The sequence below is a fragment of the Uloborus diversus genome, chromosome 10 (assembly GCF_026930045.1).
Source record: "Uloborus diversus isolate 005 chromosome 10, Udiv.v.3.1, whole genome shotgun sequence".
Taxonomy (NCBI): domain Eukaryota; kingdom Metazoa; phylum Arthropoda; class Arachnida; order Araneae; family Uloboridae; genus Uloborus; species Uloborus diversus.
In genome coordinates, this window is record NC_072740.1 from 92,241,900 (window position 1) to 92,530,257 (window position 288,358).

General features: G+C 31.1%; 1 protein-coding gene and 1 long non-coding RNA gene across 4 annotated transcripts; one reads left to right on the plus strand and one right to left on the minus strand.

Annotated features, from left to right (window-relative positions):
• Positions 1 to 4,393: 4,393 nt before the first annotated feature.
• Positions 4,394 to 167,816, minus strand: LOC129231379 (NGFI-A-binding protein 1-like). 3 transcript variants are annotated; one of them, XM_054865678.1, is made up of 11 exons: positions 167,289 to 167,816; positions 110,155 to 110,256; positions 85,570 to 85,707; positions 76,272 to 76,762; positions 66,109 to 66,279; positions 53,758 to 53,877; positions 36,079 to 36,212; positions 11,777 to 11,894; positions 10,427 to 10,632; positions 9,866 to 9,942; positions 4,394 to 9,111 (listed from the first exon to the last, which is right to left on the minus strand). In XM_054865678.1, the coding sequence occupies exons 1-11, from the start codon at positions 167,419 to 167,421 to the stop codon at positions 8,228 to 8,230; spliced, it is 2,574 nt and encodes an 857-aa protein (XP_054721653.1). In that variant the 5' UTR covers positions 167,422 to 167,816; the 3' UTR covers positions 4,394 to 8,227. The 3 variants fall into 3 exon arrangements, with proteins under 3 accessions (XP_054721653.1, XP_054721652.1, XP_054721651.1); XM_054865677.1 differs by lacking the exon at positions 66,109 to 66,279 and having other exon boundaries at positions 11,777 to 11,912; positions 85,555 to 85,707; XM_054865676.1 differs by lacking the exon at positions 66,109 to 66,279 and having other exon boundaries at positions 11,777 to 11,912; positions 36,079 to 36,224; positions 85,555 to 85,707.
• LOC129231380 (uncharacterized) lies at positions 121,602 to 211,945 on the plus strand. Its single transcript, XR_008581247.1, has 3 exons — positions 121,602 to 121,665; positions 209,771 to 209,921; positions 211,784 to 211,945. It is a non-coding gene; the product is annotated as an uncharacterized LOC129231380 (long non-coding RNA).
• The last annotated feature ends 76,413 nt before the right edge of the window (positions 211,946 to 288,358 follow it).

Consider the following 288,358-nt stretch of genomic DNA (forward strand, 5'->3'; position numbering starts at 1 on the left):
CGGTCAGGTGTAGTCCGGGGGGGGGGGGGAGAGCTTTTTTACTTTGATTCAAAAATAAATTTATAACTTAAAAAATTATTTTAAAATTACATAAAATTTTCTGAAAAAATGTAATGTCACAATGCAGTTTAAAATTAGAGAAATATTTCTGACTTCAGTGTTAGATAACTTTGAATGTGAAAATAGCTGACCCATTTTACCCCACCTTACCCTATTCAATTTCTTATATCTCACCCCATCTCCCTTGCTGAATGAAATTTTACTTGTTTCATTTAATGGGCCTACAAGTGTAATATCCTTTTTTTTTTTTTTTTGTCTCTTATGTTGAGTTGCTATGTATAAGGAATACTTAAATCTCTGCAAAATGTGATCACTTTGTTGATGATAAAAATAAAAAAATCACTAAATTTGAAATGTTGCCTATTTAAGCTACACTTACCCAGGTTCAAAATAAAATGAGTGAACTTTTCTTGTATTTGCACTGTATTCAATTTTGTTTATTTTATACTTCCATTAAAATATGAATTATACTATAATTTTAAAAATTCATTCATTGTTGATTGTCGACTTTTCATAGGTTTATTTATTAATTCCTCGTAATCACAATGTTTTTTAAAGTTATCGGAGACGTCTTGTACAAAGTGTTTCATCCCTTTCAATGTTTTCCTCATTTGAACGGGTGTGACATTTTTATGCATGTATTTGCCCTTTGTTCCTGGAGTTTTAAACATTGGCTTTTAATTGGAACATATTTGAAAAAAAAAGAAGCCATAATGTGCCATAATAGAAAATATCAACTTTCTAAAAACATTTTTTGAACTTGAAAAATCATGATTTGTGCATGTTGTGGACGTAAATGTAGTTCCTTTAATTAGAATTTAAAGCCAAAATTTAAAATTCCAGGAATAAAGTTCAAATAAATGCATAAAAATGTCTTTTTTGTGCAAATGGATTGAGCACATTTAAGCATTTGTTCAACAAATGTTGAGACATTCTTTATCCTACTCATTTAGCCCACTCACATTATCAGCAGTCTGTTTTCCTACAACAATGGGGCAAACGCCTATGTTAATATGGAAACAGGTACCGTGGTATTTTGATTAATCTCTATCCATGATTTTGACTCCTGAGATACTCCTACCTTATCTGAAGGGTTTTCTGGGCAAATATTTTGCAAAATCTTAGTTTCAGATCGTTTCAACAGAAGCCAGATTCTAGATTCAAAACCTAGTTGCATTAGATAGTGTGATGATCACATTAAGTGATAAATTTGCCATACAAATGAATCGAGAAAAGCGAGACTAAGTATACAACTAAGTGAAGACTACTGTAAAACAAACCTGTAAAAATTCTAGCAGAAAACAAGTTGGTATATTTCTATTATATTTCTTTTTGACATTTACCTCTCGTTAATGAGATATTCATTCTAACAAAAAATCACCCGAATAAAAAAAATAACAAAACTGTTGCACAATGTAGATCATCCATTGCTGTACAATAATATAGAAATGTTCTTCTAAAAGAACATTCCATTAGACCCTGAGACATATCCAAAGGCATTTTTGTCATTACCGATTTAAAAATGGTCAGTATAGCTTTAGATTTCGGACTTTTTTGATCCTCTATCCTGTCCATCCTCTCTGGTCCTCTATATTTTCCATTCGGGTGTCAACCATCTAAGTAACTTCATAGGTTCTCAGCGTCAAATTTGAGTAGGCAGCTTTTTCAAATTTTTAAAAACAAAATACCAATATTTTATTTTCTATGCCAACATCATTAATATAAAATGATTTGCTTTTATCCATCTTATGAAAATAAAATATTTTTCTCGTACATATAATAATAAATTAGTTGAAAAGGCTCTGAAGGGAAATGAGGGGCATATTTTAGATCTGCCTTATGAGCAGAGCATAATTGTACTTCGTTCTGAATGGAGTTCTGGGGCAATCTATTACGCCTCTGCTTTACAGGCCCGGATCTATGAATTTTATGCCCCCGTGCAACCAAATCTCTAGGTCTCTTCTCCAGAGGCCAGCAGTGTATTTTGGTAAAGCGCATTTGTATTTCTAAAAATAAATGTAACTTCTAAAGAGAAACACAATGCTTTATCGTCCAAGATGTTCTAGTAGTCTTTTTAGCTTTAGTTTTCTTCAAAAACATTAATATCAGCAGTCAATGCTGTGAAAAACAACACTACCCGACAAGCAAACTTCATAGCTAAACCTAGGCACTGCTTGTCTGACTCTCCACTCCACAACACACTTTATGAATAGTCTTTTACAATCAGCGTTGCAAACATATTTGCACCTAAAAGCTTCGATGGTTGGAAGATATTTCGTTTATAAGGGACTATACACTTATTTTGTACATTCTGAGGTGGTACCGCACACAATGAAATGAAATTAACTGTTGTGTACATGCGCTCTTTCGAGCAGGTGTGATAGCAGAACCCGATTTCCTATTAGGCTTATGAGTTCTGGTTTAAGGGGTCGCACAAATTATAAGAAAATGCGGTTTCAAATTGTTTTTTGTGATATGTAAAATCAAAAGCAATATAAAAGGTTTCTAACCAATGTGGCTCTTAATGTCAAAACAGCCAATTTATTGCTTATTTTGTTTAAGTTACGCAGTGTACCTCCTAACCTTTAGCAACTATAGTCCGTTTGTCGACTGTACTGTTCAAGCCCTTTCCCTACAGATGTGTCTGGCACTCTGTCCTAAAATTTCTATACCAGGTTCTGTCTGTGATTAAATATAGTGGATTTCGATCCATCAATGTAAGGCATTGCTCGATACTATGTAGAGCATAAAGTTATCAATATAGATTTTTTTATTTTCTTGTTGTGAACAATTTTAATTTCCAGATACCCTTTGAAACTTTTGAATAAAGTAGTACATACTTTCAACAAGAGTAATTTTACCAAAAAAAACTCAAAATAAAACACTGCTGAGTTGTTGTCAAAACGTAGTAGAAAGACCTTTAAAATAGTTGAAAATTAGTATAAGCTATTTATGCATCTATATTTGTACTAGACCTAATACACATGCCAAGCAATCATCTATTGTTTGGCTCTGACAACTTGAATTCGGAAGGACAGAGGATTAGACGATCAAGTTAAAATGGGAAATCTTATGCTTTGGCAATGATTTACATCGAGCGTTATTAGCCTGAATGAATGCAAGAATTACTCCTTATTTCTACCTAAGCAAAAAGGAACTCTCTCAAGGTTCATCATCTTGCTTTCCAGCCTACTAAACTAACAACCATCAGCACTGCAGAAGAAATGCTTGTAAATTCAAAACAAGACAAGGATGTTCAAAAAAAAAGTATTTAACTTCAAAACCCAATGGAAAGAAGTTTTAAGCACAAATAGCAGTTTTGTAGTAAGTGACTGGCTGTGAGTTCTAAAATTTTTAAGTTTATGAAATTTCCAGTGAACAAAAATAATTCGTGAGTAATAATTTGGCATTATTATTAGCCATGAGGATCGAAAACTTAATATTGCGGCTTTAGAAAACATGTCTTTTACAGCTTTAATAAATATCCATAATGCCTTCTGTATGTTTTTCACCTCTCAAAACACTTCAAAGGTTAAGTTCGCAGAGCGATTTTCTTTATCCTTGTGTTACCCGATTGATATTATAGTAAAGAAAACGAATTCGTAATCTTAGGGAAAAAGGATGTCTGCTATTATTTAAATGCAGTTATTTTATTGTAGACAATCGAAAACTGACATCAATGGAAGCAGGAACACATTTGAACAATATACACATTTATATGTCAATGCAATAACGTTATATACTGCTATTTTACACATTTGTTTAAACAAATAATTATTAGGAATATATGCTCCCACATAATTTCAATTCTGTTTCTTCAAGTTTGTTGAAAAATCACAGAAATCAGAATCTCTATTGTCATACATGCCAACATTATTTTGCACTGGTTGTCATGGCTCGATTCACAATTCCTGTTGATGCCGGGAAAGAAAAAAAAGACCCTGCATCAGGACAATTAAAAATCGACAAATAAAATAAATATGACGAGGACAGTTATTACTACTAAGCTATTCTAAATTATCTCCAACAAATGTAAAATCTTTTTATTCAATCTATTTTAATTCAATTAATTTATCTATTAATTTCGCAAATATGACGCTTCATTCAATATATATATTTTCAACACTTCCAAATCATTATATATATAAATTTATTTGTAAAAATGATTGAATTTTACCAGTAATTTAGAAAAATTCCTCTGGAAACAATGTTTGACTCATTGTGCTGATAATTTTGGTAAGTATTGTTTTAAAAAAATAAGTTTTGAGTATTGAACGAAGGCTTTGTTCTAAGTGATAAATAACAATTCTGAAAAAACAATGAAAAGCTTGCAGAGAAGGGGAATTGAATTTTATTCAGATATGACAGCCAAAACAGGAACACTCTTGACAAAAATACACCTCAATCGCATTTCATTTGCTTTGACAACAGCAGTTTCCATCAAAATTATAGACTAGGCTTGGAAACCTTGAAAAATGAAGAGTTTTTATAATTAGCTTAAAAATCCACATACATTTTGATTTATGATTTGTTTTCAGTTGCACACAGCTAACAACAGTTCTCAACAGAAATTATATGAATGAATAGATTAATCAGTCTTGTGTTATGTACAAAAATTATGTTCACAAAAAGAAAATCTTAATTTTACATTCAATGATGATTTCTTGAACAAGACTGCAACTAATTCATTCTTTATCTTATATTAATTAAAAGTTACTGTTGAGAACTGCTGCAGTAATTATTCTAAGTATCACAACATATAAATTCAACCTCACAAATGAAAGATATATTACAAAATGCTAGACAATCTCACAATCTTACTATATATCAGGACAAATATATTAAAACGGCTCTTCATTTCTCAGCTGAAGTCAAAGCACATTTAATTAATTATAAATAACTTTAAAATGGCAACAGAAAAGAAAACAAAGTGATGACTATAAATTGTTAAAGAAAATATATAAGGAAGGAAATATAAATTCAAAGTTGACTATGGTAAAAAGTCTTCATGGGGAGAAAAGATTGACTTTAATCGTCTAAGTCAAAGATTCAGTTTGGTACACTTCAGAATGTAATTTTGGACATTTTACCTTCACTGACATCATAAAATGGGAGCTGAAATCTATGTAACAACAATATTGGATAATACATTCTTACTTGGAAGAGCGAATAATTTATTATGTCATAAAATGTTAATAACATATATATACAAAAACGTTAAAAACCATTTAATTATTGCAAATTGGTTTATGAGTAACTCAACTGTTCCATATGAAAGCACTGTAAAGATAAATATATAACTATAACATCAATTATTTCTCTAATTTAAACATAAAACTAAACCATTAACAATAGTTTTATCACTTTTTAATTTAAAAGAAGCATACTAAGTAATAAATCATTAAGTAATCATATAAACATCTTGGTGGCAAGCATTTACCAAAACTTTGAAAAAAAAAAAAAACTTCTAAAATTTTGGTAAATGTATTGCATATGTGATCTGTAAAAAATGAAAGAAAAACGTATCAAATCTATAACCAAGCTCTGATAATGTTTTATGCACGACGCCACCATTTTGTTACATAAATCATCAAAATTTTACAATTTTCACAAACATTATATGTAATTTAAAAGATTCAACTACATAAATTCAAATATAACTTGACTTGAGAAACGGTAACATAATCATGTAAATAATTCAACAAATTTAAAACCCAATTTCACCTAATTTTATTGCACAAGTAAATGAGGTTTTAGCCCTGCACCTTGAAGAGATAAATTAAAGGAAGACACAGGCTAAAAATTTAACAGATAGTAAATTAAACATGATTAATGCAATTTTCATAACTTTTTAAACTTAACAACAGAATAATGATTTGTGCAGCTATATATACCAATTTTATTGCAAATTTGGGGCAAAAAAAAAACGAAAAAAAAAAACATAGTGGATTTTTAAAAACGTATTTTCAACATTTTTCATGCAAAAAGCATATTGTAATAAAATTAGTCAACATTCAATTATGTTGGTTACATTTATTTACTCTTAGATTAAATACTTATATATTGACATATTTACAAACAAAAATTAAAATGTACGAATCCTGTTTCAAGCAGGAAAATCAAAGCCACATCTAAGGCAATTCTAAATTTTGGAAAAATTATATAAATTGATATACAGGATCTAAAAGAATGCACACCAATATAGCCTTGAACATTTTTAATTGATATACAATAAACTCAACACTATCACACTACTCACGTTCTATTCGCCTAAGATTTGTTGTAGTGCGAGCAGTGCTAGTGTTATCAATATTGCATTTAGAGTGATTACTCATTACATGCCTTGTATTGAAAAAATAATTTAAAAAAAGTATTTCAAACAATTATCTTATTGCATTCATGATTAATATCATTAGTGCTTGTAGCCCATTCAATGAGAAAGTCTCATTCGCCAGTTGAAATTTTAATCAGCTAATAATGTATATTATCAGCTGATGTTCAAGGCTATAAGCACTATGTATTTAAGAATTTTTGATATTTTGCACAGAATAATGGATTGTTTAGCAAATAAACAAAACAAAAATCAAGATGTTCTGATAACCTACAGCAAGCAACAAGTTGTGAAAAAAACCACACTGATGTATCCACTCTTATGCACTCCAGCGCTTTTGTGACCAAACTCAGATTAGGGTTTGTGCATTTTGTTTATTTTAAAGGTTATAGAATAGATTTATCTTTTATTCTTCAATTGAAGACTAGGCTATCAGCGCATGGAGTTTAAAGAATGCTGAACAAGGTTGTATGCGATTGAGACTTTGGTTGCTATCTGTGCATAACATTTAAGGGTGTAAACACTATCACATTTTATCACATCACACAATTCTTAATTTAGAAAACTAAGATGGAACGTCACCTTCTCAAATACAATTTTGGCATCATATCACTAAATGCACTGATTGTTGTTGTCTGTCAACTCAGATGGATTTCATTGTTCCCATTCCATTCCTCTTGTGTAATACAAGTTCAGGTTTTGCTTCATGTCCGTTTGGAAACTTTTAATGTGTAAGAAAATGTTCACGGGCATGACACAGAAATGATCGCAATCACAGATATCTGAATCAAGATGATACAGCAGATCTCTGTAGAACACCAATATTTGATTTCCCCTATATATAGCTATATATTTATATCATCTTTTTTGTACAAAGATGAAAAAGAGAACAGAAAACTTTGAAATTTTTCTGCTGTGCTCATAATTGGCATTGGGAGTGGTTTTACGGAGAATGTTTCCACTTCATGAGCAGGAGATTATTTCAAGTGATTTACAAAGATTAAGCTCATTCTGCACTTCATTCTGTACACACACATCCCTAAAATCATGTCTTTCAAGTTTCATGCCACCGGCCTGAAGCTTTGGTTTTGAAAACCACTGAATAAGAGGAGAGTTTTGTAGGGAAAATGTATTTATCTCCTGCTGAGCACCACATCAGGAGGTTCTTTGAAAGTGAAAGATCCATCGGAATTTTAACGTCTGCCATTTACTGAAATCAGGACAGACGAACACTGCTCTGGTCTCGGCGGACTAGGCGCGAGTGGAGGTCTATGACTTCCAGAAAGCAACATGCATACATGAAATTAACGGCACATTGCAAATAGCACTGACCAGGTCAGCATCAAAATTGCTAAAACGTATATTCATGGATTGAAGAACAAATAAATCACAGACATTATTCTGCCAAGTTTAATTTTTCAATCAGTATAGTTTGGCTCTAGTCCATGAATGGAAGGACTGTAATAACAGGTTATTGCACACAAAATTCATTTTTATACTGCACCAATGGAATGGATTAAATCTTCATCTCTGTAAGAGTCTCTCTATGCAACAATATTTTAAATTTGAATCTTCTGTTAAATGATGCCGTCAACTAGTAACAACTACTCTTCAAAATGTAAATAGCAATAAGTCATTTTCGCCTCTTCTGGCATGAAGCATATTAAATAACTGTCTAATTTATTTAAGGAATTAAAGTAACAAATCTAAACTTATGAAATGTAAATAATATATGAAACAGAAAAATCAATTCAAAGTAAATTAAATTCTAACGTAAAAAATTATCTACACGAGAGACATTAGCAGATTGGTTGTAGCATTTTAATACTGAAGGCCTCAGTCTATTTTATAAGCATTATTTGGAGAAGAGGGCTCTTGTTTGATCCCTTTTTGAGAAAAGGCAAGAAGGGCATTGAGACTGTTAGAAGCTCCTTTCCCCATGGGTTCAGGAGAAGAAGTGATATCAACAACCGGTGAATTGCTGCCTCCACTTCCATGTTGCTGATGGTGAAGTTGATGGTGATGATGATGGCTGAGGCCATTCGTTCCATTCGTCATGGGCATAGCAAATCCGTCAACAGAATGAGATGAGGCACTGATTGGGATGTTAGTACTATTGTTATTATGGGATTCAGAAGAGCAAGCTGGACCATTCATAGCAGAGGATGACATGGTACGTCCATTTTGAGCAGATGGTGATGTTGCAGTAACATTTCCTCCATTATTACTGTTAGTGTTGTTAGTAGTAGAAGGTGAAGGAGTAGATGCTGGAGGTGGATGGCTCATAGGAGTAGGAGCTCTTGAGCCACCTCCAGTGGCAGATGCTGTTGATATTGAATAGTCTCTATCAAGTCGAGGAGGTCTTCCTCTAGGACGACTTCCAGTCTCGGGTTTGGAGTTGTTGGAAATGGGTGTAGGGCCATTGGTAGCTGTACTATTGTTATTTCTTGGTGGGCTGACATTTGGAGGGGCCAGTGCAGATATTTCACTTTCTTCTTTGATTTGGTTAGCAAGTTCTTTAACAACGCGTAGACCTTCATCCATCAATGTTTCTTGCACGAGTTGTTTTGTTATCTGTGCACTGGTCTTTTTTACCATTTTCATGGTTCCAAATACATCTGTAGTATGGACAGATTGATTTGAGTCTTGGGATGGTGAATCATGAGCATCATGACTTAAAGTAGGAGAAGATGCATTGCTATATGCTGAAAACTGCGAATCTATAAAAAAGAAAGGAAAATGAATGTACAACACCTAGATTTAGATAGAAATCATTTATTTTAAGTAAAATATATAAGCAGACTGATGTTTTTTATTTTCTAGTCATACATTTCATGCATTCCTGACATGCAAATAAATTTATTATTTGCAGGAATGCTAAATTACTTAAATTGCATATCGCTAAAAATTTTATGACTACTTTTTTTTTCTTTAATTTCTTTTTTTCAATTTCTATTTAAAAAAAAGCATTATTCTTCGATTTTTCCATATTTAAGGAAACTATCTTATATATTTAAGCTTTTTTTCTAAATAAATTTATGTGAAAGGGTATAATCATTCAAAAAAATCTCACAAAGTATATATGCAAATTGCACTTTTAAAGATCACACCCTCTCCCTCCAAAACCAAATTTCAGGGAAAATAAAAGCAAAAGAGCAGGCGTTTTCTTCCCCCCCCCCTCTGCATCGGTGACATAGCCAAGGGGCTAGAGGGTCATAACATCCCATGAATCAATACAATTATGTACACAATGCACACATGGGTTTATGCACGTGCAATGCCTAAAATTAAGTAAGAAAATACTTTTATCGCTGTAAAATTTTGGGCAATGAAGTTTGAATGTAAAAATCTAAAGTTGAATAGGTAAAACTTGGAGCTGAAAAAATAAAAATATATTAGTTGTGATTCAAATAATTCAGTAAAAATAAATCATTGATGAAAAATATAATGGATATGTAATTGATATTGACTTACCAGTATCATCGTTATCAATTTTATCAGGATCTGAACAAGAAGATAACCTCCCACAGCCTTTTCCGCCAAGATAATATCTGTTAATTACATGAAATGCGATATAAGATACAAATATATATATATATATATATATATATATATATATATATATATATAGATGTACACAGCGTAATGATGTAAAACAGTATGATAAAAAATTTATAACTCTATTCACACACATAGATGATATTCATTTCTTTTTTATTAGAGTCATTTAAAAAAAATCATTTCAGTCGAGGATAATATCTTGATAATAGAGCAATTAAAATTTAAGTTAAAATTTTCCAATTAAATATTTAGAACAAAAGAAGAATGTAATAACTTTAAACTAGCATAAGGAAAATTTTTAGCATTAAATTTTGAAATCGAGAACCGATTTATCGGTATTAGTACTTAAAAACTAATTATAACATTAAGTATAAAGTCAAATTTTAAAAGTCAAGTACATTTCAGATTCCCGAGAAAAAATTTTAAGGTAAAAATGATCAACATGTTTGTATTTAAGGAATACAAGGAACAAACCTTTCTATCCTTCTTAACTGTTTATTTATTTCACTCTGATCATTTATCAGTTGCATCTGCTGCGTAGAAATTTGCTCCAATTGAGATTGCAAATGTGTTACAGCAGCAAAGTTTTGAACTTCCCTCGCCTGCTGAAGGCGTGTTTTCAATTCTTCCTGCTGGCTCCCAAGCAGTTTCAATTGCTCTGATATCTTTTCCAGTCTCTCCTGCAAAAAAAAAAAAAAGTTTTTTTTTACTATTATGCAGTACACATTTTTTTTAAAAAAAAGGCTCACTTCAATTTCCAAAAGTGTTTCCTTAGAAAATCAAACTATTGTAACGTTGTACTTAGAGGGTGAGATCGATTGAGATCAAAATTTGACCTCAGTTCAGAGAATAGTCTGACTAGTATGCAGAATCAAAATTCGTCGTCGTTGGATATATCATTTCCAATTTGCCTTCGTTTAAGATGGTAGTCTGGTTTGTGTCAAATTTCAAGTAGACTTTATAATTGAGTTAATCTTTAAAAGTTTTCCTTTTTTACAGACTAATTTGTGCAAATTCCACAGCACATAGAACATGCCAGCTTTAAGGCAAGGAACATTGAATGAGATTTTTTTAAACAAAACTGCAAGAATTATTTTAACTTCAATATGAGAAAATAAAACTTACGGTTTACAACGATTTTATTAAGTCATCGAGTTAGCCTGACTAAGGTCTGAATGTTAGAGAAATTTCCATTTTTTTTAAAAAGCAAAATGTCTAAAATGGCTTACTGTTTATAAATATGCGCCAAGGCATGAATAAAATTAACACATTTTTGCACTAGGGCAATAATGTTTCTGCAATTATTTTGGTTTTTTATTTTTAGTACTGGGAACCAGACGGTCGAGTGGTCTCACTTAAATGACACACTTGGTGCAGTAGAGATGGTGGATTCAATTGCTTATTGTCTCTTGCTCTTTCTTTATAAAATTAATTAATTTCTTTCTTTATAAATTCAATATGATTCAATCTGATTTCATCTGTGATATAAATATTGATCTGTGATATAAATGAGTTGTGCAATCTGAGCAATGTAATTTTTTGTGGAACTGGTTACATATGTGATAAATAATAATCAACGTTGGCATTAACACTTGACTTTACAGTGCTAATATTAACCCCTAAGAGTCTCACCGGTTTCATTTACGAAAGTAAATTTAAAACAAAACATATGAATACATAAAAAAATGAAGCAGTTTTAATAAATGAATGATATGAAACTAATACTTAATGTACAAACCCAATTGAACAAAAATCCATTTTCAAGAAAGTTGGAGTCGTCTCTATATGAATGATAAGAATAGTAAGTAATGCAAGGCATCTTACCTGTCTTTTCTTTCGCTCTTCTTCAATTTGAGTAGTATCTCCGGCTTGACCAGGACTTGCATCTAAACGAAGCCTTTTACACGTTTCTTCGTCAAACGTTTTGTTATACATTTGAGACCTGCAATTATTGTTCATACTACCCTTATTATTGCAGCAATGGATACAAATTAATCCAAATGAAAAATTACTAACTAACATATTTGGATATAGTACGAAAAATCGGGTTAAAATGCATTACAATCAAACCCGAATGATAAGTCTGATAAAAGACATAAAAATCTATAGTTTTTTTTTTCAAACCAGCACTCTTTTCAAGTAGCTATATTCAATTTTTGTTTTCCGAGCAGAACCTAAAACTGTTCATAACCAATGACTTAAAAATAAGAAAAAAAATCCCCCTCTAAGTTATCCCCCCCCCCTTTTTTTCTATTGTCGTCAGATTGGTATGAAATAAAAAATGGTACATTTCTTCATGGATATGATGGATTATTAAACTGTGCTCTGTTTTTTCAACCTGTTCTGATCATAAAAGAGTTGACTATATATCGCATAGCGTTAAAAAAATTGCATTGACTCTTTATAAAGTCACCAGGACAGATAAGAACTCAAGACAACCAAACTTCGAGTCATGAAAATAATGCCCACACCACTCTTATTACAGGCATTTTAAAAAGCTAATGGTAAAAATATAATAATGTAAAAAAAAAAAATCATTCATACTTAGATGAACTTGAATTCGTAAATTTCATATTATTTATGAAAGCAAAATTAATTAATATACACTGTGCATAGAAACAATTTTCACTGGGTATTTGTCTCAGATGATCAGATTTTCTAAGAAATTTCAATATCAAAAGATCACGTAGTTAAAAAAAAAAGAACAAGACGTTTGTGTGCAACTTTGAGATGATTTTCGAGAATACGAAGCTTTCTGATTGAATTGCATTCACATTAATTTGGAACTACTAAAAAAATCATTCTGACATAAGCCGAATATCAAAAAGAATGAAACTTCAAATTGCTTTGTTGGACAATCGCGACGGTAAAAATGTAAAAAATGAAAATCCAATGCAATACGCGGGCTTGGAATTAGTTGCGAAGTCTTTTCATTAACCTGCATTTACGTCAATTTGAGACTACGAAAGTTGTTTTAATTAAGTGAGAAATCAACATTAATGCTAGTCAAAGTACCGAGTTATTAGAACATCTATTCTAATAAAAACAATATGAAATAAATAATTATTGCAAGGTGGTTGAAAAATGACTAGAGCCGAGATTTTATATAATTATATCCATCCATTAGGGGGGGGGGGGGCATCTAAAAAAAATCGAAACAAGTAGAAAATCCGAGATAAATTCGAGACATCGAAAGCCGACTCTATTTTTCACAGGACTGGTCCGACTACAACGCGCGTAGCTTCTCGGCTTAACTACTATTCGTACAAGGAAGCCACTTTTACAGATTAATTCCATGCAAATAGGAGATGAAATTAACCGTAGCAATTACTAAAATGCCAATTGATATTTTCAATCGGTTTCAATCTGTAACGAAATGTTCACATTTAAATACATATTTTAAAATTAATTACCATCGCTGGAAAGATAGTTGTTGAACTAGAGACGAAAATGCATAATTTATTAGCAAGAGTTGTTTTAATCGAATGCGTCTGAATATAAAATCTAATGCGAGATTGTACTCTGCATGGCAAGGTACAAATTTTCAATATTTAAATAAATTTAAAGGCGGTTGGTATGGATAAAAATCATTGGCATAAGAAATTACATTCGCCATTTATCTGATTTAAATTTTTAAATTGCTTCAATTCCGATGTTAAACAAAAAAAAAAAAGCAGTTTTCGTACCAGAGACTATGACGGCTACAATTTAAATGTAAACTAGACTAATGACGAAACGTAGGCCAACGTTTCGTGGCCAAAGTTACTTTATTCCGATATGAAAAATGCGCTTAGATCTTACATGCAAGCATTTTCTCCGCAACATGACAGCAAAAAATTGCATTTGGTAGTGGACCTGTTTCTAATTAGTCACTTTAACTGAAAACATCCAAAATTATAAAATTGATAATTAATTATTCGTAATATGCTAAGATCTCACATTTAAGCCTGTTTTGCGGATTTGTATCACTTGGAATGGAGAAAGAGTGAAGTTTAAAATTAGGACCCCCAGATTCAATTATTTTTGTTAAAAACATACAAGATTATGTTGACAAATCCCGTGATCACATGAAACTTGAAGAATCAGAAGTTACTAAAATTAACTTTAAAACAAAAACTTTACGCAAAAAAACTCTTAAAAAACTAGTTGTATTTAATTCGTTCCGAGTCATTAGATTTATAGATTTAAATATATCCTTAACGAAAAAAGTGAAATCTCGTTACAACGAACTTCACGGGACCGCGAGTTTTATTCGTTGTAATGGTAGTTAAATCGGGTTTGAAAATTTATTTTACTGAAACGGTTGTTTCGTTGTTAACGGGTTTTCGTCTACGTATTTTCGATTTGCTATACACTAATGATTTTGAGAACTAATGGGTCTGGCTTTTAAAATTTTCAAATCAAATTCCGATCAAAACGTAGTTACGATTTAATGGCTTTATTTGTGGATTACATAACATAATAAATTCATGATAAATAATCTTATTTTTTCAACATACAGTAAACTCCCGATTATCCGCGGAGCGGAATAGGGTGGCACGGTAACCGCGGATTAGCGAAAACCGCGGATAATCCAAATAATAGGTAAAAACGTTACTACTATATACAATTGCTAAAAAACATGAATAACACTCACACTTACATTTAAATTATAGCTAAAAGCATTGCTATATTCCAGCTACTAACATGGACTGTAAAAAATATGCATATGTGAAAGCTAAAAACGAACAATAACACAATCAAAAGTCTTAAAAGCATTTAATGACTGTTAAAAAAATAGTGAAAAGACTCGCGGATAAACCGACCGCCGATAACCGAGACTTTACTGTAGTTTTTTTTTTTTTTTTACTAATAATAAAGCTGAAAGTCTCTCTGTCTGTCAGGATCTCTGTGACGCGCATTGCGCCTAGACCGTTCGGCCGATTTTCATGAAATTTGGCACAAAGTTAGTTTGTAGCATGGGGGTGTGCACCTCGAAGCGATTTTTTGAAAATTCGATGTGGTTCTTTTTCTATTCCAATTTTAAGAACAAAATTATCATAAGATGGACGAGTAAATTACGAAATTATCATAACGGGGAACCGTAACATGGGCACAAGCCAATTGGCGAGAAAATTCACCATACATTATTTGTAAATATACAGGCGAACCAAAATACCTTTTAATTTTCTATTACGGGCAAAGCCGTACGGGTACCACTAGTATTAAATACATCCAGTGGTTTTTCAGCGCGAGATAATATTATTCAGCTCCAAATTATATCTGTGTTCAACACCGTCTTTTAATAAAACGTTTGTTTAGTTATTAATGCTTCATATATTTTTATTACTATTACTTTTATTGAGTGTTTCATATATTTATGTTTACAGTTTTCGATAGACTGTGAAACTTAACAAGTACTATGTTTATTATTAGCAGATAAGCAGTTAGATTGTTAAAGACAAATGTCTAAAGAAAGTTGGAAATTAATACTTCAATAACCTTTTTTTAATGAATCGCTTAATTTTTTATGCACAAACGTGAGAAATTGCTGCAGTGTAATAAGATCTATGAATATTTCAAGGCAACTCTGAAAACGTACTAGTGTTTTTGCAATTACATGAAAAAGAACGAAATATATAATTCATCTATTGACAGATTTTTAACGCTTCAATATATACACTTTCGTTTCTAGCAAAAACAACGCGATTATAAAGGATTCTGGTTTTATTTCACTATTTTCAACTTTCACGTAAACTGCATGTTTTTTTAAACACAAATATAAAAATGATTAATTACGTTATTTATGCGCTTCATGTCAATGAAAATGTTGACTATTTCGATGCAATTCTGGAAATGCATCGAGTGTTTTGCACCATGGAAACACTACGATTTTCAATATCATCCAAAGCTCCGCCCTAGCCACCTACACACTACAGCTTCATTAGTCACGTTTCGAGCACACCTTCATTTATTGATTTTGCGGTTGAGCGCGAAATTTAGTTCCGCAGCAAATATTTATTTCATGGACACAAACGTCAAAATCGCATTTATTTGTCTCACTACTCGTTACTAGATTGTTCTGAGTACATTAAATTACTAATAGGATACGCTACCTACACTTTAGGAAAAAGAGCTTCTCAATGCGTAAAAATGTACTTCTGAAGTCCAAACAAAACTATAACTGAAGTAAACGAATACTAAGTACAATTTTTAGAGAAAATTTCGTATCAATACTTGTTTATCGGACATTTATTAAAAAATTGGTAGTTTTTTGATCAACAGATTTCAGATTTACTCATTGCACTCTTTGAGAATTAAGTTGCTTCTTCATGCCATTTTATAGTTAAATTTTTCGTACCTTTTTAGCAACTAAAAGTTGTAAAAAAGATTTTTTTAGCAAGTATTTATTTCATAGGCAGATGTAAAAAACCTCAATTATTTGCTTCACTACTCTTTGGTTGATTATTTTGAATATATTAAATGACATACGACATTCTACCTATAGACGACAGCATAGACAACAAAGCTTTTCAATGCATAAAAAATGTGCTACTGAAGTCCAAACAAAAACATAACTGAAGTAAACGAATATTAAGTACAATTTTTGAAAAACAATGTCGTCTGCATATTTGTTGATTGAAATTTTTTTTAGTATTTTTCGTAGCTTTTTGATCAACAGATTTACTCATTGCACTCTTTGAGAACAAAATTGCTTCTTCGTGCCATTTTAGTAGTTAAATTTTTCGTACCTTTTTAAGCAACTAAAAATTTGACAAAATACTTTTTAGAAAATATAGTGAAATCCCGGCACAATGAACTTGAAGGGACCGCAAATTGTATTAGTTATAACGGAAATTTCGCTGTAATGGAATATAAGCAATGTAATGGCTGTTAAATTGGGATTGCTTATTTATTTCGTTGAAACGGACATTTCGTTGAATTGGTATTCGCTGTAATGGGATACCATTGTATTTATTTTATGGGCACAAATGTCAAAATCTCAACTTTTTATTTCACATTTCACTACTCGTTACTAGATTGTTTTGCGCATATTAAGTAACTAATACAGGGTTGGCAAGTTTTTGACAGTCGGAGGTTTTATCCGGTTTTAATCACGGTTTTTACCGTAATGTCAAAAACCACTTTTTGACATGGTTTTTGACAAAATTGTCAAAAACCTCAATTTCTGTGCAAAACTTGCCTATGCTTGATTTTGATTACGAAAATACATTAAAAAATTTATTAAAGTTTTATAGTTTTTGATTTCAGACACTATAATACATTTTCGGAGTTTTAGAATTCTAAAATGATGTGCAGGTAACAATTCCAAGCATATTTTAATTCAACAGGTAGCTCGTCTGCAGAAAAAAAGAGAAATAAATGAAAGAGTTATTATAACTATAGAATAGGAAGTAATTATAAATAGCTAAAATTAAACTTAATGACTATTAATTCCTTTAATTTTCCAACGCTGTAAGAAGATTGCTCATTTATTTAGTATACTTTCAAACTAACAGACTTAATAAAATAGATATCTTTATTTAACTGTCACTTATTTGCGGTAGAAAAATACCAGTTTTGTAGCCCTTTGCATACCAAGTTTACTTCCAAGTTTAGAATGGATCAATCCAAAACTAGAGAAGATTCTCTCAATAAATGCTGAACAACATGGGCTTGAATGTTAACGCACCATGAGTTGTACAAATTTGACAGAAATATTGGGTGTTCTTAGACCTTTCCAACGTTATTGTTGCAGAGACATTCTGAACCGAGAACTAATTTCCTGGATATGATGCAGATTCAGCTTAAAAAGCTCTCATTTTTTGCTTTAAGAGTAGTTTTTATTACATAGCTATCTATATAATTTTTCTGGAGACGAACTCTCTTAAAACCTGCACTTTTAGATGGAAAACATTCATTTTCTTCAACAAAAGAGATATTTTTTTCACTTCTAGATCCACAAAAGGAAAAAAAAATCATTAAAAATATTTAGCTGACTTATAATTAATAATTGCCTGCTAATCGATTTAGTTTTGCTTCGACTCAAAAGGATATTACATAAGTAATTACATAGAAAGAGAGATATTTTGATAGATAAAATTACTTGTTTAACAACTAATTACTTGTTAACAACAACTTGTTTTTAACAACTAATTGTTAGTTATTAAAAATTTAAACAGAACCACTTTAAAAACTAGATTTCACTTTTAATGTTTAACTATTTTACGGCATACAAATTAATTTTAAGGAATTAATTTTATTTTAATGAAATTTTTTAATTTAATTTTTATTTTACTAAAATGATAAAAAAAAATAATTGTGATGAAATCATGTTTGAGGATGAGGAATCTCATATGTTTATGAAAACTGTCAATTCATCTGTATTTGAGTTTTCGACAGGTTTTTGATGTCAAAAACCCAGCCCTGAACTAATAGAATACTCTATCTTGACCAAAGGAAAGTTTCAATGCCTCAAAAATGTGCTTCTGAAGTCCAAACATAAATAGTACTTTAAACGAATACTAAGTGCAATTTTCAGAGAAAATTTCGTGTGAATACTTGTTTATCGAACATTTTGAAAAAGTTTGCAACGTTTCAGTTAAGATTTACTCACTGCAGTCTTAAGAACCAAACTTCTTCGTCATGTTACTTTAGTAAGTAAATTTTTCGTACCTTTTTAGCAAGTTAAATGTGTAGAAAACACTTTTAAGGATTGTAATTTCTCGCAACTGCTTCATGAAACTAAGATTTTTTTGTATAACTTTGAAAGTAATTCATTGCTGTTTGTATCCGAAATGAAATGCTTCTTGACCGCTTTTTGGACTAAAACTAGGGATGACATGTGTTGTAGAACCTTTTTTTTTTTCGTCCACTTGATTTAGCCATTTCCTGTTAAGAAACTAAACTCATATTTAGTAATTTCTTTGAAAGAAAAGAAAAAATCGTCACTACCGCGTTTTAATAAGTATGTTCAGCAGTTACTTTTTTTTTTTTTTTTTTGCACTTCTTTTACGAAACTGTCACAATCCTTTTATGAGATTTTTTATCAATTAAGTTTATCATATTTTCTTTTAAGAAACTAAATTTCTTCACCACCTCTTTTGGTAAATATTTACTGTTCCTAATATTCTTCCAAGAAACTGAGTTTCGTCAACCTTTTTAAACATGCTCTTCTGTTATAAAATTTTGAGCCTTTTTAAAAATTTAAGTTTTTCCACATTCTATTGGACAGTTGTTTTTATCATTGAAATGTCACATCTTTTTTTAAAAAATTGTGTCAATAGTCCTAGGAGGAATAAATCTTTTTATCAATTACATTTGTTCAGATCCTTTTAACACACCAAGTTTAGACACCAGTGGTGCAGTGAAGGGGGGGGGACCCCTCCCCCCCGAGTCATTGGTTTCTAATTGGTCATGTAAATTCTAATACAGTATTTTGTGCATATGAAAGGGCTGTTTTGATCAAAAAAAAAATAATAAATAAACCCCTTCAGGAAGTATTTTTGATCAAAAAACTACCTCCTGAAGGTATTTTTGATCCAAAAAAAAAAAAACCCTCCAGGAGATATTTATCATCCAAAAAAAAAAAAAAACCCTCCAGGGGATATTTTTGATTAATAGAAGGTATTTCTGGCTGCTATAGCGTTCGACACCATCCTTTTCAGCAATTATTTTTTTATACAAAGATTTTCATAAAAAAGACAATTTTGCAATACTCTCACTTTGGAACTACGTTTTTTAGTAGATATATTTTAAAAAGTAATTTTTATCTCCATATTTTTGTGTCCATTTTAAAAGACTAATTTTACTTGCTTAGAAAGCCCCCTTTTTATCAATTCGTTTTTGTAACTAAACTTAATCACTGCAACCTGTTAATTCTACATTTCATCTTCCGAACATTTTTTAAAAAGTAAAATTTTTTTATAGTTATTTAGTAAAAAACTATAAAATGCTGTATAAAAATTTTGAAAGCTACTAAGGGAAAAAAGCGTGTTCAATGTTACTGAGTAGTTAACACCGAAGACCTTTAAGTATAGTGTCAACATTAAATATGTTCAGTGTTACTAAGTAGTTAACACCGAAGACCTTTCAAGTAGTGTCAACATTAAATATGTTGACCTCAATTGACAAGAAACAATGTCATTCTCTACCTCTAATCTTTTCACCCGATTAAAGACTGTCAATTATTCGTTTTACATTAAGTTTCTTTGAGTTTCACGGTCTCCACAAAAATAAATTCATGCACTACTCATATTTCTGACCACATTGAAGTCTTCAAAACCTCTAACATTTATAGAAACGAAAAGAGAAGCATAAGTCCAAACAAGTTTGTCAACTCAGATATGGGAGAATGGTAAGGATAAATGTGAAATTAGGGTATTATAGTTAAGTTCAAGTGTTTGGTATATACATAACACTGTAAGAATCAGAATGGTTGGAAATATAGACGAAGCTATTCTCTTTTTCCCATTTGTTACTTTAGTGCTTGAGTTTTTTCTCTTTCATGGAAAGCTTATAAGTTTCTCAGTGTAACGGACATTTTTTGTGTAATGACATGGGATTCTGTTGAGAAAACTAAAAAAGCCAAAAAAAAAAAAAAAAAAAATTATGTCTCTGAGCAGGGTCCAATAAATCCCAGGTATCAGGTCACTCGGGAGACTAAAAAAATGCATCGGCGACTAGTTCTTTGAGATCAAGAATCTCTCAGAAGCAGTATTATAATGATTTTTCCTATTAACACCGAGAAAGGATTTGTCGGTCGTCTAAAATTTTTTCCTGGTTCCTTTACGTTTTTGGCGGTCTCTGTCTATGAGAAACTATATCATAAAAAGTCGCGACACTGACAATACAACTATTTAGTTAGAAATTTAAAACGGGATGATCAGTTTAAAGTCTGAAGAAAATGTAAACATTCAAGTAGTTCTTTGTTATGGTGTTCATTAAAGTCTTATTTATCATATTTATATGCTACTGAAAATTAAATGAGTTCACTTGCTGCGTCTAGGCAGTTGAAAGTCAATGAAAGGGACTAATTGGATGCATATCTTAGGTACCGCTCCTTCAAAATCAAGTTGAAACGACTTGGAATGATTTAAAGTCATAAGAAAACTTCGTAGCACTGAGATTGTGTGATGCGGTTCCTTGGCCTCACTTTCTATAGTTTAGTGCAATAGTGTGATTATATAAACAAGCAAAATCGACGAAAACAAAGTAAATTTCAAAAAAAAAAAAAAAAAAAAATATTAATTTGAATTTTTGGCATCTTGAATTCAAATTATGTTTTTCGCAATCACGATTGTCTGTGTGTATGAATGCGTGTGTGTGTTTGTGTAGGCGCATGTGTGTGGGTGCGCGTGTATGTGTGCATGTAGGCATGTGTGTTTGTGTCTGTGTGCAGGCATGAGTGTGTGTATGTGTATAAGAGTGTGTGTTTGTGTCTGTGCGCAGGCATGAATGTGTGTATGCGTGTGTGTAGGATATGACGCAACCTTGAGACGGTTTTCGCAAGAGGAGCAGCATCGTTAGGCCGGTCGAAGCGACGGTGGTGCTGGCAGAGGGTGCTGGTGGGAAAATAAAATCATGGGAATCAAAACAGTCAAATGAGAACAATAAGCAATCGTGATTGCTCAAAAAAAAAAAAAAGAAGATTGGTCAAAAGCTCCTAACAGCGAAACTTTACCGGCTCTTAATAGATTCGCGAAACAAATTCATGTGCCTAAAAATAATTATACGAGACATTTGTTTTTTTCCTAAAATTTCTTACGTTTCACTGGAAAAGTTTTTAGACTCTATTGACTTAAAATAAACTTCCTGTCTGAGTCGGTTTTTGCTTAAATACTTTCTTCTACGCTTACAACAAACTTGCAAATTTGGTTTCCATTTAAGAAATTAATCGACTGCGCGTTCCAAGCTGGAAACCAAACGTCACTATATTAGGGGAACTGTGACGTGGGAAGGTAAAGGGCAGTCAGTATCTGCAAATTTTTAACTTCAAAACTTTCTTTTGCATTTTAGTAATCTATTGTACTTCAGCTTTTGTGTACAAGCTTGATTTTTTTTTTTTTTTTTTTTTTTTTTTTTTTTGTTTCAGCGGAAAATAAAGCACGAAAAAGATGTCTAATTCATCTCATATCATTTCTCAATAGCATTGAGTTCAAAGCGCGTTTCTTCAAATATCTCAAAAAATTATTTCTGCAGTTACTGCCCTTTACTTATCTAAAGTAGTGATTCTCAACTTATGGTCCGCGACAAAATTTTCAAGTGGTCCGCGAACAGCAAGTGAATCTTTTTCATTTTTATGGTTGTAATTAAATTTAATAAAGACAAATCCTTGGATTCATCCTAATATAATCGCCGTGAAAATATTATTTCTAACATATGCGGTCTGCTTAAGAATCGGAAGGGTACCATGTGATCATCAGTGGAGAAAAGAATGAATTATTGCTCTAAATTGGTTCTGGGAAATCGAAACATGAAACAGCTGTTATAAATGAGGCGGTGAGAAGCAAAGGGATGTAAGTGGGTTTTTCAAAGTTTTGAGTAAAACGCGTTCAAAGTTCAGACCCTAGGTAGGTTTTAACTATATTTTTTTCCAAATCATGCTATACAGCCGCGCCTACCAGGGCTACTAGTATTATCGCTTGCCCCAAGACAAAGGAGAAGTTCACCTACCACTTGTACAGGTTATCTCCAAATTTTTAATTTTGGCACTTACGTCTCTTTGCTTCTCATTGCTTCATATAAAATTTAGCACAGGACAGTGGCGCAGCGAAGGGGGGGGGGGATTTGATGACATATCGATCTAATTTCTTCCAGATTTAGGTTAAGAAACTATACGGCAAAAAAAAAAGAGCACGATTTATGTTCTTTTTAAAAAAAATTAAAAATATAAAAACAGAAAATCCTCCCCCCCCCCTTTTTTTTTTTCTTTTTACACTTCTTAATCCATTGTTTGAAGAAAGAATTGCATTTAAATACACACAGCTCAATAATTTCACGGATGGAATTCTAGCTTTTCGCTCTTACTGAAACATCCTTTTTTTTTGGGTGTGGGGAGAGTTGTGAAGGCACACACATTTTATTTCAAAAAACACTTGAAAGTAGTATGTTGTTTGAATAAGAGATTCAAGAAAAGATAATGTCTGCAAAATAAATTGAAAAAAAAAGCAGCTGTGAGATTCGAGTAATTAGCAGTTTAATTTCTTTCAAAAATAAAAAAAAAGTCCAGAAGACAACACAGCTCGTTTATTTTTGTCAAATTTCAATAAAATAAAAAATATGATACTCATTTTCCTGGTTGGGATCAAGAGCTTTTTTCCCCCCAATTTTAGATCATTATCCTGCAAAACGTTTTAAACGGAAAACAAATAATGTTAATTTTGTTGTTTGCCCCGTAAAATGTAAAACGGAAAATAAATAAATTAATTGCCAAAACTGCTCCTTCTACACTGAAAAAAATGTCTTAAATGTTTTTCTCCATACTTGCGATTTAAAAACTTGAATAATAATGAAAAATCGAATACGTACTTATTTACAATAAACACATTCGTATCTCACAAATTTTGATAGTATGATTCAAAAAATGACTCGTATTTTGAGTAACTTAAAAATTTATAAATATTATCTACAGTGCGAATTAATTCGTTTAAATCATTGCCAACTCTTCACAGCTCAGAAAAGAAAAAGATTACAATAATTTTCAGTGTATTAAAAAGTTTTTCAAAGTGACAAAACGTTATATACATACGTAGAACAAAACAGTAAGGTTCAGCAATCAAGAAAAAAGAAAGAAAAGAAACATTGAACCTAAGTTGTTTTGAAATAAATTTTCAAAGCGATTTTTCTAATACAAATTGAAATTCTCTCTTAACACATTTATTGACTTTAGTTTCTGTCTTCAACTAAGACTTCAAAACTTATCAGTAATTGTTATTGAAAACTTTTGTAACCGTGATCGTTTTTACGTTATACTTTCAATTGCGTTTTCTAACTTCTTGTATAACTTCTGAACGTATATATTTTTTCAGTATTTCAAGTCCAGTTCTTTAAATAATTTCGATAACGTAGACGAAAATACTTTTCGGATTGTATTTATATTTAGCAACCGTTTAACATATCTTTGCACATTGTACTTATACAAAGATAAAAATGATTTCTCAAAATAAAACAGCAAGTAAAATATAATTATCTTGCAGGCCAAAAAAATGAAATGCTTATTTTATTAAAATAACCTTCTGAAAATGAACGAACTGCATTCACTTCTCGACTTTTTTCCGGAAGAAATAAGCAGTTTCGTAATTTACTAAAATGGGTTTTCTTTCGCAATAAAGAAATGGAATAGACTTTTTCTTTTTCGAGTAAAAACATCATCAAATTGCAAGGAAACAGTCGCACAAAAATATCAATTTAGAAACCAGCGGGCGCCACAACCAGTTACGTAACGCGAAAAACAAAAGAGAAGCCGGATCATAAATTAAATTTCCGTGATTAAAAAACGCCGCTGAGACTCCGTAAAAACAACTGTAAATCATAGCTTTTATTTCTGGTGAATAATTACTTAGCAGTTTTTGCTGGCAGGAAAACATGTCAATCATCCTCGCTTTTATTATGACAAAAGTCGCCTTTGGAGCAGTTTTTGTCCTCGATATTATGAGGAACACCAACATTATAAAATATCACCAATGGTTCGTTTTAATTAATTTAATGGAAGCTCGCGTTTTTGGTCGGTTCGAGTTAATAATTCAAGAAAAATAGTTTTTTCATTAACTTTTTTTTTTGGCAACAGCTGCGTGGAATAGCTTTGTATGGTTTCCTATTTTGCAACAACTGTTCACGAAATTGATTAGGTGCTTCATTTCTTGGAATGTTTGCGCAAAATATGGGGTTTAAAATAATTTTGAGAAATTAAGTGAAAAGCTTAAATTGTTTGTGCGCCATAAATTTATATGCTTGCATACAATTAATTTAAAAATTAATGAAGAAAAACTCATTTAAATATTTTAAGAAGTTATCAGCTATCGTGTTTCATATTGAGACTGATTTCGACAGACTGTTTATAAGTATAGTGAAATTTCTAATTCAGTTTAAAACGTAATAAAATAGGTTAAGAAATGATATTTGAGAAAGTTTGTCGACTGTTTCTCAGTTGAGGACGAAAAAAATCTATTTTATTTTTTAAAGAAAGTGATTTTAAGCTTCAGCGAACGCAGATCTGTGCCGCATTTCCTGGGATATAATACACATCTAGCGTGTACTTGTATTTTGCAGATTATTTTTGGAATTTTTAATTTGCGTCGCAGACTTCTGAAAGAAATTCTACTGCCGGGTCTACAGTCAGAGACATTTTAAATGCCTCTACAAGTGTATGGCACCCATTGAAAATTGGAAATATGCCTTAAAAATTCGGTCAAACGTGTATTTTCACGAATGTAGTTTAAACAAAAATTAATTGTCGTAAAAATTCGGGGGGTGGGGGAGGCAATTGCAATTTTTAAAATATTACATTTGAATCTTTTTACATTTGTTGAAAATCAAAATGACAAACATTCAAAAATGATAAAGATCAAAACAGAAAAGATCATATTTCTTATTTTTTCGCATTTTTTACAGCATTTGAACAGCATATTACGGTTTTCAGTTTCTTATTCCCCTCTTTCAAAACTGATTCTATTTCTCTAAAAATACCACAGAGTATTTTCACGCCTCGAGAAAAATCCTACACTGTTAAAAATTTTCCGGAAAATTTACGGTAATTGTTACTGGCATCCATGTTGCCAGTAACTATTACCGTAAAAATCAAATGTTACTGTAAAATTTTACGGTTTCCTCGGTAGGCCACAGCAACCAGTTGGCGCTGGGATCGCTTATTTCTCCGGTATAAATTACCGTAAAAATCAGCGATGCGTCGGCGATGCAATTTTACAGTAACAATTACCAGAAAATCTTCCTGAATTTTTAACAGTGTAGCTATATCTCTGCCAACTATATACTTTGTAAAAATAGCGTATCTATAGCAATTTTCAATGAACTTAAGTTTCAATGAGCAGTTTGATTAAACGTGGCAAAATACTGGAGGTATATTGGGGCCTCCACGATACATATTCATTTACACAGCCTAACTTTATGTCTATACGAACACTAACCATCATTGCCGAATCCAGAAATTGGCCAAGGTGGGGGGGCAGTTGATTTTTTAGTTTACCTTTACTTCGTATCTATTTTACACGTGCTTGGGGGGGGGGGCACTGGGCACTACATCATTTTTATCCTGACACAACAAAAACATAAGAGATTTATCCAAGCTGTTACCCAAGCCTATTCCTATTCTTTTCATTGAAAACATTATTCTAAAATTGCGTTTTAGAATTTCAATTCTGCGTCATTCTGGGACAATGTTTTGAAACTCTCTCTCCCCTAACATGATCAAGGGTTGTCTAAAATTGCCCTTTTTGGAACTTCAGTTTCAAAAAATAACCGGAATAATGCACTGAACCCATTTTTTTTCATTAACACTACCTGAAATGTCAACAATCGCTTCATTCAGACTTAAATTTTGAAGAATGTGCGGGGGAAACGTCTTTAAAATCGTCCTCCTAATGTCACCAAAGATCGTCTAAAGTAGCACTTTTAAAACTTCAGTTCCAAAAAAGTGCCGGGAGGAAGATTCGAACCCCATTCCTTTCTTTAATATCGTCAAAAATAGCCTGCACTTGTGTTTTAGAACCTCAATTAGGAAAAATTGTCGATGCAAGTTTCTCAAGGGAGGGCGATTGCCCCCATCGCTCCTCACTTGTATCCGCGCTTGCTAACCATATTGCACATCTTAGCGAACGTCTACCATAAAAACCCATATATCTCTATTTAAGAAAAACTGACTATCATAAAGAGCTTTTCTTGGTTAAATTACAGAAACAGATCAGAGTCATGAGCAGTTTTTATCCAGTCTCCTTTATAGGTCCCTACTGAAACCTGTCTGACCTCGATACCGGTATAGGCAGCGGCATAATATTTCAAGTATCTTGCGGCCGGCACTAAGCTTGTAAGATATGAATCTTTGAGCAGACATCTGATAGAGAGAACACAAGGTGTTTGAATGTCAAATGACAATCCGTCGTGCGGCCAAATTACAATGGAGCTGAAACGCTACTGATCGCTTTTTTTGCCAGAAATTTTGGGTATTGCTTAAACAAACGTACTTAAACATATAAAAATCAATGATCGTCCCTGAACTCCGCCAAGGGGAATGCGAAAACCTATCACGTGATTCCAAAAGTGAATACTATCTCCACCGATACATTTAATTGGCGATATAAACCCATTGACAACGACAAAAACCTTCTTTTTGGTGCCAAAATATTGCTCTGGACGGGTTAGTCAGATTACCTACAGGAATAAAGTAAGACAAAACAACGTAAGTAGAAGCACAAATTTGTAAATTACAGCAGACACGTGTTTCGGCGTTACAGGGAACGCCTTTTTCATGCAAAAAAATAATGAGCTTATGGATGAAAAGACATCCGACAAAAGCCAATTTACAAATTTGTGCTTCTACTTACGTTGTTTTGTCTTACTTTACTGTTCAGCACAAAGGTATTTATTTATCTTACCTACAGGAATGTTTATTAATATGCATTTAAAACTATTTCCGAACTATTAAAATATTATCCACTCTCTTAGTTTAAAATAAAAAGATAATACTTTATTATATTCATAATACAACAATTTTTATTTTAAAATTTGTATCAATTCATCTAACTCGAACTTCGGCGTTATCATGTTGTCATACTTAATATAATCGTCAAGCGCAAATTTATACACGTATTAATAGTACATCATTGACTGTTGAAAAACAAACTTCACTAATATGTAGAAAATAGCGAGAAAAATGCACCAGAACAAAGTTGATTCAAAATCACAATCAGGTTAATATTACAATGCTACTTCAAGAAACTTTTTTTATTTTTTAAATTTTACAACTTTTGGTTAACTGTTTGACGTACTAAATGAAAGGGAGGGAAAATAATATTTTGTCTAAGCTAAAAAGATCTATTACTGTTTTGTATCTAATTACAGTATGTAATACTGAAATGTTCTGAAAGCAGTACAGAATTCAAAACTTTCTGTGTCAGCTACACTTAGGACTTAAGTTGAATTAAAACCAAAATTTTCGGGTTGCTGAGTAAGAATACTGAAGCTAGTACTATTAATCGATTACTTCATTAAAAGAATTCGTCAGTAGGAAAATAAATAAGAAGCTAATGTCAAACCTAACTAAAACAAAATACCTATATTTACCTTAAAGTAATGACAAATAGTATGGAGACGAAAGCTAAGTAATGGAACACTTTTAATGCTAAACGTTTCAAAATAAAAAGTAAAATATGATTTTTCAGCTAAAACATCTTGTTTTTTGCGCCAATTCATCAAGTTTTTTGTCTCCTTGTATGATGGGGTAATAGAATATTTTACCTTTTTTTCAAGTAAACCAGTTTTTTTTTTTTTTTTTCTCAATCTGCGTTTTTTACTCAATGAATTAGAATGATATGAAGGTTTTTCTGTTCGCAATTTTCTACAATTTCACTTCCTTTTTTATACGCCCATTTTGCTTCTATTCTGAGGCTATGAAAAAGATTTCTACACCAGCAGCATTCGACTTAGAGCCTATATACCATATCTAAGTGTCAAAAGTCCAATGAGATAGCATCCAATTTAGGATCAAAACCGAAAAAAATCATTAACGCAAGGAGGCAAAACACACATGTATTTCCACACGGTGTTTTTATGTTATTTTTACTCACGATTTTGGAGCAAAACGTTTCCAAACCGCATAATAAGGAAACAGTCAGTTAAACAAATTTCATTACTAAAATTACCAACCTCACTATTAAAGCGTCAGCACTAAGTAGCTGCATTAAATGAAATATTTTTGTTACATAAATTTTGTTCTTAGAAACAGTGCAAATGGCACCAGCGTTCTCGCGGTTAGACCCGTGCTGTACAATAGGTTTTATTTTATTTTTTCATTTGTGGATACGAAGTTCCCAGGTTTCGGTCAGTCAGAATTCGGTAAACCAATAATATATTTTACAGTTGAAAATAATAATATTTTTTTTTTTTTTTAGCATTGAACGAACTAACTTACAGAAAAAAAATGTGAGCGGCAGTGAAGGAAAGACTAGAAATATATATCAAAAATAAATATATTTTTTGTTCATAAGCATAAAAGAAAACTGGAAAAATCATTTTAAATCACTTTAATAATTGCAATGTCATTTTCTTTGGCTTTAAAAAAGAAGAAAAAAAAAATTAATGCCATCGTAGTTATTGCAAGGAAAGAAAAGTCATAAATGCATTCAATTTCAGAACGTACCATTATTAAAATTCTTCTTCCTCCATAATTTGAAATTACATACATTATTTTCTAATTTAGATACTTCATCCTTCCATTTTGATATAATTGTCCACGAAAAATAATAATTTTTATTTTCCGTGTAATGATAAAGTCAAATTCTATTGCTAAAGAAATTGGCTATTTTTCTACGGACGCCAAGTCACGCAACTGTTTGGCAGCACTTGAAAATTGCTGTATAAACATTCAAATTAGGTATATATTTTTGCTTTACTGTTTAATACTTAGCAAACAAATTGCATTTCACTCTATTTATGATCTTTTTTCTTTTCTTTATTTTTTATTCATTTATTTTTTCTTTTTTGCAGTCGCAAGAAATAAGAGGACTGTTTTTGTGCTTCAGTTTTTATCTTCATCATTTGTAAGAAATGAGTGAATCATTTTTCAAGCTAAAATGCTATTATGTTTCTTCAAATAGAAAACGGGGGGGGGGGGGATGTTTCGTGGCAATTACTTTTTTTTTTTTTTTGCATCATTCTGAAGTTTAACAATAGCGTTTCATTTATTCAGAATCAAAGGCTATTATTTATGTATGTATTCATTTTAAAACATTGCACGCTACAGTAAAAAGTCCAAATACAGTGGCAATTAAAATAAAAGCAGAAACAATTAAAATAAATTTTCCTTTAAAAAGTTAAAACACCTAAACTTAAAAAATGAATGGCATACTGAAAATATCTAAATCGCGACAATAATTGTTAAAAAGTTTGTAAAATTTTAATAATGCTTTTCAAAAAGATATGAGTGAAGTAGGTACGAAGAAATAGTATTTTTGTATCACTATAAAGTTAAATTTTACTTTGGGAACAGATACAGTCATGATTTACCTTTTTACCGAGCCGTGTATAAAACCCGGTTTTATGTAGGTTTTTTTTTTTTTTTTTTTTTGAATAACCAAAAATGAATTGATTATTTTTCAAAATCTTTAAAATGATGCCTTAGTTTTGAAAATTGATAGAATTTAGAAAACTTCTGGCGACATCCCCCCCCCCTCCAAAAAAAAAGACAAACTGGTTTTAAATCCTGCATCCAATACATTCATGGATTTGGATCAGAATTCAGCTGAAGAAATATGTCATTCAAAAACTATTTTCTAGCCTATGGGAGAATCGATCTCATGATGTTCACGTTATTAGCTGGACTTACGTACTAACTGAGGTAATGGGCTCTCAGGGTGCCGTATACGTTAAAGCGACTAGCAATAAATCTACAAATAAAATTGGAAATCTATGCTTTTATTTTGTTAAATTATTTTTTAAAGTTATACTGCGATTTACCATGCTAAAATTAATGTCTTGTATTCCGGGTTTTAACAACATAGCAGTAGCTTAGAATCCTGCAATGAGTTTAAATTACATATTCATGGAAAATTGGATCACAATTCTGCTGAATAAAAGAACGTTATTCTTCGGGTCAAGGTGATTCGAACTCACGACCTTTGCATTGTTAGCACGACAATCTAACCAACTGCGCCAATGAATTTCAACTTCACGATCCTATGCATTGAAGTATGCGCAATAAAAAGCAGAATAAAACGGTTTTAAAAAATTAATTTTATCTCTATTTTTCACCATCTTTAAAATGATGCTTTACTTATGAAATTTAAAGAAGTATTTAAAAAATTATAGCGTAGTCACAAAAGAACAGCTTTAAAAAAACAATATATACAATTATTGTGTAAAAAAAGGCCTCTTCATCTATAAGCTCACTTTTTTGCATTGAAAAGGGGGTTCCTAGTAACCCAGAAAAACGTGTCACTAATTGTTTGCAATTTTGTCTAATTCATACGCTGTTTTATAATATTTTACACATGTGCAATGTCTGTTTAAATTAGTTAGCAGTTAAAAAATTCTAAGCACAGCCGAAAAATTCAGCTTTCTACTGAAATGTTTCAGTTTTTTGCAATAAGTTTTTTTTTTTTAATGTGTGCGAAAGCCGTATCTTATCAACATAAAAAACGTGATGTGTGTTAGAAAAGTTATTGAAGGTGTTGCTTGCTTTATCTACGTAATATTTTGCACATTAACTTTTTGTAAGCTTACGAAAAACGTATTTGTAGCCCTAATAAAACGATATTGAAAGGGAAAGAAAAATAAACGAAATTTCAAAACATTTTTGTCAATGAACTTAGAAGCCTTATCTTCAGTTATACGTTTACTCGCGTAAAAAAGATTGTTAACACAGATTCTTACGCACGTAAAGCTTTACATAAATTTCCCGTTGAAGATGTTTCCTGCTAATCATAAAAAAAAATCCATTGAGCTATTCTATTGACATTTAAAAGTTCATACATTTTTTTTTCTTTCTCGGTTCTGAATAAGAAACATTTTACGATTGTAAATGAAAACTCGGAAAGTTGGATATTACCTTAAAAATAGGTATAACGTATGAGATTTGAGCAGATCTACACGAATTTATTAATTAGGAATATAAATAAATAAATTATACTAAAAGAATTTCAAATTTTTCCGTTTTTGTACATTATGTATAAAAAATGTCAATACAATTTTTCATGTTTATCTATGTCAGAAGGTTCACAGAAATGTTCTTACTCTACCTAGAAATTAGGCGCTTGTTTTAATGAGAACACTAATAGGCAAAAACATATTGTAAAAAACACGGACATTCTACAGTCTCTAGATCCAAATATTTTCAATTAGTAAAACATGCTCTCCATAAATTGTAGTTTAGTGTATTGTTTTGTAAATAAAAGACATATTGTATTGAATAAATTACTCAGCGTATCGAAAACTAATTATAAAAAAAGAAATTCAATCGAATTACCCTCATCTATAAAAGAAGGTTTTCTTTTTTTCTTTTGTTAACTTAATTAAAAAATTTAAGAATTTCTAAGACATGACGTCAGAACATCAAGCAAGATTTAATTTACCGATACCTAAGAAATTTCTAGATTTAAAATAATTACATGTATAATAATCAAAAATATTCCGAATAAATAGTGAGCATGTGATGTAATATAATTATGTATTCGTGTAAATACATCAGAAACAAACTATACTGTGAAAATTACTCAGCTTATAAAAAATGTATCAAAATACTGTTGGTACATCTTTCTAAGCAATATTTTTATTGACATTTTGCTTATTTATGAAGGAAAATGAATGAGACAAGGTTTTTAGAAAAATATATTGCACTGTCTTTCCAGTCCTGATCATAATCACATGTTATTTTACCCATCTTTGCTTATGCATTTATATTTGATATGAAAACCATGCGCGATTTTTGGGCATAAAATAGGATAATTAGTGATAATAAAATAATTTAATATTTTACCATCATTATAAAAATGAGCTGATAAATACCGAAAATAAAGCAACTCACTTCTTCTATTTGCATAATGAAGACAGCTAAAACTTTCATTACATTTTATGGGTTTATAAAAAATAATTTTAAATTGGAAAACTTTCTAAAGTTGTTCCCGGATACAAAAAAGTTTCATGTCTCAAAACTTCCATTTTACGTTTAAAGTATGCAAAGAAGCAAAAATGCAAAGAAGGAGAATGAACCGAAATTTACTACGTTTTGCAAATTGAAATCATAAATGTCCAAAAAGCGCCGACTTAAGAAAACTTACAACTTCTTTATGTTTTGCAGTAAGAAAACTTATTTTTGTTCGCTGTTGTATTAAAGAATTTAGTACCACGCTGGTAGAAAAAAATAATTACAACTAGTTTCTCCGAAAAAGAAAATATAATGCCGATGTAATCTTTGCGATAAGGTTCTTTCTTGATAAGTTGGGTCGAAGAAATTATTGTTATCGCATCAAAAATTCACTTCTTTACTCATATTCAACATTTAATGACCTGTGAATTAGCTTTAAAACTAATTTTTGGGCCCGACGCAGATAAAACTACAACAACGTGGAAATATTTTATCCCTTTTTAAAAGTAATGAATGAAGTTTTTTAATGGAACTGAAAAAGTTTCTTTACTCGAGATGAAATATTGCTAGCATAAATAAAACTTTGTAGGGGGAGGGGGAAACACATTAAAAAGTGTAAAGAGTGCTTTTGTAAAAAAAGTACTGTACGAAATAAAGTGAAACAACAAAATTCGATATTTAATGTGAATTGATTACACAGTTTTGTTAATCAACTTGATTACAATTAGCAAACTAGAAAGAAAAAGTTTGAGCTAACAAATTAAGTGCAGTCATTTAAGGTAACTTTGCGCCACTCTTTTTTTTTTTTTTAATTTTATTTCACTTTAAAAAAAAATTGCTGCACTCTACTGGGAAGAATATGAAATATAATTTTTCTACTATTTTTTTAACCATAAAAAAGTTGCAAATATTGCAAACAACTCATTGTTTCACTCAATAATTGTGCTGTAAGCTGTTTTGAAGTTGCTAAAATTGCTCTTTTTACATTGCAATATTCTATGCAATATTATAAACGATAAAAATCTCGTGATTTGAAAAGGACAAAAAGAGGGACGGAGGGGGGGGGGAAGCAGTTAGAAACTTTATTTTTCTGCTTCAGTGATGCCCTAACTTTATTAAAATAATTAATTTTGCATCCTATTTCTGCCGTTGTTCAAAGTTGCCCTAAATGGCAGGATATCATTCAACCAAGCTATAATAATTCACTTGTATTTGTTGGTATAAAACGGGAGAAAAAAATGTTAAATAATTCAATAGTTATCCAAAATGAAAAAGCAATTACATTATTAAGTGCATTTAAAGTGAATTATTAAAGCTTGGTTGAAAGTTGTCTTGCCATTTAGGGTAACGTTGGCTCAAAGTTATCCTAAATGGCAGGATAACTTTCACCCAAGCTGCAATAATTCACTTTAAATATACTTTTTGATTTCGGATAATCATACAATTCTTTACGAGTTTTTTTTTTTTTTTTTTTTTTTTTTTTTAGAGGAGAAAAAAAGTATTGCTTAAAATCAAATATTACTATGAAAAATAAAATCATTTCAGTTCTTTCTTTGAAATGAAAATAAAAATAAAATGGTTAGAACTTCGGTTTTTTCCCTTTCGTTGCCAAACATAAAAGAATATTAAAACTTAGCAAAGAAAATGAATCTTTCCCACCTCATTCAATATTTGTATGAAAAATAAAATCATTCCGCTTTGAATTCACTTTATTATAATTTAATCAAACTTGCGTCAAGGTTAAATTTTTGGGAAATAGCATTTCAATTTTTATTTTTATGACTTTTCTTTTCTATTTTTGGAGAAGCAAAACACTTAAAATATATTCAAAATGCTTGTGTACCAGATGTTCGGATTGTAAGTGAATTTATTGCTTAGAAAGGAAATAAAACTTATTTTTTCATTACTTTTTTTCTGAGCAATAAATACGTATACTAAAATTCGAGTGTATTGGTACTACCAAAATTAATGTATAGCATGCATTTTCAGTGAACAGATTTGAGAAACAAATATTAACACGTCAAACGAATAAAAAATATACCAATTTTTTAAAAATAAATATTATGGCTAGTCTGTTCATGCCAAGGTAAGATAATATTTTTTGCTACTTGATAGTAAATAATATACGTTTCACTGCTTTTTGTTTTTCATATATTATTAATCAGAGATCAGAGTTTGTGTATTGTTAGCTGAAATTGCGATTCACTTCAACTAAATATAGTAAAAATCAATGTCTTAAACAAATTACATAGCCCCCGGATTAAACAATGTAGATATAAGTCGACTCTCAATACAACGATTTTCCATTTATATCGAATTTCTTGAGAAGTGCCAAACTGACGTGAATACAATTCAATGGAAAAGTTACCAGCAAAGTTTATGCAGTTTATTCTAAATTCACACGGCAATTGTTCAACATTATTCCAGATCACTGTTTATTATATTTTAAGACTTTCTATAAAAGTTATTGCCCTAAATCAAATGTATACTATTAAATTGTTTACTGCACATTATTATATATTAATCATCCATGTTTTTGTTGTACACTCGTGATTATTTCAATGTATCAACTGAAATTCACCAGAATTCAAATGACCTTTCTGTATATTTAGTTGATTTAAAGCTACCTTAAAATAAGAACAGTATAAAAATGAGTTTCTGCATCTTGAACTTTGGTTACCTGGACTAGTTTTCTCGATACCAAGGACTCCCCTATACCGGCAACGCCTGAAATCCGACCGTAAATACAACTCTATATATCATAGTAACACTAGCAAACAACGTGATCAAGCACAAATTAGCAAACTGATTACAGACACGTGTTTCGTGGTTTCAATGAACCCCCCTTTCAATGCCAGCGTGATTTTTTTTGATAAAAAGTCATCCGAGAAAAGCAATTTCTGGTGAACTTTTCTCCGATGACTTTTCATCCTAAAGTTTGCAAAAAAGGGTTATTTGAAACCCCCAAAACACGTGTCTGCAATCAGTTAGCTATTTTTTGCTTAATTACGTTGTTTACTATGGTTACTTTGTTGCATAAAGGTATATTCATTTGAAATTCTATAGCATGTTTGCGCCTGCATTCTGTAACATGCCAATGAAATTTCATAGAATGCATCTTGTATTGAGCTCGTATGTGAATAAAAACACTTCTAAGAATCACACCGAAAATAATTAAAAACCCCCATAAAAATCAGTTTTGAACCAAGTTAAAGAAATCAAGATTATTAACTTGAAAATTAAGTACGTTTAAGAAATCCAGCAAAAAAAGAGCAACTCATGCAAATTTTGCTCAAATCTCATTATTTTTATATATACATTGATAAAGATTTACCTGGAATGGCCTTTCGAGTACTGGTATCCGCTGTCACGCACTACTTGTCTTGCCAAAGGGAATAACTCATCTCTACGAGTAAGCAGAGCAGGAATGTGCTTGCAGATCTGAGCTGCCGCTTCGTTCACCGACACCTGGAACCATTCCTTTGGCATTATTGTACACTACTTTCAACAAAAATCTTTCCATTAGATACATAACTAGAGATTAGTGATACTCAACTGAAAAAAATAATGCAAAACTTTATATTGAGCTTAACCCGGCAGTTAGGTAATTTGCCGTTAAGACACACCACAGCACACTCTAAATAGAGTCGCAGAAGTTATGTTATAGCAATTTCAGTTCACAACATGCTATTCAGTCTGCTGCTTTTTCACACTTACAAAAATTTGCATTGAAAAGTTGGTAAATAAATGAATTTTTAATTCAGACATGCTGGATATCATGTCTTAATGTTTTGGCACTGAAGAAAACGTAATATTAAATTTAGTATCGTCACAATTTATGAACGTGACTACGTAATTATGTCCGATGAGCGAAACAAGAAACAATCTGTGAAAGAACCTACAAGATTATTTGTCTCATTCCTTTCAGTTTTAAAAAGTAGGCGAAATTAAAGGATCTAAGTATTTTTAAACGACGAAAAATTTCAATCAAATGGATTTTTAGACGCCAGTAGAAGAGAGAGAGACATTGGGATTTCTCCTATTGAAATAACGAAATAAATGTTTTGTACTGAAGAAAACTAACAGTAAATTTAGTTTCATCACAATTTATGAACGTGACTACCAGTGGCGCAGCGAAAGGGAGGGGGGTAAAAACACCCCTCAGAAGCAATGGTTTCAACAAAAATACGAATTCTATCACAGTAGTTTATGCATATGAAAAGACCGTTTTGAACAAAAAAAAAAAAAAAAAAAAACCTTTCCAGAAAGTATTTTTGATCAAAAAACCCCCTCAAGAAGGTATTTCTGGCTGTGCTAGTGGTGACTACGTATGTCCGATAGACGAAACAAGAAACAATCTACGAAAGAAACTACAAGATTATTCAACCCATTCTTTCAGTTTTAAAAATTAAGCTAAATCAAATGATCAAAGTATTTTTAGACGAAACAAAACTTCCATCAAATGGACTTTTAGACACCAGTAGAAATGAGTGAGGGATTATGATTCTTCGCATTGAAATAATGAAGATTGTGGCGCAGTATGATTGGATAGCAAGAACCCATTGACAATATGTCATTGGCAATATGTTAGCTAAAATTCCAAGATTTATAACAAGTGAATATACCACTATCACTTTAATATGCAAATAACCATATTTCAGACTATTTGCGCCAATAAACAATAGCAAATAAACAAACAACACGAAACCCGCCGAACTAGCAATTACTTATTCCACCTAAATATTTAAAACTTAAAGATATATGAATAATAAATTTCAAAATGCTTTACACTTTAAAAAGCAGGAAACAAAACCCCCAGAAAATGCAAAACGTCAGAAGATCAAGACCATAGTCAAAAGCTTAAGAAAATATTACTTCTTTAAGAATCGAGGGAAAATGATTCCTGCTTGAATGGTAGAAATAATTTAAGAAGGGAGAAAGAAAAGACTGTGTTGAATGGAAAGGCAGATGAAAAATGTGATCATATATGAGAAGAAAGGCAAGCTAAGTGGTAAGAACTATGCAAAATATGAGGAGGCTTAGGATCAAAGAAGTTGAATGAGAGAGAAATTTGAAAGAAAAGCTTAGCTTTTTCACACGAAATTGTTTTTACATTTCTGCTGCATGCAATCAAAGAGCTGTATGATGCATATTTCAAGAAACAAAGTTCATATTTTTATGGACTTTATTTGCGTGGGAGTTCACGGGAGCTCAACTCTTCACTTCTTTGCAATTTTATGTGAATTTTCACACATAGCACAGCACTTAAGCAATTTTTACTATTCATTTATTTTGGTGGTTAAATATTTCACTTTTATAAGTTTATTGTCTTTATTATGATTCTTTTATTGCAAAAACATCAGAGATTAAAAATTGAAAGTAAAAAAGTGAAAAAAAAAAAATAATGCGCCAAAATAGCTTCAGGTATGAATAGTTACTAGGGGACTTCGACCCGTGCTCGCTTCGCTAACCAATCCCATTCCCCACCTGCGGTGGCTCAGTGCCGTCTGTGGCGGTTAGCAATTGACAATTTAAATGCTTTTTCCCTGGATGCCCTGTAGACTTTTTATTAATTCAAAATCTCTGGCCACTTAACGTTTAAAGGGGTAAAACAGGGCGGAATGGCTCTCCCTGGATGTCCTGTATCAAATGGTACCAATATTAACCTCGTAAACATTAACAGTCTGGAGGAGATAGGGTTAGAGACACACAGACAGACGCGAACGGGGAATATACTTGATTTTTTCCCCCTTTAACAACGGCATCGAACCTGATGGTTAATAGTTTTAAAATACTCAATATCAACAACGAATTACATCGCAAGTTCAAATATAATATAGACAATTGTTTCGGTGTTACAAGCGTCAGTGAATAATGTTGTGAAGTTTGGAATGTAAGTCATACGACGAAAGATGGATACTAGTATATTGAAAAAAAACTTGAATTGGAAGTATAAACTTTTTTCTTCAACATTCTCAGCGGCGGGGGGAAATATTTCTTTAATCATTTGTTTATGTGTCTACGGATTTTCAAACATTAGTCATCACAGGGCTCCATATTTAGCTCAATCGATGAGTCAAATCAAAAACTGATTGAAGAATTTCATCCCGAAAAGCTTATGACTTTTTTGTTTAGTTTTGAAGGTGGATAAAATATTTTAGCTTTGCTCACAGGTTTCTATAGAATTCCCACTAAAATTTAAACAGACATGCTCACAGGTTTCTATAAAATTCCCACTAAAATTTAAACAGACAAGAATATTTCTCAACGTTTTTTCGCTTTTTTTTTTAATACAGTGTGATAAAGGACACACAGTAAAAAACTTTTTTAAACATAAGAAATCCGAGCTTAAGTTCCAGTTTTAGTTCAGACATTCAATACCTTTCCGCATCAGCTATGCTTTAATGAAAATATTAACTTTTTAAAAAATATACCGATTTTATTTTTTAAAACTCACCAGTTGGAATTTTCTAACAATTACTTAAATTCACATCTTTTCAACACATATTTATTACTGGGTTCTTGTAAAATAAGCAATTAAATTTCCCAGCTACCTTCGACGCTGATTTAAAAAAAGCAACGACTTTTAACTCAAACTGAAAGAAAATTAATTCTAAAAGAAAATCGTAACATCTCGTTTTAATTAAAGTTTATTGTACATAGAAAATAACTGAATATTTATCGCGAAAAAATTTCGAGTAAAGAGTGAAATTTTATATTTAAATCTAAAGCTTACGATCAAAAAAAATTTCACGAACTAATTCATGAAAATCAACAACAAAAAGGATTTGTTCTAGCGTCCTGAATCATGTCTTTTGAGAGAATGGGGATTTGATACAAAAAGCTATTAAAATAAAACTTCAGAAAAGAAATATATGCAAGAATATTCACATCCATAATTTAAATAAGTCGAGAATTTCGGAGAGTTTAAACATAAATTATTCAAGCAAGGAGTAGCTATCAAAAGCGAAAGAGGGGAAAAAATACTCGAGTTTTTTTTTTTTTTTCTCCCTTGTTAAGTTTGCATTTCGTAATGTTTAAAAGAGGGAAATTCATTTGGCTTTTTTTTTTTTTCTTAATCAATTCACCCTCTCTGCATAACATTAAGCTCTGGGTATTTAAAAGCAGGAAGATTATTAACATATGCACCCCATAAGCACAGAAGACACGCCCTACCTGCTCCCCCGCTGTTGACGTCATCGAGGGGTCAGCCGGTATCCCCGATATCATAAGCCACTGGGTCAGTGGGTTTTAGGGGGTTGAAAAACAAGGGGTTAAAAATAGGGGAATCGCGTAGCGAAACGTTACTCACGGATACGTGTTAGTCAGCTGATATTTGACAGTCGATGTTGACTGGAAATTGTATTGTTTTGCTATTTAAGCTTTGAAAAAATTCTGATTTAAAATAAATTAAATCTTCTGTTCTTTACAACCTCATAAAATTAGTTTTCTAATAGTTAGGGAGGAAAAAAAATGCGATACTTGTTAGAAACTTATAATCTTTTACAACGGGATATATATTTTTTTGAGTGGAAAATGATTTTTTTTTCTTAACTTGAAATTTTATTGCTTAAAATTGCTCATAAAAACTATAATATAACAGATTAAAAAAAAAAAAAAAAAACATAAAACCGGAGCGGCATGCATTTTCCTAAAATAAAAGAAATGTGCTCCTCTCTCTTCCTGTGAGTTTAAACAATGTTTTCTTTCCGAAATTCTCCAATTCAGGAAATACAGGAAATAATAACAATAAAATTAAATAATTTCATTAGCAAAATAATAGAAGAAATATGATTTTGGTTTTGCCTTGCAAATTAAAGCTTTTGGCTGTACGAAAAAACTGAACATAATTTAAGAAAGAATTAGAGCTTTGAAATACCTTTCACAATGATAACATCGAGTAACAATATGAAACAAATCATTTCTAAATCAATTTAACTACTAAAGTAAATATTAATATTTTTTATTACTCTTTTTTGACTTCCTGCACTCATAAAGACTTCAATAAACCCCTCGAAATGGGTGTCAGTATTAATAAGCTTATATGAAAAATTCTAGTAGTAACGACTAGTTTATCTAATGAGGGGAATGGGAGATAAAATATAAAAAAGTAACAAAAAAAAAAAGAAAAAAAACGAGGGAAGAAAGAGACATAGACAGATAGATGACGCTGAAAATGATTTACAACGACATGGTAAATAAACTTGAAAATACAGGACATTCTGAATAGTATGAAGATTATTTTCAGGCAGACAGGAAGGAGGGGAGGCTTAAGACAGAAAAAGGTCTCATGGAAATTCTGCTCAGTGCTGCAGAGTGTGGTTTGGAGAAACGTTTTATTTATTTATCTTTTCTATCTTATAACTGCCACGAACCTTTCTTTGGCGACATTTTTTTTTCCTTTATTTAGTTTTGCCACTTCCTGTATTTAACTCATTAGGTTTGGAAACTCGTTTTAATAAGAAAGATACTTAAATGTCGAAAGTGGGATAAATAATTAATTTGGGAAATATTGATTATTTTCGATACTTAATTATTTAACCAATTATTATTTTATTATGTACGAATGTATTTATAATTGAATTCAATTTTTAATATCGACATTAAAAAACAAATTTCAAACAAAAATAACCCTGACATAAATTTTATCAAGACCAATCATGTAAATTTTAAGCATTTCTAGAGCGAAGTTAAACTTGAGATGTGCCGAATGATTTTTGAATAGCACGCTTGAATGCCGATTCAAAAGATTTGAGAGAGCAAAAGCTAAGTAATAAATTAAAAAACAGAACTGGCGACAGTGAGGTATATTTGATCGTGAAAGGATTGCCTAAACACGAAATTTAACAAAAGTACAAACGAAGATGCAATACAAAATTTTAAGGCGTTTCTTTTTCTTTTTTTTTTAATCGCCTGTCAAAGAACATTGTTTTGGAAACAATGTTTTTGAAACAACCAGAAATGATTTCCTAGATTAGATTTGTTTACTAACATTTCTCGAATTTATTAAAGACAGACTTAATCTTTTAAGGACCACCCATCCAATAAGTTTAAAAGTTATTTTATAAGTTAATGAATACAAATAATTAATTAATGATATTTTTTCCATGTTTTTGAGAGAAGAGTATCTCAAAAAATTTAATTATTGTTTGAAAAATATACTAATTTCATTCTGAAAATATCGCAAACGTTTTTACCCCACCATCACATCTATAGATTCATACTGACATGCCTCTACTTTAATTAAAGATTAATTTTCAATTAAAAATTAATTTTCAATTAAAGATTAATTTTCAATTAAATATTAAATTCAGTTAATGTAATTTATTAGCCAATTTTGAGTTGAGTAATAAACTAGTCAAATTTCAGAAAATTGTTGTTGCTCGGCATCTTCAATGGGACCACCATGACCCCTCTTAAGCCGTTGACAATATTATACTCCCACATTGCGTTCAAAACCTTAATGAATAAAATGAAAACAATTTCAGAAATATTTTCAATTATTAATTATTTTTTAAAGTAAATCTTTGAAATACTTCTGTTTATTGCTTATGAAAGTACTTAGTAACGTTTATGCTCTATTATGAGTTTTATTAATGTCCGATTTGGTGCTTTTATTGACACCCAAGCAGTTTAAGAAATTTTTCGTATCCAAAACCGTAGGTTCTTTTATAGGGGGGGGGTCAGCATGACCCCTCCCCCTCAAATGGTATTTTGTTTCCGCCCCTGTATAAACACATAATCCCATCCATTTGAACAAAATCTACTGAATAAATTTTTATAAACTTGATATACATCCTATTTACTTCATTATATCATTAGTTGTATGCATAAAATAATGTCACTACTAATTCGCAAAGCCCAGTTCTTATAATAGGGTTAAAATTTTGCAACTGACACTTCAAGAAGTGCGAATGTGTTCTGCAGCATTTATGGAAGCCTTTTCCCCATCAACTATGATTTTACAGACAAAATCAATTAGCAATATTCTTTGTCATCTCCATAGTGTAAAATGTAACATGTTAGGTCATACGAGTAGTTGTTCACAGCATGTCTATTAATAAGAAGTGCAGTGTTGTTGCATTTGGCTTGAAACATTAAGTTGTTTCATGATGCGACGGAAAAATTCAAGTAACCTCTGGTAACTCTCCATATGATATGAATTTCGTTGAAAACACTTCCTATAATTCTATTTAACTTTTTAAAGGTGTGCAGAAATGACACTGGAGTTTTAAAACAGTAATTTATGATCTATGTTACTTTTACAGAACGTAATGGCAAAGCTGTAGCCAGTGGGGGAAAGAAAACGGCAGAAATATTTCTTTTAAAATATTGTTTGTTTCTCCCACCCTTTTTTGCATTGAAATTGCATGATTTCCATACGTTGAAATGGATAGCGTCCATGGTAGTTTACTCAATGAAATGATGACATTCTGGGAAACGAGGGCGTAATTTATTTCGTGAAAATATTAATGGTAAAAACCGAAGAAAGCCTTCCTGGAAATAATTCCTGGTCACAGCTTTGCTTGATGGCACATCCAACTTTTTCGGTAGCTATATCAATTATCGAAACAACATGGCTGCGCCTGAATCCCAGTATGAAATTTGCAGGACATTTACAAAGGTTCAATGACCTTTCAATGATGCTCAAAAACAATCTAAGAATACAATCTCAAATCATTACTTTTCTATGATTAAAGTTTCTCTGAAACGCAAACTGGAACTTTCGTTAGTAACTCATAAAATTGCACTGAAACAATGCAAAATGTGTCATTAAGGTTTCTCTGCAACGCAAATAGGAGATTCCATTAAATTTCATAAATCTGCATAGAAATGAAACAACACAAACGATTGTGCGTGTGTGTGTGTAATGTGTATTCCAGGACCTGTGATTAAACTATCGGTTTTTTTATTATTATTTTATTTATTTTTTAAAAATAAATAATAAGCTTTTTCAGAATTTCTTAGGTTTCAAGATTCGGAAGTCAAAAACCCTGCGTTCACACAGGTTGGCTTTCAATGAACACAAAAAAAATATTAATTAAAAAATGAAAGCGTTTTCTCAAAAAACTGAAAAATACTCTCCGAGTGATTAATACTCAACTAAAAATAATTTTACAATAAGCTATATACATTACTCTCATCCGACTGTAAACTTTTCACAAAACTGAAATGAGTGTGAATGTATCAAATTAATGTGTCCAGGTATAAACTTTATGTGTTAACATTCATTTCTTACATTCCTCAGCATCTTTTTGACCAAGTTTCATGCCAGTTATTAATTAGGAAACCAAGAACTACTGTTTTCGTCGATTTGGTAAAATTTCAAAAAATGAGAAGTTAAAATACCAGAGCTGTCGTTTTTTTTCGCTAGAACTTTACATATCGCAAACAAAATGTTTTTAACTCTGCATTTTCTTCAAATAACACAAGATTTTGTGTAATTTAGTTCCGATGCAAATTCATTTATTTATATCCATAAAAATAAAAACATTTTTATTTAAAGCACACTTTTTTGATGCATTTTTAAATCCGACATCAATTTAAAACAAAACAAAAAATAATAAATAGATGAATAAATAAAATTGTCCAAAGATCTCTCTTCCAAAATCGGCTTTATTGAACAGTAACAGTTGAGAGTATAAATCGTCGCCAATAATAAATATTCGTCCAACGATCATTCATTCTCGGATAAAAACTTCGGTAATAATCAGCTAATACTTAAAGCAACTAAAAAGGGAAAATCGATTTAAGACTTCGGCAACGTCAGAAACTGTTAAAATCCGAGAAAGCAGACACTTATTTAACAAGAAAGAGAGCCTGTCAGTCTTAATAAAGTGGCGAAATCAAGTGGCCAAGAAAAGAACCAGAAGACTTTTTGCTACATTCACTTACCATGTAGCGGCGCATGGTTAGTTAAGCTGGTTAGTCTGTAATATTAATATGGTAAATGTTTTGTTTTCCAGTTACAAATTTCGGACATAAGGTAGAAAGAAAGTAACAACTTGTGTAAATAGTTTTAAAATAGGAAAAGTAGAATACGAAATGCTTAATCTTATCAAAACATACGATAAAATATCTACCAATGAAAAACTAACGAACTTGATTTAAGTAACTTTAAGCAATTTATAGTTTCATACATACTTTTTTAACATACCGTTGTTTCATATTTCTCTTGAGAGTCATTTTGAGCAATTTATTATTTCATACAGATTTTTTAACATGCCGTTGTTTCATATTTCTCTTCAAAGTAATTTTAAGCAATTTATAGTTTAATACCACCGAGTTTCTTAATATACCATTGCTTCATAGTTCTCTTGAACGTAATTTTAAGCAATTTATAGCTTTAATACTGATTATTTTAACACATTATTGCTTCATAACTCTCTTGACAGACTTTATTTCCTGAAAATGAATTTCCGGAACAAAATGAATGATATAAATTTATTCAATTGAAGCTTATTTGCAGTGTAGAACCTTTTTGATAGAGTTGGTTTTAACACGAATCATGTAAATCCTCTTTAAAGGGGGGGGGGAATCATGTAGTTATTACGTATAAAGTACTTAAATCGAGTTAATTTGCAGTCTTCTAATGCTGGTAAGAACATAGTGCATTAAGAACGTGGTTCCAAGATTCTCGAAACAGCTGTTTTATTGTACTTTGACCCATTTTCTATTGCATTGCTGATAATATGATTATGTGTATATTTTACTTATTCATATTTCATCTCATTGCTTTAACCAATGTTTCTAATGTTTTTTAATTTTTGAACTACGAACTTTTACGAAAAACGCAGTTTTAATTTGCTGATTGTGAAGTTTCAGATTATTTATGTGTTAGAGAATTTAGAGTTAAAAATGAAAAAGATTTCAAGATTCTCGAAACATCTCTAGTATTGTGTTGACTAATTTTTCAATTGAATTGTTGATATCATGAGACTTTGAACTTATTTAAGCATATTTAACCTCACTGCTGTAACCAATGTTTATAGTTATGTTTTAATCTTTGAACTACGAATTTTGTTTTACGAATAACGCGGATATTATTTAGATAGTACCGTTTTAGACTACTAGAAAGTTTAGAGCTAAAACTGAAGAAAAAAACTATTATTATTCCAAAAAATGAAATGATAAAATGATTGTAGCTAATTTGCATTGAACAGGAAGTAAAGATACAAGCGAGTAACCGCGAAAAACAAAGCAGGGCTGCTTAGGTGCGTTTTGTGGTAAATCAGGCGCAAGGTTAAGACCATACGCATACGCATTGTAAACAGGAAAGAGAAGTTCCTTTTTCAGTAGACAGACAATAGAAAAGTCTAACATTTTTTGCCTCTTATACAAAAACTGATACTTGATTTGGAGGGACAACAAAGCTTCTTGAAAACCATGACGCACTTCATTAGCAATTCTAAGCAGTGTAAAAACTAGTTTTCTTATTCACTTAAACACACCTCGGCATGCCAAAGTATGCTTCCAGATTCAAATTTCCAGCGACATGCATGTTATTAGCAGATATTAAGCTTTTCAAACAATCCCTACTAATTTTTCCACATTCTTTGCGCTGAATTAGTGCTTAACTTATAATGGCATGCTTCAGAGTGTTGACATAAAGCGGGAAACAGTAGATTTCAAGACCATAAACTTGTTGAATGTATGCGTCATAAAATACGTTTAAGTGTCAGCTCACACTTCCTTTTATAATCAGAAAGGAAACTCAATGGAAAAACCATTCAAAGTCATGGATTTGTATCTGACCTCCAGGCAAAAAGCTAACCATTAATTAATGCTTTCCTCAGGAAAGATAGCAAAATTCTTTTGTGAGTCTTCAATTATATTCTAAACTAGTTAACTTATGAAGACATTAAAGCGAAATGTGTCAAATTATGTAACATAAGTTTTCCTTTCAAGATCATTTCGATTTATTTACATATAGTCAAATCGGCTCTCACTTCCTTTTACAATCAGAAAAGAAACTCAAAGGAAAAAATCACACAAAATCAAAGAATTGCATCTGACCTACAGGCAAAACGCTAACCACTAATGAATACAGTAGAACCTTATTAATTCGGACTAACAGGGGATCCGGTTCGTCCGAATTACAGAACGGATTTAACAAAATAACCGATAAATTGAGAGAAGGTACATAAAGTACTGCTCACAGTAAAAATTGTATTTTGAAATTAAAAAAAATGCAATATAAGAGAAAACTACAAAAATACATTTCTGCGCTAACTTGCCTTTTATTTATACAGTATGTAAATCTAAATGGCTGTCCGGATTAAGCGAAGTCCGGTTTAATAGGATACGGATTAATGATGATTTATTGCACTTTCTTTACGATGAATAACAAAATTCTTTTTCGAGTCTTCGATTAGATTCAAAAACTAGTTAATTTATTATGAAATTAAAGCGAGATGTGTCAAATGAAGTAATATAAAGTAAGCGTTAAGAATGGTTTAATTTATTTATGTACAGTTTATGTCTTTCTATGTATTTATCTATAAAAATATACATAATTTCATGTGACTTTTTGTTAAGTATTTTCAGCAAGAAGTATAATGAAATAGTTTTGATACAAAACTGAGCGTATCAATAACGAAAATTTATATAAAAGATACTTTAAAGAAAAACAAAAAGATTTTCGTCCGAAAATAGAAAATATAAATATTTTAAATTTCTTAATACTTTTAAACAGGTTTTTTCTTTTATGATAGTTTGATGTTAATCATTCAAAATTCATAATTTTCCAAAAATCCTAATTGCGCCAATGAAATAAATGAAAATTAAAAATAGAGATTTGCAACAGTTAGTTTATAGTTGCTTTGGACATATAAATGTAAAATTTTCATTTACCTTACAAAGTTACCTTCCAAATGAAATAACTTTAAATATTTCAAACTCATGCTTTAAAAACAAGAAAAAAAAAACAGTAATCATTTAAGGAAAAAAACATTTTAAATTGAAAATCGTTTACATCACATACTAGAAACTAAGAACTTTGGAAGAAATATGTGTGGAAGATTTTTTTAAGCTAAAATTTAAACACACATGTTATGTGTAATATGTACTATTGTTTATGGAGTTGTCACAAACTATAGAATAAGTAAGAAGAATTAACCAAAAGGTGCAAAGAATATTGTTCCCAGATTAAGTACGGATGAACCATGTTTTGCTAAAATCAATTTATTCTATGATCTAGGTAAAACTTTTAATAAAATTTCATAAGGTTTAAAACTTAAATACGTTTTTTAAATTCTTTGACTAATTCATTTCAAACATTAAGAGATAAGTGCTGAAGTCATAAACGACCATTTAAACAGAAAAAATGCGTACTCAACTTTATGGATTAAACACCAACTAGAACCTAACTGGAATGGGAGAGAAGATTTAGTTGAATAATGGATTCATTCATATTCCATCAAATATGAATAGAACTTATGTTCTCATTGCACTCAACTGTAATAACTGCATTTTGCAGAGGTAAATCTGTTTCAAAATGTATTACGAAAAAACGTTCAAACCAAAATTGAAGCAAAAAAAGTCGTGTAGTATGGTCTATGGACTAAAAACGAATTAAGTGCGACAGAACAATAAAGACATAAGAATACCGTCCCCATAGAACATGCGGAGGTATTCAGGGGCGGATACAGACTATCATTTTAGTGGGAATATTTCTAAAACTGCTTGGGTGTCCAAAAAGAAAAAAACACCAAATTGGCCAGGAATAAGTCGCCTAATACGGCAAAAACGTCTCTAATTAATTTCATAAGCAATGAAAAATAGTATTCCAAATAATTACTTTTAAAAATGTGTTTGAACAGAAAGTAGGCTTATAATACTGTCGACGGTTTGGGAGGGGTCATGACCCCATGACTCTCCGCTTGTGTCCGCTCCTGGAAGAACTATGATTCACTAAAATACTTGAACTGTAAGATGTAAAGGTAAACCTGATACAATAAAACGATATAAAATACAAAACGTAACAAGAGTGTTTTGAATTCCTTTGATCAATCCATTTCAAAGATAAAGATGTAAATGCCAAAAATATTTTTTCCTCAACTATCAGCTCATGCAAAAAGAACTAAGCAAATACAATTACTCGAATAAAAATTACAGTTAGATTAAATGCAAAAAAAGCAAATTCAATCTCTACTCTGAGGTTTTGATTTCACAAGAGATTGCGATTGTTAATTATCAGAACTAAAGCAATATTTGGCCTATTGCAGCTTGGCAATACACCAAGGATATCTTGTTTAGCCAAGTTAAGAAAAAGTCATTCCAACATTGCCTTTAGAATGAGTGAAAATCCAAAAGTACAAAAGAAGCTTTTGACTTAATTAATTAATAGCTCTAATACACTCAATTATAACTAAGAAATGAAAACTCTGGGGATTTTTTTCATCCAGCTTCTTCGGAAACCAACACAAAAATTAAAATAAATGAGACGCCTTTGTACGGTCTCGAGGGACAAAAATAATTTCTTGCACATTTTCCTCGAAGTGTCATATTTGCGCTTAGAGGCAAAATTCTTTAAATGCTTAATATTTTATCTTTTATGAGCGTTTTTTTCAGCGCAAAACACATTCAGACTTAACTCAAATCAGTATTTATTCGTCTTTAAGGGTGTGAATACATAAAATTAAAGTTTTAACCATAACATTTATTTTCAAGAAAGCGCTGTTTAAAAAGCGTTATATCAAAGAGATTATTTTTATGCATACGGATAAAGATTTGTTTTTTCTTCCAAGATGTGGCAATACATTTTAAAGACAAATTAGTAGTTTGATGTTAAATTTTAAATAATGTACTTAAAATAAAATCTCAAGTTCTTTTTAGAAGTAGGTGAAGGTTTCAACGCAACATTGGTTTGGTCTTTTCAAGAAATGATTTATATTATAATTTATTCATTTTTTTAAAAAAAGAAACAGCTTAAGAGAAGTTATTTCTTAAATATTCATATATTTTTATTTTTTTTAGAATATAACTTGCGTTATCATTTTTTCTGGAAAATCGTAGGATGTTAATGTTTATACTTCATAAAAATACCTTATTCAGAAAGCTAGAGTAATTTTTTAACAAGCAGTGGAATTCTTTTCAAAAAAATAATCATGATGTGTTTAAAATTCATTTAACCATAAATTAGTCTTTCATGAAGCGTAAAATAAGATTTATAAAGTAAACGTCATTAATAAACCGGAAGACAAAAAATAAAAGGTTGAATAAAGGGCTACATATAAAATGAGTTTTTCTGGGGCAGTTGGGGACATATCAATTATTGGAAAATATGAAAGTTGAAAATCCTTTTCATTAATGATCATGTGTAGATATAATGTATATAATGTTCAATGAAAAATAATGCCATTATTTTAGGCAAGATAGGTGGAAAAGAACTTTTTTTTAATCATTGGAAAACTTAAATCCAATAAATGTTAATGTATAAATTTGAAGTTGCTTTATATAATAATGTGAAAATCATACACTAAAGAAATATTTTTAAGAAACGGAATTTTGTACAAAAAAATTAGTCCCTGTGCATTACTTTAAAAAATCAATTTTTTTAAAACAGAAGTTTATTTCGGAGATTGGTATTCTTTTTGAAAAACAGGAATTCATTTTATAATTTACGATACTTTTACACTTCGTTTTAGGCCGTGTGAAATCTTGAAAACGCATTTTTTCTTCTGACAAATGTATACTTCTTACATATATGTTCTTATATAAATTTGTTTAATGTGCATTAACGACGAAGTTCCTCTTTTTGATAAAAACTATAAATGTTTTGAAAAGATCCCCCCCCCCTCCTCTCACTTTGCAAAAGGTCTGTACAGCTGTCGCGTAGAGATATATTATGAGTATATACAAATGACATGTGTGTGATTTTTTAGGGCAAAATTACTAACATAAAATCGACAATCTAAATTTTCATTTCGAAAAAAAAAAAAAAATCTAGGAAAAAAGGATGTTTTTGAAAAGATACACAGCTTAAAATACGCAGTTGGAATCAAAAACTAGCGACGTATAAATAAACTAAATCTTAAAATAAAACAAGAACCATGCTTGAAAAAGCCAAAATTATATCAAACAGTTCTAAATGGGGAACTAAAATCAAGTTTCAAAACCTATAATTCAAAAAATATTTTTTCTATAAGTAGTTTAAATGGGAAAAATTCTTCACAATAGAAAAAAAGCAATTTTTTTGCCTGGGGGAGAAAAAAGAGCCCACCTTTAAAAGTAGTATAAGAAGTGTTGAAAATTTGTGAGTTGATGATGATATTCCAATATTGATGCTAAAAACAATGCACATTCGGTAAAAGATTATAAGACAAAATTTTACAAAAATAAATAAAAAGTTTTTTAAGCAAAGTGCCCAAAAGCAAATTTTATAAGTTTCAGTTCCATAAAAAAATGAAACTGAAACAAATCCAAATTTGAAGAATAAAACAAGGCGAGGTTTTCAGTTGTCGGAAAGAAATAATTTCAGCAACTGCAGTTCAGGAAAACGCAGTTAAGAAAACAAGCGAAGACCTCTTCGTTGAAACAGGAAAAGGAATTAAATGCCTTGCATAGCATCCTTTATTTGAAATGGGGAAGGATTAAGAAAAATGCTTAAAAAATATTTTTAAAGACCAATAAGGCTGCCAGAGAAAAGGAAAGAAGAAAGAAAATGAGTGAGCAGCGAATTAATGGGAGCAGACAAAGGGAAGAGAAAAAAGGGTTGCAAAAGTAAAAGAAAAAAAAAACATGATCGGTAACGAGTATGCTTCTTTCGCCAGCCACGAGATGGCGCTACTATGAAAGATGAGCTGTAATTCAAACAAGCGTGACCGCCTTTAGCGTTTTAGTGCGTTTTTTCGCCAATCGGCGCTTTTTCTTTGCTTTGCTTTCATGCTCCGGTGATATTGATTGTGAAGAGCAAAGAGAAAAAAAATATAAAAACACTGTGCGCACTGCCTTTCCGAACCCATTTTCGTTTTCTTATGGCGTCAGGTATGATATTGATCTGCGTTGCATATTACGGAACATAAATTGCGCGTTTCAGAAAATGGGTTCTTTTTGTAGATAAAAATTGGAAAATAGTTTGCCTGTTATGTACCCAACGTAAAATAACGTTTTCGTAGATATTTTTGCACGAGATTATTATCGATTTTTCTCTGTTTGTTTTTACATTTCTTAGCCTTTTCTCTATTTACGGTTATCGTGTTTCCGTTTTTTCTAATCTAATAATAATTACAACACAATCACTTATTTTGTCAATTACTTTACTACTTAAGCGGAACAACAGTTTATAAGAGCAAAATTAATAATCAAATTGTTTTTCACTTAATGTTGTATTACACAGGTAAGTGAATTTTTAACTTTCCGTTTGTGTTTTTTAAAACACTTTTTTTTTTTTAAGTTTTTTTGATGCTTCATAGTGAACTTTAATGACAGACATCAAATTAAAGGAGAATAAAATATACGAAGAAGAAAAATATTTACAGAATCAAATTCTAACAGAAAATATTTTTTTTTTTTAACTTGCGAATGGAGGAAAAAAAAAGATAAATCAACCAATTTAAATATATAAAGAAATATAATAAATTCAATTTTCTTCCTAATTGTGAGTGAAAACAACTTATACTTTTACTTTCGATATATCTTATTAGTTTTAAATGTAAGCGTTATTTGAATTTACTTAATGGAAGTAATGAAAATTAGCCAAATGAATAGATAACTGATTATATCTTTCAGATATTTATTTATTCCCAAAACTGTCAGTTTATTTTATTATTATTATTTTTTTTTTTTTTTTTTGACTTTACGATCTCAAAAGTTAGTTTTCCTTTTCATCTTACTTTGCATCTGTTTATATTTGGATAAGTTTTTTAATTACGTTAAACCGAACACTAAAACAAGCGCCAAATGCCATTTGCATAAATGACTTGTCCATGTAAACAACAAAATGAAAAAAAAGACGTTAAAAAGTTGTTGATGCAAGAAAAATGCAAAATCTAGGCAAGTGTAGACGAAATTAAAATAGACTGCAAACATTACCTGAAGTCCGTAGGCAATAACTAGAAAAAAGATATCTTGATTTTTTTTTTTTTTTTTTTTTTGAAAATGTTCAATTATGAACAGAATATTTGACAAAAACCTTAATAGTGTTCAACCAGCAGACTGAATGCACATATTGATCATCAACATTAACACAAGCAACATCAAAAAAAATCCAATCTCACTTTCAAAACTGAAAAATGAAATATTTATAATAATTATAAAAAGCACACTTCAAGAAAAAAAAAATTGTTAATATTTTCAAAACAAACTGCTCAATTCACAAACATAAAAATGCAGTTAAAGCAAATCTTACCTTATCGCAAAATATTTCATATTTTAGTACCAAATGCTTACCAATGTCTACAAAGATAGACTCATGAAATTAAAAAGTCTTACCTCAAGTGATTTCGTTGATAACCAGTCGTTCTGAGAGGCTATACTTTCGATATAAATACACACTCACATTCATACAAAAATACTTATATTAGACATAATAAATAAAACTTTATTAGGAACCATCATATATAAATTCACACAAAAACATCCAAGATTTAAAAAAAAATAATAATAAAATCTCAACAGCCGATAAAAATATGTCCGGAAGCACAAATCACAAAACCAGATTTCCAAACTATTTAGAGTCATGCAGTTGAAATGCGGCAGTCCGATATATTGTTCAATAGTTAGCTTTGGAAGCAGTATAGTTCACTAAATCTCTTAGCACAATCTCAGTCCAATAACGGCAAATAATAAGCAAAATAAACTGTTCATTATCTTGGCTGCAATAGGAAAAGCAATCACTGAATCTTGCACTGACAAGCAATATTTACAATCTTAATTTGAGATTAAATATCTATTCGATTTAAAACAAAAAAGCGAAAAAAAAAGATTGTAAGCACTTTAGTATTTTAAAAGCTCATTAGGGACTAGGTAACTGCGTTTTTAGCAATTTGAGCACAATATCATAATGTTATACCTCGTGCAAAGTTAGTGGCTTCTCTGCTTTCCTTTTGCAGTCAAACCTTCCATAAATAGCTGCATATTTCCGAATTTCATCCATGCGCCGAGGATCATCTTCGGCCATGTTCATCACATACTGAAAGAAAGAAAAAAGAAAAAGAAGCCATGAGAATAAGTTACTGAACTTTTGAATGGTTACTGAAAACAACATTTCAATAGTCATTTAGGATAACGTTGGACCATAACTTAGCACAAATTCCGTTTTTTTTTTTTTTTTTTTTTTTGACTTGGATTAAAAAAAAAATAATTAACCCAGCTGTGTTGCACTTTAATGGCAAGGTTATAAAAGAAATTTTCTACTCTTTATTTCACAAAAAAAAAAAAAGAAAAGAAAAAAGTAGGCAATAGTGTACACAGCTAAGTGCATCATTCATTATTCGGAATTAAGTTTTGAAGCTGTTCAAATCGCTCTTCTACACTGAAACTACTTCTCTATGCAAACTGAACAATGACAGAGATCTTGGGATGTTGCGAAGTAAAAAGGAAGAGTTTTTAAGCATGAAGAAATTATATTTTTGTGCCTTGAAGTTGCACTATTTTTTTTTAATTTACTTATTTATTTATTTTTATTTATTTATTTATTTATTTATTTATTTTCTGTATCAGGCCCAGTGTTGCACTCTCCTGGCAAGATTTTGAAATAAGTTTTCGACTCTTTATTTCACAAAAAAGTAAGCAATACTGCAACATTGTACACAACTCAGTGCATCATTCAATAATTCTGAAGTTCTTGTTTAGAAGCTATTTTTGAAGCTGTTCAAATTGCTTTTAATACTGTAGTAATATTCAATGCAATATTTAAAAATGTCAGAGATCTCGTGATGCTGTGAAGTATAAACGAAGCGTTTTTAAGCATTCAGAAATTTTATTTTTCTGTTTAAAGTTGCACTACTTTTAATTAAAATAATTTATTTTTCATCCCATTTTAGACGTGGCTCAAAGCCACTCTACACGGCAGGTTAACTTCGAACCAGGCAAATGTTCATTTTAAACTAATTTAAATAATTATTATTTTTTAATTTTGAATAACTATGCAATACTTCAAGAGTTTTTCTTCCATTTTATACCAACAAACATACAATAAAAACAAAATCATTAAAACGTGAGTAGGGCAGTTTAAAATCGAGAAATCGTGGCCCAAAGTTACCCTGAATGACTAGTGGTGTTATAAAAATAATAATGATAATAACAACAAAAACAAATCACACAATATGAGAAAAAGATCACTCAGAAAAAATCACTAAGAATTTATCTATAAGTGACAATTCAAAATGAAGCAACCTGAGCAATTTCGTTCCTTACTAAAGAAATTATGATGTTGCAGATTGGCAATCAGGATAGCCAAAATTCATTGCAACAATATTATTATAACTAGAGATCTTTTTATTGAGCACGAAATACAATGTTGAAGATTTTGTAAATTAAGTATTGCTGGTAAATTTGGCTATTAATTTAGAGGACTTACTAGAATCAGTTTTCAAAAAATATACTAAATTGAAAAAAAAAAAAAAGAAACTTTCAGCAAAATTGCATTATACATATTATTTCACAGAAATTGGGAGACTCAAGAACTTTATTGTGGATTTAAAACATCACATTTACTTTCATTTTTGCTAGTTATGTCTTTAAAAAAAACCCGCTTTCAACCATCTTGCACAACATACTAATTACTACACATCACTGAAAACTCAATAATTACTCTCGAATAGTTATTAAAGTCAATTTATTACTATTGGTTACAAAAAACAAAGTGCTTGTCAAAAATTATCACGACTTAAAAAAAAAACTTTACAATGCTTTCCATGACTAAAACTTTTGATGCGAAACAAACATTTTCAATCAAATTCCATAGAAGAAAACAATGAAATGTCAAACATTTCAACTGTTAGTATAGAATGATTATGAGAAAAACATTCTTATTAGTGATTGCTTTGAAGACGTTCAGCTAAAGATTTAAAAAATGTGAAACCACGAATTGCTAAACTTCAATCTCAATAATATTACAATAATTTTCTCAATAATGATAAGATTAATCAGGATCGAGCTCCTCCAATCGATTTAAAAACATATCTTCAGCATAAGATGAGAAATATTCAATCGTGAATCTAGAATGGTTTTAGGAAAGTTTTTGTAATTAGAAACATTTTTATCTACTACAGGAAGGATCAGCCCACTTTGTAAGCATTAATTATCCAAAATCTTGCAAATAATTAAAAAGAAAATCTCGCAAAGAAAAGAAAAAAAGAAGAATTAAGGAGGCAGAGAAAACAGTAGAAAAAATGCATGGGCAAATATACCCTTGTTTGATTTGTTTTTAATAATAAAATATCCTTGTTTTTTGACTAACATTGATAGTTTCAACTTATCAATATTTTAAGATTTTAAAGTGAATGCTCTGAAAGTTTTATTGAGATTAAAACAAATAAGTATATAATTTACCACTCTGTTTCAGATTAATTGATTGTAATGTTAATAAAAGAGTTGAGTTTAAAAAAAAAAGAAAGAAGTAGAAAGAAAGAACGAACGAAAGCTACAAAATGTGTTTAAATCCAAGCAAATCGTATTATCATCTCACACAACATTACAAGGGCAATTCTTATGAATACCTCACTATTCATTAGACATCGAGTTACAACCCAATGATTACTTGAGGATCAATTAAATGTGCGTGGGAGCAGATCAACTTATATGTCTAACTCATACCACTGTTTTTGTAATATCTGGTATTTATAAGACGTTCTCTGTACGTTTGCCAAAATATATATAAAAGTACATATATTTCTAAGTTTATTTTTTCACGGAAATAGCGTTTTAAATAAATACCTTAATACTTGTTTGCAAAATTATTTATTTAATTACTCTATTATTTATTCAAAATAAATACTCTTATATGTATTTAGTAACGAAGGTTTCTGCATTCGTTTCATGCAAATTGTGAAGGAAGAGAGGGGGAGATCGTTAATTGTGAATGTGATTATGCTTATTCATTATTTGAGTATCTATCGCAAAATTAGCAGTCGAATCGGTAATTAATTCAATTTGTATAGTTAGTAATAGTGGAAAAACGAAAATAACGCCTAGAGTATTAGAAAGAGATCTTTCTATATAAAATAAATTTTGTAGTTGCACATGAATTCGTGCCACTAAGAGTTTTTCTAAGATTTTTAGCAGCCAAAATAATTCCTAGCATAAAAACTTCTAGGATGAACTCTTCCCTTGCTGTCAAAAGTTATTTCTTCGGGTGGGGCAGAGGGCAGAACTAAAAGAGATTAAATCCATTCCAATAAGACAGCGCTGCTACTTCTTCAATTCAAGTTCTCGAAATTCGCATTATCAAAACCGCATTCTTGTCGAAATAATACAAAGATTAAAGACGTCAAGTCGTTCAGTTCATCTCAAAACGTCTTCCCGAATTCTAGCTTTCAAAAGTTCCTCATATCCAAAACTTAGGTGACTGACCGTACTTTTCCACTTCCCAAGTATAGAAACGAAGGTGCACACAAAAAACTTCTTTCGCAAAGCAAAGGGGGTTTGCGCAAGGTACAGGTGTGATAAAAAGGCGACGAACTCGGGGGACAAGTGTTCTTCTTTCAACCCCTTCCACAGAAAAAAAAACCTGAAAAAAAAACTGAAAGTTGAATAAACTCTTTCTTTTGAGCTCCTATTTCTTACATGGTATTGTTGCGAAAGGGTAACGCACTCCTTTTCCCTTTCTTTTGCGCCAAAGGAGCCTCTAAGATTTTAAAAGCCTTTGTGTGTGCTCCTACCCTTTTTTCTATAAATTAAAAAACCTTCTACCGTGGAAGGGGTACAAGAGCCCCGCAACTTCAACTTCTTTACCTTTAACAGGTTGGACGATTGTTTAGATCGTTGAACTGCTGTCTCAAGTTCAAGAAACTTCACTACCATTGAAGATTCAAGATAGAAGACCCCACTGTGTACACAAAATACGATGTTTATGCAATCATAGAGGAGGTAAAATAAGCCACAAATTATAATAGAAGTTTATTTCCATTGTAGTCGAAATGCACGTTTACATCTTTAATGTTCATAACGTTCCGAGATGAAAGAAGTTAATGAATTTGAAAAACAAAATTTATAAAAGTTTGTTTTTAACAACTAAGAATATTTCAATGATTACATACAACGAAAAGAAAGAGTATGTTTTTGAACTGTAGCACATCATAAGGGCACTGTTGTTTTGGAAAGCATAACAATGGCCAGTTGAAGCTTTCGTGCTCTTCAAATTAGAGCCGCTGTGAAAACAAGTTTTTTTTTTTTAGTTTATTTACGACTCCTAAAGGCTGAGAGATTCCAATATTGTTTGGGCAAATTATGGAAGAAAGGCATTGAAACGTTCACTCCACTACTCTGCAATCGATTTAGTTATACAAATCTTCAAAAACTGATGATAATTTTCAAAACGTAATTCCATAAAAGTTGGAATTCAAAAAAAGAAGGGAACGCATAGAGGAATACAAAAATTTAAGAGGTTTTATGTTAGTGTTGCATTTACAGTAAACTATTATTCAAAACACAAAAATCATTACAGAAATCAAACTTAGTAATTATGTATGTATGTTTGAATTTTGAAAAGCTATAGAGAAAAATAGTTCCTTATATAAAAACAAACAGCTGACGAGGTTAGGTACTAGGAACAAAAAGAAATATACAAGTTCAAGAGGAAGAATTTTTTCTTCAAAACGAAAATGATGACTTATTCCCCCAATATTTTTTCTCCAGAAGATCTCGGAAGTAAATAACAAATGCATTTTTAATCCTTCACAGGTAAAAGAAGATACATTTTTCCTTGTTTAAAAACCAACAGTGACACGTTTTTTATTTAACCAACGAGTACTAAATATTTTACCAAGAAGTTTGCCAACATAAAAGCAATTCGAAACACATAACTTAGGCCAAATTATCAGAAGATAGGCTATTATTTCATGTTGTTAATGTTTTAATTATTTATTTATTTTTTTAATATAAAATGTTAGTATTTATAAAATTTCGAAAACCTGATTAGAAACCAAAAAAAATCTATACGAAGTAAAATGGGATATGAATAACTCTAGAGTTCATAGTAAATGCGGATGACATGTGGGGCAGTGAGAAGCAAAGCGATGTAAGTGGACATTTTCAAGTTTCGAGTAAAACGCGTTTAAAGATAACATCCTAGGTAGGCTTTCATTGAATTTTTTTTACTAAATCATGCTGTACAGAAGCACTTACCAGGGCTACTAGTACTGTCTCTTGCCCCGAGACACAGAGGAGATATTTCCCTATTATTTGCACTGGTTATCTCAGAATTTTTAAATTTGCCCCTTACATACCTTTGATTCTCACTGCCTCAAGTTTTAAATTTGAAAAGATTATTTAAAATTACTTTCTCTACATCGCCACTTGGAATTTTTAAATTATTTCTCAGGTAAATTTTACGGAGTCATTCGCTGCATAATGACACAGTGTATCATCCCATCTAGTCAACAGGCAGAAGGTTATTATTATTATTATTATTATTACAACTTAAAAATGGGAATATTAAGATGTAGTTTTTGAGGTAACTTAGCGATGTGAGAGTTATAATACACGAACTTTCGTAATTATTCTGATGATAGGTTGAGTAAAAATCTTACCACTCAAAATGCAAAACAGGCTTTTTTTTTCTTTTTCCTTTTTCTTTCTTTCTTTCTTTTTTTTTTTTTTTACGAATTTTAATGGTAAACTGGAAGGGAGGAAAATAAAAAACAAAGTTACAAATTAAAACTTCGATGAATAATAGAAATAAAAAGTAACTGCAACGTGGAAAACTTCACCACTCACACATCAAAAAAAAGTTAAAAAGGTTTTTAAAAAATATTTCACTTTTACTTAAAAACGTGGTGCTGATTAGATTTTGAAAAGATTTTCTTCGTCCACGAATATGGACCACACCGGTTGTACACAAAGTATAAGGCTATGTCCTAAAGTCAGATGGCGCTGCACGGACACATGAGTGATGAAGTTCTAAAAAACACGTACTTGGGAGCAGCTATTGTAAAATGAAGATTAAAAGCTATGAAGTTCTCTTCTTTTTGGCTTCATTTTCTTTTCTTTCTACAAGGGCTTTTTTAAATTCCCCAACTTGACGAGCTTTTCCCTATCTGATGCAGTCCCCCATTTCTGGCGGCTATTACCAAAGAAGAAAGGGGGAAAAAAGTAACGTGGAAGATGTAGCCAACCGTGATGTACAGCAAAGGGGTGTGGGGTGGATAAATGCAAATCGATATGCAAATGAGTACTCACTTATTATAAGCAGGCCTAAAATAGCCTCGGGCTAACGGTCACAAGCGGGAAGGTTTTGTTGAAGATAAAAAGAGTCCTCTGTGGGAGTGAAAAAATATATGGGCATTACTATTTAACATCAGAAAAGTCTTCTGCTGATTACTTTTCCGTCTATGAGTGCTTTCATAACTCCACAATCTCTTTTCATGTCAGTAAGGATAATCTCCAGCAACAAACAGAACCAACCAACTAGTTACAAGCGAAATGTAAAACAAATTCAAGCTAAGCTTCGATAATCTTTCAAAAGTGCTACACCAATGAATGTCCAGTCTCAGGAAGCGAGAAGTCCTACCTCTTATTTGCATGGAATATAATTGAAGAGAATGTATAGAAACCAGCTGTTACACAATACCACTTGTTTGTTAGGGCTGAAAGCAATACCTGCAGTTATGTTGTATAGGAAATTATGAATTCCAAACAGCGTTACTTCAAGCTCTGATTCGAACAAGATATCAAAGTTTATCCACAACGATTTCTTTGACATTCTCATAACAATAGGTCATTATTTGTATTTAACATTTAATTTTCAATGCAGAATCAGATTTTAGGCTAACAGTACATAAAAAGTGGCAATTGTTGATCCTTCATTAACGTTTGACTGAGAAAATATAAATCAGTAGCTATAGCTCAAATTTTTGCCAAGAGAAAACAATCGACGTTAAAAAAAGTCAAATCAGCCCCTGTCACCCCAATTGAGCAAACTTTATCTTCGATTTTTCAAAAGTAATTATATATATAAAAAAATTCCGACACTGAAAAAATTTATTCGTCTAATAAACTATAAATTAACAAAACTATGCAATATTTCAAGTTGAAAACTAAAGTCATACGCGCCACAGTTCGACTTGTCAATTTTAATAACTGAATAGTTAAAGAAATTAGCAAGATTCTAAAGCTTCTATTGCCACAGTGAATATTGCAGACATTACTAAATGTCAGAAGAAAAATATTGACAGTTAAAGAGTTAAGAGAGAGTTTCAACCTATCAATGTTACCACAATTAGTTTCAATAACTTTTAGTAACTGTCAAAAGAAGAAATATTTGTACTTTATTTAGGCAAGAATGCAGAACTGGATACTTGTGAAGCAAGTGACAGGTTGAAATTATCTCTCTGTTATCAAACACTAAAAAAAATGTAATTGACAGTATCGAATCAATACTCTTAAATGAATACTCTTTTAGAATTGCTCGGCATTAATCATCATTTTAGTTTATGTAATTAGTGCAGTCTGTTGATAAGTTTTCAGTTTTCCTAAAATTTAGTTCAACTATCGCTAAAATTAAAATGGTTACAGAAGATATCTAGCAAAGCTTGAAGTAAGATCTCATCCGCATATGAATATTATTCGATTTAGAATTATGAAGAAAATTTTCTTTGGATCGGAAACTTTTATGAAGAAAACCACTGACGAATATAGTCAGCTCTTGGAATCAAGAACATCTTGATTCATTTGTCCAAATATAAATAAGAAGACATTCGGCCTTCTATTAAGTCTAGCCCTTACGTTTTTTTAGCAGTGTGAGTCGTATGTTTTTTCACTTTGGATTACAAGTTATTGAGAGAATTACTTACTCAATTCTAACCAAATAAAATCACGAACATTTCCTAATCATTTATGCTGATCTGAAAGTCACAACTTTTATATTTCATTAACTATTAGAAGACCAAGTACATAATTAAAATGTATTAAAATTTGCTATGATTAACTGTAACGAATTTTGACATTGCACACTTTTCCAGGAGGAAAAACTAGATATCTGTTTCTATAAATTAAAATTTCTACAAATGTAAATTCTATAAATCAAAATTCCTGTAACTTAAAAAGATCTTTTTCCTACAAAAGATATCTTTTCCTTCGATGAATATAGAAATTCTATTGTACACAAATTTAAATTGTTATGTATTGTTGCACTTTAACATAAAGGTAACCACATTTAAAAGAATACATAACATAGTTGCCGCGACGGGGAAAAAAAAGGCGTCAAACAGATCGTCAAACTCCATTAATTCAATAGATTTAATCAGAAACCATGACGGGACAATATAAGAAAACTTATCAGATAGAATGCAAAACACTAAACTCCCCGTGGAATCTTAAAGCCCGATATGGTAGATAAAACCAAAAGGGCCTTTCAACGTAGAGAAAACTTTTTTAAGGTATTTCTACTAAATTTCTAGTCTCAAATTAACACATGCTTAGCACTTAAAAAAATTAATAATCTTGCAACACTAGCTTTATTATGTTATAAACGCTTTAGCATGATAACAATGCCACTCTAGAGACTATAAAATTTCGACTAGAGGAGTTTAAATTGTACGAAAATAATGAATATTTATGAACAGTGTTTTCTTCTATAAATAAAATAACAGAGCATTTTTTAATAATAATCACTTTGGAAGGCAAAAGCGAGAGCATAAAATACAGAACTACGACATAAAAATTGTTAAAAACCCGTAGTAAAATAATTAACTACTCCTGTAAAGAGTTCAGAATAGCCATGCTTAAATAATTATAAAACTAAATGCTTCGTATTTTTTGAGCGCATTGTAAAATGAATAAGTTGTAAAACACTAAATCATACATTAAATGCAAGGATTTACATAGAAATGACCCGCAATTTGCATTTACGTAAAATTACAAATTAACTCTTCCTCCTTTTATTCAATTCCATTCTTCCGCCATTTCGTGAAATAAGTAACAAATATCAAAGCAATTTGCATCCGGCTTTAGGTCTCTAAATTCCTAAGAGAACACACGTCGAGATTCGAAAAACCGTTAGCTGAAGAAATTGTTACAATCGTATGGGCGAATTTTTCCTTAGATACTTTATGTTCTCGATTGAAGAAACTTAGAAGACATAAAAATCACTTACTGTCAAACAAAGGGGCTTCACGTATAATTAATACTAATGACATAGATGAAACAACAAAATTAATGTAAATAACTAGTGAATTGTCTTTTTCGAAATCGACAAACCTTGGAGATTTTTTTTCTCATTCATAACGACTGATATTTGATAGCATTAAAGAAAAATGTCATTAGTGCAGATAAAATAAAAAAGCGTTTTTAGCAACCGTGTCTGACAATTAATGGAAATGGTGTTAAACAGAAATGCTGTTATTAAAGGAAAGGGAAGTTAAGGGGAGTGAAGAATTGAGCGTATGCTAATGATAAAACCTCTCAAAATCCTATATAAGTAGGAAACGATTCCAATGAGCTTAGAAGTTTGACGCAATTTTCATCTTATACAGAAAAACGTAACTTTCGATAGATGTAAAAAAACATATTCCTGTCTTCAAATCAGTGCATTTATATATTGCTGTATTTAGGGGAGGGGGAGAGAACGCAATTTCCCGAAGTATCTGGTTTTCTATTGTAAAATTAAGACAATTTAATACAAAATGGTTTCAAAGCACTTTTTAATAAAAAGGTTTGCTTATTAAATTAAAGCTGGCATAATTAATCTGAACTGACCATGTGTGGTCTAACAAACATCCGTCAACCATAACACCAGCCATCTATCGTAAAAAAAGGGAGTCTTCCAACTTTTTTTTCCCCCACTATAGCACTGAATTAGAGAGAAGTTCACTTGAAATAAAAATCAAAAGGAATGCATCTTAATCCTGGAAAAAACACTTCGAAGCGCATCAAGATATAATCCAATGCATCGTAGCTCTAACCAAAGTTTCGTACACGTGGACCTCCTCATCTGGCCAGCATGTGACGGACCACCCACACACAAACTGCTTTTCAAAATTCAGCAACTCGTTTTTCCAACAACAATGAACGCTAAGCAGACGAACTAAAATTACGTTGGTTTAATGAGGATAGTTGGTTCTCAGAAACTCACTTCAAATGGCCTTTCGGTGATTACATCCAACAATAAAAATATAAAATCTTAGGAGCCAGGAAATCATTTTAGGTGCCAGACAAATTATTTTTCAAAGATTTGGGAAAATTCAGTGTAACATGGCTTCTTAAAGATTCTTGTCCTGAAAGAACTAGTCGCCATGGTCTTTGGCTTTTTAGTCGCCCAGTATTTGTCGGAATAAATGATTATGTAATAACACGCTCTTTAGAATCTACTTCCAAGTGAAATTCATTTAAGTCCTCCAAACTTAATAAATGTAATATCACATTCAAATGAATGAACGCTCAGAGTTTTAAACACGTACTTTCAATGCGGATGGATGATTTAGGGACGTAAAATCGCATAATGATCTTGAAAAATGTTAAATATTAAATCAACAAATCGTACTTTATTAAATTTGTTAATAAAAACGTCTTTAGTTAAAGTAAAATTTTGAATGAAGAAAAATCAAATTTACGCTTTATAACTGAAAATAACAGGTTTTAAAAAATAAGAAAGGAAGAATAAGTAAAACAGTGGACGCCGGTTAATTGAATCAACCGCTTTAATGAATCAAATCGTCAAAAACGGAACAAAAATCCAGCTTTATAGAATTAGCCGCTTTATTGGATAAGCGGCTTTATGTAATCAAAACAGTTTAGAATAAACGTGATTCTTTTTAGCGGAGGCCGCTGTAGCAGTTTTAAGAGGGAAACAAAGAGAGAGAGTTAAAAAAAATCCCCACTACACATAACTAACATTAAAAAATAAATGAGATACGAATACCAGAGAAATGATATTAGAGAGTATGGTAACTCTAAAATGTCGAAAGTTAACCTCTCTAAAGAAGATGAGAACAATAAAGAGGAGGATGAAATCTCATATCTCGTAGTTTTCCTTTTCTTTATTTTTAGATGTTAGGGCTCTTGTGCACAGAAACTAAAGATTATGTCTTGCAATTATCGTGGATAACAAGGTATGTCCTGAGACAACTAAGTATGATATGAATACCAAAAAAATGATATTACAGAGTACAGTAATAATAAAATCGAAAGTTAACCTCAGCAAAGTGGCCGCGAGGCCAGTAAAATGGAGGATCAAATCCCATATCTCGCAGAGTTTTTTTTTTTAATGTTTTTTTTCGTTTACGAACACTTGTTATTTAGATGCTTGGGCCTTTTTCATACAGAAACTACAGTTTATATACCACTAAAGACAACTGACATTTTAAAATAAAAACTATTTGCATTGCAAAGCAATGACGAGTATGGTGACGATAAAATCGGAAGTTAACCACTCCAAAAGGGTAGAGGCCAAAAAAAAAAAAAAAAAATTAGCATCAAACCCAATACCTCGGAAATATTTTTTTTTAATTTATTTTCACTACTACCTGTTATTTAGATGCTTGAAGAATGCTACAGAAACTAAAGGTAATGTTTCGCAGTAAAGCTGGACAATAAACGATGTCCCACAACAGACAACTAACATCTAAAAATAAATACGACGTGAAAACCAAAGAAATGGTATTAGAAAGCATGGTAACGATGAAATCGAAAGTAAACCTCTCCAAAGGGGCAGTGACTAACAAAATGTCGGATCAAACCAAAAAAAAAAAAAGGGAAATATTTTTAAAATTAATTTTTACTAATACTTGTTAGTTAGATGCTTCGGTTGTTGTATACAGAAACTGTAGGTTATATTCTGCACTAACGATGGACAACAAACGATTTTCCACTACAGACATCTAATATTTAAAAATAAATACGACATGAAAACTAAAGAAATGATATTAGAGAGTATGCTAACGATAAAATCGAAAGTTAACCTGTCCAAAAGGGCAGAGGCCAAAAAGGTGTAGGATCAAACCAAAAACCTTGGAAATATTTTTTAAATTCATTTTCACTAATAATTGTTAGTTAGATGCTTGGGCTCTTGATACAAAAACTAGAGGCTATGTTTTGCACTAACGATGCACAAAAAAAGATTTCCCACTACAGACAACTAACAATTAAAAATAAATACGACATGAAAACCAAAGAAATGATATTAGAGAGTATGGTAACGATAAAATCGAAAGTTAACCTCTCCAAAGGGGCCGAGGCCAATAAAATGGAGAATCAAATCCCATACCTCTAATTCTTTACTAATCCTCTTCTTGTTATTTAGATGTTTGGGGTCAAACTGCATCAGAAGCGACGGGAGCATGCTTTCCGTAGTCTCAGACAGTCTCTGGATTTGGCTTTCAACCAGAACAGGCGTCAGAGCCAAGAGGGAATCACTGGTAGGAAAATCTCCGCAGCCCTTTAAGGGACAAAAAACAACTTTTAGGCATCCAATTGATGCGTTCAAAAGCAGAAAATCTGCTAAATTCCATTAATCAACAGCACATTGACTCAATAGTTCTTTGAAAGTTTGGGCCTAACGGGAACTAGCTTTGGTGTGTTGTTAAGACACACCAAACTCGACCTAACCTCAGTTTTTAAAATCAAGAAAAAAGTTTCTCGAATACTTACTAAAATTCTTATCGTTGCTCTATGAATCTTAACGTCAGAGCAAAGGAACTAAAAAGACAAAGTGCTGCGCAAGAAAAGTACAGAGAAAATATGCAATAGCATACAGAGAAAATATGCAATAGCATACAGAAATAATATGCAATAGCATACAGAAAAAATATGCAATAGCATACAGACAAAATATGCAATAGCATACAGAAAAATATGCAATAGCATACACTTAATTTATAAGCGACAATATGATTTCTGACTGCACAGAAAAAATATGCATAGCATACATATAATTTATTTGCGACATTATGATTTATGATAGCATGTATGACCATTTTCAAAGTTAAATTTCAAACAAGCTATAGCTTTGGTCAAAAGGTAAAATGTTAAATAACTGTCATGACAGTGAAATTAGTTAATTTAAATTAAACGACATGAACGCATAATCTGTTGTTTTGCACCAGTTTACAGTTAGAATATAGGAAAAGAATAATTTAATTATTTATTTATAAGTTCTTAAAATAGATATTTAAATCATTATGTAAGAAATATATCATTTATATCGATTCACATCAACAATTGTGATTCAAAATATCAAAATGCATGATTCTTTAATCAAGTACGCATTATACTACTGGATCATGTATGAAGAATTGTAATATTGCAAAACAAATTACAAAAGTTTAGGACACAAAACAATTTGAATAAAACAATCAAGCAGAATAAAATTATTTACAAAGAGCTATAGGGGGAAAAAATAAAAGTACCCAAAGAATTTAAAATGAGAAAGAATTTGAAAGTGAATAGAGAAAAATCAAACTTGAACTGTGTGAAAAGTAGATTATAGAGCATGCAAGATCATAGAATGCAAATTTAAACAATTATAGAAAAGATATCAGAGAAAAAATAATACTGAAAAAGGATTAGGAACCATGAGTACAACTGTCATTTGCAAAAACCAAAGTTTAATTTCGACTGATATAGAGGAATTCAATAGAAATATAATATTCTATTTCTCACAAAACTTCAAGTTATTACCTTAATTTAATCTTAGTTTATTCTTAGATTCTTATTCTTATTCTCTTTCTTATTCTAAGATATAATGTAACTTTATAAGAACGACAAAAGTGGAATGTGGTGAAAAGAATTTAGCTACTGTGTGTGGCAACGTAACCATGATAGCTATTATGTCATCGTAGAAGTTTGATACCCACACAAATGAAGGTGTTGGTAATTTTATCCATTTAAATACTTTCGCTAGGCATTATCGGAACGTAAGAACGGATTCATAAAATTTCAAGAGAAATAACTCAATAAGAAAGTTAAGTCACAAAACGAAATCATACATATTTTTTAATCGTAAAGCAGTTGTTTCTATACAAGCTCTAAAGCATGATTCCAAATTATTACTTAAGATTGACAACAGCTGAGGAGATATAAACGACTAATAATCCGAACGATATATTCGAAGGAGCAAAACTATTCCAATGTTATATTTTCAATAATTCTGCAACGAAATAGTCTTCACTAGTAACAAAGTCGCTTATGAACAACTAAATCCACGAAACATGAATGGAAGAATGCCATTCAATTATTTTAAGCAGTCATTTTAACTATATTTTCTATCGTAATTAAATGCAGGGCTTAGTTTGTAACAAATGAATTGCAAGAATCTTAGTCTTTAAACTCAAATTTTATCTATTAACAGCCCGAATTCCGTCTAATATGTACAATTTCACACAAAATTCAAAAGAGGTATGGAGTTGAGCTGCCATGAAAATTACGCATTGGGTAGATGACAAGGATATTAACCCTATAGTCTTCAAACCTTATTTTTATCTCTCAATAATAGCCTGAATGTCGTCTATTGTGTAACATGTCACATAAAATTCAAAATAAGTACAGAAGCTGAGCTCCGATGCAAATTAAGCCTTGGGTAGATGACAAGAAGATTAACCCTATAGTCTTGAAACCTTATTTTTACCCACCAATAGCCTGAATTTCGTCTTATACATAATGTGTCATATAAAAGTCAAAATAGGAGTTGAATTCCATTGCAAATAACGTCCTGGTTAGATGACAAGAATATTAAAATTATAGTCTTCAAACGTTGTTTTTATCTATCAACAGTCTGGATTTAGTCTAACATGTCACATAAAATTCAAAAGAAGCACAGGAGCTGAGCTCCAATGCAAACTACGCCCTGGTTCAATGACAAGAATTATTATTTGAGTCAAAACGATTCGCATTCAAGAAATAAGCAAACTACAGCGGATACAATTTTCGGAGAAACCTGAATCAATCTCTCTTGAACTGCTTTGCATTTTTCTAAAAGTTAGTGAAGCCAAGAGAGTACCGGAATAATAAACATGGGATTTTTTTTTTTTTTTTTTTTTGTGCCAAATAAGAATCTCTCCTGGCTCAATTTGTCTCCAAGTCTTCGAGATCAGCCACAAAATGGTGGCTAAAACCAGTTAAAAAAAATTTAGCACAACACTAATTAAAAGATTGGATTACTTGGATGTTTGACTGCAGGAGCTTTGACTAAGAGTTGCAATTTTTAACAAAGGTTCGCAACTATCCAATGCTTAGAAACCACTGTACAGTGCTAAGAGTTGCCATGTTGCGCAAAAGAAGATAAGTATTTGTTGATATATTTTTCATAACAGGATGGCAATAAATTGACAAAAGCACTAGGAAAAATTCAGACTCAATATCTTATACGAGCATAGATTTTATCGACAATCTATATCATACAAAGGAAAGTGCATTTCTAATGCATCTGTGCATCAGAATTTCAGATCCATGAGGCTCAGAGTTTTAAAATCAGTCAACGTACGTTTTGGTGACTTGAAGAAGTTTAGTTGACTAGTTACTGATACATGACGTTCAGAATTTTAATAAAGTCAACATACATTTTGGTGACTTCAAGCTTTGATACGTAAATTCATAATTTTGAAGGATTTTCCTGGTGAGAAACTTATGAGTTCATTAGTAACATGCGAATGAGGGTGGTGAAAATTACTGTTTATTAAGTTATTTTCCCTAGTTAAACTCATATGTATGCAAAACGTAATCGAATCAATTCGATAAGTAATTGAACGAGTCGTAGAACCTGCCAATAAGTAACTGAAAATGTCGAACAGCGTACTGATAACTGAAATAGTTGAAAGACTAGTAAACAACTGAAATGTATGTTCGTCACAACTGATAAATCTAAATAATTTTTCTTCGGAAAAAGACATTTCAGAATGCAACAGCGAGACATTTTTTCCTACAGTAAAATATGGAAAATTAAACAATTTCCATAAAATTAATCCTAACATGTTAAAATAACATTTTTAAAGTTACGTAACTTCAATAAATCAAACAGCTGCTGAGCTGAAATAACTGAGACACTTAACAAGCGAAAGATGACTAAGCCATCCATGTAACTTGTAGCGAGAGGCAGAAAGTTAGAAAAGATAACTAATTAAGATTAGTAAACATTTGAAATGTAAAAGTATGTACATTAATCACAATTAATAAATGTAACTAATATTTCCATCAGAAAAAAGGCAGTTCAGAATGCAACAGAAAGTTATTTTTCTCGACAGTAAAATATGGAAAAATAGACAATGTCCATGAAATTAATCTTATCAGAAAATAGTACATTTTTTAATCCAAAGATGAATTAAGTTACGTAACTTCAATAATCAAACAGATGCTGAGTTACTTTACAAGCGAAAGACGGCTAAGTCCCGAATAAAACTTGTAGCGAGACGCAGAAAGTTGGAAATGATAACTAAGTTTATACAGATGACACTTAATAGAACCCGGAAGTAGAGTCTGTGTGTGTGCGTATGTGCGCTTTTCTGTAAGTACCCAATTCATAACGCGTCAGACTATTCCAGGCAGAGAGGGAAACGATACTAGGCAATCGTCTCCCCTCGTGAAATTGGAGTCGAACCCCCCATTCCTCCCCGGAGAATCGGGAGGCGGAGCAACTGAAACTATTTTTAGCTCATCCCCGAATCGCGGCTCCTGATTGGCCGCTGGCGGAGGAGAGGCATTAGGTAAAGGCGTGGTTAGAGAAAGACTCCAGGATTACACCAGTGCAAATACCGCCTTTATAAAAAATGAGCAGGAAAGTTTTTAATTATGTAGCCGGAATATGTTATGCACGAAAGGTTTTTTTCGCAAAAAAGGGCAGGAAAAATGTATTAATCATGCAAATTATGCTGTTTGGGGAAATTCATCTGCGCCGTTAGAACAGATTCAGCTTTTAAAAAATAAAAAAATAAAAAGGTAACCGCATGATGAACAATTCTTTCATTAATGAATTTTAAGTATTTTACATCAAACAATGTTTCAACCTGTACCATTTTTTACAAAAATATTTTAATGAAGATTTATGTGCGTACCTTTTTACTTATTTATGCTTTAAAATAAAATTGAACTGCAATGTTTAAAAAGGAAAAAAAAACAAGTTTCACATGTAAGATGACAAAAGTTATTAAACCTCTACAGTAAAATTATTCATAAAATTAATTTAAAAACTCCATGTAAAAAATGATATCGTAATTAGCAATTAAAAAAAATATACTAGAACTCAATATTATGTACTTAGGACTAAAAAATCCCCGACAGAAAACTCTTCCTTGTTGATTTATATAATTTCCTTGTTATACTCCTTGTTGATAAAAATATAACTTCTACAAAATTTGATGCAAACAAAATAATACCACCAAAACCCCCAGATTTCTCTTTTTCACTATCGTAAAGGTGTTTAATCAATTAAGCATCTAATGTTCAATTAAATACCTAGCTCAAAATTAATTATTTGCAATTAAAAAAATAATAATAATTAATAAATAAAATAAAAATAACTTGTAAAGTAATACATAAATATCCACTTCGCGATTCAACAAGCAGAACGAGAGAAGTTGCTTGTTCCAACATTAGTACCATTACTAACAAAACCAAGCTTATTTTACAATCACAATTTAGTTCCTTATGAAATAGAACCAATCAGACAACGAAAGTCTAAACCTCATTCTTCAGAATCATGAATTTTAGATGAAACACTTCCATATTTTACTAATATTCAAATAAAAAATGAAAAGAAAAAAAAATACTTGAAAGGGGTGAGGATCAGGACACTTGATAAAAAGGAGTGAGTGGGATTTTGTCCCAGGTGCTACTGTAGTGAAGAGTAAAAATACTTTTTTTCTGGATCACGTCAACAAAAATTTAAAACATCACTTTTGTAAAAAAAAAAAAAAAAAAAAAAAGTATTAAAAAAACAGCACCGAAATATCATTGAGTTTTCAAACTTCACTACGCAAAAATAGACTGTTTGGAGAGTAAAACATCTTTTTCATGACCTGTGCATTTTCCTTCAATTATTGTAAAACGGTCGGCCTTAAAACACTGAACTTTTCCTGAACTCCATAACTTTGGTTCGAGTGAGTCCACATTTCCACTAACCTTGCAAAAAAAAAAAAAAAAAAACCACGAAAGGTCACAGATCTGTGCCCAAAAAAAAAAAAAAAAAAGCAATATTTAAGTGAAAAATGCAGCAAAACAATCGAAGGCAATATAAAAACAAGTGAGCCCTTAACCGAACGAAGCCCAGCTCCTGGTGACACACTCCTTCCTCTTCTCCAAGCTTATTTTTCAATGCTCTAAATTGTGATTGTAAAATAAGCTTGCTTTTGTTAGTAATGGTACTAATGTTGGAATAAGCACTTCTCTCGTTCTAGTGAAATGGCGAAGTGGATATTTATATATTATTTTACAAGATATTTTTATTTTATTTATTATTTATTATTATTATTGGGTAGCAAATAATTAATTTTTAAAAAGGTATTTTAATTGAACATTACATGCTTGTTTTGGCCAGACCTAGACTAAACCGTATAACGCTACTTAAGCTACACACCTAATGCTGATTCGTTAACTTTGAATACGCGGGGGAAAATCAATTTACTGAATTTGTATAATTATTGTTAACAGTGAGCGAATTTTATCATAAACATCTGCTTCGTTCTGGGTGTAAAATCAGATAACCTGACTTAATACACATATAAGTCTTATCAACGTATTTTTCCAGTCACCTAAAAACTGGAAAAATAAGTGATGGAACTAACAAGATTAGTTGGTTCTTGAGAGTGGAAACGGAAAAAGAAACCAGCTAAAATATTGATTTCAGTATCAGCTTCAGCTACATTCACAAACAATAACTCCACGTGGTCGTAATCCACCCTGACTTCTAAGATAATGAACTGATGTTGCCTTCCTCTGATTTGTTTAAAGAGTGTTCATATACTTCAGTCAACGGAGATGATTGGTAGAAAAAATATCTATTTTGTAAAAATGAATCATTTCGTTTTGGAATAGTTGGTTCTTGGGAGTGGCGATTGAAAAAGAAATCAGCTAAAAATATTTATTTCAGAGACAGCTTCGTTACATTCAAAAACTGTTACTCCACGTGGTTGTAATCCACCAATGAACTAACGCTGCCTTTCACCGATTCGTTTATAACCGTGCTTAATTAGTATCTTTAGTCAACAAAAAATATTAATGGAAGAAAATCCTTTCAAAAAAATAAATAATGAATTCGTTTTTTGCTATACGTTGTTGCAAATTATATTACCTGGTCAGAAATTGCCTTAATTATTTCAGAAACTTCATGCATTCATTAAAAAAAGCCTAAAACTTTTTTTAAGAAAAAAATTCGTTTTCGACTCTGGTGTGTAATTTTTAAACAATTTTTCAGCTATAAAATCAATTAAGGGTCATTTCAGGAAAGCGGTCGCAAAACGATTGTGGGAAGAAAACTCAAAGGTAACCCATTTGATTTCAAAACTGGAGTGCAATGTATTTCTAAGGAGGAAAAGGACGTTAAATTACTCCATTTGGTTACGAAACAGGTGAGCAAAAAAGCACTTGTACTTAATAAGTTGTCTGACTCCAGCTCAGAAAGGCACTTTAGATTTGAATTGAAAAGTTAAAATAATAATAATCATAATAATGGTAATAATAATGAAGATGTAATTAGAACCAAAAAAATGGCATTCCTTGATCTAGAGTATGGATTAAAATAAAGTAAAGAACTAAATCTGGATATATTTAATTGAAGGAAATTTATTTCTTAAACTTCTAGATGGGAATGAAATTTTTGATGAAATAATATAAGAGTATAACAAAAGCAACACAAGGGGAACAAATGCATTTGAACATGGAAGAAATCAATCAGGAATGAGAACCGTAGTACGTACTATGATTCAAGTTGCATTCTGTATGAGCGACAGATAACTTATAAGCCCGGAATATGAAATTGAAACAAACCAGAAAAAGAATAAAAACTCTTTATATCAAGTAACGCGACGTTTATAAATTTCTCATTTAATACGTCATTTATAGTTATGTAATCGACTGTCATAAAAAAAACCTTATTCATTTGTAACCATAGCAACGACAAAGTACTTCGTTTATATAAAGGAAATTTCTGATATACGTCGGTCTCCCCTCTTTCAAAAATTTCCAAATTTTCTTCCTCGCTCATTTTTTTTTTTATTACCCCTCCGATAATATGAGAAAACTATTCCTAAAAAGTAGGTTATAGATGCAGGACGTGGGAGGGTGCTGAGCGGACGATAGGTTGGTCAATCAAGGTCATTTGATAAGAGTCATTAAACTTATATAATAATGGGCTGATCAATAAGGTCACTCGATAAGAGTCATTAGACTAATGCGATAATGGGTCGGTCCATCAAGGTCATTTGACACGAGTCATTAAAATGATGTTATAACAGGAAATAATTTTTCAAGTAATGTCTTAGGGCTTCCAATTTTCCTAGACTGTAGTGTTTATTCCTTAAAAACCAGAATATCTCAGAAACGCCAAGCACTGACAGATACAATTGAAATTTTAAAAGAATTTGCAAGAGTACAGGATTAACAAAAGCAGAATTTTTCGAAGTTTAAAATCACCCCCCCCCCTCCCCCGTTTCGACTCCAAAATCCATCGCTCATGTCAAGTGGGGAAAATAGGGATCAGCTGAGGAAAAATCAAGTTTTGGGGGGAACATTTCAAACGTTAGGCTATAACCTTCGTTTTTAGTAATTTATTTATAGTTTTGGAAGTTCATTGCACTCTTCGATATCTAGCACATAGATCGACACAAAAAGTTTGGAAATCAAGGAAAAATTGAACACATTGGAAGTATTTTCTCAGAAGAAAAAGTGGCTTTTTACAAAAAAACACATTTATTTTTTTTCCCTTAATCGTTAGCCAAAAAGTTTTATTTATGTTAATAAATAATTATGTTAAATTTTGGACTGGTGTAATGAATATTCTAAAAAAAAAAGATTGTTCGCCAACCTTAAAAGGGTATAACCGGTGCCTTACTGCATTCATATTTTATTTCAACGTTTAAAAAGGTAAAATTAACTGTAAAGAGGATAAAAAAAACATTCCTCAGATACTCAAACGGCAAGTAAAGAGCTTGCTTCTATTTAAATAATACAATATATTCGATAGTATATTTGATGCTTTGTTTACACATAAGTTTGAACTGAACCAAGAGCCGAATTAGAAAATAATGCTTTCTTTTTTAAATCGAAAAATAAAACTTTAAAAATGACTAAAAGTGTTCTAAAATCTATACTACTGGGAAATTGACGACAATTATCATGGAGAAGTTATAAAATCAAAAATCAAGCTGTTTCACTTGAGCATTGGAAAATTTCACAAGTTGCAATGCTATTCATTTTCAAATGATCTAGAATACATTGAAACAAAACGAAGGTTACCCCCCCCCCCCACCCTTTTCGTTAATGTTTTGACAAACATTTTGAAATGCAAACAATGCAAAGTGAATGTCAGCCAGCTTTTGAGGTAATCATGTCTTCAGGCGACTTTCCTGCTCATCTCTCTTTGCAAGAAACTTCCAAATGATGATCATCATCTGAAGATTTTCAGATGATGATCTTCCAAAGAACACTTCATATCTATCATTCTATCTATATACAGTAACACCTCTCCGAAAGAACACACCTCATAAAGACCGTATCTATTTTAGGTCAAGAATTTCTAGCAGTAGATTCAATGTTAATTTTCCCTGGATTGAAGGGCCACACATTTCATCTCTCTTTCCCTGAAAAGCCACTCTTTAGGAAAAAGGGATTTCAGGCTGGGTTTTTTCCCGGGGAAATTTCTACATTATCTTATTTCTGCAAGAGAAAAGGGCAGAAATGGCTGCTTTCTATTTCAAATCAAAAGATACTAGTTGAAATAGTCAGATGGATAGAAAATTCGTTAGATATGGTGCAAAAATAAATAATTTGAAGTGATCAAAGAAAAACTCGAAATCGGAAACTCTTAAAATCGAAGCAAACTTGAAGCATTGTTTTAATGGACATAAAATAGCATGCTTAAGTAATTCAAAATAAGTATTATAAGTATTTTGTGTTAGGTATTGCAAAATATTTACTTTGCATATTACGTCTGTTCAGAGACTATCTCTCTGATGGACCTTTTTTTTTTTTGGTGGTTTAATGGGTAATCCCCGTAGAGAAGTTTCACTGCAACGATAGATGGATAGATGCCTCTACAAATCCTACTGTATTTATCAACGTTACTGTTTTAAATCGGTTCGTCCTGTCTAAAAAATCAAATTCTCGAAAAACAATGGAGCAGGATCGACTGCTTAGAGGTCACAAATCGACAAATAATACGAGTTTATACATAAAAATACTTGAAACATATTTTAGGCTCGAAATTATGACTGGAATGGTACTTACAGGTGGCAAGGACTGTGAATACATCTGCTGTAATTGACTATGGGTGGGCGGAGGAGGCTGTTGAGATTGCTGTTGTTGCTGTTGCTGCTGCTGCTGTTGTTGCTGCTGCTGCAACTGCTGAGAGCTCTGCTGCGAAGTTTGTGGCGGAGCATGTGACTGATGGTGCTGCTGTTGTTGGTGTTGTTGATGAAGGTGCTGTTGATGTTGTTGCTGATGCTGTTGTTGCTGGTGATGGAGATGTTGCATCTGGGCAGGAGTCTCTTTGGCTCCCCCACTACCACTTTGCGCTCCGTGCCCAGGAGAAGGGGACGAGTGAGCATTGTTGGTGAGCATAGGTGGGATGGGCGGGCTTGGCCTCATGGGCATTGGGGGCTGAGCCTGGGTCATGTTGCCTTGAAGGCCCGCCCGGGACACTGCGCCCCCCATGCTCGCCATGTGATGGTTTGGGTGACTCGGGGGAAGAGCAGGGACAAGGGGCGTTTGGAACATAGCTGAAGAAGAAGAAAATGCAAGGTAAGGCACAATGTAAATGATAACGTTCATTTCACATCAATATCCTCAGATTTTGCATAAACACAGTTTAAAAACTAGTAAAAAACATTATTTAAACTGAATTTTAAGAGAACATAACAAAATATACTACACATAATTTGAAAACGAATTATCCTAAAAAAAGAACCAACGCACAAACAAAAGACGATATTCATTTCGTATTGACCTATTGTTAAGAACTTAAATCAAGTCTTTTTAATAATATTTATAAACAGAAATTTTTAAATTTCAACAGCAATTTTAAGTTCAAGGGCAACTTAAAATTTTAAATATGCATTCACAGAGGGGGAGGGGGGATCACACCATAGAATCAAACTATGTATGTGTTTTTCAGTGTATTTTTTTCCCATACTTTTATTAATTTCATTATTTTCATCTCATTTTAAATTTTAAACTTAGTATAAACGAAATTTCAAAGTCATTTGTGAACTTTAAAGTAAAAGTGCATTGTAATAACTTTCGTGCATTGCTGATTGTTAGGCATCGAACTCTCGAAAATGTGTCTTTTTTCCCCAACGTTGAAAATTCTGCTCTGTAAAGCCAGACATTTGGTTCTACTCCTATTAACAATTAGTAAAATTTAGTAAATGAAGAACTGAATAGTGAACTCCTCTGATATCATGCTTTAATCAGCCATTAGAAAAGGAAATTGCTATTTTCCGAATTCTAAGGATTATACATAAGATTGATTTTAATATGAAAGACAATTTTAACTATATAGACCTTCTAACAATAATTTAAAACAATTGAGGGAGTGTGAAGATCTCTATCTTTTAAAACAAAAAATCGATTCATAACCTGCAAACATGCTAACATTCGTTGATTTTACAAAAGTGGTTAAAAAATTATTATGCAAACTCCTTAAAATATATATATATATATATATATATATATATAAGATTATGACTGCCTTCAAAAAATAACGTGACCATTATTATTCAGTAGCTAACTGCTGTTTTGAAAATAAGGACACCGCTTTTTATGGTGCAATTTCTTTAACATATGAGATCACTTTTTACTAAGTACCTGCTTTCAATTGAATGATATGAAAACATTTTATTGGCTATTTCATTGAAGAACAAAGCTGAAATCAATGACAACAGAAATAAGAACAATATTTTTAAAGCCAAAAGTGGTCAGTCACAAAAAAAAAGTTCATGCATGTACCACTTTTCACAAGTTTCCATCTAAAGAAACGTGCATTCAAGCAAAACAACTTATAATAACTAGTGACCTATCTCATAATATCGAATATGATTATTTTAGACATGTTTTTAAACTAGAATTTATTTTTAAATTACCGACAAGTAACCGACCTTTTCAACCCAAAACATTCCCGAATGCATTCAAAAAATTGCTCATTATAATGCAGCCTAAAGAAGCCGCTATGTAAATATGAAGCTAAGTTTTATTTTCATTGCTAATTTGTTTATCCTCTTTGCATCTGTGTAAAGGCCTATATTCTAAACGAAAACCTGACTTGTAACACAATAGAATGCGCATAATGCAGAATGCCCATAATAGAAGCACACATAATTTAAGTGAAAAAATTCTAACTGCAGAATTTAACAATTACTACTAAAAAAAACAAATCTCAAAGCTAGTTTTCCTGATCGCGGCAAAAAAAAAAAAAAATGTTTTTTGTTCATTACAGAGAAGCAAAGACATATTTTTAATCCATTTCTTTCAACTTTGCCGCTTTAAAATCACCCTACAAACGGGCATAATAAGTTTTTCTGTAACTACCAAAACACTTTTCCTCTAGGCCTAGCGATTAGTTTTTGTTTACTGCTCCAGCATCCATTTTAAGTTTAGCTGGAAGAACTGGCTCAGCTGGCTTAGAAGATCGGGGGTCGTAATTTTAAAATTAGCTGCACGTTTGAAAAAATGGCAGCGGCAGAGAAAATTAATAGTCTTGAAAATTTAACATTTGTTGTTTGTACTTTTTAAATGTAAACTCACGTGCAAATAGTCAAAATAGTAAAGAACGTGACCGATAAAACTATTTAAATCCAGTGAAATAAGCAAATAAATAAAGTAAAATAAACTTTTTTTACTCCAGTCGACATACTAGCACTATAATTTACAGCACTACAATAGTGACTGATATTTGCTAATATCACAAAATTTGAGGTATTACGACATGAAATGCCGTCTGTTAGGAATGTAAGACGACCAAAAGTTTCACTTGTTATGAAAATAGGTTTACAAGATTTGTTGACAAGAAACGGGCAATTTTATGTTTAATAGAAACAAACGGAGTTTTCTTGCAATGAAATTGTGAACCAGTTTAGTGGCTGAATAGGATTGCATTTCTAAGTTGATTTTTCATTCGTGCAGCAGTTAGGAGCTTTCACATGTACAAAGTGAATATTTATGTTTTTTGAGCTTAGGCATATGTCCTAACAGGAAACTCAAATACTATCAAATAGACAACTTCGTCAGCTCAAACGAACTTACTTCATGTTCGAATTTTCGAACACAGATGTACAAATGTAAATAAGTTTTAAATTCAAAGATAGAACAGGAACGTGCTTGCAAACGGGCGTGAGTTAAACTCCACAATACGACACTTATTTTAATTTTAAAGCAGAAGGCATCTGCTATTTTTTCTCTCTCCATTTGTACAGAATACTTTGTTCAAACAAACGAAAAAAAAAGAATACCAATACATTAGTATTATGCTTTTATTGCAGTACTTTACTAAGCAGTATATGATTAGTGTTCCATAAAATATAACTATGAGTTCCCTGATCTATTTTATTTTGAATATAAATCAAAATATATCATTTTAAGGCCCTGCAATAAACAGTAATGTTGTTTCCCTTTTACTTTTCGGGCAATAAAAATAGTAATAATAATAATAATAAATTAAATAATTTCATTTGAGAGAAACCAAAATTTACATACACAACATACCTTCATAGACAAGTTTAGCAAAATAACTAATTGACCAATACATCTAAAATGTACTTAAGAAAATAAAAACCATACGACAGAAAAAAAATTTTAAAAGAAAGAATTGTGACAAAAATATGACACCAATTTGTTCGGATCATTTAGAAAATAAAGTAGTGAGTTTTTCAAGTGATCAACAGATCAAAGCAAAATAAATTGAAGATATTTTGTCTAATTGTCTTAAAGCTCAAATAATAATTATTACAACAATAATCATAAGTAAAAATTTGAGCAGCATTTAGGGAAATATTATGACCAGCAGAGCATGGTCATTAACTTTAGTTTTAATTATGGTGCTCTAGAAACTCAAAAAAAAAAAAAAAAATGTACTTTCAAGTGATGTAATTTAAAGTACAGCATGTTTATCGCCGAAGTGATAAAATTTCAGATAAAATCCTAACTGAAAAATAAATTTCCAATGTTGCAAATTATTACTTTCATCAACTCTGGGGAAGATGTATATAAGTACTTCTCGATGATAACAAACGATATTCAAGATATTAGATATAAAATTTAAATAAATGTGAGTGAAGTATTTAATGCATTGACTTGAGAAGATCCCTATGCTGTAAAACGTGACTAATAATACAAATGTGAAAGTACACTTGCAATATGAAAGAACAATCAAATCTAGTGCTTGAAGAAATTAGCATTTGCCATGCTGTTGATGCTGACTTTTTTTTTTTGTGTGTGTGTGTAGGAAACCTTTTTTTAGGAGAAGTAATTATTTATCGATGACGATGACAACAGAAGGTCATTTAGATAATTAGATGTAAAATTTGAATACATGTAAGTGAAGTATTTGATGTATTGAACTGTGAGGATCACACAATGCATAAATACTTCACTTACATTTATTACACAAAGTATATTGTTAGTCACTATGCTATAAAACGTTCTTCATAATATAAATCGGAAAGTACACTTATAAATATCAATTAGAGCTAGTTATACGTTGAAAATAATAGAAGTACATATCATTTGCCTTGCTGTTGATGTTAACACTTTTTACTTCTTATTTTTTATGTAGGAAACCCTTTTCACAAAGAGTTATTATTACTAGACGATAACAGAAGGTAATCTAGATAATTAGATGAAAAATTTGAATAAATGTAAGCGAAGTATTTTCCACATTGAACTGTGAAGACCTATGTGCTGTAAAACGTGTCTTAATATAAATGTGATGGTCCTACGGTTGATGCTGACATTCATCCCCCCCCCCCCTGGATGTAGGAGGCTTCTTTTAGGATACAAGAGGATTAATGTATTTTTTAACTCAACAAATTATTATTCTCATCGAATTTGGGAAGGAGTTAATTATTTCTTAATGATAATAGATGGTAATCCAGATAATTAAATTTAAAATTCTAATAAATGTCAATGAATTATTTGATGCATGGAACTGTGACGATCCATATGCTGTAAAACGTGCCTAATAATATAAATGTGAAAGTATACTTGTAACATGAAAGATTAATTAGTACTAGTTATACATTAAGATAAAGTCTATCGTCTCTCAACATTGGCATTACAGATGATGCTGACTCCTTTTACACATCTCTCTCTCTCTTTTATGTAGGACACTTAAGAGGAATAATTATTTCTCGATCATAACGCAAGGTAGTCTGGATAATTAGCTTTAAAATTTTAATAAGTGTTTTATGGAAATATTTGATGCATTAAACTGTGAAGATCCGTGTAAACGTGCCTAATAATATAAATGTGAAAGTATACTCTGAAATGAAGAACCAACTGGTACTAGTTATACATCAAAACATTCTTCCCATCATTGGCCTTGCGCTTGATACTGACTCTTTTTACATCTCTCTCACTCGTTCTTTTTTTTTTCTTTCTTTCTGTTTTATTTTTATTCATTAAACTTTCGTTTGGAGTAATTATTTCTCGATGATAAGATAAGACAGAAGGTAATCTAGACATTTAGATGTAGCTTAAAATAAATGTAAGTGAAGTATGTATTAGATCCATTCAACTGTGAAGATCTCTATGCTGTAAAACGTGCCTAATGATACAAAGGTGAAAGTATACTAGTAAAATGAAATATCAACTGGTGATATCTTCCATTTCTCAACATCGGCCTTGAGGTTGATGTTACCTCTCTCTCTCTCTCTCTCTCTCTTTTTTTTTTTTTAATGTAGGAAGCTTTCCTTCAGGATGCAGGAAAATCTCAATTTCTTTTTCGTTTTGACTGAGATAACTGCACTGTGAATCATATCAAATTTTCCGCCAAAATTATTTTGGATGGATCAAAACCATTCGCGTCCTCATTTTGACAGGAGAGCTTCATTCCCTTTCCCGACGGAGCGAGAAAAGCTCATGGCTCCGCCTCCTACCCAATGGCATTCCTCTCTCACATGGATTACATCATGAGTGACTGCCGCCGACTCCGCCTCTCAATTTCACAATGGGCGCCCCACAAGCGCGAGCTTTGCTTACAAACATTGGACACGTGACAGTTCCCATGTGTATCATTTGAAAACAAAACACTCACCGACTCGGAATGGCATGTTCTGCGCTTGAAGCACAAACTGCTTAAAATCATTTCAAATTCGGGAAAAAATCCCAGTAAAAATACATAAATTTTGAGGAACATATGCAAACAAAAATTTCAAACCATTTAGTGATAAAAATAACTTAATATAGTGATAACAATAAAAGTCTCACCAAAAAAAAAAAAAAAAGATTGATTTTGCGTCTAGTCAAAACTAGTAGCTAGCTTGGACATCAGACTTCCCATCGAAAACAAATTATAAGACCTGAACAACTAACTAAACAATGATAATGTGCAGGGCAGAGTACCAATAGACTGGCAAGTTAAGGTCGAATTTTGATCAGATTGTATTAATACCTTAATATTGTCTATTTTCTACTGCCTTATACATTTTCCTTTATTGTTCAAAGTATAGTTACTTATTATTTGCCCCAACTTTAAAGTATTTTAATTTTCAATTTTAGATGATGCTAAAATATATTACTTTATGCAGCAAAGCACATAACTAACTTCGAATTGCCTGAATGATAATAAAACGAGTAAAAAATAATGCCTTATGCTACGCTTTGTTACTTACAATAAATTACAGTAGAATAAAACATTTTACTTGTTCAAATTTTAAACACTTGCTCAGTCAAATACCAATATAAAGTCTCTCAAAAACGGTACATTCTTTAAAAATTTGTTCATTATTTTTGATATTGTGTCAAATTAGGTAATAGTAAGAAAGTAAGGTTTTAATACACTAACAGTTTTTCATATAGCCCCCTTTTCCCTTCCTAGTTATATCATGAAAATCCAACATCCAAAATCTAGTTTTACGTGTAGGACGAAATTCTTTGCACATAAAAAATATTAAATAGTTAAAACTAAATGTTGGCTTAGTTATTAAAAGTCATAGCTAAAGAGTTCATGGTAACTAATAATTATGTGGTCTTCAACAATGTTAGTGTGTTTCTGTTTCGTTTTGAGAGGAAACAAATCTACTCACATCTATTACAAGATAAATGAAATAATATTTCTAAAAATTTAACCAAGTTTTTTTTTTAAGAAAAGGGGGCATAGCTGACTGCTGAACCTAAATGATATGAGAGCACTAAGTGGTCAAAACTATGCATTAGCATGTTTTCTTCTATAAGAGAACGAATTTAATCAACATTTATCTTTAATCTTTCGAGATTTTTCTAAACTATGTGGTTTACAACACTGCACTAATATATTTTGTTCACTGAGAACAAAACTACAATAATTACAACAGTATTTTTAACTATAATAAAATAATAACCACAATAATTACAACAGCAATTTTAACTACAATAATTAATAAAAACTACAATAATTAATAATAACTATAATAATTGATAACTACAATAATTACAACAGTAATTTTAACTACAGTAGTTACTAATAACTACAATAATTACAACAGTAATTTTAACAACAGTAATGAATAATAACTACAATAATTTTAAGACATCGCTGTAAAAGTTAGTTTTATACTTCAAATAAATCCCAGATATATTTAAATTCTTGTTAGAAATTCAATGGTTGAAAAATTTTATAGTTAAAAATAAATTTTAAAGATTTATTACAAGAACTAGCCGCCTGCGGCGACCAGCTGGTCCGCCTTTTTACGCAATTCGCTTTTATTGCGCCAGGGTTGCCGCCTTCGGCGGCTGCTTAGACAATTTAGCGACGGTATTAATCAATGTTTTTCTCTATATAACAATATTATCATTCGCCTTTTTACGCCAATGTTGACTTCTTCGACAGCTGCTTAAAAAAAATTGTCGATGGTATTAATCAATCTTTTTCTCTATACATCAATATTAACATTCGCCTTTTTACGCCAAGGTTGCCGCCATCGGCGGCTGCTTAAAAATTTTTTGTGTTGAATAAAGTATTTTCTAGATCTATCTCCCGTTATGTCCTTTGGAATATTTTTCAGGGAAGGGGAGGGGAGGTACAAAAGGCATACTCTTCATGCAAATTTTGTCGGAAAATAACAAAAAGCATTTCCACTTTTATGTGAAAGCATTGTTTTTTCAAAGTCGTGGGGGGTGGGGGCTATTGATCCCCCGTTGAAGTTCCTCTATTTCTTACTGTCCTTCTACTGTATCCACCTTTATATTTGTCCACCTTTCTTTCTCTCTATCTATCTATCTATACGATCCAAGCATATCTACCTCTGATAGTAATTAACAATCCTTTATATGTAAAAAAAAAAAAACGTTTTTTGCCCACTTAATATCATCTCTCTATCTACCAAACATAACACCAATCCCTACAAAAATCATGCAAAAAAAAAAAAAAAACGCGAGCTTCATTTATTTACTTAAAATTACACGCAAAAAAAAGCTCTATATTCCCTGTAGTGTCCAAAAAGCAGCGCTTGCAAAAGTTAAAAAAAAATCACCGCTTTTATTGAATTAAAATGCGCAAAAATATTTGACCAAAAATAAATATAGCAAACAGTCCAGAAAAAAAAAAGTTGGAAAAATCAAGATCTGAGAAACCTCTGAACGTTAAAAAAAAAAAGTGAAGAGAAAGCAAACGATTTCAGTTAGGTCACGTGATGAGGAAGTGCGGAACTCAGCCGGCAATGCTTACAGGTCGCGTCGTGTTCTGCATTTAAAAAATTGTAAAAAAAAAACTTTTGCGTATTTTTAAAAACTTTTTTCTTCTGAAGGGGGCGGAATGTTTTTACTATTACCAACTAAAATTTTGGAATTGAGGGCTCAATACTTTTTGCAGGATGCGTTTAGAAAACAATTAAACCCTGAAAAAAATGCAAAATAAAGGTTTTTTCAAAAATTCACAAAAAATACAAAAAGTGCTCTATCTTCAAAATTTTATTGTTCATCATATTTAAAATTAAATTTCTGACACTATAGTACAAAAAATATTTGTCTGGCGCGATTGGTTCGGGGTCTGTGAGGTTAAAAATACTAAAAAGTGCTAAAAATCACATAAAACATTAAATAACTTTTTTTCTAATTAAAATATCAAAAATCGAAGCCCGAGGTGCACAACTTCAGCAAAAACTACACCTGTATACCAAATTTCATCTTTCTAGGCCTTACCGTTTTCCCGGGATGCGCGCCACAAACACACACACACACACACACAAACATCTTATTTTATTATTACAAGAATGAGTGAAACCTGGTACATTCTAATGTATGATTTAAAGTAAAAAGAGATTTCATCAAGTAAAATATTAAAATGATTAAAAAAGTAAGAATGTTTCAGTGATAGACTTACTAGTTAATGACTTACTTGGATTGCTAACCCATTCTTGTAAAGCTTTCTGAAGTCTCCGCACATGCAGCGGTTTACTGGCCATTCCAACTAAAGCCATTATTTCTAAGAATTCTTCTTCACCGGCTTCACACAATTGTTGAACATCATCGCCTCCTGGAAAAAATAAAGTGCATAATTATTTTGTTTCAAACGTATTCCTAAAGATATGCTACAATACGAAGTTTTAAATTGGATTTTTTTTTCTATCAAGTTTTATCTTATCAAATTCTAATCACAAGCATATTATGTATTGCTTAATTTCTTTCACGAAGTTCAGGAGCCCTGAATACTGTACAATTTATTTTCGTATAAGTATTCTTGTTTTCTTCTACTGTGTTAAAATTCACATAAAACTGAAAAGTACAACAGCTGAGTTCCCTTGAGCTCCCACTCAAATAAAACCTCGAAGAAAAAAATTGCAATAAAATGAGGTCGTAGATTTTGGAAATAAACTACTGAATACTGGTAGGGTTAACGTTTTCATCAGCAATGGATGAACAAGCGGTCATGAATCACCACCGACAAACTATTGGAAAATTAAAATCAAACACGTCTAATGTGTGTTATGGCAACCTAAGTTGTTAGTAACTTTGAAACGAAAATTGAAAGGTTAAGTGGAAAATGGGGCTATGTGACATTTATTTAGTCTGAGATGATCATGTAGATAGTGATTTTATAGAAGTGTAACAATAAATTTGACACTTCCATGAGATAACGTTATCAACATAACTATCTCAAGATTTAAATGTTACACATCCATAAAAATAGTATCATCTACATGATAATCTCAAAATAGAACAGATGTCCCCTATCTTCTTTTCCACTCAAACTTCAAATAGCACCATCTGCATGAACATCTCAAACTATAAACAAATGTCACACATAGCCCCTTATTCCACTCAATCCTTCAAACACCACCATGATAATCTTAAAATGTAAACAAATGTCACAGAGAACACCTTCTTCCACTCACCTCTTCAACTGTCCCAACGTGTTTTGGACCTTTTACTTAAAAGGCAGTAATTTCAATCACCAATTAAATTTTATAATTATGAATCAGTTAGATTGACTATAAGTATATAACAGATCCTTAACAATTTTAGAAGTGTAGTTAATGATTAATATCGGAGCTTTTGCATCTAGTTTATAGAAGATGTTACCAACAATGATTACTAACAATGTTAATGTATTTCAGAGCAAACGGAGCTATTTCTCATAAATTGTTTTTCTCTTTATCAAAATTTTAGAAACAGTGCTTGCAACAAACGTAACCAAAAATGAAGCATTCAATTTTTTCACAACTAGGTTCAAAAATTCCTCCAAGTATTACGGACAGCAAATGAGCTTCAAAATTTGTGCTTCATATATTTAGGAGCAAATTTTTTAATTAGTAATGGCAGCTATTGTCATAATTGAAAAAACATAATTAGCCGTCTCCCATTGCAAGTTTACGTTTTAAGGCAAATGTAAAACAATTTCAAACGGAAAGTACTGTACTGTGTGTGTTAAGGAAAGTTAACATGTTATGTTCAATTAAAATAGACTTCATATGAGCATGGTCAAAAACATTGCAGTAGTCAAACAGTAGTCAAACTGGAATTTGGAAAATATTTAACCAATTTTACATGAATCGCCTTATCGCTTAACCTTTACATAAAACTGTGCATACTCCAAACTTGCTAATTGGCATCACACTATTGATATTGAGCAATAATTTGCTCCAAAAATTGGCTCAACACAAGCTTAAAATTCAAGTATCGGCAGAAAAAATATCGATTTGGATTTTTCTTTTTCGTTAAAGGAATAAATAAAAAAGAAAGATATAAAACCAAATAAATTCGTCTAAATTTTTTTTAAAAATATTTTTACATAAAAAAGTACGAAAATAAAATCAGTATTAAATTAGATACACAATAAATATAGATAAACATGACGGAGCGAAAATACTGATAGAATAATCGAGATAAATGCAAATTATTCGATGAATTAATTAGTCTGAAAATTAATTGTTTCGATTGACTTATACAAGAGAAAATGCTCATTCTCCTTCAAGAAACTCTTGATAAGAAACTTTTGACTTTTTGCATGTTTATTATGACCTGCAGAATCTTACTAAGAGCAATTATAAGTGTTGCTTTTTGTATTTAATCGTCTCCTTTGGCAAAAGACAATCTAATTCAGGACAAAAAGCAAAATAATTGCTTCCGTGATTAAGACTCCAACTTTGCATCGTCGAAAGACAAAAATCGCTTTCACCGGTTCTCTCATGCTTAAAATGCATTCTCTTTTAAAAATAGAGCAATGTTTATTCGACAAATGAAGAAACTTAATTTAAAACCCCAACGTATTTCTATGTGCAAGTTGCTTAAATTGAAAAAAAAAAAAAAAAAGAAATATTTGCACTTTAGATAAATTCAAAAAATAAATCTTACTAACTCAATCTGGTATTGGTTTTGAAATTTTTCCAATCAAAATATTGCTGGTCTGCGATCATATTCAAATGGACGTTAAACCTTAAATATAATCTTACAAATATATGAGCAGCAATTATTTATTACGTAATGGAAATTTCGCAAAATGAGGAAAAATATATATTTTTAAAATAAAATAAATAATAGTTTTTACAAGCAAAAGTTCATTACATTTAGTTGCATGTATTTAGGATAACTTCGGGATTTTAAATCTTAAACTAGTTCAAGCTATTTTTATGCGTGTGTGGGAGTGAAAAGTTATAATGATGGTAAGCGTAACAGTTTAAAATAAATTTAGGTAGAAATAAAATAGGCACTAGAGCATTTGCCTAGTTTTAAAACGAAAAAAAAAAAAATCAAGGTAACATTATAAGGATTACGAACACCAAATCTGTCCTTTTAAAACTTTGTGTAACGAACATTTACTATTTGATGTAATACATCACTACCCCATTTCCGATACAAAACTTGGAAAAGTTCAAATGGGTATTTCATTTATTTATTTATTTATTTATTTATTTTTTTACGTTTGACGATGAAGTTAAGAATAAACTTAAAATGCTGCGTTCATATAAGTAGTTGTTAACAAAATAGAGTGTTTAAGGAAATATCGGCATAAGTTTGGAAAAGCAAAACACACACACGAAAAAGTACATTTTTATTTACACATGCAAATTTACTTATGTCAAATGGAAAGTGATCTTGTGGTAAAAATAATTCCAAATACCATTACACTTAATAAAATTATTAAAAATCAAACAAAAGAGCTTTTTTTCTTTGCTTAACGGCAAACGCACCAAGAGGACTAATAGTAAAAAATAAAGCTTCAATACAAAAACACGTTATATCTCTAATTTAGATCAATTAAAATATATAGGCTAACATAATGCCAAAATTTATTATTTGAAGGAAAAAAGATATGTTTAATGAGAAAGAGAGACCAGACTTTTAAAAAAAAGTTAAACTAGTTTTGCAATTCATCCAATGAACAATAAACAACCCAAGACGAAGAATTCTAAAAACGAATGGAAAATGCTAAATCATTATTTTTATTGTGACCTACATTCGGATATCGCCATTTGCAATTTTCTATTAATGAATGCTGGCGTGAGAATATCTACTGAAATGAAGATACTAATTTCAAAGTTCAAATGCAGAATATGAACGAATTTCATATCATTAGGAGGAAAACAAAAATAGGGCAATGAAAAATAAATTAATGAGTTTGCTGATCCACAATAATGCTGAGCAGCAACGAAACTTCAGAAAAGATCAATCAAATAACGAAAAGGATGTTGAAACGTTCTAAACTAGTATTTCCACTAACAACCACTTTTGCAAAAGCCGCCTTAATTTTACCAAAAAGCATAAAATTGGAGATTTCGCTGCATCAAGAAAAAGAAGAAGAAAAAAAACTTCTCATTTCGTATGGAAATAGCGTATAATCAAACTTTTTCCATTCAAATTCTCGAATTCGTTCCCGGGTTCTTCAGCAAACAAAGAAAGGGTAATTCAGAAAACTGGACGAAATCATGATTGATCACAACGCGGAAAGATGCCTTTTTTAGAAAATAATTGGAATCCAGGAACTCGATCCCAAACACGAGGACCACCCCATTGTTGTGCTTATTTTAAAATAATATTTTTGCTTTTAATTTATTCAGCCAGTGTGGTCGATAAACATTACTTTTGAGGCAAACTATTCGATGGAAAGAATTTCGATATTAATATCGAAAAAAATATTTCAGGAAACAATATATTATCTCGCACGTTTCATCGACACTCGGAAATAGGTGCTAGAGATAATGATAAACATTACTTAAACAAGTTTTTTATATTGATTTAAAGGAAATCTGATTTACTTTTAATCTAAATAGGTCACGGCAAAACCTCAACTATGCAGTTTTGCTTTTATAAGATCATTTTTCTTTTTTTTTTCTTTAGAGCAAAATTCGTTAGATGTTTATTGAAAACTGAATGCTTAAAAATTATCTTTTCGTAAATTTTTCATAAAATTAGTTTTATTTTATGTTGATAAATTGAAAATTAGTCAAAAGTAATTTTTTGGTTTATGAAAATAACAATCAGTTTCATTTCCTTTTTTTATTTATTTATTCAGTTATTTTTTAACAAAATGTTAAAGATTGTGTTAAGAAACCCCCATGTTCATCTTTTACATTTTCTAAACATTTTGGTAATAGACTTTTAAATAAATACATAACTTAATGTATTGTATTGAATTATTAAGTTTTCGATTTCTCTAACTTTGGATCTATCTTGTAACATACGTAATTAATAGACATAGCCTAATAGCTATACAATCCGGTGGGTCCACTATCAAATCCGGGACAAAAAGGTTAATTTAAATGCTCAGTGTCAAAAACAGTTCTTGGCAAAAATGGCTAACTCGCTTTTTTCTTTCTTTTTTTTTTTCTAATTTTTATTTAATTTCATGCCACATTGTCCTAAACATTCGGTCATAATATATGAGTATAAATAAGGTAGTTTAAATTATCAAAATGAGACAACAAAACAATTGTAGTTTTGACTAAGGAGGGGTGGAGAGATGATAGAAATTACTAAACTTAAGTAATAGAGTTGTGGCAATAATTCCAAAAGAGCTAAAAAAATGATGTAGTATTCATTTCTTTATGTTTTCTATATCAACGACATATTTTCTGTATAATAGCTAAGAAGGTATCTTAAGCAGAATAATAAAAAAAATGATGGCACCAAATTCTTGCAATAAAAACTGCTTAAGTGCTTTCAGCTGTTATTACGCAAACTTTGGTTTAATAATTCATAACCGACAAGCCAAGACTAAGAAACATTTCAGACAACACGACAAAAAGAGAGTGAATAAAATTTCCAACTACATAATCGAGATTCACTCATTAATTCAAAATTAAATAATTCATGGGTCTCTCATAACTGAAGCACACTCCCTCGAAACTTAATTTTAAAGATAATTGCTTTAACAAAAGAAATTATATAGGAAAAATTATACATTTCAACGAGATCCAAAAACTATCAATACTATTCTCAACGAACACACTTTTTCAAGTCTCAAAATCTTCCATTTTTCTCTCTTTAATGAATATTAAACACGAAACTCACTGCAGAAAAATAGAAAAAGAAAAAAAAAGCATCATTTCTATTTGCAAGCATGAGGAATAAATAAGCAGTATACACAAAGAGGCTACACAACAATCTAGGCCATTTGCACACATGGTGGCATGCTTCCATTTCAAAGATCATAAAAAAAACGAGAAAAAAGGAAATAAAAAGGGGAGGGGCATAAAATGATAGCTAGGAACTCATTTGAATGCAGGGGCAGTCAAGACTGCTCTGGTCGATGTTCATTTGAGATACTAACGCTCGATATTTGCATTGCAGGGTCCGTGGAAAGTTAGGGAGCTAGTCCTTATCATGGTGGAGTATTTCATTGTTTTGACTTTTCGTTTCCATATAAATTTCATTCAGTAGATGCATAAAGCGTGTTTATGGTAGGCATTTGTAAGCGAAACTGAAAAAGTTGCTTTCCTTTTTTTGAAAGAGAGCCAAAAGGAAAAAAAAAAGAAAAGAAAAATCGTAGTTCTCCGACTGTGTAAATACTTCGTTGGAAACAATCAGAAAAACTAAGCAGGGTTCAGTGAATTGTTGCCCTAAAATGTGAGATAAAACTAGCTGAATGAAGTCAAAAAATAAATAAGTTAAGACATTATAAAAGTTTTTATCTCAGATATTGTTAAAAAATTTTAACCAATTTATAAGCCTTGGGAACTTATTTATTATTCAGTTACTCTTTATTCAATTAACTTAATTTGCGCATACTGCTATGATCATTTAGTTTTCCTTAAACTCCGGTACAAATGAACTCCAATTAGAAAAACAACACGTTATCAGGAAAAGGCACTGAAACCCAGTGTGATACTTATGAGTGTAGAGGTGAATAAATAAATTTGTGCTACTAAGTATCAGTAAGATAAAACAAATTTTGCAGCAGATTGCAAACACATGTTTCGGGATATCAAGGAACCCCTATTTCAATGTAGAAAACTAGTTTCCCTAAAACTAAGGTACAAATGAACTCCAATTAAAGAAACAACACGTTATCAGAAAAATTCACTGAAACCTATTGACATTTATGAGCGTAGAGATTAATAAATAAATTTGTGCGACAAAGTGTTAGAAAGAGAAACAAAAAATTGTGCAGCAGATTGCAAACACGTGTTTCGGGATATCAAGGAACTCCTATTTCAATGTAGAAAAATAGTTTCCCTAAAACTAAGGTACAAATGAACTCCAATTAAAGAAAAAACATGTTATCAGAAAAAGGCACTGAAACTCATTGACATTTATGAGCGTAGAGATTAATAAATAAATTTGTGCGACAAGGTGTTAGAAAGAGAAACAACAAAAGTTGCTACATATTGCAAACACGTGTTTCGGGCTTACAAGGAACCCCTAATTCAATGCAGAAAATAATATTCCTAAAACTCCTGATCAAATGAACTCCAATTAAAGAAACAACACGTTATCAAGAAAGGCACTGAAATCCAGCTTGGCATTTAAGAGCGTAGAGATGAATAAATAAATTTGTGCTACTAAGTAGCAGTAACAGAAACAGATTTTGCTACAGATTACAAACACGTGCTTCGAGGTATCAAGGAATCCCTATTTCAATGTAGAAAATAGTGTTCCTAAAACTGCAGTACAAATGAACTCAAATTAAAAAAACAACACGTTATCAGGAAAAGGCACTGAAACCCGGTTTGACATTTATGAGCGTAGAGATGAATAAATAAATTTGTGTTACAAAGTAGCGGTAAGAGAAACACATTTTGCTACAGATTGCAAACACGTGTTTCGAGGTATCAAGGAACCCCCCATTTCAGTGTAGAAAAATGTGAGCGAACGGAAAAAATGCTTCTCTTAATCTCTAAATAGAAAGAGATAAAAAAAAATCAGAATTGATAAAAAGGGAGGGAAATGTAAGTGGGAAAAATTATTGCAATTTAAAAAAAAGTAGTCATTAGCTAGTTTTGTAAACGATACGCAAATAGTTAAGGCACTACAGCAAGTTTAGCATGACAATCATGTGTTAGTGCTGTATTATCGGATGTAAGTAGTAAGGATGACATCAACTAAGTACAACGATTTTGAAATCACGAGACTAAATAATTGGGTATTTATTTCCTTCTTCTAAGGGAGATGGTCAAAATGTCAGAACTTAAAAAATGGGCAATGCATATCACAACACTTACAAAATATTAACTACTTACTTTAAGGAGTTTTAAAATTTTTGACTTAAAGAATCAAAAGCATAGCTGTACGAAAACGGCAAGTTTGGTCAAAATGATATTCAATCCGCAAGTTTTCCAACAACAAATGAACTCGCACTTAGTACATAATTATTTCATAGCATGACGTCCTGAATCACTTAAATAAATATGGTTTAATAGTATTAAAAATTATAAATGGTCTAAGCACCTCGTTTTGTATATCTCTATGAATGAAAGTCGCAAACGTCCACACGCTTCAAAAGTGTTCGGGAGATTACCAATAAGGAAGATGAATACCTGAATTTCAAATGAAGGTTTAATAGTATCTAGACACTTAAAATGGTAAAAATTGATCAAACTATCAAGTTGTTTTTTTTTTTTTTTCTCCTCTCGCTTTAAAAGTTTTCTTCTCCCATAACTTCCAAACGATATTAAGATGGTGATACTCAAAATAATTCTCTAGTTACAAGGAATTTTCTCTCTTGATATGCTATCACCTAACAAATTCCATTTCAAAAAACTTTAATTCAATACTGAAGAGAAGTGCTTTTGACATAAGTTGTTTCAGTCAGGATAGCACAACCCCCCAATGAATCAATGCATCATAATTATTTTAATGACATTATAAGCTGTGTAGTAGTATACAGTTATACTTATTTTAATAAAATTACAGCTTTTGTTTTTTACCTCAATCAGAGCTATTAGTTAAAAAAAATAAATAAAAATATATTATTGAAAAACAGCTATTTAATTGATCAATTTTTGTAGATTTCTTAACGTCAAAATTTTGGAGAAAATCTTGATTTTTTTACCCATTTGTAGCGTAAAAAATCATTAAAAAACTATCACTTCCAACATCTTAAATGAGGCAGGCCACACGCACTAAGATTAATTTTATACAAAAATTGGGTGCATAGACAGATTTGATTTTAAGCTATCGTGGTTCGAAAAATGTTAATTATCTCATTAAATCTAAATTAGATAATTATTAAAATTTAATGAGCTAATTAGCAGTTCATCAGAAATTTTTATATTGAAATGGTTTTAAAAGTAAACTACTCGCCAAAAAAAAACAGGACTTTTAAAGTGAAAAAAAAAAAAAAAACAATGTGCATCACAAGTTAAAAGATGCCTACATATTAACCCTCTCAGAAAGTTCAAAGGGGTTCACTCGGTAGGTAAAACGAAAAGTGAATGAAGGAAAAAAAAGTGAGGGAATGTGGTGAAACATCGGGTAAGCTCAACAGTGAAAAAATTAAAATAAATAAATAATAAAAAATAAAGAGGAAAAAACTAGAGTTCCCAAACCCTTTCGAGTTCAAAGTTCGATCTGAGCACCCTGCATCAGTTCACAGACCCTCGCTCAACCCTTTTTTATGCAGAGTTTTTTGCGTTGATTTCCGGAGCCGCACCTTGGGAAAAGCAAGCGAACAGGTAGGCCCCTGGAAAAGCCCCTTCGGATCCTGCATGGGAACGCAATTCTTTTACAGGAACGACCCCGAGATCGGTGCACGAAAAGTACCATCAACCTTTGAAAGCGGGAAGAGTTGAAAGATTCGATGAACTTTGGCATCCGCGCTACTAAGAAGCAGCCCAAGTGACTAAGATTTAAGTTTTATTACATTTAACTATACTAAGTGCTACTTTGTAGAAACTAGATTGAAATTTATTTTAATAATTTTTGCAACTGAACCTCCCAAAATCACATTTAAATTAATTTTTATTGCTAATTATAACAATTAGTGCAACTTTGAATTAATCTTAAGTTAAACGCACAACCTTAATTTTTTGTCAACTATATTAATTTGTGCTACTTGAGGAGATTTGATAAATTTTCGCATCCGTATTCCTTAGAAACTGCACCTTAAATCTCCCAAAATCACTTGTAAATTAATTTTTATTACTAAGTATAACTATTAGTGCTACTTCGAATTAGTCTTAAGTTGAATGTAATTTGTTGTCGACTATATTAATTCATGCTACTTGAAAGATAAGACAGTTTTTCGCATCCGCGCTCCTTAGAAGAAGTTGCACTTAATTGGACTAGGATAAGTTTTGTTACATTTCGTAACAATCTGCTACTTAATGAAAACCAGGTTTAATTGTTTATTTCAGTAATTCCTACTGATGCCGAAATTCACCTGCTAATTAATTTGAATTATCACTAATTATAACAATAAGTGCTGCTTTGAATTAGCCTTACGCTGAATGCACAACCTTAAGTTATGTCGACTAGATTAATTTCTGAGTAATCTTTAAGTGGCAAAATTAAGATTGATTGAAGATATGCTTCATATCAAAGAAACAAAAAACAGTAATATAATACGTTTTCCCGAAATAATTGTGTACTAAACTGTTACGAGTTATACAAACAGGTCACTTTAAATATCGGTAATGCATTTAAAAAGAAAGCTAGCCATTTTTATTCATAAAATTTAAATCTCATCTTGTTTATCCGCATGCGTAATAATTTCAATTACCTTATATTTGTAACAGTTGCGTAAAGTCCGAATTCGGTATTAACATTTAATTTTATTTTATTTCGTGTCCTTGGTTTTTAATTTCTAAATTTGCAACCCTAAATACAGGGTCTCAAAAAGCATTTAATTGAATTCAAGATTGCTGAATCTATAATTATTAGATACGATATAAAATTATGTGAAAGCGTATTATATAATTGAAAAAGACAAGTGAAAAAGTAAAATTGAAATTTCATAATGCGAAATTCCAGAAAATACTGGAATCTGTAGATTGTTAATGGGACACATAATCAAAGGATTTTTTGTGGTTTGCACATAATTAAAGGAATGTGCACAGCATATATTTAAAAACTCAAATGTCAAGGTTTCGTAAAATGCTTTTAGCTAACAACCAGCAATTTTAAATTAATTTTAAATAAGGCAATCAAAACCTTTATTTCCTTTTATTAATAACAGCACATTGGACTTGAAGGACACTTTGAAAAAAAAATGGTCGTGAAAAAAATACGTTTCGTTTAACTGACGTTTATTTATGAAATGAAACATATTATTATGCTAAATTCCTTCCCTCTCCTTCAGAGGAAAAAGAAGGAAAAAAAAAGAATGACATGTTTTTTCATTTCTTATAACAAAACCACAAACAGCAATAACTCATATTTAATGAATTTAAGGAAAGCACATAAAAAAAAGTAGCCAAACTTGTGAGTAAACTTCTGCACGAGAGAATCTAGTTAAAATTTTGAACGCCATTGTTCTCAGTCTACCATAAAAACCCTGAATGATCGTAAGATATTAAACACACCTAAATAGCTATACTTCGGTAAACGAACTGGAGTTGTCATAAATAGCAGTTACTCGGGTTTTTGGAGCCTATGCAAGTTATAAAGTTATAGCCATTAATAAATTTCAACTAAAATTTCAAAGTTGAATCGTTTATTTCGGAAACCAGCTAAACGCAAAAGTTTTCTCATTTCCGGAAGAAAAAAAAATCATTACATTAAATAGTTTAATAGGGATAACAACATTTTACTGAAATAAATATACCTAAATGTGCATCTCTTTCATTTTTAATTACTTTAATCGGCATCGAAAAATTTCAATATAATGAAAAAAATGTTTTTTCGTAACTTTAGAGCTTGTCACTTGACAGGTTTTTGAAACACACGGTTCAATTAAGAAAATGTAGTTTAGTTGTACATCGTATGCTTTTCGTTTAATTGTATCAAAACATTTGGTAATAAGATAACCCATGTGTTGTAACGTAATATGTTTATTTCCAGCTTTAGATAATTTTGTTTCTAAAACAGTTTTAGGAACTAAACTGAAATTTTTGTATACCTCCATGGAAATCAGCACTTAATTTTTAGTTTGCACAGAGTTGTGTAAAATATAGTAATATTTAATTTGAACACGTAACAAAACAATGCACATTTCAGTACGTACCTTCTCTACATTGCCACTCAGTCACTAGCAAACATCATAAGTAAACTGGTTTCTACCCCAGTTCAAACTTAACGCTGTATATGCATCAAAAATATCATCTAAAATCAAGAAATTGCTCGAAAAAAATAAATAAATTTTTAAAAAATGGAATTATCTCAAAAAAGCAAATTAAATGTTCGGAACACTAGGACACAGACTTTTTATCAATATCTTTACATGATTAAAAACACAACTTCATATTTACAAGTATTTCATTTCTTTGTTAGTATTATTACAGGGAAAGTTTAGCGAAGCAATAAATGCAAGTTAAACTCTAAGTATGTCAAGGTCCAATAGCAAGCACATAAATTGTTTGTTAATAATATTTTAATAGATCATTATTATTAGATCATTTTATTGGTATGCTACCAGAAAAACATTAAAGCAATGTTGAAGTGATCTTTTAATATGGCAAGAACACTTTTGCTTCAATAAAAGAAATTATGTCACTACACTTTGATAATTAAAATAATATCTGAAGCCAAAATCAGCTGTTTCTGAGAATCATTACAGCAAATTTTAGAACTTGCAAGCATTTAAGAAATTTATACAACGGCGTTCGGTAGGGTTTAAATCAAATTTCAAAATGCTTATAATTTTCTTCAAAACGCGTGGTTTTTGAATTTTCTTCCATACATAGAAAAAGTTCCAAACATTTACTTAAGAAAAGCAACACCGATAAGATACTTTTTTAAAAGAACATTTCTTGGAGCATTTTTTTATTGTTACAGATTTATCGATGACTGATAATGAAAATAAATTAAACCTACTTTTTTACTATTCATATCAGATTTAAAAACTAGTTTTAAAGATTTGGCGAAAAAATGTTAACGGTTCGAAAGCTTTGCATTAATACAACTTGGCATTTTTAAAATCAAGTCAAAAAGGGTTTAGAAACTAATTCACTTTTTTTTTTTAAGTTTCAGCTGACAAGAGCTGGAAATAAACAACTACAATAATTAAATTTTCACACTTCCATAATTTAACATTCAGACAGCCAAGAAATATTACACAACAAGAAAAGTTTTTAACCCTGCTCCCCCAACGGGACTTATTCAACTGTAAAAAAGAGACACGATGTAAATTTTTCATGTCTGGAGAGCCAGAAGAAAAATCATCTTACTCTTTCCTCTTTAGGGAAATCATTATCTCAAAAAGAAGAACACTTGTGTTTTCGGTAAACAAGACTTTTGCTTTTAGAAAAAAAACTATTACCTTACTTTTTAAACGCAATAAAAAATAACCAATACTTTTGCAATTCTGCGCTCTCAGTTTTCTTTTCTTTTTACTTAACATAGCACAAGGGGAGGAGGGCTAAATTTCAAAAGAAATTGTTAGTTAAAAATGAATTTGTAAATAGGCTGGCAGAAAATAAAACTTTTTAAAACTATTTTAGCAGCCTATACGAATTAAACAGAAATAATAGTTAGTGTGGTTCAATATGTCGACTTTGAAGTCTGCTCAGGGTTGCAGCTTATCAAGATACCTGGAGCAAAAAACATCTTAACGACTTTTTTCTTTTTGATCTCTAACCGAATTAAGGATAAGAAAACACACATTTGCAGAATAAAGCGAGGAAACACTTAATTTCAAGTGAAAAGGAAAGTTAAAAATACTTTCTATAATATTGGCGCCAAATAATAATAATTAAAAAAAAAAAAGAAATATATTTCAGTTACTTTATATTTAATGCAATTGGGAATAACATTTAGTGTGGTCAAAGCGTTAACTTATGCGTCCGAACTGGACGAAACGCTGGTAGTTAGACTACCAATATGAAACAAAAAAAAAAAAAAAAAGGGCGCCGGTTAATTGAATCAGTGGTTAATTGGATCAACCGCTTTAATGAATCAAATTGGCAAAAACAGAATAAAATCCAGCTTTATTGAATTAGCCGCTTTATCGAATCAGCCGCTTTATGGAATCGAGACTGTTTAGAACAAATGTGATTCATATAAGCGGCGGCCACTGTAGTTAGCGAAGTTCTGAGAAAACTACAATTTTCATACTAATTCACCATCGAAGGAATTAAAATTTTAGTTACTGCAGACGAAACAAAAAAAAAACAAGATTTAGTATGGCTTCAAAACTTCAAATGTTAATTAGCAGCTGATAACAGAATTAAATCTGAGTAGTAGTTTCCCAAGGTAGCTGCAAATGCATATAAAAATTAAACTTTTAAATAATGCAGCCGGTTTCCTATTACTTAATTCCAAGTTATTTTTATGCTCTATAAAATCCCACACCTTCAGAATGCTCATGGATTCAAGACAAAATCCAAAGACAAAATGTTATTCACTATACTCCAAGCCCACTGCGCCGCTCCATCAGCAGCTTCATTCATACATAGTAAAACAAGAGTCATCTTTTTAAGATTTGATTGACAACTACAAATGCTAATTAAATATTGTCTTTTACAGAAAATTGACCTTTATCGTGCTTAACATTGTAAATATCTGTTCCGAGTAAGTATTTAGGTTAATTAAAGCATCTATCAAGCATTTCATACTTATGAGTCGGAGGAAGTCGTATTTTGCTCCTACTTGAAGAAAGAGAGAGAGAGAGAGAGAGAGAGAGAGAGCGCAAGATAAATCAATCATCAACTAGTATTTTCTGCCAGAGCCGCGAAAAGCGCAACAGAAAATGAGAATAAACAGCGATTTGTTTTATCTTTTGAAACAAATCAACAAAAGCAAAGCTTCTCCCCAGCTTTGCTTAAATATGTTCCAATAAAGGATAGTTTTCGCTTATGAATTTCAGTTTATACAGGACATCGCTTTTTTTTCTTAGGAGAAATTGAGCAGTTTGCTCGCACGTGAATGTATAAGCTCTTTAATGTTCACGAATAACCCACAGGGATTCACTCATTTCATCTTTTTATATTTCAGCACCTTACTTCGATTTTGCTTTTTAATAGCAATATTTTTTTCTTTCTTTCTCCTGCTTAGGGCGCGCTTTGGAGTTAAAATGGCATTCCAGTTCGCAGTTATTTTTATTTTACTTTTGCAATTTGAAAAGAATCTCCCGGAACCCGATTTTTCATTTGCTTTAATTTCGCGAGGATCGCTGCAAAATAAAATTGAATGGAAAAGTAATGAAGTTGAAATGATAGTAAATTGCCTTTGTTTATATGTTTTAAGAGGGAAACGATCTTGTATTTTTTTTACGCAAAGGAAGAGAAATCGCAGCAAAAACTACTGTGCCTATAAAATACCCCAGATGATGCATTATAAAAGCGTTAAAAAAGAAACATTGGCTGACATGTGCCATAAATTGACAAATGGAACAGATATGTTTAAGGTCGTTCTTAGAAAGATATCATACACGATAAGGTTAAGAGCAGTATCTGCAGAAATGAGTTTTTGAGATATTTGAAGAAACGCGTTTTGGATTTCATACTAACAATAGTGACGAACAGATAGGATTTTTTTGAGTATGCAAAATCAGTCTGAATGCTTTTTATAGATCTTGACATGAAAAAGAAGAAAAGACAAAATGACAATGTTCTTAAATGTGAATATCTAAAACTTTTGTAGCAAAACACTCATTACATAAATTCACCTTTGAAATGATTCATACTAAACCAAACAATTTATGGATGAAAAATGACTGTGAAATAAATATTTTTTATATTTCCGTAACTAGAAATCAGGATAAGAATATTTTCCGAAATTTTTTTCAGTAGAAAAACTTTCGACTTTTATCAGCTTAAAAATTTCTACTCATTTGATTTTACCATACAAGTTTTAGGGAGAAAGTCTCGTGATTTTTTTTTCCACAAATCACGTTATATATATTCAAAAAAAGGAAAAAGAAAAAAAATTGAAATTTAGATAAAATCTTACTGGGAAAAGTTTTCACTCTTCCTGGTTAATATGTTTCGTACATTTGCAAGAACTTATAATTTATTTTGTTCATTTACACTGGGGTCTAAAAGAAAGTGTGACGAAATATATAGTTCATTTTTTCTGCATCTTTAAGGAAGAAAATGTCAAGGCTGAACTTATGATCTTCTTTAATTGCATTTTAGCAAAGACATTTAAGGCTTATACTTAGCCGTAACTTTTGCTTCAGATGTAGTTTACCAAGCATAGTAGGAAAATCAGACGATATTAATTCTACATTTTAATCAAAAATAAAAAAAGGAAAAGGAAATAAAAAGGAAAAGAGGAGAAAAGAGGGATTAAAAAAAATTAAAAATAAAAGAAAAACAAAGATTTGACCAAAAATTAATTAATAAATAAACATTTATAACCATTATTGTGCATCTGCCTACCTATCTTTCTCTCTCTCACATACATACGTGGCATATATATTATGAACTGATGAGATGTACAGGTCAAAATAATGGAAACACCTGAGAATAAAAGTGGCATTTTTGAATGCGCTTTGTAAGTAATAAAGAATTAGATATTTGTTTTTTATATATATAAATAGCAATGTACATATTCTGGTACTATTTGGTGGTTTAATGAAAGTTCTGGAAGTCTTGGATTTTTTTTTCAAGCACGTGAAATGTCGGACCTCTCAAATTTTAAAAGAGGCCAAATTGTTGGAGCGCGTCTAGCGAAGCAAGCGTAGCTGAAACATTTCAACTTTTTGGCGCATCTAAAAGTACAGTATCTAAAGTCATGATACAGCGTGGTAAGACAAGCTCAGCAAAGCAAAATAGTGAGCGGAAAGAGAAGCTCAGTGAAACAAACCGAAGGGTATTGAAGTGGATTGTAATGTCTAAAAAGCGAACAACAGCAGCAAAAGTAACCACAGAACTCAATCACCATATAGAGTCACCAGTGTGAGCGATTAAAGTTAGAAGAGCACCTTTATAAACAGAACATTTACGGCAGAGTAGCGATTCCCAAAATTTTTTTTCCAAGTGTTTCCATTATTTTGATAACTACCTGTGTATGAGTGTAAAAGAGCAAACCGTTAGTGAGAATTGGCAATTCACAGATTTTATTGAAAATAACGTAAAAGCGGTTCAATTACTGAGTGAAAATCGAAATGATTTTCAGCTTTTCACTCTTTATATGCGTATGTTGATTATTTTTTTCAAGCAGACAAAAGCTTTAATAAGCATGGAGACCCCTCAGTTGTGATTCGCTGTGTTTTCTGTCCTAAGTTCAAAAAAAAAAAAAAAACTTTCGAATGAAATTTTCAGTGCCGATGTGTCAAATCTCTGCACGAGAAAACAAACTTATGTAAGCTCTTTTTTTTTTTTTATTCGCATGGCAATCACTTCAGCATACTAAATATAAAGCAAAAACCCGACCAAAAAAAAAACTGCCAAGAGTTCTCGTTCTACATCTCATCATCCGCACGCTGAAGATAAAAAAGTATCGGCCCCGATTCAATCTAAAGGAGGGGCCAACGCGAAAAAAAGTCAGAAATATTCAGACGATGACGTTGTAAAGACACACACGAAACCTGCCCTAAATAAACAACTTTTATCTTTTTCTTTCGCTTTTTTTTCTTGCTTTGAGTTGGCAAGCAGAGAGAATTTTGCATGTGTGCAGAGGCTATTTTTCTATGCGTGCACGAACTCCACTCCATGCTGTACAACAAATTTAACTTCCTTTGCATTTGTTCCTTCAATACAAATGTTAGAATTAGTAACAAAATTAAGGTTCAACACTAAACGTGGCGTGCTAGATTTGAAGGCCTCATTTTTGAGGTTAAAGAATAATATTTCATCACATTGAATGTACCGTTGCAATTTAATAGTAAATATATAGAAATTTTAGTGGCATAAATTATCGTTTTGTAACTTTTTTTTTGAATAGGATCAAAAAATTAAAATTAAATACGATTGTCTTTTTTATGCTACAAAACAAAAAAAAGTGAGTCATTACATTAAATATCGCTTAAATTTGTAATAGTAACAAAAAAGTATTTTTTTTTTTTTTTTTCGATATCAATATCCTCTTAAGACTCCTTTTTATCTCTTAGCCTGGTACAAATTTCCCAACACTAACATTTACAAGTCAAAGAGCTTCCGCTGAACTAAAAAAATAAATTAATAATAATAATAAGTACAGCAGAACATCGATTAATCGAAGTGATCGGGATCGAACCTCCTTCAGTTAATCAGAAATTCCAGATAAAATAGGATACTTAGAAATAGTGGTCAGGAGATCGTGGAAACTTTAACTCAGGTTTTAAACATTTGAACATAAACATAATAACTGCAAAATGTGATATTTTTAATTATGTAACTATTAATATAAACGAAAATTTAGTTCCAAAGAGTCATGCAAATCAGATAGTGGAAAACAAGTTTTAACAAGACCTAATTTAGTTAACTTTATTCTGCATTGTAACATTAAAAAAAAGTAGAAGTATTGGCTGTGTTCCAAACTTTTATTAAATAAATTAAATAAAATTCAAAGAAATCGACTCCGGCTAAACGAAGTTCCGCGTGAAAGAGTTTCGGATATATAATCAAGGTTCTAAAAAATCCAATTTAAATTAATTTTTAATTAAAAAAAATCTTGCTTTTTTTTCCTCATGCTGATCATAACTATGCAGAGATAATAAAAATAAATTATAAGAAACTAATAGAAAAGTATATTCTCAGAAACATTTGAGGCAGTGAGAAGCAAAGGGATGCAAGTGCAAAAATTTAAAATTTGGAAATAACCAGTGCAAATGGTAGGTGAACCTCTCCTCGGTCTTGGGGCAAGAGACAATACTAATAGCCCAAGCCTACCTAGGACCGCAACTTTAAACGCGTTTTACTCGAAACTTGAAAATGTCCACTTACATCAGTTTGCTTCTCACTGCTTCATATGTAAAAACATTAGAAAAATAAAAAATAATAATAATGAAGAAAGTAATTACTTATCTTATGGGCTTTATTAACACTGAAAGTTAGCAGTTTTTTTTTTATTTTTTTTTTAACACATTTATAATTGATCATTTTTTGACCTACCAGCTCATGTTTTATTCATGTCTTTCAATACACTAAGCTTAAAGTAGCTTTTTCATTTTTCTTCATTTTTTAAATTCTTTTCAGAAAATAACGCTCATTTGCCTTTTCAGAAAAAAGGTGCAGTTAAGTCTTTAAGCCAAGTAATAAGAAAGAATTTTTTGGCCGCTTATTGAAAAGTTTAAAGACAAAAATTGAAAGAAAAACAGCATTAAGTGATTAATTACTATTTTTGGTTTAAAATACTGCAGCTCAAATACAAATAAAAAACACTCTCAAGATCGAAAAATCTAAAGAGCAGAGAAGGAAAAAAAATGCAACGTGGTATTTTTAGAAGTTATTTTCCAAAGAGAAAATATTCTGTTGAACCAAGAAAAACATTTGGATATTGAAATAAATTTTGAATGTATCTGAAATTAATTCAACGCTACGTAAGGATCTGCTGAGAATTAAAAGTGGGTTTCTAAAAGAAAATATACTTCCAAAGAAATAGTCAAATAATGAAGAAAATTGTTAACAGAAGAAAGTTCAGCGATTCTATTGTTTATTTATAATCCTGTTACAAATTTTAGAACGATTAACCAGAACACAACAGATGACAGTCTTCTTGTTTTCGACACAATGACACGGTAGTCGGTATTTTCCATCAAGCTTGTTTTAAAATAATCTCCTCAAAGCAAAACAGAACCTTTAGAAGGTGTTTTTTTTCTTTCGCGTGCGCCAAAGGGAAAAGAAAATAAACTATTGTTTAACTGTTCAGATAATTAATCGAAATCCAAATCTTCGTCGCTCGAAGCGCAGGGGTTTTAAACCAGGGGAGTCGGCTGAAATTCCACCCCCAATGAATAATTCTTAAATGAGCTAAATAATGAGGTACGATTTAGAATGCGAATGAGGTCCAAAGTGTAAAGAAGAAAAATCAGGCATTCGAAACACGTTTTTCTCTAGAGCAATTCAAAATGCTAATTTACAGCTCTCAAATAAGACCAATAAATTTCCAGATCGATTAAACAGACAGAGACGGGGGAAAAAATACAAGACGGAAACTAGACGGAAAAAAAACAGAGTCAAAGAATAAGAACTCACATCAGTCCAGTTTACAATCATTGTAACAATCTGAAAATAGCCAGGTCAAAAAAATACGAGCAATAAAAGGAAATGACTTTTTTTTTATTTTCCGAGATCCTGCGGACTTGTTGCAAGGCTGTGGCTCCAGATGATTTCTCAACCAATGACCAAGTTGGCCAGAAGCCAAGTATGGAAATCAGACTATGTTGATACCCCATTTTTTAGTATCTGGCATATACATACCCCATTCGATTATCTGTGTTTAGCGTGAGACTGTTAGTCTACCCTTCATTGCAAAGACTCGGGAGGAAGTCTAACCACACCTGCAATTAACTGTTCACGTTAGACTGAGCAAAAATACTATCCTATCATTAGAAGTCGGAACGTCACTACGATTAAAATTCTACCTCGTAATTTTTCTAGTTAATTCATTACTGCCTTCAGCTCAAAATCATAAGTCGGGCGTTTCGAATAACTCTTCTAATAATCTAGTTTTGGGGTAACCTAAGAAAATGGCTTCCAATTTTAACTAATGCTAGTTTTAAAAGCATTGGTAGACAATACAAAAGCAGTACTTTCCAAGAAATATCGTTTTAAACTTAAAACATCAATCCGAAACGATTAAAATGTTTATTTCAAAACTAGGTATCGTGTCTCTGTAGTTTATTATCGATTTTTGCTTTTAATTTTGCTTCTTGCGGAGATCAGATAGTGAATGCTAAACCTTTTGTAGCCTACACCCAAGCACATCTAAAAACAGATCTTAATAATTTGCAACTCCATTATTTTACGAAACACAGCTCATCGTCGGCAATAGGTGTGGCTAGTGTAAGGTAGATCTATAAATTAAAAAATGCTGATTTATGTCCGAAATGTTCTACGATAAAACTACGGCATACATCTTTAATATACTTTCAAATCAAAAGCCAAGTTAAACTCAATTATTGCTATAAATATTTTGCTCGGGAAAACAACTAGCCACTGATTTTGATTGCTTTGGATTTATAACTGAAGTTGTAGGGTGACTTTAAGCTTAAAACCTGTTCTCTTTTAAAAATTAAAGTTGTTGTTTGGTAATAATCAGTTGGGCTCATGCATTTGCATCGATATAGTGTGAACTTGAACTACAAACAAGGAGTCTTATTCGATTACTTTAATTTCGTAAAATTCAGTTATGGATGAAATAAGATCCAAACATGTTACTTCTCTAAAAACTAAAACTGTTTCACTCGTATGTGATGAAATTTCCGTTACGTAAATAATACTTTAGAAATTTTAATAGGATTGTATGAATTACAGGTTTCAAGTAAAGCCAAGAAACTTCCCGATCGACTAAATAGAAAGATAAGAAAAGACGGTAACATTAAAATGTTTATAATAGCACGCTGATATCAACCCACGTACTCTTTTTTGAGTATCATTCATTAACTGCGATTACCTTCAACAAAATCACTTAAGTTTTATTACAATGTGTTATATTAATTAAAGGTTATAACACCGCTAACAAAACGAAGGTTTAAAACATACTTTTTTTAATGGATTTTATTGCATGCACTTTTAGTAATCAAACCTAAAATTTAAAAATCTCAGCAAAATAATGGAACACTGCGCTTGCTTCCCCCCCCCCCTCCAAATTTAAGCAATATTCAGTTCTAACTTGAAAACCATACAACCTTAACCAACTTAATACTAATCAGGTTTTACACTTTCTTCAGTCAAGTTAAACATGAAAACCCTTTTCTGCACAAGTGAGAAATCATAAACCACAGAAAGTACTTCATAGCAATGTCTGTTGGTTTTTCATTTTATTTTTCAATATCAAACAAGAAACAAATTACTGCATTACTTTTATTTTAATGCAAGATAAAACACTATTACTCAAACTGAAATTAAATTCTAACATTATCAATGTAATTTTGTATACTTTTGTTAGCTATCTGCGTATCCTTTGTACCTCAAGAGGTACGCGTACCACCGGTTGAGAGTCATTGGTCGATTGTATGTATTACAAGGTGGATAAATATATTAGCCTATAGCATTTATAAAAATCTGTTTCGCTATCATACTATTATTAATTGCATATTCATCGTATAAGATAAGTTAGTAGCCTCAGTATTTTGCACATTATGTGGCAAATATTTCTCACATGTTCACACGATACTATCACTATGCAATGTAGTGTGTGAGGTGAGTAGCATAGTTACAGCATTATTTGCAATCCTGCATAAGTTTCTGCAAACAATTTTCATTCGTTTTTCAACCAAATCGATAGAAAAAAAAAGTAAAATTCAAAAATTTGATGCACTTTGCTTCAATTTACTAACGATCTATGTAAACAAAGTGAATTATGAAAACTCTTTTCAAAAGTAATTGCTCATTTCGCCAAGTATCAAAATGTTTAAGGCTAAACTAAGTGTAAATTGTGGTGACATTAAACACCACTGATGAGCAAAATGGTTCTTATTGCGCTATATTTATTGTTAAGTGTACCTGAAACGGTTCTAAGTTAAAAAATAAAATTAAGCTAGTAGAAAACCTGATAATATGTGCATAATACATAATGTATAAAAAATATCACTCAAAATAATTTCTGCATTTGAAACGCTGTTCATAAAACTTACTTTTTAGCACAAACGTATTTATTTATTCCTCATGTTAAACTCTTTGATTTGGTACAAATTTTAAGTACTTTTGTACTACACGAGAAGAAATTTAGAATGCAGGCAAGAGATGGAAAATGTTTTTAAGAAACTAACCCTTCCCTCTTTGAAATCCTGGGCACTGGCCTAATAAGAATCAATTATTATAAATTAGAAAATGAGAACAAGTCTCAACTTTGCAAGTTAGTGCTATTAATCACCAATCCACTCTAAGATGAAGATAACCTTTAACTTGTTTTCAAATGTTATGACCTGCTGCTTTTGATTTTTAATTAACTCTAGCTAAGTTTTTCAAGTAGCTTTGATTGCGTGCGTTTTCTCAGCTACCGCACACCAATTCAGCTCTTATTGCTTACTCCAGCTACATTGTCACCAGATCACCATTTCAAACGTTTAGTTCCTTCGGTTATGTCAACCACTACGATTTCTTATATCTATGTAAGTTACTAATAACATTTCGCGATTCCCAGCAAACAACCTTCCACACTCGAGGATTCATGAGAAAAACTAATTATTTCTATACCCAAATTTAAAAAAAAAATAATGCAGTCAGTAACTTTAAGCCACAATTTCTCCATTTTAGACAGCCCCGTTCATATTTCGATAGTTTTGTTGGTATAAAACAGAAGAAACAATCCTAAATTATTGTATGGTTGTCTAAAATTAAGAAATGATAACTATTAAATCCATTTAAAATAAATTATTAATATTTTTCAAAGCTATCTGGCTGTTTTGGTTAACTTTGAGCCACGTCAGAAATGGGGTGAAAAAAAAATCAAGTGCCAATTTTAGTGCAACTTTAATGCAGCAAAATTATTTTTTTAGATGGACAAAAATCTTCCTTATATCACTTTACAACATCACAAGATTTCTATCATTTATAACAGCTATTCTCAATCAGTCGTCCTGTGGACCGCCACCGATCCGCAGAAAAATTTGACCGGTGTTCAGAGATTTTTGCACAAGCGCCTTTAAAAATTTTCCAAACTCAAAAAATTAAATGAATGAAAAGAAAAGAAAAGAAAAGAAAGCACCGATAATAAAAACCCTATACGACATCTTTCACTTAAATTTTGTGAATAATTTTCGTAGTTTTCTAGCAATGTTTATTATTTATGTAGAATTATATTAGAATAATAACAAATTTTATTCTCAATATTTAAATATTTTTAACAGTTTTTTAACACCAAATAAAGTTTCATTTACATTACATATATTTATTTATTTATTTATAATAATTATTATTTTGTGATTATTCCGCAGTTTTCAATTAGTTTTCAGCAATGTTTAATATTCACGTAGAATTAATTATATTAGAATAATTACTTATCTTATTCTCAACATTTACGTAATTTTAACAGTTCTTTAACACAAAATAAAGTTTTAATTACATTACATATTTATTTATCAATTTATAATAATTATTATTTCGTAAAAAATAAAATAAAAGGCCTTTAGCTGTTTGTAAAAAGATTTTCATAACGGTCCCCAAGTAAAAAGTTTTTATTTCTTTTTTTGCAATGAAAGATAGATAAAAAACCTCGACTGTCCGTTAAAAAAAAATCACATATTTTTAACAGTCCGCAAATATAAGGCTTTTTTTTTTCTTTTGCAAGAAAAAAAGGAGGAGGGGGAGGCGGAGAAGGAAAACATCGCCGTTCACTATTCGGTTTCAAAAACTTTTGACGGTCCGCGGGTCAAAAAGGTTGAGAAACGTTGATTTATAGTGTTGCATAGTACTATCGTTACAATATAGGAAGAGCACTTTGAACAACTTAAAAAATAGCTTCCAAACAGTTTACTTCAGAACTATTGAATAGTACAATCAGGTGAGCATCTTAGAGCCAATTTTTTTTCTTTGTAAAACGAAGAGAAAGAACTTATTACATAACCTTAGTGGCAAAGGATTTTCTAGTTTTTATACAGTCAAAAATACAAGAAAAAAAAAGTGGCGCAAAGTTAACCAGCAGAACTCAAAGTTACCCTGAATGACAGTACTAAGTTTGTCTACTTTCTGAAATTGAAAGAGGAACGAATGAAAATACTGACACTTTTTAAACACGGTTGTATTTCTACTCATCACGATGGAAGAAGAAAAACTACGAGGTCAAGAATTGATGGTGCATTCAAGATTGCGTCTTACGTATTCATGAGGACATGACAGAAAGAAAACATGAATATGTTTACCTTGACATATGAAGGTGTCGTAATAAGCAAGTAAATTGGCCCTCTGCAGGACTCGATACAGTTGCAATTCCGACTCATTCGTCGGCTGGGACGTCATGGCGACTGCAACACAAAACACCCAATTAATACAACACATATATTATTTTAATGAACACAAAATAATGCTGAACATTAAATTAGTATATAGATATATGATTGCATCAAAATACGCAGGCAACACAAAATATTAGGCCGCGATGGATGCTGCTTCGCTCATGAAATATTTCTTAAACATTCATTATTTTGGTTTTGGATTTGCATTGCGAGCTTAAGTTTTACAACAGATCATTCAATAATTAAACTCGGAAGCTTTTCCAATTTATTGCAGAATGTTATGATTAATTATGAGCAATACCACTATAAGATCAAAAAAAAATTAATCACAAAATTTGAATGAATCAAAAGTTCATTCTTGGAGGATTTTTCCTCAATAAACTTTGGTCTACCAGAAATATATGGAGGGTTGGCATTGTACTCAAGATGCAGGCTGCACTTTGATTTTAAGAGATTCTTAATTAGGGGCTGTTCACAAATGATGTCACGCTTTGAGGGGGGTCGTAAAATTGTGACAGTTTGTGACAAGGGGAAGAGAGGGGATAACAAGAAGTGGGACCCAACATTTTTTTTATAAGAATGTGTTCATGAAAAATAGCTTGACATGTGACATAGGGAGAAGGTAAGATAAGGTCTGACACTTTGAAAAAGATGGGAGGAGGATCAAAATTGCTGAAAAAGAAGGGTAACATCATTTATGGACAGTCCCTTATGCTTTTACCGTGCTATTTCAACTGCTTCATTTAAATTGGAGTTGTACACATACACATACAAATAATAATTTGTACACAAGTAGATACATAACTTCGTAAAGTTTTCACCTCTCTTCTGAATGAAATTACAAATCACAACTTGTCAACTGATGCAGTCAGTAGACGTGATGGGTACCATACAAAAGTCACTACCGTGAACTCAGAACTTTGCCACACACCTCACTTCGAAATCTTTATCAAAGTGTCCCTCCTACCCTACCATGTAACTATAGAGCCCCTCGTTATATTGTCACCAGCAACACTTCTCAGCAATAAAATGAATCCTCCGCACCAACCATGACACAAACTTTTTAATTGATTTTAATTGCACTTCTGAAACGTTCGTTTTACAAAGACGTCATTCGCAATTCGAGCGTTTTTAAGGCTTCTTGTGCCTACAATGAGTATGAAGCCATCACAAATATTACAATGAATCAATGATAAGAGAGTTAAATAAAAGAACTTGAGGGCATCAAAGAAACAGAATTTACAGAATGTATAGATTTTAGTTAGCAACTTTGGCGTTTTCATAAATGGCGTTGCTTGGCTTCCTATGGAAATAGAACTGCACCTAAAAAGCGTACCTATTTGTTTAAAAAACAATACCTTCTCCTTAAAATTGCTTTAGTACTCAAGACAAACAGTAATTATGCGTTTCGCTTCAGATTTTTGTTTCAAACATTTTAATTTATTTGATAAAGAGTAACTTTCAAGGGTACAGTAAACTTATCCGTTTTTATTATGTATATTTTCAATAAACAATGGAAAATTACTCAGAAGAAAATTAAAAAACTGAAAAAAAATTTTTTTTTTCTTTACGAGATTTAAAGACGCTACCTTTAAATTGAGAATAAATTCTGATACAATGAACAAAAAACACCTTTGGTAAGAAAAAGAATGAAAAGATACAAAAAAAAAAAAAAATGAAAACATTTATAGTTCCTAGAATTCCTCAGATATGTAAAATTTTCTCCAATTTCCATTTTTTATTTGTATTTTGGAATTTAAAAATTTACACGAACATTTTTGAGGTAGTAAGAAGCAAAGGGATGCAAGTGGCAAAATTAAAAATTTGGAGATAACCAGCACAAATGGTAGGTGAACCTCTCCTTTGTCTTGGAGCAAGAGATTGTACTAGTAGCCCTGGCAGATGCTGCTCTACAGCATGATTTAGAAAAAAATTCAATGAAAGCCTACCTAGGATCTGATTTTTTAAACGCGTTTTACTCGAAACTTAAAATAGTCCACTTGCATCCCTTTGCTTCTCACTGCCTCATTTGTGAACATAATTTAAAATACCCGCCTTTTAAAGGAAAAAAAAAAAAAAACAGGCCAATTTTAATATAAGCATGTATAATGTTAAATGTTATGATATAATAAACTGCCTTAGTAACTAACAATACTATTTCATTTGTTTCAATGCATGTATGTCATTTATGGAAAATGTACCTATTTTTTACAAGAATGCTAAAATTACAAAAGATTAGAATAAAAGCAAGCGGCTAATCAAAGTCACGTATTTTTATCCTTTTACGTATTTATTTATTCGTAAAAAAGCTTTTTCAGACCGTTATCAATCAATTCATGTTAAAGTATGAGGAAATCTTAAACTAATTCAAAAGTTAAGTAATTTTGAGAAAAATTAAAGTTAATTTTTAACTCTTGTTTCTTATAAAAACTTTTATTAGAAACAATCATGATGAAACAACCATAAATGACGAGGGCGCATACTGAGCCATTGATATCGGGGGTGTTTTTAATGGTCTCTATTTCTTTTGGAGGATTCGTTCTTGGGCATGCTTCTTGACATTTGACGGGGTGCGCCATCGCTCTCGAAGGAAGCCCCCTCTCTCCCCCCTGTCATGATCTATGCTTCAATGACATGATTACCATGATTTAATGCTTCAAAATGACACTACGCTGCGTACAAAAGTCAATTTAAATCCCTCAAGCAACTTTAAAAAAAAAATTTTTTTTTTTTGATGATCTCTATACCTTGTTGATTCATTTTCAACCAAACATGTTAAGAAGATAAATTTTATCTTATTTCTGACATTAATTTAACCTAAGCACTCGTATATAACTAGCTCTTTAACCTTTTGAGGACCATAAGCTCTGTAGTAAAATAATAAAATTCCCTGAGTTTTCAAAAAAAAAAAAAAAATTTTTTTTGCTAATATTAAGTTTTTGATGTATGAATAACACGAAAACATTATTTATAACTTATTTACATTGGATAATTTATAAAATAAGCTTTGAGCTTACGAGACAGATATGTCCCATAATGGTCCTTAAAGTAATAAGCTGTCTCTTAAAAGTTCAATATAACATGGATTGGCGCGATCGAACTTTTTATGCAACAGACAATTTCGATAACTAGATTCACGAGCCATCTGATATCTAAACAAAAAATCCGAGTCATTGAGATTTTGAGAGGCAGAAGAAGAGTTATCCATTGATCATCAAAAGATGAACGAATGACACCATTTTCTCTTTCCAATTTTTTCCACTATCAGTGTCCAAAATAATCCTGTGTTTTATCGCTCATCGTGTTTAATAAAGTGTCGGAACTAGCAGGTGAAAAGGTCTAATTTGTGGTTGGCGTGTCCAAGAACTGCAGCAGCAGGAACTTCAGCGAAGCTTCTCTAAAAGATTCATTAAGTTTTCATTTTTCTTCCCACAACAGCACCTTCTGACAACTGCCATAATGTGACAACTCTTTCACGCCAACAACAACAACCGCAACAGCCTATACCTTACACTGATTTGTTTCGTCGCCAAGGTTTTTTCTTCTTTTTTTCGCGAGTTTCGCGTGCCTACGTGGCCACGAAAATTTGCGCGCTTTTTGCTTTCTTTGCACCCACTTTTAGTAGCTGTACATCGGCGTCGTAGTTATGTCCTAAGGGAGCACTCAAGCGTCGCGGGCGTTTAGGGGGGTGCTGCAATTAAAAACTTGTCCCGGCGTTCTTAATGCCCAAAATCGATTGCGCCTTCTTTATTTTTATCGGTTCTTTAACAGCCTCATATTTTGATGACGATGCTGCCGTATAATTTTTATCACATTTAGAATATGTTAGGCGCGGAGCAAAAATTAAAACAGCAGAACTTCTTCAGAGTTTTTTTTTTTTATTATTTGTAGCGATTACAAGCCACTTTGTATGGTCTGAGTTCTTCAAAGAAAATACACGAGCAAGAACTTATTAGCACACTAGTAACTTAAAAATAAAAGAGAGGCTGAAATAAATAAGCATGTGAAACAAAGAAAAAAAAAAGCCTTCCCTTATCTTAAGCCTCTGATCTTAGGATAAAATCTTCATTGAATAGGCTCGAATTTATTATCGTTACAACGAAAATAACGTAATAAAAAAGAGGGAATGAAAGAGAAAATTGAAAGTTTGAAAATAAAAGAAAATAGAAAGCAAAGAATAAAAATATAAGACAAAGAAGTCAGAAACATAAAGGGAAAGAAAAAAAGAGAAGAAAAACAAAAGGGAGTAAAAAAGAACAAGTAGAACATGAAGAAAAAAAGAAGGAAAAAAAAGGGGGAGAAAAAGATCAAAGCTGCCTCGGATTTTAAATTAACATAAACTTCCCAATAATTCGTATAAGGTTTTGAAAAATATCTTAACCTTTTGAGGGCCAAAAGATTTGCGGCAGAGTATGGAAATTCGCGATGTTGAAATATAAAAAAATAAATAAAAAGTAAAGAAAAAAAAACAATAAATTTTTTAAACAATTACTTTTTTTTTGACATTATGACGATTATAATGTCTTAATAGCATGAAGCAAATATAATTTATAAGTTATTTGTATTCAAAAATGTATCAAATAAATTTTGAACCACCTTTTTAGTACCTAAAGGGTTAGAACGGAAAGCTAAGACACACAGGTTGTTTGTATAATAAAAATTTTAGATATATATAACACCACGATAAATATTATCAAAACCATCCACTCTTGATTTTAAAAGTCAGTTTTCCCTCTTAATCTGCGAATTTTTGCTTTGTGATTAATTTTTCAATTTAAGCTAACCAATTGTCTTCATGACTAAAAAAAAAATTTTTTTTTTTTAATGAAGCGTCTAATATTTTTCTTCAGTTTTTAAGACTCCGTTATTTTTTTTATCGACACTAACATGGAGAAAACATTAAGTTCGAGAAAAGGTCTCTAACCAATGTTTCAGGTTTCAGAGTAATAAAAAGAATAAATGGGTTTGATGCAATTTTTTTTATAGCTTTAGGGAAATTAAGTCTAGAGTAATCACAACTTGAAGGGGATTTCAGATTTACGGCTATTTGAGAATGTATGTGCCACATAAAAGCTAGTAGGAAAAAATCGTTAATTGAAGTTAAGTATGCAGACATAAAAAGTGCACTTTTAGTTAGAAAAAAAAAGGAGCGCTTGGCATAAAATAAATTATCTCCTTTTACCTTTTTTTGCGAAAATCGATCAATGCAGACATAAAACCTAAGATTCCTGATTTGATTCTTTATTTCCATCCAAACGGAAATTTTTCCTGAAAAGGGAAAAATTTCGGGAAAAAATAGTTTTTCTCTTCACTTTTTTTGTATAGATAGTAACTCCGGAAAGACGTCGTGTTTAATTACTCCCCGAACCATATTCTTCTTATGAAATATTCTCTTTTATAACCCGCGCCGGTAATTTGTTTGCCGTTCAATTTTTCGTTTTCTTAGGGCTTTAGCGCACGAAAGGGTTAAAAAACGAGTGAGAGCCGGAGAAACAGAAAAGGATAGAGCGAGCGAGTGAAAAAGAAGGTTTCGGTCGATAATTCGGGAGCGCTTACAAATGAAAGAACGGAATTATAATAAAGCGGTCGGGAAAAAAACGGGAAAAAAGAAAGAATGAAAGGGGGGATAAAAAGCATCGATCGCGGTCACTGCGTCGTGCAGTTTTGGAGACCAGGGTTTCTTTTCTCTACCTGCGATAAGACTTCTCAAAAGGGGGTGTTTGTTAGGACAACAGATATTCCAAGCGATAACGTTTTAAAGCCTTGCGCAAAGATGGCTAACATGCCTTCAGGGCAAAAAAAAAAAAATAAATAAATAAAGAGAAAAAAATCGCCAAGCAACGCGTACATAGCAACGTCATGGGGTGTGACGCCTCGTGCTGCCCTCTGGTGGAAGCGTTCACTTGAAGCAGGATCAACCCTTTGAGCCCGCCGTTTCGAACGACGCGGGGTGAGAGAGAGGGGGATGTCGCGCTTCTTTTCTCCCCCCCCCTTTCTTTCTCCGCGCTTCTTGCTACGTTTTTATAAGCTCCGCTGCCAAGTAAACAAATATGGCCGTAGTGTTAGATGAGCGATTTGCTCAGAATTTCAACAGGATGATGATACCGCGCGAGAGAATTTCGTCACATAAAAAAGAACTTTTAGTTATAAATCGAGTTTTATTTGCCACATCAAGCGCGCGATATTGTCTCCGGTTGATTTAATAACTGAAGCCGGTATCTTGTTCGAAGGCTTTAAAGACTTCTTGAAACAATATCTGGTTCTTATGGGATTTTGGAAAAAGAAGTAAATAAATAAGTCAATAAATTAAACCTCCAGCAGAAATTAATACAAAAAAATGTAAAAGACAAATTACTTATTTATTTTATTGTGTGCATGTATATACACAATATAAATGCAGTAAAAATAAGTATTCTAGCTTCCTTAAATAAAGAAATTAAAATGTGATTCCTTGGTTTTCGTTTCATAATAAATAGCCTGGCGTTTTTTTTTTCTTCTTCTTTTCAACTAGTGAATTTTTTGCAGCGTTTCCTCTTGGTGAAGCAAAACATCTACCCAAGAGTTTCATTGAAAAAAAAAAAATTCTTTAAATTTATTTTTTCATTTATTTTTTCTTTTTTTTTTACAATATTTTTCCAAGCCCTACAGTTTAAAAAATTGATAGGTTCAAAATTTCAGTAAAAATTTTTTTTAATAGAAAGCACCCACAAGAAATTTAGCACTCCATAATTTTAAATGAGTTCAACGCAAAATACTGAATGCCGCAAAAACTGTTATTTGAAGCACTATAGTTTTTTTTTTTTGATGACTATAAAGAAAACGTTTTCCTGCAAATAAAATTTAAAAAGAAAAATATATACATAAATCTAATTTCACAAACACAAAACGTTAAATAGCTTACAAACAGATATTCTTAGGTTATTAAACAAATAATCCTATTTATTTACTACGCAAAATCATGGAAAAAAAAATATTTTTCTAATTTCAAAAGATTCTTTTTTTAATCTATTCCTTTAAATCAGTCTATCTATTGATGTAATCTTTACTTTTTTAACTGTAAGAACTTACTTTTATCAGTTGCTTAAATATATTAATTAAACAACGAGTATCCGTTTTTTGTTTTGTTTTTTTTTTTTTCTCAATACAAAATTGCTATAATTCAAAAATAGTGATAAGTTTCATTTAAAAAAAAAATTAAGAATGAAGAGATGTGTTTTATTCAGATTTTTAACAATTTGAATGTTTTCAGTTTTGCGTTAAAAAATAAATAAAAACCATTCAATTGCAACTTTTAAAAAAAATGTATTGCAACCGCCCTCCATTTTCCCTTTTTCCGCAAATTTACTATTTGAATCACAAAGCGTGAAAATATAATTGTCGAAAAATATCACTAAGTCAATGATTAAACCATTTCGTTTTTTCATTTCCAAATGCAAAACAAAGACCTGTGTAAGTCACACAAAAACAAGTAAATATTAAACATTATTTATACGTTGTATGCAAAACACTACGGACAAAAAAAGAAAAAAAAAAGGTACAAAAGGGGGGAAAAAAACTCCAAACGAGTTCATTACGTGAGCATTGCACGCCATTTTTTTTTCTTTTTTTGTTATCACGTGATCGACAAGGCTGATCACGTGAAGTCAGCAAAACAATAGATTCCCTCGTAGATATATTTATGAATTCTTCACACACAATAACGCTTAAAAGTGATCATTTTTCGAATAAATTAAAAAATTAGATTCAAATTACACATTATAAGAAGGGTCTCCAACCTATAGCCCGCGGACCACATCCAGCCTGCGAACAAATTTCATCCGACCAAAGGAAAGTTTACAAAACGAGGTGGGGGAGGGAGGATTTTTTTTATTTGATAATACTTTAAAAACCGTTTCATATTTTTCAATAAAAACTATTTAAATATTTTTTTTCAGCCCATATTTTTTTACTTCTTGTCAGTATTGTTATTTTGCCTAACATAAAAATGATGTTTTTAACAGTTTATCCGTTTGGAGTATGATGCTGTAAGTGAGCTAGTATAAACAATATAAGTCAAAATATTATATATATATATATATATATATATATATATATATATATATATATATATTTAATTTTTTTTTCCAATTTTCAATTTATTTTATAAGTTTGGAGCTGTTAAAAGAAGTTAAGAGAGAAATTCAAAATACATTGACGAAAACAATTGAATACCATAATAATATTGCTGCTTACATCAGTGGCGCCCAACCTTTTTCTACCCGAGGGCTGCTTCTCACATTAAATGACTCTCGTGTGAGCCAAAACACATATAAAATTAAAAACGTTCATTTTTAAATAACATGCGAAAATATGGAAATTGAAAGCAAATTAAAATCCAATAATTGTTATCATTACTACACTTCTTTTATTAAATGCATTTTTCAGAAACCAATTTCTGAACATTTGGCTCCATATTTGTAACATTGTTATTATTCGTCATTTTCGATTTGTAACATTAAACAAAGTAACTAATCACATCGCAGGTCGGATGTGACCCGCGGGCCGTAGGTTGAGCACCACTGGCTTACATGTTTTTGGTCAGTAAATGCTTCATTCAAAGACGGGGGGGGGGGGGGGGGAGCTTTGAACCTTTCACGACGATATGCACACATTTTCTTTACTCAAATTAAATAAAATAAAATACAGACGAAAAAACTAATGTATAAACGCTTAACGTTTTCCAATCTGCAATTTTTCTAGTAAAATACTATTATTATCAAAGATGACTAAATATGGCGTTGCAACATATTTTCAATTATTAGTTGCATAACTTAAGCATCATTTCTTACGTACATTCCTGATACAATCTACAAAATCATTTCGCTTCGAAACATTGAATAAAACTGCAACAAGAAAAAACTCATTCTCGAGTAAAAGAAAATGGCAAAGAAACATAAAACCGAAGTTGTTTTCCTGCTAAGCAGATACTAGTTCTAAATAAAGTTTTATTAGTTCCATTTTTTCCTTTGAACGTCCTGACCAATCAGTCACATACACCTGGGCAAATATCCTTTACAGTGGAAGACGGAGCGCAGAATGTAAATCTGCAGCTAAACTTTCCTTCCAGGAAAGAAAAAAAAAAATCAGAAAAGAATTCGAACACCTAGCAACACAACAAACAATAGGAATGCAACGAATTTAATGATGTGTAAATACTTTTTTTTTTTTTTTGGTACCCAGAAGGAAGTTGATTTTCTCCTTAGTAGAAAAAAAATCTAGCTTAAGTATTTTTTATTAAAAATAAATAAATAAATAAATGCATGACAATATCGTTACTTAATGTCGTGGTACTACACGGAAGTATACAGCCGTGAGCAGGTAAATGGCAGTATTTGTAGAAATGTATTTCGAGATAATTGAAGAAATGTGTGTTGGATTCTTCACTACAACTTCAGGGCAATGTTGGAATTAGACATTTTTTTCGCGCCTTTTTTTTTTTTTAGCGGAAACCAAATAAGCAAGCTTGTACAGTAAAGCTAACGTACAATACATGACTAAAATGCAAAAAAAAAAATGAAAAATTTGCAGTTACTGTCCTTTACCTGCACAAGGCAGTAAAGAGTCAAAATATGATAGAAAATGTGCTCGGACAACATTTATGATGTGCAGTGAGAAGTTTACAGTATTATCTATCATATGGCACAATTTGTAAGTTGCTAAGTTTCTTTGGTAACAGTTGGAATAGAGATTTTTTTTCCAAAACTGAGTGATAAAATTTTAACTTATAAAATGTAAAATAAAGAAATAAAAAATTAAAAAAAAAAAAATGGTTACCATGATTGGGTTCTGCAGTTTTTAACCAGAAAAATATATTTACTTCCTACAAATCAAACAACTTGACAAAAACTTTTTTCACTCCTTTAGTTCATGAATAAAGAAGTAATAAATAAATGCTATTTAGATTTATTTCTTCTTTTTTTACATTTAGCGTTTACATTTTGTTTCCACTCTGTTGACTCTGTTGAGCTTTGTTAAAGTTAACGTCGAAAACACTAAACACTTCAGGAAATTCAATAGATTTTTTTATTTGGTTCCAGTAAATAGAATATGTGTACGGTTTTCTTTAAAATCATAACATGAAGCTTTAAATGTATAATACAAATGAAAAGTTTGAAAGAAAGCAAAATAAAACTAAATAATTAAATAAATAAATAAAATTGTTTATCATTCGTGAATTGGGAACACCTAGAGCTGGTATGCTAACTGTCGCCAAATTTCACTAAAAAAAATAATAGAGAAGCTCGATTTAAAACGCTAAATTTCGTGAACAATTTAATTTTTGTTTAAAATCCCGGAAATCAACGCAGAGGAATTTTTTTTCAAAACAAGAAAAGTATTCATTGATTTTAACAACTACAAAAAACTTCCAATAAATCTACTGACCCTACTTTTATTTATCCCTTTCTCTTCATTGCAATACATCATACAGTAAATACGTGTATGAATGTTTTACTTCAGAAATTAAAAGACGAATTTCTACGTGTAAAAGAAAACAATTACAGTGAATGAAGGTATTCGTGAATAAAATTAGAAATAAAACCTACAAATCATTTTTAAAATTAAAATTTCTACAATTTTATAATTACTTTACTCCCCCCCCCCACACACACTAAATAATTTTTATTTATCTCATATGGCATAATTTATAAATAAAACTTGAGTACAGAGCTCAACGAAAAATGCTAATGAATAGTTTGCTATCTATCATTGCTCATAAATAGAAAAATTTAATGCATGAAGCAGTCAAAAGTGGGGAAAAAGCAAAAATTTTACTAGTAATTATTTCTCGTCAAATTGAAGTTAAAAAAAATGTTAAGTATAAATAAAAGACTGATCGAATGATTATCCTAGCCGGATGATAATGATCATTAAACTTTTGACAATGCAAATGAATTCAAAGGATTGGTTTTTTTCCCCTCTGCAAAATAAAACGATAACGTGCAAGATATTTTCAAATTTTTGAAGGGGAAAACCAAGTTTCTTCCTTTTAATTAGAAAACATGCAACAATAAATGGCTAAAAAGGAAAAACAAAGCTCTAAAACGGAAGCGCAAATCAAATGCAAAAAGTATAGCTTCCTTTTCCAGTGGAAAACAAAAGGCAAAACATAACACTGGCTAGAGTTTTATCTCCGAGCATTTGAATATAGGAACCAAACAATGGTCTTATCACCTTATTAAAAGGACCCGGGCGAAAAACTGCGATAGATAAAGATGACTACTTGAAAGTAAGGCGCATCAATCCCATTCATTGCAAAGGAATAGCTACTTCAAAATAAGAACCTCTTAAAGGAGGAATCGCACTCAGAATCTGTCCGAGGCGTTTAGGGAGCAGAAACGGGGAAAGGTGGTGCAAATCAGGAGGAATCATTTCTTAGAGGTAAGTTGAGAGCTTTATATATTTTTTAATAAAAATTCAGGGGTTGAAAAAAATATCGGCCCAAATAAAAAGATGGCAATATTGATAGATCTCCCACTATGTTTGTGAAATTGTGCCTCAAACTGAATGTCTTCCACAGACATCCACACATTAATTACACTTCAACTTGATTAATGAATGACTGAAACGCATTTTTAGTTGATGGATCAAAATAATTATGTGCTAAAATTAATCTACAAATGAAATAGGTTCAATAAACATTTGCTAATGTTTCATTGATTCAAACCTAGAATCATAATCTAATTCGGAGAAAAAAATATCAATAACTGATGCAGGGTTTCAGCTGACTTGTCAATACGATCTTGTATTGGAATGGTACTGATGGAAAAGGATATCCAGCTTGATACAGTGAAACCTGTTTATAACGATAACCTGTCTATAAAAATATTTTTTTTGGCCCCAGTAAAACGTCAGCATGAATAATCAAACTGTCTATAACGATAACCTGTCTATTACGATATTTATTTTGGGTCCCAACAGTATCGTTGTAGACAGGTTTTACTGTATTGCCGTTCAACTAGAAAAGCTATTCAAGCTTGAATTTCAGTTCAGAAAAATATCAGAAATTGCTTTACACAAGATGATCTTCAGAAGGCTGCTCAATGTGATTTAATAAATAAAATGTTGATGGAATGAATCTACACTCTGAATACTAGCTGGTTAGTGACCGGAAAAATAAAACTTAAAACAATCACGTACAACAACAGAAAAAATTACAACAGGTTATGCTATTGAAACTACAAATCCGTACACAAAAAAAGAAATATAGATATGTATCAAATGAAAACATAAATAAAATCAGCAAGCATTAGACTTTGTAACACACTTTTCGGGAAATGCGCCTAGAGTTCTTCATGTTTTACCGTAATCAAACAAAAACTGAAGATACACGAAACACATTTCCTTACCCATCAAGACTCTTCCATTAGTGGCAATTAGCGTGAGGTTACGCAACAACTTAACCAGCGGACCAGTGAAAAAGGCGCTGGGGACTACAACAAAATCCAGACTGGAAGAGCCCATAAACAAAACATGCGGCAAGTAATCGTTAAAAAAATCATTTCCAGCGTGCGTGCCAGTTTCACATGAAAGGGTGGAGTGCTCTGGGCAGGGATGACCAAAGTATTGGAACAACGAAAAGACAAATAAACGCATTGGGTCACGAGTATATTGACCACATGAGCTGGAAGCCTTAATGAGTTACACCAAAATATTCAATACTTACATGAATATCTTACTAATTAGTGATAGGATAATGATGGTTTTTCGGGAATAATGAACAAACAACTATTGACGTTTATAACAGAAAGGATTTACTCCTTCCCACTCAAAAAAAAAAAAAACGAGCTACACCGTTAAACTTTAAAAAATATATATGTAAAGTATAAATTTTTTTTTTAATACTATTTCTTCACACACACACACACTATATATATATATATATATATATATATATATATATATATATATATATATATATATATATATATATATATATATATATATATATATATATATATATAGTGTGCAGAGGAGGCCGGAATAATGTTAGTTAATTTTAACACGCAGAAGAAATCGAAAAGAAATTGAATTAGAATAAGGTCATGTAATAAGCTTCTAGGGCTTGGGTCAATTGCGTTTTTATTTTTACAGCAAATCTGAGAGACCAGATTGAAAAAGGAGTGAGAGTTAAAAATGACATTTTTTCCCCTGGCCAAAAAAAGTTGCTCACGGCTCCTTTTCCCAGAAATAATTACTTTTTTTTTTAAATCTCATTACTATATATACTTGTTTTTTTTTTTTTTTCACACCGAAGCTTCAAACTTTCCATTATTTTTAAATGGATAATATTTGTGGGTATTCTGGCATGAGGGAAAAAAACATGTAAAATATTTTGTATACAATTTGAGGAAATAGTGAAGGAATCCTCCCTAAAAAATAAGTACTGGCTACGACCTCGTTGTAGTCAGGACAGTAAGATATTCCTCGCAAAAACCTTGTAATTTTTTGATCAACAGTTTACAATCGACTGTTTGGTGGTTCGAGTTTTACTTAGAAGAAAAATATTCAGAATTACGAAGAATTAAACCTTTTAATTCCAAGTATAAAGATTTATCTGAAGTCATACCACATATTATATTATATAGATATTAGCTATTATATTCTGACAACGCGTAATTAAGACTGTATATCGCAACTGCAATTAACTCAAAATTTGATCAGATTCATAAGACAAGGGCAAAAACCTTCTCCTTCAGCAGACATACAGCAAAAACCCATCCTCGCTTGGTCTATCATTTCTCTAGTTAACAAAAGAGTTGGGGAAAAAAGCCATTTTAACAATATGAAATCTATTTGAACTGAACACAAACACGTTTCAAAAGGAACATACTACATCAACGAAAAAATATTAACTACCTTTTTATAAAAATAAAAACTAGTAATAAAAAAGCAAACACAGACTTAAAGCCAAATGAAATCGAAGACAGGAACGCTGCAAAACAGGTTTCAGTAACGAAAGCACAAATACATATTAAAAAGGCTTGAAAACACGGAATAAGGTCATGTAATAAGCATCTAGGGCTTAGGTCAATCGCGTTTTTATTTTTACTGCAAAACTGAGAAACCAGATTGAAAAAGGAGCGTTAGAGTTAAAAATAACATTTTTTTTCCAGACCACAAAAAGTAGCTCACGTTTTCTTTTTTCAGAAATAATTAGTTTTTTTTTTTCTCATTGCTATATATATATTTTTTTTTTCTTTCGTATCGGTAAGGTATAATTTAGGAAATATCTCGTTGTTCACCTTGATAAGTTAAACGTAATTGCGAAAACGCCGAGAAGAAACAGCGAATTCTTAGAATTCATTGAAAAAAAATTAATAGGCATTATTATTTTTCTTGTTATGACTTGTGGAGATCTTGAAGATTTTGATTTAAAAAGCCAGGCGGAAAATGGGTTACCATTAGCTTTGTTCAAAAAGTCAGGAGGAAATTGCTGCATTTTAAAAAGGGAACTTTAATTTCGCCAAATAACAGCATAGAGCAGGTTCGTACCGAAAATGCGCAAGTGAAAATAAACGCACATTACTAAAAAATAGGAATTACAGAAACACGTATTTATAAAAGAGACGGGTCGGAAAATATTTTCAAAAAAGGGGGCATCAAGAAAGTGAAGACTATTATGTTCTTTTCTACAGCATCTTCGAAAAACATCTTCTATGAGTTCTCTACTCATGAATTCATCACTGTGCGTATTCGTATTGCAATTATAGCTAATTTTGAGAGTAAAAACCATTTATTAAATTAGGCACCTAAACATGGAAGTTTTGAGATTGAATACATCCTCGCATTTCCGCAGTGTGATGAAATCAAAGAGATTTAAGTAGGAAATGCTTTGAATAAGCCGTAAGAGACCGGCCGGCATGCAGTTCTAAAGCGAACAAGAGGGGTGATAGAACCAGGTGCGTTGAACGCTTTTCACATTGCTTTGAAGCCAATGACTTTTGAAAAATGCAAGATATATTTTTACGCATGCATCAAAACTGACATCCAATTTATTTCCTGAACTTAAATCATTCTACTCTTAGATCAAGCAAGAATAAAATAAAGTATTGAATGACCTACAGTAATTTCAGAGACTTCAGCTTTAACCCCTTTAAGGACCATGGGACATACCTAAGTTCAAAATTTATTATAATGTTTTTTTTTTTAGGTTATTGAGATAACAGTTTTAATATGCCGAAAATGAAAGAAGTAAGTTTTTGTTCAAAAAAATATGTTGTATATTTTTTTTCCTCCAAAATATTGCGAATTTTCATACTGTAGCACAAAGCTAATGATCCTCAAAGGGTTTAACGTTGAAGCAGATAGTATGATGTTTTATCAAGAAAACTGTATCATATTCATTTTTTTTTCATGAGTTGAGAAATATAGGAGCTGAACAACGTAAAACCCTGAAAATTAGTGGTATTATTTTTAAAATAACTCTCAAGCAATATGTGTGACTGTCAAGGATCATGGGAAATATGTATCCCTAAATTTAAAATTTATTATGCATTTTTTTCACGCTACTGATGTATCGGAATTTTAATATGCAGAACATGAAAGAAGTAAGTATTTGTTTAAAAACATGATACATATTTTTTTAATTTATTTATTTTTCTTCCCCCAAAGTGTTGAAAATTTTGGTACTATACTACAAAGCTTGTGACCCTCAAAGGGTTTAACGTTGAAGCAGGAGATATCATATTTTATCAAGGAAACTGTTTAAGTGAAAAAACTGAAGTCTGTATAACTTTTTTTTTTTCATGAGTTCAGAAACATAGGAACTGAACAACGGAAAATTCTGAAGCGTTATTATTTTTAAAATAACTCCCTCAAGCAATATGTGTGAGTGTCTTGCACTCACCCTAAGGTTCATGGGACATATTGCGTACCCTTATTTATTTTATACATTTTTTATATAAATAATTCTTTAATTATATTTTTTCCATGTTATTAAGACATCAGACACTTAAAATTAGCTAAAAGAAGTTATTTTTTGAAAAAATAAATTAAATTTTATTTTGAAAACATATGAAATGAAATATACTGATTGAAAAATCGTATTTATACTGTCATGCTTCTACATTTATTATAGATAACTTTTTGAATTGAAGACTAAATGTTAATTAACGTCACTATTAACGCAAATGTTTCTGCGTTAAATAATAAATTCAATAAAATTCCAAAGCAAAATTTTGGAAATTTATTGGAGTTTAGCATTGTTTATGAACTACATAGACACATATGTTCGAACCATTTGTATAAAATCTATGAAACCAATTTTCACGAAACCAAATATACATTTATTTAAGTAACCATTTAATAGTTTCATGCACAAAAAATGTCCTTAATCTACAGCAAAACTTGTGGTCCTCAAGCAGTTAAAGTAAGAACACAATGATATTCAATCAAAACTATTTTACTGAAAAGACAAATCGAAAATAGTGGTTCCCAAAACTTTTGCTACCAGCGGAAGCCTTTGAAGAATTAGAACTTCCACACGGCACCCCAGTCCATCTTTTTTATGTATGTTATATTGATAAAGTGGATACTTCGTGGCATCCCTCAGCTCTCTCTGCGGCACCTTAGTGTGCCGCGGCACCCATTTCGGGGTCCCCTTCCCCATACATTTTCCAGTTCCTTTTTCTTTTACTCATCGCCAATCACGATACAACATATAAGCTGATCTGTTGCTCAGACAAATCGAAACAAAAATATGCCACAATTCTATTTGAAATTTCAAATCTTTTAACACTTTTTCAGTTACAATTTAAATAAAACAATAATATTGTACACGCACTTTACGCACGAGAAATAATTTATGAACCATTGTGAAGGAAACGCGATATCAGCATCTTCTTCCTTAGAAGAACAGATAGCAACGAGATTTATGATATTTCAGACGACAATGCACTTCCTAATGATTATTTTCATTTCATTTCCATAAGAGTAAATGAAAATTTTTCTAGATTCTTCCGTATTCTGGAATAATTTACCATTAAAAGGTAATTCTCGACGCTAAGTGCTCACTCGAAGAGATTCGCAGACGCTATAAGCATCAACATAAAGGATTCTTTCGCACTATGCACTGTAATTCCCAGTCATAACAAAAGTTACATCATAACGAGAGAAAACTGATCAAACAGCAACTAAACGTACATATTTTAACGACATATCGACTTATACGCAATTTATGTTTACATAATTATTCGATGTAGTGCCTAACCCTTTGAAGACCATAATCTCTGAAAATACTCGTAGTATATTGAAGTTTGAGGTGTTTCCAAAAAAACTTACAGTATAATTTAAAAACAATAACTTTTTTTCATCCTAATATTAAGATTCTGGTAACTCAATAAGGTGGAAATATATACCATACAGCCATAGCTAAAGCCGTTTTAATTACTGAAGAAAAATATTAAGCACTTGTTTTGACGACATAAGAGCCTTGAACTTCAGACGTTTTCTAGTTCATTGTAAAATATTCTTATAAGCCAGAGAATGGTATCAAGCAATTTTTCGGTCTCTCCTGGTTTATTGATAAGTAAAATTTGCCATGTTTTTCAAAAAGATAGCCAGAAAAATCAATTGGGGGGGGGGATATGGTTAAGTTTCGACGAGGGATATGGTTAGTTTTAGATCTTTTCTATGGACAAAAAAACCTTCTAAGATCCGGAGCTGCTCGTCATTGAAACTTTAAATTCAGTAAGGCGTCATCATTTTTTTATACCTTAAAATGTAAGAGCTTTTCGAACGATTCTATTTTACTATCAGAGAACAATGATAACCTATTAAAGTGCCACGGTAACAATCTAAAACGGAAAAAAAAAATACAGTACCTTTCTTTCTCATCTAAGACATTGCCATGAACCTCCAAATAAATCATTCTGATTTAGAGCGAAAACTGCCGTTGTGTGTATCGAGTCAGTTTAAAAACCTTTCTCCCCCGGAACACGAAGTTTCCAGCTTCTTTATTTTTTACAGTTTGACCCTTCCCAACACACCTTACCTCTTGTTTTTCTCATCACGCAACTTAATTAAAGGGGGTGAGCAAAAAGCTCTTATCCCCCACACTTGATGGTCACTTTAATTTCTCTCCCCAATATGTAATCAAGCCACAAACAAAAGTAGTAATCTCCCCTCTCCGCCCCCCCCCCCAGCCTGTCATTTGTCCAGGTAGACAACTCGTAGCGGAAAGGGCGGTTCGGGCACCAGCTGTTGTTACACACTAGCCGGGAGCTAAAGGGTTGGCTATTGTGTTACTCTGGCCCCACTAAACAAAGGGACGCCTCTAGTGTTTACCTCAAGGGAAGCTAAGTTAATGGAAGGAGGCTCAGCGAAAATCAGATGTTGCATCAGTCTTTCGATATTTTTGTCAGCAACAGTCACGGGAAATCTTACATTTTGCTTATCTTTTGGTAGTTTCCCAATGGCTACTTTTAAATTGGTGTTTCGATTAAAGATGGTTTAAACTCGTTAAGATGTAATTTTTGTTTCTGCATGAAACTGGAATCTTTGGCATTTAATTAACGATGTATATCAATAATTTTTGAAGGCTGTACATATTCGTCGCCACATTGAAAAGTGTCTAATGTATATCATAAGTTACGAAACAGTATGAAAACTGTCTAGACTTAGTTCTGAAAATTTTTTGAATGTCACCATTTCATTCATGAAATACAGTTGCCATTCGGATTTATCACCCGTTAATCAAACAACTAATGGGTATAAGTATTAAAAGGAGTTCAGATGACTACTGAATACAAGGAGTACTCCCACGAACTTTTTTTTTCTTTTTAACTTACTTTTCCAATTTTTGAGCCTCGTGGATTCTCGTAAAAAAAAAAAAAAAAAAAAAAAAAATCAGCGGAAACCAATTTTCTTTTCATTTATCACTTTTCTAAAATTCTTTACACAATAATCTACTTATGTTCAGAATGTATGCAGAGTCTAGAAATTTAATTTAAAAAAATCATGCTACAACGCAGCCATTAACACCGACGCTAAACCAAAATAGAAAATACCCACTGAGGAAGAATTAAATTGATCATTAGTACCGTGGGTTAGGTTAAGTGCCACTTTGAAATAAGTCTAATGGGAGATAAATATCCTCAATTTCTTACTGAAGATATACAACCATGTTAATTGTTTCAGTAATCATGCGCCACAGTATTCATCACTAGTTTTGATAAATAACGTTTATGACCGCTCAGTTATAGAAAATAATAAACACAATAACCCACAATATCAGTTCTCCAACTTCAAGACAAAACAAACAAGTTAACCAAATGCACAACTTTTTCCCCCCTTAACGTTTCAAAGTAAATTGATAAAAATATAGTTGTACATGTTTTAGAGATATGATAAGTTAAACAATTAAATTGTAGATCATAAACAATTAGTTTGATTTTAAGAAACACAGAAAACAAGTTTAAACGGACAAAATAATTAAGAATCTTTGGTTCCATCATTTTTTATAATTCACTTTAAAATATTTATAAAGAAAATATTAGAGGTATTATGAGGTTAACTTTAGAGGTAATTTTATAAACACAATGTTTTAAATTCTGATGAATAGATAGTGAGAGAGATTTATCAAAGAAGCAACTATAAATTGTTTATTCCGGAAAAAGAAAGAAATCTGCCCAGAAACAGATTTTTTTTTTTCAATGGTTGACTTTATTCAAAAGCGTTAATCAAATGGATTTCTAAGCTTAAGAGAGAAAAAGATCACTAAAAAATAATAACTTCTCAAAAATTAGAAAGTTTTTCAAACTAACAGGAAATGAAGTTAATAGAGTTTTATCAAGTTAGTCAACAATTCAACTAGTTTAATCTTATAGCCTTGAAAAAAAAAAGTATAAGGAAATCATTAGATCAAATATTTACTTAAACAGTATTCTAGCAATTTATTCCTAGAAAAAAAAAAAGTCATTCATTATGAGCTAAAATTCAATCTGGATATTTTTTTTCCCTAACCCCTGAATTTGGATCCGGTTTGGTGTGCTAGTAACTTCAAAGCAAACGATACCGAGACTATTAAATCGTCTGCCGCCTTCCAAGTTTTTCGTCACTGGAAAAAGCCGAGGTCAGTGTTCCAGATCTGGCAACGGCAACAACGCTGTCGTAGTTGGAAATTGGCGAAACTTGACGATGAGAGAAAAAAAAGGAAAAAGAAAATACAAAAAGGCAACAGAATGAAGAAAATATAAAAAGGGAAGGAAGGGGAGAAAGAAACGCAGCAAAAAAAAAAGGGTTGCCATTTACATAAAAAAAATTCTGAAAGATTTGAAGACAGTTTCTAGAAGCGTAGCCAAAGCATAATAATTCTACCGTCTGACGACTTTTGATGAAAAACTCAACAGTACGAGATGGTGTTGGTTTACAACTTGGAAAATGGAAAACAAAGTTCAAACACACCACATGCTTTACATCTATAATATGATTATTATTTTTATTTCCTTTTATTTTAATGGATTTCACGGCGCTTTATTTGCTTTAAATCAAAATTTTCCATAAAATTTTTAGTTGAATTTCAAACTATAACATAAAACTAAGAGAAAGTTACATGCAGAAAAAATAACTCATGGCATTATGTATGACTCTTTAAATGGCACCTACCTCGCTTTTAGAATAATTTAGAAGTTGGAGACTGTGTAGTATGAGTTATTCAATATTATCAAATCTTTTCAGAGGAAAAATTCGCTCTGTAACTAAGGGTCATTTTTAAGTAAAAACTTAAATAATTAAAAAAAAATAAATAAATAAAATAAGATTTTACTGGATGCATACTGATAATCGACAAGAGAAAACAGCAGCAAAAACTATTGAAACTGGGCAATGTCAGCTAAATAACCAGAACACGCATGAAAGAAATTTATGTAAAATTAAATCAATAAACAACCCTTTCTCTGATGATTTTCCTTGTGCAAACGATCAATTGTTCGTCCTTTATTGGAAAAAAAAAGCGTCCATTAACTTGCCTATTCTAGAAAATCAGACAAAAAACATTACGTTCCTTGCTTAACCACGTGTATGTCTGAAAACATTGAAAAAAAAATATATATATTTTTAAGAATAGTTTATTGTGATGAATTTATGCATGTAATATTTTGTTGTCTTGAATGAAAGCTTAAAATGGCAGTTTTATTACTCTACATTGAATTAACTATATAACGATAATAGCAAAAATGTTTTGAATGATCGCGTTCTTAAAAGTTTTGAAAGTCAACTGATTAAACTATTACATTTTGACGAAATGTTTGAGAGAAAAAAAAGCATAATATTATGAAAAATATGCAAGCACACTTTTTTAACCAAAAAATATCGCTCATTTTAAAACAATTTTTTCAATTAAATGTTATACTTTTATTGAGAACGATAGAAACGGCCATAACAATATTCTGTTTGAAATCATGAAATGCCTTAGTGATAAACATAAATTTCAAAACAAGATGGTTTCCATAAATAATTTCCATTAACTTCTTTTACTTTAAAAAAATGAAAAAGGAATTTGATTTCACGATGTAATTATTTACATTTAAAAAAATTTACGTTACAAAAACTCTCACGAAAACGGACATGATGGTGTGAGCTATGATGCTTTTGTATCATACTGTTGACACTAGAAATTTGCTAGTAGAACATCTAAAAAAAACGCAATAATTCACAGAAATTGTATTTTTACTACTTACGAATTAGTGTGTTTTTCTAAGGTAAGTTGCTACAATTCATTACAACACGTTAGAGTTCGACACTTAAATAGCATTAAACAAAACATTCACTCCCATTTTTACAAAGATTGTAGAAAGCACAACTAATATTGTAATAAATATCTCATTAAGTAATCGTAGCTATTAAATTCAACTTACAAGTCTCAACGAGCTGTTATGCTTTTAAAGTATCCCCCCCCCCAGTCTTAATTTAAAGCCATATTGCTAATCCTAGCATGCTAATACAGAATATTGAACATGTAGGGACTTTTGTTACGGAGGCAGAAGAACATTCTGGCTGACGTTGACTTGAAATATTGTGTACCCCATTCCATATAGCTATCCTCGAATAAACAGGTACAATTCCTGCAATATCTACGCATATAGAAAGTTTCAGTGCTTAAAGTTAGTTACCAAAAAGTTAAACGTCACGACCACTTTAGTGATGCCTCGTTAGTAGTCAAAGTAATGGTTTTTGAGCTTGAATAAACAGCAAATAACTAACAAAAACATACAAAAAAAAAAAGAAAAGAAAACAACATTCTGAAAAAAAAAAAACCGTTTAAAAAATTGAAAACGCATACTCAGTATTAAAAACCCCGTGGTGGAACTTTTCGCAGTAAAATCAAGGAAAGTTCGAGTATTTTTAACTAGTATTTTATTGAATCCTAGTTTCAATAGCTAAAAATCCTCAGAAACAAAGTTAACAACCGATTCTTCACGACAATGAACTCTGAAAAACAGCTTATTCCTTTCTTGTTATTTTGTTACCATTTCATTTCTATTACATGAAGGTACCACTTGACACCTATGATTATCTTCGAGAGTATATCATCTTCTTTTTCTTCCATCCCTCCCTTTCCCCAGAGGCACATGGTGCAATCACCAGGAAGTTCAAGACCTATTAATGGCAGAAGAGTTTGATGTTTTAGAGCCTCAAGACATCTGGCCAACATTGAAAGACATCAAGAGCAGCATACTAAACTGAGAAGGAAGTAAATCCAGGGAATCGGGCTATGATGAAATAGTATCTTAATATGAGATATTGATACATCTGTCGAAAATAAATTCGATGATTACAACTGAATTGCTGTTATGCTGTAGCCAGAGAGTTAACACCATCCATTTCTGATCAAAGGATTCTTGAAAAGAGTTTCGAAATTGATTGATCTCTGGCATACATGCAGTCAACCATGCACGCACATAGTTTATTATTTGGTTACAATTATTTTTCATTACCTGTCAGTGACCAATCAGTTTTTTACTGAGACTAAAAATACGTTGATACTTCGTTTCTATTTTCTTTAAGTTTGGAGATCTAATCACAATAGAAAAGTAAGAAATAATAAAGAGATTTATATGGATAGGGACTGCTTGTTCAGCGATGTGCCTCGACTGTTAAACGTATTAATTAAATGTGGTCACAGAATAAATGTGAGTTTAGCTTTATCCCTTTACTGTTAATGCATTGAAACAAAACATTATTACCTAACAGAATATTTGTGTTAAAAGATCAAATATGAAACAGTTATTTGATCATTGAGAAGGGAGCCATGGTGTTACTTATAATTTTAGGGTGTTTGAAAACCTAATTGAGTTTTTCTCGGGTATACTCTTGGTTTCGAGCAATGTTTATTGATAAAAAGGAAGAAAATCAAACAATTTTATTAGTTAACTAGTGTGGTTAAAGTTACTACATAATGTGTGCCTTCTATTTTGGTTGCACTTTAGTGTTATGTAAAACAATAAAATTAGAATTTAATATTACGCTTTCCCACTGTCTACTTAATATAAACTTCTCTGATTTTGCACAAATATTAGAAGTTATAGATCAGGAAAACTTCTAGATAAGAGTTTTTTTTTCCTTTTTAAAAATAAATAACTAGAACGCTACATTTTAGCAATTAAATATATATATAGTCATTTAATTTGCATTTGTAATGTTTTAAAATTGTCAATAAGAAAAATGTGACTCGGTTTCAATACAATAATAATAATAATAATTAATGAGTTCGTTCAACTCTTGTGATTTAAAAAATGCATCTGCAGTTAATTTACATAAGCAAAAACAAGAAAATTACTACATCATATACCAATGTCAACAAATGACGAAATATATCAGAATTTTGAAATTAAAAGTGAACGTAAATTTTGATTCAGTGCTAACTTTATATCGGCTGTGAAACTGAGAAGTCAATAAAATTTCATAAGCGTGGTTTGATTCCTTTTAAAGGAAAAACAGATACGTCAAATCCGTTTTATACATGAGGAATTGCATCATTTGTAAAGACTAGTTATTTTCGCTTTTATGTTCTTACTAAAGATATAAAAGTCAAACTTAGCACACATTTTCAAAAGAAAATGGCTGCAATTGAGTTGCCGGAACAAAATTCTTTTTCGATGCCAGGAATTAAAGAACTGGTGATTGCTCGTTTAAATTCGATATTTCATTATTCACGGCCACTCTAAACTTCAAAAAGTTTATTCTAGCAATATTAACTTCCTGACAAGTTTGAAGCCGATGCACGAGATTTAAGTTATTATTTTGGGCAGTGTTTTTACAACTTAGTTCGACGTTTAGTTAAAAAGGTGCTTCTTGAGCAGGTTAAGAACTATTTTAATTAACCATCTGCGCCAAAGATTCGTCATCAATCTCCAATTTATGTAAACGAGTCGGCAGTCGAGAGGCAAGCTTCAACAGCCTCACTATCCTAACTCTTTGATCCCCGACCCTGAGAATGACAGCTAAAAATACAGCCTGCGCTTACAACTTACACATGCAAGTCTTATACACTTAAAAAACTAACGCTCGCCAGGGTTGAACCGGCGTCGCCAAAAGGTCGCCACACCGTCGGCAAATCCAAGAGTGGTAGTGATCGCTCCTTAGCCACCCGCTCTTATAGCGGGAGGAAAGGGGTTAAGCAAATAAGGAGCACCAAGATAATGTTTAATGAACGAGTCGCCCAGGTGTCGAAAGTGAGTTTTAAAACGAGTACTTCGAAAGAGAGAGATTGATACTGAAAAAATTATTTGTTCTTCATAACAGCTTCTGGATAAAAATTTGAAAGAGCAGTTGGTAAATCTGAAAGGATGAGGAAAAAAAAATTAATAAGCGTGGGCTAAGGGAAAAAATTTAGCGTTTTCGAAAATATAGTAGACAAATAACAAGAAAATTGTTGGACAAAAGCGAGGGAAAAAAAGTTTGAAAGAAACCGAAATATGCGCACGTAAAAGCCATTTCTCGAAACCCATTAAAATACTTTTTTTAGTTGAATAACCACTAAGCCAGAAGCACACGCATTGAAAAGATTGGAACTGCTCTGAAAACAGCGATTTTTTCTCACTCAAGAATTAAGAGAGGTTTGGTAAATGAAACCGACTGGACAATTAAATTAAAGTCATAAAAGAGGAAATTAAGAATTCAATTAAAAACATAAGAATCAAAATGAGATTCAAATGTTTAACTTAATGGAAAAATACTCTCGAGTATGACTTAAATGCAAAATATATTTTTTTAATTAGGAACTATGTTCATAAAAATGCTAGAGAATTTTTAAAAAATTAAAAAAAGTGAAGCTCTTTTTGTATTATTTTAGAACACTTATATGATATATATTGAATGGTTTTATTGAACATTAATAATTAACTCTACATGTTCATAAGTTTAAAAAAGCGTCCGACATTTTCACATCTTCTTCACTAAAACAATTACTTCATATCAACATTATTTTATATGGGCAAGAGAAATATATTTTTTCCAAGAAAGTTCTGTAATTCGCATTTATTTTTTTTTCCTTCATATTAATATTAATGCATAAAAAATATATATCATGCAATCAAGACAATTTCTTTTGGTTTAAATATTTTTTGTACTTATTATTTCGGCATGTTTTCATAGCATTATTCTTTTATATTTATTTAGATTTAGAACACCTTTGTTTATTTTCGTTTTGCTTCTTTATAACACATTCTTTAAAAAAATTATTTACAATCTAACAGTTTATTTCATTTAATATTACAATCACACATAGTTCTTACAGCATCGATCTTTTTTTTTTTTTTTTGATGATTGTTTTATGAATTATGGTATAAAATTTTAAAATATACCTATTTAAGGATGTTTGTTATAAGGTTATTATGTTTTAAGGATGTTATCTTTGTTCCATACTTAATATCGAATGAAAAATCTGAATAGATCGCCTGAAATTTATTTAAAATTATTATACGTAGAAAATAGCATGTTATTTTCAGTTGAAACTACGGCAGAAAAAAATTGCTGAAACTAGAATATTCGATTAATAGCGAAAATATGTTTTACTATAGATACATATATATTTAATTTTAAAACATTTTTATTACTTCAATATTCTAACTTATGTTACTTATGTATGCACATAACATATTAAATTCATAATTTTTTTTTTAATGTGAAGCTTAAATTTGAAGCATAAGTAAATAAATACATAAATAAGTAATTAATATATAAAGTAGGATAAATTTTCAAACCTTTCTGACGAATGAATGTTTTCGCATTCAGGGATTGCAGCAAGGTTTCAAAACATTTTTTTCTAAAAAACATTTTTTCGAATTTCTATGCTCTATAATAACTTTTAGAAACACATAGTATAATCAACTATTAAAGAGCATAGAAATTCGAAAAAAATTTTTTTAGAAAAAACAATGTTTTGAAACCTTGCTGCAATCCTTGAATGCGAAAACATTAATTCGTCAGAAAGATTTGAAAAATTTTCCTACTTTATATATTAACTACTTATTTATGTATTTATTTACTTATGCTTCAAATTTAAGCTTCACATTAAAAAAAAAATAATAAATAAGAATTTAATATGTTATGTGCATACATAAGTAACATAAGATAGAATATTGAAGTAATAAAAATGTTCTAAAATGAAATATATATGTATGTATAGCAAACCATATTTTCGCTATTAATCGAATATTCTAGTTTCAGTAATTTTTTTCTGCTGTAGTTTCAACTGAAAATAACACAAAGCAATACTTGATTTTATTAATCTTGTTTTTCTACAAATTTTTCAGGTTTCGTTAAGCGAATTTTCAGAATTCATTTAGCCCAATTTATGTAAGAAAATAAATATGCAAATTGGACAATCTTAAAAAACTGAAATTTACAGGATTATGAACTTTGTCAATATGAACTTATGTGGAAGAAAATAAACAAAACCGGAAAACACACTCGAAAAAAATGCTCAGCACTGTTTATATCGAAACTACTAATTGATTTTAATTAAAATAAAATTAAACAATCTATGATTGACCTTGATTAGAGAGAAGCGTTAATTTTGAAGAATTGTTCGAATAAGTTTTATAATTCAGCTGCTATTTTTTTTCTCTCTCAGGTTTGGCATTTGTTTTGTGAATTTCCCAGCTTAGTCGATATAAATGTGTGACACATTTTTCATTGGTTTTACGTAGGATTATATCCACTATTTTTCCCCCAGTCGAGAAATGTAGATATTAAGTATATTTTTCTTCGATTCAATAGCACCACATCACTGGAGAGAAAATTAATTACAACTACGAACCACGTGTACGCAAATTCAGCCATGTTGAACTGATTTCATTGTGCTAAGTGTAAATAAATGTGTGAAATCAACAGATGACGACTTTTTGAAAGATTAGGAAATACGTGTAAGATATGTAGTTTGGCTACACAAGAAGCATGTATAGTGTCAAATGTTCAATAATTATTATTAAATTGGTAACATCTGCAGCCATTAGTTCTTGACATTTTAGTTAGCAGAGTTGCAGACATTGGCGGTGCTGTGGTAAGGAGCAGCCCCCAAACTATTTGTAGAGGTGCTCAGGATCCCCACCTGTATCTTACTTTTCGATTGCTTTTGTTAAGTGGATTTTTTTGTTCACACTTCTCCATTTTTGTAAAAAAAAAAGAGAAAAAAAAACATTTAATATAACTATTTGAAGCTTTCCATTATTTCCTAATAAAAATAACTATTGCACATTTTCATGAGGATAAAATTTTGAAATTTAACCCTCTTTCGGACTTACCCTCGCTGATATGCAAAATCCGGGGAAATTTTAACAGTATTAAAAAAAAATTTAAAAAAAAAAACTAACTCTTTTTCTTTCTTTTGGCAAACATTGCATCAGTTTTCCACAGGGTTCTTAAGTCAGTTAAAATACTTTCGTACTAGGGAAGAAAAAAACGGAGTGGAAGGAATATGAAAGGCAAATTACAACCATCATACTCGTCATTTTACAAAAACCTAATTTTTGTTATGAATTCGTCCAATATATGTTCAAGAATTAAAATAAAATAATTTAAAAAAAATCATTTTAATGCGTACTTTTCTTTTGGATATTTTATTCGTATTTTAACACTACACGTCAAATTAAAAAAAAAATCACTACATTGTAATTAAATCTCTTCAAGATGCTCTTCAGATATTTCACGCTAAATCAACACTCCTCTTCCTACACACGGCTTTCTAAATGTATCAAAAGTCATACTTTTCAACTTCCCACAAGTTACTAAAACGATAGCTGACAGATATGAAATCCTTATAAGATTAAAAATGAGCGAAATAAATTTGAAAGAAAAGTCCAAAAACCTAAATCAATTTACTTTCATCAGCAGTATCCATATTTATAAGATTAACTGACGAAGAGCATTCTTCTTTCAAGGCGGGCTTTCGAATAAAAGATCCGCTTAGAAACACATCAGAGCGAGGAAACGTTGAAAACCAAGTACAGCCCCAACGTCAAGAAATGCTTCGCAAAAGAAAAAAGGGGGACTAAAACACGGAAGACCGAATTTTAAACAGGCTGCTAAAGGGTTAAAAAAATCGACAGCCAACGCCATACAAACAATAAGAGAGATAAAGCAAACCTATGGGAACACCGAATCCTACATTAGATATCACTCCTCATCGCCAAATCGGAGAGAGCTCGCCAATAGCTGCCAAAATTGACGACTGGGCAATGCTCTTAAAAACGATCTTTCAGATCATCTATTTCGAACAAACTGAGTTTTTACGCATTTAATTTTAAAAGATAAAAGAAAAATAAACCTCATTTCACTTGCACAGATTTAAAATATTATATAATTATAATAAAAATAAAAAATACCACATTATGAAACAAACAGATTTGTTGATTTTTTTTTCCTTCCGAAGAAAACGATTTCTACATTCTTTATCCCATCAAGGTGAGCTCAATAATAAATAAATAAATAAACTTCCAAGATATTTAACTAAAAATAAGTATAACTGAATGTTTCAAAAAGCCTTGGAGTTAAAAAACAAATTTTATCAATTCAAAAGCATCTTTTAATTGAAAGTTTCATTAATCAAAAGCATTTTTTTCAAAACAGAAAAAAAACATCTATGAATTTGTATTAGTTTTGTTATATATATATATATATATATATTAAAAGGAGCCGGTTTATCTTCAAATAAATGTGTTTCTAATGCCATTTGGAAGAAAACTCGGTAACAAATAGCCGCGGATTAGTTTTGGATAATTACGCAGTTTTTAATTAATAAGTTCCATAAACCTTGAAATGAGAACGATAAATCGCCAAGTCCGTAATCCCCAACTGGTAAAGAAAAAATTGAGTTGCAGAAAAAAGGAGCTAGCGAAAGAAGCTGCTCTTTGAGGGAACTTCCTGGTCTATCCCCCCTTCTAACAGCGAATCTTTCCACCTTGGTTTTGCTCTAGCGATCGCCCATAGCAGCTGGTAAGCAAAGGGTTAGATCTTTGTCTATAACAATGCTGTTGCCTCTAGAAGCACTTATTATTCCATCGTCTTCGCATGCATTGTGTTGCCACGCCCTATCTCTAAAGTAGAGAAAAAAATCTCCAAAATTACTTTGCAAACCGTCTTACGATATTTGTATCAAGTTTTTTTTTTTTTTACTTTTTGTTTTTAGCTCTTTTTAAGTGCCCAAACGACTGTTTATTTCTGCACAGCTGGTGAATACGCGATAAAAAGTTGCAGAGAATTGAACTGAAGAGATTGCAGGTCGGATGTTTTTATTTTCTTTCTAACCCTTTTTTTATTTCATGCTTTCTTTTTTGTTTTTTTATTTCTTAGTTTAGAACGGAAAGGCTGCTAATACAAGTTTACAATTTAAAATGATAAATGCTAAGGGCAGACGCTGAAAAACATCTGCATTGATAAGTAATCATCGGAAGTTAGCCGTTTGGTTACTTATCAACAAAAGGGAGAGAGGGATAAATTAAAACCGTTACTGCATGAAGGACGAGAAATTCACATGAGCTAACTTTTCACGTACACGTGATGGAGGAAAAAAAGATTGAGAGCTATAATTGAAGGTCAATGTTATTGTTAATGCAGAACGTTCTGGTAATAAGGGTTATAAAGGTGACTATATTCCTGAAGCCAACTTATTTTTCTTCATTTTCGGGAAGGGGGGGGGGGATAAAAGAGAAAATATAGAAGATTTTTTTTTTTTTTTTCATTTTTCAACCTCAAACTGATTTACGCGTTGAATAAATTTTGTCATCTGGCAATAACAGTAGAAAGCTTCAATCTACTAAATTTTAAAACACTGTTATGCAAGTATATTAGTTTCATGTAAATGCATTAATACTATTTCAGGTAGTACCAAAATATAAAAAAATTCTAAAAGTAACCAATTAGTTATTTTGTTACAGTAAAAAAAAAAAGAAAAAAAAAAGAAAAAAAAAAAAGAAAAAAAACTATTTTCAAAGAGGAAAAAATAATTTTCAAATAAAAAGCATTAAACATAACAACGTAGTATGCCGACAACTACATTTAAGGGCTTAATCTTTTTCAGGCAAAGTTGAGTTATTGAATATAAATTTTTATACGTCTCAGTAAGAGTGAATCTCTTTTTTCTTCATTTAGCAACATATTTTTTTTAACGAAAATAAAAATCATTAAATCAATAGCGCAATCCTTTCATTTTCCTTCTTTCTCTTTTGATTTCCAAGTTTCGTTTCTCAGAAAAGCTTTTGCAATTGCATTTTACAAAAAAAAAAAAAAAATCACTAAATGATTTAATTATGTAAAAGGCCTGCAAGTTTTAAAGCTGTCAAGATATTACTTTCCAAATTATTTTTGTAACTTTAAAATCTTCAATACGATTTCCTTTTCAAATTTAAGTAGAGATTTCACCAAACAGAGAAGGATTTTTTCTTTATTAATTTACTTTGATAAAACGAAGGAAAAAAAAATCCAAAACCAAAAACTATTTTAACCGCTAAAGCCGTTCTACTGAAGTCAAACACATTGGGGTCAGACACATTTTATGACAAAATGTATGTCGATTATTTTCTAAGTTAGGGATCTGCAACCTGCGGCTCATTAGAATCAACGCTGATGGCTCGAGTAGTTTATTAGTATTGAAAAGCTAATTGCAAATACTATCACAACAACATAAATAAATAAAATATTTACAATTCCTGTACACACACACGAAAAAAAAAATTGCATGAATGTATTGTTTGACCATGAAATAGAGACTAGAGATGCAAAATATCCCCGTATATTTTGAAGCTTTAGGGGGGGGGGGGGGGGGGCTTTCAGGAAAAGTCGATTTTTCTTTTTCAGGAATTAAAACCTTGTTATATACATACATATATATTCTTTACAAAACTAAATTTTTTAAAATATGCAGTCTATATTATTTTTTCTCCTTAGAACAGTGCGTAGAACGTTTACTATTAAAAAAGTATTTCTGCTTATAACTGCCAGTAGATTCCTAAGTTCAAAACACCATAAATATACAAATTAGTCGAATCATCATTCAAGGCAGTTCGCTTTGAACAGAGTGTAACTTTTATAAACTGTTCAATGAATTTTATTTATTTTTTATTACAAGATTTTAAACAGGAGTTGTTTTCCTATAAAACGTGAGTTACACAAATGTGTACGCATATATTTATGTCTACGCATGTACACATTTCATGAAAATAAATTAAAATTTTAACTTAAACATTGCCACCAATTGACATTAAATATTTAAACAAAAATAAAGCATTGGAATGTAAACATAAAAATTTTTGATGCCAGAAATTTCAAAATTTCCCTTTTTCCCCGGGTGGAAAAAAAATTCTGCGCCTCCCCCCCCCCCCCCGGAAATTTCCACGGTTTATTCCCCCGACTGCTCACATCTCTAATCCAGACACCCAACTCTTGAAAAGGACGGTTTAACTATAAGCATTTGGCATCTCGACAATTTTCAGATCTGCTCAATGCTATGAACAAGATGACTGTTATAAAAATAAATTAACAGAGACGAAAACTTTGAAAGTTGCAGGAAGTTATGAACTTCTAAACATTCACCAAAGCAACTAACAACGCTGACTCTCACTTGCGCTTTCATTTTATTGTTTTTAATTCACTTCCTTTTTTTTAATGGTAAAACTGTTTAAATGAAGGTTTATTATTGTTAGGTACAGTTTAATTTATTCTTTCTTTCTTACAATCAGAGCTAATTTTTTAACAGAAGTAGGGAGTCCTATAATCTTAAAAACATTCTTTTTTTTCATATGTATGTACTTTGAATTCCATCTAAGGTATAAAAATTCACAAAATTATTGAAGTGTGGAAGTTCGATATAGTTTCCAAAAGCTCTTATGAGTATATGCTCTGACATCCGTTTGATACATAAAAGTTCACACAAAAATATAAAAAAGAACAGGAACTTTAAGTCTCCACTTAAATTAAGCTCATCCCCTTTACACACGATAAATTGTAAAATAATCTTGAATTAAATGAGTAGTAATTATGTTTTTCTCTATTCAAGAGGTAAAAAATAATTATTTTTCGACAACCTAAGATTAGTCCATTCAAAGGTATGAAAGAATTTAAAACCTAAATCTCTAAATCAACGTCTTGTTTATTATTTTTTTTAATTTGAAAAATTTAATATCATGGAACACGCGAAAGGCTCCCTTTCTTTTTCTATTTGCCCAAAGAACGATTCGAAAAACGAATAGCCGCCTCCCCCCCCCCCCAAAAAAAAACTTAGAGAAAAAAAAGGGGGGGGAGGTAGTTTCCAGCATCCATTAAGTTGACGAAAATTTGACAATATGACGCGTAACAAAAAGAAAGGGGGTAAAAACTGTGCAGTTTTATGAATAGAAATAAGAGTGAAGGTTGAAGAATTCATTAGTAACGCCATCATGAAACCAAGTATGTTTTTTCAAGACTTAATAGCAGATAGTCAGAGTAATTACAAAAAACTACACAATTACTAACTCTGCTCGGAAAATAATGTTAACACTTTAGTAAAATAATTCATCAATTTTCCGTCGATTAATCATTAAAATTTGGATCCATTTTCTCCATTTTAATAAACAAATGTATAAAAATAAAAGTTTTACCTTCTTCCTTTCATTTTAAAATTGTCCATTCTTCAACAAACCCTATCAGAATGAGAAACTCTGTACAGGTGTGAAGTAAACGTTTGAAAGTTTACACTGCTGTGGATAGGTAAGCGGCAGAATCGAGTTTGAGATATTTGAAGAAATGCGTTTTAGATTCAATACTAATTGACACGGAAATGTTGGAGTTGGAAGTTTTTTTTTTTTTTTAGCTTTTTTTTCAGCAGAAACCAAATAAGCAAGCTTGCACAATAAAGCTATCGCACAATAGATGACAAAATAATAATAAATAAAATTAAATTTGCAGTTATTGCCCTTTACCTGCCTACGACAACAAGATATTTTACCGTTTCTTTAATCCAAATCATTTTTAAAAATTCAACATTCGGTAGCGTTTCAAACCCTTGAATTTCGCTCAGTTACACTACTTTGGAATGTATGAGTTACTGATATTTAGATGGGAATATTACATTGCTCGATTGGTTTTGGATTGGTATGGGCTCCTGCCTACGGAACAAAACAAGTCTTGAAAACAGAGTAATTATTAAAACTAGCACTGCTATTACCAATGGCAATCAATGAAGTTTTTTTTTTTTTTAACTTCTGGAAATGTGTTCGGCCATTGTAATTTTCAAAGTAATTGCATAAAAAATACTCCAAGTGTACAAATGTTAGTAACTAAAAAATGTATTTGTGCACCACTTTGGCTTAAAAGAAATATTTCTTCACAATTAACTTTTTAAATTTTTTATTAAACAGAAATTGTCAAACTTTTTATGAAGATATTCTCATTTATTTCTTCAAACATTTTCAGACCTTGATTTCTTTAAAGATATGTAAAACAAAATTACAAAGTCATTGACTTAGACTCATTTAAAGTTCTTAACCATTAGACATGACTATGTAATGACCATGTAAGTCAAGACAAATTCGAAAAAAAAAAAAAAAATACAAAAACGCAATTGCATAGTTTATAAAATCAGCAAAACACGCTTCCGCTTCAAGTTAAATCCGTTTCACTTTTTCTCTTACCTAATCTGCATTTAGCTTAATATCATTCCTTGACAAGCTGAAATATAACTTACTAGTATTTACAGCATAAACGCCAACGATGTCAGAGGAGAAAAATAGTATATTTCAGTACAGGTGGCAATTTACCTAATAAAAGTACAGTCTTAAAAACTTTGAGCGTTTATTAGAGATTTATTTTTGAATCTTGTAAAAATAACGTAAACTAAATTTATATTTTAAAGCAATGAATATTTTTAGAACAACTAGTTAAGAACTTCGAAGTAAATCAAAACAAATTTCAAAACCATCCGAGATTAAAAACAAGCAAACGCATAGCTTATTATATCTTCATAACACGCTTCAGCTTGTAGCTAAATCCATTTCACTTTTCCCTTACCTAATTTACATTCAGCTTAACATCATCCTTTAACAAGCTGAAATATAACTTACAGTTGACAGCATAAATAATACCGATGCTATGTCATAGTGAGAAAAAAAAAGTCATTCTTTTTTAATTTTGTGAAAATAATGCTGTAAACCTAACAAATAATTATATTTTAATTTAAATAAATAAATACTTTGAGAACAACCAGTTAAACACCTTGATGGAAGTCAAAACAAGTTCAAAAACGATCTTAGATTAAAATCAAGCAAATGCATAGTTTATAAAATCTGCAAAACACGCTTCCGCTTCAAGCTAAATCCGATTCACTTTTCCTCTTACCTAATCTACATTCAGCTTAACATCATCCTTTAACAAGCTGAAATATAACTTACTATTTACAGCATAAACGCCAACGATGTCAGAGGGGAAAAAACCTCAGAGCAAGAGCGCTCGCGCCCCGCTCCATTAAAGCCATTCCAAACAATTCCGCATCGTTATGGAGCAAAACAAGGAGGCAATGTCATCCAATTCAATGTCGCCGCGTGGCCAAACAAAGATTCGATTCTTCCATTGTCGTTTGATTAAGCCTTTTTCGAACTCAAAAGGAGAGCCTCTTCCCTAAGGACTGGCGATCATGTGGAACAGTGATGAGTGATTAATCGTTCCATCGCTGCTTAATTGCTGGGAAGGCTATCTTTTTCGCGGGAAAAGCATTTGTTTTCGCTTGAGCACCAGGATTGTTGAAAAGCACGTGGTTTGAACAAAGCTGTTGCAATGAGCCGGTAGAAGACAAGTAAAGGTAAATATTGCTGGCAAATGTTTTAAACGTAGGGCGTTGGAGAATTGTTTGGAGTTCATTAATCTCACTTCAGCGAGAATAATGTTATTCTTGTGACATGTGTCATAAATGACAAATACGATGCTTGTTGAATTGCTAATGTGCCATAAGTCACTTAAAACTGTACATCTAAGAAACTATTTATTAAAAATGCTTTCGGCGTGATAGTTCAACGTAAAAAGACTCCCAAGCTTATAACCTATGCGACTTGCAAATAAACAAAGGTATGAATTTGAAATATGATAATGTGCAATTAAAATTCATTAAGTTTTCAGAACCTTCGCAAAGATCGACACTTAAGCAAACCTCCCATCTGGTATTAATAGGCTAAGAATCAAGTAACTTATTTCATTTTTAAATTCTATTAAGTTTTAATGCCTTTTAGCAAGAATTGTGTCAAGCTCTTCAACAAAGACTATATAGATGCGTAAAAAAATAGATTGAAACATAAGAAATATTCTTAGTTTGAGTGTGTGTTTTTAAATCTTGAATTCGGCATTCAGTTCATTCAAAGATGTAAAATAAAGTTTCAAGGTAGCAGTTGACACGCTATACCACATAAAAAATTATGCATCTTAAATTTTATAATATTCGAAACTTTTAATCAATTTTTCTAGTTTTTTAAGACATTTTCTTAAGAAACGACGCAGGTTTACAAGCTGCCAAGAATCCTTGCGCTCCTGGCTGGATAAGAACCAGCGGCAACCCCGAGTCTTTAAGAAAAACATTTTATTCAATAAATACCTTGGCTATACAAATTAATAACGTGCACTAATATTCTTCAAATATCATGGTTCAAAAAATCACGGTTTTCAAATTAAAAATAGTAGATGTATAAAGATATGTTTAATGATAAAAAAATGTTCAGTGGAGACATCATAATAAAACACACATTAATTTCAAAAATTAATTTTTATTGTAATCATATTTCACAAATCATTTAAACAAAACTACATTAGGAACACATAAATGATCCATTACAATGAAAATAAAATATAATTCCAACTTGCCCTTCAATTTTGTTTTCTTACTAACATACTTTTAAAAATGTTACAAAATAAACAAAAGGTGAATATACTACCTTTCAGCTCCCAAGAAATGAAATCACGAACTTGTAATTTGAATAAGATTTAAAAACAAAAAGTAGCTCAAGAGAACCCATTAAGGATATTTAAAAGGTGTGTATAAACATGGTGCGGATTGAGAATAACTTTCTTTCTGTGCCAACTACTATTATTTTCTAAAATTATAAACCTAAATATCATATGCTGTGTTATATTTATATTTTTACAACATCAAAATAAGATTTGACGGAGGAAGAAAGGAAAACACCTCGAAAAAAATATCAGAAAGGAGAGGAGACATTATTGATTTTATCATTATAAATTTAGCAAGCCATCACAATATTTTTCATCATTTTTAAATTAATGTACATAAAAAAAAAAAACATGAACGAATAAATTAAGAAATAAAAATTTCTTTCGCTAGCGACCGGCGCCGCTTTGAGTTAATGTATTAAAAGTAATTCCTGACATAAAAAGTGAAGAATTATGAATTAAAATAAAATAAAAAAAGGAGGGATTTACTACAGAAAAGTCAAGGAAAATTGCACTTTCTTAAGTGGGTAATAAAAACATGCTTGAAAAAACTGGCGCACAATCAACCTTAATGTTACACTTTAAAAGATCAATGCGCGTAAAATGTGGGTGAATTTTAGCACCCAATCATACTCCGTTGAATAAAGAGGGGAATCTAATTTAATTGGCAATTGCTCAAAGGGAACAGTAATAATGAGTCATCGAGGGATGCCGAAGTAAGATGGATACAAAAGTATTCATTTATTAGCAAGAAGTTTATTAGCATTTTGAAACATCCTTAACCCTATTTTAAAAAGATGTATGAAAAATAATAGTTAAAAGGATAATTTAGCATATTAGTAGTTTAAATGGATTACTTTTTTCCCCCCACGCTGCACGTGCTTACTAAAACCAATTCATATTTTTCTTCTTTTTTTTTAACAATGATTAACTCTTCCTTCGTAACTAGAGGACAGTCTTAAAAAAATAACCAATATGCGTTATTGGAACCTGGAAAACACTTAAAATTAATAAATAACTTAACACTACTTACGAAATATATTTAAGAGGCTGTCGATAAATGTCAAATATTTTACAACAAATTTGACTCCCCACAAAATATCACTTTATCTTACTCCTTCCCTTGTCACATGTCAAACTGTTTTTCATAAGCATATTATGAAAAAATGCGTGATGTCACACTTCTTATTACCTCCTCCCTCTCTCTTGTCACAAACTTCCATATTTTAACGAACCCTCAAAGCGTGACATAATTTGTAGACGACCCCTAATGATATTTCGAGAAAAAAGGAACATCTACCCCTTGATGTTGTGTTCACAAGCACCCTATCATCTACCTTCGAACTAACACACAAAAAAGAAGAATTCTTAATTTGGGGAAAAAATTTAAACACTGTTCTAAATTTGTCTGAAAGTTCATATAAAAGTTTGCCATTATAAAGTGTGTTTAAATAGTTAGTTTAAAATATGTTTTCACGAAAAAATGAGGGATAAAATTACAAACAACACCTGCTAGACCAAGTTGTGACCACAGAAACATAATATGACCCAATGCTTTTAAAGACTGGCCAAGACGTAGGACTAGTACTGCCATTACTTGAGAATTTTTCAAGAATTTTTTGCTTGAGGTTATCTTAGTAAAACATATGTTCACATGTGCTTCCCTTTCCCTTATTAAAAACCGACAAAGAAATGCACAAATAAAAAATTAAAAAGAAAAAAAATAGCGACGAATTAAACCCAAATTTAAGACCCAAACTATATAAACAATGTGTTTTCAATTAAGGAACTTTCTTTAAAAAATTAGGATTTTGAAAATTGAATTTTTAGAATGAGAAAAGTTTGCATCACTTGTAAAAATTTGAAATCATAAGTTGCTTATTTTTATTATGGCACTTCGAGTAACTAATAAATAGCACTAATATTGTGTATATGCATATTTTTTTCAATTAAAAACTAATTTTATGTAATCAATGAATACTATTATTTCAATAATTATGATAAAAAGAGCTAACACCATAAAACAATAATATAACTATATTATTAAAATTGTAGTTATAATTACAAAGCTATAATGTCTTCCTTTTGTGCAACACATGCAAAACGAAAACCACGTTACAAATGAGACTTTTGGTTCGCAAAGAAATGTAATAATTTTTACTCTAATATTTACATCTGCAGAAAGTATGAATCTATAGTAGATATAAGCTTCAATTTCTGAATATTTAATTTCAATCTAGAATACGAGTAATTACTCAGGAAAAAAAGTTTGGGAACTGATGAAGACAGAGGTTTTAATTTACAATATAAAAATGAACAATAAAAAGCATTTTCAGTGCAACGCATTATCCCCCTGAGCAAAACAACCTTTCTTTAAAAACATTCAATTATTTCAACAAATGAAAATTGCAATTGAAAACAGAGTTACTTTTTTCCCTCTCATTTGATTGCGAATAAAATCCTAGCAACGAATAAGCGGCTCTAATTTTCTGACGAATACAACCTTTTTCAAAAATAAGGTAGCATAAAACCCTTTTATTTTTATCGATTCGACATATCTCGTGTAATAAAATAAAGCATGAATAGCGGGAAAAAACAGCGAATAAAAAATAAAACCTAAGTGCGTGACTATCTCAAAGATCGATATCTACTTTGGCTACGCGTTAGAATATTTTTTTTTTTTAATCTTTCAACTTTTTTTTCCTTAGTGGCGTTGCAATAAATAACAAGAGCTGCAATAAGAAATGTTTAGCCATTTGAATAGCCAAACTTGACTGATTTCGCCACAATGCCAGATTTTTCTCGTTATTTCTCCTGCATTTTCTCATTGCTTAGAATAAGTTTAATTTAAAAAAAAAACCTCACTATAGTGAAGAATAGCTGTTCTTTTAACGTATATTTTACATGTCGCTCTTAAAACATGAAAATAAAATCTTGTCGATTTTAAACATGAATTGCAAAACAAAAATAGCACAATGTTACAATTCTTTTTTAAAGGTACAAACGTGTCATTCATACCACCCTTTTCTATAGTAAAAGTTGCATATAAATAGCCACAGGGACATTTTAAATTACACAAACACGATTTTTGGAGTAAATTTTCAAGTGGCAACATTAGATCACAATTCAAAAGCGAGAAAAACATTTGGGTTAATCCCCTGTATTAAATTTTGTTTATAAGTACGTATTAAAGGTTTTAATGCTTTAGTTTTTAAAAACATGATTGTAAAATCGTGACAATAGTCAAAATCTCATCTGCTACATTGTAATGACCGAGTTTAATTATTCGACATGTTACTGAACGAAGACAAATATCTTTAGGGACCATTATGGGATCATTCTGTCTCCTAAGTTCAAGTGCACTTTACGAATTATAGAATTAACTAATTCAATTATAGATTTTCTTTAATGCTTTTCACCAGAATTGCAATGTTAGCAAAAAAAAAAAAAAAAAAGGTTATTGATGAAAAAATATAGGAGAAAGAGGGCACATGCTAACAATTTTTTTCACTTCCTTATATTCCCAAAGATCAATTTCTGAGAGCAAAAATGCTCCAATGATTTAATAGTCTTTTCTTTGTGTCATGCAATTTTTGGACATTCTTTAAAAAAATATTTCTTTACTTTATGGTATTTTTAAAAAATCTCAAATTGTTCACTTGTGCCTCTGCGGGGGGGGGGGGGGGGGGCACATGTGAAAGAGCATGGGGTAATATGAACACCATTTAAAAATACAGGTCAAGCATCATATTTCAACGAAAAACTCTTGAATATGAAACGTTACGTACATACCAATTACAATGAAAGATTTGTAACCTATACTGCGGTAGTTTAAACTCTACAGTAACGCGGCATTAAGAAAACATTTTTTTCCAAATATATAACTCTGCTCACTGTCAAATTTTAAAGTTTCGTAGCATGTTCTAATCACTGAATAAACAAGAAAAAAATTTATATATTAAGTCTATATGGTAAAAAATATTTTATTATGCGAAGATTCCTATTATATATTGCTTTTAAGTTGCATGAGAAGTACAATAGTGTAATTTAAAATTATTTAACTTCAGTTTTTAATGAAACAAAAATATTTTGTCTTTTTACTTGCTGTGCTTTATAATATTTTACTGTTGACCAACTAAACCAAGAAATTTCAAAAATAAAAAATAAACAAGTATTTTGGATAATAATAATAATTAACAATGAATTTAAGAAGACATGGTAGAAAAACATTAACTATAAATATTTACACATTAATTGACACTTAAAATAGTAATACATCACACTAATATTAATATTACAGAGAGTGCGGGAACTGTTCACGTGTGTCCCTAGATGTGTTGTTCACAAGCGCCCTATCATCTATCTTTCAACTAACTTGCACAAAATAAAGAATTCTTAATTCAACAAAAATTTTTAAACATTGTAAAATATTTCATACAATAATTTGCAATAAATTTAATTTAGCTTGTTAGTTTAAAATGTTTTCGCGTGAAAAAAACGGTAATAAAATTTACAACACCTGCTAAAACAAAGAATTTGTCGTTACAGAAACATAAACTGGCTAACTGTTCTGAAAGTTCGGTCAATTTGTAGGACTAGTACTTGAGCATTTTTGAAGATTTTTTTTTGCTTGATGTTATTTTTGTTAAACGTGCCGTGTTCACATGTGCCCCTTTTACCCTACTGTTTTTTTTTAATATGTATTTTTAAACAATGCAAATTTCAGTATTCTACATCTGAGTTTATGGTCCTCAAAGGGGTAAGCACAATGTTCTTTATTTTCTTCAACATTCCACCTGTTCAATCAAATGAGTGTTTGAATTCATATCGTAGACATACTATTTTAACATTTCAGTATAAACTAATTGCAAACCTATGTGCCGTCAAAAATATAACAATTTCGTCAGTGTGCTCACCATAAAATATTCTTACCGTATTGTCTACAGCAAATAATAGTTTTTTCATACATCATATTTTCAAGATCTTTTATTTATTGTTTTATGTACATAAATCTTATGCAAGTAGCCAGCATGGGAGAACGTACAGTTGGGTGAATTACCAAAATGAACAGCTCAAATTAACATTACTTAGATGAATGATAAAAAATATGTTGTCCTAACTGTAGACTCCTACGTAGATCACATCGTAGGAAACATTCTAGATATTTAAGAATAATTCTAGGGGAAAAGCCACAAGGAGTTATCTATTTAATCATAACCATGAATGCTTATCTCTGAATAGCAAATAAATTGAAAAAAAAAAAAACCTAGCCCTTGTAGGATGTAAGCAAGACCAAGATTTCTTTTGGGATGCTTGATTCCGATTGCTTCTTACATTGCGTCCTACCATATTAGATCATACGCGCACACATAATCCATCACACATAAATTAACAGTTCTATATGTTTATACTTTTTAAATTGTAAACCGAACATACAAACAAGGCTTTTTGTTTTACTGTTACGCCACCCTTTAAGAGCATGGGAGGGGGGGGGGGGACAATAGGTAAGGACGTAGTGAGAGCAACTAATTCAGAAAATGTAGTAGTACTTTTCAAAATTGAATACAAAGGAATCAGTGACACGTTATAGCGTGTGGTACACATATAATACAGCGAACTTGAACATAAAAAAAAAAATAAATAAACAAGAACAATGCCTATGTATACATTCAAGTACATTTACAACATACGCAACACACATATAACTAACACGGAAGATAAGTAAAGAAATAGGGGGAAAAAAATACTCATAAACGAAATAAGTAATATGCCCTTTTTAGATAAAATGTTTAATTCATAACAGGATACATTGCGAAATAAAAAGCAGTCGCAACATCAAACCGTTTTATTATATCGATCCGCCAAGTTAAAAAGAAAAAAAAGAAAAACTATAAACGTGAAGGAAAAAATATAAATAGCAGGGAATAGAAAAAAAAAATGTTATTTCAAAGAAACGAATAAAAAATAAAAAATACGGCGCGTGCCTATAGAAAGCAACATAAAAACACAGATCGATAGCTACTCCGGGTAAGCTGTCTGGAATTTTTTCTTCATTTAGTCTTTTTGTGTGTATGTTTTTTTCCGTGAAGCGCCCATAAAAAACGAAAGAAAAACTCCAATAAAAAATACCCGACGCTATAGAAATCTGGGGGAGGAGGAAAAGGGGTAGTACAGAGAACTAACGATTTCCTAGAAACTCAATCTACAGACGATTTTTTTCCCCTTTTTTTGTAGTTCTCTTTCAAACGATAAAAATATTTTTTGCCGCATCGTCTTTAGGAGAAATATTAAATTGAGTGGCTCGCGTTCTAAGAGCGAACCATTATTTTTGTTCGCTGTCTAGACGGATGATTTTTTTTCCCTTTATCCTTTTTTATTTTTTTTATTAGTGGGAGCGCACAGCGACGAGCAGCAACAAAAACTGCTTAGCTCACTCTTAATAGAAGGTCGCCGGCTGAAGAAAAACCAGACGGAAGAAAAAAGAGAACTGAAAAAACATCTACTTTTCTCATATGAAACATAACAAGGAAGAGGAAAAAAAACACGTAGAGGGAGAAGAGTGATGGAAACAAGGAAAATTGTCGAAGTTGCTTAGTAAACGAGCAAAAGAGTTAGCAAGCAATCGTTGGCGCCAGATCTTATTCTGTCTTCTTAAAAAATGAAACTGATGAATAAATTTGACAGGCGAATGTAAGATGAGTTGTAACATTATTTACTATTTTTACAGAACGGGGGAATGAAATTCGTTTAAATTTCGCCTGCTCCACAAGAAAAAAAAAAGGAAGAAAAACTTTTTTGTTACCATATCTTGGAAAATTGACTTCTATGATATTTGCAACTTAACCCTTTGAGTACAATAGGCTCTGATGCAGAAAATGAATTCGCAGTGTTTTCAGAAAAAAAAAGAAAGAAAGAAAGGAAAAGAGAAAGAAAGAAGGTACAGGGAGTTTTTAAACAATAACTTTTATTATAATTTTCTTTTATTTTACTATTATTTTTATTATTTACTTATATTAAGATTCTAGTGTCTCAGCAAAATGGAAAAAATATAGTTATAAATTTTTCGCATCTGGTAATTTATACATAAACTTGAACTTCGAGGACATCTGTCTCACACTAGTCCTTAAAGGGTTAAATTCTTCATTGATTAGGTTTGAAAATACTTTTAAAATTGTAAAAAAAAAAAAAAACACACACACACAAGGAACACGTCATGTAGGGTGATATATTATGAAACCATTTATCTAACAGTCAATACGCTTCGATTTCAATATCGATTGAAGAACTAAAGAATTAATATTAGGCCGCACTTGCACGCTAGAGAGAGACTCCTCGCCCCGTCAAAGAAATTGAAACAATACTTCGGCATTTTATTTACGGAAAACAATATCATGCTGCATGTTCTTAAATAGACTCAAAAAAAAAAAAAAAAAAAAAAAAAAAATCAAGACTCAGTACGAAAATGTTAATGACACATAGCTTGATGTGTCATTGACATAAAATGAATGTGCTGGCGAGAATGCAACAATTCTTATTTGCTTCCAAACCAGAAATACATTATACGGTAAAGTGAAATTTACCTATGCCAAAATATATCATCACGTTTAGTGCTTTTTGATGTAAATCAAGAGCCAAACCACGATTTTTTTTTTCACTTTTTTCTTTTCTGCTTATGAAACACTAACGTTCTCCTCGATGTGATTATTAGTGAGCTAACCGAGCTAGAGGATTCTACATCAGTTCAACTCGGATAAGAACAGTTTAGATTCATTCACCAAATAAATGATTATCTCTATTACTCTTAGTACTAAAATATAGCTACTCAGCTATATTTTGTTTTAGCTCTAAAATTTTCTGCTTAGAAAAATATCATCTCTCTTCAATTACAATTAGGTTAGCATCTATGCGAGTGAACTACATTCAACTGGTTGCGATTCCTACACATGCCTTCATTTTTACCAAAAATTAGCGAAACAAAGAATCATTTCAAGTAATTTCAAAACTATCAATCCATGCAATTAGCGTCAGCTAATATGTCATGATTAATTCATTTTTTAAAACGATCTTCGATTTATTACCTAAGTTACTTAAAATTAACACGATATTCACAAGAGGGTTGGGGGGGGGGGAGTACAAAACAATCCCTTCACACAGCTATAGATTTATAAAGAATGGCCGCCGCTTATAAGAATCATGTTTGTTCTAAATATTTTCGATATCACAAAGCGGGAGATTCAATAAAGCGGTAAACTTAATAAAACTGGATTTTGTCGATTTTGAGTATTTGATTCATTAAAGCGGTTGATTCAATTAACCGGCGTATACTGTATATTCAAATATGAAGGTTGACCAAGGGCTTTGGGTGTTTCACCTTCAACCCTACTAACATCTTCTCTAAAAACATATTTCTATATACAAATTGGAAATTACAAACAAAGGTCTAACACGTGGAGAAGGGCAAGGATGGCCAAAAAATACCGAGGTTCGTGGAAAACACCAAATTAGTTCCACTCGATACTATTTTCAGCAGTCCGATCCAGCTAGCGTGCGGTCACTCAGATACTCGTATATTGCTGTTTTAATCATCTTGATGTATGGTAAGTGCTCAGCTTGTGTATTTAATTCTATAATGCTATTATTAGTTTTAAATGACAATGTTTTGTAAGATTATTAGCTTTAAACGACAATGTTGTGTTGCGGCGTTAACGTAGACAAAGCGGCCAGACAGTAGAAGGTGTTGGCCACTTTGTACAACTCCCCCTCTTCCTACTAATAACAGTAACTTTGTCGCAACGAAAGTGTACATTACAAGAGTAATTGAACTAAGCGCTTTTTTCGTTTTTTTTTTTTTTTTTTCACGTGGTGTTTATGCTGGAAGAATGAGCAAACATGGATTCACTTGTAAAAAAAAATACTTCTATTTCGCTTTATTATTATAATTATTATTAAGCCTTCGTGCTCCTATTAAGGTAAATAAAAACCAGGCTATTTTGTTTCTCATGAAATAAGTTTTTTATAGTTCTAAATCATGAAATAATTTAAAAGAAGGAACAATGTTGCGAGTTCAACAGGCATACTTCACAACCCTATTTGGGGTTGCGACCCACAAGTTGGGAATTTCTGTTCTAGCTGAATCTAAGAACATACATTCAGTAAAATTAGAAATTCGCAATTTAATAGAATTTGAAATGTGATGAATAAGTAATAAATGAATAAGAATGAAAAGTAAATCAAAGAAGACAAAAATAGCGATTAAAAAGTAGTCATTTCACATACCTAACTTTTTTTTATAAGACCTTAAATTAAACAGTTAACTTGTAAATATTGCATCGAAATTTTATTTTTAATAATATAAAATACCATTTAAAATTAAGTTTACATATTCTATTTATTTTATGCTTTTATGTATTAATTGGATTTACTGTTTTAATTGAAAAGAAAAAAAAATCAGAACATCATAAATAACTATTTACAGAGTGGCGCAGTTTTAAACTGTTATGATATTAAAAAAATAAAAAAAAATCCAACACGTCAAAAATAACTATTCACAAAATATACTCATACTAAAACTGCTCGTCACCCTCGTCTATACCAGCATGAGTTATGGGACCGTGTGAAACTGTTCTAACACGACACCCACTAGCTTTTAGTAGACGTAGAACAGCATGTCAGCAGCATCGTCATCTTGGTTATGACTGGGTAGATTTTATTTTTTCTTTTTTGAAAATTCTTTGAAGCTTTCTCAGCTTTTTTGTTTCTTCTTTCAATTCTTCGTTCCCCATGTTTCCTTTGACTGTTTTCCTCCCCTCCCGCCTATGTTCTTTGCTTACGTTCAGTCTATTTCCTCTTTGATAAGAGTTTTCCAGTTCATATTTGAATAGTTAAGAGATCAGAATTGCAATTTTGGTTATGCAATCCAGCATGCATTTGAGTAACATTTTCAAAAAAGTTGCTTTGGTACAAAAAAAATAAATAAACTCTCCGCTCAAGCCCTGAATGTTATTTCCCTATTTGTGCTCCAAAATTTCTAGCCTATCTTGTACTACATGTATAATTGTATCAAGTCAAGACAATTTTTTTTTTTTTTTGGCAGATGACATTTTTTAAACAGTTTTTTTTTTAAATTGTTTCTAAAATTTATTGAGAGATTATATCATAATCAATTTTTCAATTTATTATTTTTAAGATTAGTAATTAACCACTACAATAGTAGTAATTACGAAAAAGTGAACAATAATTCATCTTTACATGATCTTGGGTTCTATTACTCGAACTTGGGAACTTTATGAGCTCAATCTTGGGTTTTGCGAAAAATCCCAACGGCATGCCATACTGAGACACCTTAAAGTTTTACTTAATTCTTCCGATAGACCACATCTACTGCAGGGGGTGCCCAACATTTTCTTTTTCCGCTTTTTTTTTTTTAATTTTATTACTATTTTTATTACTATTAATTAATTTTTTTTATCGATGATAAATAGGGCTTTAAAACATTTTTAAATCACAGTTTCTGACTCCTAAAACTAGCTCATAGTCAAAAGAGAAATTCTGCCTTTTTATCTTTGAAGGAATCGAAAGCGACTTTTTTTTATAAAGACGGCAATGTTATAAATTTTGTTATTTGTGGTGTTTTATTTACAATTTTAATTATTTTCCAATTTTTGATGCACTTTCATACAAGCACCTCGCTTAAAGATTTTTTTCCAGAACAAGAAATGGTCCTTTAAGTGAGATTTCACTATAGGAGGGCTAACTTTCGCCTGAATTTTTGAAATTACTTTTATTTTTTTAATTTCTTTAATTTTTATGTATTTATTAAATTTCTATTTATTTCTTTAACTTTTATTTGTTTATTAAATTTTTATTTTTATTTATTTCCTCAATGTTTATCCATTTATTTAATTTCTATTTATTTCTTTAATTTTTATTTGTTTATTAAATTTTTATTTATTTCCTTAATGTTATCCATTTATTTAATTGTTATATTTTTTTTAATTTTTCATATTTATTTTTATTACTTTATTTCGTTTTTAATTGTATTTATTTGTTGAACCAATTTTCAGTTTTTATTTCCTATCACATGCTATTATTATTTTTAAAATTTTAAGAGCATTCGCCTTTTCGTTTCACGATATACAAATTCAAGAACATACGAGGAACTAAAGTGGTGAATGAACTCTAAACCAAGAAAGGAAGTAAAACTGAAGGGAAATGGAAGCGGTTAACAGAGGGCCAACAACCCCCCGTGTTTGCTACCTGGCTAAAGGGTTGCATATGAGGGGCCTATGACCCCACACAGGGTTCTGTACAGCGACGAAAACCTGCGCTCCGATACACGACTCGATGCTGTGAAACTTCGAACTCTTAAAACTAGGGGGGAAGGGAAGCCTCGAACTGCAATAGTTAGCACTATGTAAGAGGGGAGGAGAATCCTAGCAAAAAAATGCTTCCCTGTAAATGCCTATGGAAGGAAAGGGTAGTTGCCCTCACAGTATAGAGGGATTGAACCGCGCAAAAAAGGGGTGAACTTTTTAAAAATGTTAACGACCTCCCCATAGCTTGAAACTTTTCCATGAAGTCTTTTGCTCGTCTTTCGATTTTAGGATACTTTTCGAAGAAAATGAATTTTATTGATAGCTAATTCGGAAGACAAACGATTTAAAAATCAGTGATTAAATAATATTAAATTGAAAAAAAAGTAAAATGCATTGAAAATATTTTTTATTTAATTTACTTTAATTTATAACAATTAGAGAACTTCTCAAAATGGATTGATTTCCTCACAATCTTTTCTGTTTCAAAACAATAGCTAAGAACAATCGTAACTCATTACATATCCATTTAAAATCAAGCAAGTTGATCAGTTTTTTCGGTGATTAACTTTTTTTTATATATTTAGAAAACACTTAAAGTGTAATAAGAAATAACGTCAAACAATACAAATTGCAGATTATTGCAGACGAGCAAAAGATATAACTGCAGCACAATTGTAATAATCTACAATTTGTGCTATTTGACGTTGTTATTTCTTATTTTACTTCTTACGCACAAAGGTTCAATTTACTTGAAGTACTTTTTTTATTACCTGTTTTTTTTTCGAAAATACGCGAATTCATTTCAAATTCTAAACAAAATATTTCAGCGATTAGAATAAAGAGAAGTAAAAATATCACAAAAACGAAACTGTTTAAAACAAGAAATTATAACGTCATTTAAATTTGAACAGCATATCTATTTACTATTTCTTATGTTCTAATAGATACGATATTTTAGATAGCAAAATTTGAATTTTAAATTTACTGTATAAAATATAACTTATGTTCTCTGTTGTTTCAAGAACATTTTTTCGTTAATAAAAACATTTCCATCATCTAAGCTTAAAAACGGCAAAAGTCAAAAATACGAAACGATTAATCTTAAAGCATTTTATTGCATGTTAAAAACAAGATTATAAACCAGCCCATAACAAAGTCCTGTATAAATAACAAAAGCGCGCCAAAAAACAAATTCAGTCCACGTAATTCAAATGTATGGTGAGAGAAGCTAAAAGGATTTTCTTTCATTAGCATGGCTGCGTTATGGTCGCCACGAGAGGCTTTAAAGACATAAGTCAGATCTGAAAATGCCTTCTAAAGGATTTGTACACGACATAGAAAAATTAAATTAGAAAGCAACTAACAAAATCCGAAAATGCCGCCGACGATGTCAGTTGAACAAGAAGGGGAAAGTGACTCTGACACTATGTACTCGAGAAGATGTATTACTATCAGGATCAGAAAACCAAGAAATGGTAATAAGTTTAATTTATTCAATTTACATACGGTTTTCATATGCTTCCATTTGGAATAAGAATGAACATGAAGTGAAGCTGTAATTAGGGTCATTTTTCAACTGAACGAGTGAGAAATTAAAGTAAAATAAAGTATTAAAGCCACATAACTTAAGTTTAAATAAGGACAAAAATATGGTGCAAAATATGTTTCAAAATATCTATTGCCAGTTTTATATTTGACTTAAGGTTCATGGAATAAGTTTAATGGTCTAATGTTTTATACTTTTTGAAAAAACGCTTAAAAACTTTTAAGTAAATTTTAACACGGTTTTAATTTACTCCTAACTATGATATTTTCCATTTAATATCTGATAAGACTAATTTCTTCATTTTAAAGAAAAAAAATACAAATCGGTTTTGAAACCTGTGCCAAATTTAGCTTCATGTTCTCAACGATTGACGTAGAATCCCCCCACCCCCCTCCTTCCTTCTTGAAAGAAGCAAACCCACCTCCACTTTGAAATCTAACTGCTTAAGTCTTAATAAGCTCGGATGTTCCCAAAATCTTATCCCCAAATCTTATCAAAAGACTGCAGAAATGCTGACTTTATATTATATTCTTTACTCATTGCAATGACAGGGACAAATACTGGTCTATGCTGGTAGTTAAGAGACTGACCCATATGTATTTCAGTTCATTTCTGGGAGATAAAAATTAAAATATTATTCAATAAGAAAAGGATATCATAAAAGAGAATAAATTTACTGATATTTTGTTTGATTCGAATTGTAAATCAGTTTGGCTGTAGCTAAAACGGTAACACATCTATACTTATAAATATATTCAAAAATATCTATAATTTACCTAGCCATTAATAAATCGAAACCAGCAAATGAGCTGTAAAGTATTTGTCCGGTTGTATGAAAATTTTTACAAAATTTACATTTAGTACACAACTAAGCCATATATTTCAAGAAAAATAAATTATAAAAGCAATAACAAATCTATATTTTTAGAAATATATATTAAAATAATGTTTAGCTGTTTAAAAAGTCAATAACCTGAAACCAGGGAGTCTGCAATTAAGATTAGTGCTGAAAAAAAAGTGTTGAAAACAAAACCAAATATCAAAAGTAGAAATCATAGGTAGTTATTGACATGAACATGAAAATCTTGTATAAATTTAAAGTACATAGCTAAGGCTCTCCTTCTGCACCCCCCTCCCCAGTACACTTAGTTTAAAATTGGATATATATATATATATATATATATATATATATATATATATATATATATATATATATATATATATATATATATATATATATATGCGTTTTGGAATTGAATAGAAAATTAGAGCTCTATACTAGGATTTGTTAATATTAATTTAAATAAACAGAAATAGCTTCAGATTTTAGAATTGTTAATTTAAAGTAAGTTATCACACACCAGTACCAAAAAGAGTCAAGTACCAAGAGCTACAAAGCCACTTAAAAAAGACCCTTAAAATCATAATTTGAGAATTGCTTGATTACTGGAGCAGTCAGTGTCATGACCTCTGTCGATGGTACCCCCTTAAAGTATTTTTTGCAGTGTACATTACAAGCACGCATCATAAATACGAAAAGAAACATTTAGCCTATTACAGTGGACTTAAATGAATCAAATCGTAAAAAAATTGAACTAAATCAAGCTTTATTAAATTAGCTGCTTTATGGAATCAAAAGAGTTTAGAACAAATGTGATCCATATAAGCGGCGGCCACTGTATATGAATCTTTGCTATTGATTTAAAAATAATAATAAAAAAAACAATTTTAAAATTTTATTTTAATGCATGAATATAAGCAATTTCTAACATTACGACCTATTTCTACATAAACAGCCTTATTTTTTTTTTCAGTGGCACAGAATATACAGACTTTAGAGTATCTACATGTTATCTTGATAATTCGGTTTCATTTCTTGAAAAAGTATTATCCCCTTTGAAAGCTTTACTCTATTTAGGTATGTGGTGGATATCATTCCAATAACTTTTTGGAAATAAAAGGTGCCAATCACTCGAAAGCAATTAATAGAATTTTCTTTAAATAAATCTTTAAGAAAAACTTTTATACATAAGTGGGAGTAGTTCCAGTAAAACTTGCATTGAGTGTACAACCATTGTCTCCCCCTCCCCCCACCGGAAAAATTTCAAATGACATGCCTGCCCTAGTGGAAATGTCCTGAAATAATTAAATGACAGGAAGATCGCAAATACAAGCAAGTGTTAATTAAATTAAAAAGTGGTGGGACATTTGCCTTAAAATATAAGATAGTAGGCAAACAGTAATACAGTCGAGTCCCGACTTGCGCGAGGGATGCGTTCCAAGACTCCTCGCGTAAGTCCAAATTTCGTGTTGTGGAAAAGTGTCGGTATGATTTTTTTAGAAGCATACCAAATTCCTTCACACTTATAAGCACCCCTAAAACTGCTTTAAAGCATTCCTCAACAGTAAATTAAACATTCTTACTTAAAGAACTAAACTTTTACTGTATTTGAAAAATATAAAAAACTGTTTTATTCAACATGAAACACTTTAAGGTGCACAAAATGAATGATCAAAGTTTTATATAAAACAACACGGTACGCACAATTTGTAACAATAATAAAATGCTGCACTGCAACAGTACTGTACAGTGAATTAGTAATAATATTTATGAGTAAAAAATAAGATGATTTACACTCCATTATCAAATTGTTATCTAATACATTTTAAAATACGGTTGCTTTGCCTTTTCTTTAAAAAGTTTCCGTTTATGGCAACAGCCCATCTTCCTAATATCCTTAAACCATAGACTAATAATAAGAGTAGACCGAGCTTTCCCAGACTTACTGATGAAAAAATTGGTTCATGGATACATCATGTGACTGGTGGAAAGGTTGGCGAAAATTTTGGCGGCATGGTTGCTAGATGACAACATTATCTATAGTTTGGCACTCGACATGTATTTCAAGACGTAATGTATTTTTATTATAATTTTTTTTTCCAGGTGCAGAGATTGAACTGTTTTTCTTTTAGCTATGCATTATTTTGGCATTAGTTTTTGATCACTGTTTTCAGTAACTTTTATTTCATTTGGAACTGCTACGTCAGCGTTGGCGTGAACGTAATGGCGTAAACGTTTTGCGTTAACGCAAAAATGTACTAATTGGTATCTTAAATTGAAATTTTGAGTAAAAATCTTACCGTTTGCTGATTCTTTTTGGTCGCTTGTATCTTTAACTGCTTATACAGTTATTGAAATTGACTAAAGAAAATGCACAATACGATCTAAACGAAAAACTCACTATATTAACAAAATATTTACATCTTAGAATAACAAATTTACAAATCGGACTCCATAAAAGATCATTCTTCCGTGTTCCATCAATTCTATTTATTTTATTTATCACGGCCGGGCCGTTGATCGTCTGCTACGATCAACGCCCGCTGTTGCTAGGATATCCACCAGTCACATGGTTTGGTTTATGAGCAGCAAAAGGGTTGCCATAGCTCGGTCTACTCTTATTATTAGTCTATGCTTTAAACCATAATACAAGAGCAGCTTCCATTTTCATAATATTTACTTTGCTTAAAAATTACCCTGCAAGCTTCAATACTGAAACTAGGTTCTGAACTTTTTCGGATATCTTTTTGTTTCGACTTTTTAATTGTATGTATGGTAGATTCACTCATATTTGTACTGTGCTACCGTTGACGTTTGGTAGTTGTTCATTCATGTTGAGAATCTTAACCCTTTTTTGTCAGAAACTTTGTTTTTCGTCCCATCTTCACAAACTTTAGATGAAACAGTGCACTAAAAGATGCAATTGTATTTCATCAACTTTAATATTTAGAATGAAAAAAAAAAGATACTGAGTAGTTATTAACAGCGCGATGTGTAGACTAGTTTGGTGTGGGAACTTTCACTGTTAGTGATGCTAAACATATGTAATAAAATTCATGAAACCAGTATTTAGTAGACAATAACGAAGCCGATACTTCCTCTAAAAATAATTCGTGTTGTGGACGAGGAATTTGCGTCAGCTATAAATTCGAAAAATTTGCGTTATAGCCATGCGGGAGTCGACTGTATTAACAATGGGTCATCCCCCTCCACTACACCACTGATGTCTCAATCATACATGAGAAACTTAAAAGATCCGTTGCGTCTGATCATAATTAATATGGTTCACAATTCTTATACTCTGTAATATGCATATTCTCTTATTAAGGTTTAGCCAACACCTTGGCCAGAACACCTGTTTACATAGAATGTATCACAAAATGAAATTGAATATCACTAGATTTATGAACCTAACTCTGATTTAATGGGAAACCTTAAAATCTGAAACAATTGAATTAGTAAACAAAGCAACTCGCTTTAGTTATTATTTATCAGTAAATTAAGAGGCATACTCAGAGAAAACAGAAGAATACAGAAACGGGAAACAAAACCAGTGTTAGAGAAAAGAGGTCATTGCATTAGACCAAAATATTTATTTTATGCTTAGATTTGCAAACCTAGGCACCAAATTTAATGCCTTAAAATTTAAAGTTATTTGAAGCTTTTTATTTCTGACTCATCTTAAATGAGACCAGCAATTGACAAGAAGAATAAATTTGAAAAAATTATTTTAAAATATACTATCAATTTTGTCACTAGAAAACCATTTTCTTCAGGTTCTTTAATAAGAACTGTTTTATAAAATTATAAATAACACATAGCATGATTGTTTTGATGCCCAAATTTAAATTTTTTTTCTAACACAACCAAATTACACTAATTAGAATCACGCAAAACTTGATGTTAGAAGACTGAAAATCCAATACATATTAAAAAGCAGGGTATAAACCTCACGTCAGGAGCGGATCTAAAAGAAGGGTCACTACCCCACCCAAAAGAGACCAAATATAGCCTAAGCTGTATTTTAAAGACCTACATTTAAACAAAAACGCTCCTAACCGCCTATTTGAGCACAAAATATCCTTTCCTTTTCAATAATGATCCCCTTCAAACCAAGAAGACTGATTCACCCCTGCGTCACACAATACAGCCTACAGAAATATAGAACATATCATCAGCACCAAGCTAAACTTATGATTGAAAAAATCACGAATCGCATATTTCAAATTCAATGCTTCGCTGTAGTACTTAAAAAGGGCTGACTACTGGTTATAACCACCTCAAACAATTGTTTTACACTTAAAGTTATTAATAAAAATTAAAACATTAACTGAATAATTTAACTCATCAAGTATAAAAGAATTGTTGTTTTGGCTCTCCTGAAAAGTGCCAATTTTCATTCGTTAGTTTATCATGGTGCAAAGGATATTTTAGCTTTTACAGCATTAGACAAATCGTCGCCTCAGAACAACAGTAAGATATCTAAATCCAAGAATAATAGTAAGAAATACAAATATAATACTTGAGCCGACGAAATTTTCTTTGTTATATGAATATGAAACAATTAGACACGCACATGCGATTCAGTCAAGCCATGGGTCATAGCCCCTATCTATGCCTCCTTCGAAAACTGCCTTTTGAGGATTTCACTCTACAGAAATTTTTGAGACGAGCCCCAAAACCCTCATTTGGGCCCAAGTATAGCGATTACGACCCACTTCCATTTGAGAGCTTATAAATGTATAGTACAAACAAGACCCCAAAACAAGAAACTGGATTCCCCCTTCGATTCAGAAGTGAATCTATAATATTGCAAGCAAGGGGTGCCATTAGGTATACTCATGCAAATGTCGAATAATGAAACTTTGAAACCACTTTCACAGTGGTTTCGTCAGTTTTTGTAATACACGTTTGCAAATTAACATTCAGGGACTGCGCTAAGGAGTTTGAATTGTTAGCCAGTAAATTAGCCAAATTTTGAAAGTCTTAGCCAAAGAATAACTTTAACTGATTAGGATGGACTTTTTTCTGTAGAAATATTTAATCAGAGAACAAAGTATAACTTAATTTTTGACAGTCTTTTGAGGATGAGGGAGATTTTTTCTGTGAACATTTCGGAGAATTTTTCGTTTGCAATAAATTTTCCATATCACAATTTTTTTCGACAAATTTATCATCTTATCACATTTGGTGTAGTGGGGAATGGTTAACGCAGTCTGACTCTCTCCAACTAATCCAACAGTATAAACATAAGCATCAACAGAAAAATTTATTTACCTGAAACCAAATCGAAAAAAGATGAAACATAACTTAAGATACTCTAAAACCTATACTGTTGCTCGTAACCCAACACTACAGTTCATGAAAATAAAGTTAATCTAGTACTAGACAAAACAAAACATGCAACTCTCTCTAATGAAACACGCATCAAAACCAATAAACACAATAACAAATGCATAAATAAATAAACTCAACAAAACATCACATACTAAAACCAAAGTATTTCGGCACCCATACAGTGGCTCTCTTATCATTAGCTGAAATATCTGATCTTAAAATTTCATAAAGGAGAACAGTAACTAAATGTATTTAGCCCTAAATGGAGGAAATCTCACTTATCCAATATAAATAATGCACAAGTATCATACAGAAAACAATGAAACGAGCATTTCAAAGCTTAAAGCAAGATCGATTCACAAGCAATCTTAAATGTTCTACGCAGGAGAAATCGACGTAGAGGAACTTCTTTGAAAATTTCAGACAAGGAAAATATAGGATCAAGAGAATAACGTAACGAAATTCAAACCAGCTCCTTGCTAAGGCCAAAATAGTTTCTTCGCACATGCTCATAGACCAAGAGGTAACACAAAATTGTTGATCATAAGGCACAAGGAAAATATTTGCGTGAGAAGATAGTACTAATGGAGTTGATTATTTAAGCAAAAGTCTAAAACTGTATTTTTTTTAATTTGAGGATATTTACAGAAAGTCTGCAGAATTCTACAGAATTAAATATATAATAGAAAATTTGTCACCTATAACTGCCCGATCCCCCTTAATCAAACTGATTGCTCAATGATTGGTTACATAAGTAGCCCTCTCTCCTAGGCTAAAAATTTCTCGTGTACCTTATAATCAACATTTATGTGCTGCCAGCGTTTTGGATATTAATCATTATTCTTAATGGGAAAACAAACAATCAAGTAACTGACCACTAAATCAACAAAGCAAAAGGCCACTATAACACAAAAAAATTGGAAATAATGCAACAGCATTCATGGAGAAACAATAGGAATATCGAATGTGATGGGTCAACATAATTGAAAGCTACATATCAATTGCATAAAATAGACCAATCTCAACATGCCTTCCCAAAGCGTGAGCTGATGATATCAAGTACTGTTCAATGAAGAATCATAATTAAGAAAATTAAATAACCACTCAAGATTTGTACTCATATCGGGGATGTATAACTGCACAACAAATTAAAAATCGAATATTAATATAAAAGATATTGTATTTTGCTTGGAAAATAATGCATTTACAATGCAACAATATTTGAAAATACATCAGAAAGATGCTTGTAATAAATATATGAATGATATTGGAAAAAAATGCAGAAAATCAACAAGAGTGGACACAATATAAATAAACATATGTTTCCAGTATACTATGGACGGTGATGTTCACAGAGGTAAAAAAAGATATTTAGCAAGAAAGTCAATTAATAAAGAAGTAGCGGTCATTAAAACTGGAATGAAAAGCAAAGAAATAAAACTTTTTCTCAAAAATTACCAAAATAAACAACAAACAAAAATTAACATCTGATGCAGTTATACGGATGGATGCTTCACATGCAAGATATATAGAAGGAGGGGATGCAATAATACGAACTTACTTGTCCCATTCGCATTTCTCGAGAGAAGTCGTCCGGTTGAAAGAGGCGTACTAGGTCCGGAGCTTGGTCCCGGAACGTCCGAGGAATTGGATGCGGTACAAAAATCGACAGGCTCGCGAACTGACCGATCCATCAAAGTACCATCGGGATAAAATTAAAGTAAAAACTAACAACGCAATCAAAACTATTGTAAGGTCTCACTGTTCACCATATGAGAGGTTAGTAAACACCGGTGGATTCGCCGCTAACCGTCGGGCAAGAGTTTCTCCACTAACCCTACTTCGCCAACGACACAGTTGTGAAGATCATTTTGTCGTCTGCTATGAAAAGCGTCGTCTGTCGTGGCAAGAGGGGTCTTCGGGTCAAAAATTCTCCCTCCTGTGCTCGAAAACATCGTCCGGCTGACATCTGGTATCGGACACCGCGAGCCGACACGAAATCAGCTGACACACGATGTCATCAAGACATAAATAAGTATAGATGTTCTATTAAATACTGTGCACAAGTGTTCTTTAATAAACAAGCACACAGTTCGCCGTAGAAGAAACATCACAGTCTTCGGCAGCTGTTTAGTGCCAGCGATAACGGGTTTACAGTTAAGGAAGTGAAAGTCAAAGGAGAAAAAAAACACAAGTCCAACACCGCGAACAGGGTCGTTGTGTAGTTGTTACTCGTAGCACAGACCTCGTGCGACTGCTGCTTTCCCCTCCGATCAGCGTAACCTCGTCAACAACATCCTGGCATAGGTGGCGCTCGACTCGCAGCGCTCCTTACTAAGGAGATGCTTTCATTTGCATCTTTTTAACATTGCAAATGGGATGAAAATTAAAATTTACGCCGCCTAAGCCAATCAGATAAATTAATCTTTGGCTTCTTGTTAATGAGGCTGCCGTTCGGAACCGCAAAGACACGAGAATCGTGCGATCAAGATTTTTGATTTCGCGCGACAAACAGCGACAAAATCCGCTACTTCTAGTTTTCATTTCGGAGCGCTTTTCGATAACTTAACTTCATTTAAGTGCCCTCGTTATGAGTCAGGTGCTTATTTACAGACAAACAAAAATTCAAAAAGGCGCCTCTTCGCGATGGAGGTAAATTCAAAAGCGTGGGTTAAAAATGTATTTCGTGAACAAGATCAGTTATCGTTAGACACTCGAATATTTTCTTTTTTTCTCCTCTTTGACGTTATAATTAGGAAGGAAAAAAACCCTGAAAAGGAGCAATTAAAGCATTCTTTCAATTTGGCAGAAGAATAAATCCGTAACATTTTTGTTTTTGCAGTTTATACTTTTAAAAGGATAATATTTTTCAAGCAATAATATTTATTTATTGTTTTCTTTCTTTCTTTTTTTATAAATTCAACAGCGTCAAAAGTTACCTTCTGGAATAAGACAGAAAATAATAGCCACAGAAAGGATTCACTTTCAACAACGGGTCAAACATTAAAATGTGCCGCAGTTGAGAAATTGCAGACAAAAAGTAATATGGTTTTCGGAGCCTATCCTTAACACCTAGTTCAGTGTAAAGCTGTTAGCCGAAATCAAAAGTGACAGCCGAGTAGAGGACTTACAAAAAATTTTTACCATTGAAAAATCGCATTTAAGCAGTAGCGTACATAGACTTCGGTGCGCCTCCCCCCCCCCCAACCCCATAAGATTTTTTTTTAAACACAGTGTTATTTTTTCAGGGCGTGCGCCCTCATACCTCTTGCCCTCGTCGGAGGGGTTACGAAATGCTATGTAGGCCACTGCCTTTAAGGACTATGGGGCACACGTGTCCTTTAAGTTCAAAAATTAAAAATTAATGATAAGTTATTGTTTTAAAAATATACTTTTTTTTTTTTTACATCGCTAATTTTTATACTTTACCGCAAAACTTATGGCCCTCAACGGTTAAGCTAGAAAACTTTATAACAGAAGATCCAGATTTAAAGATTAGATTAGATTAGATAAAGCAAAAGCTTGCTAAAACAAACTACAAAACCGAAATCTAAGCAATACGAAAATTGCTCACACACAGGAAGTAGTTAAGGTAGGAAAAGTAAACAATTGTGGAATAAAATGTTAAAACCGAGATCTCTTGTGAATTTCAATATTTGCTAGTTACATTTAATCGGTGAGGTACATTATTATTCCAGGTGTTTTACAGCAGACATTTTGAGAAAGTAAAACAAAATTATTTCCATATGTATCAAAAAAGGAACATGTTTGCTTTTTTGAAATTAATGCATAGAAATAGACGAAAGACACAGAGGGTGTTTTTACGAGGGGCCACAATCTTAAGGTAGGATGAGAAATCGAGATTTTCCTCCCCTCTTACAATACTGCACGGCAAAAAATTATAATAAATAATAAATAAAAATAATAATAATTAAATAATAAAATAAATATTACCACCATGTCCCCTAGCCCCCACCATTTTTAAACATAGCGCTCTTCCTTTTTTTTTTCTTCAGATTTTGAGTTTCATAGCCATTATATATTTATTTGAAGGGGAAAGAAGCATTATATTAACAGTTAACATTCTTTAGAGGGGTTAGAGAGGTGAAAAATTCAAAAGAATGAACATTTGTAGAAAGGAAAAGCGGGGGAGACTCATAGTGCCTATCCTTCCTAAAATATTTTATAAAATCATAGAAAACAATTTTTTTTCCCTGGATTTTTGTTTCACACTTTGTTCACTTATTTTTCGGAGTAAAACAAAGGTAACTCACTCCTATGAGCACCATGGTTCGAAAGAATTTTCACACTGTATTTTTTTTTTTTTTCTCTTTTCCAAAAAATTTTTCGAAGTATCGCATGCTACGAGTCGCATCAAATATCTTAAGAACCTTCCCATATTATTTATATTTATTCAAGTTACATCCACTGATACAATTGAAATCAAACATGCAATTCAATATGCTTACATCATTAATGTGTAGTTAGATGTCTGGGAGTGCACCACCCCCATTGTTTATTACTTCTTGATATAGTGGTACCGGGCTCATTGGAATGAAGCTAATACTCTGGTTTCAAAAAGAAAAAATTAAAAAAACAGAAAAAAGTTTTGGATAAATTTTAAAATTTTTCAGAGGGGAATGCACTCATGAGTCTCCCTCCTTCCTACAAAATTTGATGCTTTTGAACTTTTCACTTCTCTAACCCATCAAAAGAATGTTACAGTTAATATAATGCTTGCTTCTCCTCCAAACAAAAATAATGGCTATGAAACTGTCGAAAACTGAAAAAAAAAATAATAATAATAATAATAATAAAAATAAAAATGGGGGAGGGGGGGCACTATTTCCAAAATGGGGTGGGTGATGAGGAAAAACGGAGGTCATATTTGGATTTAGGGAGTCACTTTACATAAGAATCAGCAATAATAGTGACAGAAGCATTTTGAAGTTTTTTTTTTTTTTTTTTTTGCCAAGCAGTGTAACGCATGTAACAGTACTCAGCAGCAATACATCTCAAATACAGCGTTTAATGCCTTGAAATACATTCCTATAGATTTAAAACTGACCAAAGGATACTTTATAAATTATAAAGCAAAATATAATTTAATTCCATTAGAAAAGATACATGTACTACTGATACGAAATCAGAAGAGTTACAGGGGCCACAAACTGAAATTCTGATTGGTGTCAAGTTCTTACTTTTCTACGACGTCATAATACTTTACCATACCAACACGATAATATAATTACAACAAATACTATTATTATTGCTTAAATTGAATAACCAAGTACTTTAACAGAAACATTTTAGTACTCGATTTTATTGTGTGACATGAGATTTCTGAAACATATATTTAGAGAAATAAAAAAGAAAGAAAATTTCGCCATAACTTTGAATCTTAATAATAGTTTAATAAAAAATGAGTTCTAAAGATATAAAATATTTGATTAATGTGTCTATTTTTCCCATACCAAAACCATAACTTACCATTTATATTCAGTAAAAAATTTAAGGAATTTAATTAAAAATTATCCAAACAAGCGCAGTTAGACAAGCAGTAATTTATGTATTGAAAATTATCAGACTATTCGGTTTTATTCAATAAAATGTTTATGTTTTCTAAAACAAGGAAATAGCTGCAGAAAACCGCATTTAAGTTATTTATGGTAGCTTTGGCACAGAAGAACCTTAGAAACTAACTCAAAGCAAAATCTGATAAGACTTATCAGTTTGGTACTTTTAACCAAGCAACTCATTCAAAAATTACTTGCTGTTAAGATTTGTGCAAAACATATAGCATGTATTCAAAAACGACCAACATATTATTTCCCTAAATAATAGGACCTTTACCAGGACACAGTAATTCATTAAATTGAAAAAAAATATGTTAAATGAACTTCCTCAAACTATAACACATAAAGAGGTAAATATTAAATGTAACGAATTCAATTGATGGGGAAAAAATACATTTTTGTTCAAATGTAAACTTTAAAAGAATAATAAATTATTTTTCTTACAAAGAAAGTAAGAAATATAGTCAAGCGTACACTACAAAAACATTTGAGTTGTTCAAAATGCTGCATGTGTCGCAATAGCAGAAGTGAGCGTTACGTAAGAAAATTAAGTACATGTTAAAAAATTTATATATATATATATATATATATATATACACTATTAGCCTATAAAAATGTGTGAAAAATCTCAAACAATATTCATGTTAACGAAATTAAAAGGATATAAGATTAAAGTGAAACTGGAAGCCTTCTTATTAAGAACTGCTTTCAGTCAAATACAAGGTCAAATTACAATTAGATCTGATCTTTTTTACAATGAATTAGAATCAATAAACGTTATTTAACACATAAAAGGAAATTAAAACATTATTAATTAAAAAATTAAAATAAGGTCATATTGGAGCTGATCTTTCGTACACTAGTTGGGATTCAATTATTTAAGGATATCCATAATGAGTGCTTAATATTTAACAAAAAAGTATGAGAGCTCTCTAGTACTTTTTTTAATGCATAAATAGTCTGAAGCCGTGTAAAATGTAAAAATTCAGAAAAATGTAAAAATCAAGAAGAAGTGATGGATCTGAGCTCCCGTGAGCTCCCACTCAAGCCCTGGTTATAATGCTAATGAAGCTTAAGTAATAATGAATTAAAGTAAAGGTTAAATAGAGGCTTTTAAAAACACACGTAGTAGGGAAAAGTTAAAAAACTCGAGAAATAATGCATTAAATAAAGGTCTCATACACTAATAAAATTAAAATAATGATGAATATTTTTTAAAACGTAAAGTAAAACTTAAGTTACTAATTTTTTGCAACAGCTAGGTCAATAAAAGTTCATATTCCGTATATTGCGCAGTCAATATCAACGACCTCTTATGGCGTATAACGACTAAATCTAAGGACTTTGGAAAAGACTTAGAGGCGAGAACTTGGATCGAGTTGGATTATTGTCTAGACAGTTTAATTCTTAGTAGTCTCGCACTTGAGATTTACTGATGCCTCACATGTGTGAACATGAAGAACTACATGATGCGCATTAACTTCCTTTAATGCGATTTATGTCAAGTGTTTTTGCTGTCATCAAGAAGTTGTTTAGGTTTCTACAAGTTGTTTTGCAACTTAACAAGTGGTTTTACGAGTTTTATAATGCTTCAGCAAAGCAAGTACCGTTCGAATGTTGTAAAAATAAAAGCTTGTCACTAAGCGATCTTAAAAAAGAATTCGAAAGAATCAACAAAGAAACTACAGGACAGCATAGGAAATAAGCGTACTGCATCGCAGTTTGCGATTCAAAAAGTATGAAAGATGATACAATATCATGAATTGCATCGAAAATTTTGCGATGCAAAGGAAAAAATGAATATTTTTGAAATGTGAATGACAAAACTAGATGTCGATGCAGTGTACTTAATGATTTTAGATGAATATTTATTAATGAAAATGGTTTAATTATTGTTTTTTAAGGTAAAAATTTAATTTTTGAAATCTTCATACCCTAAATATTCTTGTATTTGTAGAACCACCCATTAGCACCATTTTTACTATTTTGTAAAAGATAAGTGATAAAAGTTTGAAACTTAAGTCATTGTTCAAATTCTTTTAAATGCACACATAAATGTTGCATTTCTTAAAACATGTTTGTTTTCTTGTTGAAAATGTAATTTAGCAATATTCGTAAAGCTGCTCCTCAATTTTACAGAACTGCTCATCCAAATGAAATGCGTATTTCGCACACTGTTGCAAGGAGAAATATTTTTTAAAGGAAAATCTGACGAAAAAGGTTTACGATTCAGCACACGCCCGCTATTCCAAAGTCTTTCAAGGGAGCCGGGCAACGTCATATATTCAATACATTTACTAGGAAAAAACAACAAAATACATAACCGCATTGTTTTTAAAATCCAGGTTTGAGGGGGGGGGGGGCGGGGGTCAGGCCCGCAAATAACGAGCCTTACGCAGCCGTTATTATAACACCACGGTTCATTTATCCAACTTCTATAACTGACCCATTACAAACGCCTTTTAAAATCATCACTATACCTTACAAACACGCAAACATCGGTCCGACATTTTGTTAGTACATTAAACTGCGCAAAATTGGTAGTACCACACTAATTAGAAACTGGTCACACATTGGTAATATAATATCGGTAAAGGAAACGGTTTTGTTTCACAATATTACTGAATCGCCATGGAAATGCTATACGATGCACTTCTTAAGTAAGAGCAACTATTAAGACGTTATATCATACATTTTTCAAACGAATGATCATTAATTTTCAACTGTCCAACAAAAAATCCAACACATATTTTTCAAACTCAAACCATTGCTTATCATTAGAACCAAATTCCGACCGTTAAAGGATAAATCAAATGAACATTGTTATAAGTATTTATATATATATATATATATATATATATATATATATATATATATATATATATATAAAATGGTTTTCGTTTCTAGTCATCTGTTTGAAGCTTAAGTCACGGGTGAAGAAAGTATGAAATAAAAAGTTAATTGCTAGTATTCTCATTAAAGAAACAGACGTTTGTCGCAATTATCAATGACATTCGAAAACCACAGCCCCTGCATCCAAGCTCTCGAAATTCAAGCATTCAAAATTAAAAGGGTTAACAACCCCCCCCCCCCCGCTCTGAAAACCCTTGGTTTTAACAGTCATTGTCAATCCAAATATGGTAATTTGTATACACGTAAGGATTGTTTTGACCAAACAGAAGGTACTATCATCTGGCTGGACTAGTAACTAGAATCAACACAACTTCGAAAATTTAACAATAATTCTATCATTTTTACTGATGTAAAAAACTGCTGATGAAGAAACTTAAATTTCTATACATTGAAATAAAATTTTACACAAAGATTAAGATTTTATCGCGTTCTCACAACCTTTAGAAAAGTCATTGCTTGAAGTTGAAAACTATTTTTGAAATTTTACTATTAAAGTATTTTTAAAGAGAACGTTCACCCCTTCTTCTTCACACATAATGCCATCAATAGGTACAAACTATATTTAAAAGAAAAATATTTTTTGTTGAGAAAAGATATAAAAACATAAATAATAAGAATAAAAGAATAGTTAAGAGAAGCACCGACTAATCGGTAATCGGCAGGAAAAATTTGTTTTGATTAAAACTACTATAAGTATGCATAGAACAGGAAACGATGCAGAATGAATTTATAAACAATGTTTTTATTGTTTAAAAAGTAAAGTATGTTGTTGCGAGATGGTATATGCATGCTTGTCTTGGTTTTCCTTGCCTCCCTTTAAACTTTTGAGGAAACACTCTTATTTACCAAAAAAAAAAAAAAAAAAATCCAGTTATTGTATTCGCTTCTAATGCACATAACTTGTTCAATTGTGACACATTTTTGCGTGTATGTTTGAATTTTCCAACCGAAATTTTAAACTTTGATTTCAATTTCCATGCATAATCAAGTTTAAGGAGCTATCATGTATCAAATATCAAAATACAAAGTATTACCTTTCTGTTTTTTTTTTTTTTTTTTTTTTTTTGTATTTTAAAAAATATGATTTGAACGTGTTGCAGGTGTGAATGAACGGTCACACCGCAAAACTTCACTATTCTTTAATACAAAAATCTTTCTTAGATAGTTGTTGCTTTGTATTATGATACATAATGGTTTCTTATATTCGAACGTATAATAGTTAAATGCCAAAGTTTAAAATTAAGGAACTAAAATGCAAATATATACGCTACGAAGTTACACCCCTACAACTGCATTAAGCAAAGTGCGACATATATTTTACAATTTGTTATAAAAATTACTACTTTTCAAGCAACAAAATTGTTATTATTGTTTAATGTTTTATTTAACATTCGTTATTATTGTTGTTTTAAACAAAAAATGATGATTAGAACAAGGTAATTTACTTTAATTAAATTTTACTGCTTATTATAAATGCATACTACATACAATGTTCTAACATGTATCATGGTTCAATCCTTTTATTCCACTATACTACCTTTAGCCTATTTTTTTTTTTTAATATTAAATTATAATTTTCACAAAGTTTCATTTAAAACAAATTCGGTATTAAGTAGCCTACTACTAATAATAATAAACTTCTAAATTAAAAATATCTAGTGATTATAGGCAACTACGTAAAATATTTGAAATCTCATTGTCTAGTGAACATAACGTAATTTTATTTATAATAATAAGAAAACTGGAACGAAAATGAAGAAAAAAATCTTCAGTCACAAAAGTGAATAAGATATTAATTTCTGAAAGATTCGAAACTATAAATTAAAAAAAAAACCGCAATAGTGATTTAGGAGCTGCAATATTAAAAAAAATAACTTCTATTGTACAGGGAACACTAAAAAAAGGTCCAATATGGGGAGCAACCATTATCGTTTATTACAAAGCAAATTTTAATAGGAAATAACGCAGGGGGGGGGGGGTGCATACATATGAGACTAAATTTATGTTCAAGCTATGCACTAAAATACCAATTGTTAAATCATAAATTAAAAATATATGTCTCAATATTTTCCAGACATCTGGGCGCGATAGCAAATTTGTGATTAATTTTATATAATCCTTACTCAAAATGTATCTTAACATGAAATATCAACTTTCTAAAGAAATTGTAAAGAATAAGCATTTATATATGTTGTGAGTGATTTTTTACGTCACATCCGCAAAATGTACACATTACTATTTTTCAAAATAAAAAATTCTTTTAGGCGATTAATACTTTCTGTTAAGATACCCCCATAAAGGGTTACCCGTATTCAAGCATGTAAGAATTTTAAGAAAAAAAGTAAAGTTCTTTGCTTAAAGTACAAATACGTATGTACGGAAATTCCACATCTGCAAAAAAGGATTGACCAATATAGATAGGTACTTTGATAGATATAAGCATTAAAATAATGCAGTTAGGTAAGTATAAGGAACTAATTCAAGAAAAAAATCAAAAGGCACAGTGGAGCTTAAAATGAGTAATTTTAATTGCGTGTAATGAGAGTAGGTCACCAAATAGTTTAAATATTTTATGATTACCATGATTATGTAGCTGAAATTTTATTTTTGAAATATGGACACATACTCAAATTTCAACTTAGCATACCTCTAATTGGCATCAATGTCATAATTGTATAAATACATTTCCATTTTTAACGTAAACATAAGTTAAATTATATTAAAGCTTGCGTTATCAAACTTAAGAGTTTTCAAATGGTGTACTCAAAACAAAAAAATGCTTAAGGAAAAGAGCATTGGAATGCAAATATATGATGAATTTCTGATTACTAACTTTATGAGAGAAATTTTAAAATTTTCTGAGTAGAAATAAACCTCTTCGGAAAAGCATCGAACAGTTTTTTTGACAAAAAATGTTCACGTTTTTTTCCTCTCACCATTCCCATCTCTATTTAAGATTTAGAGAAAACCTCACCAGCGCAGAATAATAACTGCAGTACTTATACCACAAACGTGTGCTGTAATTACACGGATTTTATTAACAAAAAACAAAAAAGTACACCTTTTAAAATGTTCTAAATGCAGTGGCGGATACAGGGGGTGGGTCATGGGGGTCATGACCCCCCCCCCCCCCTAAACCGTCGACAATATTATGAGTCCACATTGCGTTCAAGCACATGATGAATAAAAGGCTAAAGATTTCAGCAATTTTTTTCAATTCATTATATTTCTTGAAGTAAATATTTGAAATATTGCTTCGTTTCATTGCTTATGAAATTAATTAGTAATGTTTATGATCTACTAAGTACCTTATTCCAGGCCGATTTGGTGCTTTTTATGGAACCCTAGGCAGTTTCAGAAATTTTTGGTACCATAACCGTAAGTTCGTTCATAGGTGGGAGGGGTCATTCTTCAGCATGAACCCCCCTAAAATGGCAGTCTGTATCCGTCCCTGCCTAAGTTTACGACAATTAGTACGAATCTTGAATGCGAATTTTGCCTCAAATTCCACAAATAAACAACAATTTCAATGCACTTTTGTGAACACACGAACTTTAAAAAAATGAAAACATTAAATGTGAAACACGGCTGCAGAATTTCAATCGTTTTTTTTATTTCCTACAAAAAAAAACTTTAATCAACCTTCCATAAAAGAATTCTGGCTGAAAAATTTCCACCAATTTACAAACAAAAATGAATACACGATTTTCAAAAAGCGCCAATGTGCTAAATGTGAACCTGTGTATTTCCCCCCGTTTCAGAGTCCCCCCCCCCTCTTGTTTCTTTCGTTCGGTTTTTAAATCGCCAAAAAAGAAGAAAAAAAAAAGTGGGTTGAACTAAGCTTTTAAGAAAGGGTGAAACTTCAATATAACAGTGATCGGCAAATGATAAACGATTTGGAAAGAGTCAAGAATTTTAAAGCCACGCAACACTAATGAAATAAAAGAAAATTTAGTAAGTGGTTTATACAAGTAGTTAGAATATCGAATAAAGAGATAAATCAAGTAACGTATTCAAATAAAATGATAGAATTTATTTTAAATTTCTATTCTTATAACATTTAAAGATTTAACAGAACAATCAAAACCGAAGAAACAAAATGTGTTTGTTAGATTAACATAACAATAGACATTGGAAAAAAGCGAGCAGAGTGATAAAATAAAAATCTTAATTCGCATTTTCATCAGAATTATTCAAAGTCAAACTGTTACACCATTCCGAAGGAAAAAAAATAACAATAGCATTTATTTCAAAAACTAGTTAAAAACGCGTCAATTTTATAAAAATATATTTTGCCTGTAAATTTCAGTTCGAGCTAGTACTCAACTCACATTACAAATGATTTAACTTGTGTATCATAAGGATTTATTTAATGAACTCAATTATAACGGAAAGCTTTTTAACAAAATTAAAAATATAAAGGTTTCTCAGTATAATTAACATAATGCAAACATTATTTTCTTTGTTCCTTTTGGCTTTGAAACTGAAATTACGATCACAAACCGATCCTAAAAATTTATTCTAATGCAGCATGCTGAATACTTCTCAAAAACAACGAAGAAATCAATGCTGTTTTCAAAAGCCTACTTTAAAGACGGACTAAATAGAATTCAAGTGATACTCTTTAAATGTGAAACATTTCTTAAGGATTTAAATGTTTATTTCTTTAATTAGTATTTAATTAATCATTCCTTACACTCAATTAGCATCATAGAGCGATAAAATAAAACACTATTGTGTTTGAACAATAAGTTTTTCTTTTCATTTTTAGCTGTGCACTTGACTTTAAAACCAGTTTTTTCCAACCGCATAAGAATCAATTACAAACACACGAACGAGTAATTACACAAGAAGCTCAACACGGATATGATTTCCATCTATGAATAAACATGCTGGAAACTGAATGCTGCCATTAAAATATAGAATTATCACACGTCCGTCGATTTAGCAATTTTACTGTAGATTTAAAATCACCTTTTTCACTTCATTTCGTCTTTTGGTGCTTTAAACTATAAGTACACACGGAAAAAACCTTAAGTCATAAAAATGGAAAATTATTCCGGTCACTAATGCTCCACATTAAAGAGCAGAGCGTGGCGATTAATACACCCGGCCGTGATGACCAGATTTATTTTTAATAAATGTGATACGAATCGTGATGTCGGTCTTAAGGACCTACAGCTTGCAATAATGGATTTGATTTAATTTCTCTTCGTCATACGTAAATTTAAACACGATTTCATCATAGTCAAGCACGCATTTTATTATTTCTAGAAATTGCAATAAAAATTAATGATAACTTGGTGGCAAGTTGCAAATACAACAATTAACTCACGCTGCAAATCCTTTAACTTTAGTGATAATTTCCGATATGAATTTTTCCAATAGCAACGTAACCAGTTTTGACGGAAAGTCCAACCGTTTTCGTATATGTATACATAAATACATATATTATACATACATATTAAGCATAGGTTGTACATTTTTGGTACGAACTCTTCATCGCTAGGTGAGTTTTAACTATTTTTACTTGACTGTTCCTACAGTGACCGTCTCAACATGGTTATATGCAGAGAATATCGACCAGTCTGATTCAGAGGTGGATAATGATTTTTTTCTTAGGTATTCTCTTAAAATATTTATTTACAGAATAAAGAGCTATTCTACGTCATTGTAATGCATGATGAAGTTTAACATTTATAGCTTTGACAGAGCATTTTGAATTTCAACTTGATTTTTCTGGTATCCGTTCCCAGAGATCTCCGAACTCAGATACATTGAGTTTAACGTCATAATCTTTTTTGAAGCTAAATATTAAATTTCTTAAACTATTCAGCTTAAAACGGCCGTTTTAATGTCAAAAAATCGAATTATATCGTAACAATGAATGTTGGCTACTCCTAGTTACCTCTAGATACAATGGTTTTAATATTTGACAACGTATTAGCCAATGCTGAAAGTATTGGCCCTACCTTTTCCACAAATAAAATCTCCGGTGTACAATCTTTCCTTTCACTTTTTAAGGACCATTATGGAAATGTATATACCCTAATTTCATGTTTACTTTATGAATTTACGAATTAAAAATTTCATTAATTATATACATATATATATATATATACATATTTTTTTTCATGTTATTGAAACCTCAAAACCATAATATTAGCAAAAAAAGTTATAGTTTAAAAAATACTATTCTTTTTTATTTTTTTATTTTATTTATATTAAATTATTTATTTTATTTTATTTATATTATTTTATTTTATTTTATTTATTTATTTACTTTTTGAAAACAACGATACTTTTAATGCTCTACTTCAGAGGTTATTGGGCTCAAAGGATTAAAATGTCCATTTGAAGTTCCCTACATTGCACTTTGCCTTTATACAGAATGCTTTCCATTATTAGAAGACTCTCCCTGTAGCGATCTCTCGTTTTGACGATTACTTCAAAATGATGACCTTATGAGGAACCTTCATGACTGAAAGGAATTCTCTTATGCAATGCATTTTCTTAGATTTCTTAGAAAATAAAAATTTTAAATACAAAACAAAACTTTAGATTTTTATGTTTGAAAACCTGAACGTACTTCTGGTTCGTAAATACAAAAATATGAAGTAAGTTCTAGCAACGCATGTCAACTGCTTCGACAATCAGGGCAAATATATCAAACATTGGCGATGGCTTTATGATGTGAAAAAAATCACTGAAAGGAATTCTCTTTGTTTGCTTATCATAATGAAATATTTAAAATGTATTTTTTCATATTATTTGTAGTATACTCAACCAGTAGAATGGCATCACAATTCTAATGAGTATCATCTAAGTTCCAAACGACTTTGACTGAAAAAATTACTAAATTCTGCTTCAGCTAGATGATCTATATTTAAAGAATCATGTTGTTCTACATAACACGTAAACAACACAACTATGTCATCATAATGGTTGTTAAATATTTTTAGTCCTTCCAAGTCTCATTAAAACAAATTCAGGTTTTTACCAGTTATAATATCGCATTCTGTGTCGTTTCAAACGGCATCATTGACCTAACTATAACAAAAAGGTAAAACATAAGGTAAACACACCAGTAGTGAACAGTACTTTAATAATGGCCACTTCAATGTGAAGTATATTTTTAAACTGAGGGTCTACAATATTAATTACCTCTCTTGAAACTCAATTGAGCGTATTATAGCCCAACTCTTCCTTTATTGTCCCATTTTCTTAAAATCCCAGAATTTCAATTTGTACAAATTTTTATCCATTTTTTCCCAAACCTCAAATTTGATCCGTCAGTGGCCAATCCAAAATCTGAAAAATTTCAGTAGTTGCCATCGAACATTCTCCCATCCGAAGAATTTACATTACTTTAAATTCAAATAACTAATAAATAAAATTGATTCAATATGATAGCTACATTAAGTACCAATACAGTGAAACCTGTGTAAGTTGACTACTTGCAGTGCACTACTTTAGTGGTTAGCTTAGACAGGAGGTCATTTTATAGAGGTTGATTTATATGACATAGGACTAATTCTGTACCTGAAAAAAGCGGTCAACTTACAAGGGTGGTCAACTTTACAGGTTTTACAGTATAAGAAACAGAATCTAGAAATCGTTCTTACTGTTTTGAGTTGAAAATACTATATACATTAGGTTTAGTGTGGGTAAAGGGAAACATACTTATTATTGGAACAGTTAGTAATCCAACGTTGTGAAGCACAAAAATTGCAAAACTGCAATAATTTTGCAATTTTTGTGCTTCACAACGTTGGATTAGTAACTGTTCTAATTTTCAGCACAAAGGTATTTATTCATTATACTTATTATTGGTCATTTCTTTCTTCAAAGTATATAAGTAATCTTCAAGTGGTCACTACTAAAGCACTGGTCACTACTGGTGTGTTTACCTTATTGATGTATATTTTTCCTGATTTGCTGATTTTTATTTAAATGTTATAAAATAGCAGATGATAAGAATATTACTCGAAATACATTTGCAACCACATCAGTTTCTCGATACCCTTTCAATACATGTTAACAAGTGCCTTTAGCATACATTAGCCTATAAGCAACAATTGGAGGAATAAATATCCTTAACAAAAGAATTCAGTAAGCAGGTATCTTCTTTAAGCAAATTACCGATGCCCCTTGAATAAAGAAAATATTAAACAGAGATAAAATAGTTCGTTACTAAAATGTATTCGTAACTATAAAAATTATTTAAAAAAAATAATTTAATGCATCACGTAACATTGTATAATATTGTGTGAGTATGGGGTACTTTTTTTTAAATTAAATTTTCATATTTAATTTCAACGGTATCATAATATTACCATGGCCTTTAAATAGACGAAGTAATTTCTTAGAATAAAAATTTAGTACATCGGGACCCCGTTATGACATCTAGTATTTTAGATACCTAAACTAAGCATCTTTATCGTATTAGGTTAGGTATGAAGTGGAAATATTAAGGATGCATTAAAGTACATTTGTTTCTCCACATTTTCGTACATAAAAGGGAAATTGACGAAATTAAAAACTTACAAGATATAAAACTGATTTATAGCATTTGAAATTTTTGGATCTTATTTAACTCCGTAGTTCCATACTATTTTTCATAGAATTACCGAAAATGTGAAGCACTCGTTGCCAACGTAAACTGCACCCAGTTTTTTTTTTTCGAATTGAAAACACTTTAGAAGAAACGTTGTTAAATCTATAACTTTAAAGAAAAATTTAAATTGGTTGTTTCCTGTAGTCCGCGACTAAGTATAAATAGAAGAAATGAATACACAAAATTACGCTTCGAAAAATATCAGCTTCAGTAGTTTCATACATAAAAAATAATATCGACTAGCAGCACAATCAAAATTTTCTTCTCTCTGAGTGCGTGGGAGGAGGGAGGGTAGTTTACGGTTTTTAATGCATATATATATATATATATATATATATATATATATATATACACACACACACACATACACACTAGAGTTTACCATCTGGTTTAAAAGCAAGGGTTACGGGGGTTACCCTCAAGCCGCTCCTCTTGCTCCTAAGATTAATACAGCAACTTGTTTCACACACATAAATTCGGGTACTCAGAATAAATGTACGCTAAAAAATGTGACCCCAAGACGATAAAGAACTTAAAAATAAATTACAGATTATTTCAGCTTACGAGCTTACTTTTCTGTACCTAAATATTTGCTATAGAAAAAATATTTGCGCCATGAAAAACACCTCATCATGATATACCTACTACTTCAATATTTTTTTTTCAGCGTAGTAGTTATAGCTGGAAGAGATTACGTAGTTATCTACAACTACATCAACTCAATGAATAGAACAACCTAGAAAAAAAAATTCATTTGTATTCGCTTAGGTGTAAGAGATTACTCGGATTTATTTCTAGAACATGTGAACTTCGAGAGCGGGAGATATATTTTAATACATATTTTTTCAAACAAAAGAAATTACGTAGGTAGGGCTTGATTACTGAAGTTTGAGCTTCCCTCATAATTTTCCGGGGGTCCAAAAATGACTGAAAAACTGATTTAAAATTCAAGTTTCCGTTTTGAAACGCATTTTTAAAGGTATTTTTCCCCAGAATGATTGCCAAACCAAGAGAAAATGCTTTCAAAGATAGTTACAATGTACTTTTATTACATTTAATTAATTCGGGTCAGTGTATTGTGCGACCATAATAAATCTGATTCAATAACAATCTGTAGAATCACAGTGCAACCATAAGAATGTTAGTGTGAGGGAGAGAGAAAAATACTAAATTCTGCTAGGTGACTTTAAAAATTAATTTGTAGCATTAGTGACTTTTGTATCGATACATTGTCGCTTCAAAGCAACAGTAAACTATCCTACTGTTGTTCTAAGGCGACGATATGTAGAATTGCAAAACATTTTCCTAAACTAAAGGCCGGTGGCACCGAAATGAGACTGAGTTTTCCCTAACTTTAGAGGTTAATCGGGCATTGTATGTAGGATTTGGAAAAGGATAGTTTCAAGGATGGATTCAAGTGAATTCAAATGATTTCCATGTATTTTACTGAACTTAGTAAACATTAACATTCACACTGTCTGCAATGATCAAATCGTATACATCTCTACGCCAAAAGCTACAAAGAATCCTTTGAGAAAGAAAAAAAAATGGTTTCGATTTTTAAATTATTTTAAATGGCTATGGGGAAAAACTAAGAACATAAGATAAATATGAAGCAACATCTTGGTTCATTCAGGACTATGAATTTTCCTTTGAACTATTCATAGACTGAAAAATATTTTAAGGAGTATCTGTTGAGCTATAAACCCATCTACTTTTAGACTTGCCTATCAACAAGCTACTTTTTTCCTACACCATACAGGTCAATATGAAGCCATTTATCACTCAATTTGAGCATTCCTAATGCAACATGAGGAACAATCTCTTCGAGTGTTCAAAATTTTGCAAAGCTCAGGCGAAAGTGTTAGAAACAGAAAACAATTGAGAAACTTTAGGATCACTCTTTGTAAAACTGATATTCTTGACACTGAATGTTTTGTTCCATTAGACGAGCTATATCTAAGCTATTTTAGGACTGAACATTAGTAGAATTATTTTACTCTTAATGAGATAAATTATAATTTCTAAAGTATACAGCACGTGAAAAACTGCACATTTGACAGCAAGGTAATGTGTTAAACCACTAATTATCTGTAAGGTCTTGTTAGTTACTTATGCAAACTCTTCTTTGACAATTTCGCTTGTACATGACGCTTTCAAATTATTGTTATTGCACTGCTTTATATAAAGTTAGCGTATGTTTATGAACAAAGTTTTTACACCTAGGAAAACTTTAGACTGACGAAACTCCAAGTTCCTTTTAATTATTAAATGCTTGAAAACTTTGTGAGTGAAAAGACGATATGCGAATCTTTCTTAAAATATTTTCTCTATAATTACTTAGATATGTGATTGATTTAGCTTTGCTTAATCTTATAGTTTTGATGGCTTATAAGAGAACAAAAAAAAAAAAAAAAAAAAGAAAAAGAAAGAAAGAAAAACTAAAATCAGTCATGGTTTCAAAACCTTTCGTGTCCATGCAAATTGTTCCTTTTCATAAAAGTGCGTTGATACAAATTTGAAAATTCACAATTCGAATTTTATATTAAACTTCTATTAGCATTAGAAATGATTGTTCATGCTCAGTTCAGTACTTTCTCATAAAATCTTTTTCAGTAAAAATAACAGAAAGCAGGGCTTGAACATTCATAAACATATCTTCAACTGTTTAATTGGAGGCGAGAAAATCGAAAAAAATTTTTCTGGAAATCAACTAGTTCTCTTTGAAAATTAAGTCCAGTGAATTGATTTAATGAGGATCTTCGATTATTTGAAGAATTAGATAATAAGAAATGCGAAAGTATCATATTGAACGTGTATATTTGGAAGCTTAAAAGAAGCTTACTTCAATAAAGCCTGTAATGAAAAGTTGTATTGTAGATTTTGTGAATTCAACGAATAAAGCTCACATGGAAAATGTTTATTTACTAATGTTAAGCTCAATGCGTTTTTTCTTTTTTTTTTTTCTTTTTTAAACTCAAAAAAAAGTTTATTTGTGCAACAGTTCTTTGATTAAGTACATAACAGATTTCGCAAAAAAATTAGGGAAAAAAAGTTCACTTAAGGAATAAAAAGTCCTCCTCCCCCTCTTCAGTCATGACAATACATGTCAAAGACTGACAAATTTCTCGCCCAGTGTGCTGCTCAAATATTTGGGGGAAAGGCGGGGGGGGGGGGATAGAACCAGAGTTTAGAGACTAGAATGATGTTCAAAAGAGGTCATCGACGTGTAGATGGCGATTGAGTCGATCGTAAAGAAAATAATTACAATATCTGATTAGTGCTATAGAGAAACCTTTCATAAGTTCTTTTACCAAGAAGTAGTACACAGTGAATTGTAAAAGATTTAAAGATCAGGCTTTTGATGCATATTTTGTAAATGATTAACTGTAGGCTGACTAGATTTAGCAAAGATAATAAATTAAGGCACGATGAAAATTGCCAAGCACATTTGCTTCAACACTGGGGAGCTCTTCTTCGGAGTAAGAAAGTAGAGTTACGTAACACATATTTCTTAGAACAAAAATTTATCGACACACAAAAACGCATTGAAAAAAAAAGAACAAGAAATCAGTTATTAAACACGTTAGTGAGACAGAAGACAGGTTAGTCTACCATTTGCACTGGTTATCTCCAAGTTTTTAATTTTGGCATTTGCATTCCTTTGCTTCTCACTGTCTCATATGCCTTCTCCCCTTTTTACCCCATTAAAATAAATAATAAATATTGTTTTCCCTTAAGAAATACTATTCTGATATTAGAAGTTATAAAACTTGAAAATCTACGAAGTAATAACAATAAACATTATCAAGTGCTCTGCAGAAGAATTTAAGAATCTTTGAGTAGCATGGAAGATCTTCGAAAGTTGCAAAGGTTTCTGCAACTGAGCTTCTTTCTGACTGTGGTATAATTAAATCTTAATCCCGGGGACACTATCGGTGTTTCTGATTCATCACAATGTTAGGGCATTACTTATCACACCAACATTGAAATAAGCTTCAATTTTTAAATATAGATAACTTAACATGATTTGACATATTTCTTCAGATTCAAATTTTCGCCACTTACCTGCATACGAGGCAGTGAGAAGCAAAGAAATGTAAGTGGACATTTTCAAGTTTCGAGTAAAACGACTATAAAAATAACGTTCTAGGTAGGCTTTCATTGATTTGTTTTCCTAAATTATGCTGTACAGCAGGACCTACCAGAACTACTAATACTATCTCTTGCCCCAGGACAGAGGAGGAGTTCACCTACCATTTGTACTAGTTATCTCCAAATTTTTAATTTTGCCACTTACATCCCTTTGCTTCTCACTGCCTCATATGATCTATGAATTATTTTAAAAGCGGAAATCAGAAATTTTCATGATTTGTATATCCTCATTAGGCATTTCTTTTTAACGGCATAAATAGGGACTGTTAAACAAAAAATTGGAACACCCAGATTTCGGAGCGTAATATAAATTTTTGTAAATGTGTCTTTATTTTAGGTGGCGCTTAGAAAATCGCATAATTCATTGCTAATAACAGTAATAAATGTAATTACAGGAAATGAATGCGGCATGTACATACAAACTAAAACAATCGGCAGATTGCAAAGTTAATACGTAAAATAAATAAAAATAAAAGCAGACTTGAAAGGAACAAAAATATAGCACAAGTAGGGAAGGGATGTTGTAGCAGATCAAAGTAATTAAAAAAACGGTAAAATTCGGCAGACCGCTTTTTCATTAAATAACCAGCTTTTAGGGAAGGTTTTTTTTTTCTTTTTTTTTTTCTTTTCCTTCTTGCAAAGCAACTTCTTTTGATTTCTTTTGAAAATTATGAAAGTAAATTTGAATAATTACTTTTAAGGGAAATAAATCCTTTTACAAAAGATTTTTCAATTAACTTACACTAAAAAAATATTTTTAAAAAAAACTTAAAAAATAGCATTAATTAAAAGAAAAATTGCAATTCATTTTTTCTCAGACATTTCCTACATAACATCGTTGCGTTGCAGAATTAAATGTATGAGCAACTGAATGGAAAACAAAAAGCTTGTATGCTATGGTGTATTATTTAAAAAAATATTTCAGTTCATACTGAGAAAAATTAGTTAAAGAACAACAACTCTATTCTTTGCAAAAAGAAACCCAAAATGTATTTAGATTTTAAAGTTCAAAGAGCAAAAAGGAACTCTTTGATATTTGCTTATCAAAAGATACAATGATAATGAAATCAGTATCAATAAAAGATGAAATAAATAAATAAATAATAATTTTAAAAAACATAACATACATATTACTTTAAAAATAATTATACAAGAATTGTTTTTCATCTATTTAATTATTCGACAAACTTGAACTTATTATTAGTTAAGAAAAATGTATTTGCATTAAAAAATAAATAAGTCCATTAAGTGGATAATGTCCCAAAATTAGAATCAATAGTTGCAGATTTTGAAGAACACGGATTGATATTACATACTAAGTAACTAAATATCATCTTAGTGGTGTAATTTATTACTTTTACATTTTCTATTAACCTATAAATGACCTACGCTGTCGCAACAATTGTGATCATTTATATAAAACCAATCGCAGTTTTTTTTAATTAGTTTCTCATGCCGTAGGCTAAATTTTGATAAATTCCTTGGTTTATTAATATCCTCGTAATTTCAGTACGTACACATTAAGTCCCTAAATATTTGTAATTCATTTCTCCATAAACAACTTGGTTTCCGTGTTACATAGGATATTGTACACCTAAATAAATACATCAACACAACAATAATAACGTTGTTTTTCGCTGTTACATGGGATATACTGATTCTAAACAAACACTTGTATCAACACAACAATAACGCTTGACTTTTCGCTAAAACCTTTAAGCAGCGGAAGATACATTTAAGAATATTTGCAACAAAATTTTGGATTTTAAAATTACAAGCATTTGTCTTTGATATTTTTTTCAGATAAATAAAAAATAAACAAAAGTCAAACTTCATCACAAAAAATAAGTTTTACTTTAATATGTTTTATCACATCATGACTTAAAACAACATTTTAAAAATAATTTGAAAAAATAATAATAACTGACCGTTCTATCCATCGCCAAGAAGTTAAAGGACCTAGAAATCCAAACACTTCCACATCAAGCCGAAGTAAAGATTCAACTTCAACAAATTCTTATCACAATCTTGAGTTCAACTTCTGATCAAAGTTCAAATCGGTTCACTAATTTTTTTTCCACCCTAACCAATGGGGGGAAGTAAAGGGCTGAAAACAGGAAACGGTTGGGGATAGAAAGAGTTAGGGTGACGGCAGGTGGTAGAACCAGGGTGTAAAGTACTCGAATCGCAGTACATGACGGGAGGTCAAAAACCCTACGTTAAGACTTCCAGGTAAATATCTCAAGATATACCTTGTAAAACAATAATTTTAAATGAGATTTATTAATACCAGATCTGAGTACATAGTTCAGATGCAAAAAGGAACAAATAACATTATTTTTGAATTTTTGACAAAAAATCAGATGAAGTGTCGCATGTCATCGACCTCGGTTACGATTCAGGAAATGGATTCTCTTGAAATTATATCAAAAATTACAATTAAATTTCATAGAACGAGAAAACGAAAACGAACATTTTAATGTTTTCAACCATTTGCAATGAAAAAAAAAGATACAGAAAAAAAAATTGGTGAGATGATTTGAATTTTGGTCAAAATCTCAGATTAATCAGAAGTTGAACTCAAAATTGTGATGGAATTTACTGAAGCTGAATTCTTATCTCGGCTTGATACTGACGTTCAGTAATTAATTCAGTGATTATTAGTTTATCATTCAATCGAATTTAGATATTAAAAGTAGATTCAAAAAAAAAAAAAAAGAATAAAATAATAGAATTCTTTTAAATTGAAAACCAGAGAGATTTTTTGAGCAAGAATTTTAACGTGGAAACAGAAAGTATAAATAAAACTAACTGGATCAAGGGGGGGGGGGGAAACTTTTGATCTAAGACGAAGAAACTTAAAATAGACTACGTATGTAACCCAGAAAACGAAAAATTTTTACACAGCTTTTAAGTGTCATCGACATATTTACCGTATTATAAATGAAAAATACCTATTTTTTTTACTCAAATTCTTCAAACTTTAATGAAATAATACGAAAACATAACATAAACACAAAATTTAAATGGCATTTTTTTTTCTTTTCAAAACTTTTCTCGCGACTCTAGCCTCTGATTTTAAAAACCACAATACCAAATAATTTTAATTTGTTTCAAGAACCTCTTTTCTTCAAGCTAACCAAATACTTTACGCCATTATCCCAGATATAAGTATTCTTTAAGAACAAAATATTCAAAATAGGACATTTCCAAAGAAAATTGAAAAGCTTGAATCGAGGTCAAGAATGCTGCTCTCAATTCCAGACGTTGAATTGTAAAGGAAATTATTATTAAAACCGGGGGAATCTTTATATATTTTTTAAATAGAAAATATAGAGTTGATTCAATTACTATCCGTACTTGCAACCTTCCACCCACTCTCAAAAGAAGTTATAACAAAAAATGATGAATATATCCTTCATTTTATGTCATGTTTACTATGCATCCTTTTTTCTTCCTCTCTCTCTCTTCTCGCCCTTAAGATCAGATTTCAATAACGCTGATGGCTGCTACTTTTGGCGGCAAAAGATTTTCTTTCGGCAGAAAAAGGGGGGGGGGGGATTATTTACTCTGATAAAAGAGAAAATCTATGTAAACCTAACTCAAAATTGCTGAAAAAGTTTTAGCGTAATATGGATAAAATCTCACTATGATTTTCAAAAAATAAAAAGGAAAGTAACCAAAATAAAATATATTTATATACAAAAAAAAAAAAAAAACTAACTTGAAACATTCATATTTAAAAATAGGACATGTAATAGACAAGTAATAAGAAAAAAAGGGCTGGTAAATTTGTAGTAAAATTTTCCAGACTGGATTACTTGATCATTCTGTGAATAAGAATATTTATTGTTTATCAAGTCGTTTGCCTATATTTTGAGCGATCAATCAAAGCAACGAAATATGACGTCAGTAAAAACTACCATTGGTTAATCAAGAAACCCAAAATCAAGTCATAGTAAAAACTTGTCAGAAATGGAATTTCCTGACACCACAAACGAAAAGAGAAGAAAGAAAAAGCTTGGTCAGCAAAGGTTGAATTGTTTTATCTCCAGTAGTGTTAATAATAATCCGTAAAAAAAAAATCATTTTTAAAAATTAAAATGATTACAGTTTAAAATTTAACATTTGCCTAGAATTCAAAACTACAAACATTATCTTAGTCGAAATATACGAAAGCAAGACGCAAACATATATTTCTTGCAGAATATACACACCGAAGAACAGCAATATCAACTCTCTTTAAAAAGCATGTTGAAACGATTCTTGTAAAGGTTATTCCAAAATGTTAAACAGACTCCAGATTTAGTAGGGCATGGAAATCAGAAAGACAAAATATTTCTGAGATTAGCTCAGATAAACAGAAGTAACTGTCAAGTATGAAGGAAAATGAACTCTACGGTAAAAACGAGAGAGAAGTTCAGTTTTAAAAAACTACCTCATTTAAGTTCAGAATATTTTTTCATTCATTTTTATCTTTAATTTGAATTTTAAATAATAGTTCTTCTAGAAATATCAAAAAAAAAAAAAATAAATAAAAATAAATTAAAAAAATATACACACATTTTCATTTCTTAAAAATAAATTATTTTCTTCTTTTCGATGTCAAAACTAAAGTTGGAGAAGTTTTCTTTTTTCTTTGCTGAAAAAGTTCTATATCAAAACCTTCGGAGAAAATAATGAGAATTTAAGATTGAATTTCACTTGATGTTAATACTAAGTAGGGCTAAAAACATTTTGAAACACGAAAAAACAGTTTGAAATATTGAACTCACTTATTTTGTAAAAGCTACAAAATAAGAAAAGAAATATAGAAGAATAGAGAATAATTCTCTGAGACACTTACCGTTCGATTCAAATTGAAAATAATGTCAGGCTTTTCAACTTCGTAAAATTCAAATGTTTCCTTACCTTTTGTGAAAAAAAATCAATTCTTGTTCAGTACAAGAGGTTTTCATTTTTCACCCCATAAATTTTTGTCTCTACTTGATTCGTTTACTCAAGTGTGGCCACAAAGGCAAAATTAAAAGAAAATTTTACAGTTAAAGCTCAAAATCTGCAGACAACTTTATTTCTGTATTTTTAGGATACTTTTTACCCAAAACTTTTAAGATACAACCCACAAAAAAAAAAAAAAAGTTTAAGCTACAGAATTATTCGAGGAGTAAAGTACAAAGCGGCTATGAAGTAGAAAAACGCCTCTAAATCGCTCATTCATAATACAAGTATTTTACCCCCCTCTTTGACTTAAGTTATATTTAGTTTTAAACTTCCGCAGGATGTTTTTACATACAACTGTCAACTAGTAACTTGTCAGCAGTGTTTACTCAAGTAAACTTTCTACAGAAAGAACAAACACTTAGTTGTATCACGAAACTACGTAAATTGCAGCAATAACGATTTCATTCTCAACTCTACCTTGTGACGTCAGAACGGTTAAATAAGACCACATGATTCATCCCATTTTAAATACTCACCTCATAAAATGTGGAATTAGGAAATCAATGGCATAACAGAATAAAAAAAATCAAATGAAAAACTTATTATTTGCCTCTGGAAGTTCTAACTTGACTTTCCTATTTAGAGATTAGCAAAGTTTTAAATTCACGAGCATTTTTTGACCTAACATTCAATAAAATTTCTCGTTATTACAAAAAAAAAAAAAGTAAAAAAAAAAATAATAATAATAAAAAAAAAAGACGAAAGAATTTTGAAAATATATTTTTTTTTTAACGTAAGCGTGCATTAAGATATGAATGGCGAAATTAAAATTTCTTCTATATTTTAGGAAGGGAGTTTCAGCTTAGTATATAAAATAAAAAAAACAGTGAAATGAATTAAAGGCTTTATTTATGTATTTATTTTTAAAGAAATACATAAAAGCCCTCCATTTATAAGTATATCAAAGCAGTAACAAATAAGCTTTAAACGCCTTCCCGAACTTAAAATAAGTAAACCTTCTTTGCACATCAATCCAGCGAGGAGATTAATTAAGACCTATGCTTAGATTGGATAAGTACATTTCAATATTTCTTCTTTTTGGTCTGAGAGTACTGATGAGAATTGCTTAACACAATTGAGAATAAAGTCTACTTGGGTCAATGACACTAGAATTCAATTGCCTAATTCTGTTTTAATGTTCCTTTTAAATTTATAAAATAAGATAAGACATCATTGAATGCAGTCGGAAGAATTTTCCAACTGAAAAAAAGAAAAAAAACTCGCGTTCACTTAAACCGTAGAACTTTCAGTACTAATTGATAAGCGACACGATACCTTTATTTAACAGATCAATATAATTAGAGAAGTGCCCTTTCAGAGTTTAAAAAATATTAGAAGAAAAATCAACCTCCCTCTGTCAACCCACTTTAAAAGCATATTTACACAAGATAATGGAAGTTCATAAAAATTCAAGTCAGAAACATGTAAACTTTAGTAAACTTACAGATTTTTTTTCTTACTTTATTTTCTTCAACAAGACGGAGGGGTGTTTTTTCGCTTTGTGTTTCGGCCCATCACTGTCAAAAGTCAATATACGATAACTATCGCTTCCCACCAACTAAGAAAATGCTTCTTACCTCACTTTATTTCCCTCCTTGAAGAAAGGGAAAGGAGCAATGGCAAAGAGAAAGACTTCCGTTATCGAAAGGTAATAACCGGTTCACACAAAAACTTACCTGTAGTCCCATACTCGGGGGGCAAACTGGGGTGCGATAGGGTTCAACAACATCTCCCACTTCAGCTATGCGCATAGCGAGAGATTTTTTTCCGAACACCTTTTCACTTTCCCTCGCTATGGCATTGTATTTACCTTTTCCGAAACGAAGGGGGTTATTGAAAAAAAAAATCACGAGAGATGTTCGCATCCCCAGAGTTGAGGTTGTCGAACTTGCATTCCCTCGATGAAACTGAACAAGTGACAGTCGAGACTTTACACTTAGTGCATTGACACAGTTCTAGGGGTCGCATGGCTTTACACTCCAGAAGAATTAGCATGCAAAGAAATTCACTTTCATGTGAAGAACTTACGTTTGCAGAAATGAGCCAAGTACAAAAATCATTGCAACATTATTTTTTTTCCGAAGATATTTTTGCTCGTGTCAGAAAAAATACACCTATGAAAGAAGAAAGTTCAGTCAACCCGTAGGCTCTGAAAAGTACTCAAATATATGGGCTGTTTAATCAATGAAAATGAGCATGCTTATTTATTTATTTGCTATTTAAGGGGTAGAGTTGATTTATGGAAGACGAACTAACGATCGTACGATCTCAACTGAAGCCTGAACTACAGGTCAAATTAATTCATCATTAAATCAAACCACATTGCAAGCTAATGCGATCAATTTGATGTGTTGATTATTATTGTTTTTTTCTTTTATTATTTATTGAAAGTATACAATTCCTAGACAAATCAATTGACAAAAAGTATTGCTTCACCCCCTGAAGCAAAAATGCACAAGACAATTTTTGAGTATCGACTTGTTCCTGACAAGTAATTTTAAAGTTTGTTCTGTTAAAAAAAATTTATACCTATGATTTTCTCTTTAAAAAAGGAGTGAGGAGGGGGAATAGTATTAAACATCAAAAATATGTGACTCTAGTATTTACTAAGCAGTGAGATGGATTATTGCACTCTATTTTTTATAAAGGCAATTCGTATTGCCTTAGCTCCAGAAAAAAATTTAAAAATAATTAAATAAGATATGTCCTAACATTGCCTTACTTATTTATTGATTAAAAGAAAAATAAATCAGATCAAAAGTAGATTTATCAGAGGTACAACCAGGACGGATCACATTGCCAATCCCAGTATTTTAATATGTACATATACTCTGTAAGAACTTTCATGCAACCTCTCAAGAGAAAATTTTGGTTGTGTGCTACTGATACTTAATTTAGTTCTTTTTAATATTATTCATTAAATTTGTCGACTTACACAAAAATTAATTTCACCTAACCTGGAGAAATTACATTGCTTTCAGTCAAGCTAAAAGTTTTTTTAACTCTTCTATTCATGTGGAAATAAAATTATGCAAATTAATTACCAAAAATTATTTTCTGTTTCAAACACAAGGGGTAATAAACTTACAATCTTGTGCACACAATCTCACTGAATATACATAACTTTACCTCTAAAGAAATCACGTAATAGCCATGCAAAAAGCATTCATTTGAAAATAAAGTTAATTTCAAAAAATGCAGCATAAGAAAGTTAAACTACGGACAATTTTATCTTTAAAGAAAGGATTCAACTTAAATAAACTTTATTTTCCTTAAACACAGTCACTATAGTATTAATTGCAAGGAAATTCAATGCTGTGTTAAGAAATAAACCTTGAATAAACAAGAAAGAAATTAACATTCTTGTTGACTTAGTGAGACTGAAAAAAATCTATGCAACTTAATCCATTGTTTGCTCTCAGCAAAGAGGTCGAAATCTAGTTTTAAACACATTTTCACTTAAACTGAAATCCCTATTTTGGCATCAAGAAATTTTTGTTTAGCAGCAAAAGAATTACACTAATTTAAAAAATAATAATATGGTAAAGACATGAAAGTTTTTTTTTTTTATCAGCTAAAATTTTAAGCATAATTTGCAGATTTTTTTCAAATTAACATCATTTCTAAAAAACAAACTTTGGATATTTATTTTACAAAAACTGATGTTTAGAATTCTGTTTCCTAACAATTGATTAGAGTATGTTAAAATTGAAACTATTTAATACCAATAATAATAACTAAAAGCTTAACAAAAAGTGTCATAAAAATATTAAAAAATTAAATTAAATACATTCACTAAAAATATAATATATAACACTTAAAAATCAGGTATAATATTAATATAGATCAGGGGTGCCATACAAACTATGTTCAAGATAAATTTTTGCACTTACAGGAAATTTTTTTTGTAAAAATATAAAAGAAAAGATATACATATAATAGTAAAGTGGGATGTGCCGGATATCTGTATTGTGGATATCTGAGGGAAAATAAAGCTCTGTACCTGTATCACGTTTGGCGGATCTTAAACGGATTTTTTAGTCTTAAATTTCATGTTCAAAATTCTACATCTATGGGTAACTATAAAATACTATTAAGTTAGATTTAAATAAGTTTTTATGTCTTATACTTATAAGGTGTCACATCAGCAATTAAATAGTAGATTTTTATTGATTTGGGGATTGTATTTTTCTCATTCTGATTTTTCTAATCATTCTTTGAAAAAAAAAAAATCTAAGACTAAATTTTCTGTTTAGCACCAGTAAAAAGATGTTCCTATCTGGTAAGGGCGAGTCAGGAGGAACTATTTATGCCAAAATAAAATGGAAGCAAAATATTTCTAGCTTGTTCAGTAGATGTTGTAGCAGCTTTCCACTTTTGCTGCTATATCAACTGAACAAGCAAGAAATAATTTTTCACATTTTATTTTGGCATAAATGCAGAGCTGTCCCATTCCTCCTGACTCTTCCCTACTCTTCCTAGAACTTCTTTTATGAAGAAATTATATTCTTGCTGATGTTTTCGCTATTGATGAATTTCTTAAAACTGGCCTTTACCCTTATGTGAGAATACCTTCAGTCAAAATTTTACCTTTGATTAAATTAGATTAAAAAAAGATGTGGCCTGTATCTGTAGATCTAGACATGTGAATGATAAATATCGAAATATAAATGCATCTACATTTTTGACGATACGCCACATCACTAATATATATAGATGGAGGACAAAATAATATGAACACCTGTGAAATAAGGAAAAATCTTCATTAATAGGGGGTTGGACCACCCTTTGATTGAAGAACAGATTGAATGCGATGGGGGATAGATGCATAAAGGTCATGGACAACATTTAAAGGAATATTAAGCCATTCCTCCTGCAGAATGGTCTCTAATTCCGAAAGTCCGGATGGAGGTGGAAATCGGGAACGAAGTTTGGACTCTAAATATCCCCATAAATGTTCAATAATATTTAAGTCAAGAGACTGAGGGGGCCAGGCGAGATGTTCAACTTCACTGTCATGCTCTTCGAACCATTCTTGGACACATCTGGCAGTGTGTATGGGGGCGTTGTCGTCTTGAAAGAGCGGTCGCTCTCCTGGGAGCACAGTCTGGACAAACGGAGGGACATGATCCTCTAGAATGCTCAGATAGTGATTAGATTTGACACGCCCATGCAGAATAACAAGTGGCCCAAGACCACGCCAAGATATCGCTCCCCATACCATAATTGAGCCACCCCCATGCTTCACGGTCGGCAAGAGGCATTCAGGATTAAAGGCTTCTGAGGGCGTTCGCCAGACATAAACGCGGCCGGTAGTCTGAAATAGGGAAAATGATGATTCATCTGACCATATTACCTCTTGCCAGATCTATGGGGACCAAACTTTGTGGTCTCTGCACCATTGGCGTCGCTTGAAAGCATTAGTTGCTGTCACCAAGGGTTTTCGAGTTGCCACTCTGCCATAAATGTTCGCAGCATGAAGTTCCCTTTTGACAGTTTTTGTTGAAACGGGGTTCTGGAGATGGCTGTTCATTTCAGATGTTATTTCGGATAAGGATTGCTTACGCTTTCGGGCTACTATGCGCTTCAAAGCTCTTCTATCCCTATAAGCAAGCATTGACTTTCGGCCACTGTTGTGCTTTGAAGACGTCGTCTTACCTTCTTTCGTGTATGCTGTCATAACCTCTGACACCGTACCTCTTGCACACCCCAAAAGCTTTGCTGTTTCCGTAACCGATACTCCACTTAAACGCGCCCCAACAATCATTCCTCTTTGGAACTCTGTAAGGTCTGACATCTCAACTTATTACAGAAATTTAGAACCAAGCACACAACATTTGTGACTACTGTTGAGACACTGATAGGTTCCTCTTCACGCTCACCAGGTGGCAGACTTCTGTTGCAGGTGGCGTGGCTGTAATATAGGTGTGAAATACGGCATACTTTTTCATAGGCGTTCATATTATTTTGTCCCCCATCTGTACATGTATATATATGAACCTGTTTTTTTTTAAATGTCAATTAAATTTTGATGTTTTGCACTGATATTTCATTAGGTTTTTTAAAAACTAGGAACTTATATTCTTTTAAAACCAGTTAAGCCTTTTAATTTTTATAGAATGAATTTTTGTGTACGAAATTTGGCAATTAAAATTGATCAAATTCACTTTGAACAATATACGGAGTGGTTTAGTAGCCATATTCAATAAATATGTTGCAAATATAGTTAGGCAAGTTTTAGGTAAAAATTTTTATTCTTACGAGGAGTTTTAAGATCAAATAATTTTCTGCACCTCTGATATAGATCAGGGCACTATATATATATATATATATATATATATATATATATATATATATATATATATATAGCACAGCGATAAATACCTTCTGGAGGGGGTTTCTTGATAAAAAATACCTCCTGGGGGAGGTTTTGATCAAAAATACTTTCTGAACGGGTATTTGTGATCAAAACAACCCTTTCATATGCATAAACTAGTGTATTAGAATTTGCTTTTACGTTAAAACTAATGGCTCCGTGGGATGCCCCCCCCCCTGCTGTGCCACTGGAACAGAATGGCAATTGAACTGCACATGTTCCAAACTTCGCATGCCAGAAAATTTTCCTGGCATGCCTGACAGCAACTTTAAAAAAATCTGACAAAAATTTCATTTTTGGATTAGAGGAATGTTGAAATTACTTTAGAGTTTCAATTCACTATAATGAGGGATAGTTTGCTTCTTTCAAGAGAATTCAGTCTTTTAAGACAAAAACTTTGTTAAAGAAAAATCATGACTTTTTCACAGACTTTTATTTTGATCGTATTTGTCATCTTTTCATGTTTTCCTTCATTTGATTAATGAACTACTATCATGAACTTAAAGTTTCGAGAAAATTTATCTAAAATAATTTTGGTAAAGAATTAAACTTTTTTCTTCCCAACAAATTCTGTAAGGTGGTAATGAAATTACTAATTCTCAATTTCAACAATCTTTCAACATGTGGAATATAACAAATATAAGCAAATTAATTTTGAAAACCTCAAAATGCTTTTGCAGAATTATTTAGGGAAATTTCAGTAATACTTGTAAACTTTTCTCACTTACAACTAAATAACAATTTACGATGCATTTTATGCATAAATAACCATTGATTAAAATCTTTGAAACTAGAAAATTATTCAGGTGAAAATGGTAATCATTAATTCATATAGAAGAACATAAGCTCTTCACCAAGTTCTATTATTGACTAAACTAAAAGCAAATGTGGCTAAATTTTGCATAAGCAATTCTGAGTTGAAAATAAAACGCAACAATTCTTCAGCTCTACAATATGGAATTATGTGAGATACATGGTCATTTTTTCATCCAAGTAACACTTTGCACTAAAAAGAGGGTTCCTCGCAACTTTGAAACATATTTGCAGCTTTCATTGATAATCTGTGCAAACCAACATTGGACCAGTCAATATGCACAGATAGCACAACTGTATTTGGACAACTTCATCATTTGAACCCAATTTTTACACAAATAATTTAACCCTTTATCTAACTGGCACCCCCTTAACAACTATCGGTAGTTTCACAACAAATACTGTTGGCTCTCTGTTTAACGACTTTCAAGGGACCACAAAAAATCGTCCTTAAGTAGAAAATGTCCTTAAATAGAATGCTTTTAACACTATAGTGGACCATCTGGAACCGTGAAAAGTTGTCTTTAAATAGAGAAAGTCGTTAAATAAAGCGTCGTGAAACAGAGAGAGTACTGTATTTTCTGAATAACTATTCACTAGCTTTTCTTCTTTTACAGGAAAAAGGAATAAAACTTTACCAGATTAAACGACATTAATATGATATTTTTTGCATAGAGATTGAGTTTGTCAATATATTGAATCAAAAAGTTTAAGATCACAAACATATCGTGGTCTCAGAGCAACACTAATACATCCAATCCCCAGAAATAAGACTAAGATATCCTACTGTTGCTCTGAGACGACAATATGCAGAATAGCAATGTTAAGAAATAGATCTAATTAAAGCATATGCTAACCCCTATAAGTTCAAAATGTGTTAAAATAGAAGGCAGTTGCAGACATTTACAAAATGTAATATAGATTTTAGAATTCCAACATTATTTATATTATCTAAACTATTAATGCTTAAGTGGTAATATATAAAATATTAAGTTGACTTTCTTTGTTTTTTGAAACTGGGTTTCCATTAAGGTTTCTAGTAACGATATTTTGAAAAGTAGAGCTAAATGTGAAATATGCAATCCCACTTTAACATAGTAACAGCCCCTCTTTTAAATGTTAAATCGCAGGTTGTGTTTCCCAATATAGACCACTTGTTTGTCTCTAACAAAGAATTCACAAAGTGCTTTTGCCTGGAAACATTTTGGAGTACTTAATCTCTGGATAGCCAGCAATGCTCATAACACAATACTAAAAACATTAATAATTTTAGAAAAAACAAATAGCTTATAGTTGGTGCCTTGGTAGCGCAGTTGGAAGCACGGCAGTCTCATAAACTTATAGTTGGGGAAACCTAACCTGGAAGCATTGTAAAGGCTATGCAAATCAAATCACAGCATTAGAACACTGTCAGGTTTGGTTTACCTCAGATATAGTTTCAAAAAGAAAAGGGACATGAAAATTTCTGGAAAAATATTTTTCTGTGACACTTCATCTTTTGGTGTTTATCGAGTTGACGTCTTACCAGATTAATTGCGTAAAAATTCATATGAGGCAGTGAGAAGCAAAGGGATGTAAGTGGACATTTTCAAGTTTTGAGTAAAATGCATATAAAGATTTACGTCCTAGGTAGGCTTTTATTGATTTTTTTTCTTTATAAATCATGCTGTACAGCAGAACCTACCAGGGCTACTAGTAATATCTCTTGCCCTACGACAGAGGAGGAGTTCACCTACCATTTGTACTGGTTATCGCCAAACTTTTAATTCTGCCACTTGCATTCCTTTTCTTCTCAGTACCTCATATAAGGAAGATTTGCTTAGACATAACTATGACAGTATAACGGGATTGTCGATTTAAAGGGTAGGCACTAAATCAGGGTTTGACTGTATTTCCAAAAAGGGCAATTTTCATGTTATTCCTGCATTGTATGTACAATCATATTCTGCATTGAGCCCCGATATCGTAATTCTAATAAAAATAATGTCCCTTAAAATTATTTACCAGTATTATAAGAGCACGAGTCCCAGCCTTCATATGCAGCAAATGTTTTTATGCTCTTTTGCAAAGTAGTAATAATGCGACTTACATCAGTCAGGCTTTGAGGTACAGATATACAAAGATGAATACAATTACTTCAGAAAATGAAGGAAGGATTTCTTTAGTTTTTTAGTTTGAAATACTTTTAGTTAGCTAAACATTTTACTGTATATATATATATATATTTCTTTTTTTTTTCGAATTTCAGGTTTTACTAATTTTAGTACATTATACATAAATAAAGGAATAAATTCTTTTGATGACTTCAAAAATTTTGTTAAAAAATTTTGCTTTTCTTTTTTTAAATCCTCAATTGAAGCAATTGAAACATTAGAATAGCATAAGTTCACAGAACACAATAAACAACTATTTTTCATAACTCGAAAAATTTGCGAAGTTCCACCACTGTTTAACACTACCCCTTTCTCTCCTACTTTTTCAAGTAGATTGAATTTCTAGAAAACTTGCTTTGTGTATAGCTTTTCCTGAGCTATTTCCCTTCAAGACTTGGAAGACGTTTGTGAGGTGTTTAGTATCAAAATCAGTTTGTTTAAGGTTTTACAGAAGAGAAAAAAATGTTCATGCGCATACCGCATAGTAAGATAAAATCATAACACATTTGCCAGCACAGCTCAAAACTATCTGGAAACATTGAATAGACCAGAACAGAAGAATGGCAAAGATTTTAAAAACATTAAACTTTTTTCAGCAATCAGGGGGAACCTTTGTCATAGCTAACCAAAATCCTTCTTAAAACTCAGTGTTGTGATCCAACTGCTTTACATATGGGCAATAGCTGATGACATAATCAAGTATAAATGTCCAATCATGCCTTTCGGAATAAAGTAACAGCCAAATTCTATGCCCCAGCAGTTCTAAAATCATTTAATCACTTGTGGTTTTACGATTAGACCATTTTTGAAAAATTAGAATTAAGAGTGAAAACTTCAACTGAGATTATCGGGAACTGCGGCAAAAGCACAGTAGGAAATGTATACACACATTGCCTGTTGATATATTATCTAGCTATGGTGATGGGTCACAGTTTTACAGAAATCTTGTTCTGATAACAGCTTCCAACCTTGTTGAACTGGATTCAAAATCGCTTTGTAGCGGGATAGTATCCACCAAAAACAATTAAATTTTGGGAAAAAAGGATTCACAGATTGAACGGGTTTTGATACTAAATGCCTGATGTAAGAAGAAATGTTTTTTCTCTTTTTGTCTCCACTGTCCATTGGTTAAAATTGTTGCAACTCAAATCCGAAAATGAGTATGTAGCACAAGTTCAAGATATTAAGGTTTTCGGGAAAATTTCCTTGAAATAAATATTGAAAAAGTGTAGAATTTATGCCACAAATGCAAAAACTTGATAAAAAATTAGACACAGGGTAGTTTTTGAGGCATACCAGTTTGAGGCAAATGGGTAATAATTTCTTAAAATAATTAAATAAATATTTCTAACAATCTAGACCTTACCACAATATTCTCGATGACTTATCTGCTCGCTTGACAAATAAAATTTTTATTGAACATTTTTTCTTTGTTCTAAAATCAATATTATACCAACTTTGATGTGGTGCATTTTAAAATGTATTTTTACATTTTTCAGATACTAAAAGTAATCTATTTGGAGGGAGTCATTTCCTATAGAGTTGTACGCCCCTGCCTTCGTCAGTATTCGAGTAATCCCTTTAGTTCCCATACTATATTGTCGCATCAGACAACAGTAAGATATCTAATACCAGGAATAACAGTAAGATATCCTACTGTTGCTCTGAGGCGATAATATATGCGGCAGCGAGAAGCAAAGGAATATAAGTGGACTTTTTAAAGCGTCAAGTAAAATGTATTGAAAGTTCAGATCCTAGGTAGGCTCTCATTGAAATTTTTCTCGAAATCATGCTGTACAGCAGCACCCACCAGAGCTACTAGCCCCATCTTCCCCTAAAACAGAGGAGAGGTTCTCCTACCATTTGTACTGATTATCTCTAAATTTTTTATTTAGGCACTTACATGCCTTTTCTTCTCACTGCCTTAAGTATGGAAAGTAATGGCTCTGAAATCTTAAGCTAAAATATACATATTCTACAATCTACAAGGAAAAGGAATATTATCGATTCCAAGGTAGCAGAAACAGCGCAGCGCTCGCTCATATTCTTGGGGGGCGGGGGGGGGGGCTGGGTCTCGCATACTATTTCTGATTTAAAAAGATATAAAAAAAAGTAGTTGAAAGTGAAAAAAAAATTTTTTTCTTCACTTTCTGAATAAATCTATAGAATTTAAAGTAAAAACAGAATAAAACGAAGAAAAAGTAAAAACTAAAACAGCGCCTTAATCTATGAAAGATACCTTTCTGGCTAGCAGCCTAAAGCACTCGATCAGCTGCCTGCGACTCAGTATTCCGTTTTAGCTTACATTTTGCTCAATTTTAAAATTTGCATGTTATTTACACACATTTCTTGGTAATGATTTATAATAACTGTTATGTTCTTAACTAATCTAACCCTGGTTTGCACTGCAGACTATTTTGAGTTTTATCAACATTGCAAAGTGTAGTGAAATGTTCTGCTACTGGGCTCATTCAATCAAAGATGAAAAGCACAAAAAGGCTGTCAGGTTATAACAAAAAAAAGTTTTCTTGTAATATTTTGATCTCATAGCAATAGCTGTTTAAATGCATCTAAAAATATTTACAATCGTGTAGAAAGTAGATTAGTCGAAAAACAAAATGCCTGATTTGAAAGCTTTGTTTCTAATATCAAACCAAACTTTATATTTTATTTTCTACATTTTTACTGCAAGACAGCTACTAGGAACTTAACCTACACCCCCTCCTTAATTCCTATCTTTAAAATAAAAATCCTCAAACACATTTTTTGAAAATGTTCACACATGTTTTTTATAGATTTAGGTTTAGACGAAAGATTGAAATTTTTTAAAACTTCCATTCCAATTCCACACAAAAAGCTATTCATACTCAAATCTTATACTAATATTTTCACATATCAAGTAACTAACGTTTCAAAAATTTTGTCTACATTGTCTTTTATGGATAAAAAGGGATCTTCAAAGCAAACGCTATAATACATTCTTAAAACTAAACACATATTACAATGCAAATTCAAAAAGTAATTCAATAAGAAAACAAAATGGGCATTAATATATACTCACAGAATTAATGAGGCAACGACGCTTGATTATCAAGAAATGAAAGAAAAACACTTAAATTGCATTAAAAAACAAGATAAATAACTTATTATTTTTATGAATATTATCTGTTTCTTATTGAAGCATAAAAGCTACTTTAAATAAATTTATCATATAAGATGAAGTATATTTAAATTTCTGTCCCAATCCACATGAAAAATCAAAATATAGATTACATTTCCAACAATAACGTTCATTCTTGAATATTTCAACCATTATCACAGCTTTTTATCGATATTCGAACACCCCCACAAGAGTTCTTCGTACATATTTATGAATACATAAGTAGCTGTGAGATAATCTGTCATCTCCAAAGGTTGAAAAAAAAAAGAATAATGAATGCAATTATTGAATGTCATAAAAATCCATTGAAACATCTAAGAGACTTATCCTTTCTACCTATCGATTTTCTAAGTGTTACAGGCAATAAACTGAGTTCAGCGAGACCATCGCGGACAGTAAACAAGCTACGGCAAAGTTTTAAGTTGCCATTTCAAAGATAAAAAAAGTTTCACAACTCACAACTTTTAGTGTTGCCATTGAATACTATCTAAAATATTAAGGACGTTTTCAGTGCATTTATATTTAGCTTTTAACGTAGTTGTGATTTTAGATGCATAACTTTAAAAGGAAAAAAAAGCAACGTTTACTAATGGTTTCACAATCTAAGTTTATACTGCTCGTAGAAATAATGAAATGTTAGATGTTAGCCTACTAATTTGCCCTTTTATCAATTAATCGTAGGAGTATGTATATAAAATATAGATCAACTCTTTTCATTGTGTTTTGAAAAGAACTTTTAAAGAACTCGTAACATTCAAAGCTTAAGATATTACAGAAAGGTTTTACCGGGAATATAATTGGGACACGTGACATACGGTCGTTTATTCAAGGATTGCTTCAATTTATTGTTTTCACTGCCAATATTAGCAATAACTGCACTGCTTTCTAAAAACATTTATATGGTATACTTGATTTATGTAAGATGTAATTTCTTTAGTTTGTAATTTCAGTACTTATTCCCAAGACATGAGGTTCAATTTACTAATCCTAATATACGCGTAAATTTAGAAGTTTCAACTTCAACTATCTATATCTTACATTCACATGTATCATTTTGCACAATAACTATTCAAAAGAATTAATGCTTCCAGTACCACCAGAGTTTTGCTATTTTTAAAACTTTAATTCCAATCTTATTAGCAGCAAACTGCAGTATGGACTTCTGTAGCAAAAACTACAAGCGTAGCGTAGTGAGGTAGGAATATTGGAGGGGGGAGGGGGTATAGCCTTCCTTCCTCCCATGAAGCATGGACGTTACCTGTATGGATATATGTACGCATTGTCTATAAGTGTCTCTTTGCCATATCAAGTTTTTGTCACGATGCTGAATATCATTACACTCATACTAATATAGATAACATACATTCTATTCTAATGCATGTATCTAGACTCATGAGCATATTTTTCGGAAAACCTTTTTAAATAATGCCCCGCCCCCCTGTCCCTTTTATTTAATTTATTAATGCCGTTTTATGTAGACTAATATTGAGCATATAACTTTAGAACGTCTTTCAGTATTGTTTTAGCATTCCTGAGGTGTCGAGAGCTTGAGTCTACCCAATAGTATCCCCACTAATAGACGGATAAATTGTAGCATAAATTATACGAAGAGAGCCGATTGAGAACTAAACAGAATTGAGTTCCTAATCTATACAGTATATCTTATTATAACAATTATAATAAGTTTCACGATGATCTATTCTAAATCAAAGGGTCTGTCTAACCTACTCTGTCTAGTTTTTTGTACTTATTTTAAAAGAAAATTGGATTTTTCTTTTGCCAGAATGAGCTAATTCGTATGACATTATTTTAAGTCTAATTCTAATGAAAGTAGGGGGGGGGGATATCGAGACCATTAAAGCTTGATGCACTAAAAATAAAACTTTGACGTATTTCTAATGCTGATTTACACAAATAACGTTATAGTTAACAGCAAAATAATTGCTTTCAACCACTTTTATACCAGAGGAATGAGTAATAACTCAGAAAAGAGGGTGCCTTGGTTTCACACAAAATAAGACAAAATAATAATAGTAAAAAAATGAACAAATTGAGAAATACTGTATTGCATTTGTCTATATCGCTAGAGCAGTTAGAGTTCAATTTCTGGGGGGCGGGGGATCCAAAAAGTCCTCGCACGTAAAAATAACTATTGTATTAGGATTGGCACTGAATGTTTAATCGAAAGCTCGGGAGGGGGGGGGGATCTGACCAGCTATCCCCTCCGCTGCGCCACTCGCTTGTGCCGCAGTAGATTATTTACACGCTGTGAAAAAAAAAAGTTAAATATAGAAACAACAGACTTATAATATTTCGTTTTAAGAAGTGGTTGGAACTATAAATTGCTTTTTGGAAGATGCGATGAAAAAGTACTCTTTATAAAAAATAAAAGAAGATGATTTTAAAAGATTTGAGTAACACTTGTTCATGCTGAGATGCATTATTAATACGACAATGAACACTCAAGTTAATTTTTATAAAACAGTGAACATAAAAATTTGTTCCTGAAAGGAAAATATTGAAACTGAATTTTAAAAGGTTCGATTAGATTTGGCAATAAACGAATACGGGAAATTCTACGGGGGAATAAGGATTGATAAATGGAATATTATATTGTTACCAAACACATTATTAAAACCAGAGCTGATTTTTAAAGCAACTAAAGGAATCAGTTTCATGCTTTTATTTCTTTTCGGAAGTTACAAGTTACTTCAAAAAACAAAACATTTACTGTTTTTCCCCCAATAATTACTACTTTTCTCGGACCCAGGTTGAAGGCAAACTAAGGGTTTACTCCAAGGGTTGATACGAAGTCACGTTTCATACCCATTAAAGTACACTAAATTGTTCTTTTCCCAGCTCTGTAACTAGCGTGTAAGCTCATGACGATTAGTATGATCTAGTACGGTTATTAGCAGCAGTTCACTACGTGACTTGAATGAAACTCTTTCTTTGAAACGACTGTTACAGAGCTTCTGAGGCGCTGCATAAAAAAGAAGGACCTTTTGAGTTTTTTTATTAATGAATTTTACGATGATGTTAAAGATTTATTTGTTTCTGGGGTAAAAGAGAAGATTATGAACACATTTTGGGGTGAGAAATTTTCATCTATAATTTTCGTAGCTGTGAGCAAAAATGTTTTTATCATTCAAAATCACGCCAAGGTTCTTCTTCAAGTGATGGTTACTGTTAAAAATAAAGAAATAAAAACACGTATTTTTACTGCCATGAATACCATAGCAAGTGTAATGATTTTTTTTTTTTTTTGAGTCTTACTGAACTCTAAAGTAATTTGTGTGCTAAATTTTAAGGGTTTAGCATTATTTCGCTTCTTTTGAGCTTTTCTCTTTCTTTTTTTGCTTGAAATATATTACAGGGTACATTTTCAAACTATTATCAATGTTTTTAAGGTATATTGTAATATTTTGGAAGAATGTCAGACAATTATTTTTGTCGTTTTCTAGGAAACTTCTCTATTTTTCAGCTTATTTCTATTATGTTTAAATAATCATGGCGCTGTATGGCGAGTTTTGTGCATCACTAAAATGTTATTGTCTCTTATGTTTTGCTACGTTTTAAAACAGTTGAATCATGGCTAAATATTTTCATTTTACTTGTGCTAAAATTAAAGCATCACAATTTCGCTCTTTGTCAGGAACCAAAAAGATTTTAGATATTCTTTTTAATTTGTTAGTCAATATTGAAACAACATAGAAAATGTTAACGCAAATCTTTAACAACAAGTAGCTTTTTTAAATAGTTATTTTTTTTTCGTTGAGACTCATTTAAGTTCAATTTTATTTATAGAATTAAAAAGTAAACTTTGTTTAGTGGAGAAGTAACAGAAACTCTGAGCTTTTGTACAGCTGAGTAAGATTTAAAGTACTTCATAACAGCATTTGAATGATTCAGGTATAGCTGCAAGGTATTTCCCCGAAAATGTTGAATACCGCAGTAATAATGCATTCCCTATTAATGAGTTTTCTTTCATAATGAAGACAGGTATGTTGTATTAAGAACAAGCATTTTTTGTGCAAAACCAAACTGTGGGAAGAAACATAGTTAATACTTATATTAATTTCGATAAAAGTAAACAGCTATTTTAAAACCTTAAAATAAAAAAAAAATTTTGTTCAAAGAAAAAAAAGTAGGAAGAAGAAGAAATAAAGAAAGGATAAAAGAGAAAACGAAAAGCAATCGGAATAACGGCTCTTTTTCCTTCAGGAAGTTTTAAACATTTTGAAAACTTAACCTGCTTTAGCTGACAGCAGAAGTTAGGAGCTTTATTATTGACTCCATCATTTAATTTTGTAAGGTTTAATTTGAAAATAAAACAATCATCACCATCTGCCATAGACAACTGTCTTTTTCTTTCTGGCGATGTACAGCCTATTAAGATTCTTGCGCCAAAAACCCCGATAGAAGCATTTTTTCCCCCGATTTGCTGTTTATACATTTCTTTTCTCACAAATAAAATGATTTTCCATTCATCTTTGATGATTTATAGCATAGTTTTTCTTTTTTTTTTTCATTTTGGTTTAAACGCTAGATTGCCTGAATATTTAAAACAGCTCCTGTCTTTTGCTTCAAGATATTTGCGTACTAATTTAAAATGTCTTAAACCTAGTCCCACTGAGTCTTAACCAAGCATACAGGTTTGAATACTTCAAAATTAAATGTACCTTAGCTCACAGAAAACACAGTGTAAAACCCATTTAAAACGTCAAGCAAAAAATACTGTAATCCTGATAAAGTTTTTGATTCATCTAAATTGCGTAGAGTACATATTTTTTTCTGAGGTTATATTTATTTTAACTTACATTTCTATCTTACAACATGATTTACATTAATGCCTTTAACTTTAATTACTTTAAATTTACCAAGTATTAAATTCCACTAAAGTGTTTCATTAATAAAAAATGAATTTGTTGCAGAAGTTTTAAGCTTTTGATCTCTATGCTTATGAATATCTGAATAGCTGAGTAAAACGGCGAGATTTTTTGACAGTCTTATTAGCATATTTTAGAGGGTTTTTTCCCCAGCAATACAGAAAAAGATCAGAAGGACTTAAAGATTTTAAACGCAGTGAAGTTTAGTGTTACAATTTCTAAGATAATGATTATTTTTGTTACGCCCTTCTCCTTTTCTTCTAGCATATTTCAGCAGAGTTATTATTCAAAAAATATCTTACGTGGTATAGTGTTTAATGTCCTGTTAAATCTCTGTTTTAAATAATGTTTCAATTTTTTAAAATAAAATACCTAGGTAAATCATTTCAGGAAGAAAAACCAGAAAAAGTGCCAGTGATGTAGTGCTATAAGATTTTCAGTTGGTTTGAAAAGGATAATTTATATATGGAGGCTATATTTCTTGTCTTTTTCTTTTCCTCTCAACTCATGTATTTGATGAAATTGAGCAGTTGATGCAAAGGTAATCTCTTATGTTTTACGAATATTATATTAAAAAGACATTAAACTTAATTGTATATGAAAGAAGAATTTCTTAATGATGTTATTGAAAGACTTTTTCTTATTGCAAAGGGTTGATGATTGAACTAATTTCTGATTAAGCTTGTGGTATGTACACAAATCGCATTTGGGTATTTATGATGATAAAAGTGAGCCATGATGTGTATTCATACATTGTAATAAGTGTACAATTAAATGCAAAAAGCTTCGAAGTATTGGGGGGGGGATGCATTTTTAGTGACAAAGTTAGGCTGTTTTTGCATTAATAAAACGTCATTCTCTGATTCTCTGTGCATGCAAAGCTTGCAATGGAATTTATGATCTTGGTCATCATGGGGACCCACCAGGGGGAAGGTTCATGGCGCAGGCAGCGTCATCAAAGTTTTTTTTTTTGGGGGGGGGGGGAGGGGGGCTCTGTATCAAGCCAGTATAAGTATGTTTCAAACAATTTCTTACTCATTAAGGCTTTCCTTACGCTGCCGAAAACGTGTTTTCCGCCATTGTTTTTTTGTTAGCCATGGTATCAGAAACATTGGTTGTTGTGTAATTCGTCACCGAGTTGGTGTCAAAGGCAAAACAATGAAAGTGATTAAGAGTAAAAGAACAAGCTTGACGAAACCCATGTCAAGTCGACCGAGAAAACACAAAAAGTACACAAATATCTAAATACACCTTACATATTTGGCTTGAAGATTTCAAAAAACAACCAATCGGCGGTCTGACTAACGCCTAAAAAGGAGATACAGTCCAAAAAAGCCGGGCATTGTAATAAGGACATGGATATACGGATGTTCTTTTCTTTGGATAAAAAATGCACTTTTCTACAAGATTGCTTTGAATCAGCAAAAAAACCATGTAAATGCCTAATGTTTTGCTGACATCCCAAGAGATTAATTACAGTTGAAAGACGCCAAAATATCTCCCAAGTCATGGTGCCATTGGTATTGGGATTAATTTGATAAAAAGGAGAGCTTCTTCTTTTCATTGATACAGACGTGAAAATTAACAATGTTCACTAATCAGAACAAGTTTTGTAGAAACATTTGATTAATCATACTTCTGAACTTTTCGAAGATCAACAATATTCTTTCAGAAAGACTCAGAACCTGTTCGCAAAATTAAGAAGGCACAATCATGGTGCAGAGATCATCTGTCAGATTTTATCAACACTGAAGAATAATTTACATTATCTCCTGATTTAATTCCATAAGACCAGTTCTTGGACATGTGTTGTCAAAGTTCAGAAGGGCGAAAGTTTCACCATGGACAAATTCAATGTGAGTTTGGTATGCATTTGGAACAAAATACCTGACGAAGCGGCACGTATTCACATCATCGGATCTTTAGAAAAAAGAGGAATTTGAATTGGCATATAGTTTGATTGACCGAAGGGACCACTGACCTTTGCCAAAACGCGCATGAAAAATGTTTTACATAGTTCCCTGATAGACAAGGGTGGCGCCAAAAATGCATTGCTACGGTCCCCCAAACTTGTAATTCCGACCCTAAAAGTTTTATTTTGGTATTTAAAGAGGTTTCTTGTTCCTTACTTTCAGAGTTTTTCAGTTACTTTCATCACTTTTACTCTAGTAGGTCACTGTATATACATAAAAAGCTACTTTTGACAACATTGCAAGTAATCTTGTACCTTTATTGCATTTGATACTTTCATTGAAAAAAAATTTAGTGCATTTTAGTGTCAAATACTATTTTCACCTAAAACTAATTCCATTACTATTACGCTCAATATGACTTTAATACAGTTTGTTTGAAGTGTTTTGTATAGTTATACAAAACTTTTTTTAATATGATGGCTATTTTTAGTATTATAAGACTGAGAAAAACGCTTGCAGCTGCGTAATCGGAAAGCAGAAAAAGGATTGGATGTGTCTATATTGCATCACCTTAATATTTTTCTGAGTCAACTGAAGAACAATGACGAGTTAGAACTGGTTAAAGCAAGTTCTGAAGAGGTAATTTTATGAAACGCTTTAAAGTAAGCAACGTTTTGCGTTGCCAGGCAGAGAACAATACCGATTCCCAAAACTAATATGATGTTTGTTATTTCCAGAATAATAATTTTCTTCTTATTTTTTACTTTAATTTTCTTTTTCATTAAAAAAAATGATGATAGCCTCCTATGTTGCTATTTCTTTAATGAGGACTTGATGTTTTTATTTCTTTAATGAGGAAAATAATGGACTTGCATTATTGCTGGGCAATTCTACTTATTCAGTGAAAAAATAATAGACAGATTTTATTACACAATGGTTGAAGTCCTGTTTAAGTATCTACAGCTAAATTTATAAAATTATTTTGCGTTCCAACACATTAATTATGAAAGTCCTTAAAAGTATGCACAATACACAGGAGGGATTCCTGTTTAAACTTATCCAATATGATTATTTAAACTTAACCTACTTATCCGCATGTTTTAATATGAATACTGTGAAAAAGTCATTTTCTTTCTAAACATGTTATCTTTATATGCAACCAAACGAATTTTTTTTTTAACGCAAAAGCAGCTTAATTCCTTGTGTAACCATATACATTGAAAATGTGGTATTATCGCAAAAATGCTGTGTAACCATACGCAGTAAAAACGTAAATTTCCAATAAAAGGAAAAAGGTTGCGGTTCAACATATTCAATGAAAATCATGATCCTGCGCCATGAAGACCTGCATCATGAAGAAGGAAGTCTGATTTTAAATTCAAGCAATGAAAAGCATGATCAGATTTGATTACACACCATATAAATATCGGTATACTGCTTTTAAGTATCATACCCGCTCACCCCTCGTTTTACGGTAGTTAATTTTAAAAATTTGTGCATGTGGGAAAAAAGAGCATGACAGCATTTATGAATATTTGATCTCCAGCAGAAATCATGATCTTTTAGTTGAACATTCAATAAAAAGCCTGATAGTGCTTATAAGTGTTCAGTAAAAATCATGATTGCTTGAATGAATGCTTGATAAAATGTTTGATTGTGCTTATGAGTATTCAATGAAAAGTATCATAACGTTTATGAATGTTCAATAAGAGGTATGACTACAATTATAGAGCGTACAAAGAGTAAATGCATGTAAAGGACATGATGTTGAAAATAGTGTTAAAAAATCAATGCTAATTCAAGTATTTTCAACAAAAAGCAGTCTGAAAAGATCAAGTTCCGACACAAGCACCCTGTTAAAACTTTCGCGACGTCCTTCTTTGTGTGTAATTAATAGCATGATCGTGTTGATGAACGGTCAATAAAAATCATGATTTCTTGAATGGATATGCAATGAAAAGGTTAATTGCCCTTATATATTGTTTTGCCCCTCAATAATAAAGTATAATACTGCCATGGGAAGGTAAAGCGTAGTATCTTCAAAGATGAGTTTTTGAGATGTTTCAAGAAACACGATTTGAATTCCACACAACAGTAGGGAAATGTTGAAATTGGAGGTTTCTTTCGTGCTTTATGTTCTGCGTAAATCAAATAAGCAAGCTTGTGCAATAAAGCTTAAGTATAATAGATGAAACAAATGCAAAGAAAAAAAAAGAGACAAATTTGCAGTTACTGCACTTTACCTTCCCATGGCAGAATAGTGTTCATAAATTGCTCAATAAAGCATCTGATCACGTACTGCGTTTACGAATATGTAGCATATCGAATAAATGTATGTATCATTATAGAGATAATATAATAAAGAGTAAATGTATGCACGATTACAGACATATGCATTATACATGTATAAAGAGTAAAATATGTAAATGGTATTTTTTTGAGAATATAGTTTTAAAAAAAAAGCTGATGCCCTATTTAAGTATTTTCTAGAAAAAAGCAGTTTGAAAGGATCAAGGTCCTATATTAAGCGTCCCTGTTCAATAAAAAAGAATGATTGTGCTTTTGAATGCTCAATAAAAATCATGATTGCTTGAATGAATGTGAAATAAAAAGGTTAATTCTGCTTATGAATACTCAATAAAAGTATAATAGCGTTTATGACTGGTCAATAACAGGTGTGACTGCGTTTACGTGGCGTAATTTGTATGGGAGATAAAACAGTTTTTGACATTTGGAGCCTCTAAAAGGTTGATGCATTAGGCCACGGCCTAGTTGGCCTATTCAGTAATCAGACCCTGGAAAATGCGCAATAATGTACTTTTTCAGGCCGTATTTTGTGCTTTTGTAATGTATTTTTGTAATTTTCTTTTATAAAGCTTTATATTTCATTACCTTTAATTCGAAATACAATTTTTACTGTATACATCCTTGTGCGAAGTAATGGAATGAAGTTGTCAATTTTTAAGTTTCGAATTTTTTAGTTTGTTCAATCTTTGTTTAATAACGGCTGTTTAGCCTACCAGTTAATTAGGCGTTATAACCTCACGTGTTTTTTTTTCTTTTTTTTTTTTGTCGTAAATATTGTGATTTGTTTAAGTGTTATAAATTTCTACATATTTTTGTTGTTTTTCCTCAATCCAGTCACTTTTTATTTTTTTGTTAGCCGTGAATATTTCTCCGCGGAAGAGGCAGGCCACTGTGACATTGAGTGAAAATCTGATCGCACAACAAAAGAAAAAATGATTTGTGCTTTGCTGAAAACATAGTTTAGAGATCAAGAATTCAAAGAAAAGTACAAAACTCTAGTTGACTCTATGCCCAGTAGAGTGAAAATAGTACTTGACAAAGGGGGAGGGGGTACACTAAGTGGTGATTTTGATTTTATAGTTAAATGATGTAAATAAAGGTGATTTTGTAAAAAAGATGGCTTGATTCCATTAATTTTCCCAAGGGTGTACAGTAGTTGTGTGATTTATATTAATCCGGATTAATTAGATCTTACTTTAGTTTAAAAAATTAAAATTAAAAAAAAACTGATTCCTGATCATTTCAGGGGAAGTTTTTAAAGGATCTATTTCCGATAAGCATCCCGTTAAAAACTTTTCTCGATGTCTCCGTTCGGTTGAATTCCAAGGAGTTCGGCAATCGCGGAAGAAACAGTTTGACGACCTTCGCGAGGGAGGTGGATGTGTAGACGAGCGCAGCTGGTGTGGGTTCCGCAGCTCGAAATAACGTTCTTTCTCTTTCTTCTAAGGCGAATTCAACTATTTCCGCAATTTCGGCGGCATGCTTTTGTAGTTGTTGATTATTCAGAGTGATGATGTCGTATTTCAGGATCTCCCAAGGGGGGGGGGGGAAATAATAAGAAGAGTTTTGCTCTTAACCTGCTGCTCTAGTTCAGGATGACTGAAGAGCGGTATTTATTACATTTGTTTTGAAGAGGAGTGGCTTTAGACGTAACGCTGCTGATTAGCACTTAAATATTAAGTTTTTAAAAAATTGTCTTAATTAGTGGTTTAATTAACAGAATTGGTTTTTATTTATTTTGAAACGCAAGCTTCTGAAAGATCTCATTGTACAGTTTCCACTTTTGCAAAAATTGCGTTGTTTATGAAAACTCTGTCCGATCATTTCCAACTACAGATGATTTTCAAATGGAGTACATTTTATTCAAAATTGGTCGCTTCTAAACTTTGTAGCAAATGAACAACGTCGCTCCATTCATGAAGTTCATTCATCAATTCTATGATAAAAATATTTTCTTTTTGGCGTAGTATCATTTTTTGTGTCGTAGATCGCATGGGACTGCCCGACGGAAAATTTAACACGAATTTACGATCCTGAATCTTCCTTCCAATTCTTTTTTCAAAGGTTATTCTTGTAAAGATACAGAACGTTTAAAAAAAATTAAAAATGATGCTGCTTTAAAATTTAAATAAATAGCTAGTCGCCATGCAAAAGGCGAAAAATTATCTACATGTAGTTATAACCAGGTACACAATAAAAATTATGCATCTTTTGTTCACATTCGACATGATGAAAAGTCACTTATAAGTTGTCTCATCGGGCATTTGATGAAATCTACATCTTGTTCTCATTCAGTACATGATAGAAAATTCAGTTATCCTATCAGGTTATGATGAAAAATAGTCTGCAGCTTGTTCTCACTCAGCATATTATAGAAAGTTAAGTTATCCTACCAAAAATGATAAAAAGTAATCTACAGCTTGTTCTCTTTCAGCATATGGTTGAAAGTTATCTCATCCGCTAATGATAAAAATTGATCTACAACTTGTTCTCTTTCAGCGTGTGATAGAAAGTTAGAGTTATCCCAGCAGATAATGATGAAAAGCTATGATGATGACGAGAAGTCACTTTTGACTGCTTTCGTCAGGGACGTGACGAAAAGCTACTCGATTATTACTATCAATAGAATATTGTCCTAATATTTGATTGATGACAGTGGAATGCAACATGAAAGTAAATATTCATTAATTGCCCTCTTATTTTCATCCAACACCATATTTTTGCATCAACATGCCTTTTCACAGTAATTTGTTGATATTATAACAAAGTTAGACATCTATTGAACTAGTCTAAACTTACCCCATTATACATCCAATCCAGAAATTTAAGTCCAGAAATGCATCAATAAACCTTAGTAAAATGTTTTCTTATCGAATATTTTCTCGCAATGTTACAGAGTTCTACCTACACATGCTTAGCAAAGAAAAAAAGTCTTGACATTTTTCATTATTGTTAAAGTAACTACAACTAAACTCGATGAGGTTTTTTTTCCCTTGGAATTTTCGAGATTTAACTTAACATTTCATTTTGCAATCTAGTTTAGGTAAAATGAGCGTATACATGCAGGAACTGTTATAAAGTTAAAATATGCTGTCTTATTTAATCATCGAAAGTGTAATCATTGTTCTTTGTGTTGCTTCAAAAATTTTAAATATTCATTGGGTTAAATTTTTTACATGCCTTGACTATCTTTTTACTATTAAGATAATGGAATAGCAATTTCTTTTTTCAGAAACAATTTTTCTTTTGATTGCATATGAATAAACCTTATAATCCAAAGGCAGGAAACTTTTAAAAATAGTTTTGCTCTTGCAATTATTTAAAGTATTTGGATTCAGGCAACAATAAATTACTTCCGCACAATTCCATTTTTTCCCCTTCTTTTTCTGTTTCAGCTGTTTATGGTGCAAGTAATTAATTTCACCTAAGCTCGATAAAAATTCTTATTCCACTTCTTTTATTCGCGCAATTTCATATCCAAATAACAATGCTGTTTTGTACTCGCCAGAAAAACGAAAAAACAAATGGAAGTTTTGAAACGTTTTTTAATCCCTCATTTATTTCAAGTAGGCAGAATAACTCCAAAAATAAGTTCAATTAATTTCGCAAAGCCGTTTTTCCTAATGTTCAAAGTTCTCTTTAAGTAGGGAGATTGGGCTTTAAAGTAAGAAACCCATTGCTTTATTCTTTTCACGCATAAAATACGAAACTGCGCTTAGTAATTTTTTTTTCCTTCTCATACTTCCAAGGTGCAAAGAGTGATTGCAAATTCTTTTGCTGCGCCAAACAGCGCAGCACGTTGCCGCACATCGCTGAAAAAAGAAAAAAGAAAACATAATCGATATTCCCAACAAACTCAATGGCCAAGTAGGGCGGGGCTTAGAAGCTGAAAAAGAGGGAATTTGAAAAGCTCCCTGAAATATGTACTTCGGCATATTTTCATGAAATCCCGTTTTTTCATCAAGAAACCCAACTGCGAGCTAGGAGAATTGCTTCCGGTTATCGGCAACCCTATTTCGGATGGAAACTTTTTGAATCAAGCCGCTCCAGGAGGGAGGTTACCACATTTGGCGTTTCGATCTGCTCATTTCCGTTTTTAATTATTTCTTTAAAACTGATTTTCTGTACTTCATTAATTTTTTTTTTAAATCATGGATGTGTGAGGAAGTGTTATTGATTTTTGACTTTTTTTTTTCCTTTTGGCAACTAAACGAAGTTTCCCTTAAATTTCCGACTGAAATATGATTGATTGGACGAATAAAAGCACGAATTTCATAATCCATAAAAAAGCATACTTGAGGATATATTTGGTAGAAATACGTTAACAAATATCGAAATTTGTTCGGTGAGTAAAACAAATCATGATTTATTTTCAGTTGCATTAAAATATTGTGCAACCATGCATTTTTTTCTTTTCTTTTTCATTTTTTCTGTGAAGAAAAAAATGCACATACATAGATTATTTTTAAATTTGAAGTTTCGAATTTATTCAGTAATTCATAAAACTCAAATTCTAATAACCGAAGTCCAGGAACAAAAAACCTCTGAGATTTTTTATAAAAAAAAGTTTGCTCAGGCTCGGAGTAAGAAATTAGTTTTTCACGGAAGGTTTCGACGAGATCAGCTTCTATAATTAGTGATTGGAAAGTGTCACAAGCCGAATGATACTATATATACTTATAAATATAGCTCGATATTTCGATAACGCAATGAAACGTGTTTAGGTAAAAAGAAAAAAAATCATTCGGGAAGAAATTTTATTTTTTTGTAAAAAAATCTAAAATGTTATTTAACATATCAAAAATAAATTCTTACGAAACGAAATATTAGCTTCAAAGAGCTTCTCAATTTTCGTTTTCCATTCGTATATGTTGTTTCATCCATGTCTGTTTCGATTTCCCTTTATTGTATTTAATGTCAATATTAAATTCTTAATGGATTATAAAAGTGCTTTTTGACGGGAAACTTCAAACTTTGGACTATTCAGAAATAGTCAAAAAAGAAAGAAAAAAAAAGCTCTCAATCATCTTACAGAAGCAAATACAACTTTTTTTTTACAATTCTTTAAACTTTTCAAACTTTCATCACGCACTCTAGCAAAAAGCTAAAAAAAAAAATAAAATAAAATAAAAAAAATTAAAAAATGAAACGAAATAATAAAGAAAAAGGTTTTAAATTAATTCAACAGAAAATCAGCAAGAGCTCTAAAACTAATAATTTTTACACTTCCTCATTTTTTTTTTCTTTTATAGAATTAACTGTCAAAGTTTCCCTAAATTAATACAAATAGCATAGTTTGTCTCCGTTAAAATGTAAACTATCTTTCATTTCCAGCCTCTCTTGCTGAAAATGTTCATTTCAATTAGTTCCTTTCTCCTTACAGTACGATTAATCTTTTTACAAAGTGAGTGGAAAAGCGTTTTCTAATCTCTCAATCATACGTAGTTTTTAAACATTCGATAACAATTAACTACAATTATTCTCCTTAAGAACAACAATAGCTGTATGAACTAAGTGCTACAGTTTTTTACTTAACCAAGAAAGATGAAAGTTTTTCATCACTGACATTTGCATTTAATAACAGAAACGTATAATAATAGCTAGTGAATAGTAATTATTACGCTTGTGAAAGCATCAAATATAAATCAATTTTCTCTTCAAAAATTATTTACGTCCTTTGATCCTGTACAAATGATCTGTAAATAGCCATCCTCATTTCAAAAAGCGGACTCACAATTAAAATTTTAGGAAATTAGTAAAAAATAAACTTGCGCTAGAGCGGTTAGTTGACGAATACAAAACCAGTTAATGATTAGCGCTTTGGTTGTAACCAAAACGGAAGACTCTTATGAACTTATATTTGGCTAAATAGACCCAAATACTCATATGAATCATTGGACAAGCTACAAACAAGCATCCTTTGAATTTGTACAAATGGTCTAAATAGCCATCTTCATCTCAAAAAGCGCACTCACAATCAAACTTTCAAGAAATTAGTAAAAAATAAACGAGAGCTAGAGCGGTTAGTTGACTAATACAAAACTAGTTAATGATTAGCGCTTTGGTTGTAACCAAAACGGAAGAGTCTTCTAAGAACTTATATTTGGCTAAATAGACCGAGATACTCGTATAAATCATTGGACAAGCTACAAATAAGTTAGGATCCGAATCATTGAGGCATGATCAGAGGAACTTCTATAACAATAAAAAACAAACGCCAATCAAAGCATGTTTAGAATTAACCCGAGTGTATAATGTAGATCCCCATTGGAGGTAGTATTAAAACATGCCTCTAAATTTTCAGACATATTTTTAAAATTAGGTTTCTGATAAGTCTTTTGGTAAAAACTCAGAAAAGAAAAAGTCAGCATTTGACAATCGCAGAGACGAACGCGTGTTTCACTTTTTATTTTTAACATAAATTAGGGAGTTTGGACAAGGTCTAGTGTTGAGATGTGTTTACTCCATATTAAAATATATAATCCATAGATTTAATATTTACTCCCTTCGGTAAATTTTCAAAGACTTCACTAAGAAGATGTATTCACGGAACATTTCTCATTGTTTGTGCAATTAATGATAATCAGCCTGATTTTAAGTACTAGATCTCGATCGCCTTTACGGAATTCCAATAATTCTAATGGGAAAGTCAATTTTGCAGATAATTTTGACCACCTGTTCACAGATATGCAAAACATCAACCGTGAGGTAATTATTAGAATGGGGGTAGTCAGCTATTTTCATGATCTAATGCGCAAGAACTGGGATTTCTGCATACTGGACTGCAGATTCATATGGACCATTTAAGATAACGCGTCCAATTCTATGCATTAGGAAATGGTATAGGACAGACAGTCGGATTCATATGCTCTATTGCACTTTAGCTAGATGTAAGAGATTAGCAGAATCGGACGCGATTAGATCCTATATTTAGTGAATGAAGTAGGTCTTGCAAAACTGTATTGTAGACTTTTATTTATAACTTTTTTTTTGAAAAGCAGCGAAATTTTTCACGAGAAAAACGTAATTTACCAATGTCTATTTAGATCTTTCCGCTTCTAAGAAAATATGTTTCATAGAGGTGTATTGTAAGTTGATGTCTGCAGAAATGTAAGCTCTGAAATGTAAGCTCTAACAATCATTGTTGATCACAATTAAATATTTGTTTTAACTTAGTCATAAGAAAACATTTAAATTAATGAAAATATATGTAAACTATCAATGAATGATCATAATCCCTGGCTAAAGTGAAGCATTATAAATGCTTATTGCTTTCGTGCACTATTGTAGCTCAGTTAAACGCCTAACGAACAAAATAAAATGCTGAAAAATATTGTTGCAATTCAAGTTGCAATAAAATTTAATATATTTTTAGAAGTTGTATTAACACATTGAATAAGCGTGTTTTCCAAGATTCTTAATATTCAAATAAAAATCTTGCTAAAGATTAAAATTTCGCATTTAAAGTTAAAAATGGGGTATGTATTTTTAAACAATGCAGTACATACATTATTGCATATTTATTGACCATTTATCCGTTGATATGGCATAGTAAATGTTTTCTTGTATTTTATTTTTAGAAAAAGAGGAGTGAAAATGATCTTCATCAAGAATTATGTCATAAGACTTTAGTGAACAAAATCATACCGCAAAAAGTATTTGACAATGTAGCGCACACGTTATTCATTCCATATATTCACTAAGAAAACAAATATATAAATATGCAATTGATACAAATTTAAACCTTTTATTTTTAAAAGGGATGCATGTTACAAATTATAAGCATATTTGTATTCAGATCAACTTAATATTGTGACTTTGTTATTATAAATCAAAGTATAGTGACATTATTAAATATATAAAGAATTATAAATCTATAAATACATTATTAATTACAATTTAATCCTTTTATTTTGAAAACGAGATGATACGTCAATATATTTAATTTAAGTATTGTGATTTATTTTGTATCAAAGTATTGCGACAATGTAAAACCAATTTTTCTGTGCTTTCAACGCAGACTTGTTCGCAGCTTTCACTCAAAAATTCAAAGAATATAAATGTATAAACACCTTATTAAATGAAGTTTAAACCCTTTGTTTGAAAAGTAATATAATACAGTAATAGTATATTGTATTAATATCAAAATATGCTGTAAATTTTTTATTATATCAAAACATTGTGGCAATGTAGCACAAAAGCTATTTAATCTGCATTTTCACTTAAAAATATAAAAAATATAACTTTATAAATACATTTTTAAATTCAATTTAATTTTTTATTTTTAAGTGCGATATGATAAATTAATATTTATTTCTCAAGAAAAGACTTATCGTACCAATCAGGAGAGTCCCAGCATTTTGTTATCCAGGAAATACTTGAAATTTATATTTCAAGTGATAAATACGATACAGTCGAGAGTATGCAAAATCCGAGTAGATATGTTTTTATGTTTCCCCATCGAAACTTCCAGAGCGTTCAAGAAAAATGTGAGCAAATACTTCAGGTCCACCCAAATGTGAAATTTGTGGTGTAAGCAGCAAAAATATATGCTCAAAGAGTCAACAAGAAACGAAAGAGAGTAAGATGATAAGCTCTGTAGTGTCGGTGTTCAATGTGTTATAGCTAAATTATTAAACTGACACGTGAGATGAAATTAGGCTTAAATTTCTTGCAGGTACTTAACTTATCAATACTAACTTATCGTTATTTTTCATTTAAATAACTTGAAGGGCGATTCTCGGAAAAATGTCCCGCGCGTAATTCCAAGTTTTTTATTTTTTCCAGCTAACCAAAGCCTTCAAAAAATAATGCTGTTGGGGAATAATACATGCTTTAATATACTATAAAAGCATAACAGTTAATCCCATATTTAATTAATAGTTACTTGAATAAAATTCAAGACTTAGCGTTACGCACGGGACAGTTTTTAGAGAAACGTCCTAAAGATTTTCTTTCATCTAGAAAAGGACCAAACACTAAGTATCGTCTAAAAAACTAAGTGCTACAAGTCGAAAAAATGAGCTAATATTTCAGACCCACCCGAATGTTAAATATGTGGTGTAGGCAACCCAAATATACTATGTTTAAAGAGTCAACAGCAACCGAAAAAGAGAAAGCCGATTAACTTTGTAGTGTCGCTTCCGTATGTTGAATGTGTGTTGCAGCTAAATTATTAAACTGACACGCGACATGAAATCAACTTCACGGCATAAATTTCATGCAGGTACCTTATCGTTATTAACTTATCGTTATTTTTCATTTAAATAACTGAAAAGTTTTCTTTCAAAATAGAGAAGAACCAAACACTAAGTATCGTCTAAAAAAGTAAATACTCAAGAAAGAAAAATTTGAGCAAACATTTCAGGTCCACCCGAATGTCAAACTTGTGGTGTAAGCAACACAAATATACTGTGTTTAAAGAGTCAACAGCAACCGAAAAAGAGAACTCCGATAAGCTCTGTAGAGTCGTTTCCGTGTTCTGAATGTGTTACAGCTAAATTATTAAACTGACTTGTGACATGAAATTAACGTCAGGTACTTAACTTAAAGCTTTTCTTTCAGCTAAAAAAGGACCATCCTGTAAGTATCGTCTAAAAAAACTAAGTACTAGAGATTTTATAGCCCTATACTTCATTAAAAGAAAAATTCTCAGCAAAAGAAATGTACGAAAGCAATTCAAAATAAATGCGCTGAGCAAACAACAATCAAGAGCGCAGTTAAGATTCCAGCATTTGTGTTTCTTGTGCCATATCAATTGATTTCCAAATGAACAGTCGTTTGCAGTTAGAAACGTTAAGCCTGAAATATAATTGTTTGTATTTAATTTTATAATGTGTGCAACCTTACACTTTGGTTTTCCCTTCTTTTTTTTTTTGGAGAAATATATTTTCGAGTTTCGTTACATAACCAATTACCGAACGAAGTATTTAGACAGAGTGATTAATTTTTCCACTTTTATTTTCCTTCTCTGCTCTGTTATGTTTATTTTATTCCATTTTATCTGAAATTTCGAAATAATAACGCGGCGACTGTTTTGAAAAGTTATTTTTAAAATTATGATTTTGTGATTTGGGTTTCTCCTAAGCTGCGGTTTAACCCATGATTTCTTGTTGGAATATTTATTTAATCCGAATTACACTAATTAAGAGTTTGTTTTTAAACAATATATTTTTATTTGATAAGGTAGTGATACAATGTGATTGCTCGATGAACTAATTGATTTTATCTGTTTAAAATGAGAACGGTAATGTATATTTTTTGACCATTAATAGCTTTATCAATTATGTTTTTTATACACAGTATTGCGTAATCAGAAGAAGGCATTATCATTCTTTTATCATTTTTTAAAATCAACCAGGAAAATTATGATAGGTATACTATCATTATCTTAGCATTGCTTTTCGTGATCAGTGATTCTTTTAATGTAATCACTTGTGATTCTGAAGACATTAATTGACTTTGATGAAGCACCTTGTGTTTAAAAGATTATTTGACTCTGTGTTATAAAAGTTAAATGAAAACTTCCGGAAAAGTGTTCTAATCAAGATGCTCTGAGGAAATAACAAATTTTGTGGTAGTTAATTGGACATCAAAAGCAACTAATCCTAGCATTTGGGAAAAGTTCGAAAAGACCTAAGTCCAGTGGACTGATAATGGTTGAAGATGGTGATATATACTATTTAGATTAAATCAGATTAGTACGCAAAGTACTAATACTTGAACTTTTCAAAGAGTATTACTAATTATTTACTTGCAGTAAATTTTAATATTCATTTGTCATTTAACTACTGTTTTTTTTTTAATTACAAAAATAATCTATTACTGACTGGAATTCATCTATTTATTGTATCCTAAAAATGATGCACATACATTTATTCACTCGTTTTCCTCTCAAAAAAAAAAAAAAAAAAAAATCTCTAGCCCTTTGTTTTATTCGAACAAATAAGACAATATATCCTTGCTATATGGCATCGTGCCGAATCATGCATAAGTAGAGAAAAGGAACCAAAATGGCTATAGTTTCCAATATGCCATACCCATAAATCATTCAAAGGAACGGACGAGCTCTATCGAAAGCAATATAAAACACGACGGTGATAGTGTGTGTGTGCATGGATAGTGTTAGAAAAAAAAAATTGTATAGTTTTTAAGTGGTTCATTTAAGTTTACATTTTTATTCAAATGGCAAATTAGTGATCGTCGCCGACCACAGAGTGACTAAATGGGAAAATAAATGACAATTAAAAGATTAAGTGCCTATCGCCATTCAATCTCAACTTCAAAAAATAAATTACTGACCTTAAAGACACTTAATAATTCATAAAATTTAACGTATTTTAGGGTTGTAAATTTCAAAGACTAACAAAATTATTGTCATGCACTTTGAGTAAAGAAAGTGACCACTATTTAAAAAACTTGCCTGCTTATGAAATTGTTATTATCGGCCACTACACTGTAAAAACGATTCAGAAACGTTCATGGAAAATAATGGGCAGCTGATATGCCTAATTTCTGCCAGTTACATAACCTGCAAAAATCAGGATCATTTTACGCTATAAAAATCAGTAGCCTTCCTGAAAGTATCCTTTAATCTTTCTGAAGAACATGGAGATCGCACCAGTTAAAGTCAGCTTTCAATTGAAATACGGTAGGTTTAATACAACTAGTTAGAACCTTCTAGAGTTACTAAGAAAGCTCCAGAAGCATCAAACGCAAAAATTGGTCAAAGCAGAATTGCAAGTAAAAACTAAACATCTCCCTTGCCTGCAATTCTTCTCTTACAAAGCTGCAGCTATCCAGAGACTTATTTGCTCTCATTGGGAGCTTAGTCACCCTGGAAAGGCTGTAAATAAACTTAAGACGATACACTTAATAAGTACACTAAGTCAATCTTTAGACTGGTAGCTAAAAGTATTTTTCACTCCAGTGAGGAATCTGCATTCGCGCCACTTGTAGCGATTCAGGAAACTTTTTTACGAAGATACTTGATTTTACGGGGAAATAGGTGAAAACTCATGAAATCCTGCAACGTTCCACGGAAATAATCAGTAACATTTCGGAATTTTTTTACAGTGTAGCGACTGAAGAATTTTCTCAGTTTTGCCTTCTAAGTCAAAGGTGAGTGAATATTCTGTCAAATTTTGTTGGTGAGTTCGCACATAAGACCTTATACTCGACTGTCAAAGCCATTTTAGGATGCAAAACAGTAAGGAAAACTCTCTCGTTCTAGTTCTGCTCAGTTTCTGCATTATCTTGGAATAGAAGACGATTGCAACCGGCAAAAAAGAAGAAAACATTTCGGTAACGAAAAAGACTAAAACGACGAGGTAAGGCACACAATTCATTGAAAAGGTAAGCCAGAGAAAACTTTACTAGTGAGACTCTAGTGACTCGGATAACCAGTTCTTCGAGGATAACTATTCAAAAGATGATTATGAAGAGCAAGACACAGGATGTTTTGATGTTTATTGTGTTTTTGTATTTGGTGATGACCATTATGGTGCATTGTTCTCGTTTTTATTGCTGGGCTTATAAAGATTGTGGGGCTGAAGAAAACAATTTTTGTATGCCTTAATTAAGTGAAATTGAAATGCAAATGAAAGACACGTTACAGAAAATTATTGGGCATTTATGTAAAATAATTTTTGCTTAATGATTAAGATTACAGTCCTAAAATAGCAGTTTCAGATTTTATATTTATTACGCTTTGGTTCTATCTTGGCACTACCTCATATTAGGGCAACTTTTTAATTAATATGTATTCGAATATAAGGAGCCAATATGCATCGTATTATGAGGTATCAATTTTCTAAAAAGTTTTCTTGTACAGTAAAACCTGTAAAGTTGACCACTCTTGCAAGTTGACCACCCATGTAAGTTGACCTCCTTTGTCAGGTACATAATTAGTTCTAGATCATATAATCAACCTTTATAAGTTGACCACCTGTCTAAGATGAGCACTAAAGTACGGCAGCGCAAGTAGTTAACTTACACAGGTTTCACTGTATATCAACCTCTGTAAGTTGACTATCTGTCTAATCTGAGAACTAAACTGCGGCACCGCAAGTGGTCAACTAACACTATTGAAAACTCTGTTCTAAAAAATAATAATTTGCACGTGTTGTAGGCGTAACCCTACACTCTGCCCTCCAATACGTACAATTCATTATTTGTCAAGTACAAAATTTTCTTTTTACAGTTGATATTTCATATTATGATACATAATTTTTCTTTACTTTCAAATACATCACAATTAAAAGTCAAAGTATAAAATTCGGAGAATTAAGTGCAAATATATGCGTAAAAATGTCACACTCGTGCAAAGGAATTGAGCAATACCTATATTTTGATTTGAACCGCCTATAAAATCAATTAAGTGACTTTTACGTGAGAAATCTCAAAATTATTGGATTTGGAAAAAATCGGACACATTTGTCTCATCGGATATTAAGGTGTTCGAGCAAAATTAGGCAATTAAATTTGCTCCATGGATTACCGGATGTCTCGCTTTACAGACTTGCAACCACTTGTCAAAAATTCGGGAAAAGGACACTTGCCCCCACTTACCCCATCTAATCCACGGCGCTAGTTAAGGCAATGATAAAGTCATAAGGGACGGAAATTTCGCTCTATTCCCCCCAAGAAGGCGAAATCGATAAGAGCGCTCTGAAGTAGGTGATTAGCTCTTTTAAAGCAATCGCGAAATGTTTGGATTCTGCTGAAAGGTAGTTTTCCAAGATGAATCGTTGCGACATGTTGGGCGCTCGTAAGGGGGCAAAAGAAGGACATTAACTCGGGAAGTGGCGCCACCACGTGGTTCCGTCTCGATGTTGATGGGCTTATGAGTATTACAAGTGAATTTTTATTAGGGTTGAAAGAGTAGCGATTGCCATTTTTTAGCCGTCGGGGAGAGAAGTTATTAGAATCTTTAAAATCTGGGAACAATTTCAGATATATTAAAAAAGGGCAATAGTGCCATATTTCATGCATATAATTTACAGGGTGACACTATGAGGGAATGCAACGTGCCCATGTCTGCAATCTAAAAAAAATACCAAAGAAAAATAACTTTTGAGTCATGCTGTGATGGTATCGTTTTTATGAAATAACTTGCTCGAAAGAGGTAATAAACAACTCCACTTGTATGAGTGTGACAAATTACGCAGGCTATTAATAGCATGTGTTTGTTCCTAGCTGCGAGGGGCATCTGAGATAAGCGTCAGGGAACTTAGATATTGTGTGATAAATCGATACAAAAAAGTATCCAATTAAAATTTCAAGCTGTAACCGAGTCAGCTGGGCTAATAATGCAAAACAGGGGGGGGGGGGGGGACTGTTTAATTTTATCATTTTTTAAAAATAAAATAAATACTGTAATAAAAAACAATAAATTAAGTAACCTTTTCAAATAAAAGCTGCAATCAGTTCTTGGTTTACGATTTTTCAGAGAACACTTGAATCTGCCGCCGTTACCCATTACAGGCAACATAGGCGACACAAGTGAAAAATTTAAGAAAAAACCTAATTATTGATTTAAAATCTAAATCTAATGCTCTTTTTCTCGATACAAAACTTACAAAGTTTGCTTGCATAAGTACAGTGTACAGTAAGTAGTGGTACGTGGTGGCGTATGGACGATGTAATCAACAGTGACATATTAAAATTTCATAATTTAGAAGAAAATATCTGATCTTTAAAGAATATACACCAGGGGTCTCCAAACAATGTCCGGCGGGCATCTAAAATCTGACCCGAGGCAGCGGGTCAGATTTTAAATGCATACATCATCCAAGTCATAATTACTAGGTAATATTCAATTCCACTGAGAGAATTTCTTATGTATTTATATTTTTTGAGTTTTTACTTGCTCATATTAGGACAAATTCAATATCAATCGTTAAAGCATTCAATACTATCATGTAATTCACCTAATTTATTCTAACTTAATCAAACGCCAAAAAATTTCATTATTATTTTTTGTGCTTTGTTTCATTAGAAATTAAAGACCAGGAAGATACTCTTCAAGAAAACCAGGTAATTGAAAAATATATTGGAGAGTATTTCTAAGTTAATAAGAGACATAATAATGAAAAACAAAATGTTTTTAAGGGATAATGAAAGGTAAAATAAACCAGTTTGGAAACAATTTTCTAATAGTTTTGATTATTTAATGTTTTAACCAATTGATAAATGAATGTTAGTTCTGATGCTAAAAGAGGACATTGTTTGTCTTTTTTCTAGTGTTGATAAATCCAACATCTCGCGGATGTGAACTGAAAAATTTGATGTAAGCTTTGAAACGTGTTTTTAAACTTTAAGAATGTCATAACAATGCTTGTTTAAAAGTAACATGTGTCAATTAGTAAGTTTGGAAACAACTTTCAAGAAAATTTCATCATTTAATATTTTAACCCAGTGATAAATGAGTGTTAGTTCTGATGCTAAAATAGGAGAATGGTTTTTTTTTTCCAGTGTTGATAAATCCGAAATCTTGTGGATGTAAACTGAAGATTTGATGTAAACTTTGAATTTGTGTTTTAAACTTTAACAATGTCATAACAATGATTGATTAAAAATAACATGTGTCAATCAGTAACAGCAAATAACCAACGTTTTGCAGCACGCATATGCTATTACCTGTTATTTCTTGGCACAAAGGTATTTATTTATTTCTTATTTATTATGTGTTAATCAGTTCTAATCAGTGATGTTCATGTTCCTATTAATTTTTTCTCTTCTATTATATGTGTATTCGATTATAAGGCGTTCAAAAGACATTGATTTAATAGGTGTTAAGAAATATAAAGAAATAAGGTTACTTGTGGGAAAATATAGTTAACATAAATATATTTTTGCCTTAGGAAAATTTAAAAATGCGATCATAAAATCTGAATTATAAATGAAAATTTTTTAAGCTTGAGGGTATACGCTATAATTCTAAAAAATGCTTGAGAGTATACAACGTATATGGAATATACCCTATGGGAACACCACCGGCTCTAATACAAAAATTTGCTAGCGACTCTGAACTACATTTTCCGATGATGAGCTATCTCTAATTGGGTACTGGCCACTGAGTCTCGGGAAGTTTTCAAAAATGACCCTTTGGAACAGTGTTTGTTAAGTATGCACTTGTGGACACTTAGAAATGCTATTGGAACCAAAAAGCAGTTGAAACTAAAAACTAAATAAAAAAGAAAAGAAATAAATTTGTACATAAATAAATAAATAAGCAACAAATGATGCAAATAAAGATGTTAATTAATTAAGAGCAATAGATACATAAATAAATAAAAGATCATGAATGGAAAAATAAATATAAAAAAAAATAAACATACAGATAAATGAAGCAGTCAATCACAATATCGAAATAAAGGAAAATAAAAATAAATTAACACAAAATAATAAATTAATTATTCCCATTAAATCTAACATTTAATTTTCTAAAACTGAAAATGATAAACAAAGGTAGCACACGATTCATTTGAGGAATGTAAAAAAACTAATGTCCTTTGTACATGAGCTGTAGATTTAATGTAAAATAGTATAGAAAATATATTTAAAAATAATCTTAAACAAATGTACATATGCTGATGATTTGAAGACATACGCCGAATCTATTGTTGATTGATAAAGAAAGGAAATAAATATCAAAGATAATAGCCAAAAAATAGTGTTAAACATCTACTGTTGTCTTTAAAATCTATGACTAAAACTGGGGGTAAAATATGACTAAATACTAATAACTAATTTTGCTTATAGTAATTAATCCTTTTGAAACTATATGATAAGCATTAAACTCCTATTTCAAAGTTCTGTACGACTGACAAAAAGCGGGATAATGTCTTATGATGGGGGAAAAAGTTCTAAGTACTGTATATGTCACTTTTCCTCTAAACAACTAAAAGCGATAAAGCAGTGTCTCCAACCGCGTATAGATGGCGCTAACTGTCGAGGAAGCAGGAGAAAAGTCAGCAGCTGATTTTACGTTATCCCCTCTCTATCAGAGCTTAAGTTATCAGTAAACTCGAGTTTGTCAACACATTTTATACTTTTCAAATCGCGTTTTTCCTATTATTTCCTGAGCATATGGGGAAAATTAAAGTGATCTTACAAAGACGTCACATTTATCAGCGGAATTTTAAAATAATTCCTGATGTAACCAACACTCATTTTTTCTAGAATAATTCCTTCCAAACAACTGCAATAAAACAATTGTTTTTCTAAGCTTAAAAACAAATCTTTATTCTAAGTTTTTACAGTAATTATTAAAAATTCGAAAAAAAAAAACAATGTATGAGAAATTACTATTTTTGATTAGAAACAGATTAATATTTGTGACAGTTTCTGGTGATGACAGGTTTTGAAGCATTCTAAGAAAATTAAGTAAAAAAGTCTAAATATGTTAAACTTAATGCTAAAAACTTCAAACCGTACTGCCTACTCAAAAAAATATATCCACTACGAAATATCATTAAAGGAAAAAAAAAAAAACATCGTTTCATTCAACATGTCTGTTAGTTGCCCAAAAAATATTAAGTGAAAACTTAATTTTTTGTGACGCTCATATGAAAAAAAAGAAATATTTACTTTTCCATTGGTACTGAAAATAAAATGAAAATTTAATTTATATTATTTTACATTTTTTTAAATGAATTTTAGTACTTCTGTTATCAATGAATGTATGGCAGTTTTCCAATGAGTTGCGAGGCGTAATAAGCTTTGTAATTTTGTTTCAAGCTTTGAATTTCCAGCCCCTATTAGCTTATGATTGCATTTTATAAATAACGATATTGTTTTGAAAAAAAAAAGAAACTAGTACAAGTGAAATTTTACTTTTTTTATTTAGTATTTAACAGTAGAATTGTTACTGTAAACTGTAAGATAATTCTTACTTCAAAAAAGCATTCTATTTACTAAAGTTCGGTTTTAATCAAATTATTCTTAACATTGACAGATTTTTGTTAAAACGTCATTAAAATTATTATATTCGGTTTAAAAAAAATATTGAACGTTTTCCAATACAAAACTGCTGTGTAAAAAAACTATGGTAACAGAAAAGTAATTTCATAAGAAGGATATAATGGTGGTGTATAGGTTTTTGAGGCGGTTATGGTTATTGTAGAAAACCGAGATAAACAAAAATTGTGAAATCTTTGGAACTAGGAAAAAATTTTAGGCTCCAGACCAATTATTTCTACGAGTTTGTAATAAATTCAGTATAACATGGTTTTTGAAAGATTCTTGTGCTCTGAAAGAATTATTCTTCAGGGGATTTTTTTAAGTCGCTCCGGTGGCCTAGAACTCGGGATTTGACGGGCCCTGGTAATAAATACAGTAAATTTTAAATGTCAATTTTGAATTATCGTAATTTTATGTCTCATCCGCTTTTGCGAGCACGCATGTTTGAATTTTTGAAGCACACGGTTTTGCAATCGCTGTTTTGTAAAGGTTTATTTCCAGATGCAGTAGAACTGAATTAAATAGAATTACATGCATTTAAAAAACTTTTGCTTTCTGGAAAGTTTTGTTGCATAGAAACGATAAAAGTAAGGCATCACAGGAAAAAAAAAAAACCTTGACAATCTCTTTAGCATCTCTCGATTAACCGGTCAATGTCTTTCCGATCGGCTCTTACAAATCATAAACTTAAATAGAACTGAATGCAGTAAGATCGTTAATACATTATAATACGCTTGGGATACTGAATTGATTTGCATTTAGACCAACTTTACGAGAATAGTTAAATTTTAACGATACTTCAGCAGCAGTTTAAAGCTATTTTCTCTTATCGAGAGAAAAATAGGAGTTTAAAAAAAAAGCTCCTATATTTAACGTAAACAGGAGAATCAGAGGAAAAAGATAAGAGAAGATAAAATCAGCAGTTTGATAATTTTACGAACTTTAAAACTATCGACTACTAGATTGCTTGGGCACTTTTCTTATATTCTTTGCTTTTCTATCAAAATTAAGCGAATGGAAAAATTCGTTCCTTCTGTTTGAGTAAGGTGTAAAATAATTAGGCGTGGAAGCGTTAAAAGTTTCGAAAAAAATCGTCCATGAATGGGAATGAGAAAAGGATGGACGGGAGAGGGGTGGGAACGATACTCAACCACATCGTCTGTTATCTTGAACACAGACGATAAAGTCGGTATGTCCACGGTAAACACCCGAACCGAAAAGGCTATAAAATTTTTATTGGGCATTAGGGAAAGAAAAACCTTCAAAAACATATTATAAATTCCTGCTGAATGGTTTTAGGCAGAAAGTGTGAAAAAATTCAACGTGAGGTTAATAGCGGGTATAAGATTCGTAATATTCCTTTTATCTCTAGCCTCTTGAGTTTTCGCGTAGAACTGAACTAAATGGCCCGAAAAGCTTTAAAGGGTTTTTGTTAAATAAATATTGAGAGTAGGAGCTGGTGGGTGCTTTTATTAGATCAATATTGAATCCGGATTTTATCAGATACGCTTACGGATTTGTTCATTCAAATAAAATTACATTTTGTTATCTGATATTTCATTGTTCGATGAACACACCAGCTGAATATTAATGGAAACAAAAAGTCATAAATTGTTATAGTTCTGCAAAGGCGGTTATTAGTGTTGCGAAGTAGAAGGGCTTATTTAACATCACAGGAGCTGAGCTCCTGCACTTCTTTTCAAATTGAGGTGCTTTTTCACATATTTGACTGGAATTCAGATTATTTATGAATGGAATGAGATCCGAAGACTACAGGGTTCTTCCACTTCTTTTGACCGAAATTAAGTACTGTGAAGCAGCATTGCATTTGCACGCAAGGTGTGTGTAATATGTACTTATGCTTTAAGGTAATATGCTCTACAGTACTTATGTTTGTAGGATATAACATACACGTGTTAAGCATTTATACGATCGCACCAGTTTATATCAAAGCTTATCCATAGCGATTTATGGCTATGACGTAATAACATCCTTTACCGTTCACGACAACCTTTTTTTTTAGCGAAACTTTTAGTTGGGTCTTTCGAATTCGCCATAAATGGGCACGACTGTATATACTTAGTCGAATTAAAATTTTCAGTTTTTCACGAGTCTTAAATATTAGGACCTGTTTCCAAAGAAATGTGTTTGTAGCAAAACATAATTGCATTGTTACTTTCTTCTATGAACTGCCAGTTCTGATACATTGTACGAATGAGATGTAACACATTATTGGAGTTAAAACTCTTTTTTACCAGACCTAAGAAGCGTTATGTCGTTATATTGAAGGTGACAAAACCAAAGGAATAATTTATTTCCTCAAGGGCGCAGCGAGGGCGTTAATTCCCCTCTAGAACCTTTGGTTTTAAGCAATATTGCCAATCCTAGTATGGTACTATCTATGCATGTTAGCAATGACCAAGCACCCTGTCCCTCACTTCCAGGAGAAAGTTATGGTTTCTCATGACCAAACTTTCCAGATGAAAAATCTGGCTGCGCTAGTTATAATTTGATTAGCATGCACTTCGATAGCAATCAACTCAAATACTGTTTAGGTTAGGTCTTTTCACCTAAACAGTTTTTGAGTTGATTGCTATCGAAGTGCGTGCTAATCAAATTATAACTAGCACAGCCAGATTTTTCATCTGGAAAGTTTGGTCATGAGAAACCATAACTAGAAAATATATGTTTATTTTTAAGATATTAGTTTTGAATCAAACAATTGCCTAATGCACTCAGTGAGTTAATTAGGGCTGACCTTTGCAATTGCGAGGTCATGTTCCCCCCCCCCCCCCGGAAGCTCGAAGTTCCCCCATACTTATTTCTCTCATCTATTTGATTCACCGTGGAGCGCAATATTATTAGACCCATTGCAGAAGATTACATTATATTGAATGGGGTATGAAAAATTTTAATGTATTAGTAGGTAGCTAGTTGCTAAAAAAATGTCCCTTACTTCACATCATCACACCTATACACTTCGCTTTTCTTTCTCATCGCCTTACAACGAAAATGCACTAAAACGACTACACTAATCAGTTATTAATATTAGAAGTATCCTCCTTGTGTATAACTTACTGTATTTACTGTTTTTATTTTTCATTTCATCAGTGATACTATAACTTCGTTCATTTTTCTTTCTAAAAAGATTTTTTGCCTGGGGCCAGGTGCGACTGCACCGGACGCAAGTTTTAAAGCATGGTCCTGACATCAGCAATGAAAAGTTAGGTCGCTTGACATTTTATTTAGTGGAATTATCCGCAGCATTTAAAAAAATGAAGTGATTTAAATTGGATATAACAGTATAATACTGTGATATATCATGCGTACGAGAAATTATCATATTCGACAGAAATAACGCTGGAAGGCTTCTGTCGTTGTGCGCCGCCAGTACAATCATGCATGCGATCTTAGCTTTCCTCTTATTATTATTTATTTTTTTTTTCTCATTTTTTTTCGCGAACTATAGGATAGGTAGATACTATAAGTTAAGGTTTCATTCATATATCCTGAGCTAGTTTTACGTATAATACATATGTAAATTTTTGTGTAATCCATGTCCATCGCAATCGACTTCTAGTCAACTTAAAATGGAAAAATGTACTTTTCACAAATTAAATGGTTTGTTGAACTAAACTAGACTGTACTTAATGTAGCCTAATACAGAAATAGATTAGCAATGGAACGCTGTAAAATGTTAATAATAGCGATCTATTAGGTATTAATATAGAAGAAGACAGAGACTATAGGAGAATGAATATACATCTACTGGTGATATTCAAAAAACTGGAGCAAATAGAAAACCCATTGAAATTCCAAGGAAATAACATAGACATAAGATTACACATATAAAGTGCATGAAGATAAACTGTTGCAACTTAGCAGACAATTTTGTCAAAAGAGCACTAATGCAGCTGTAGAAAAATTTGTTAATCAAAGCAGTATATTACGTATTAATATAGAAAAAGACAGAGACTCATATAGGTGAACACATATACACCTATGTCGATTTTCGAAAGGCTAGTGCAAGTAAATTGGAAATAATGAATGACATTTCATAGCAATGATATTACTCATATGAAAATACAAAAAGATAAACTGTTGTGGCTTAGCAGACAATTTTGTCAAACGAACACGAAGGCAACTGTAGACAAAAATATAAAGCACAACAATCTTTAGGTATTAATATAGAAAAAGACAGAGACTCACACACACACATATAAGTGAACGAATACAGCTACAGTCAATTTCCGAATCTTTAGAGCACGTAGCTTGATAATAATGAATGACATTCCATAGCAATAAGATAACTCATATAAAAGTTCTTAAAGATAAACTGCTGTAACTTAGCAGCTATTGTGCCAAATGAGCACTAAATACAGCTGTTGGAAAAAGTACTTAGCATAATACTCTATTGGTTCTCAACAGTAAATGTCAATGTCCGAATGCTAGGTACAAGGACAGAAGAAGTTTGTTGAGAGCAAAGATAATGCAAAAGAGAAAAAACAACGTTATTACATAGTGTAAATAAGATAAAATGATCTAATATAGGCTAATGTTGTGTCAAATGAACACAAAATTGTAGCAAAGTGAGATAAAACGTTCAGCTATCAGTAATAAAGTTTAGCGAGAAGAGAGACAAAAGTGTACAACATTTTCCGAATTCCAGATTTCAAGTCAGGATAAACTTGGATAAGAATGGCGGTGATACCATATAAAGTAAGGCATAGTAAAGTACATAGAACAAACCGCTTGAAAAAATAAAGGTTGACTTTAACGTGAATAATTGAAAACTAAAATCACCGTTAAATGTACAACTGTAACAAGTACCATTTGTGGGTTAAACGTTTCGTTTTTGAGTCTTAAAGTCCCTTTTGCTGTTGGAGATATAATTTGCTGACAGAAGTCTAAGGAACTGTAGAAAAAATATTTCAGCTTTTTTGTTAGTAATTAAGTTTAAAGAAGACGAAAATCGAATATGAACAGAATAATAGATGACGGTTTGTAAACTCATAAAAATAACATCTAGATGAGCTTAAGTAAGAAAAATGGAAAGAATGGAAACATGATTTAACAAGAATAAATTTCTTCATCATAGCACATATGAGTGTCTAAAGATCACTGAAGAATATATAGCAAAAAATTGACCTAAAAAAATGAAAGACATTCGTAATAAAATTTAACAAAGGCCGAGAATGAAATGAAGGAATATACATCAGGCTTTGATTAATTTATGAACAAGAGAGACTTGGAAAAGTGGTGGAAACACCATGTAAAATAAGGTTTTGTTAAAATAAAGCTTAAAGGACAAATAACTTAAGTTGAAATGAAAACTTTTGAAACTGTAGCCATAAATAGAAAACTAAAAGCTGCCAGTTGCTAAGTGCAGAAAAGATGGAGAGTAAAATGGACGAATGTATGATGGCTATTAAAATTTTAGAACCAAAATGTAAGGATAAGCGACTCCTTAAAAAATGACGGAAAGCTCGCATTGATTTATAACTACACTGAGGATGTCCGGCTAAATAAATGTAAGCGCATAAACACACAATTGGATTAGATGATTTGTAAAATAGCAGCTAGCATCTTTATTATCAAGAACGATTTCGTGAAAGATAAGAGTGTTTTTGTTTTATGTAAACTCCAAAAAATAAAATCTATTGGGGAGAAAATGGATAACACTTATCCGATAGTTTGACCCTGATGATATCTCCAATGATATATTCTTACCTTACTGGAATTGGCATAACAAGAAGAAATGAATAAGCACCATGTGTGCAGAACATTATCTTTGGTAAACTGTAATTATTTTTTGAAGAATTGATCTACAACTCTAAAAAGGAGAAAAATGTAAGAATAACCTAACCGATTGTCTGAATGAATCACTAACGATATTTGCGTTGAGTTTCAAAATGAGATAGCGTAGTATACTTTAAGCAGGATTGATACAATAGGCGGTAAGAAATTACTATAACACCAGAGATTTTTTAAATCGAATAGAAGGTAGCTACTTGACGAAGCCAAGTAAAGCCAATCTAATAATTAAAATTTCTAGGAGAAAATTAATGAGAATAATCTGACGGATTTTCTTCTACAGCATTATCGTGGCTTATCTTTCTGGTCAAGGTCTCATCACCTTACATTTATGGAATATGAAAATGAAAACTTAAGGGGGAAAGTGGAAGTAAAAGGTGGGGAAGAAATACAACACAATAGAGATATTTTCCTTAAGAATGCACTCTCAAAGATATGATGATATATTAGTTTATTATTATATTTTTTTTATGACGGATCTTCTTTGGGTAAAACCATTTACAATAGGCGTTTCTTGTTTTAAACTTTATATTATAATAAAATTAAAATTATAACTTTAAAATTATACAAGAAATTGAGCGAGAAGAAACAAAGGATGAATCACGAACCATAAAACTTGTCTTTTTTAGGATTTTACAATTAAAAATAAACAATAGGAGGTCGAAGGATTGGAAAGATTTTTATGCAGGTTAAATTTGCCTGAAACCTGCGTTGATGATGTAACCATCTTATCAGACATAATAAATAGGAATAATTACCACACATTTTCTCTAAGATAGTTTATAGCTCTAACACTTGAATATGTTTTATGATTATCTTATATTTTTAAAAGTAATAATGAAAAGGGGAAACGCTTAACAATATGAGAAACGTTTTCTCCGATAGAATCTCTAGTGACCAATAGAAAAACTAAATGATAACCTGACAGACACTTTCTTCCATGTTAATAACTAGTGTTATGTACCGATCAACCTAGGACTTGGTAATGTAATAGCCAGGAATTTTTTTCTCCAGAAAATCATTGATGTTTGAATCCTGTTTTGGAAAAAACAAAGGTTTCGAACAATTGTCTACAAACAAAAGACTCATACACAAAGATACGCTGATCGCGTGTATAAAAAGTGACAATGAAAAGATTTTCGTGCATAGAAGTTGAACAAAAGATACGGATATACAGCTCTGTATTTAAATCGAAAAAACGAGACATGATTGACATTTTTTGAAGCAGACTGACAGGTGGATTATTGCGGTATCAGTTACAAATTAGAGAAAGACAGGCTTAAAAACTATGAATGAATAATCAATGCAAGGAATTTGAACAGTGTAGAGGTCTGAAACTGAAAGCATTTGAAAATCTTTTGTTTTAGAAAAAGTGAGAAAATAGCTCGGGTTAATTTTTGTAATTGAAGAAGCCGCTTATGAATAAGTGTGCTCTTGTAAAAGTGTTGAAATGGCACTATAAGCTCGATAAATAAATAAATAAAAAAAAAAGTCTTTAATTTTTTTTCCTTTTCTGCTCAAAGCATTCCATTCGCAATCACGCTTTTCATCAAATGTTATTTTTAAGAATGCTATTTGTCTTGGATTTGAATTTTGCTTTGTCGTACTGTTTTCATCTCTACCAACATAAAGATGAAACGGCGGATTTCAAATTTAAGTTTTGATGGAGCAGATTTGCAAAATTAATTAAGGAATTCGATGTTGAAATTCCTTTTAAAATATTTCACTAGCAATTCAAAACAGAAATTATAGATACATTGCTTGATTTCTCAATAATTATGATAAAACTATTCTCAGTAATTGTGACTTAATTTTTTTTTAAGGAAGCATCGTCAAAACAAACGTTGATGGACTTTCGAAAATGTTATGAACGTCTTTGGAAAAAATTGTAGATGCATCAACTCTTCAAACTGTATGAATGTTTTGAGCGTATTTGTTTCCACATAAAACTGGAGGAAATTTATGGAAGAGAAAATTAAAATACATTTTCTCATTGCAAATCGTTCTCTAACCCTCCCACGAACTTGCATGTCTTAAACGTCTTTGGTTATTTCAACAATTTATAGATGAATCAACTCTTCAAACTGTATGATTGTTTCTAAAGTATTCGTTTGCTCATAAAATTGGCGGGAATTTATGGAGGAGGAAATGAAAATTAATTTTCTCATTGCAAATTGATTTCTAAATTGATGATTGCTTTTCTGTAATCTTACTACACAGCTGACAATGTTAACCATATTCTAGGACCCTAGATAAGGTTTTGAATTTATTAAATAAAGGTGCAACTTCGTCCGTGATTACTACAATTAGTATCTCAAAAATTTAGAAAAAATGTTGACGCGTGGGACAAAGGAATTTTCTTGAAAAGTGTATTATTTGATCAAAATCGGGATGAATTTAAGCAACGACAAAGAAAAAAAAAAGAATATTTCAAGTAAAAATGTACCTCTGGTCTCAGCTCAAAAAGCTGGAATCCACGTTTGATATCATGCACTGCCCATTTGTAAATGTTCCATCCTATTTTAAAGACATAGTGTAAAATTAGGCTATAATCATTTTGGTACCTTCAGTATTAGACACAATAGATGGTGTTCTGATATTGGTAAGTCGAGTTTGGTATGCAATTTGGTATTCCGACTTTGGTATGAACCGAATATGGGACAACTATGAGTATTGTATATAAGCGCACCTATACTATACCAATTTCTTACTTGTATGTAAACTTCACTTACTCAGTCTCAACGCTTATGTACAATCTATAAATAAAAGTTAAGCTAAATTTAACATTACATATAACTCTTAAAAATGACCTCCATCATCTCAGATTAATTGCCTTGAGACATAACGTTTTTGATGTCCCTTCTCCATTGGTAACTATTAACCAATACAAACTGCGAATGGACACTCGGAACAGACGATGAGTTTAATATCCAAAAGAGCAGGATACACATATAGAAATCAACGTTTATCGTAGCTATGCCAGATCAAAAGATCAGAAATGGATAACAGAGTTAAAAGGATCTTACATTCGAAAGTAGGGGGTACAAGACGGAAAAGAAGACTGAAAAAAGATTTTAGAGGATGTTCCTGCCGTCTTAGATGTATGAAAGTCTTCAACTGAAAGATCAAGGGGAAGAGACCGGGCTGTTTGGCATTAACACGGTGCTGCAGGATAAGCTTTGCAAACTTAATTATGTGGGTGAAGATAATTAGAAACAAGAAAGTCCTTGAAATATTTAAAACACAAATTAAGTTATGTACTGAGTCATTTTATGATTGGTCTATTTGTATGCTGTTATGTTAATATAGATATAAGCGTTGTTACAACTTTAGCTCTAAAATAATGATGCATTAAGCTATAATCCAACGAGTGAGCTTTTGGTGAAATTATGTAAGTGGATTACAACATATGGGTCTAGATAAAATTGAAAATGAGAATAATAGAAGAACAGATGGAATAGAACTAGACACTGAGATTAAAAATAATGAAAGAGGAAAAGGAGAAAGGAAAGATGGGTTGATATTTAATCTATGACGGGGTTTTTAGAAAGTTTGGAACAAAATCCGCCAAAATTAAGTTAAAACGAATGCAGTACACATCACGGAAAAATTCGAAGTAGAATTTTCGTGAAAAAGCTATTCCCTTTACGTTTTTTGTAAAACTAAATGCGAGGAAATCCGAAAGAATATGATAAAGGGGAATGTGAGTGCATAAGGTAATATGATTTTAGTGTTTAGCATAAAACTTTTAATGAAGTATTTAGCGAGTTTTATACTTATCATCAAGCAAAAACTACTTTTACACATAAAATAATGATTTAACAAGCATTTAATGAATTGGATGGTATCCTCAAGAAGATGGAGAGCAACGAAATGGTATTTAAAGAGTCCAAAAAGAATCTAGTAAATTTAAATAACATAATAAGTTATATTTCAGCCTTTTTTTCTGGAAAAAAAAATCTCCAATACACTTAAGTTTGCGTTCAAAAACTTACCGAAAAAGTTATTTTTTTTGGCCAGAGCTTCAAACCTTCTCTTTTAAAAGGGTAGTTGAAAGTATTAAATTTTAAACTTTTCAGTCCGCGCACAAACTATTTTTAAAGCAAACACGAGTTAGTCATATGCTTTATTTACAGAAGTATTTTCATGTCTAGAAGTTAGTTATCGATGATGAAAATATTTTTAATTGAAATACGAGTAATTTACGTACTTTATTACAGAAAGAACTTCATGTCTTGAACCGCACGCGATATTGAAGTTTAACATTCTGGTTGATCAACTCAAACCGAACTTCCTGATTTTAAGTATTTGAAGGTTAATTTATTCGTCTTCACTAACCAAACTGTTTATTTTCCTTGTAACTTTTGAGTGATTTTGAATACTTTCTGACATATTTAAAAAATATATATATTTGCTAGCAAAGAATAGAGATAATTTTCCCAAGTACACGATATATTTATCTATTCAAACGAAATAAAATTTATCGCATGTTTAATATTATTAATTACAATTACTTCGTTTTGATAAAACCTTTTTGGTCAAAGATAAGCTTGAAATGTTATGTCAAAACGTACCGCTACGTTACTCGCGATAACAAACCGCATTTAACAAGTAATGCTAGGAAAAAAAGTACATTATTATGCTTAAAATTTCATAATAAAACTATACAACTTCTCCAGCTCAATAAAAATTCACAGTACATAAAAAACTAAGGGCGAGTTCTTAATATTTTCTGGCAAGAAGTTGAAATTTTAACGTCAATCACAAGAAACAAGCGTCTCACAATTTCTGAAAAATTCGGTGATAATTTGTATTTAGTCTTAATCAAAACAAGTAAATTATATTTGCATGAATGTGAAAGAAAACTTATAATTAGTAGTCATGTATATTTTAGATATCATTTAAAATGCTCAATCAGTTCATACGTTTTAATTTTTCTTTTTTACTCTTAGATACGGTTCTTTATAATAAATAAAATTTTGCAAAACAGCTTTGAAATCCAATCATATTTATCCAAAATTAAAAACATATTAAATTTATTTTCTGTCGGAGAGGCGGTCAGTTTTCTAACGCAAACTCTCTGAAAAATACAACTTTTTTAATTTCTCCCAAAATTATCTTTGCAATGCTTAATCTTCCGGTTTATTTTATGAATGAAGCTGGAAAACGATGCGTGTATTTGTTTGACGTAAGACGTCGAATGAAAGAGCGAATGAGAAAGAGGTGATGAAAGAGATCGTGATTTATCGCGGAGAGTTAGTGTTGATGGATTAAAGAGCGACTTCCGGATCTAAAGTGCCGCCTTTCCTCAATAGAGGGCGCTCGTTTACACGCTGCTTGCGGTGTGGGTAAACAATCCTACTTCTCAGGAACTGAAGATAATGATTTGCGCGCACTTTTGAAAAGTGTAAAAGATTAACTCCGATTTTCTTGGGAGCGAAACTTTTCGGACGTTTCATGGCTTTGAATACCAAGCTCACATGACATAAAAAAGTATACGGAGATGTTTTCAAACATAATTATCAGTTTGTTAAACTTTTATAAGAAATATTAAAACATGCATTTTTTAAAAACTACTTAAAAAAAGTATTAAACTTTTAATTTTACCTTTTCTTAAATTCTATGAAGATTTTAAAAAGTTTATCACATTCACATTGTGAATTTTGAATAAGAACCTCATCAGTAATTCAATTAATGCGTAACGTTCTCTAAAATGCAAAATACTTGAAAACACGTGTAAAGGGCATATTTTTTCCAACTTAATCCAAAGAACGAAACTAAAGTATTTTTCTATAACTGAATCTGAATATCGAGAGATTAATGTTTACCTTCACTCTTTTCTTTTTCATCAACGATCGATTTTAGGTAAGAGCGATCGGCTGTGCCATTTCTCATGGGAATATTAACTTTCATCCATAACCCGCGAAAGCTTAGTTGAATTTAACAGTGACTGTAATTGGAATACAGTCAGAAATTTGCAAAAATTTCAAAAGCTGCCGCATTTCAAATCCTTTACAAGAGCCATTGCAAATCTATAAAAATTTATTAAGTTTCTCTCACGCATGAGACAATAGTACGAATAAAATTATCTCCCAAATTTCACCGAATTTCCGAAACTTCACGCCGATGTTAAAGATCAAATAAAGAGAAATTTTTAAAGTTGGATATGGTCTACACAATAGCGCAGATGAAACTGGGGTTCAGTTTCTGAATGTTTGACGCATTGTTAGACATCTAAGTAAGAGAAAAATTTTAAAAGTTTGACGTAGTCTACACAATAGCATGGATAAAATTGGCGGTCAAAGTTTGAGTGTGTGACATTGTTAGACATCAAATAAAAAATTTTCTTTTAAAGTTTGACATACTCAACTTAGTAGCAGGAGTAAAAATAAAGCAATTTTGGGAAAAGCATCTATGCATGATGCGTGCGAAATTGTATGCGCCACGAATTTAAAAGCCAATAATCTACACATAAAGTTCAAGCACATGCAGGTAAGAAGAAGAAAAAAGTAATCAGCGCAGAACAAAAGTGTTGTTTTTTAATGAAAACTTTGCCAAATTAAATGCAATATTTAAGACACGTATTCCGATGTGTCAAAAATCTTAGCTCATCATGGAAGTGAAAACGGAAAATTGCGATATTATTTAGAAGATTTTAATTTTCCGAAGAACTCGGAAAAATATCGTAATTTTATAGCAACGTAAACATATGAGCATTGTGTTTCCACACGTTGTTTTGAATCAAATCGGGAGTAATCATTTTTCAGATAGTCCAAAGAAAATGGTCAGATATTAAGTAAACGAAAGCGGCGATGAAGTAGACAAACAAGAAATGCGAATGGTCAGAAAAAAAAAAAAAAAAAAAAAAGACCAAATGCAGATTATAAATAATATTTCGATGTTCACTTTACTATAGTCCATTTGGGGAAATAAAGTCCATTTTGATAACGTTTTCGTGAAGAAACGTCGCAAGTCTCGGTAATAGTCCGTGAAAAAATAAAGTCCAACTTGTACCCGCAAAAAATAAATAAATATGAGAAGTGCCATCATATTTTTTTTAACGAAATTCCTTTATCTAAGTGCAAATGACAGATTCGCAAGCAATATCGTGTAGCAGGAGGTCATTGAATTCGGGAATATCGGAAGTGCCGCAGGTCTTAGTATCCAAGTGGAGTCGACGCATTTTTTTTCTTAAGTCGAAAAAAAAATCGAAGTCAATGCTCGCAGAAAACTAGGAAGGGATGCTGAAGTGTAAAGTATCCGGGATGTAAAATAGAAGAAGCACCTACTTTTGTTGACGATCATAGCAGATACTCCATTCACGAAAGGGGATGATGACTAGAAAAGGTCACGCAATGTCCAGTGAAAGGCGCGCCAAGAACCAACAAAACGAAGTCTTGAACTGCGTCGGCGGAGCTCGCAGAGAAAGCAACCGCTAGCGAAGAGAGCTGGACTGCAACTGAAAAGCCGAACGAGTGAAGAAAGGGGGAATCCTTGAAAAAGAGGATCAGTCCTGGGGAGGGAAAGCAAGCTTCGCCCGTGGCCGACAACAGAGGGCGACTCTGTAGCGGTAGCACCATTGGGTCGGGGTGGGTCACGTGAGGGAATGACGTCAGGCTGCTTTTCGGCGGAGGGCGTGGAAGCAAAGAAAGACGCGCAGAGGTGGTTTTCTCCGACAAGCAAAAGAAGAGCTAGGGAGAGGGAGTCTGCGCAAAGAACCAACTCCCCGAGAGAGGATTTTTATGCACTGTTGCAATCGATCGCCAACGCCTCTTCCGAACTACCAGCGCCGCCAAAAAACCTAGAGAGCCGATTTTTTCTTTTTTTAGAAAAAGGCAAATTGCGATGGGCCATCTCTTGGCTGAAATTCCGATCTTCGTAGGATCAAATTTGCCGTCGAAAAGTTTCATTGCTAGCGAAGACAGTGACGGTTTAACCTGTCCGAGAAAGTTTTCGCTTCGAGATCTTTTACGTTCAAATTCTATGTTTCTACTGGTTGCAATATTTCTTTGAAATAGAGAAAGTCAGTTTAAGATTTTTCTGCTTTTTGCTTTTTTAAAAGGATACGAAAAAAAAACTATGATTTTTTTTCCTTTGTTGTTATTATTTCTTTCAGTCGTAAGTATCGATTGTTTATTTTCGTAAAATTGAAGTAAAATATTTTTTCTTTAATCTTCTGTGCTAGATTCTCTTTTATTTACTATTTGCAATTCATTTTCCTATTTATCTATTTTCTTTCTCTCTCTCTCTCTTTTTCTGTTCCTCTACTTTTGTTTCTTTTTTTTCTTTTCATTTTCTCTAAAAAATTCAGCATCAAAAATCTCTCATTAGAAAACATTGTATTTGCTCGGGATCGTTCTCCGTTTTACTGCAAAAGTAAGTTTGTTAAGAAAAAAAGGTAAGCATTTTTTTTCCTTCCAAAAAAAACCAAGTTTAATTTAAAAATCTGAAGTTTCTTTTTTTTTGTTTTTCGAAGAAAAACTCATTCTCAAGAGTTTGTGATATGGTTTTGCACAAAGGCAAAAAATTTCTTAAGTTTTTGTAAAAACAAAACTAGAAATTTTATTCCCAATACGTTTATGCGCAAGAGTTACAAGATTCAAAATGCAAATTAAGCAATTTCAAAAACAATACAAAACATTAACTATCTTAACATCCCATTTATCATTTTAAAATTTTAACTCAACGATAAGAAACTAATTAATTACCAACCCTATAAATGAGTAAGATATTATCCATAATACCAAAAAACTAAATAAAAATAAATATTAAAAACGTTGCAACAACAATGCACAAAAGATGGGAATAATCAAAAATCCTGCTTCAAATGTCTAAGGAAACAACATGTGATTAAAATCAAAGTGAACGTTCTACGGCCGGTTGATGGCAAGCGTTGCATTGGCCAGCGGTGTGGCGGTAAGTTCAGTTGCCTTTCTTCCCCTTTTCCCACAGCGAAGTGCCGGCGCGAAGTGCCTTTTGCGACCGTAAGAGGAAGTCCGCGTAATACCGGTTGCATTTTTTCACCCAACTTCATGGGGAAGTCGATCGAACTTCTCTTAATACAATACTTCCTCTTCATCCTTAAAGATAACTCATTTTTCTCAAAACATGGAATTTCAGGTTTGTTTTTGTAACAGAAAAATTGTTTTTTTAGTTGCTACATTTCACAAGAATGGTAATTTTTTTAGCAAAAAAAAATCTAAACTCTAAAAAAGTAAAATGAAGTCCAGCGTAAAAATGTCTCGTAATTTCGAGATACGCGTCTACAATTTTTATTGCTATTTGTGTAAGATAGTATTTTTTCACCCAACTTTACGGGGAAGTCAATCGAACTTCTCTTAATACAATACTTCCTCTATATCGCTAAAGATAACTCATTTTACCCAAAACATGGAATTTCAGGTAAGTTTTTATAACAGAAAACATCTTTTTTAGTTAGTACACTTCACAAGAGTTCCTGCTTTTAGCAAAAAAAAAAAAAAAAAAAGACTCCAAGATATGCTATTTGTGCTATTTATAAGTTGTGTCTTAGGTATTAATACCGGTTGCACTTTTTCATCCAACTTTTTGGGATGGTCGATAGAACTTCTCTTAATGCAATGCTTCTTCTATGTCTTTAAAGATAACATTTTACCGAAAACATGGCATGATATATTTCACAAGAACGGCAGTTTTTATTAGCAAAAATAATGCTAAAATCAAGGGAGTAAAAAGAAATTCAGGGTAAAAATTTCTTGTAACTTCGAGATACGTGTCTGCAATTTTTATTGATACTGGGAAATTTGTTATTTTTTCTCCCAACTTTACGGGGAAGTCTATCTAACTTCTCTTAATACCAAACTTACTCTGCATTCTTAAAGATAATTCATTTTACCCAAAGCATAGAATTTGAACTAAATTCTTTTCACTGAATTTTTCTTTTAATTCGATACATTTAGCAAGAATGGCAGTTTTTTTAAAAGGAAAAAATATGCTAAAAAAAGTTTAGTGTAAAAATTTCTTGTGACCTTGAGCTACGTGTCTACATTTTTATTTTGCCATTTGAGCAATTATAAATTTTGTCTTTGGATATTAAATTGCCACAAAAACCGAAGTCTTGTTCTTATTTGCAACAGCTAATGCTTCCTTAATCAATTTTGGAATATTTTACATTCTCTTAAAGACAACTCATTTCACCCAAAACATTTAATTTCAGGTAAGTTTTTTTTAACAAAAACATTGTTCTTCATTCTAAATATCTCACAAGAAACGCAGCTTTTTGCAACAAACATTATGAAATGAATTATGTATAGGACCTACACCGAGATAGGTGTCTGCAATTTTCATTGCTATTTGTGCAATTTAAGTTGTATCTTTAGACATTAACTTGCAGTAGTAAGGTAAAGCTATAGCCTTTCTTTCTACTCGGGAAAAGTTTAGAAAACTTGCAAGCTTTTTTTGCAAAAGAAAAGTCTCTTTTTTAGTCGATTCATGTGTTTCAACGCACATTTTTTTGAAGCAACATTTAATGTACTCTTAAACCATTTTAAGATATTTTAGCATTCTAGTTTTACTTTCTTACTGAGTATTTGTCATGTATCTTTTCACTCAGCTTCAAGTTAGTCAAACGCCTAAAAAAATAAAATCTCTAAAAATAATTTAATCTCTTAAAAAATAATTTAGATATCATTTAACTTGAAAGATAAATTTTAAGGTGAGCAGTTTTTGCATATAAACTTTTTTTTAAAGAAAATAATTCACTTATCAAGGAGTAAATTTTTTTTTTCAAAAAAAAAAAAAAAAAAAATCTATGTAATTGCTCTCATAAGCACAATTTTGAGCCAGTTTTTATTTTTTTTTTTCATTATCTTACTAAATATTTATGTATAACCACTTTACTCAACTTTCAGTGCGGTCTTTTTTCTTCCTGAAATACTCCATGCATATGTTTAAAAAAGATAGTCTATATCCTTAAAGACATCCAACTCAATGTACGAAATTTAAGGTAAAGCTGCTTTTTCCAAAAAAAGTTTTTTTAGAAATTTCTTTTTCAAAAGGTTTTAGCTGTCATAAAGTACTCATACGCCAATTTTCAAATGCGTTCATTTTCTTACTAAATATTTCAGTATACCTTTAAAATAAAACTTACACTCAAAGCTTGGTGACTAAAATTTGTTTTTATTGGAAATTTGGAAAGCCAGATAAGTTAATTTTGAAAATGTATTAATTTCTCAATTCGATTCATTACCTAGAAGACTGGCAAATTTTATTCAGAAAAAATTAATCTGGACTCGAAAATTTCAAGTCATTACAGTTTTGTTAAACACATTTCCGTAAATTTTGAATGTATCTGTTTGCACTCAAAATTAGGAGTCATCGGTGAACTATTTTTTTTCATAAAAAAATATATTTCAACCGATTCATATCTTTAAGAATTGATAAATCTTTCCTTAATAATGAGAAAAAAGGCGACATTAAATTTTTCCAGTATTATCTTTATTTATCCCTAAATACTTCTCGTTTTGCTCGACACTTGAAATTACAAGAAAGTTTATAAAGGGACATTGTTTTCCAAAGAAGTCAATACTGAGAGGATTGATACATTTTTCTCGCAATGATTAAAAAAAAAATGTTATGAGCAACCCTTTAAATAGTACCAATAATTACCGATTTGTTTTGAAACACATAAGCATCTATTAGAAGTTTGAAACTAAACTTACTTCGAAGTAACTTTTAACAAAAAAAAAAAAAACTAAAAAAAAAAACTAAAAAAAAACCGTGACATAAATTGACGATATAGCATCGTTTTCATACATTCATTTGAATATCGAAGCATCAAAACAAGAAAGATTCTCCCTCTCTCTCTATGTGTGTGCGTGTGTATATATTGTGAAAGTCAGTGTAACGACGCTTCATGAGAGATAAATCTCTCTATAATTACTTTCATCAAAGCTTTTGAAAATTTTTACAGCTTTTCCAAACATTTGAAAAATGAGAGACAAATTTATATTGAAATTCTTGGGGGTGGAGGAGGGGAAGGGGTTAGAGTAAGCAAGTAGACAAGAAACGAAGAGCTTTGCTTTCCGTAAATAAATGAACATTATTTTTTTAAATCATCAAAAGACTAAAAGAGAATATTTCTGCGTTGAAAAATTGAGGCAGAATTGCAGTGATGAAAATAAATGAATGAGTGACAATAAGAAAAGTTTTTGCTCCATGTAGGTACAGAACCAGAACGCATCTAACTTGAATCCAGTTATTTTCAATATTAAAAAAAAAAAAGCATCAAAAGACTGAAAGAGAATATTTTTCCGTTGAAAAATGGAGGCACAATTGCCGTAATGAAAATAAATGAATGACTGACAGTAAAAAAAAAAAAGTTTCTGCTCCATGTAGATACAGAACCAGAGTCCAGTTGTTTTCCCATTATTGGACACCAAACCAGAACATTGGTGAAAGATCTCTTAACCTTGAACTGTATGTATAGCAACTAGATGCAATTGAAATGTATGATTAAGAAGAAACAAATGACGTAAGATTTAAAAGAATAATCTAACAGAAAAAATTAAATAAAAAAGTTTTGCATACTCTTCGTTATTGAGTCATCGAATTAAGAGCCTAAAAGAGCTCTAGTAGAGAAGCCAGAAAATAAATAGAGCTGCCCCGAAGTAGAATTTTGTTTCATTGAGTGATATACCACGTTCGATTTTTGAAATAAAATTTTGTTTAACACAAATTGAAGTGATGGTTTTGGATATTTTAATATATTACTGACATTATCATTTATAATGCAAAAAATTATTTGTTTTAAACTAAAAAAAAAAAAAAAACCTATGCAATGGAAATTTGTTTATTTCTGGAGTACAATCAGAAAATCTAATTCAGTAAACAATGATTGCGAAGCACTAGAAGTCTCTTTTATCATTTAAATTTCATAACCTGAAAAAAAAGGGGGGGGGGGGGGCATTTTATATTTTTCTGATAAAAAACGCAACAACACATATTCTAATCATTTAATGATTCGAAGAAATTTATAGACATTGTGCTACGCAGGTAGTTAGGTCAATTATCGCTTCACATATCAAAAACGGTTCTTATTTAACTAATTTACAGCTATTACTAAAATTCCGTTCATACATTTATTTAAGGCTGTCATTCATAAGATTATATCCACATTTTATAAAAACTTGATTTTCATTTTCACAATAGAATATTAATCATTCGTGAAATTTACTTACAGTGAGCAAACACAAAACACAGTTCTTTTGCTGCATTTCGTGGCATGGTTTTTGTTCGTTTTTTTTAAAAATATTTTTATTTTGTTATTTAAGTTTGCAGCTAAAACCAATTACATGTTTAGTTAAAAGTACAGAGGTCCAATATCAATTAAGTTCATATAGCCAATAAAAATAAACTTTTTTTTTCTTTTTTGAAAATTTGTCGTTTAAGGACTTCCACTAATACTTGTACTCCAATTATTTCGAAAATAATTTATAAACAATACTTATTTTAGCTGAAGAGCATTACAGGAAACATGACAATGAGCAATTAGCTTAAAAAGTTTCTAATAATGTGTGCGACAGCAATATTTTGACATTGTCGCAATATTAAGGAGATTAGAACTGATTCAAAAACAATTCATTCACAGTTAATAATTTTCAAAATTTATTTCTTGCCAGAGAAATAATATTTTATGAAATATATATGTTTTATTTTTTAATACACAAACACACTACATAATATTTTACAAATATAAAAAGCAGAAATAATATATTTATCCATTGTAATTTGTTATTATAATTTACAGCGCACAAAAAAATCGGTTATTTTCCTCATTATTCGTTTGAGACCTTCAATTACAATCATATTATGTTTTATAATTCAATTTTAATTTATGACTTCATGACACTATGAAAATAAAAGTTAGCGTAGTTACACGATTTATTTAACAAAATCATTGAGCAATAAATCTGACATTTATTGCTCAATGACATTTACATGAATACGAAATAAAAATATATCTTTTGCAGTATTTCTGCCAAACCAGTATTGCTAACGTTATTACGTCAAATGAGTATTTTTAGGATAATTCACATATTATATGGTAGTAATACGTACTATCAAAGATTTTTTTCTTCATTGCTTAAAATATTGCTTATAAAAAAATCTTCTTAAAATACTTGTACACTTTACACACAAAAATACTTAAGAGTTTTAAAGTTTTTACAACAAATTCTGTACAAATGATTTCTTCTTTGGCAGGATTATATTTCACGCAGTTTTTTAGTAACTTTTGCATGGTAATAACTTTCAAAGTCTTAATTTGGCATATTTATCCCATTAAGTAGTCAAGCGCTTCCAAATATTTACGATTCATTTAAACTAAATAATGCTATGATATTTTGATAAACAGCATAAGAATATGAAATTTTTTTAAATAATTGTTACGTCATTTTTCTGTGCTCAAGAAAATCTTTTTTCAATTACTTGTTCAGAAAGCAAAATAAGTACTTTCATTTTTTTTTTTTTAAATTTGTAAATATAGAAAAAAAGAAGCAGAAAAAAAAGGAACGATAGCATATTGTATAAACCTTTGAAAGTATGCTCATGATACATTATCCTATTTTACAATACAATATAATTCTTCTTTAGCAGGGTTGTATTTCACGCAGTTTCTGAGAAATCTTTGCACTGTAAAAAATTTCAAGCTCTTAGTGGGATGTATTTATCTCATGAGTAGTCAAGTGCTTTCAAATACTTACAATTCATTCAAACTAAGTGATACTATGATATTTTAAAAATAGGGTAGGAATATTAAAGCATTTTTCAATAATTTGTATAGAATATTTCTGCGCACGAAAATATCTTTCAGAAACTTGGTTATTTAACAGAAATAAATATTATTTTTTTTTATTTGTGAATCTAGGAAAAAAAAAGTATATCGCGAACCTCTGAGAGTGTGCTGATACTTTAGTCTATTTTACAAAGTTACACTATTAGGTTATTTATTACAAAGTTATGCTATTTCAAATATATACAATTTATTCAATATAACTATACTATAATATTTTGCTAACTAGCGTAGGAGCACTGAATTCTTTTACAATAATTGTTACATCATTTTTCTACGCAAGAAAATCCTTTTCAGGCACTTGTCTATTTAACAAAAATAAGTATTTTTTAAATCTTATGTAGAAAAAAAATCGATAAAAATTTGTAAACCTTTGAAAGTATGCGGATACCTTAGTCCATTTTACAATGCAATTAAATAAGAAATATTACAATTTTATTGCTGATAATTTTTCAGAAAAAATGATTTTATTCTTCAATAGAAATCTAAAACACGAAGTAGTAAACGCAAAATATTTACTAACTTTAAAAAATGTATTCTGCATATCAGAACTCATTAAATATTTATGAAACAACGAAAAATGTTTTTACGAAATTTCTTAAACATTTATGTGAATAACAAGTAGTTTTCGATGAATGTCATAAGTTAACGATCGATCATATGTCACTGAATTGAAATCAGCTGTCTTCCCCCCCGCTGATTCCCTTATCAATTTTCTCATCGCCGAAGTTTTCGTCGAGTTTAAGAAAATTGAAACACAAATTTTCCCCACTTGCTCTCTTTGGAAAGTGAAACAGATATATGCATTTTGAAAGTCGATTATTTCTTGTTTGAGCTGAGAGTTTACTGATGTTGAAAAATGTATTTAATACTGAATATTAAGTTTAGCACGGTTGCTTGTAATTAATAGTGGTAATATTTTTTTTCTAAACATTTTGTGACAGTAGACATCGCGAGAATTTAATTCATATTTTCAAAATTTTGTGTGTGGGTTGAGGAAGGGGGGTCGATTTCTCTGACGCATTCGGAAAAGAAGAATTTTCGATAAAATTCCTGAAAATTTTATTGAAAAAATATTTCGATTTTTTTCTCGCACATTTTTAAAAAGTTCAAAGGACTGATTTTGATGCAAGATTTAACTTTTTACGTAACTGATTTTCAGTGATGAGATTCAAAACATTACAAGCAAATGAATTAAGTAATTTCAATTAAAACAATAAAAAAAACAAAAAGAACAAAAAAAAAAAAAAAATAAAAAAATAAAAAAATAAATAAATAAAAATGCCTCTTAGTTTTGGCAATAAAATTTAATTCATTAACGTAAGATTATGAATATGTATTTGCAATCTTTTTTTCTCAAAATATGTACTTCATTGCTCATTAAAGAATTAAATAGTTGATACGATAAAAAAAAAAAAAAAGAACTAGTACCAATTTTCCCCATAACAACATCCACATTTCTTTGAAATATTTGATCAAAACGTCTCAAATAAAATCTTCCATTGTTCTAATCACATCAAAATTTTTCGAAAAAAAAAATCCTGTTTATTTCTTTACTAAAGTTATAAAAAAAAAAACTTAATACACCTGCGTTTGAATGTAAAATTGAGTTTTGAAGATAGTGTCCATGTCTATCGTGCCACTTATATCATGAATCACTTACATCACATACAAAACCAATGCATCTATCGTGGTAAACCTGAAGATGTCAAAGATCTGAGAATACGGTAAGGTTCAAACCAAAGGGTTCAACGCTCCTCCCGAACAGGAAATATTTTGCCAAGGCAGCTGGGATTGCTCGGGAAAAAAGAACTTTTCTTCCGTATCCCAGGGGGGCATGCTTTAGGGGTCTCGTTCCACCACACTCCCCAATAGCATTAAGGTGCAGACGGGATAAGGTACCGTCTAGAAGCCAATAACCTCCCATAGGTGCTGAAGATGTTTCTTAGGTTTAATGGCCCTGAGTATTGGATCTGAGAGGTAAGAAACAGCACGCGAGTTTCTCAAGGAATAGGTCGATGTTCTGCAGTCAATATTTTGGATTTGATGAAGTTAGAGACGGATTGATCTAATTGACACATTCTGGGAGAAAGGTAAGATTGGTGGTACTGTCATTATTCCTTATTGATGAAAATGTGGTAATATTTTAAAATAATGTGCATATTTGTGTACATATGTGTGTATATGTGAGTGAATGTTAAAAGCATGTTGAAGGTAAGATTGGTGGTACTGCCATTTTTTCTCATAGATGAAAATGTGATGATACTTTAAAAAATAATGTGCATACTTTTACACACATATGTATAAGTGCATGTATATGAGTGAATGTTAAAATTAAGTTGAATGCCACAGTCAATTATTTAGCCTATTCATGTTGGCTATCGTAAATAGATACGTGCCCTATTTGTGTTAGTTTTTGATACATATAAAAGTCTTGAATTTGAAAATTGCAAAAAATCCAGACTCTTTAAATTGCATCTTTTACATCATGTAAATATTCTTATATTGATATATTTAACTATATGCAAAGTTAATAATAATAATCTACAGAATATAGTTAGTGTCACTGTAAATAGTATATTCAGAAAAATAAAGTAAAACTTTTTATGGCAAATAACTAGTAACTGATTTTATTTTGTTGATCAGTAGTAGATATTTTTAAACAAAAGAAATATTAAAGTACTAAAATCACACCTTTTTTACTATGCGTTGAATAGAATTTTCAAAAATGTATAGATGATACCAATATACATTTTTTTCTGATTTACTTTTCTAACAGTATTTAAATCACGCTGTCGTGACACGTGCAAAAGCAGAAATATTAGTTGATATCTGCAATGAAACACAAAAATTACTTCAGGTTTGTTATTGTGGGGATAACGTTAGATGAAAACATGTTAACTTAAATAATTAGGTTTTGCTATGTACATCATAATTCCTTAACTTGTTTTATCAATAGTTAAATGTGCTGTATTTTAAGAAGTTAAATTTGAAATATATAAAAGACCAAGAAATCTTTTTTTTTATTCAATAACAACATGGTTTGAGGAGAAAATACAGAAAAAAATGACATATTAATATGTATCACGCCTAAAATATTTGAATTACAATTAACTCAGTATATAGAACATCCAAACTGTTACTATTATGACGAAGCATTTTATTTTCATAGCTGTTACTCAATCGATTGTAATTCACATGCCCATACGATCCTAAATATCTAAATTATTCATATTAATTTAAAATATTTCTAACCGTCAAAAGCAGGTAATTTTAAATTGGAGATGTTATGTTCTCAAATTTTTTATAATAATAGGATAAAATATCTCTACATTGACAGCAAAAAAGAATTAGTTATTTGTTGAATTTTCACTCGATTGCATTTAAAATTTAACAATTCGTTGTTTACGATTTCAATCTCCTGATGAACTCTGACACGTGCTCTGTAATGACTGAACTTGAGTTTCAAAGCTGCGCTGTCCATTACGCAATGCAACTTAAGTAAATAAAATCAGCTTTCATAAGGATTGAAAAAAAAAAAATGTATCGTAAAACTCTTGTGTGATATTTAAAAATTTTCTATCTGTTAAAAACATACAATGTCTAACTGCAGGTGCTAAGTTCTCAATTTTTTACAGTAACAAGATAAGATAAAATATCCGTGTCAATGATGAAAAAACACTGAAACGAATTAGTTTTAACTAAGGATTTTCATCGATTGTATTTAAAATGTTACTATTCTTTGTTTACTTTTGTAATTCTCCTCTGACAAATTCCGACACGTGCTCTGTCATGACTGAACTTGGGTTTCATAGCAACGCTGCTTATAAACGCAAAATGTAGCTTAAGTAAATTAAATCGGTTTTGATACAATAAGTATGATATAGTTATCCAGAAGAAATATGTCACAGGAGTTTATTTGGTAAAAAGAAAAAGCACTTATCTTTTATTAAAGTGAATAGTTCAGCTATTGAATAACGATAGAAATTGATATAAAATGGGCATTAAGAAGCAATTAATGTAATGAAAAGCTTGGATCAAACATTGAGAGATTAAATTAAAGATTTAAAAAAAATCTCTTTATTTTTTTTGTATTATAAGTTCTGCTCCCAACCTATGTTGAAATAGAAAAATGAACACAAAAAATAGTGATTTGAAACATCATAATAAGTACAAAAAAAAAAAAAAAAAAAAAGGAAGGCTTGTATTGGAGTAAGGTAAGTTAAACTTGTAATTAGTACCAATTAAATTTCAACGTTTTTGTTATTTAGAATACTGAATGGAAATAGCAATGAAAACTTCACTGTAAAAAACACAACTCGTAAACTAAAAGATGTTTGCATGTTCCGCAAAGAAATCGTTTGAAAAGAGCAAAGATTAAAAATTCATAGCGTAACAAGACATTATTATATTTTTAACTCAACCGTTTTACTCGCTCAATAAAGAAATATGAAGAAGTATATAAAAAAAAAGATCTTTGCATGATAACCTTATTTTCAGTGTTACTTTAGTAAAAATAAAAAGATAGGTTATATAAAAATCGTAGAACGATTGCGATACAAACAGCCATTGATACATAAAAACAGGTACTTCAATGACTAAAAATATGAAGAATATTTGCTCAAAAATTCTATTTCAACTACCAAGCGTCATTGGAGCTCCATCTCAATAAAACATTATATTCAGCTCCTACGTATTTTGCGAATACGCTCCGCATTTAATGAAATCACTTTTCAGAAAATTTCTATAGAATATTAACTGTTTGATGAATAGATCACCTTTATTTTGTAGGGACTTTTCAGCTCCTTCCCCTTTTTTCAGAATAAATTTTAAATTTTACAATATTTTTAAAATAGGAATTTTAACTAAACTATTTAATATGTAAAGCAATTTTTAGAGAATATTTTTACAGAATGGATTAATATCATAGTTTAAAGATAAATACGATCGATTATGATAACCAGCAGTTCAAGAAGAAAATCTTTAAACAGTTTTGAAAATATTACTTATGATGGGAATATTTTATGTACATGAGAACGAATTATGTATAAATGTGACCCATATAAATTTCCACAAAATATAGGAAACATAAATGTTAGTTTAACATTAATTTAACTTGATATTACTGCTCAAAAAATTTAAGCGAAAACTAAACAAACTCTTACTACTAGAAAGGTCAATCATGGAAAAAATGTAAAACTTTTGCTTGACACCAAAAAAAAAAAAAAAAAAAAAGATAACAAGTAAAATGTGCACATGCACATACTATGCACATATGAGGAAGTGAGAAGCAAAGGGATGTAAGTGGACATTTTCAAGTTTTGAGTAAAACGCGTTTAAAGATAACATCCTAGGTAGGCTTTCATTGAATTTTTTTTCTAAATCGTGCTGTATAGCAGCAACTACAGGGGCTACTAGTACCATCTCTTGCCCCAAGACAGAGGAGAGGTTCACCGTACTGGTTATCTTCAAATTTTTAATTTTGCCACTTACATCCCTTTGCCTTATATATGTATATACCTACATTATAACTATGCCAGAAGAAATTGTCTATTAAAAGAGTAATTCTAAATATGTACAGCCCACAGATAGGTAGCCGACATTTTTCTTTCTTTGATAATGACTAATTACGTTTAGATCAGCTACAATATAAGGATGAAACATTTCAATAAAAAGTGTATATCTACATTTGTTTAGCAGCGATAAGGAAAACAAAACTTCGTTGTGCAAAGTGAGTTTGTAAGTCAAAAATTGCTAATTTTTGTCATACATAAAGTTATATAAAAATCCTACGTTTCCTCATAAATTCTATAAACGTAATTTAATATGATCATGCACTTTATCTCGTTTTTTTTTTAACTTTTTGCAAGAAAATGTTTGCTTATTATTTTATGTACGTTTCAATGTTTACAATTATCATTGTTAGATATGTAATTTTAATACATTTCGTAATAAATATTAGTACGGTTCAATTGATTAGCACAAACGTATTTTTTTTTTAATTCTCTTACAAAACGTGTTCGTTATATTCCTTTAAAACTACATTTATTTCGTTTTTCTCTCTCTTTTTGTTCAAACGCACACACACCTTTCAGTTTTCTATATTATTGAGTAAAACAAAACAGATACTGAAAATTCATAGTTTAACCAATAAGTTAATAGATTGATATTCAGATATTAGTATGCACAACTGTTATGCAAATAAAATGCAATTCCTTGTGAAAATGTGAGTTTTAAACAGATTTCAATTATCATTTAATAGCAGTAATTATATCCTCTAAGTAGATTAATAGATTAAACTACGGTTTTCTTGACAAAAGTTTAATCAGCATAAAAGAGGCGCAATCAATTCAACCGGAATTGATTAGGCAGAGTACATAGAGAGGCAGCATCCGAAGCATATGTTTGATTTTACTATCACTTGTTGATGTAGTTTTGTTTCCTGCCAAGTACCCAAGTATACTATGAGCGATAGTGATGCAATATATACTTAAATATATAGAAACGCTCTTACATATGCATATAATGAGGTATAATTTTTGTAAAATTATGAAAGACGAATTCAGATCATTAAAACTACAAGTTCAATGATTTATATTTACAGTTGAATTTTATATAAATAGAAGCATATTTGTTTAAAGACATATTTTTTAAACTATGAGATTTAATCGAAAAAAAAAAATCTTTCTTAACTATAATAATGATTGCATTCGTAATTTTCTTAATGCATACATAAATATTCTTTAAAACTGGATTTCAACATTATTTTGAGCAAATTGATCGTATAATGGCAAAATATTAATCTAAAGCCAATAAACATGGTCAGGAAAATAACATTATTTTTAAGAATATCAATTTATTCTTAACACCAAAATTTAAATGTAAATAAATAAAGAAATAAGAAAAAGCTTTTTAAGACAGCAATATTCATTTAGACAGTAACGAGAACCTGAAGCACATTTTGAAAATCATAATCTTCGAAAATGGTTTTAAAAATGTATTTTTAGCGTTAATTAAAAAAAAGATGACCTGCATATAATTTATCTTGCGTTTTCCTAAGGGTGCGACATCGAAGCACTAGTTATAATAATAATTAAAAGGTAACCAGTGGGTCCAAAATTATGGAATTGCACCGGATAGTTTAAAATTCAGACAGTGGATGCAAATAAATAGGAGTGTCAGAAGTAGAAAAAAAGAACTTCAAACTTTTTTTTTTGATATTAAAATAATTTTTACTTAACAATATATGATTTCATTACAATTTAACAACATTACGCGTGAAGGCTTGTTTTCAAGCAAACAAGTTTGTAGAAATGCATATTTTTCACAACTGTACAAAAAGATTTTTCCTTCCTTTTTTAATTTCCTTTATTCACAAAAAGAGAAAAGAAAAGAATACAGTTTGGAAAAAGAGTGAAAACTCGAAGCAAGCTAAATCGGGTTGAATAAAATATGCCCCAAAATTGGTTTTAATGCTGTAAAATGTATGTTCTTGAACTTGAAGCTTTTTAAGCAAATGCCTAAAATTCAACACAGTTGTAAAGTGCTTTTTTTTTGAAGAGTTAAATATTAAATGTTTTCCTAGTTGACTCATAAAAAATATGCAGCAATTAAAATTTATTTTAACTCTTCAACCAATAAAAATATTTACGAGTTTAAAAAAGATTATGGTCCACTACCAGTTACTTTGGAGCATCGTAAGAAACGTCACCCCTTCTTTTGTTGGCGACTTCAAAAGTTTCAACAACAGCTCTTTGCCTTACAGCAACACGTCAATACCATAACACTAAACTCAAGTGTTCTGAATTTGAAAAATTCACCAAATCACCCTACTAAAGCAATAGAAGCCCTTGTATGGCTCCAAATAATGACCCCCAGAAGGTAATTTTATAATCGATAACCTTGCGTGTATTTCATCGATGTATCATCGCGTAGGATTCTCCATGTCCATCCGTTGATGCTTTAAAATTTCTTACTGAATTCTTATCAATTTCTAAGCGCCTAATAGCTTTAATTTACTTTTTGATGCAATACGGCTGCAATCAAAAGTGAAACGCAGACTTCGTATTAGATTAAACGGGAAAATATGCTAATGTTATTTTCACGAGATCTAAATGAAAATTTATTCATCCATCGTGCTTGTCAAAACCTCTTAGAAAAGAGAAAAGTTATAATTTTAACAGTTGAAGGTTTTCTTTTGCTGCAATTGGGGAATAAACGATTTTCAAACTTTCCATTGAAAAACACCATCAGAAGGTTAAAATCACGCAGCACAACACTAGAAGCCTACTTTAAAGTATTTTGACACTTACTGATAGTTATCAAATTATTATTTTTAGCACCTTAATAAGGGCTGTCAGCTATTTGTTTATCGGGCATGACTAAAAATGCTTGTTTTGAAGAATTTGAAAGGTTGCTTTTTGTTATGTTTTCGCAATTTAATATTCTGCTGCAATTTGGGCACTTAAACACTTATTTTTTTGCGATTGATGTTGAATAAAATATTCATATACACGAAACGTTTAACACTTATTAGTTGTTAGATAGGTATAAAGACGGTACAGCTAGTGAGATAGAAAAAAAATGGAATTTTCTGCATGCAAATGAAGAATTTTGCCTTATAAGTTAGCGCATTTGTTTAACTTTAACTTCAGGTAATTGTTGCAATCACTTAGACGCAGGCCCTGATTTTTTTTTGTTCCAGATGAAGAAGTGTTTTGTTTACGGTACCTTTCAGAGTTATCGATACTGGACAAATTAATAATAAATAAAAATTGAATTGGATTAAACGTTTTCCTGCATCAAAAACATGTTCGAACCACGTAGTTGGATTACGTATTTTGTGCCATTGTGCAAAACGTACACTACACAAATTTTGAGGTTGAAATGATCACTCATAATGTTATTAATGCTTGATAAAGGGAAACATTATGCGGAATGCTTTTCTTTGCCACTGATTGTTCCGATTAATAGTATAACTAATAATATTGTTTTCATGTCTTTAGCATATGTGTGGACTTAGTGATCTAGAAAACGAAACAAGTTTGTTCTTACTTATATCTTAAAAAAAATAAATAAAAAAAATTAAATAAATAAAAAAGAATGAAACAGTAAGAAAAATATGTAACTATTAAAGAAAAAGAAGTGGGAGAAGAAGAGTTGATGCAATCTATTAACAAAAACCTATTTAACTACTATAAGAACTGATCTAAATGTGGTACTACTTAGATATATATTATGGAGTTACAATTAATCTCAACCAATAAAAACCTCTGCAAATATTCTTTTCTACCAATCAAACCATAAGAGCGGGTACTAAAATGGCTACTGAATATTGAAGCAAGGGGTATATTGAGGCAAGGGGTGCCGTGTTCATGGTTTGCTTAAACTAGAAAAAATGGTTAAATTAAAATAATAAACAGAAAAAATATTAAATATATTTAAAAAGTACTAAACAATTCAACTTGTTCAGCATTTATTCAAACTTTTGAGGAAGAAAAATGCCTCCAAATTGATTCTGGAAATGAAAGCTCAGCTTAACTAGTGTGAGTTAACTTAAAATACTTCAATTCGTAATATTTAGCTTAAAAATTACAGGTCTCATATACTTCAAATTTGTAGCATTGCAACTAATAGACTTCAAAATAAATACTATACTCTCAACTAGTTGATATTAAATTCGTAAATTTAAACGCACGTTTACATTTGGGAATGTAAATTTAATATACATAAATACAACTATATACAGCCGCACACTTTAATCTAGTAAAACTAAATTTAAGTGCATACTTCATTGAATGTTCTCTATTCAACCAAGCAAAGTTACTAACACTTTTAATCTTGTCTAAAGCTGTCTAATTGATCTTTCTCACATTTTACAGCAGCATAATTGTAATATGAGTTATCTGAATTTACCCGCAAACAAATACAAATGAATAAACAAATACTTTGACAAAGTCATCTTAACATGACATAGAAAACACAAAATGAATGTGTATATTGATAAAAACAACTATATATACTAACCTACTCTAATCTCTTAAAATCAAATTTAAGTGAATACTTCATTGAAAGTTCCCTAATCAATCAACAAGCAACCGGTAGGAACACTCTTCGTCTAATCGAAAACTGTCTAATTTATCTTTCTCACATTTTACAATAGCGTAATTGCAATAGGAGCGATCTGAATTAACGCGTGAACAAAAATAAATGAATAAATAAATATTTTGACGAATATTAACCTTAATATAAAATAGCAAACGCAAATTGTGTGCATATATTGAAAGAAATTCTCAGCCAATCAGATACACTTCTTACACTTCTCTAACCTCATTAGCCGAATAAATTAAGTAATTTAGGAACAATGAAACATATTTATGAAGGCGTTTCTGAAGTATTGCTTGATGCTACTTCAATTGATGAAGATTTATCTGATAAGATAAACGATTTTTTGGAGACACTATCCTCAGTTTCAAGTCTTATGGTAAAGGCAAAGGTTAAAAGAATTGACAATTTTCTTCAACTATCTTATTGAACGCGAATTAAATAAAAAAACTCACAATTATTTTGCTTCAATTTACAATTTTGTTACAACTGCTAAACGATTTGACGTTTTTCTTCAACTGTTCATTTGAACATGTATATTGAATCAAAAACTCACATACAATAATTCTGCTTCAATTTACAATTTTGTAAAACTGTTAACATGCTTGATGACTGTCTTTAACTGTCTACTTGAACATGCATTAAATCAAAAACTCACATACGATAACTTTGCTTCAATTTGCAATTTAGTTGTTACAACTGTTAAAATATTTGACGACTTTCTTCAACTGTCTATTTGAACATAAATTAAATAAAACAATCAGAAACAATAATTTTGCTTCAATTTACAAATTTGTTTCAAAACTGGCTAACACGTTTTCATTGAATCATATTTGCCAAAATAACCTACTCACAAGATGTTTTAGGGTTTACTTCACGAAATTATTTATGATTACTTTTAAAGCCCCTCGTCTCCTTCTTTCCAAAAAACCGCACTGAGTCATTAAACTTCTCCAATTCCGGTACATACAAAATAAAGGTTGGTTAAGTTTTGAGCACATTGGAGAACCGTGCATAAAAATGCTGACTTTGAATAATAAATCTTAGATTTAAACATCGGAGTTCATTTTTAAGCGGGAAAAAAGCAGACTCGGAGCAATAAATTACTCAGACACATTATAAACGGCGAAGTTAAGTAAAGAAAAGAAAAGTTATCTCTTACTCTATTGCTTGCTTTTTACAATTTAGAGAAAATTTATTCACACAGAACAATTTTTAAGGCTAATTTTGAGAGTACAGCGGAATAAATAGCCTAGAAATACTTCTACTAAGAGCAGTACTGAATATTTTCTTTAATGTACATTTCTAAGTAGAAATGCAAGCAACTTTATACCGTTTAAAATAAAACAAAGACATTTTGAATGATTTATGTTTCTTCTAACTCATATTAAGAGACACCTTTAAAAATAAATTATGTACTTGGGAAAAAAAATCTTTAGGTTTGGTGCTGCTCTAAAAACATGAAAAAAAGTACATTTCTAAACACATTATTGTGCATCTACATTTACATTATTTTCTATAATATGTTATATTTTATTACAGATTTTGTTTCTGTTTTTATACATGAAATTGTCGTCAAAGGAAAAGAAATAGAGGACGGTAGTTTCGTGTTTTTAAATTTAGCTTCAAAGTTTTTTCTCAGTTTAACGAGACTTTCTTTTAGATAACATCAGTTAGATTGTTAGATCTACTACAATTACAGTTTTACGGGGAAAAATTATTTTGTTTGCCCACAATTGCTTTTTTAACTTGCATTATAAAAATGTATGAAAAAGCTCAAAATCTTAAATCATAACAAGGCGTCTAGTAATTGCATACTATTTCTTTTGTTTCCTGTTATATTCCCCTCCCCCCCAAAAAAAGTTTCCTTTTTTTTATAAATTTCAAACCGAACTTATCGAAGAAAACTCTGTTTTGAAACCTGATGCAGTTGCCAAAGGAATATATACATAACTGTAACAAAATGCTTATGGCTTTTAGTATTTGTGTAACAAATATAGTAGTAATTTGGACACAAATTAAAGAAAAAAAATACATCGAGCAAGGTACAGATCAAAATACTAGTGATTCTTTTTCAAAAAATATTGTTATGATCTAGCTAAGTGTCACAACAGTAGTTGTTTTGAGACAAAAAAGCATTAAATGACTGATATATAAAATGCACAATTAAAAATTTTCTTAATAGAGCAACATACACGGACGTTGCAAATAGAAACACTAATGTTATTCAAATTTACTTTTTTTGAAAGAAGTGCTCATTTTCTTTTAGAGGTCAATAATTTCGGGAAAAAATCAATACATGAATTTTTCTCTTAAAATTCAACAAGACTTAAACATTTAATTAAGTTCGACTGATTGTTGATTTTCACCGGACTATTTGGTTAATTCTATTCCAATCAGGGTTTATTTGAATGGGGAACTCCATGAAAATTTTTATTAGGGGAAGGGACGACTGTTTCTTGTGCCCCTGCAAACGTTTCAACTATAGAAAACTTAAATAACTCTTAACAAACGGATGGTATTGGTAAAGGGATTGATAAAGATAATATAATGGGCAACCATTGGAAACAGAAATGAAGATAAAATTGCAGGGGTTGTAACTCTTCTTTTTTTATGGGCTCGAGTATCTCTTTAAGATATGACGGTATTGTATGCGCCTAGAGTTAGAAAAACAAGTAGAGAACTGCAGGAAAAACGTAACTAAATATGCCGTTCCGCTTTATTTAGTCACGTCTTCACGTGATTTTGCTATTTTCATGGCTAAATAAATCATCTTTTTTTGCTGCAAGTACGTTTGTACCATGTTTCGCGTAACAATACCTCTACATTTAATTCATTAGTAAAGTCAAACTCGCGATTGAAAACTGGGGTCATGCTTATATATAAAATATACTAGTTTCATGTTAAGTTTAAACTGTAAGAGTTGTATATTTTAAATAACAACCTGATAAATTGATAGGTATAACTGAGAAAAAACTTTTTTAATCCTTAACTTTTGAAGTGAAGTGTCTTACACCCCAGAAGTATTGGACTTTTGAATGCAAACGCTTTTAATTGTACTTGATTCTATTGGTATAAATGTACCAATAGAAGTATTGAACTTTCGCATTCAAACGCTTTGATATACCTGTTAAAAATTTAACATTTAAGAGTTATATACTTTGAATAACAACCTGAACAACTAATGAGTGTAAATGAGACAAAACTTTTGTAACCCTTAACTGATGTCTTGCACCCCAGAAAATTTAAACTTTTGTATTCAATCATTTCGCAATGGTTACATATCTGGCATTATGTATATATGTTTGTTGCTTACGGTACGGCTTCGGTAATATTCATAGAAATAAGTTATACAAAAATCATTGGAAAAACATTTTTTTTTTTGCGAAATTTGTTTGCACAAGAAGTATGCAGTTTTGGTTACATCTATCCCTCTCACTTTACCATTTCTGTATCAAAAAAATCACCTCATCAATTTAAGGTTAATGAGTTTGCAGAATTTTATGCATTGTTGATAATACATTACTAATATATTTCATGTAACTATGAGCATGTGTCAGATAATTAATTTGAAAAACGTAATATTTTTTATAGTGGGACGTAGATGACCACTTGTTCGAAATGCTTCCAACTCCTGGCGTCAAACCAAGCAGTATTGACTCTTGAATTCCACCGAGAATTTTTCAAACTATAATAGTGTTATAAGGGCAAATAAACAGGTCCCCTAAAAAATTGTCGAGTCAGTGAATTGTTTTGTTTCGCAGTCTGATTTAAAAACATAAATATAAAAATCTGAAAATTTGAATGTCCTCATATTTATTTTGTAATTAAAACGAATCTAGATTGATTACAAAGACTTTCAATACTGAACGAAGAATTGAATAATGATGTAAAAAAAGAAACCTCGTATTTTCTAATTAATAAACACATAATAATTACCTTAAATTTAGAATGTTTTTATATCTTATCAGAATACTCTTGCAAACTTTAAATTTTACGCTTTGTGTTTTGTTAATGTTTTATTTCTTACCAACTTATATATTTTTTAAACTTTGATTGCGTAAGCTAAACGCAATAATTTCAATTTATATTACAGTGAATTTTTTTATTACTATTTCATCCGATTTTTTTAAATCTATGACGCTGCTTATTCGTTAGAATGTCAAATAATAAATAGTATACAAGTATAAAAGTCTAAATAGTTTGAACAATATGTTTATAGTTGAAGAAATGAAGAAGTAAAATATAATTTAGGAATAAATCACTTGTCATGCTTTTTGTAAAAAGTGCATTTCATGGGGAAAATGTGCCAATTACTCTAACATATCACATCAGTGTTTTCAAATATCAGTATAGTTTCGTGAATTTCTTTTTTTATCCTTTGGAAATTTTTTAATGCAGATTGAAAAAGCGGGTTCTTCTGTTTAAGAGCAAAAGTTGGGGTGAAATAAATTTCTTTGGTAAATTGCAAAAGAAAATTTTGTTTCATGTGGAGAGAGAGAGAGAAAAAAAAACAGAAGCTTTTTCAACATAAATCAGCTTAAACCCCACTTTTGAGAAGTTTAAGCATCGGAATTGCCAAAATCTTGTCTTCTCTTATCAAACAAAGTTGGTCAAATTCATAAGTAAATATCTTTAAAAGTTTAATGAGCATCTTTAAGTAACGCAGTGATACTTAATATAAGAATAAACTGAATTGTGGCCGACAGCAGTTTTGTGAAATTAATGTTTGGTTTGTTCGAAAATGTTAAATTTAGATATAAAACACTAGTTTTTTTTTTTTTTTATTAAGAGCAAAACTCAGGCTGAAATAAACGTCTTTGTGAAACATAAATATTGTTTTTTTTTTCTTGTGGGGAAAAAATAAAAATTAGAAGCTTTGTATTATACATACGATAAAACCAAACTTCTGAGAAGTTAAAAGAGCGGTTTCGCAGAACGTGTCAAACAAAGTTGTTACTCATTGATACTAAATACATGAATGAAGTGAATTGTCTTCAGGACGACAAACTAGTCCCACCGCATCGTTTTGGAAAAACTTGCATCAACCACAATGCATTTAATCATCATTTGGAAAAGAGGATCCAATTCTGGAGGAGATCTCCCTGTGGAAGAACTAATACAGTCTTCAGAGCTGGTTCTCACTGAATTGTCCCACAAGTATTTCAACATGGAACTTCTTGTTATCATAGACAGTCACTGTCACGATTAATTCACCGCTCTTACGATGCGTTTCGTGTTTTCCAGAAGGCTGCACCACAGGACAAGAGCAGGTGACATTCAGGTCCTCTGTGATTTTACTCTTGGGAATTTAGTCTTCGTTTAAATGGCGAGTTTAGTCTTAGGAGTATCGGCCTCTTAGTAATTTCAAAGTCGGTGATTTTAATTAAGTTTTCTACTACTGTTGACGCAGTTTCAGGTCGTCACCTTTACTAGATGATTTACTGGAAAATTCACTGAATTGTTTGTTTAGGTAGTATTGTATGATTTTGATGCAAAAGCATAAAAACTAAAGAAAAGTGGAAAGTAATTAGTCATACAGGGTAACTTTGATCTACAATTTGACACTGTTGACGCAGTTTCAGGTCGTCACCTGCACTAGATGATTTACTGGAAAATTCACTGAACTGTTTGCTTAGGTAGTTTTACATGATTTTTTTGTAAAAAGATAAAAATAGAAGAAAAGTGAAAGTAATTGGTCATTCAGGGCAACTTTGATCCACAGTTTCTATTTTAAACTGCTTCCTCACATATTCAATCAGTTTTATTGTGTTTGTTGGCATAAAGCGAAGAAATACTCCTGAAGTATTGTGTAGTTATCTAAAAGTCAGAAATAATCCAGTAGGACCAATGTTTATCCTTACTAACTCTAACCAAAGAAAATCCAGATAAACAAAAATCCGGATGAACGAAGATCCGGATAAACGAAAATTTGGATAATCCGAGAAATATGGAAAATAAGCAAAACACACTCTTAAACAACAGACATACCCTTTATTGCAGCAAAAAACAATGCTTTGTAACAAAATTTATTTCTATAAGCAAATTTTAAAGCATATGTCGAATATTTAGGAATTTGAAGCAAATGAAAATTTCAAATACATTGCTCTCAGCTAAGAAATTTACTTACTACGACGGATGTTGAGGCTTCTTGAAAAAAATTATTTTATTTATCATGTCACTGTCTATTAGTGAATTTGGAAATAGTGAGATGTAGCAATGGAGTTAAAATTGTATTGTGATTTTGGATTCAAGGGTGGGTTATGGAAGAATGCAATGTGAATCTGTTAATAATTGGAAGAAAAGTGATTTCAATGAACAATATTATTGCGATTCATATAGGAATTAAAAAAAGCAAAAGAATCTGAATTGTGTGATGAGGTAAAACTGTCTACTATTGAACTCAGTGATGAAAATTGAAAAGTAAATGAATGAGCATTGAACTTGCGGTACTTTAAGCACCGCACTTAAAGTTATTTCACTCTGAACTAATTTGCGAAACAAAAGTCAAGTATTGACAAATTTCGATGATTTCATAATCTTTATTAGAAACAAGATTGAGAGAATGGATGTAACATTTAGTGCGGCTTAGATAATGGCATATTTATAAAAATAATCTTAATTAAAATCAGAATTAATTTTTAACTTTTTATGTCATGACGGGATTTATAAGTCCCAAAGTTGTTTGAAATCAAATATAATTGAAAATTTTCCATGAATCCCGACGGGATTTTTAAGTCCTGTGTAATACTTTATGTTATAAAAAAAAAAACTAGTAATTGAAAATTAATCTTTTTTTTTGTGTCTTTCTGTAGTTAAATTGAGTATTAAAATAATATATTGCACAAGTTTTCTGTAAATATCATAATTTGTGACCTAAAGGGTTTGAAGAAAATATGCTGAGGTTCGTCGGGCAGTTTTTACCGCTACAGATAAAATTTTAAAAGTAAAAATAAATGCTTTTCAAACATATGGTAAACAGCTGAGAATAAAATACTAACTAATGATTTTAGTTAGAAATAACATATAAGTATTTCTGAAAATTTAATTACACAGACGAACTGGATTTGTGGCACGCACTTCCTACTTTATTGTAAGCATAAAGGTGTTCATTTTTTTAATGAAACTGTTGCAGATGACATCAAATTTTAACCACTTTTTTCTGTACCCACTTCCAGGCTAGCAACTTTCTAATATTACTGCGATTGCATCGGTTACGTTTTTTTAAACTTCCGCACACATTTTAAGGTTAGACACTTAAACAATATTCTCTCAGCAGAAACAACGTTTTTTTATTTGGCTTAAAAATATGTGTAATAACGCAATGTCTAAACTGTCAGAATGAAAATAATATTTAAAAAAAATCTGATGCACATATTACTCTAAAGCTTCCGTTTCTTTCCAACTTTAAATTCAGTTGAAAATCAAAAAAAAAAAAAATCCCTCATCTGATCTTAACTGATGTATGATGTATGTGATTATGCTTGATCTTTGACGAAACCTTCAAAAACTACAATGGTTTCCAGAAAGAAAAGTTATGAAAGTAATTGACAAAAGACAATGCTCGCGGTTTTTTTTTAAAGGAATACATTAATTCGATTGAAAACGTGCGGCCTTGTATCATACAAACGGATGTCCTTTTGAGATTGAATTTGTTGCACTCAAAGTGGAATTTAATTAAATAGTATAGCTTAATGCATAATGAAACTTATTACTATAACCTCCAAGTGTTTGTAGTTTTCTTTCTGTATGCTGATTAAAGAAAAAATATTTTTGGTTAGCAATGTTCCACTTCACCCACATTAATTTATAGCTATTTTTATGTAAGGATTAGTAATTACTACTAAATATTTATGTATTGGCTGTTTTTTTTTTGTCAATGAATTGATAAAGTATTACATATCTTTTCGAGCTCGAGCTTATTGGAGTCAAAACCGAATTTAACTACATTTCAGCTCTTATTCAGAGGTTACTGATTATTAAAATGATCAGTTTCTTGTATGTTATTCCTGAATAAAAACTGGAGAGAGATTATTTCACGCTAGAAAGGCTTCTAATTTATCCTTAGTAAGTAATTGATATTCTTGCACAACCTGTTTTAATACCTTCAAATAGTTCAATCTGGACAAAAGCAGACTTTGGCTCTAAAATGCTGTTTTTTTGAAATAAACAAATTGTGCTGAAGATGGAACCGGCCATAGACGGCAGATTCGTTACACTTAGTACAAGATATAGACATGGCGCTGTTTCATAAAATACTGGTGGAACTAATATAATTTCGTGAGAAATTATAAAATACATTGTATGAAGCAATGTTCAGTTAATTTAGCAAGTTCTAACTGAAGATTGAACACTATAATATTTTGCGAGTGATAAATCAAAAGGTTTTTTCGAGGTAGACTCATTATATAGCTAATATATACATATAATTTTTAAGCCACTAATAGTAGCATCTAATGTACTCCAGCTAAGTTATAACAAATTTCGATTTTCATTAGTGTTATACGAAGTAAATATCAGATATATTTAGTTCTTTGAAAATTATATTTTTGTCACTTTTTCATATAACTCTATAACTTTTTTAACGTTTGGTTATTAGTTACAGGCCATAAATTAGAACTAAATGCATGCCGTTTCTATTTTTACGATTAATGCAGGTTATTAATTTTAATAATTCCATCTATTTTACCGCAGGAGTTCAAAATAAAAAATGTGAGCATTGCTTCAGCTTAGCAGTTAAAAGTAAACCTATATTTTTTGAAGAGTGGGAGGAAGCAGGAGTGTGTATTTCGCTTAATGTCACTATCACCAGTTCAAAATTTGTAACAGTTAATACATTACAAATCTTTTAACTGCATTGAAAGATTGCTCTTTGATATAATTACTAAAAAAAAATCCACACACGTCAAATATATGTTACTCGCACCAGTTAAATGATGTTTTATGTATTAAATGTTATTTTGTGTAGGAGTGCCATAGGTATTTAAAGATTCTTTCACATATGGATGCCTCAATTGCCAAATCGATTAATTCCACTTTTTTAAAAAAATCATCATCTCTGCTTTAATAGTGCTTAATCAATGCTTAGCATGTGAATTTATATAAAGTTTTGATTCAGTTTATTTCTGACTATGTGATGGCAGAAAATGTAACATGAGGTCCTATATACCCCTATGTATATAACACCATCTTCTTCATAACTTCTCACTACTTTTTGTTTTATGGAGTTAATCAATTTGGCAAGCGAGGCATTCATATAAACATCGATGTGCCATTGGCAATTGGAGATACAGAAATGCGATACAATTGACTTGCAGATGACACTTACATTATTCAACGTTAATGTCACATGATTAGGAAAAGATGAAACTTATTAATATGATATTGAATCATATGGTTATGTACTCTCTCGATTAATGCATTATATGACGATGTATTTTTTTTATTCAGTCTTGATAAAAGACTATAAATGAAATAATTTTCATAATTTTTTTTTACCAGTGCTTAAACTATGCTAAGTCGTTAAAATCCGTCAAAAACAAGTTTAAATTACAACCTTAAAAACTATCCTTTTTAGACACACCATTATTTTATTTGTTTTATATCCAGATAAAAATGCAAACCAGTAACATTTTCAGACACATATTTTTTCCCCCCACTATTCCGGTTAAGGTCACTAGTTCTCCCTTTTGCATAAATTTAAACAATTATGTGCCGTCTGATTTCGTACAGGTCATTCACAGTCTGCAGGAAGTTCTGACCTACACTTTAGGTTCGGTTTTGAAAAGCAAAAGCACCAGTTTTGACTGACGCGAATTGCTTTTCTTTCATAAATGCTTATGCAGTGTCTAAAGGGGTGGGAAATGAAGCAGAAATGTGGCAAGCAATGCTATAATTAAATGTAAATTATTACCAGCTTTATGGCCATGAGATTTTTTTCTTCGAAATACATTTATATGAATTTTTTTTGGAGATTTCATTTATTTTTATTTTATTTCTATGGCGGGCGTAAAGACGTCTGGGTAAATAAATTCTTCGTTCTCGGAAAGCTTAAGAAAATTTATAACTAGGTTCCAAGGACAACTTTTACTATTCTTTAGTTTCAACTCCTTGGGCTATTCGTTCTGCATTTAGATACGAAATAACGGATATCATATTCAAAGACTTACTACAAATGTTGTGGTTTTTGACATACTTTTTGAATTCCAGACAGGGCTGCTGAGACGGAGTCAGAGATGCAGAGTTGGACTATTTGTGGATAAAGGAGTTGGAGTTGAAGGTTTAGAAATTTCAGGAGTCGGAGCCGATCATTTTCGCTCCGACTCCGCTGCCCTCCCAGATCTGCGGAGTTGGACTGATTTCGGAGTAAATGAGTCAGATTCAGACTGATTTTGGGGTAAAGGAGGTGAAGTCGGAAGTTTTTAAATTTCAGGAGTCGGAACCGGTCCTTTTCCCTGCAAATTTGCTGTTCTCCCAGGTCTGTGGAGTTGGACTGATTTCGGAGTAAAGGAGTCAGAGTCAGACTAATTATGAGGTAAAGGAGCCGGAGCTGATTATTTTCCCTCCGACTTGCAGACCTGACTCCAAAAGTTATTCTCATAAGCTAACAATGGACACATTTTTGAAATGTACTTGTCATTATGCCAGTATTTTCAGTATGCATGACTAACTACACTACTTTACACAAATGCTTTTGCCTCATTAGAATCTAATATTCTTACCTTGGACAACAAACAGGACCTGATTACAGAATAAATGAATTGGACTGTGACCTACGGCCCCTGCTTTTCAGGGCCCCCCAAATGTCAGCTAGTGGCTAAATTGTAAGGTTAGCTTCCAGGGCGCCCACGAAGAAGTGTTTGGTCAAGATCCTCCTGATATCTTAATCGAACACTGATGAATTTCTTTTCTTTTCATTACTGGCTTAAACGCTGAATCTAAGCTATTTTGCATCTTAAAAACCCAACAGTTTTGTCTTAAAAATTATAAGTATTATTTTCATCTAATCGCAAGCAGTAATTCTGTATTTTTCAACATTTTCTAGTGCGATACACAAAAGATAATTTTGCTGCTGTATGATAATTCTAATGTCACCTTATGATATTTGCATTTAAAACAGGTGTTAAAAGAATACGGAAATTTAAGCAATATCAATCTGAATTCAAAATTGCAAAAGACTATTTCTCAAAGCCTTTTTTTATATGCATACAGTCACGCCCATTTAAAGCGAAGCCTAAGGAAGAGACCAAACAATATTTCGGTATAAGAAGTTACATAATACGCAGTGAAACGTGTAGGGGAGTTGACGATTTTAATTTTTTAATTTGTAGCCCTAAACTCGCAATACACGGCTTCACTATAAACGGGCGCAACTGTTTTCTGAAAAAAATTCTGATTTCCTGAAAGCGTAGTTATTTTCTGTCTAATATCTTTTTTTTAAATATTTTTTAATGCCCTCAGAAAATAGTTATTTTTTTAAGATTAAAACAATGTAATAAAAAATAATAAATATTATTCATTTAGTGTTTTGCAAGTTTTTCGATATTTCAGCGGTTGAAAGTACGTAGGAAAACGCTGCCTATTTTCAACCGCAAGAAGATATCGCTTGTTTCAATATTGTGTTCACAGACCGTAAACTAATAACTTACAAAGTAACCGCCACTGCTAAACATCCCATTTCTCTATTTCCCCCGTAAAAACCCTTTTTCGGCGACGCGAGCGCCCTCTATTGGGAGCTCCGCCATCAAAAACAATTTTCCGATGCAAAGTTAAAAATAAAACACATGGCAATTTTTTTCCCCTCTAACTATGATAGCGATGGAGGGTTGCAAAAATCGATAATATATGCGCAGATCTCTGCAACCTTTGAAATTTTTTCCGCTAGCGGAGCCTTGTTCTGTTTTTAAGTTTATTGATTGTGTTTGTAACTTGTGGTTTCTACTAATGGGAGGTGAATTCGTTTTGTAATGTATTATACCACCGTCCAGAATTAAGTCCATTTTACGTGCTGGGGCTTGAAGTACGGAAAACAAATTTGTCAGGAGGAGATAGTTTTAAAAAATAGCGTATAAACTGCCAAACATTGAAGAAATTACTTGGAAATCTGGAAATCGTCAATGTGATTTCGAGATAATGGTCTGTAAAAAAATGCCCAAATGTATTACTTTTTTTCGTTTTAGATTCCTATGGATTGGAGCAGAATATATTTAACACATCCATGAATAAAGTCATTTAAGCCCAATTTACATTTTGAGGCTTAAAGTACGTGAGAGATTTATTTAGAAGAAATAAAAATAACAATAATTTTCAGTGTGTAATTTAGCATTTGGAAATCGCCCAAGTTCTTAAGACATAATATGCTTCGAACAGTGTAAAAAGTATTTGTTCTTAGTTCATCTAAATAAAAGATGAAATCGATTTGTATTTTCAGAATAAGGACTTATTTCATTTTATTAGCTGAGGACTTAAATACAAGTTTTTTTTTTTTTTTTTGTGTATTTAAATCATATTAGTGTATTAAAACCGTTACAGTTAGAGTTGCTTTTACGGAAATAAGATCAAATCAAAATATTTAAAATATCTACATATATAAAAAATCTTATACAAATGCAATAAAAGCTTACGGGGGAAAATGCTCAGAAAGCAAAATATTATTGAGGAATGATAATTCTTATTACTTAAGGAATCGGATGGATATTTAAGATTTTACTAAAGAAAAAAAAACACCTAACTTTTTTTAAAAATGATTAATAATGGCTTTGAACTTTTTTTACACATATTTAAAGATAATACAAAGACATTCTGCGCATGTTTAGTTAACCCCTTTTTGAAAATTTTAAGACTACACACATGAAGACATTTATGACTTTTCATTCATTTTTCTCTAGAGGAAAAAAAAAAAACTCATCATTATTAGAAAAAGTATTTTGTATCAACGGCTAGTGTGCTGAGAGAAAAAAAAAACATTATACGTATTTGCTTAAATTCAAGTACTAGTATATGTATATATTTTCTAAAAAATAAATAAATAAATAAATAAAACATACTTGAATTTAGAAAAAGTACTGCCAGCTACAAGGAACACCTAGGAAGTTTGACCACACAGAATGTTTGACCCACGTTACGTTTTTCACTCGTAAACGTTAATTTAGGTAATGAGCGGCATATCACTGTTTCTTTTTTCCCCCCATGATGTTAAACAAAATCACATACTTTTCCTATAATTTTCCATTTTCAGGCTGTTCTCTGTTGAGCCAACTGTCATCCACATTCATAAAGAATAAAGTGGATTGGATGACTACATAGATTACTATTCTAAAATACATTAGTTTTATCCTTTTATTTTTCGTGTTAATAAAAGTTTCGATTCCCACCCCCAAATGAATTTGACCCAAATCAGTTTTAGAACTTTTTTGCCCTATTATGGTGTAACATGTTTAATAGCACATTATTTTATTAAATATAAATATTACACTTATCATAAATAAATAAAATTTGCTCTTAGCTGTCTAATACCGATTAAAATCAATGAATATAACATGGATATTTATTTCTAACGCTTCATGTTTATGGACTATTCCATATAACTTAAATATAACACAGGTTTATTTTTAATACTTTGTTACCAAATAACCGATATTCAAGCAGTATGGGTTGATTACCTTAATAAAGTGTTAAATTACTAGTGAATGTTAAAACTAGTTACTCTTTGCTAAAGGGACATTTCTTCTCTTGTAACTTAAGTAGATTTTATGTTACGGTAACCAAAATCAGCAAAATTAAGTTGAAACTAACTAATTTTCTCTGAAGTTATTTTTCAAAATGAACATTATCAAATTTACTCTCAGTTCCAGCTGCGGCGCAGTGAGAAAAATTTGGAGGTAATCCCTTTCGGAACTCTTATTTTTTAGCTATATCACTGATCCTAGTGTGGTGTTTTATATACTGTAACCCTTTCAGAATCTTCTGTTTTAAGATACATTACCGATCCTAGTAGTCCTTTCAGAGCCCTCGGTTTTTAAGCCATATTACCCATCCTAGTATGTTTTTTTTTTTTTTTTTTTTTGTAAAACTGTAAAGACTTGTGATAAACTCTTCCCCTCAGAAGACAAATTTTTGTTTCTACAATTTGTAGAATTTTGTTAGTATGTGTCAATTGTACGTAAAATTTTGATTGCATATGATAGGAAAGAATCACTTATAGAGTAAGAAAAAGGTTATTGTAGCCTAATAACAAAGCTTAAAAAATTGAAATACACAAGTAACTATAGCATTTTTCGTACAGCTATTTAAAAATTTATAAAAAATAGCATGTAGCTTCAATTTTATTTACCCGGTAAAAACGAGATTTTGCAGCAAATATCTAAAAAGATATCAGTAAGCTTCCTCATCCAATGTTCAAAGAATGCATTAAAGAGGTTGTTTTAAAATGATTTCTTGTGTGACACCTTTGGAATCTTTACATATTGAAACAAAATTCTTTAAAACAATTTTGGTTCGGATCATAATTTGTTATTTACAAATACTTATTTGTAAATGCATATTTAGCGATTTTTTAGACACTTGGATATTACTTGAATAATGTAATGGGTTAAATCTTACTCGCACACGGTCAAACCTTACTGAAGCCGGGTTGTTTGACCCAGACTGAACTTTTGAAAATTCACAATAAAAAAGGTAGTTTTTAATTTAAATTAAAAAAAAAGTGTTGAGAGCCCCAATAAGCAATAATAAATAAGAAATGTCAACGTAGAAATTTTTATTACGTTAAAACAATTTTTTTTTGTACAAAGCAAGATTTCCTCTAACCGTGTTTTCTCTACTTAAACAATACGATAATAATATTATCCAAAATGCGCTAAATATTTCTGATTTAGGCAATACTAATTTAAACTTTTAACACAAATTTAGAAAACATCTTGTCAAAAATCGAACATTTACTGGTAAGTTTTAGTCTATGACAATATCAAGAATTTTTGTCCCCTCCCCCTCCATCTGAAGAAGTAAAAAGTTTTAAATTTAACTCACATCCTAATGCATAAGACTACACCCAGACCCACTTTACTAATTATTAAGGATTATATCTTAATTACATAGCTAATATGACCTTTAAAACGTTTTTTAAATTGTTTAAATACGTTTTTTTAATCAAAAATAAAACGATCTTAGAAAAAGCACTAAAAAAAAATCCCTTAGAACCATCCAATAATGTCTGTTGTTCAGTATCGGCTGAAAGTCAATAAAAATTCCCCCTTCATTTTACCATCTAAATTGACAAACACTGTGATACAAGTAAATTCCATTTTGATCAACCACAAACACTTTCTGCGGTCCTATTATTGTAAAATCCTTTTAACTCAGATATAATGCTCAATTGGCAGCTTCTTGTTTTCATTTCTACCTTCTTTCAGTTTTCACGGCACGAAAAGCGGTTTCAATTTGCTTCGAGCAGACTTCTGTAATCGTTGATTCCCCCTCTTAAGAACAGATTATCATTATTTCTGTCACATTTAAATACTATCAGTCTATTTCGACGAAATCCGATAGAGCGGACAGAGAGCTAAGATTGTTATTTCAACGCTCCTTTTACGCTGATTTTTTTTGGTTTTCTTTTTTGGTCGTATTTCCAGAGTTGATGCTTTTGGAGAAATTAAACGCCTGGTGTTATTTTAAGTTCGGTGAATTTTCCCAGAATTTTCGGTTCACGTGCTTTTTATGCATTCATTATTGGTAACAGAAAGTAACTATTAGGCTGAGATTTTGTGTACCTTAATTATGAGCGATCCGCCTTCTAATCAATAAAAATTCCGAATTTTGAGAAATTGTTGATAATTAGCCTAATTGAAAGAGATTTTGATTTTTTTGTGAGACACAAATTGGACAAGATATTTTTAAAAAACATTTACTGAAAGGGTAGTCATTTTTAAGAAACAAAATCTCGATATAAGGGAACCAGCGATATTTACTTTGATTTTGATAAAGCACTATTAATATAAGCTGTGAATGTGACAAGAAAAAAACAATTCTGAGATTTGTTTAAATACTTATCAGCAGAAAATTAATAATTATTAAATATAATTCGAATTCAATATCCGCTTTTTGAATAAGTCATATAAGTAAATACGCTCTTTCATTAACGCCTAACATTTATACTTCAACTTAAAAGCGAAGTAAAAGATTTCCATATTTTTGGCTTTGGTGATAGCTAGACAACGGCAATATTACATATATTTTGCTTCTTGAAACATTAAAACGTTTAGGAATTAAAATGCAGATGAATTCAGTAATAGGAAGTTTTATTTGGGCTATTTCATTCACAAAACAGATTTTAGGTGGAAAAATTGATTCAATAAAACATAGTGTCCTGATGAAAACTTCATTTTAGGGCAGAATTTAAAAAAAGTATTGTTTACTAATTGGTCCGTGTTTTTAGTTTTATGCAATAAAGATTCAGAGTACTGTACACTGTACCGTCGTCATAGACATTAGAAGAGCCACTTTTTGATATTTTTAATCTTGTACAGATAATAAAATGAGTATTTCCTGTATATGCAGTTTTTTTTTTCGAATTTGTAAAAACCTAAGGGATAGAGTATTTTAATATTTTCAGGAAGTGCATTACATATTTTAAAAACGAAAGTTAGGAATTTTATTTACAAACACATCAGTATCGCTGTCAAAAATGCGAAGAAAAGGGCCCAATGTTTCTATAGTAGTCCTGAAAATAAGGAGATTCATTAAACAGTAATTTTAGCGATGTAAAATTAGTCTCTGTTAGTGGAGACGTAGAAAAAGCAGATACTTCTGTCAATTGTTTTAAGATATTTTAATAAACACTTCCAATCATTCCTTGTGACAGTGGAAATTAAGAGTTAGAGTTGAAATTCAAACATCTGTGAGCACAATCCTTTTGTGCTTTGTTTGAATTCTTGTTTGCTGAGAAATGCAAAAAAGAAGAAAAAAATCACATAAAACAATCGTAACTTTTATCAAATGCGATAATGTATTGTCAATAACCAGTTTATCATTATTTAAGAACAAGTCATAACCCAAACAGGAAGTAACTTGTGGTAAAGAGTGTCAAGGACCAGTTGGAAAACTTGAAGTTCAATATAACTTCATAGTAAAAAAAGGAAAAATCCCTCAGACACTTATTGTTAAAGAAATCTTCGTACGCTGTTTATTGTTGCATAACCAGTGTTTGATAACACGTAGCAAGTTACTTGTGAAATGTAGTATCAAGAACCAGTTTAAAACCTTTTTTCTCAGTGATATGAGGAATTTCTATTAAAATAAAAGTGATTGAAAATTATCTTTTACATAGTATCCTGTAACCTGTTATAACGTATTGAAAGTTATTTCTGCCACTCTAATGTCCAGAGCATCTAACAACTATTTGTTCAATGTCATCCCCCCTCCCCATATTTTTCTTTTCTACTCAGTTGTACCACATAAAGACATCTTCGTTTTGCGTTTAGTATTTCATATATCAGTTACAGCACACAGGAAGTAACTTGTTACAACGAGTGCCAAGTATCAGTTTAAAACTAACAGTTATTTATTTAAAACATTTGTTTATTTTTTTATCAGAAATTTTCAGTTGAAGAAAGTCTCGTACACGGTTTAGGGTTTCCTCAACAGTCATATGACATTGACGTATTACTGTCAGTTCAAAAACCTAACAACTTTTTCGTCAACCTCCCCCCTCCTATCTCATGTAGTTCTATTTAGCTATTTCCAATTAAAGGAATCATTCCCCGTTGTTTAAGATTCCGTAGCCAGATGAAAGGCTCAGAAAATTGCTTGCGACAAGGAGTATCAAGAAGATTTTGAAAAAAATTGCAAATGGTTCTCAAAAAGTTAAAATTGCCAATTGAAGAAAATTTCGTACGGTTCAGGATTCCATAAACAGTCAGGTCATGCAGTTATTGCTTTGGCCGAAACCTCTTTCCCCTGTGTACCATAAGATGCGCACTTCAGGGTCAGAAGTCTGCATTGTGTAATCCATTAGAATGACAGCTTGGGCACTTTTTTTCTTTTTCTTCATTTTTTTTTTTCAATTTAAGCAATTTACAATTGGAGAAACCTCACGCTGTTTAAGATAGTTTCCCGCTAAACACTTAGAAATTCGTTTGTGGCAATAAAAATGTCTGGAAAATTAATTAAAAAAAAACACAGTTGCTTGTCCAACAACCTCTCTTAAAAAAAAAAAAAAAAAAAAAAAAAAAAAACTTAAAAATTTCCAATTAAACAGAATTTTGTATTGTTTAGGATTCCATAACCAGTCGTCATCAGCTAGTTGTATCTGACAATACATTTTTCTCCTATGGACCATAAGAGACGCCCTTCATTCTCAAAAGTCCGCACCGGGTAATCTATTGGACGGACAGCTTGGGCTTTTCTTTTTTTTTTTTTCGCATTTTTTCAATTTAAGCAAGTTACAATTGGAGAAACCTCACTCTGTTTAAGACACAGTAGCCAGCTTTTACACTCAGAAAGTTGTTTGTTACAGTAAAAATGTCTAGAACATGGATAAAAAAAACACAGTTGCTTGTCCAACAACCCATCTTTCAAAAAAAAAAAAAAAAAAGGCAAACCTTGAAAAATTCCAATTAAAGAGAATTTTGTACTGTTTAGGGATTCCATAACCAGTCATGTCATGCAGCTAGTTGTTTCTGACAATAACCCTTTCCCCAGTGCCACTGTGGCCCATGAGGAACATCCATCAGGCCCAAAAGACCGCATCGGGTAATCTATTGGGCTGACTGCTTTCGCGCTGACTGATTGAAGAGGTCGACTAATGGGAGGACGGAATAAGACGGCAATTTAGACGCGGTGAAAGAAAACACGGTATGTGAATGGCAGTTCGCGTTTGATTCCAGACGTAGAGTTAAAAGCGCTATTATTCTTCGAGGTCTAAGTCTGAGAACAGCTTTTTAGTCTGTGACATATTAATCTGCGGTTTCGTATGAAGGAAATAAGCTTCGTTGGCTGTGTTTCTGGCGATGAAAAGTGACTTCTGAAATGTAACAAGTTAAATAATTGTTGAGTGGCTTTTTACTTTGACAATGTTGAGCTACGGAAGCCGCTTGAGCAATTTACATACGCTCGTTGCCTTGTTTATGTCAATTTTTGCTTTTTTGTTGAATATAAAAACAATGTCTTTATAAATTACTATTGAACTTGAATGTTTGCCAATTTATGAAATAATTTTGTTTTAATGCACAAGGAGATTATTAAGTAAAAAAATATAAAATTACCCGTGTACCACCGAATATCACATGGGACTTAGCAAATTAATTCTAAGCCACATAAAAAAGAATAACTAGAAAAAAAAATAGATACATAGATAAAAAATAAAAATAAATTCTAAGTACAAAAAAGCCAAATTATAAGTAATTGCTCTTTGGTCATTATTATTAAAATTGCTCAGAATTTTTTACTTCACAGGTTGCCTTGGTTATTTCACTGGTTGTCATAATTAAACAAAAGTCTTAGTGAAATAAATTTTTAGCAAAATTACTTTAGTAAAATTATCTTTTTAAATAATCTAAATAGCTAAATAATAAGACAGCACATGTAAGGACCGTACATAAACTGTCAGCGTTTTCCTTGTGATGAAACATGTAGGGGATAAAGCTTGATCATAACTTGACGCAAAATTATTTTTAGATTTACTAAAATAAAGCAAACCCTTTACATTAATTATCAAATTTAATTGGAAAAGATAGCCACTTTTAAATCGTTCTGTTTATTCAGCCCGTTGCTTTTTTAGCATATATTTCCAATTCTAATTTGGTATTTTATATTCATGTAAGGACTGTTATGCCCAGCCCCCGAAAATTTAATCTGAAGCATTAGACTAACAAGTGCTTAAATTTTTTATATGATCATAGGTTTTACAGAAGTAAAATTAAATTTTTATCCCTTTTTAGTGATTTGATTAATGCTAAATTAATTGATTAGAAGCAGGAAAGCAGTAAAACATAAAATTTTCTCTTACTGTTCTTCGCTAATTCATCGAGTTCTTCAAATAAACTTCAGGCAGTACAAATGAGTGGTTTCTATCTCCAGAAGTACTACACTTAAAAAACCAACTGCGATTATTTTCAGCAGTTGTAATAGATCCTCTAAGGCATACCAATTACTTCAGCTGAGTAATGAATTGGATATTGACATCAAGGGTTATTCTAACCTGCCTGAGATATATTTTCTTAGACTTTTTTTTGTCTCATCAAGAAACAGCTGCGAAATCAAATCTCACATACTTCGGGTAAATCACGGATTGAAACTCGTGACGCCGAGATTCGTTCAAAGCAAAAATCTTGAACCAGGTGTTGCTTGAGTAAATGGATCGACGAGTTTTTTCTTGTTAGACTGTTTTTCCTTTCTCGAGAACGTTATGTTGCACCTATACGTTGTTCTCCGTTTCTTGGGCCTCAGGACATTATTGTGTCTGCTTCAAGAAACCTTGAGACTTTGTTTCTTATGTCTACAGTTTGCGTGATGTACGTGGGCATTTTGTCTTGGGGGATTCTATTAAGAAAATGTTATAAAAATACCTATCTCGCTGCTTTACAGATGGGTGGACAATGTTTATAAAAATGCGAAGGTATTATTATCATTATTATTAGTCATGTAAAAACATATATCATAATCATGCGCTCGATTTATATCGTATTTTCGAGTGTTAAAGCCGGTTTTTTAAACCCTTCAAATACAATAAAGATCAAGAGTGCATTAAACACCAGCACAAAATTCAGCAATCTCAAATTGAAAGTCTTATTTGTATGCGTCTTATGCTAATATATAAATGATCAGCTATAATATGAAAAAATGTTTATTTTTGAAGAGTTTTCTGAAATTACTTTAACCGGTTTTAATTTTTTAATGTTTATTTCCCTTTGGAATTACTTTTTTTTTCTTTTAGCAATATTAAACCAGTGGCGCAGCGAAGGAGGGGGGCTGGTGAAAACACCCCCAGAGTCATTGGTTTTAACATAAATGCAAATTTTAATGCAATAGTTTATGCTGCTTTTATCCTAAAAGGTCTGCTTTTATCCAAAAAAAAAAAGAAAAAAAAAACCCTTCAAAAGATATTTTTGATCAAAAAATCCCCTTCAGAAGGTATTTTTCATTAAAAAAAAAACCCAGAAGATATTTTTCATTCAAAAACCCCCTCCAAAAGGTATTTCTGACTGCTCCAGTGTATTAAACTATACTTAACGCAAAAATAAGTCCAATTTTCAAAAAAAAAAAAAAAAAAAAACATTCATAGGTTTTTGAAAAGAAAAAGGAACAATAAATGCAACTTTTTAAACTGATTTCTTGCATTTTTAAATATATCGTTTGTTGATGCTAGTGAGGCGAGACATGACATTGCATCACTTAATATGAATTCGACAGCAACAGCTATTCTGAGCCCAAAGTTTCAATGCGACAACTATGTGATTCCGCCGTCACGTGTTGGACTTACATACAAATTATGTATGGCTAAAAGTTAAAATTTGCTAGTCAAGTAAAGTTAAACTTTTTTTTTTACTTTACTTGTGTAAGTTGCTAAGCAAAACATTTCTTCAAATATATATTTTTTTAATTGCTACTTTTTAAATAAAGTCCTGTCAAGCGCAGGACATACTTTTGGACATCAGCTTTAGCCTTCTAAATTCACAAAAAATGTCCTGCGAATCTATTGCTGCAATTTTTTTAGTTCATACTTTAATTTCCCACTTTTTTTAGTGTTAGTTTCAAAAAGACATTTTGTCCTGCAGTCACAACTCTGTTTTTTATTTAAAAAGGAATAATTAAAAAAAAATCTGCAAACAAAAAGTGTTTTTACTAAAAGCACACATAATATGCGTGATTTCTTAGAGAATAAAATTTGTTTATTACACGTTTTGCAATGAAAGAGAGCGCTGGCAAAATGCATGTTTTCCGTGGACTGGCCCAGTAAACAACTACCCCAAAAGCCAACAGCGTAAATATGACAACACTAAATATCATTTACAAGTATACATTTTACTCATTCTTACGTGGCAAACGCATATCACGGAATTGGTAACATTTACTTAAAGAAATGTAGGCTCCAATTAGCCTGAAATTGGTTAAATAAGTCACCAAAGTGTCTGCATCTTTGAATAACGTGCTTAGTTGGTACCGCAAGGAAATCAATCAAAGATCTCATTTTCAGCGCGTTACTCTTGAAGTTTACCCTAATGTGTTTGTCACGCTATGAGTTTCGTAAAATTAATTGAATGCTCCTACAATACATGCACGCACATGGATGGTACGGTTTTTACAATGGCTGCTCAACGGAGTGGTGATGTCTACATGGTGAGATACTCGAGTTTTTGAATATTTTTCGCCAGAAGATAAAGAAAGTTCTTTATTTTGTGGAGGAAATTCTTTTATTTTGGAAGAGAAAATTGTATCTTCTTGATGCCATTAAGTGGTAAAGAAGCACATCGGAATGTCATTAATAAGCTTGGAGCAGAATTATGCAAAAAATTAAACAGAACTGCGTAAGTGCATTACCTGAATATTTTTCTTTGAAAAATATTGAGATGCGAAGAAAACAAACAAACATAAAACTTATGAAGAGATAAATTTGTTTTCCAAAAACCGTTTAGTTTTGAAAGAAACAAGTGTTAAAGAAAATATAATAAAGAAAAGGTGAGTTATTTCCCTTGATGATTTTGGCGATCGATGGTTATGCAAATTTATGTGGCTATTTCTGGTTCAGTAAAAAAGTTAAAAAATAAATATCGCACCATAGTTTGTTATATTTTCGCTTCATTTCTCTGTCAAGATGTTTTCATACTTTGTTTCGGATATGAAACAAAAAAAAAAAAAAAAAAAAACCGTTATTCCGAATAAAAATTGTTGATTTATGAAGTTGACTTGGCCAAATTTAAAAAAAAAAAAAAAAAGTTTCCGTTGTTGACTGATAATTTTCAAGTTTTAGCATTTTTTTTTTTTTTGGTAAACGCAGAAAATTTTACATTATAAAAATATAGAAAAATCTGTGTTGTTTTTCTAGGAAAAAGTTATAGCTAATCATATTGTTACTATAATATTTTAGAGTAACATTATGATTTTCATTTTAGAGCAGTGAAATATGTGTTAACAGGGAACACCATAACAAGATGAATTTGATTAGAAAACGAAGTTATCATTGATCAAATGGAAAATGGCAAAAAAAAAAAAGACAGAGAAAGAGAGAGAGATGCATTATTTTAACTTTTTTATTTAGGGTGTTAAAATGAAGTTTTGAATTGAAAACACACACACTAGTAAAAAAATTTAAAAAAAAAGTGAAATGCTACATAAAAATTTTAATTGAATTTTATTTCTTGACTCGAGGACTCCGCCTCTTTTCCTTTCGCTCGACAACCCCAGTGCGCTTGCGGTGGGTGACAATCAATTATTTTAATGCGTTTACCCTTGGATATCCTCTTGAATTTTGAATTTTATTACTTATTGATTGATATATGTTTGAATATATTTTTAGGAGGGATATTAATGAAAATTAATTATGAAAAATATAATATTATAGATGTACGAACACATAATAATGCTACTTAAATCTTCGAAGGTTTAAAAAAACTGATATTTTTAAAGAGGAAAAAAAGTAAAATATTTATATGTGCAATCTTGTTGTTAAATATATTTAGGCAATCTTGATTCAAACTTTACAGCTGATAAATAGTTTAAGCCTTTATCCTTTAAAAACGTTCACCGTAAAGGAAAAGGAAAAGAAAAAACACTTAATTTTTTTTTTCGAATAAAAAATGTTCGACACGATATCGAGATTTTTCTTTTCTTTTTAATTTTTCGAACATATATTGACTCTTATGATTAGAAAGCAGAAATGCTACTAACTAAAAACTAATTAGAATTTCTGAAAAAAAATTGACCTTATCTTTAATTGCTCAGTTAAAATGAAATTCACAATTTATCACTAATCAGAGCTTCATGAGTTGATGGCAGATATCCTTCTACTTAACAGGACACTTTAGCATTTAGTTGTATAATTAATTAATTTAATTATCCATGAAAATGACTACTCATTCTATGACCCCAACTTCAGAGAAAGAGAAGCAGTGAAGTCACTAAAGATCAAGTCAAAAACCTTAAATTTTAAGCCATTCAAATATAAAGGATCGTTTTTCACCTCAAGTCAAGCAAACTAGTCTTCCACCAAGAGCAAAACAATAAGAGAAACAACTCCATCAGTAGCAACACTTACTTACAGCCCCTGACTGCTCCAATTAGTTTTAAATGAGTCAAATAGCTCATCGGCTGTCTTTGCGTTTGAATAACGGACCGAAGCGCTTTCCATTACCAAATCAATCAAATTCCTGTTTTCGTTTTCAGCACCTTATCCTTGAGGTTTACCGTAATCCAGTTGCTACCTGAATAGATCCTGCAATTAATAGGGCGCTTTTCTTTTGGAAGTGTGCAGGCATTTGACGCAAGTTTCCGGTTTCCTAGTGGAAGGGCAGCAATTATTTTCGAGGAAGGGGGAGGGCTAGAAGGAAGTTTGAAACGTTTTTAGTCTTGTTAGCAAGTTATTAAGGGAATCTGGCACACGCAGAAGATGTTGTACGGGAGTAAAGACAATTCCCCTTGCGGTTTTTGCGTAAAAGCTTTGTCATTTAATGGCATTCTAGCCCCCCACCCCCCTCTCCGGCATTGTCTTTCAACTCTCATAAAACTTTATTTTCTTTCGCTACGTTAGTAGCGTGTAAATATTATTATGAAAATAGCATATTTTGACACTCTGTTGTGGTTTAACTTTTTTTTTTTTTGGTTTGGTATCGCACGCTAAATTATTGCCCCACTTGGGAAAATTTCAGTCTTGACAATGTGTTTAAAAATGTTCAAAATATGAGTGTGATGAAAAAAAAGAGAGTACTTCAAATTCAAAAAGGAATTTCTTGCTAAAGTTGATTACACAGTTAAAAGTTAAGGTATGTTAATTTTACTGAATTGGCTGCAGGACTCGTATAGCACTTTTAAAATACAGCACTAACAGAAAAAAAAAACTCATTTTGCATCTCATTGATATCAATTTTATCTTTCAGTTTTATGGACTTCTAAAAAAAGCCTCACTTTTTTTATATATTTTTTATTTTCAGGTGACGATGTATGGATGAAAGTATGCAGTAAAGCCGTGTTATCAGTGCTTGCGTTGCAGTTGGACTAAACCATTACAATGAAGCAATAAAGTACATAAGAAGATTAGTGTACGTAGCTAAATTGTTTTGGTTCTAAGGGCAATGAATAGAACTTATTGCTGTTTCAAAAATTAGCAAAGAAAGGACGTTCAATGACAATATTCATTTGCAAAAAGTTTATGAAAGCGAAATATTTAAATGTAGATCAGTGAACGATTTCTTCTTAAAGCTCAATCACAAAGTATGTATATTGTGAATATTTTACGTACAAAACTAAAAGTATGTTTTAATGTATCTTTAAACACAATAAATAATTTTTATGTGTTTTTAGAGATTGGTAACTTATTGATGAAATAAATAACTTTACATACGATAATGGACTAGTTTTCTCGGCTTGATATGATTGTCAATGTTTCTCTCAATATAGTATAGAAAAAATGAAAGTGCTTCTATTGCAAGTTTTTATGGCAATAGTTTTCATGTGTTTTGCGAATGTGACTGTTTAATCTTAAAAGGTAAAAATACTCTGTAAATTTATTTTTCAAAACTAGAATTTTCGAGAGCATTAAGCATTATTATAGAGTTTACACGGAATATAATTTTTGAAATTTATTGGCAAATATATTTACGTGAATTGCATATTTCTCAAGCAACTACGGTTTTCGTTTAATTTGTTGTTTACTGAATTATTCTAATAAATATTTTTCAAATGATGTAGTGTTAAAAAGTATTTTTAATACTGTTTAACGTCTTCATTCGTCGGAAACAATTGTACAAAATTAAACTGTTTTAATGAAAGAAGTGTGTGTGCTAAAAGTAATTAGTAGAGTACAATGTTGATGCACAAAAGTATCTGCCGTTTTGCAAT

What these genes read in the sequence shown, in the direction of transcription:
- LOC129231379 (XM_054865678.1), bottom strand. Translation starts at nt 167,421, where the DNA reads ATGGATCGGTCAGTTCGCGAGCCTGTCGATTTTTGTACCGCATCCAAT. An exon ending in GGATTAGTAAAGAATTAGAG is followed by an intron (nt 53,878 to 66,108) that starts GTATGGGATTTG and finishes TCTTTCTTTCAG; the next exon opens with TATGTGATGAACATGGCCGA. An exon ending in AAGAGCGAAAGAAAAGACAG is followed by an intron (nt 10,633 to 11,776) that starts GTAAGATGCCTT and finishes TTTTTTTTGCAG; the next exon opens with GAGAGACTGGAAAAGATATC.